A 288,358-nucleotide genomic window follows, 5' to 3' on the forward strand; every position below is an offset into this window, starting at 1 on the left:
CATAATTGTCCAAACCTGTCAACTTTCTGTGGTTCTCTGTCAGACATGATACAACTCATGATCCATGAGTTATCATGGCCCATAACTCCTGAAATTAAAAACAGCATCAAATTTGTATGGAAATTATCCCTTTAAAACAATCTCCAAAATCTTTTTTTTTATAACATTGAATCGCCATTTACTATATATTTATCATAGAAATCAAACTACATAATAATCTTGTTGTGTTTTAAGCATATTTTTTCTATGACAATGCAAGTTTTTCATTTGGAGAAGTTCCTTTCTGAACATTGAAAGGGAAGAAAAGGAAAGTAATATTTATATACATAAAGGTCAAAAATTGTTAGAAGAGTATTCAAAAATGAGTTCCTTCATTATATAATTTTCCTATGAAATCAGAACAGAAAACATTTAAGAGTCTATAAAACATTCATGGCATCATTAAATTGGCTTGTCTGTAAAGGTTTGCCTTCATTGCAGTGATATGTCGATGTGGGTCGATGTGGCATACAGCTGCAACAGCGACAGTACTCCATGGCATGCATTTTGTTGGAAAGCACAAAGATTCAAAATGACAAAACAATTCGAATATAAAATATGTACATATGGCAGTAAAATGAAGTGAATTAACCTTATATTCATTGTAAAGAACAATTCCTCAAAAAATATAAACCAAGCTTACAAATGCAATATTTAAATACTATCCTGAATTGTATGGACAAATCAGAGTACACCTCTCAATGACACCCCAAAACAATTTTCCCCAGTTCTGATTGCTACTAGGTTTTGTCTTTTTAAAGGGAAATCCAACTTTTACAAGAAAAAGAAATAACTCAAACCAACTTCAAAGATTAATTGAAAGTCCCAACTAGGAACAGACCCTTAATTAATTCTCTAAAAATAGTTAATGGGAGTGGAAATGAACTACAGTTTCCAATGTAAAAATACATAAAAATATTCCCATCAGAGGAAATAAAGTAGAACCAAAAATTGGCTCTGGTATAGGGAGTCTCAGAATGGCATATGGAACAGGAGATCAGATGCTTAAAATCTTAGGGGGAAATAAGTATTTATAAATGAAAAAAAAGTAAATGATATGTATGATTTTTAGATATTTGCAAGAATATTTTTTAAAAGTAACAAGAGAAGGAAAATAATCAAAGACTTGTCACTTTAGCATCGCAGACCATGGTTCAATCATAGCTCTCACTGTTGTCAAACTCAAAATTACAACATACAACGTGTAGGAAGACTTGGAGAGAATGTTAACCTTTTGGTAACACTGTCTGGAATTCTCCCATCCCTGCTTTGTCATATTTTAAGTCATTTTCCCTTTATTAGTGTTCTCTGAAAGTATTTGCATCTGCTCTCCTTCCAATTTATTTTCCCTCCTTGCATTCTGAAGTGTACCCTAAGCCAAAACCCCTGTTCATAAACCCCTCTGCCATCAGAATAGAGTAGATAGGTCCTGCTATGTCCACAGAAGTGCTTCCGGTCTGTCATCACACCCTTCAAGGACTGCAGATATATTTTCTATTAGTCACCAGTGTATTTTCTTAAAACACTTCTAGGTTAACCAATTCGTACCCATTTGATAAATTTGTTCATGTATATACAGAAAATAAACTGAATCACTATGTGCTGAATACACAGATGCTTCAGTGTCCTAATATTTAATATAAGTGTTTCTTTAACTATTTTAAAGTAATTTAAGGAGGATTTAAAACTTTTGGTAGCCAATCTGCAAACTGCATCTAACCAAAAAGGTGATAATTATAGACTTTGTTTAATGCTCCCCAAATAACAGCAATCTGGTCTTTCAACACTTCCAAAATCAGTTGAATGTATACAGAAGAGACTTCCTGGGTACCACATTCTGACTGTTAAATTAGAGGAGTCCTTCACTTAGCGTTTTTTGGTTTCAATTTTGGAATCAAGTAACTTTTAGAGAAGATGGTTTGAAACAGGAGAGTAATTAAAGACTCAAACCAGCTCAATGACCTTAAAACAGCTACTTCTCTGTGTCTCTGTTGACTCTTCATTCAAAAAATGATGTAACTGATAATATCAATTTCATAGGGTTAGAGAAAGAATTAAATGAATTAATATGTATAAAGTGTTTTGTATATTCAGGGTATGGCAGATAGTAAAGGCTATAAAAGCATTTAGTGTCATGAAGATGCTGGTAATGATGCTCCAATCCAGAAACAAATGATGCAATTTCAGAAACTATTCTAACATGACAAATACAATTATATATTTATATTTATATATCTAGTAAAGGCTTTTTAAAAGATTTCTTGTCAAGATTACATGACATGAGGCACATATGTGTACTTTTCCCCAATATAACAAATATCTACTATTATTTTCTTCTCTTGCTCTCTAGACTGTATAATCTGAAGACATATCTCTTCAGCTTTTCAAATAGGGATCATCATTGGGAAAGCCTTGATGGATTATATCTGTAAAGATGGTCCCATACAACTGAGGGCAGAATTCCAATGTCCAGAACTGATTTCCCCAGGGAGGTCTTACTGGATATGAAGTTTCACTGAAATTCACACCCAATAGCAAAGTGCAAGGAGGGTCACCATTAACCACAATGTGTTCAGTTCTTCAGGTGAGCTCTTTATAGAGACAGCTTTATTTAACCTGGATGCTCCTTCTGTAATCCACCAGGGATGTATATTAGTTGAAAATATAAACCAGAAAGCTCTTGGATATGACCTAATAACTAAAAGAATTTTGTAATTCTTTGTGTTATTTGCTTATATAAAAACAGCAACCTTTATTGCTCATGGGAGTGAAGACACAATTCCTGATCACCAAGATACATTTAAAGGTGTGCTTATTCCAGTGAAGAAAAGGAGAGAATAAATGCTATGTTGCTGCTCAAAAGTCCAATCTTGAACAGTTAGAAATGAATAAGAAAGACTGTTTTTCCTTATTTAGTTACTTGGTGGAGTTTTTAAAAGCTATCTCTCCAGAAATAACAATTTTATTTCTCTCAATAGAAAAAAATATTATATTTGGTAAAGATATTTTCTTTTAGTTTGTATATATACTTTTTTCATTTATTGGGGGGTGAGGACTACATTTATTGATCAAGTGCATTTGGTGCTGTGGTAAGTATACTATAGACCTTATTTAGGGCTTATTACAAAGAAGTATATTATATTTTCTAACTTTATAGTTGAGGAAATTGAAAGTCCTTAAGCAACATCCAACATAAGTAGAGCCAGCAGCAAAACAAAATTTAAACCTGATTATGTTCCACTCCAAATTTTATGTTCTTTATACTACACTGTGCAGTTGTTCTACCTTACATGCCTACTACTTTGGGTAAATTATGTGGTTTTTTTTCAACTGGTTGTTTAAAAAGTGTGGAAAATAAGGCTGGGTGTTTTTCTCAGCTTCCCTTTAAGTAGCTCAGCTATTATGTTTTTGATTTTTCTGCTTCTTCCATTTGGTTGAAGTATCCTTTCTGTTTCATCTTCTGGATTAGGGGATGCTATTGCTTAAGCAAAGATACTGATTGAATCATGAGTACAACAGATTTGTATGACCAGATCTGTGGCTACGAAGTGCCAATTACAACATCAAGGTAGCTTCCATGGTGCAGGAAATCTACTATGGAACATTTCTTTCCACATGAAAGCTAACTTATTATAACCTTTGGGAACTTTTAGCAAAATAACCAGCATGCTATTAAGAGCCACTTCAGGAATAATCAGTCCCTGTACCCGAACAGCTGCCTCTTGTCAAGGGAGGAGCACCTCCACAAAGCTGAGGCTGAATATGATACTTCAAAACCTGCCAACGCCGGCACCAAGACCTCATTCCCATGGGTAGATCCTGAGACACTTATTACCCAAATCAAAGAAAAACAAAGTGTTCTCATTACTAAATTGAGATTTTTACAAGATTTTTGAATGCTGCAAACTATATTATTGGTTTTCAAAAGCTATTGGATTTAAACCCTGTTAATGGAAAATGAGATGATATGAAACATTCTCCAAAAATCTAAGAATCTCTAACGACATTTGTGAAGTCTAGAGCTAAAGGCCAACACAGCATCTACAGAACCATGAGGCTCAATCATAAAGCAAGAGTCATTAGTTTTCACATTTCTGGATGAATAAAAAGTATAATTACTTTGGAAATAGGAGGGAGACTATCTCAGAGTATTAAAATTAATCTTGTCTTTAGTTAATTAATTAAAATTAATCCTATATCGGAGTCTATGAAGGCGGGGACCTCATCTCATTAATCATTCTACCCATCATACCTACTCTTATATATGAATGATGTGGTGCTTAATAAAATATATTGGAAAAAGGAATTAGTGAAACTATGAATGGATGACTTGATAGTGGCCACAGGCAGGAAAAAAAAAAGAAGAAAAAAAAAAAATGCTACATGACTCCAACATAGGATAAGAAGCTATGTTGGAAACTAAGAAGGAAGGTGAAGAGACTACACAATAAATACCTTTTTTTCACATTTGCCTACTACTGTCTCTGATGATATACAATCCTAAGTGAAGGTGTTAGTGAAAACTTTGTTAGTACTTATTTCCTATGTTCCAACCCCAGAAAAGTTGTATCTCAGCCAGATTGTGGTTTATGTCTTCTGTCTTCCCCCTGTTGGTCACTCTCCCAATTTTCCTAATGTCACCCTGACTGTAGAGCATACACTGCAATATTCCTAAGTTCCCCTGCCCTAACAATCTTGTATTACTTTAAAAAAAAAACAAAAAAACTTAATATTATAAAGGTTATACCAAGGCAAAGCACATCAGTCATCTTAGGATCTCCTCCTTAAATATACACTCAAATTCCTTAATCAATGAATCCAAGTCACCAGTTGTCATTAAGCATTCTTATTCTAGGGTCTGGGAGGGGGGGAGGGCTGTAAAACTGATGGGGTAAGTAACTCATCAACTCCTCCACATGAATGGCCCAGAACCCTACCTCAATAACTCACTGTGTCGATTTATTACACATTCTCAGATAAGTGATATTCACACACAATAGCATAGTAAAATCCCCAATAGTTTTTTTTTTTCCACATAAATTATGCAACTAAAGTAAAGGAAGTTGCAGGACATCCAACCTACACATTGCTAACACAACTTAGTAACCAATGATTATTTCAGGGTGTTCTTTTCCTCAGTTAAACCTATAGAGAAAAAGAAACCTGGAAACGAGAAAGACACACAGCTTCAACAGAACCTAGAAATGTGGCTAGTACTTTGTACAGTGCTAACAATTCTAATATTTTGTGAAATATATTTATAATTCAGTTCAAAGTAGTTTTACAATCCAGTCCTTGCCAATGAATAACCTTTTGTTTTGAGAATTCAAAAGTGGATAAGAAACAGTTTCTTGACCTTACTAATCAAATGAGGGATACTATTAGCATGCAAATAGTATTAATATAAAGCAGAAAATACATTTCAGAAAGGAAGTATTAAATCTTATGGGAGTAAAAGAAAAATCTTATATTTAGTTGGACAGATCGTTAGATGTTTTAGAATGAAGATTAGAGACAGGCATGGATACAGGGGACAGGGGTCTAATTCCATCCTGGTACAAATACTTAGTGTACTTATAAAACAGCAAATAAATGTGTTTGCTGAAATATAAACTATTTTCTACAGTGCTAACTCAATGCTATGCCCTATCCTAATAACTGTACATCTATTACAAAATTTATTATTTTTATTGAGATATAATTGATATATAAACTCATATTACTTTCATGTGTACAACACTGTGACTCAATATATGTATGTATTGTGAAATAATCATCATAATAAGTCTAGTTAACATCTGTCACCATACATACTTATGAACTTTTTCTTTTGATGAGAAATTTTGAGTTATTCTCTTAGCAATAGTTACTCTCTTTCAAATACACAATACAGTATTATTGAAAATTTAATAAAATATAATCCATACAACAACAAAGTGAGGGTAAGGTGTTAAGATGTTTTTATTATTCCAATGACAGAGCTGGGTTGGACCCGGGCAGCTTTACCCCACAAAGCTTGCTCTTTTTTTTTTTTTTTGACAACAAACATTTATTTCTCACAGTCTGGAGGCTGGGGAGTCCAAGATCAAGGGGGCAGCACTTGTCTGGTGAGAGTTGTTTCCTGGAGAGGTAATCTCTGGGTGAAGACAAAGCTTGCTCTTAAAGACTGAACCACACTTCTCTCACTTCTTCTAACTGTCTCACTGGGAGAATGGCATGAATGGTACAGTCATTAACAAAAGCATAGATGTCAGAAGGAGGAACTTCTCTGGGCAGAGGAGAAGATGAGTTTATATTTCTATATTTCAAACGATACTCATGGAATTGGTTTAGAGAGGTGGAAAAAATTCCAATTTTGATTTGGAAATTAACTTTATAGTGCTGAGATTGGAATAAATGAGATTACCATAGAAGGGGCAAAGTGTGAGAGAGAAGATGATAAAGAACAGAATCTTGAGGAAAGTCTTCATTTAGAACAGAAAGTAGCCTCAGAGAAGGAGTAGGCACGGTTGCTATTGTTTCCTAAGAGTTGGTTATGCCCTCTTAGGGCAGACTTCTGATTAGGCCAGCTGCTCTAAGTGGACTACATTCAACTTCTGACCCATCTAACACTCTCTGCAAGGCTTTGTATCTGGCACATAGGAGACTTTCAAAAATCTTTTCAAGTTAAATTGGAAAGAACTAACATTTTCTGTATGTATATAGTATGTGTCATAGGTTTTCATAACTCTACCTTATTGACTACGCACAATTTCTTTTTAGAAATGAAGAAACTCATACATTCAGTAAATGGGGAATCTAGGAGTAAACTACAGACTTGTCTAATTCCAAATTGATTTTCAGCTTCTAAACTGTATATCAGAGATGTCTGTCTTTTGTTCATTGAGTTGTTTTTAGTGCAGTTTAGTTTTTATTGTTGTGGTGATAATGATTGTTTGAAGAAATGAGAAGGCTTTATTTAACAGGAAATAGTGAGCTGTCATTTTACAGTCATACTCATACTCTCGTGAAACAAAGTTCATGTGGAAGAAGAAACAAACGTGGTGACTGGAATTTGTGTTTCCACTAATTATTACTCCATCTAAACAAAATGAACCAAGTAGTTAGCAATATATAAGATTTGTGAGGAGATAGTATTGTAATATCACTATAGTTAGCTATAGTAGGCAAATATCATCCATCAGTCAAGAGATAGGAAGGTATCAAGACTAACAAACACACACGCACACACACCCTTGATATTTGGACAAAAGTTCATTCTGTTTATAAGCTTTTGTACTTGGTGTTGTTTTTTGTTTGTAGATGAGAATTTTCTTTTTTGTCACTTAAGACTTTGGAATTTATTCTAGACAAAAATCAACTGATTTGAAACTTGAGGGAATGGATTTAAATCTTCCTTTAAGGGTTATCAATGAGAACAAGAAGCACGTTAATAAAACACCATGACCAGGTGGATGAGCTATCTGTTCTCTCCTCCATATTCTCTCCAAATCCCAGGAGGAAAGGAGCAGGTCATGCAATTTCAGAGGAAGGGGAGGGGAACTGGTATTTCCTCTTTTGTAAGAGGAGAAAGGAAACCCATCCATTTAGGGTGTTTGAGTTTGATCTTAATCCTTGTGATCTAGAGTTGTCATTTTTTTGTTAGATAGGAAAGAAAGTTGTGCACTGACCCAAAGAAAAACATAACATCTGAATTATGACCCCTCTCCCCCCACCAGTAGCCACATGAAAGAACCTTCTGCATTACTAACTGTTCAAGTTGACAGGGAAAGTTTGAAAGGGAATGTGACATAATGCCATAATGTAAAAGTTGGAAGGAAGAGACAAAAAGAAAAAAAAGATGGCACTTTATTCTCTATTTAGAGTTCTCATTCATAGGAGGAGAGGTTGAAGAAACAGTAACACTGTAAAAGGCAACATCAAAAGTATACTCAATTCTGACTATATTTTAGCCATTCACCTGTTTGCACTGTTCCTCATCCCTTAAAGTTTTTTTTGTGGTTTTCATAACAAATTTGATGTGTTTTAGAAAGCCAGTGTAAAAAGGGGAGAGAAACTAGAGTTGAAACTTACTCTTTCTTAACATCTATGTGGATGTTAATGCCTCATAAAGGAACTACTTGTATTTCCCCCTTAAGTTTGAGTTGATTTTGATAGTTAATCCTGATGGTCTTCAACATTATTGACCCATTATAATTTCCAGATAATGTTGATATTGTATGATTGGACAACACGAAGGACATTACATGATTTATTTCTTACATTAAAATGTCATTTTCCATAGCATGACCTCTGTCTCTCTGAACTAACCTATGGATTCATGCAACACAGTGAAAATCAGTGGAATATGAAGTACCAGTAATGATACATAATATGTTTCCAACAGATGTGATATTCAATGTGATTGAATGCACTGAGGTTTGCTGCTTCATTTAAGCTTGGTTGACATGGCAGATTCAATGTTACAGAAGAAGATATTTTTTCAAAAGCACCCAGTCCTCCAGCTTCATTATTTCAGTATTCATTGTATAATTTTACATTTCAATTTTAAAACACTCTACTGCGTCTGTTAGCATTTTAGGTCTTTAAAACAAAAATAGCACAACTATTGTTTTGAGAACAGAAGGAAAATTAATCTAATTAATAGAAAGTGCTAACTATTTAAATGAATTCAAATTTTGTCATTTGTTTGAACATACAATCTTTTTTATATATTACTATAACTTACATCAAACGTAATATGAAAATATTATCCTATCAGATTCTGTAAAAACCAGAGCTTAGTGATTAAGTCTAAAGCCCAAAGTAGGTGCTCAATAAACATGTGTTAGATTAACTAAAAGTTCTGATTATTATTTCTATTAACTAGCTATTTTAAGTTTGCAAGTTATAGAAATATAGTCACATAGATTCAAGCAGAAATAAGGGGGTGGAAATTATTGACTTAATAAAACTCCGAAGTCCCAAATTTTACCCTCAGGTATGGTTATATCCAGGGGCTCAAAAAGTCATCAGGACTCTGTTTTGTTTTGTTTTGTTCTTGTTTTGTTTGACCCGCAAGTCCCCCCAAACCCCCACCATCCACCATGACCCTGCTTTTCTCCATATTAGCCTGATTTTAAGGTAAGTCCTTTCTTTCTAATGGTCCTGGCAGCTCCCAAATTCCATCTTACTACGTAAGTAAACAAGGCAGTGGAAAAGCTCTCTTTTCCAATAATTCTCAAATAAAGTCACTGTTTATATTTCACTGGCCAGGCATGAATTCTGTAGCTTCTCCTAGATCTCAGAAGTGACATCATCTGACATTAAAGGTGTGGATTAAGAGTGAAGAAGAAGTGATTTCCCAAAGGAAAAAACAAGCATTATTTACACAACATGCATCTTCTACACAATCTCACCTGAGAATCCAACACTTTCTTTTTTTTTCTTTTTTTTTTGCCATGCCTCGTGGCTTGCAGGATTTCAGTTCCCCGACCAGGGGTTGAACCCGGGCCACGGCAGTGAAAGCGCTGAATCCTAACCACTAAACCACCAGGGAACTCCCAACCAACTTTTTAGAATATATTTCAGTCATGGAAGGTCACCAGCATTACAGTTCTGCAAGGAGTGTCTAATCTATTTCTAATGGTCACTTGTAGTTTTGAAGGTTATTATTTTAACCTTTTAGTACTTTAATTTTATCTAATTTAAAGGAGTAGTTTATGCGAAGAAAGTATTAGTTATTATCATAATTCTCCCTGAAATTAGGCTCCCAAGCCACTATTTTGAGAACAAGTTTAACAACATGATGTTTTTAAATATTTATTTTATTGAAAATAACAACTCCATCTGAAAAATGACTTTAATTCTCTAAAGAATCTGATCAGATCTACTAATAAATGAAATTGGTGCTAACAAAGTGACGATAATATGGTTGAGTTGTTCTTCTAGGACTGAGAGAAATTTATATATACATATAAATTTCTCTCTATATAAACTACATGTATATATATAGTAACTTGCCCATTCTCTGATGAGTGGTTCATATGTGCAAGACACCTGACTGGCCAGGATTAGCTATGCAGTCTGTGATCATGTGTAAAAAAAAAGCTAATTGGCCCACACAGGGATCAAACCCTGGACCTGTAGATCCGGTGTAGATGCGGATCAACTGTGCTTACCAGCCATAGACAAGCAGGAGTGTCATTAAGTGTCCCAGAGTTCCTGACACAGTCTCCTTCCAGACCACTCCACTACAGAATTTGGTGATGATTCACCCAAGAGGCAGCCATGCATATCTCAGCTTCCTGAGGAAGGAACCAGAAGAACAGGCCAAGCAATCTTTAGAAGCTGATAAGGTTTAAGTCAGCACCCTCTTCATCAACATCTCCCAGGCCCCTCCACTGACCCCTTTCCCTTGGCACGCTGACATGTAATAGTTACATCATTTCTCAGAAAATGAAGCCCAGAGCCCAATGCTCTCCATAGAACTTTTGTTATTTGAAATCTGAGTTATTCTTTTAAAAAATTTTTCTTTTAGAGGATAATAAATACAATTGGATGCATGTCTGGTTTCAAGTACATTAGCATTTAAATCTCAGTGACTAGATTCCAAGTTTACTTAAGGTAATTTGAACACATTCTTAATTGTTCTCTGTTTCGTATTCTACAAATTATTTTGCAAAAGTATGTCAAGTACTTTCTTTCAACATCTAGTGAACATATCCCATCCTCTCATCACCACAGCTTTTGGTTTCTCCCTACATGAGAGATGGTTTCTAGACCTTGACCTATGTGATTAAAAAGACATATTTATATTTTATACATTTGTTAAAATGTATTTTGTAGGATTTCATAATAGAGCAACTGACCAAATGCACTTAAAGTGCTTACTTATATGTAGTTAAAATACTTAAAAAGGTTGTTTTTTTTTTACCACAGCTTTTCCAATGCATGATGCCTATGATTATATCAACATCAGATCATCACTCATTAAATGTTTTTGATAATGAGCGCCATGATCAGAATTTATAGGCTAAGCTTATCTTTTTAAAAGGTATATGTTATTTTACAGGCCTTTGCTAAAACTATTCTTCTATCTATTACTTTATGGTGATAGTAGCGTTCAAATTTTCTGAAGATTGAATCAGAAAGTTTCTGATTTGATTTCCAGATACATGGATAAATAAACCTTAAGAATATAGGGTCAATTTTATTAACTGTTATTTCAAACCAAGAAGGAAGAAAGAAGGGAATGAAGGAACAAAGAAGAAAGAAGAAAATGAAGAAAGGAGGGAAGAGAGGATGGAAGGGAGGAAAGAAGAAAGGGAGGAAGGGAGAAACAAAGCAAAAATTGCTTAGAGATTTCCCATATATTTTTAGTAGTATGATTACATATGCTGCTTAAATCTACCTCTAAAAAACCAAAATTTAAAAACTGTATAGTACAGAAACTATCCCTAATCGAAAACAATTTCGTTAAAGTCAATCGGATATGAAAACATAGCTTTACATGCAATAGATAGGGAATGAATGTATTAAAAAACAGATTAAATGGCTGAGACATTTCTAAAATAGATTTCTTTTTTTTCTCTTTCAAGCCAAAATACATGAGATGGAAAGCATTAGTCCATAAAGGAAAGAGAAAGGAAGTGACCATTTTATTTTAAACAATTTGGCAAGTCACTTTGACCATAGTATTTGGAAGGACTCTTTATGTGCGTTCAGAAAACTGTGAAAATATTGTATGTTGTATCACTGAAAACATTACAGACAACCTGAAAAATAACAAAGTAAATACAATGTTATTTCAATCACAGAAAGTTAAATATAAGGATTTAAAATAATGTAACGTATATGGAGAGTTATAAACACATAATTCTAGGCACATATAGGAACAAGTATAAAATACTGTAATGAAAACATCCATTAAAATGCATATGGAGGCTTCCCTGGTGGCGCAGTGGTTGAGAGTCTGCCTGCCAATGCAGGGGACACGGGTTCGAGCCCTGGTCTGGGAAGATCCCACATGCCGCGGAGCAAATAGGCCCGTGAGCCACAATTACTGAGCCTGCGCGTCTGGAGCCTGTGCTCTGCAACAAGAGAGGCCGCGATAGTGAGAGGCCCGCGCACGCGATGAAGAGTGGCCCCCGCTCGCCGCAGCTAGGGAAAGCCCTCGCACAGAAACGAAGACCCAACACAGCCAAAAATTAATTAATTAATTAATTAATTAATTAATTAAAAAGAAAACCATATGGACTTAAGAGTCTCACTGAAATTCCACTATTAACTTGTAAAGGGTATTAAAGCTGCTAATTCAGCTGTTTAAATAATAGGAAGACTTGTAATAGGAACATAGGTCATTGTAATAGAAAAGCCTACATTTTATACCTCTTTAATGTTAGTTTTTCTGGGATATTCCTTATGTGTTTTATTAATAGCAGGACCCTTGTCTGGGTGTTATTTCAGGTACAGAAAGTCTATCTAGAACCCGTGTGAATGTATTTGGTTGGGTAAACAGCATAAATGAAAGTATTTTTAAATATCTTATGTCTGGTTAGCAGGAAGTGGGCTTAGGATGGCAATTTTACCTCTTAATAAGAATTCCGTAAGGGGTCAGCATCCCGCAGTGTCAGCGTTTAGAACTCCTCTTAGAAAGGAAAGTTTGGGTTGCAATGAGTTTAGAGAATAGCAGTCAAGTCCTCGTGACTGTTGAGAAGTGGAATCCTAGGAGATTTACTTACATGGTATTAAAATTGGTTTCTCTTGTGAGGTCACTTCTCAAAACTCTCTCAGAAAGTGTTGAAGTGTAGGTAATGAATTATCCATGATAAAGAAGGCACGTCATCTATGGAATCATAGGGGGAGAAATACAGTATATAACATAGCTTACAAGGTAAATATGGATCAAGAGTCTCTACAATGGCTGTACACTTCATTTTTTTCCTTACATTTACATTACACTTATTTCAGGCTGACTCCATTTGCCTCCTGAGTATCCATGTTAACTCCAGTATTCATACCTTCAGTCTTATTCCTCTCCTCTGCTGGAATGTCCATTGCCTACCCATGTCTGTCCATCATTCAAAGATTCAACTGAAAGATCACTCTCCCCCCATTACCCTGTTGAAAAGATCTTCCCAGTCCTTTGCTGTCTCTCTGCCTTCCTGTCTGCTTTCCCCTTTCTTTTTCTTCCCCCTTCCTTCTAGTATTGTGCTAGAAGCAGTGTCATAAATCTGTTTTGTTTTTAGGGGTTACACTCTCTTCCTTTATATACTGTGCTCTTGGTAATTGTCGAAAAATTTTAAAATGTTGATTCCAACTTTTGATCAATCAGTTAGCAGCCATTTTCTTATATTCATGTATACATTCAACACAACATTAAACTTACCCTTTAAATAAGCAGCCTCACAGAAATGAGATCAAAATGTCACATACAGATCTTCCTTGACTTGTGATGGGGTTACATCCCGATAAACTCATTGTAAATTGAAAATATCATTAAGTAGAAATACATTTAATACACCTTACCTACTGAACATCATAGCTAAGCCCAACCTACCTTAAATGTGCTCAGAACTTACATTAGCCTACATTTGGGCAAAATCATCTGACACAAAGCCAATTTTATAATAAAGTGCTGAATGTCTCATGTAATTTATTGAATACTGTACAGAAAGTGAAAAAACAGAATGATTGTATAGGTACAGAATGGTTGTCAGTGTGTCAGTTGTTTATCCTCGTGACTGCGGGGCTGACTGGGAGTCGGGGTTGCTGCCGGCCCAGCATCACCAGAGTATCTGCATGGCGTATTGCTAGCCCAGGAAAAGATCAAAATTCACAATTTGAAGTGTGGTTTCTACTGACTGCATATGGCTTTTGCATCATTGTAGAGTAGAAAAATCCTAAATTGAACCTTCTTAACTTGGAGACCATCTGTATTCAACTCTTCCTAATATAAAGACTGCTAGACACGTTTACACATTATCTCATTGAAACTTTCCAACAATCTATTCTCTCCAATTCCAACTGGGTCCACATTATGTAGGAGAGAGAACATCTAGCCAGACAGCAGAAAGCCTGTCTTCTGACTCTTCTCCGTTGCTTACCTGCTATTCAAAGATGGGCATCTCATTCTACTGATTTTAAACCTTGGTATTAAAATCAACTGGAGATAATAATGGCCAAAGTCCACACATGAAGATAGATGTGAAAATTGCCTCTGTGTTTCAAAGTGCTCTTCAAATATCAGGTACTAGAATCTCTTGCAAAGGTACACAAACACGACCTTCAATTTTTCACATAATTAACTTTTTAAAATGTAAATTAGAGCCACTTGAAATTTGTTCCTATAACAAAGTCACTATCACTTTCTAATGCATTCCTATATACAAGATCTCCTATAAGAAGGAGCTGAGGTAGGATGGAAGGATGGAATTATAGATTATTAGGATAGTCAGTATCCTTAAGCTTCTTCCCTGCAGTTTTTTTTTTCTTTTTTTAAGTTAATTTTTATTGGAGTATAGTGGATTTGCAATGTTGTGTTAGTTTCAGGTGAACAGCAAAGTGAATCAGTTATACATATACATATATCCTCTCCTTTTTAGATTCTATATCCATATAGGCCATTACAGAGTATTGAGTAGAGTTTCCTGGGCTATACAGTAGGTCCTTATTAGTTATCTATTTTATATACAGTAGTGTGTATATGTCAATCCCAATCTCCCAATTTATTCCTCTCCCCAATCTTTCCCCCTTGATAACCAAAAGTTTGTTTTCTACATCTGTGACTCTATTTCTGTTTTGTATATAGGTTCATTTGTACCATCCCTGCAGTTTTTAAAGCTATCGAGAATCAGGCTCTTACTCTGTGCCAAGGACTAATTTAAATGCTTTATATATGTTTCAAAAAGAAAAAAAGACAAATTCCTTCTGGGAATGAAATTTTTTAAAGCCCCATTGGACATGGCTTCAATATTCTGGAAAAAAAGAAAAAGAAAAATTAGGCTGAATTACCCTGTTGTTAAAGGTTGGGAACTGGGAACCAAGGGAGGTGCTGAAAGGTGAGACTGAAAAACAAGAGGCAGGATCCCAATTAGGTTTTGATTCAAGGCAAGTTAGTGACAAGTTTCTGGTTGGGGAAACGTCTGAGGAACTTTTGAAAATCGTATAATTCTAGCACACTTTATTGAAACACCTGCATATCTTTGAACTTTAGTAAAGCCTTCACCCCCTTCCACACCCCCAAATACATACACGCTCTTATGGTAGTGGTACTATGGGTAGGGATTAAGAATTGAGACAGCATCGGGTATATGATAACATGGAAAAGGAGACTAGACAGGTGGAGACAAGCAGAAATCAGAACTGAAAGGGCCTGGTACACGTGTGCATCACTACGAGGCCTTAGAAACGGATTCAAATCTAGGATCTTGCAGTTATAAGTGGTGTGATCTTGGGAAAGTTCTTCTTCCATTCTGAGACACTGATTCATCAGGAGTAGTTGAGGATGATGTTCACCTCCACCTTGCGAGATTGTTGTCTAGATTGAATACGAAAAAAATATATGTATGACCAATGATGGTTATACGGATATATTCAATGTACTGTAGCCTCCTTATGCCTTTCTGTCCTCTATGAGTTAAATGAATGTTAAAATGCCATCCCTCCCTCTTTGACTCTCTCCAGTATTAATGAGGATATTTCTTGGAATAAAAGTTAAGGACACTGCTATAGAGAACCAGGTGGTGACCTTGACTACCTGCTATATATACTCCTTCCGTGAGTAAACTCTCCATGCCCGAACTTTGGTGTGGATTTTACTGTAACAGTGAACTGGGTAAAACTACCCCTGCCAGTTCCTGTGACAATGCAGGAAGCAAATCCTGAATATCTCTTCATCTTCTTAGCAAATTTACCTAAGACTCTGCTTCCCATCTTGAAACTATCTTGAAAATGGGAAGTGATCTGATAAACTAGTTTCCTTTAAGGTGATATTAAATGATAGTCTAATGTGTAAACTTCTCTGAAGAATATGTATATGTTAAAAATAATAATAACAGAAGGCATATACTGAGCACTTCCTGTGTTAACAGGCACTTTTCTAAGCCATTTTTATGTACTGTGTATGGTATTTAACTTCACACTACCACATGACAAAGCTACTTTTAATATTCTTATTTTGAAAATAAAAATAACAGTCCATGACTTTAGACTGTTAATTAATACTTCTGAACGCTAGACCTCTATGTGATGTCACTCTCTTTTTATACTCCCCCAGACTTATCTCACAGCTCACAGAATTTAGTCCACGTTTCTATAAGGCTTCAGTGATCATCTTTTCCATCTTCATTTTGTAAACAGGTCAAAGTTTCTTCTGTCTCTGTTCCTCCTCTATTGCATGCAGAGCTATATCCCCACATCCTTCATAACCTTGCCAAACTCCATTCGTCTCCGGGACCAAATGAAACGTAACTGTCACTGTAAAGTGTTTGGAGATGCTGTGGTTAAATCCACCTGTTCAGAACCTCTTATTACATACTCCGCCACCCTGTAAAACATTAACATGGCACTAATTAATATTAATTGTTATAAGTGTTAGCTCTATTTTTTCCCATAGATAAAAACTCCATGAAGGCAAGAATATGCCATCTGTTTTGTTTTTCTTATTTTCACCATTTTATCCCATTTCCTATCATACAGTAAACTGGACCCAGTACCTACCAGATATTTTCTTATATTCACACAGGTACATCAAACTCAAAATGTCCAGATTCAGCTCCTTAATCTCTCCCCAAAACCTTCCTGAGAATCTGTCTCCATTTGAGCAATGAGCATCTATCTCTCTACTTACACTCAGTCACCCAGGGAATCATTCTCCACTTCCTACTCCCTTCCCTCTGCTCATCCACAGTCATTAAGTTGTGTGGATTCTGCTTCTGAAACTTCCTCTTCTCCATTTGCAAAACCCAACATTCAATCTGTCTTGAAATATCCTCAGAACTTGTCTGACCTCTTTGTCTATACTCAACCCCTCAAAAAGATACATTTTTTTCCCCAAAACACACAGCTGGTCAAGTTAATTTTTTGCTGAAAGTCTTTCAATGAACTGTTTAACTATCTTCAAAATATTGTCCCATATTTTTCTGTTGTCCTCCTCCATCCCCACATTCACCCTCCCCTCCAACCATATTGCACATCTCCTATTCTCCACAAATATCTGACCCTTTATGTACATTTTTCCCCTGCTTAGATTACTATTTTTCCTTCGGGAATGTAGCTAACCCTTATTTATTTTTAAGAATTGCCTGTCAATTCCTCTAGGAAGATTCTCCTCACTCATTCTTACCTCTTGCTCAGTTCTCCAGGGTTTGATACTTTCATAGCGCCCTATGATCAAATATAAATGTTTCATATTGTATGTTCATTGTCTTTACTGAAATAAGGAAAATCAGATTTGGTTAGAACAATTCCAAAATTCAAAATGGTTAGAAAGAATACAATTTTTCCATTATTTGTAGTTTTGTTTGCTATTCAATATTTCATTCCTGTTCCAGTTTCAGTGCGAAAGAAAATCCAGACACCACAAGAGCACACTGAGGGTTGTGGTTTTGTTTTAATTTAATAATGAAACGTTTGTAATAAAACCCTTCCAATGGTATCATGAAGCCTACAGGAACTATAAAAACATTCAGCTTCCAGGGCTATTTTTTTTTTTTTTTTTTGTAGCTCTAATTTATTGGTTTTTGAGATAAAAGCTTTAAAAGCTTCAAAAATGATGTGGGGTGCTTCCTGCTTTTTTAGAACTACAAAGACAATATTCCAACCAGAGTAGCATTTTCCTGCATTAAGGGAACCCAAAGGAATCTCTCCACGGAAGTGGCTGTGGTTTGCGAGAGACACGAGACCTGACCCCTCGTCTTTCACAGAAATCATGTGCTGATTTCAAGGAATTGGTTTCCTCTTCCTGTTTCACTGCCTTATGTTAGAGAGAGAGAGACAGACAGACAGACAGAGGGAGAGAGAGAAAGGGGTTGGGGGAAGGAGGGAGAGAAGGAGGAAGAGAGGGAGAGAGTTTGAAGTTCTTTCCATCTGCATGATTTTCTATTTATCCTTTACAGTTTTGTGATTTATAAAGTTAAATGTTTGAAATGTGAAAGGAAAATGTATGGATTCTTTTTTAGCTCAAGCTTTGTGTCTTTTCAATGTTTTCATGAGCATTACATTCAAAATGAGTACTAAACTTATTATTTTACTTTTTATATGAAAGTTGATTAAGTAAGGTTGAGTATATATTAAATGTAGTTAAATTAAGAAAATTCACAGACATTACAAAATAAGTAAATATTTAAATTGACTATGAAATATATATGTATGTATATATATGTATATGTATATATACAGTGAAATATCAATTTATATGCATAATTCACATAAAACTATTGACAAGGTAGCAATCTCTTGGCAGGATAAATTCTGAAAAACATTGCTTTAAAAATAAAAAAAAAATCTGTCTTTATTAACTTGGCTGCATTTCTTCATCTGTGTTGTTCTCAGCATTTTGTAGCAAATAATACCTACCTCAGGTTTCTCTGTAGGTCAAATAAAATAATATACATAAAATTTCTGGCACAAATCTAGCATGTGTAAAACCCTCAGTAAACGTAAGTATTCTCTCTTCAGACATTTGAAATTATAATAGTTCTAAACATTTACTACTTGTTTTATGTTTTTGGTCATGACCAGGTAATATTTTAAATTATCAGAAAAGAGAATGTACTCTTAAACTGAAGTCGTGTCCTTGTTTAGTTACAATGATTTAGATGACCTGAGCATATCTTTTAATCTACCCACTATTTAGCATGGTAACATAGTATAAAATTAATGTCTTTGTTTTTTAATATTATAGATATATGATCTCAGGCACAAGGAGTGAAACTTGTGGTGCACAAGAAGAGGAGGGGGAGTTCTGGTTTCCCATTGTGGGAATATTTCTTGTGCCTTTGACACCTTTACATGATTTTTTTCCCTGCAGAATTCAGTAATCCAATTTCCTAATCTGTACAACAAGGATAATAACATATAATCTTATAATCTGTTCAACTTTCTTTCTCTTTTCTCCTTCCTTCCCTGCCTCTCTCCCTCCCTGCCTCCTCTTTCTTTTTCTTTCTTTCTTTTTCTTTTTCTTTCTTTTCTTTCTTTCTCTTTCTTTTTCTCTTTCTTTCTTTCTTTCTTTCTTTCTCTTTCTTTCTTTCCTTCCTTCTTTCTTTCCTTCTTTCTTCTCATAACCCAAAGCAAGGAATTTGCAGGAATGTTTTTGCTTTAAACAGTTTCATTGAGGTAAATTTGAAATAATAAACTAGACATACTTAAAGTTACAATTTAACAAATGTACTTAAAGTTACAATTTAATAAGTTTTGACATATTTATACTCTTGAGAAAACATCACCATAATCAAGGTAGTGAACATATTCATCTATATCTTCACCACCAAGGTTTCTTCATGCTCTTTTGTAATCCCTCCCCTCCTATCCTGCCCCTCCCAGTGCCCATGCAACCACTAATCTGCTTTTTGTCTCAATAGATTACTTTGCATTTTCTAAAGGTTTATATAAATGCAATCATACAGCGTGTAGTCTTCTTTTTTATTCATTCAGTTAATCATCATTTTGATTCATCTATGTTATTGTGAACATCGATAGTTCCTTCTCTTTTACTGCAGAGCAGTATTCTAGTGTGTTATTATTTCCAAATCTGTTTGTCCTTTCACCTGTGGAAGGGCATCTGGGTTGTACTGCTATGAGCATTCTTGAACAAACCATCCTATGGATATACACTGGAATAAATATCTAGGTATGGAATGGCTAGGTCGTTTGGCAGATGTATGGTTAAACGTTTTCAGGAAATGAGCAAACACTCTTTCCCAAAGTGGCTGCATAATTTTACACTCTGACCAGCAGTATGAGAGTTACAACTACTTCAAATCATTGCCGACACTTGGTATGATCGGTCTTCTTAAAGTTTAGACATTCTAATAGGTATATAGTAGTATCTCACTGTGGTTGTGTACATTTTTAACTAAACTTTTTATTTTGAAATAACTACTAATTCACATGCAGTTGTAAGAAATAATACAAAGAAATGCCATATACCCATTGCCGAGGTTCCCCAATAATGACATCTTGAAAACTATAGGACAATCAAGATATTGACATTGATACAGTCAAGGTACAGAACTCTTCCATCATCACAAGGATCCCTCCTGTTGTCTTTTTACAGTCACATCTACCTCCATTTTATTGTTTTTTATTCGTTTTCTTTGCTTCTTGTTCCTCTGCTTCTCTTTCCTTAGCTTCCTGTGGGTAATGTGAACATTTTTTAAGATTATACCTGGATTTATTTATCGTGTATTGGAGTGTAATAGTGTGTATCACTTTATATGATAAAGTGGGTAGAGTGGTCATTCCAAGTATCACAACATACATACATACTTTATTACAGTAGATAGCAATCACTGTTTTACTGCTTTGAGTGAAGTGTAGAAATCTTACTTCAATTTAGGTCTTTTTACCCTTCCCACCTTTGAAAAATAATTATCTTAAGTATATATTGGGTACCACATGTAACGGTGTTATTTTTGCTTCAACCATAAATTATGATTTAAGAAACTCATAAAAAGCTGGATATTCTGTTACTTATCCTATTTTTATCCACTCTAATGTCTTTCCTTTTAGAAGTTCCAAGCTTTCTTCTGTTACCGTTTGCTTTCTGTTTAGAGAACTTCCTTTATCCATTCTTTAAGGATAGTTTTGCTAGCAACAAATTCTTTTAACTTTTCTTTGCTCAGAATATATTTATTTCCTCTTCATTCCTGAAGGATATTTTTGCAGGATTTAAAATTTGAGGTTAGCAGTTTGCTTCTTTCATTATTTGAAAAATACTGTGTCACTTTCTTCTGGCCTCAGTGATTTCACATGAGAAAACACGCTGATATACATTGATTTTCCTCTTTAAGTAATGTGTCATTTGTCTATGGTTGCTTTATATATATATTTGTTGTTGTTCTTGTTCTTAGTTTTCAGAAGTTTGATTATGTGTATTGGCATGGATCTATTTGAGTTTGTCCATTTGGGGTTTTGCTCAATTTTTTGAAACTGCAGGTTTATGTCTTTCCTCAAATTTGGGAAGATTTTAGTTATTATTCATTCAAATACTTTTTCAAATACTTCAAGTACTCTCTTCTTCTCTCAGACTACAATGATATGGATATTAGCTCTTTGTTATTGTCCTACATGTCATTTTTTTTTAAATATCTTTATTGGAGTATAATTGCTTTACAATGGTGTGTTAGTTTCTGCTTTATAACAAAGTGAATCAGTTATACATATGTTCCCATACCTCTTCCCTCTTGCGTCTCCCTCTCTCCCACCCTCCCTATCCCACCTCTCTAGGTGGTCACAAAGCACTGAGCTGATCTCCCTGTGCTATGCGGCTGCTTCCCACTAGCTATCTATTTTACGTTTGGTAGTGTATATATATATGTCTATGCCACTCTCTCACTTTGTCACAGCTTACCCTTCCCCCTCCCCATATCCTCAAGTCCATTCTCTAGTAAGTCTGTGTCTTTATTTCCGTCTTGCCTCTAGGTTCTTCATGACTTTTTTTTTTTTTTCTTAGATTCCATATATATGTGTTAGCATACGGTATTTGTTTTTCTCTTTCTGACTTACTTCACTCCGTATGACAGACTCTAGGTCCATCCACCTCACTACAAATAACTCAATTTCGTTTCTTTTTATGGCTGAGTAATATTCCATTGTATATATGTGCCACATCTTCTTTATCCATTCATCTGTCCACATGTCATTTTTTTTTAAGTCTATTTGCTTTTTTCTGTTGAGATTAGGTAAATTCCATTGATCTGTCTTTAAATTCACTGATTCTATCCCTGTCATCTTCATTCTAGTGTTGAAACTATTCAGTGACATTTTTCAGTTATTGGATTTTTCAGTTCTATAATTTCTATTTGGTCCTTTTTTACAACTTCTATTTCTTTGCTGATATTTTTCAATTTTTTCATTTGCTCAGAAGAATTTGTAATTGCTTGTTGAAGCATTTTTGGATGGCTGCTTTAAAAATCTTGTCAGATAAAATCATCATCTGATGCATCTTAATGCTGGCATCTGTTGATTATATTTTCTCATGTTGTGATTTTCCTGGTTCTACATAGAGTTGACATTATATTATGAGACTCTCAATGTTATTAAACTTTTTAAAGGAGGCAGTCCCCTGGGAAGGTGTAACACTAGGCTGTTGGGTGTGTCCACTCACCTTCCCACCGTGCCCCGCTGACACTGCTCCCACACTCATGGGCACTGACTCACACTGCTGAATTGCAGACAGCTGGGGTGGAAGATCAGCTTCTCCTTGACACTGATGACACTTCCCCATTAAAAATAGGGCACCTATTCACCCCACCTCATTACCTCTGAAGGGGTGATGGTGGGTAAGATCAGCTTTCCATTGATCTTGCTGCCCCCAAGAAGGTGGAAAGTGACGGACTGAAGCCCAAACTGCCTTATTGCTGGAGTCAGAAGCTTAACTCTCCACTGGGGTCCCCAGACACCAGGAGGAGGGAGGTGGGGCGAGCAACATGTCAACCAATCCCGTTCCCATCACCTCCTTGTGCCTCCTACGGTAGGTGCTCAGCAGCCCACTAAATCTGCAACCCATGCTGACAATGGAGGAGCTGTGTGCAGAAACAGGAGTGTGGTTGGCCTTGTTCCAAACAGCTTATTCAGTCTCATGGCTGCCGGGTGGATAGGAAGTTCAGCTCCCCACTGGGTTTCTGAGACACCAGGGGTGGGAAGGAAGTGAAATACTCACTAACATTTACTTGTACTACCTTGTTTTATTTTACTGATGTAAGGTGGGGTAGAAACTCATCTCCCCACCACCATGGAGGAAGGGGATGTGAATTCTAGGGATAATCAGCCATACCTGCACCGCCCCTTTACATCTCTTTGCTTCTGGGTGTGGCATGGAGGCTAGCTGGCCCCTAAACCACACTGATATTATCCTGGTGGAGGAACGGGCATGGCACGTGCATCTGCTAGACAGGTTGATCACCTCCCTGCTGTGCCTGCCAATACTGGAATTGGCTTCTGTGGGCAGGGATTTGGGGTGGAACAACACTTCTCCTGAAATATAGTATCTTGAAAACCAGTGTTTCGTATATTTTATCCAGTTTTGGGGCATTTCATGCAGAAAGGTAAACTTAGTCACTGTTACTCCATCCATTTATTTCAGGCTGGAAGCAGAAGCCTGAAATAAATCTTTTAAAATAATTATCAAACTTTTTGAAAAGATGGCTTTGAGTTGAGCAAAAGTGGTCACAGTATCCAACATTGCTGACGTGCAGTCAAATGTAATAAACTGGAGTACATCAAAGTACAAGATCAAAAAATGAGTCACACTGGTGTCCTCTCCATAATGACCGCTCCCATGAGTGTGGGAGCAGTGTCAGTGGGGCACAGTGGGAAGGTGAGCGGACACACCCAACAGCCTAGTGTTACACCTTGCCAGGAGATTGCCTCCTTTAAAAGGTTAAATAAGATTTCAAAAATGGAGTGTTCCCCCAAAAGATCCAATCATTAGTAAACTGATGGCTTATGTCTAGAGTCTGTTAAGCATTCCATAGTGTTTTATTGAAATGCAAACAAAAATAATGAAATGGGGATGGAGAGATACTTATTCAAATAAGTAAAACTGATGATCACTTATGTACATTTGTGAATAGCATTTATAGTTTAGCTAGTAGTTTTGGAACAATGTAAATTTCTTAATTTTGATAACTTCACTATGGTTAGGTAAGATGTTAACTAGGGGAAGTTAGGTGAAGGGAATACAGAAACTCTTTGTACTAAGTTTGCAACTCCTCTGTAAATTTAAATTCATCTCAAAGTAAAATAGTTCATTAAAAAAAAAATTGTTCCCTACATTGTTATTATCACAGCAAATGACTTGAAATGTCAAAGTCATTTTCATTCTACTCCCTGATCCAATCAGTCACCGAAGCTTGATTTTTATCTCTGCACTATCTTTTGTCTTCTGCAACACACTCTTTGCTCAAGTTCCCATTAGTTCTAGTTGGATCATTGCAATGACCTGCACATTAATCTCCCTATTTCTATGTCTGAGAAGGAAAAACTAACTTAATTGGGTCTCCCTCTGTGAATTGGCTAGAAGTGACTCATCTCATGATTTGGTAACCACTTAACTCTTCTGGACCACAATGTCTTCAACTGTAAAATGGGAATAATTACAAAGTAACAGTGAGACACAAATTATATACAATCTTGGAATCAGTGAAGTGTTTGCACTTTTAAATGCTAATGCATAATTACTTGCTAGACACAGCCAATAGCAAACAACTGCTTCCAGGAAAATCATTTTACCCATATGCTTTAGTTTCACAGGCTTCCTGTGATTTGCTTGCATAAAAATAGCCTCCAGTGGTGACACTAAAACCCAAAGCACACTGACATGCTTCAAGCCAAGTCCATCTTGGGGATTGCAATGGCCTCTTATTTCTACTTTGTTCAATTTCAGCCATGTAATATATAGTAATACAGGGCTAAAGCTGTTAACTTTCATTTTGTCACCTTCAGTAACTTCTTAAAGCTATATAGCTCCAGAGCTGCCTGCAAATTAACCTCAAGTAAAATAAGTCACCCTCAAATGATTGAATTGCCTTCCTGGATACATGTAATAACATTCATTGATGAATGCACCTGTGAGTACATGGGTAAAAACAAACAACAAATGTTTCAAAAAGAAATAATTCTTTTTGCAAGTTCAATTGCAGTAAACAATAAGATATGCTTTTAAGATTATTTATAACCTTTAAAAACCATCATCACCTTTATAGTTTTTATAAAATTTTAATATCCTTTATGAGAGGGAACACAAACTTTAGCATGCTTTACAGTCTTTTAAAATTAACAATATTTTGCAGAATTTTCCTTTACAAGTCACTGACTCAACTCAACCAGGACAGAGGTCCAACTCCTCCATTTTTTTCTTTTTTTTTTTTGCCTTCATTACAAAGAAATCATCAGAAATTTCTTAATGACAAATAGCAATAAGATACCTTATATTTTTGATTATGAACTGAGCATATTTTTAAAATTAACATAAATACTTGAAAAAGATGAAAAAGACCAAAGCAAGCCTTGTATTTTAGTAGAATTTTCCAGTTTTCAATAAAAGTAGCACCCAGACAGCACCATATGTTGGCTAGGTAGAGGGAGGAAGGGTGATGAATAATTCAGAATTGCCGCCAGAACCTTAACATCGTAATGGTTTTCATACTGCCTGGTTATTTCTTGCTGGACTCACTTAACTGGCAGAGTCCACGTTTCCTCACAGCTTTATTCAGTGAAGAAAATCTATAAGGAGACCTTAAGCCTTAACAAATTGCCAAGGGATGAGGCTAAAGATGACTGCAGATCTCTGCATATTTAAATATTCAGGAGCCTAACCTGATAAATATGGAGGGTAAAGCAGAAATTTAAGTGAAAAAAAGGTTCCTATTTGCTTCCCAGGTAGTTTGCCAGTTCACTGTGATGTTAAATAAGAACCTTGGCTTTCAATATTGACAGATGAATGATCTGACTCTTGAGGAAGAGTTATTATCCCGTAAGGGCTCTGTGTTATACAAGCAATTCTGTTTTAGTTCTGGGGGCATAAAGACCCTCCACTATTACCTGCAGCTTGAGAATGCACAGCTGGAATGGCAACAGATTTGTTATTTGTAAAACATCCATGAATTTCACCACAGGCCTTCTACCAACATGGAAGCATCTGTGAGTCAAACCGTTCCCCAGCTGTTCATCCACTACCTGCGGGTTCTTACAGCATAACGCCCCTATTAATACTGCCGGTTACCCTGCGCCCCTAATGAGTCCATACAAAATCATTCCTTTTATACTGCAGTTTAATGTATGAAATCCCTCCAGATAAATCCCTTAAGGTTCTTTATAAAAATGTCTTTTGGGTATTACTACCAGAGTTTCTGGGGCAACTCTCCACATTTTCATCTGAACCCCTGTTTGTTTCCTAAATTTTTTGCAAAGGGTCCTCCCTTCCAGGCAGATGCATTCTTGGTGCTTTCTTGCACAGATAGAGAAAATGTCCATGAAAGCAAGATTCAAAGGCTAAATAGAATAAAAACAAAATACCAGACTGGAGTTGTTTGAGGAGTTACCTTCAAAAGCACAATTGCTTCAGGACCCCTTAACAAATAGCTTTTCTTTTTAAGGCTCTTGAAATTGTAATTTCTTTAACAGTGACACACATATTTTAGGCTTTAATTAAAAGATTTAGTGATACTAATTTGTATCATTGCACTACTGTACTTTTATTTCAAGACAAATTGTATGTATAAATTATTTGGTAAAAGGTATTTAACAACTTTACTTCAGGAAATGGAAAAGGAGTAAACTTTCATATTAAAAGCAAAACAATAATATATAATGTTTAAATTTGCAAGGAACATTTATTTAACTTAAACACTGACTAATAATTATGGTAAATGAATGATTACAAGATTTGGTAATTCAACACACTTCTGCAAGTTTGTTGATTATTATATTTTGTTTTATAGCCCCCAAATTTCAGTAAGATCATGTTAACTGAGGTAATACACGAACCCTCTCAGCAGCAGCTTGCCATTTCTTCCACATCAGCAGTTCTCCATTTCTTGACATCAAATTGAGTATTCTTTCCAATACCTAACGTTTGTTTTTCTCTGGATGTATGTTTCTTTGGATCTAAAAAATATAGATTCAGTTTAATAAGAATATAGTGTCAAGTGAAATAGCTTTAATCTGATATATCACTCATTAACAAAGCAATATCAATAGAGTTTCACTTCTGTGTGCATGTCTAGATTCCATTTGGATCTTGGTGTGATTTTTAAATTTCAGATATTGACAATCATTTTTAGATTTTAGCTATTTACTAGATTTGTTTGTACTCATAAATGAACACAAATATGATGTACTTTTTAAAATAAAATTCCTGTTATAGAGGCCACTTTCAAATGGGAAATAATATATTTGGCTCTGTACTCCAAGAAAGGAAATAAGTCAAATACCTTCTGCCTGCTTACATTAAAAGTAACACATTACCAGTTCATAAGTAGAAGAGTGACTGACAGTATGTATTGTGTATGCCAGTGATAAAGGATAGTGGGCTAAGCTCATCAGCCTCTGATGTGTGGCCTGGTTACCCCCACTAAGCAATATTTCTCTAAAGATATAACCATTCTTTTTTCCATTTATTATTCCCATTCATATCATTGCTTTATACACCTCTTTCTCAAACCCAGTCTCCACTGAACGACTTACGGAGTCTTCAATCTCATAGTCATGGAGAATGTGTGTTATAAATATTTCCTCCTTGAAGGAATATCGGCTTAACTGAAGTTCAATTAAATAGCAACTTTGACTTACGTAGACCAAACTTATGAAACAAATACTTCTGTTTTAAATTCTCACAGAAAAAGTCTTTACTATTTTCAGTTAATTGTGTCAATGGTTATTTAAATTTTTGTTCTGAAGAATTACCATGTAGCATCAGAGGATTTTCTCAGTTATCACATTGTTTTGATTTGAAAGAATTCTAGTACTTGAAGTCTAACACTTCCTTTTCTGTAGAGGTAATAATTCCTATCACTTCACCATCCTCTTCCTTCCACGGCCAATCCCCACCAGTAACAGAAATGGGGAACGGCATGATTTTGATCAAGCACTACATGCTAAAACTCCACCAGCTATCACATATATAAATGTTTCAGAGACTAAGAAAGGTATTTTTAATTCAACTTCTGTAATACTATAGACGAATGAAAGATTATTATTACTATTGACTTTATAACGTCTCAATTTAATTTCTAAAATGCAGCATTTCATAAATGGCAATCTGTTATACGTAAATTAAGAAGACTAGCTACTTCCTTATTTAGCTTAAAATGAAATAGGCACGTAAATACCTGCTATATATAGTATGCATATAAATAGTTTAGTTGGAAGGTGTTCAAGTAGTACTTTTAAAAAGACTCTATGTTAAAGGAGTATAACTTGGTAATTTAGTAGCTCTTTCAGAATATAAATACGTATAGGCAGAATGGGAAAATTTCTGCCCATAGAGCACCAATCATAAGTTTCATAAGTAGGCATAAGTAGGCTGCCTGGGAAATGGTTAATTTTGTATTCCTTGGCCTTTGATATTGTTGGAAGCATGGGAAAAAATATTAATTGTTCAATTTTTTTTCAGTCCATTTGAGACTAGTATAAACAGTGAAAGCCATTTACCCAGTTTTCACCACTTGGAGCAGAAATTTCAAAATAGTAAAGACAGAGCAGTTTCCACTGGTCCACAGGGAATTCTCCAGTAGTGTCTTTAAAGAAAAATCATTAAAAAAAACTGGTGTAATCCTTTTTAGGTTCTCATTATTATTCAATAATTATTGAAGGATATTATTTTAAAATATCAAACAGTTGCTTTTCCAGTGAGGGGACTGAGGTACTGAGATACTCTCTCTTAACTGAATTACTCAGTATGATAGATTTGCCTTAGAAATGGTGTTAAAACTATAATCCAAATTTCCTGACTCCTGAGCCTGTGTTTGGACAATTCTTTTGCCAGGATTCCTAATGTTTCAGTAACTGGAAAGGATCAGTAATTCTTTCAGGGCACAAGGGCATCATTTAAATACTCAGGAAGAAACAATTTGTCAACTGTGACATCAACTCCCTGAAACAGTTAATAGAATGGAGAGTTTACACCCATCAAGTATTTTATAGACCTTGGCTCATTCTAGAATCAGAAGTTGTCTTTAAGTTTTTACCTTTTAAAATAAACTTAACTTTAATTGAATTTATGTATTTGTTTGTTGTTTGTTTGGAAGTCCAGGTAAATAATTGTAACCTTGTTTGTTCCATATACTCTCTTGCTTATCCGTATGAATTTTCAAAGAAGGAGTATCATGAAAGTGACAACGACAAACTTGCAATTTCAGAGTTTCAATCTTTTTACTTTAGAGTACATTATGTATCTATTAATAAAGACTAACTCTCAATATTCAAATCTTCTCTGTAAATAATAAAATTGGAATGCCTGGTAGTAGAGCTAATAAAAAGTTGGCAGGTAAATATATTCCTATATTGTTACTGTTTTTGAAATCAGAATGAACATCTGAACTCAACTTTAGTACCATTACTTAAATGACTCAGTTGCAACTGTTTAGACTCTTTTTTTTTTTTTTTATAAATTTATTTATTTTTATTTTTGGCTGTGTTGGGTCCTCGTTGCTGGGTTCGGGCTTTCTCTAGTTGCGGTGAGCGGGGGCTACTCTTCGCTGTGGTGCACGGGCTTCTCACTGCAGTAGCTTCTCTTGTTGCAGAGCACAGGCTCTAGGCGCATGGGCTCCAGTAGTTGTGGCATGTGGGCTCAGTAGTTGTGGCTCACAGGCCCTAGAGTGCAGGCTCCGTAGTTGTGGTTCACGGGCTTAGTTGCTCCACAGCATGTGGGATCTTCCCGGACCAGGGCTCAAACTCGTGTCCCCTGCATTGGCAGGCAGATTCTTAACCACTTCTCCACCAGGAAAGTCCCCTGTTTAGACTCTTGAAGCAAATTTTATCCATGTGTTGCTGATATTCTGATAAAGTCAAAAATTTGTTTTGCATATGACAAGATGAAAAATAAAGTAAAATGTCTTGGCTGTTTTTTTAAAGGTTTAGACAAAAACAATTCATAATGGTAATATTACTAAGACCACAGGACCTGTAATCATGGCCAGCTAGTTCCAAATATAACATTTTTTCTAGAGTTTTATTTATAAATTGTACATCTCTGAGTTTGCAGAATATCCCATAGGAAAGATAAGGAGAATGAGGGAATGAGGGAGGGAGGGTGAGGAACGGAATGAGAGAAAGAGAGAGAGAGAGAAGAAGAAGAAAAAGAAGAAGGAGGAGAAAGAGGAGGAGGCAGGGGAGGAGGAAGGGGAGGAGGGGTGGGGAGAGACGATCACTAGAGAGAGCCCAGTGTCTCCTCCTGATATATCCTGTTTTGGCTAAAGGAAGGAAGGCTAAGCAAAGTATGGTTATGTAGTTTTACGGAATGTATTTACAAGGAACTCTGCACATAACACATAAATACCTAACTACTGTTAGATGAAGGCCACAGACCCTTCCTCCTTCCCTCCCTGTCTCATATCACTGTCTTTGTTTCTCTTGGTTTTCTCTTTTCCTTCAACATTTCCCTTTCCTCGCTTTCTAACTAAGTGCAATCTATCCACCTGAAACACAATAGCATGCTGACTTAAGTCTTTCTGCTTCATTATCTTTCAAAAAAAACCACATTCTACAGTTGAAAACCCAAATTACAGTAAGAAATACACAAGGCATTAGTGATTCTGACTTTGATCACCAATACCAAGTAATGGACTTTTTTCTTCCTTAAAGTGAAAAGTTTATCTTGCACATAAGAGAACTGATAGTAACGAGGACACTTTATATCAGAACATTTACAGTTAAATTTGGTTCTAGAATTTGTAGGTGACATGGGAAACATTTCTTTCCTATTAAAAGGTTTGTAGTATCTTAAGAACATAAACTTTTTGTATTAATGCAATTCTGATTTGAGAGAACATTAAAGAATATTAATAAACCTAACTTTGGGAACCTGACTTTTTTTTTTCTTTTGAAATGCTTTCAAGACTATGACGCTCTTATATGTCTATTATTTCCCTATTAAATACTTCTGGTATATCTGCAGATTTTTAAGTATATTAAGAGATTTAATATTGCAAAATATTTATGACCTATCCTTGAGTAATTTTATAGTTGCTTCTTTTGACTAAATACTGAAATCTATTATCATTTGTAAGTGTCAGTTCATTTATTCTAAATGTTTTCTGTTCATATGAAACAAATTGGTACTTCCTATATATTTAAATGTTGTATTTCAAATTTTTCTTTATGTAATATATTTTTCCAAACATATTTCACCATTTATGTACAGATCACAACTGAAGTTATCAGTGCTGCTTCCACTGAGAGTAGATAAGTAAAGGGAATAATTGTCACTCAATCTGTCTGATTATTCCATTTTAATTTTGGGAAAAAATTGAAGTTGCTTAAAAACTTGGCTCTTGACATATTGCAGCTAAAGTTCTTTAACTTATGTCTTGAGTTTGCAAACACTGAAGGAAAGTGCCCATAAATATTCAGCTGCCTGAATAAATTAAGATCAAATATACTTGAAAAAGGATGATATGATAATATTCCTTTTGGAAAGAGGTTCTCACCAATTTACATGCGAGAATGAATCTATATCATTTAAACTAATTTTCAAAATGTTTGACAAAGAGCAGCATTATCTTCAGCTCAAAATTTTCTTCCCTAAAAGCATTTATATTGCTCGTGGAAATCAAGCTGCTGGGTTTTCTCTTGATCCTTCTAAGGGTTTTTGATCCTTCTATGGATCCAGACTCTGTTGTGCAGATATTGTTAGACAAAAACTATGAATATTAAGCCATTATTTTTACATTAGCAAGATTTCCCAAGGTGGGTTTTTATCATTTTAAGACATTTTTGTGTGTGTGTTACTCCCTTTTTGTCTAATCACCTCTAAAATTATGAACTCTACAAGAATAATACATGCTGAATAACAAAACAGCTTGAAATATTCATAACTAAGAAAGAAACTGTTAAATGTTCATAAACAAAGTTGTTTGGAGACTCCTTTATTAATTTTTAATTTATTTTCAGTCAATTCCTTATTTCTTCCAAATTCCTGTAGGGGATTTTGTTAATTAGTCATGTGTAAAATATTCATTAAAACCAGCTTCCTATTTTCTTCTTTTATTGCAAATTTACATTTCTAATCTTATAACCAAAATAAATGCCATTGGGTAGAAGAACCACATTAATTTTGATCAACAACTTAAAATAGAAGCTCATACAACAAAAGAGATGGTAATATAAACTAGACTAATATTGAGGTACTATGTTGGTAGATGCTGATATTGAAATAGCAGATGGCTATCAAGTTCATGTTTGAAAAAAAGTCACCACTACATAAAATAGAGTATTATGAAATGTACTCTAATCTAAAATATAATAACACAAATGAAATAATAGTCACTTTGTGCTTTTGTACCTTTGTATGTTAAGAGTGTTTCAGAAACAACATATACTTTAGTTAGGGATTCAAGGTTTATCAACAGTGGCAAAATTGATATTAAATTTAAATCATTGAGTTGCACAAGGTTTGCTAGAGCAGTAAACTTCACATTTTACTTTTCTAATTGGTTTTCTTAGTTGTTATTTATTGCAACTAAAATATTTTTTAAAATTTTGAATATTACAAAATATTTTACTTTTCAGTTACTGTTATTTGGATTCAATGTTACAAATAGCAAATAGCATAGGATATGGCACATTTATGTGAACTTAGCATTATTAATGTAGCTCCTGACTATTCCTGATAAGAATGTCAGTAAAACATTCATACAAATATCCTTAAAAGTAATATATGCTAGCTTTGTGAGAAATAAAGTTTCCAATGCCAGATATATAGTATTGCAAAAGGGAAATTCTTGGTCTGGTGGAAAACTTTTTTTGTAGTTGGGGGGGATACATCTTATAGTCTCACATTACTCTACTGAAACACTACAAGTTGTCTGTTCATACCACCTCTCTGTGGGAAGTCTATATCCCAATTTTAAGTCTTCAGACATGCAATTCAAATATGCAAAATACAACTCCATTTGGAAAAGTTGCTAAAATAAAGTAACATTATTATTTAGAAAAAATCAAAAACAGATATTTTGTGAGAAGGAAAAGGAAATTATCCTTAAATAAATGGAATATTTTATTTGTTTGTTTTGGGGAAGGGAGCAGTAATTTTACTACCAAATTAAAGTCATGGTTAGTGACAACATAGTTGTACCATGGAGACATTTAACAACGTTAACCAAAAGTCTCTCAGTTCCTGCTTCATCTTCTGACACTGAGCCGCATGGAGGCAAAGATGTAGGTAGCACAATTTACTGGTTCTTTTAAAGAAGATCTACTGATTTAATAGCAAAAACTACTGATCAGAACGTTAGGATATATAGACCAACATTTTAGGATTTTATTTCTTAAACAGAAAGTCTAACAGAAGTCTGAATTTTTGAAAGACATATGGCACTATTAAAGCAGATCTCTAAGTAATAGATAAAAATATATACAAAAAAAAAAAAAGGTTAATCATAGAAGCATATGGCCAATCCTTAGAGACCACTTGCCAGGCTAATTTGAACTATCAGTCAAACTCTTTCGGGTTGTTTATTCTCCTAAAAATCCATCCAACCTGATTTTGATCTAGTCTGCACTGACTTCTTTATCTTGACCACAAAAATATCAAGAACTCATTCTATGGTGATGTACACACATAAGTTTATACCAGTCTAGTATTGTAATAAAAAAGTTAACATGCCTTACTGGGAAAGGATCTATGCTTGCCCAGTCTTAGGCAATGTTATTCTTCAACACTATGTTCCCTAATTTACACAGAGCCCTTTAGGAGATCTTAAGAGTCTTCTCTCTGTCTTGTATGTATAATTCTCCTTGATTATACACGTTGCATACCTTTCAGTTTGAAAATCATTTTCACATTTTAGGATGTAGGGTGGGGAGTAGCTAAAGAAGAATGTGAAGTTCAGTCCTCTCTTTTATAGATGAGGGCCCTGAGGTCAAGCACAGGGTGTTCAGTGAACAGAGGGCTGGGACCTGGGGCCACTCCACTAGCTCATTCTTCCTGAAAAGGAACTGAATCATGTGTGTGAATGAGTATATTATGAGAAAAAAAATAAGTAAAAATACTCAGCTCTGATCTGGGTTTAAATTTCAGTTTAACCCATAGGCTAATTTTTGAACATAGTTTCCTCATCTGAAACAGGCAAAAAATGTCTTGTCTGTTTTACAACACTGGTGTGAGACCCCAAATTGGAAAACAAAGCAAGAAAACCGTAATTGAGTATATAAGCGTAAGTTATTATAATTATATAGTAAATTATACCATCTATCGCTTGTTTTGGCTATAAACTTCTAAAAAATTAATATAGTCAATCCTTGCTGTTTCTCAAAACTGTTTTAAAATCCTCAGAGTGTTCTTATCTTTCTAGTCTGTATTCCACAGAAAAGACCATGAGTTTTTGCATAACTCAACAAAGTCTTTTTCCTAACATACCTTTTGACGATAATCAGTGTTTAAAGTTTTTGAAATTGTGTGTATGTGTGTGTTTTCTACAAGAGTAATTTGACAAATTTAATTCCATGTGATGTTAGGATGGTAGCTCTCCCAAAGAACTAGTAACAACGCTTTCTCAGAACTGTAAGAATGAGATATTTCTGAGAATATTCTCAGCTGTGTCTGAAAACACTTTTAAATGTAAGCTGTGGCTCCTTTTTAGAAACATCTCCTGACAACGAGTTTTCCCCGTTTAAGACACTGCCATATGCAGCATCTTCTTGCTCAGAGACTCTGTTTCATCTCTGCAAAAATATATTGTGTTGTTTTCTTTTGAAACTATTGAAACTTTGAGTAAAATTAGTGTCTTTTTTAATAAAGAATACCTACATTGTACTTTATTCTAAAAATGTGTTCTCTCCTATCCTTCAATAGCTGCTAGTAAGTTGAGTTTTATAAAAACAAACAAAACAAAATTACAGTCTATAACCTAGGCAAATGATCAAAATATATTTTGTTTTTACTACAACACACTGTGAAACTTGACTAAAGAAAACTAATTAATTATTATTGTAAATGTATCTAGTTCCTTCATGGATATACATGAAATAATTTCTCATAAACACTTTATATCCAGTTTTAAAAGTGCCTACTATCTCAAATACATTTTATGAAATAATTAGTGACCAAACTCATGTAAAAAATCATAAAAGAGAAGTTTTTTAAAGAAGATAGTTGATTTTGGTTTTGGTTTTATTTTTTTGAAGAGTTAATTAAGCAATTATCCACAACCCCAAAACTTATTCACAGGAGAGCAAAACAATTAAATATAAAGTAATGTTATTGGTTATACTCCTGGGACTTTGTCATAACAAATATTTTTACTTCACTATGCAATAGAAAAGAGAAATTTATTTTCCACTATCATTTCAAATTCTAATAACAATTTATGCTCAGAAAGTCATGTGTGAAACGTAGTGCCCTGATAAGAAATTTGAACACTTTTTTATTCACATTCAAAAATCTCTTTAAGTTTAAATTCAGGTTGAAAAGGGAGGAATTTAAAAGAGAATCAAAGATTAAGAATTCATCATTGCAGAATGACATTTCTTTTGACAACGTAATTTGATTGCTACTCAAAAATAAATAATTTATGATTCAAATGCTGTGAATATTTATTTAGTGTCATAACTGTCATTTGTTTGGCTTTTTTCCCCATGGATAAAGAGGAACAATTGCATATCTCTTATTACAAAGCCAAAATGATTCCTGGTAGCAGAAAACCACAAATGGTGTGTACTTTAAAATGGGCAGCAGATTTTCAGTTGTCCTAGTAAATCACAAAAAGAACCAATAGAATTTTCCTAATACCACTCCACTTGCTCTAAAGCTAACCCTTTATAAAACATGATTCAAAAGCAACATTAGAGAACTCTATCCAGGCTATTTGGTAGATATTATTGATTTAATAAAAGAATAAAAAGATTCAAATTTCGAGGTTTTCCAAAAATTAAGTCTCCGTGGGTTCCAAATAGTATCTTTGTTTCTATATTGTCATTTTCTTTAGGAACTACCCATAATCCTGACTTAAGGGTCCAACATGGCATGCCAGAATGGATCACAGGTTAGGAATTAAGAACAACTTCTAGGAAATTAAGTTAGACAAGTCACTACTGGATTCTGGGCAGGAGTAAGTCATATTTTAATTAGAATACAGTGTTCCTGTTAAATAATGTTCTAACATTTTAAAACAACAATTTAAATTAATTTATGTGGAACCTACAAAGCTTCTAATTTATCATTTTTTTGTAGATCAGTAAATTCAACACCAGAAAACATTTTTCTGGATGAAGGATTTTGGACAAAACATTAACACTGTCTAAAATGCAATGAAATTTCTATCTTGTACTATTTTTGCTATGTACTATTTAGCAAAAATAGTACAAGATAAAAATTTGTACGCTATCAAATAAATGGATTACTATGCTGATGGTGATGGTTAATATTTTTGGCCAATTTAGCTAGACTCATTTTCATCCACACTTAACGTACTATTGGTAGTTAAACCAGCCTGCATAAACTAGATATATTTTATTAGAGAACTGAACCTTAATGGAAATCTGTTGACAATAATAAGATAATGAATTAATATACAAGTCAACTTGTTATAAAAAAATGATAGTACATTGAAGTAAGTCAGGAATTTTGAGATATAGTCACTCAACAAATCATGGACTGGGTTTCTCTTGGTCTGTAAAATATATGGATTGAATTATACGTTCCCAAATGTCTACCCAGGAATAAAGTTCTATGTTAATGGTCAGAATCAGAAATCAATATTGTTTTATAGATCACTAATAACATGTCAACACTGATACTAAATTGTACTTTTGTGAGTCAAACATTATTTCATATCCATTACTTCAAATGATTCTCACCCCACCTTCAAAAAAATGCTATGAGGGAGCCAGGATAGACATTGCTATTATTACTATCCCCTGACATTGCTATTATTACTATCCCCATTTTACAAACTAATACTAAATGAGATTGTGTAATGTGCCATGGATGGAAACATAAAATATTCAACTGGGGATAGAGTTCAGATTATTTTTCATCCCGGGAGAATGAAAGTATATTAGAATTCTTATGAAATATTGTCTCAAAAATCTTTTGAAAATCTCTGATCACAGAGCATTTTGATTTATATTAAAAATTAAATTTTTCATGGGCTAAGGGATAGATTAAAATATACAAAGATTGAAATGTTCTATTCCACATATGTAATAATATGTAAAAGTAAGAAAACTAACCCTATTTTTTTATTCTTCATTAAATATTTTTAGGAAATAGTGGGAAAATGATCATTTAAGTTTTTAGGTATTAGGTACTTCACCTTAGTAAGTTTTACTTGCATTTCAAACAGTATATCAGAACTGAAAAATACATACAATTATTATGATGTTTAAAAGTACTCATTTTTCTCTGGGTTTAAGTATGAGTAAATAAATTATATTTAAAACCTCTAGAGCTGATTAGAATCAAGTTTAATCACATTAATTTTAAAGCCAATTAATTCAGTAAATATAAATGTGCACAAACTATTAATACCAATTGCTTTTAGATACCTAATATTAAGATTCCTCTGATTCAAACATGATCATGTTTCTAAAATATTTACTTACATGGTATCTTAAAGCAACCTCAAGAAATGATATCCTTTAAATAATATGTCATCAGTTTTGTTGCAGTTCAAAAAATTTGAAATGCAGAGATAGAGATGTGTATCATTTATATGTCAAAGATATTTGAATATTAACTCTTGAAAATGTTCTTTCATTTCTAGTACTGATTTCCTGGTGAAGAATAATATATTTGAATGAATTGCAGGTAGATGAATGAATACGACAAATTAAGACACAGTGAAACCTATATACTTCCTTCAGTCAGTTCATTTTGGTAGAAAGTTCATGACAACTTGCAGTTTTTCTTTTTTTAGTTCAGTGACAGTAAGTAAAAGTATATAACTGTCAAAAGGTTATTAGCGTATAGACTAAGGAGAGACTATTTTTGATTTGCTAAAAAAAAAATACATTTTTGTAGTCCAACTTTAAATCTTATTTATGGGTGGATTCCATTCCATATTTCAGTAGACAGAAATTGTCTTTTAACTCAGAACAGAGTGACATATCTATTGAATTTTGATATCTACTTTTTTACAAAATTTATGAAAATAAAATATCATAATAATAGCTTTGGAGAGCATTGTAATTTTTTCGATCATGAAGTGAACTGAAAAATAAGGGAAGGAAGGAGGGAGTCCTGGTAGGAACAGGGAAGGGAAAGAAAATGGGAGTGGAGGGGAGGGGAAGGGAGAAGTGAGGAAAAAAATAATCCTGATTCCCTAATAAACACACTTGCCTTCCATTGCCTCGTATTCCATCACATTTAGCAGTTTGTCAGTGGCAGAATGGAGCAATTCACAGATTCTGCAGATTCCAGTTATACTTACAGGAATGGATTCTGGACTTCCTAAGAACTCACGGAGAAGATGAAATTTGGCAGGACCCAAGTGAAAATTCATTTCATCCGTTTTCATTTTATAGTGTCTAGCATGTATTTTTGATTACTAAATGGAAAAGAAAAAACGAAATTCTACCATATGAATTTCTATTAAATATCATTTTAGCTATCAGTTGTAACACACCTGTTATTTGATGCATTTCAGTCAAGTGACATAATTATATATTTTTGCAACCTATATCATTCTATGAAAGAGTATTTTTTGCAATAAACCCAATTTATTAAAAATGTATTCAAACATCTTAACACATACCAAATATTTGTTTCCAATATATTTAAATATTCTTCAGTCGGAATCCATAAGGGATTGATAACATGTGGTTGTTTTTAAGTTAAAATGAGTCTCCGTTTCCATGATAATGTCATGATAGCCCTGCAAGCTATCTTTAGAAACATACAAGTCAGCACATGGCACTTAGATTTGCATACAATTTCAGGAAGTTTTGAGGCTTCCTGATATCTCTTCACAAAACCCTCCCAGATTCTGCAGCTCCATCAGATCTCTATAGTTTACCAGTTGCCTCCAAAATTTTATCATTAAACTCACATATACATTACATTTTTAGTATTCCCCATATACGTACATATGTATTAACATATTCAAAAGTAGATTTTGAAAGGACGAAATAAAGATGCAATTAATAATATTTTACTGCATCCCTATTGATATGGCTTCAGAGTATCATTACCTATATTCTTGGTTATGATTCATAATTAATGATAATATATTACGTAAAACTTTGCTTCAAAAAATTCTTTAATTTTTTGGCTAAATTTTTGTCAGATTATATATGTCACTGTTTTTACTTCTTAAAATGACTCATAGTACAAGTATCAATATCTCACTTTCAAAACTGGCAGTCTATGTATTACAATATTTATTTATATACATACTGGTTTTATATATATGTGTATATATATATACGCACATATGTACATATATCATATTGGGTTATTATTTTGTATCTCATGAAGATGGTTCATCAACCAATCAAATTTTTAATGGGTAGAATCTTGCCTAAACAGGAATTTCTCAGAGAGATGCTGAAAACAAAAATATCCTTACATGTGTATTTCTATATACATATATTTAAATATCTTTAGTTGTGTCATGGTCAACTTTAAGTAAATGTTTAAATGCTTCCATCTTAACTTATTTAAATCTTCCCTAGCTTAAGTACTCTAAATATGCACTTCACTGAAAATATTTAAGGGGATTTTCTGACTCATATTTCTACACTCACACATCTTGTTTAGATCTCTTCTTTGGCTGTGTCATTTTATAGAAAGAATAAAAGAAAATGCGTTTTTCAACAAATATATTCTCTTTTGGATTTTCACTGCCAAATGTGTTTTTACTGTGATGAGAAATGTTATCTTCTGTGAAAAAACACTTTATGTCACCCATTTCTCAAATTCACTCATTAAAAATATATTTGAATATATATTATATTATTTATTCATACAGTATTCTGCAAGGTACTGCAGATTCCTTTTTCAACAGTTGATATGTGTTTCCTTCCTTTATATAATAACTCTCAGTTTTAAATTAATTGAATTAACAGGGTACCACCCAAATTTCCTCTGACAGTTTTTTTTTTTTCCTACTCAGATGCACACTTCCTAAACAGTAGAAAATAGGTAGTGCTTATCAACCACAAAGAATAACTTAACTCTGTATAAATGGTCACATAAGAATCAGTCCCCACCCTCGAAATCTGAGTTTAGAATAAATCCTGGAAATAGTTTTATCAGGGAATATGAAAGTTGACTTTTCTAAAGTTAGCATGCTTATTCTTTACTGGTAAAAAAAAAAGAAAAAAAAAAAGACTGATCTAATCATTTCAGAATTCCAAATTACATCAGAGATAGTGATTCTTAAAAGAAAACATATTTCATAGACCTACTCGGTAAGGTTTATATTCTGTACCATGACAAGGTATTTTGGGAGTGAAAATGACAGATGTGAGGTACATTAGCAAAATAAATAGTCACTTCTTCCCACCAGATGAAGAGCTTTTATCACAGCAATTTATCATAAACCAGATAGTGATTTAAGAGGAGATGTTTGAACTACAGTATATATTGCAAAGTAAGTTAGCAAATTTGAAATTATGACTATACAACTGGTAAGCACTTTCATTACCTATTTTAATATTTTGAAATTAAATGGCATCATTTCAAAGGTGAAGAAGAGGAAAAAATACACAGTTATCAGAATACTTCAGGTAAGAGTTAGAGAGGAAGGCAGTTTAATGATGATTTAGTCAGTAATTTCTTGCATTTTTCACTCTGCATTTGTCCACTTACGTTTTTGGGGATCACTTGACTGATTTTGTGGGAAGTACTGATTCTTCCCACTGCCTGAGTCACTGGTTAAAACTTCCATGATTTCTGCTCAAGTATCCTAGAAATAAATACAATATCTAAGTTCAAAATTCAAATGTTTAAACAGCAGAGAATTTTGTATTAGTTCTATTTGGTTTTATTTCATTATTCTTATTATATCTGTTGACATTCAGGAAGAATTGTTTGAAGGCCATGTGTATCCAAAAAGACCTCTGCAGATAATTATACATAGTAAATTTTTTTTTTTTAATTTTTATTTATTTATTTATTTATTTATTTATGGCTGTGTTGGGTCTTCGTTTCTGTGCGAGGGCTTTCTCTAATTGCGGCAAGTGGGGGCCACTCTTCATCGCGGTGCGCGGGCCTCTCACTGTCGCGGCCTCTCTTGTTGCGGAGCACAGGCTCCAGATGTGCAGGCTCAGCAATTGTGGCTCATGGGCCTTGTCGCTCCGCGGCATGTGGGATCTTCCCAGACCAGGGCTCGAACCCGTGTCCCCTGCATTGGCAGGCAGATTCTCAACCACTGCGCCACCAGGGAAGTCCCCCATAGTAAATTTTAATAAATGACAGAATTCCAGAATGGAAACATACTTTGGTCAGGGAGAAACATTCAATCCCTAAGTTTCTCACTCATTTCATTAGACATTATGAACGTATTCTGTCAGGCTCTGGGGGTGCAGAAATGTGAAAGACATAGCCCAAACCCTCAGGAACAACAGTTTATTAAGACAGTTAATATTAAATTCAAATACAGTGTAGGCATGATGTCATAAATTGTGTTTAATATATCATCAGAGAAACATGAACAGAATATTTCAATCTGTGAGAAATCCCCAGAAAATGCTTCCCAAAGCAGGTGATCTGGAGATGAGAGGGTGGCAGGACATAGAAGGTCTCCCATAGTGGAAGTCAGCTTTACCTCTGTCTATCTGGAAGGGTACATCCAGCCAGACAGGATACTTCTAGTCTTCTGAGCAGTCATGGCTTTAGGAACTGCTCTATGAAGTGATAGGAGGCAGCATTAGGGGGGAATCTGTAGGCAGTAGAGTTCTAGAGAAGTTTAGGAGAAACCTAAAAATGGGCACACAAAGACTGATATTTCCTCTTCCAGCCTTTGTGCATACTGTGAGAAGGGATGATGTTAAGAGCTGCCACAGTTTTGTTACCTCTCTAAGGAGAAATAAGAAAGGAAAATTGGGGGAGGTCAATTGAACTGAACACAGTCTGAAACTTATTCAGTTACATTTTGTATCTGAAAGAACAATGACTTAAACAGCTTTCCTAACCCATCAAGAAAATCCAAAAGAGTCAAATATAGGTATAGATATTATAGATATATATACTAGTTACCTCACCATCGGCATATAGGCAGCCAAAAGGGGAGACAGAACAGGCAGTTTGAAGAACGTATCCCGTGCTGATTGATCTATTTAGTCCTAAAATTCCATCTTAAGTGATTCACTCCCTTAGGTCTTGATATAAAAGCTTAAACATCCTTGCATAAGCTAAGTTATTATTAGCTAACACAGCAATGCACATTCTGTACATTATTACATGATGCTATAATTACATAATGTAATAATATAATGGGTCAGATTTGGAGAAGGTGGTCAATGTTTGGGAGAGGACTAGAACAGGGGACCTAGTCAAGGGTACAAACCAAAGGAATGGCAAAAGTGGAAGTGAAGTTAGAATAGAGTCCAAATTTGCCTGAGTCATAATTTTGTCTAGCTCTCCTCCTAAACACAGTCTTCGAGATAAATTCTATATATTTCATTCCAGAAGGATGTATTTTACATCTAAAATTGCTTTTCTATTTACTTATTAATCAAGTCTACTGCCAACAGGGGGACAGTTAGAAGAATTTCACAGTAGTATTTGCAGGTCTATTATGAAATAATGATCACAAATTGCTGCTGTTATTAAAAATTACTACATGCAGGAATTGTGCTTGATGTGTATTATCTCATTTAATGCTCATAGCAAAACCTCAAGGCTGCTGCAGTCTTTAAACTCCTAGATAAAAGCAAAACTCAGTTGACCAAAACCACAGAACTTGTCAGTAGCACAAGCAAGATTCAAACCCAGGCTTTCTGAACTCAAAGCCAGGGCTCTTAACCACCAGGTTTGATGTGCGGCTCCTAGGAAGAAACATGTCAGTAATTAGCCATGGGGTATGGCACCTCTTTGCTCTAGAGGTAATTATTCCAGTGTTTTATTTTTGAAGGCTGAAGGAATTTATGGCGGTGTTTCTAAAATCTTTATTATACAATCATATCAAATTTCCTTGCCAAAAAATGTTGACACTGCTTTCTAAACTGAATACAGACTAAGTATTTGCAAGGATTAATAATTCATTTTTAAAAACCTGAAAACACTCCTATAACACCTGATGACTAATTTTCTTCCAACTATACGCCATTTATAAAAATGAATATTTTAAAAGTTATGTTAGGATAGTGATAGATGCTCTTGAAATTTTATAGGAACCAAGAGTTAATATTCATAAAGTACATTGTAATTCCTAGCTTAAAGGTACTTAATTTAAGAAATATATGGACTCTAATAAAAAGGGCAGGTGTGAAATGTATTGAACTGAAAGCCAGTTGTTCTTTGTGTGTAATTAATCCTGGAACTTGTATTGATGTGGACTGAAAAAGTATGGTTCACTGTGAATCAACCTCCCTTGGACAGTTAAATGGAGAAAAAATTTAAAATTGTGTCCAAGTAACATCAGTCTGAAGGACAAAACAGAACTTAACATAAGCATAGATGTATGATTGCCATCATCTGATATTTGCTGGCTGCCTGCTGAGTGGATATAGCTAGGATAAATGCTTTAAGAGCTTTAAAGAGAGGGAGAACATCAAGGGTCAACAGCATAGGAAAAATAAGTTATATGATATGATCTAAATAGTTCTAGAATCTTCTTTAGATCTTCTTTCATTTACATCAAGCATTATTCACTCAGAAGTTTATTCTTTTGCTTATATGTTATTCATTATTTCATATGAACTATTCAATACAGATGAAAGACCACCTATAGGTATATACAAATTATAAAGCAAAATAACAAATCAGATACCACCGTATACATTGTCTACTCCTCCTGTATCTCTTATTTTTGTCTCTCATTGAGAAGTAAACACTACCCTGAATTTTTTTTTTTAGTATATTCCCTTGCTTTTAATTGTTTTAGCACAAAATAAAAAATAAATTAGTTTACTTCTGTTTGAGATTTATAAAAATGCCATCACACTTTACATCAGCTTCTGTGACTTGTTTTGTTTTGTTTTGTTTTCTCACCTCATTATGTTTCTAAGATATATCCATTTGTTTCATTTTTGGTTTTATTTATTTTCATTAATAAATAATATTCTATTACATGAATATACTTTAGTCATTTATCAGTTTTCTTCCCTATGTTCAGGTAGGTTTTTTCCAGATTTCTGGTTTCTGTTTGTTTGTTTTTGGTATTATAAGCAGAGCTGCTATGAACATTTTTGTGTATGTCTCCCAAGCCTCATGTGCAGCAGTTTCTCAGATTATATACCTAGGCATAGAATTGCTCAAGGGTAGATATTAGAATTTTTTCCTGAATAAATACACTAAAATATAAAACTTCACTTGATCTACATCCACACCAACACTTGATATTGTCAGGTAACTTACTTATTGCCAACCTACACTTATCCCAATAAAGTTGGGACAGCAATATTTTGTTTTTTTAAAACTCTATTAAGATTTTCTTCCAATTTAATTCAATCTATAGGTTAGTTTATGGAGAAATGACCGCTTACATCTCTCAATTCATTTAAATTTCTATAAAGACTTCCACTAAAATTTCATAATATTCTCCACACAGGTCCTCCAAATCAGATTATATATTCCCACATACTTTGTATTTTTTCTTTACAGTGTAAGTGGTATTTTTTAATTGTTTCAAAATGCAGTTAATTTTTATATATTGATCATCTATCTAACCACTTTGTTAATCTTCTTTATTTCTAATAATATATATATTATAAGACAATATGTTATAATAGCAGCTTTGTTTGTTCTTTTCAATCCTAATTCATTGTATTTCTCTTTCTTACTCTGTTCACCAGGCTTTCAGCACAATGTCTCAAAGAAGTGAAAAGTCATTTTGGCCTTTTTTTCCTAATTTTAAAGCAAATATTACTAATGCTTCCCATTAAGAGTGATATTTGCCATAATCTAAACATATTTTATTCCAATATGCATATTTTAAATCAGGAATGAGTATTAAATTGTATCTACTGATTCTTTTCTGTACATGTTGGTGCCATTGTATTACTTCTGTCTTCATTATCCAGTTAATGCGATAAATTCACTTAAAGGTTTTCTAAAGTTGCATTCTTGGGATAAACTTAAACTGGTATTTTCTTACACATCAGTGTATTCGACTGTTATTATTCTTTTTTTTTTAATATAAATTTATTTATTTATTTTTGGCTGTGTTGGGTCTTCGTTTCTGTGCGAGGGCTTTCTCTAGTTGCGGCAAGTGGGGGCCGCTCTTCATCGCGGTGCGCGGGCCTCTCACTATCGCGGCCTCTCTTGTTGCGGAGCACTGGCTCCAGACACGCAGGCTCAGTAGTTGTGGCTCATGGGCCTAGTTGCTCTGCGGCATGTGGGATCTTCCCAGACCAGGGCTCGAACCCGTGTCCCCTGAATTGGCAGGCAGATTCTCAACCACTGCGCCACCAGGGAAGCCCTATTCTTTTCTGTACTATCCTGGCTTACTTTTGGTTTCAATGTGATACAGGCCTTATAAACGTGTTTGCCTCTTTTTTCTCTATTCTCTAAATAGTTGCATAAGATTTATTAAAATTATATGTTCCTCGAAAATTTGAAAAAACTCATCTGTAAAATTATTTGGATTTGAAGTTTTTTCTATGAAAAGACTTCTAAATACTATGAAAATTGTTATAGGACTATTCCAATTTTATATTTCTTTAATCAGTCAAGAAAAATTATTTTTCTTATTAAATATGTCTTTTTGGGCAAATGTTACAAATCAATTGCAATAAAATTATTTATAATACTGCATTTATCTTTTTCTACTGAAAAATCACCTTTCTTGGCAAAAACAGCAAGAGTTAAACAAGGTGCTTACTATAAGTTCTAATTGCTCTGCATATAACTTGTATAATACTTGCAACAATCTTAGAGGCAATCTATTATCATTATCCCCATTTTAAAGATGAAGAAACAGAGGCACAGAAAAGATTGCTCAGCTCATAAATGGCAAAGTCTTAATCACATCTAGACATTTGCTCCAGGGCCTGTCTCCATGAAAACTGTCCACTGTAGTCCTTTATTTCATATCTTTTGCCTTTCATCACAAAGGTTATGGCTTTAGCTTTTTCCAATTTAAAAATTCTGAGAAAAGTATTCAATTGGATTATGTTACCCTCTACTCAGCAATGGTCAGGATGTCAGAGTCTGTAGAAACATGGCTGTTCCCATACTCACCATATGGTTGAAGTAGAATTAATTTTACTTCCTAAAATAAAGAGAGCTGTATTTATAAAAGATGGTCAAGATTCTGGGCAGACAGAGGAATTGGACTAGGAAAATTATCAGAATAACAGGAACCATGCTATACTCAGAAGGAAACTTTTCCTTTTACAAATGGAGTTTTGTGTGTAGTAAGGAATTTCACCTTGTCCAAAGAGAGGTCTGGTCTTTGCCTTTGGTTCCGGAGTGGTAATCCCTAAGCTCTTGGAATGTCTTGCTTGCTGAAAGTATTCTTGTACCTGGAGGCTTTGGTCCACATCGAATAGACCATACTAATAATATGATTTATTGTGTAGACTCTGGGTCATGCAGTATCAGCTTAACCATCAAAGGGACTGGAGAGTAAATTTAGCCACATAAGTGGCCAACCATCTCTATGTGACCAAAACCTCTCGACACTAAGGCTTGTGTAAACCTCCCTGGCTGGTTATGATCCATCCATATTTTCATACCATTGCTGGAAACAGTTAACACTCTCCATGACCCCACTGGAAGAAGACAACTAGAAGCCTTGTGTTTGGAACTCTCCTGAACTCAGCCTCAGGTCTCTTTTCCTTTGGATGATTTTAATCTGTATCCTTGCATTGTAATAAACTATAACCATGAGTTTAACAGTTTTCAGTGAGTTCTGTGAGTCCTTTTAATGAATTATCAAATTGAGGCTTATCTTGGCAAACCCTGAACTCTATAGGTGATTTCAGAAATAAGAGTGGTCTTGTGGGCTGTTTCATAAGTTTCGTAATGGCACAAATTTGTATGTCTCATGCCCTGTTCTCTTAGGATAGATCCTCTTTCAGAAAGTGCCTTGGTCCCTAATACAAAGATGTTTGTGGCAAGCAGCCTGAACAGGGAAACTAATATCCTCAATTTTTTATAGTGGATCTAATTCATTCTTCCTAATATGTCTATCTGTGTACATATTATGTATATAATATATAACATGAAAATAAAATTGCTTGTTTAATGATCTATCCTTCTAAACTGTGAATTCCAGAAGACAATAATCTTGTCTGCCTTATTCATTCACAGGGTTTTTATTCATTTACTATTCAAATTTGATGAATTTATTGTTTAATTGATTTAATCATTCAATGAATATTTATTGTTTGTTATATGTCAGGTACTGTCCTACATACTGTGGGCCCAACAGTAAAGAGTTCAAATTAGACCAAAGTCTCTACTCTCATGGATCTTACAATCTATCAGGAAAAAAAATATATAAACAGAATAAATAATTAAAATATATAGTTTCTCAGATGGTGGTAAATGCTGTGGAGAAAAATAAAGAAGAGAAAGTGGAAAAAGCCGCGATAAGTTTAGGGCTGTGGTTTTAGAGTTATTAGGAAGGGTCTCATTTATAAGGTAGCATTTCAGCCAATGCCTGAAGTGCAAAAGCAATGTGACAATGCTAAGCAGGACACTGAGATGGACAAAGCATGGAAAAACTAGGAGGCAAACTTTTCAGATGGGGAACCTGTAAGAATAAATTCCCCAATGAGGACAGTACTAATGGAGTTGAATGGGGGAGTGTGAGAGAGGAATTATAGGAGGTGAAGTTAGAGAAGTAAGAGTACAGATTATGTAAAGTCCTGTGGTCAGTGGAAGAACTTGGGCTTCAATTCTGAATGACCATAAGTTGTCATTAGATGGTTTTGACAGAGGAGTGTCATGGTACAACTTACATTTTAAAAAGATCACTCTGACTGCAGTATTGAGTGCAGATTGCTTTAGGGTCAAAAGTGAGAATATGAAGTCCAGTTAAGGTACTTATGAAGAAATCTAGGAGAGAGAGATAATGGTGGCTAGGACCAGGGTCAAGGTGGTGGTGGCAGTGAAAAGTGAAGTGATTCTAAATAGATTCTGAAGGTAGAGCTCACAGAATTTGATGATGGGTTAGATTTTAGGTGTGCAAGAGCAGAGTCAAGAGTGATTCCAAGGACTGTGTCTCAAGTAACAATTAGGATGGCATTGTCCTTAACTTAAATGTGGAAGTAAACACAGTTTCAGATATTTTGTTTGGGGAGACGAAGGAGAAGGGGAAAGTTTAATTTTTGAAAATGTTTTAGGCATTCAAGTAAGTAGTTCTAGGTGCTAGGGATATAGTTTAAATATGGCAAGTGTAAACAACAAAGACATTAGTCTCGTCAGGCTTCATTGTGTTCATTTTGTTACATCTTCACTACTATGCATAGTACATTGCTCTTAAGTGCAATATTAACAAATATTTAAGACATGAAGGAACAAATGTTTTATTAAAAACATCTAAAATCCTGCCATGAATTTGCCTTTATGGGAGCTGTGCAGTAAGAGTACTTGAGGATAGGGCCAGGAGTTTCCTCAGAAGGCAAAGCCAGATCTATTTGTTTCTGACCTCTATCCTTCAAGCAACTTGCTTCCTGTAACATGTTTGATTTTGAAGAGAGATATCCACGTGAGTCGACTAGGACGTTAGTCAGAAAATAGACCTCCAGATAAGTGAACGAGTTAATTTGAACACAGTTTAGTTTTATCTATTAGAACACCAGGTCATTTTGTGTAAAGCAATAACTGTGATTTTTCCATAATTGATATTCAGATGTTTTTCTGACAATAATTGGCCAAGGTATTTGGCTACCTCTTGTAGCCACTCCTGAAAAGAGGAAGTTTGTTTTCCTGTTGCTCTGACAGGAAGAGGTGGATCTACATCATCAAAATGCAGAACCAAATTGTTAGGACACAAGCAAAAAAGAATGACTAAGTTAGTATAAGGTACTCTTTAAAAAATTATGTATCTGTATATACAAAGTTATGTGTGTGTTTATGTGTGTTTGCTGAGTTTGCAATGCTATAAACAAATCTCTTATTATGGGTTGCAGGCAGACTGACTTTAAAATGTTTATGTGACAGGTGAAACCATGGGATATGAGATGGGATCCAAATACTGCTACTCACCAGTAGATAACATAGGACACATTTTATTCTTGCTAAGCCTGAGATCTTAACTTCTAAAATGGTAACACACCTTTAGCTCATGAAGTTATCTCGAATATACATGAACTTTTATCCACCAAATGCTTTAAAGTGGCTGGTGCATAACAAACATATACTATTCAGTAGTTATTAGTTATTACTGCTAATACTATTGTGTATGAAAATTTGTAGATTGCATAGAAAGTGTAGAAATTTTCTTTCTGTTCTCTACTTAGACTTATATTATACTAATCTTCCATATCATTGAATAGTCTTCATAAGTAACATTTAAAATAGCATTTGTCATGCTTATTGTGTTCAGTTTTTCCAGTATTCAAGGCTGTTTTTAAGAATCAATACACTAGTATCTTTTGTTACCATTATGTCATCATGTTGGTATTTTAAAAATCTGAAATCTGTATCATTATTTTATCCAAATGAAGATAACTACTATATAGTTAATGTGAAAAGACAAATCAATTGCTAATCTATAAGTCTAGCCAGTTCTGTGCCAGTGAGTCCAAATAAGCAAATGTATTGTGATATTGCAAATCTTCTTTTTCAATAACAATTCTTACTCTACTTCAAAGACATTCCAAATAAATGAAATATGAACATAACAGTATTGTAACTGTTATTTGGTAAGTCTGCATCAACACTTCCATTTACCAATGATAAAATGAAAGAAAAGGACAAACCAGGAAACTACTTTTTGTAACAAAACCAAAATATATACTTTGTCATCAATCTAAAAAGATGATATAAATGAATTTATTTACAAAACAGAAAGACTCACAGACTTAGAAAATAAACTTATGGTTGCCAAAGATGAAAGGTCGGGGGAGGGATAAATTAGGAGTTTGGGATTAACATATACACACTACTACTTATAAAATAGATAATCAACAGGGACCTACAGTATAGCACAGGGAACTCTACTCAATAGTCTGTATTAACCTATATGGGAAAAGAATCTGAAAAAGAATGGATATATGTATATGGATAACTGAATCACTTTGCTGTATACCTGAAACTAAAACGGCATTGTAAATCACCTATATCCCAATATAAAATAAAAATCAAACATAAAAAATTAAATAAATAAATAAATAACAAGTTTGCAAAGCCAGGAATAAAACACTAAAATCTTATTTTAAGTGATCTCCTCCAAGTTATCTAAAGGATGTATTATTTAAAGACGAAAGATAAAGAATGAAGTATCTGGAGTTATTTTATAGCCTATCTCTGCATCATTCTATTGAATAGTGTAGAGTCCGGAGGAGCTTCTGCAGCAGCAGGCAATAATCTACAAAAAAATATACTTGTGAGTTAACATTGACACTATCGACACTTTTTTAAAGATAGTGCTTTTTAAAAAGAGATCAAATATCATTTTGCTTTAAATATTTCATAATTAAAACTATTTTTTCACTTTATAGTATTTTGGTTCACCAAAAGTACTTTATTATATTAATTTATATTTGAGTGAAAAGTATATATTTACAATTCTACTCCATGACTTATTATATATTTATAGTTTATTGCATTTGAAGTATATCATATATTTACTCTCATTTCATTTTGTGAATTCAAAATTGTGTTGGTTTTAAATAAAAGAATAGCACTGATATCAGCACTTTGAAATTAGCCAAAAACCCCACAAAATATCCATTTTGCCCTATTATTACTATCACTAATTTTATATGACCATACAACATTGACTAGTTGTGGCACAGTTTCCTTAATTATTTTCTTTTGGTTGAGTTTTTAAATTGTTTCCAATATATGAATGCTATAATAAAGTGGCTGTACATATTTTGGTGCATAAAATTTGTCAAAATGGAGGAGTGTTTGTTTTTGTTTTTTTAGAATATATGTAAAGGACAGGAACAACGGAGTCAAAGGTGAGAATACTCTTAAGGCTGCTGATAAACACTGAGAAATTGCTCTCCAAATCAGTTTAGGTGTTTGTTTTTATTTTGTTTGTTTGTTTAACTAATTAATTAACTAACAATTGCAGAGAATTTGCAGTAAGAGGTCACTTGTGTAAAGACATTCTTAGGCATTGTTGCTGTAACAATAATCACAGGATTTTACAGGATAGATTTTCACAGTGGGCAGCAATGAGTAAGCATAGTATGTGATTCAAAATTCCATACTTATAGCTGAACAAGACAGGGTTTGTCCCTGAGGGAACTTATGGTCTGATGTGGGGCATTCTACTTATACGTAAGTAGCAGCATTGAAGCAGACCATGGTAAGAGTCAAAGTAAGGAAGTAAAGTCAAACTACATGGAGAATGAAGAAATCAAATTTCATAAACAATCACAAATCACAAAGCGAAGGGTGTCCCTCATCACTAATGTGTACTTATAATGTGAAAAAACTTTAAACTGTTCTTATTTTGTTCCTTAATGGACCATTATATTGAATCTCTATTTTATTTATAACTGAAAAATGTACTTCAAATTTTTCTTCATGTTTTCTCCCAAAACTTATTTTTGATTGAATCTCATCAGTATTAACACATTTCTCAGATAATAGGAATTGTAAAATAAAAAAGTTTATTTATGATCATGCAAAATAAATTTTGATATATAGCAAAAGATTTAGGATACTTGATTAAAACGACTTCTTATCAAGATCTTATTAAGATCAAAATGTTATCCTCTTGCATGAAAATCCACCAGTATCTGCAAGAGAATATTATCTAATAATTGCACTTGAGAGGCAAAGCAGAACTGACAATTTTACTAACAAAGCTATTAGTTCTAAATATGTCGCTTAAGATGTCAACCACTCAGAAACCACAGGACGTTATCAATAAGCCACATTTACTTCACTCTTAAAGCCCAGGATCGTGTTACAGAAACACGTGCTATAGTTATAAATTAATAAAATTTCCCATTATCACTTACAGCACACTGGGATGCTTTTTTCATGTTACTCTGATAAACACTGTCTTATTTTTTAATGACTGTCTTCATAATCTATTAAAGTCACCATGTCGACCCTCTAGAAATGTTTCAGTAACCCTTTGATTGAACAAAATCCTTATGGATTTCTTTGAAATCTTGAAGGTTTGCCATTATTTTTAATAGACTAAGCAAAATACTCAGGGGATGGAGACATGAGCAGTTAAATTACTTGGATTTGGGCTTGCCACACTGAGGTGCTTTTGTGTAGCATTCTTATTTTAATCAGGGACAATCTCTTTAATTTACAACTTAAGGATCAATTATCATAAGCGAATCATGCTCAAAGAATTGGGATAAAGAGAGATCTAACATTGAAAGATATTATCTCATAATAAATATTGAGAAAACATTTATTTTGCCCTAATTTTGTTTTAATCCCTGGACTCAATAAATAAGTGAAAAAATAATAATAATCTGAAAATAAAGATTTTAATTTCGGATATTTTTGTTGTATTGATGTATGAAAGGCAGTCATACTTTTAAAAAGTTACTATATTTGTGTCTATGTAGGAATATACACACATATATGCATAGATACATATATATTTATACACATGTATAAATATACACATACGTAGATATTAATATGGGTATGTGTATGTGTAATTCCCTCAACTGAAGTTCAGGGCCATGTGGTAGCCCTGACTTATCCTAATGTTCTTACTTCTTGCCTGAGTCTCAGTTTCCCTTTGCTGACAGTGTCTGATCAATACCCACTGGGAGTCAAGAACAAATTAGGTGGAGGCTTGGCATTATGTTGGTACAGAATCCACTTGCAGACTGCCATGGTATCCATGGCTTGGTCCTGGTGTATCAATCACAACTCTGTCCTCATCTCCACCTCTCCCAAATCTAAATCATTGCTAGTTCAGAAAAACATTGTCAGTCGAGATTAGGTTTATTTATGCTTAAGAGTAAATCCCCAAATAGCAGTGGCTCAAACAAGATAGCAGGTTATTTTCCTTACATTAAAGAAGACTAGGGCAGCCAAAACTGCCAGCTCCGGGATGCAGCCTGTATCCACGGTCCTCATGGACGATTCTACGTTATTACTCCACCAAAAGAGGCTGCAGCTCTTCCTCCTAGCCTAAGATAATGGCTAAGTTGTGATTTTTACCACTGTGTCAAAAGCAGCAGGATGGAAGAAGCAGTGAGAAAAATTAGTCTATTGAAAGGAGGTTTCTAGAAGTGAAATCCAAACTTGTGCTTATACCTCAATGGCCAGTACTTAGTCTCAGCACTCCCAGCTGTAAAGTAGACTAGAAAAAGAGTAGGCCAAGTTCACAGCCTCAAACACAAGGTACCATTATTAGGAAAGACAGAAAAAAATATTTGTTAAGAAGCCACCAACAATCCCTGCCACACCCCTCATGACAGGCTATGTTCTTTGTACCATTATTGACAATTATTTCTTAGTATAATGTTTTTTTAAATTTATCCTTGCTTAACTATACCATTACTGAAGTCAGGAATATGCCATATCAACTTGTGTGACATGAGGAGCAGGAACTGCCTGAAAGTAACCCTGAGGATTCATTCTAGGTTGCCCGTCAAGATATCTTAGATTAGGAATTCTCTTTTCTGCATTAAGAGGCAGTTTTCTCTCCTACCCCAGTCACTCACAGGAGGAGTTACAACCTCCCAACGGCCTTACAGTCCCCGATGTTAGGCAGCTGGTCCATGAAGCCAGATTTCTTGGTTCTCAGGAGTCTGTTACCCTCTGAAAAAGTCATTTTCTTAGGTTTGCCTTAGAATAACGGAGAACAGAGGGACAAGTCCCCTTCACTGGACTCCAAACATACAAGGTGTGTTCAGCAAAGCACCTATGCAGGGAAATTTGCAAGCCCAAGGTCAGAAATAGAAAAGCAAGTACAGGTCCTGTAGTCTTCCCATCATCCCCAGGGGAGGGCTGCTGGTCAAGGCTTTTCTGCTGTACATGAAGTACAGACATGCCTTTAGTGGAGAGAGCCCTGCCTTCCCTTTTGGTAGGGTCAATAGGAGACCAGACCAGTCTTGTCAGTTGTATAGGAAGGAATTATTGGTCAATTTGGGTGCCAAGAAGTCTGAACTTTGATATCAGCTGTTGATGAGAGCTGTCTGGGAAAGTACCTGGGCACCTTGGGTCCCCATGAGAAGTCAGGTTTGGCACAGCCTCTCCTGATAAAGAAAGCAGAGGGGCATCTCTAGTCCCCGCTCAGGAAACCCGGAATTAGCCCCTAGGACCAGCCTGGAATGTCTCTGATTGATACATTGTACTTTCGAATCTCCAGACTATCACACAGAATTTGCTATTCAGTAGATACTCAGTTATGCTGGCTGGAGAATGAATGAATGAATAGAAGATATCTGATGCTACACCTGAAAGCAACATTGAGAAATACACTAATACTTGAATTATTTGTTCCTTTATTTAAATGAAAAAAATAAATTAAGCCACCTTTGTATAGATTTGCTGACCCGTCAGTGTGTGTTTTCTCATGAAAGAGCGAAACTTTCTATGACCCTATCAAGGGAGATACAGAGTGAGCCTGATTGGATTAATGCTAAGAGACTTTATCTTGGGAATTGCTCATAAGAAAGTTCTTTTTAACTTATTATATTTCTTTCAGTCTGATTCCAATCATCTTATTGAATAGTTCCTTTAATCGTAAAAGAAAAAAATATTCATTATAAAACAATTTCTCACTGAGGACAAGAGGGATAAATAGGCCATTGCAACTGGTTTGAAGGCACATGGAAGAGCAGGAAGGCCAGGCATAGCCAGTGCTGAGTTTCCTTTTCTGATAGAGATATCAGGCCAGGTAGGTGAAACAATACCTTTGGCTTCAGATGATTAAAGAAATTTGACATCCCTTGGGTATATGATGTCACTGGAAGCCAATGAGAATGTGGTCTTAGCAGTGATAAATATGATCTGGAGCACAGTTCTCCAGATAAAGCAGAGCACTTCAGAAATGGTTTATATTCTATTGTTCCTAGTGCCTTAGTTAATTATCAGACACACTGTACAGACTACTGCTTTTATTGGGTAATAATATTTGGAGATGATTCAGTGTTAGAGTGATTTGATACTCTAAGTACAGATTATTAGATTGAGACACATAATACACATTAAAAGTTGCATCTGGGCAAGTTACTTTACCATATACATACTTCTTCAGTGCTCTGTAGCACTCCACATGAACAAGGAAATTTACTTTTAAAGAGTTGCTAAGACTAGAATAATTTGTTGGCACATTATCTCTCAGTAAATTTTTTACACAGTGAAAGTATGAGTTACAATTCAAGGATAATTCTGTTAGGACTGAACATTTTATGATGACAGAAGCACAAAATTAATCCATTTTTGTTGACAGCCTTATAAGTCCTTTAAAAGAAATAAAAACAAAAAGAGAAAGATGATATTTAGCCATTCTATTGACAAGGATAGTAGGGAAATGGAACGAAATTAGTATATTTATAGGACAACCTCTAAGACCATAATTATGTGGTTCCTCTCAAATGCTTTGGTAATGGACCACAGGACATTGTAAACAAGACACATCACTTAAAAATTTTACACCTCGACCTTAACAATCTTAGCACTGAAAGTATAAACAATACATAAAGTTAATTTCAGCTTTCAAAAACAAAAAGAAGACAGTCCTCAACAGAGGATTCATGATTTTAAAGTAATATGCATTGTTTAAAAGTTTTTAAAAGTACTTTCTTGCAAGTATAAATAAACTCTTTAATTCTCATAAATATAAGGGTAATGGGGGACATATAACAAAATTCATTGCTAATGAGAGAATACTGAAATTATTAAAAATAAATGAAGAATAATCATTAAAAAGAAATCTGGCCAATAGTATAAAGTAGTATCCTAGAAGTCAAATCAAAACTACTGAAGAGTGTTTAACATATAGCTCGTTTTTTTTTAAGGAGAAGAAGTGCCTAAGTTAACAAAAATGTCAACTGCTTACATAGAAATCTTATTTTTATTTTCTGATTTAAATAGGCAAAGTGAAAAAAACACCTTGAAATAGGATATCAACCTCAGGATTAAAGGGTCAATTATGTGATAATAATTTAACTGCAGCTTCTATCTTTCACAGCTAGACAATTTCACACCTAAACAATGTCATTACAATTATAGTTTAGAATTCTTTTAATTTTAAACCTATGTGTTTATATCAGGAAAGTTACTTATAAATATCTGAATACCCACTAATGAAAAGAAAGTTTTCAAAAAACAAAAACCTCTTGATCATTCAATGTTCTGGACTCAGCAATCATATTTGTCACAAAAATAAAATAATGTGAGAATTTTTTTTCATATCATTACCCTTTGCACCATAAATAATTTTGTTTACATTTCACAAACGAGATTCATTTCCAAAACACATCATTTTAAATACATTTTCCCTCTGTGGAACTCCATTCACAGAAAAAAATGTTCTTGGAATTATCACTAACTGATCATCATTTTAAGTTTCCATCACTTTCTTGTAAGTCATTGAATAAAACAAATGTGTTTATATAATTTCATATGGCAAAGAAACCTATTTTTATTCATACATTTTAAAAATGTCATTATACTATGTTACTAGAAAAGTAGTAGTATTAGGTATAACTAAAATTTGGAAAAATCAATAACTATTTCAGAATTTTGAAAGAGAAACTAGTGCAACTGGTTTGTGAATAATTTTTGACATATATGAGAACTAAACTCTGTTATCTTAGCCCTTGTTTCACAATGTTAATGTACAAGTTATATGTCAATGATGCCTTTATATTACCATGACTTTGAGAAGAGTAAATGTTACCTTTAAATTTTAAAAATTATTTCTGTATAGGCAAGATTATTTTAGCAATTGGTTGGCTAGAGACAGTACTTTTATATTTATTTATGGTTGTAGATGGAGATGAGGGGACAACTCATGGTCTGATGTCCACCTTTAATAAGATTTTTTAAAATGAGATCAATTACAAATGACTGTAAGCTAATGTATTTTATTTAGACCTCCAAATAGCTTTCTGTTTTTTAAGCCAATCCCTTCTTACAGAAGGCTATTAATAAAACAGATTACAATAGGAAAATTAAATCTTGTCTGAGATTAAAGGTTTGTGACAAAGTAGTAAGTAAAGAGTAAGAATAAAAAGATAATTCTCAAAGTGGTAGGAAGTTAATAATGATGACCCCTGGAGATTTGAACCAGAAGCTTGTGTCTTCAATATGCATGTTAATAATAATGGATGATAGTCAAGAACAAGCAGCTGAAATATGCTGACAGTTTGTAATTACAATATTTAATTTTGCTAAAAAAATTGAGCCATATGGAGAATTGTAAGAAGGTATAATAAACTAGTGATTGAAGAACACAAAGGTAGATGAAATGCAATATAAAGCACAAAGTATTACATACTTAAAGAAATAATTTAAATTACTTGTACATCCTGATGGATTCTGTAACCTCTCAGGATATTATTTTGGACAACTCAGTGGAGAAGAGCAATCAACTATAAATGAATCAATGCTACAACATGTTAAAAGCATAGCTAAAAAGTACAACAATATTAAATAGATGGTGATTTTAGCATGGTTTCTATTTTAGAAATATTGCCATTTTTAAAAAGTGAGGCCAGTTTCATATTTTTGTAACATGGAAAGGTTCAAACAAAGGAAAATACATTAATAAAATAGCATAGGGCTTCCCTGGTGGCGCAGTGGTTGAGAGTCTGCCTGCCGATGCAGGGCACACGGGTTCGGGCCCTGGTCTGGGAGGATCCCACATGCCGCGGAGCGGCTGGGCCCGTGGGCCACAATTACTGAGCCTGCGCGTCTGGAGCCTGTGCTCCGCAACGAGAGGGGCCGCGATGGTGAGAGGCCCGCGCACCGCGATGAAGAGTGGCCCCCGCTTGCCGCAGCTAGAGAAAGCCCTCGCACAGAGACGAAGACCCAACACAGCCAACAATAAATAAATAAATAAACAAAGTAAACAATGCGAAAAAAAAAAATAGCATAGAAGTCAGTTATAATGAAAACAATTAGCATAATACACATACTTCTCTTTTTTTGGCCAATGCCTGGCTTAAAAACATCATTTCCTAAGTGTGGGTGCTAATTTATAAATCTTTATGAACAGGAACCATAGAACAGAAAAAACATACAAAACAGAGAGATTTGCAGATGTTAAACAGAATAATGGAAATATTTAGTGGGTTTTATGAAGGCCACAAAACAATTGAACAAAGCAGGCTGGGAAGGAACTCGGATCTCCTCTCTGCCAGCCAAGGTTGAAAATTACCAGATGCTTTTTGCATCCCCTTTCACTAAAAACAATTAGTACCATAAAAGTTATTTAAGTGTTTCTGTTTGTAGCTTTGGAAACTCAATTTTTAAATTGTTCTTTTAAATACTAACTTGAGTTTTATAATTAGAAAATTAAGTTGTTAAAAGTGCCTCAATGGAAATGTGTATTAAAACATTAAAATTGTTTGATACAAGATGTCGACAGACATATAGACTCAATAAAGATTGAGAGTCACAACTTACCAGGTAACTTGGTTCAGGAATTGCAGCATCTCTACGCTGACTATTTAAGATCATTAGTTTAACAGTAGACAAAAAAATGGTTCCCTACTGTTTGGGAACTATAGATTACTCTACAGTTAACTAAGAGTTTTCCTGGCTTTTTCTTTAAATTGAAATGCAAAAGATTGAGATTGGCTATATCCCAATGACATGAAATGTGTCTAGAAACCTAAAAGACATTTGAGGCAAACAGTTAATCTCCAAAATGAAAGATTTTTCATTTCTGATAAACTTGACTGCATACTATTCTAGGTATTTATTAATTTATTTATTCCTTTAAAATTACATGCCTATTATCCTCGAGACACTGTGTGAGGTGTCATGAAGGAAAAAATAATTAGATTTCTTACCTTCAAGTTCTAAGAGACCAGGTTAAGAACCATTAATAGAGAAGTTCACCTTGTGGAACCTCAATTCTTATCCATTCGTGGAACTTCCCTTACAATGAGGAACTGATGTCCCATTTTGGTAAAACTCTTCTTGGTGTAAACACTGAGTGTGTTGCCATCCAATTACTCTTCCCAACCTTCCACATAACTCAGTTCTCGTTTTCTTTTTCTTTTTTTTTTTAACCTTTTTGCCATCCTTTTGCCAATTGTACATTGTTAATTCTAGGTTTGACTAAAATTGACTTGTGGGAAAACATGTTTGGTAAACTGTAATCCTTTTGAGGGTCTTATGGGAATAGAGACAATATGAAGAAATCAGGAGCTACCTAAATTAAGAAATTGGTGACAAAGTTTCCATAGTTGAGAAAATTCAAATGATGTGTGAGTAATGATGATATTTAGAGATATAGTCACAGAGCTGGCCAAACACTTAGAATTCAGTCACACTACCAACGCTCAGGTGAGGAATCAGACAGTCTCACAGAGGCCTCATGAAGGGGGTCCAGAAGCTGCATGTGTTTCTCGTGCCAGTCTCTGGGGCACCATAAATACATCCATGGATAAGGTCTTCATCTCAATTGTGTTCTAATTTCCTATATTTGATGCTTTAAATATTAAAGGTACTAAATGCCCAATAGTTCTGAAATGTATGTTAATGACCTTAACAACCCACAGTGATCTACTAAGGCAGGCATTGTTATTTCCATGTTACAGTGGGTAAACTGGTCCCCGAAGAGGCTAAAGAATCTATTCATAATAAAAGTTAGAGCTAAACCCAGGTCTTCACAGTAAATACTTTCCATAGCAAACTTCAACCTGACCAAGAACCTTTCAAGGAAACCTGTTTAAATCCTGGCACCTTACAGACAGACCCAACATAGAAATAATCATGGATTTGATAAGATCTCGCATTGCAGGATGAATGTTTATACTAGTGGATTAAGACTGCAATTAGGTAGGCAGCTTAAAAGGATTTTACTTCCATGTGTTATATTTAGGCCAAAATCAAGCTCTAAAGGATTGTTATATCTTCAAAAGACTAGAAATGTCTCAGTGGTACCCAAATGAAGATCGTTGATAACATTTTAAACTTAAAGTTCTATATTTCTTTGAGAATACTTCTTTAACATATACTTTTCTCTCACAAGTAAAATATTTGGAATGAAAATTCAATATATTTTTTTCATTAATGTAAAGACAACATATCCAAAATTATTCAGTTATTATATTTATTTCTCATGAAAATGAATTTGAGTAATAAATTAAGTAATTTTGATTTTTACAAAGAACAATCTTAAAACTATAAGCATTGGGCTTCCCTGGTGGCGCAGTGGTTGAGAATCTGCCTGCCAATGCAGGGGACACGGGTTCGTGCCCTGGTCTGGGAGGATCCCACATGCCGCGGAGCAACTAGGCCCGTGAGCCACAACTACTGAGCCTGCGCGTCTGGAGCCCGTGCTCCGCAACAAGAGAGGCCGCGATAGTGAGAGGCCCGCGCACCGCGATGAAGAGTGGCCCCCACTTGCCGCAGCTAGAGGAAGCCCTCGCACAGAAACGAAGACCCAACACAGCCATAAATAAATAAATAAATAAACCCAAAAGTTTAAAAAATAACAAAGCAAAACAAACAAAATAAAAACTGTAAGCATCATTAAACACTTCATGCTCACATTTTACTCTCCTGTATTTTCTTGATAAAAATATATGAATAAACATTTACTTTTTAATAAGAACACACATGCAAAAAGAAAGTCTGGAAAATATTTTAAAATTGCATTTTACCTCATTTTTGTTATTTTTAAGCAATGCATGGAGAAAAATAATATTTTTTTAAATTGGTTGTCTTCTATTATCTTTAGTATAAAAATCAAGACTGAGCGTGTGTGGCAGACCTATGGTGTAAACTATTTTATGACAGTGATTTTAAACATAGGTACAGTGTTTCAGTTTATCATGTGTCTTAGGAAATAATGTATTTCTATATTTATGTCTTTTGAATGATGAGTATACACAATGACTTCATATGATAAGTACAGTGCAATGACTTTGGAAAAACTAGCTTCCCATAAATGGAGCCAGGTCTTCAGAACACCTCGAATTTTATATCATAAAACTGGGCTTGTTACTTTTTCCCCTTCGAAGCCACTCTTCATCCTATCTTTCCTCTTTTAGTGAATGGTTCCAAACTTCTGCTCACACAGCGAGAAAATCTTCACACTCTGTTTTAAACCTATCCCTCAACCTTAGCAAGTCAACCTGATGTCAATTTTCTTTATCTAATCCTTTCTCCAATCTGTCCCTATCTCCCCCATGCCAATACTCCTATCCTGGTTCAGGCATTTGTAGTCTATTTCCTGGACTATTCTGGCTTCCCTGCCTTTGATGTCTCCATAACATCCCTCATTTAGACTGCTGCCAGAGAGTTTTATTCACTGAATCACTGTCTAGCTTATTAAAAAAAAAAAAAAAAAAGGAATTTAGGGCATTTAAATCACCTTTCCAGACTTCCTGGGTAGCAATAACTGATGACTACTCATTTTTGCAATACCCTTCTCAGAGTGGTACCACTATAGAAGGAATATAGCAGGGTGACTGAGAGCACCAACTCAGAAGCAAACTAGCCTGGGTTTGAATCAAACTGGTCAGCTAGACTAGCTGTGTGACTCTGGGCAAATCACACAACACCTCTGTTCCTCATTTCCCTCATTTATTGTGGGACCACACTCAGGAACTTTTTGTTTGAATTAAATTAAGCTAGAAAGGGTCCAGGAAAATGCAACAGAGAGCCAAGGAAATATGTCTATACATAAGTACTTGTATCATTGTGACTTGTGTCATTGTGACAAGTTTTAGCTGTTGCCCCACTATTTAAAATCTTTTTGGAGTCCAAGGGCCATGGCTTGATAATCTTTGTGAGGGTACTCTCTGTACAAAGTAGATTCTTAGCAGAAGTTTGTTCAATTAAACAGAATGTATATGAAATGTGACAAAGGTGTGCCCAACTGTTTTTAGGTGGAATGACTTGTGTCAGTGACACAAACATCTGTTATTTCTTTTCTTTAAATCAGCTTTATTGAGGTATAATTTCCATGTGATAAAAGGCACAATTTTAAGAGATGAGTTCTGCCAAATGCATGCATTTAGGTAACCAGCCTCCCAATCAAAATGAATAGTATTCCCATTACCCCACATTTCCCTCTGTGTCTCTCTGCAGTGAATCCTCACTCCCCACTCCAACCTCAAGTGACCACTGGTCTGCTTTCTGTCTTATAGATCAGCCTTGCCTGCCAGTCATTTTTAATTTTTACACTAAAAATCTTTCCGTGTTTCAACCTGAACGATCCGTATCTATGTAATCAACTCATATGTAGTAACATGAAAGGAAAGCTATACACGATGCACCAGGTGTTCTGGGGAGGGGGCTGGTGAGGAGAAGGGTAAATTTTAGTTGAAAGTGGAAAACAGCATCTTGTACTTCATAGCCATTTAATCCTCGACACTTGGCTTTTCTGTTTGCTTGTTTTTCACTCGGTCATTTTAGACACGATCCTAACCTGTAGGCTCTGTAGGCAAGACAGAGTATCTTTATTCTACACTCTGGAACCCGGAGGCCCCACAAGGTGTGGCCTCAGTGCTGGAAACCAAGGCCCTGTTGTTTGGATCCAAGTTTCCAGCCTACTTCTGGGCCCAGAGTTCCTTAGGGAAACGCGTTAGTGAAGAAAAAAAAAAAAAGAAAAGAAAAGCTGTGTCCCGGAATTGAGGTTGTAGGAAGGACCCCTGATAGGCAGTTCGGTAGGTTCTCTCGGGCCGGGGGACGCTCCACGGGACTGCGGAACGCATTGGCTTTGAGGGCGGCACCCTGAACGCTGCCCGCGGGAAGGGGACAACATCCCCCCGAGGGGTGCGCGGAGCGCAGCGGGCTGGCAGCCCCGAGGCCGGGGGTGAGGTCAGGGTGGCCTGGGGGCCGGGCCCGGACGTGGCCTGCAGACTCAGCGCTGGACGCGCGCACTCACACAAAAGAGGCCGGAAAGTGGCGGGAGGAAGCGGGCGCGTCACGGGGGCCGCAGCCGGGAGCCTGGCGCGCCCGCCCCGCCGCGTCCCAGGTACACGGCCCGCTCGCCCCGCCGCTCTGCCACCGACACCGCCACCGCCACGACCGCGGCGCCGCCAATGAGACTCCTCCCGCTCCTAGGTGAGTGCCTGCGCCCCGGTCGCCCGGGCTGCCCCGGGCCAGCACCTGTAGGGGACAGGCTATTTCCAAGGTGGAACTCACATGCCGAGTGCGTTTGGCCAAGACTCCATGGGGAATTGACACAGTCCTTCTCAGGATGTTTTTCTCCTTGGCCTTTCAACTCTGGAGTTCGATATTCAGTACCCAGGGGCCAAGTCATCTTTTTATTCCTGCTGACAAAGTCCTCAAAGTCCCAGACTTTGACCTTTCTTCTCATCTTCCACCAAGACATTTGGGAAATCCAAACCATTAACACTTGTGGGAGGTTTCCTGGCCTTTCAAGGGGACTGCTGGCCCAGACTTTGGGTTCCTTTAAAATACCATTTCGATGATACTGTGCAAAAAGATAACAAATCACATCTTTGAAGCCGAATTAATTCTGGTTTAGACGGTATATACAGCCCTATGTGAGGCTGGGATTTAGAAATGAATGTTTAAGAATCTCTTGTTACCAGATAAGGACAACTTATCTCGGATGACTGTTTTCAGAGTAATGACTTGCAGGATTCATAACTGTCCATCCCAAGCGGGTTTGTCTTGAGAAGGCCTAGGACAACAATAAAAAAGGAACGTCCTACCCTTTTCCTTATCTTTTCCTAACAGCTCACAAAATACCATTGCCAACTTTGTTTTCAAAAACTCTGAAATAAAGGCTTGTTCTCGCTTATGCTACATGTTATTGGTCATGTTTGTCTGGTGTTCCATTTCTGGAAGATCGATCTTTGACCAGTATGTTGAGTTGATTTTTTTCCCCTCTAATGGGAGAAAATGTAAAAGAAACTTTATTATGGAAAAGGCAGAATTTTAAAAGATAATTAGAACACAGAAAAAAAAAATTGCATTTGTCCTCCTGAATGGTATGATATGTTGCTCTTCATCTTAAAATAACACAGGTTTGACTTTGAAAAGACACAAATACTCAGTTCACCTTGATTTCTTTCTGCACAGAATCATTCCCAGGGGAGGGATATTACTTTACAATCATGCAGCTACCTTTAAAAGTATCTCACCTCAAGGTGAAGGGTCCAGTGATGTAAGAATGCTGTTTTCTTTATAAAGCCAGGTTGCTTACTACATTTTAGCTTGGTTGAGGTTTACTTGATAAACACTGAGACTGAAGAAAAGCGTTACATTTTTTACTCACTTGCTCATGTCCTGTTATTTACCTAAATTCTCCTTTGGGAAATTCTCATAATGCATTTATCTAAATGGAAAGAAAGAAGGATAGTAATGTATATATCGTCTAACTCAACAGTGGGAGAAGGTTTTTCTTTTTCTTTTTGAAAAGGTGTATTCTCTATTTTCTTTAGTGGGTTTTTCCACTTTGCTGAATTGTTGCTACACTCAGAATTGTACCAGGACACCTTGTCTCCCAAATGCAAAATGTGAAATACGGAATGGAGCTGAAGGCTGCTATTGCAACATTGGGTTTTCAGGAAATGGTGTCACAATTTGTGAAGGTAAACAATCTTTATTACCTCTTTTGGAGTATATTGTAAGATTAAATTCTGATATGATTGCTTTTTTCTTATCGAGAAGTTAAGTTGTCTTACTTTATACTGTTTGGTTTCATGCTATTGATTAAAAAGCTTAATTAATGAAACGATAAGTTTAAACTTCCCAGGTCAAAATTTATACTTGATTATGGACTTTTGATGACTCCATGCATACCTTATTTTGGGTAAAGACTGCCCTTGAACTTAAGCTGGAAAACTAGGTTCTGAGAGCAGAGTCAATACCTTCAGGAACAAAAGAACAGAGAATTCATGAAGTCCAGGCTATACCCGTATGTGTTGCCCTCAGATACCTTCCTTAGTACTTGCCTATCTAAATTTGAGAATACCATTAAGAGATTCGAGGTTTTCTCCTGCATACCCTGGATATATACCCCGGAGAAAGAGAGAGAGAGAGAAAGAAAATTTTGAAATATATTCTTTTCTGAAAAAGTAGATCCCATTTATGGAACTTTAGGCTAGAGCCCAGAGCAAGAATGCCAGGAAAGTTCCTTCTAGGCTACAATTTAGCCCATTGACTTGATGAACAGAACACTATCCCATAATCAAATTTAAGTGATTTCTTGTCTGTGGTCTCCATCACCACCATGCCTCTTCTTTCCTCAAGCTTCACCCAGTCTTTATTCTCTCTTTCATTTTTAGTAGAATCTAGTTTAACTAGGTCAATAGAACAACATTCTGTGTAGGAGAGAGCGAGAAAAAAAAAGTTCCAAGCTATGTAAATTAGTTTTAAAATATGATTAAATGGCAGTTTCAGACTGGAACTGGGTGGTATTACACTCCTAAATGTATTTAAGATAACATGGACTTTTTCTAATTAAGCCAGGATATTGTACATTGTTAATATTGCATGTGTTTGCTTATAGCATAAACAAGTTGCGTCTCGTGATTCAATTTGATAGGCTCTTAAAAAAGATTAAATACGCAGTATATAGTAAGACCAGACCTCATCATAATTAGTTTAATGCTTAAAAATGTGGAGCAAAGCTACAGTTGCTTAATGGTGCATTAGATCAGGCATTTCTGCTTGTACGTGCAGCCGGGATTTGTAATTTACTATTCTACAAGCACTACAAAATTCTTTCCATAAATAATCTTAGATTTTTATTGTGTATTTAATTGAATGGCATTATGGCAAGTTGATAGTTGAGTGACCTTCAAAATATGGCATCAAACATATTAGTGCGCTTTTCCACTAATCATTGCAAATTGTACCAGAGTACTTCATAAGCAGTGTTGCCTTTTTGTTATTTAGATACTTTTCAAGTGTCATGATTACCATCATTAACATCAATAATTTTTCACAATTTGGACCTTCAGCAGCCAAGCAGTTCATAATCATGTTTTTAATGATTTTTTTTTAAAAACACATCTTCCATTATCCAATGCAATTGTTTTTCCGCCTGCTGTTTAGTAAATAGTCAGCTGAAGGGCAGAAAATATTTTCTGTTGAAAATAAAAATATTTCAAGAGCTTTGGCCCTGCAATTTCTTTTCATACAGAACACAGTTTGTAATGGGAATTTCTTTTCTTTTCAAGTTCTTCTTAAATTCCCTTATTTAAAGAATGGTACATATACACTTGTGTTAATATTCACTATCTGAGGTTTACAATATCCTCTTAAAACTGTTCAAACAGTGGTTTTCATCTTTTTCACATTTTATTAATCCACTGACAAATTTGGGACACTTTTTTCAGTAAATATATTTAATATGATTATTGGAATCAAAACACTGTGTTTTCAACTGCTGACTCGTCTAGGTTATATTTTGGGTTTGAAGAATCTTGTTGGCTTTTTTCATCTCTAAAGAGATTCCCTATCTTTCCTTATCTTTCTCTAAGATTGTTAGTAGGTCTCTAAGAAATCATTGGACAGAATTTTTGTTACAGAAGATGCCTGCTTTTTGAGGAGTGAAAATTGTTGTTTTTTGGCATCATTAACATCATCTTCATCATCTTCATAAAATCTGGCTCCCTCCAAGGCATGCCAAATAAATGTCATGATAATAACCCAACCTTACTAAATGTATTCTGTTCCAAGAGCTAGTTCTGAACAAGTTATTTAGACTTTGGATTACGTGGTCCCACAGAAACAAGTTTTAATAGTAGTGAATTTATTTCACTTAATTATCTTTTTATTGAACAAGTATTTGTTGAGCACTTTCATCATCATCATTATCATTATCACGATCATCATCAGGATAGTTAAGATGTATTGTTCACTTAGTCCAAGATATTAATTAGCATAACATCTTCATCCGTTATTATTCCCATTTTATCTATGAGGAAACAGAGTGTTAAAAAGGTTAAGTGAAAATCTCAAGTGACACAAAAAATAAGTAGTGGAGCCAAGAATTGAGCCCAAGTCTGTCTAATTCCAGTGCCTGTATTATTACTCACTGTGTTTGACCATAAGGCCTCTGCTTAACAGATACTGCTATGCCCTTGGGTTAAAATAGTCAATAAGAAATTGACCTTGATTTCTAATATATCTGAGGACAGTTACAGAACTATGTTAATAATTTGATACAATGTTATAAAAGGTATTAAAAGAGGTAAGTTTGAGATGTGCAGTCAACAGCAAGGAAGCTTTCCAAGTGGAGGTGACATTTATGCTCAGAATTGAGAATAAATAGGTTTTATTAAGACCAACAAAGTGACAGAGAGAAGTCAGGCAATAGGAATCAGCAGTAACAAAAGCCTAGAAGTTGAACATGTGTGTTTTTTTTTTTAAGGAGCTCCAAGTATTTCACGCTGGATATATATTACAGGTATCTTAGTTGAGGGGCCAATGGCAATTAAGTCAAGATATCAAAGGTATGGACTTTATTCTGTTAACAAAAGAAAGCCTTTGGCAGGTATTAAGTAGCTAAGTTACATGATAGATTGTATGTATTAGAAAGATGACCCCATTAGGTAGAGTAAGAACGGATTAGCAAGGGTCAACTCACAAAGGCCATTTACCCAACCTGTAAAACCAATAGTACAGTTCATTATACTTTATGCTCCATCTACCCAGTGTACTTTAATCTTCATATCAAGCAGTTGAAATAAAAACTACAGATGCTGTATTTTACTTACAAACAGTATTATTGCTGGTTATAACTAGCTTCTGTTGAACTCCACACTACAGCCTTTTGCATATGAGAGAAACAGGACTCTGAAAGCTTAAGTGAGTTCCCCAGTGTCCCAGGCTAAAGTGATAAAGGTAGGACTCAAACCCTGGAATCTCAGCCTTCTCTAAATTACCAAAAATGTCAGCGTATTACCAGTCACCTGACATAATTAGTTTAGTACAGATTTTTAAACCAAAATTGGTATAACAGTATCATTTTAATAGGAATTTATTTATTACCACTTTATTGAGGTATTAATGGGAGTTTATTACACACTTATCTTTATGCTGACATGTAAGTGTATTTTAAGATAGGAGGTGAAAAAGTGTGGAGAAATTTGGGGGTACATTTAAAGGCTTTTGAAATTGTTGATGATGTTTAACTATAAAATGTAGGTTATTTTAGTTCTTTAAACGTATATTACTATTGCCATTCCTTATGGTTCTCAGTACATTTTTGGCTACCTTCTAGTGCACAGTAGTTACAAATATAGGAAGTTAAAGATCCCTCCTCCCCCAGGTAATTATGAAAGTGTTAAAAAAGGGAAGCAAGGTTAGAATGGCTGAAAGAATCTTTGGCTACACCTAAAACACTATATTGCTTGAGTTGGAATAAACTGAGCTGTGAGAAGCAAGAAGCAGGAACCAGGGGAAGGAGGCAGTGCAGTGCATGTTTGGGTGTAAGGACGGGGGGTGGTGAGAAAATAGTCTCCCTACTCTCATCTCAGCTCAGTAAGTGGGGCTGCTTTTTGGGAAGTTTCATGGAACAAGAATGGGTAGGAAGAAAACAACTGCCCCAGGTAAGGAGAGGAAGGGTCAGGAAGGATGTAATTGACTACCAGTACGCATGTATAAAAATCTTTTGAGAGGTCGAGACATGCCTATTACGAACAACATCACAAGCACTTTACAGAAAATAATGAAGTCTTGGTGCCTGACTCAGGGAGACACACTGTATGATTAAAAAGTAGTTTTTCATTATTATCTAATAACCATATGTATGCTTGTAAAATTCAACTGGAAGGATATCATAATAAACTAGAGAGCAGTATGAGGCTGGTAAAGGTAAAGAGAACAGTGTCACAATAGCTATCTAAAGAGCAGAATGTGGGAGAAGTATTAATTAAAATAGTCCACTAGCATGAATCAGCCCAGGATAAAATAAAAGTGCTGAGGACACGTGATTGCTTCCATAACAATTTTTTCTTTAGTAATAAAGAGGATGCTCATCAAAATGGGCAAACCAATAGTCATCAGAACAGATGCAAAGCATACAAAATGTATATGTCATGAATATACACATCAGTTAACACAATTAGATATACTATCTAAACTATGTCCTACAAATAATAACCGTAGCTGTAAATATTTAACGAAATGATAATATCCGTAATAGAAATGTGAACAGAAAAATAACTCTTACATACTCTTCTTTCCGTCACATCTCAATGATATTTCATATTTAATAATGACATATACATATAGTCAAAGCTATATAACATACATATACCTTTTCACTTTTATGAGGTATAGTCACATTCTGTATGTGAATGATTTTTCAGAACAAACATGCCAGAATAACAAACTAATTGGTGTCACCCATTTCTCACTCAATTAAATATCATTGTCTAAGATGGTTTAATTATGAAAATGATGCTATTAGTGCTTAAAGTTTTATTAGAACTCTTACTTTATAATTTATATGTGTAATATAATAAATTAAATTTAAATAAATTATTTAAGTATATATGTATATTTTTTCCTATCCTCAATGACAGTGAGATTTTGAGAGTGGATTTAATCTTCAGAAACAACTAAGAGAAACTTTTAACCAAATCTGATGGGTGAAGTGGAAGATTAATTGCCAAAATGGTTTTAAGAAAATGGTGTGTGGTTATAAAGTAATATGAGGTGAAATACTTTTCATGAATAGAATGGAACAGAGACAGTTTTTTAAGTTTTGAAATGTTTTGATATTGCATATAATAGCGAGATCACTAGAATAAATGTACTGACTTTCAAGTTGTTAATTCTCATTGGGATGCTTATGTTCTGTTATTTGTTTAAAGATAGTTGTATTATTTTCATGCATTCATTTCATAAGCATTATCTGTTCATCATGAATCCAATTCCAAAGGGCATTGTTAATATCTCTAGCTCTAAAAATAACAAAGATAAACCCAACACATTGTTGAACTAGATTCTAAGTGTATACCAGCTTACTTAGAAATATTTTTGTTAATACAAATATTTTATGAAATAAACCTTACAATGTAGGACAAAAATGTCATAAAATGTATCAGTGCATTTTGGGGAACAGGTCAAGCATTTTCTTATATGATAAACATCATCATTACCTTTTTAAAACATCATCATTACCTTTACTTATTTCAACAATTGGAATATTCATTTTGGCCCTGTCATTTTTGAAACCTATTCTAGCTTTGAAAATTTAAAATATGGTACCCTTAATAATTTAGCATACCAACATTTTATTTCTGTTACCAAAAAAGATGATCCATCAGTTTAGTTCTGTCATGAACATGGCAAATTAAATAGTCTGGTTACCAAAGTTAATCTATTTATTGAGTGAGACAGTTGGAACAAAAACAAGGAAAGTTAAAGTTTATAATTGTCTTTAAATTGTACTGATATTTAACTTCTGTGGAGTTACATACCCAGAAGATAGAGTGGATCAAAACTTCCTGCATCAGGTCCCTCTAGAAAAGAGATTTTTCACAGCAGCTTCTAAATCTTTTTTGTCTTAAGGCTGCAAATGGGTATCTTTTGAATATTTGTTTTCATTTCTCATCTGGCATCATCAGCTCTCCTAGTAGTTCATCTACAACTTTTCTTATCCTTTTACATTTATTACATTTTGTAGTATTGCAACTTAGGAGTACAGCATTGAGTAGCAGCCAGGGCTAGCATTTTCTTTAATTTTTCCCTTTCTCTCTCTCTTTTTCTCTCTGCCCCCCTCTCTATGTCTTTCTCTCTTTTCTTCTTATTCCAGTCCATAGAAGGAGGTGTCTTCTGGTTTTTAAGTTATATTTAAGGAATATTTGAAGATTTAGAAATCTATGTCTCAATAACATTACATCCACATCTTCCTTCATATGTAATATGTTACTAAAAACTCTTGAGGAAGCAAAATTTTTTTTGTAAAACAAGTGTATTTTTACATACTCCAGAGGAATTTCTTAGGAAAATGAATACTAACACAAACTTGAAAAAGTATGAACTCTAACGTGCTTCTAGATAGCTGTGTATCAACTTTTTTTAAAGTGAGGTGCATATTTCCATGGGCATTCTTGTACTGAATGGAAAATGTAACCTGTTTAAAAAATGATAGTCTAAATTAACCCAAGGCTTACATTCCAGGATGCATGATTTCTGTGAACTTCATCCAAATAAATAAAATACCTTTGCCAATTTCAGAAATTCTTTTCCTTGTAACTAGAAATATGACCTCTTTCGTCTGTTGACAAGAAGGGTTACACAATAGAGAGAACAAACTCAAGCACAATAATTAAGTAGAACCTCCTCAGAAAATCCACTCTATAAGATTACAAATTCTTTTACTAGATAAAAAGAGAAAAATAAAAGAATAAACCATTATAGAAACCATCTTTATGCTAGTATTTTATTTATTTATTTATTTTTGATTTCTCAACTTTTTTATTTATCAAAATTGTTATAAAAAAAGCTTCCATATTTTTTCCTAATAAATTGTTTCCAATCCAAGTTGTCACTATAATGGTTCTATGATATTAATAATTTGAGCCCTAATACCCTGCTTAAAATAATCATTTATTTGTCTTATGAATAAGTTCAGGGTTCAAATGCAAAAATTTTAAAAGGATATACTGTGTAAAACATCTATGTCATCCCTCTGAAGGAAAGAAGGAGGGAAGAAAGGAAGGAAGGAAGCAAGGAAGGAAAGAAGGAAAAAACATTGAATTTGCCCTCAGTTTAGCTGCCACTTCCTAAGGGAAGCCCTTCCCAACTCCAGAACCCCAGGCATCACAAATAACTGGCAGTTTGTACATACTGACCATCTTTACCCATTTCACCCACCCTCCACCCCCTGCCTCTGGTAACCACCAGTTTATGTATCTATGAGCTTTTTTAAAAATTCCATATAAAATAAGATCATACAGGATTTTTCTTTCTCTATCTGACATATTTTACCTAGCATAACTCCCTCACGGTCCATTCATGCTGTCACAAATGGCAGGATTTGCTTCTTTCTCATGGCTGAATTATATATATATATCTATATATATAGATATAGATATAGATATAGATATAGATATAGATATATATATAAAATTATATATATATATATAATTATATATATATATAAATAAATAATTTGGCATATTATGCCAAATGTCCTTTATCCATTTATCCATCGATGAACACAGGGGTTTCCAGGTCTTGGCTGTTGTAAATAATGCTGCAGTCAATACGGGGGTACAGATTTCATTTTGAATTAGAGTTTCTGTTTCCTTCATACAAATACCAAGTAGTGGAATTGCTGGATCATATGATAGTTCTATTTTTAATTTTTTGAGGACCTCCATACTGTTTTCCATAGTGGCTGCACCAATTTACATTCCTACCAACAGTGCACAAGGCTTCCCTTTTCTCCACACCCTTGCCAACACTTGTTAGTTCGTGTCTTTTTGATATTAGCCTTTCTAACCTGTATGAGGTGATATCTCTTTGTGGTTTGATTTGCATTTCTCTGCTGGTTAGTGATTTTAGGTGCCTTTTTAATTACATGCTGGCCATCTCTGTATCTTCTTTGTAAAAATGTCTATTCAGATCCTCTGCCCATTTTTTAGTTGGATTTTTTTTCTATTTTTTTGCTATGAGTTCTTCATATAATTTGAATACTAACCCCTTATAAGATATATGATTTGTAAAAATTTTCTCCCATTCGGTACGTTGCCTTTTCATTTTGTTGTTGTTTTCCTTTGTTGTGCTTTTTAGTTGGATGTAGCCCCACTTGTTTATTTTTGCTTTTGTTGCCTTTACTTGGATCAACGTCTTTGCATAAGTTCTGGAAACAACTCTTTCATAGTTTCCATGGATCGTTTTTAGGGGAGAGGGTGAGTGAGATGAACTACTAGTGAAAGGAGGGTCAGTGTGTCGAACTATAGCCTCTGTTACTGTAGGTGGCCTCAAGGCCACAACTGGTAGTCATTGTCTATCACCCCAAAAGGAAACACTGTACCCATTGAGAAGATACTACTTCTCTCTCTCTATCAGGCCCTGGAGACCACCAATCTGCTTTCTTTCTCTATGGATTTACTTATTCTGGATATTTCAGATAAATGGAATCATACAATGTGTGACCTTTGTGTCTGGCATCTTTCACTTAGCATGATGTTTGTGAGAGTCATCCACACTGTAATATGTATTAGTGTTTCATTCCTTAGAAAAATGTTTTTGGCCGTGTAATTGTTTGATATTTAATTGCTCCATTCCTTTTTATGACTGAATTACTATTCCACTGTAGGTATATACCACAATTTGTTTATTCATTCATCCATTGACGGACTTTTGGGTTATTTCCATGATTTTTCTATTGTGAATAGTGCTGCTATAAACATGTGTGTACGTAGGTTTGTTTGAGTGTTTGTTTTCAATGATTTAGGAATGGAATTGCTGAGTCATATGGTAATTCTATGTTTATCCCAAAAAACACACCCAAAGAAACTTCCTGAAAGTCTGTCCTTGTCTCAGAATCAGCTTTTCAGGGAACATGACCTGCAACAGTATGGACAGTGTCCCATGAGAGCTTATTAGTATTTTGTTTTTAAAAAGAAAAGGAAAAAAGAACTTGTGTCATTTGAGTTTTGCTGATCAGCTCCACAGTTTTAAAACTAAAAACTTCTCCATATCTCCTCCCTCTATTTGTATAGCTGATTCACTTTGTTATAAAGCAGAAACTAACACACCATTGTAAAGCAATTATAGTCCAATAACAATGTTAAAAAACTAAAAACTAAAAACTTCTCTTATCTAACTGGACAAGGTCATTTTTTGCAGACTAAGTTTCAGGAATCATTTTTCTAAGTCATCCTGTTTCATGTTTATCTCAGTGGACAGTTATGACAATGAATGAGATACAAACTAAGAAGTATCCTGAGATCTTAAAGAAAGGTGTAATATGAATCTATGATTTTGGATTTTCCCAACTAATCTATAATGAAACGTGAAAATGTTTCTTCATGTAGAAGTCTCATTTATTTTTGATTACTTTTTAATCAGTATTATCTACATGGATTCATTGCATATTTAGAATCAGAAAAGTAATATCAGATAACTAATGGCACAGAGCATTAAACAGAAATAGTAAATATCAACACAGAAATTCTGAGTTCTAATATCAATAATCAAAAACACTTACTCAAATTTCTGTGTTAAATCAATCCTAGATAAGACTTACTATCTGATTTGACATTATCAGAGTCCTGGGTTTTTTTTTCAAGTGAAGACTATCAATTTGTTTTTACTGCAGGCTAAAATGTTGATTCATCATATATATATATTTATATACGTACGTCATATAATATGTGTTGCTGATGATAAAGCATCAATAGCAATAAAATTGTATATCATTTTTCTAGCATTAGTTTTCATTTTTGGCATGCAAAGTGAACATGGCAGTTGTACCATCTTATATTTTATGTTCAGTCATATCTTTAGGAACTGCTAGGAAATTTAAATTAAGTGAAAATTGTGCTCTAAATGTGGAATTTTCATACATTTTAAACCTCTGTTGCTTTTCAAGAAAATATTGGCATATAGAAGAACAAAGGAATTTGGAGATAGCACCTTTAACACCATAAAGTGACTCACTGAGTCTCAATTTTTTCACTTTGCTTATTAAAATTCTATTATTTTGTCAATATTTTAAGATTGCTAACTTCATTTTGCAAAATTGATGATATTTCTTTTGTTGTTGGAATGTCAGTTTTCTACAGTCCCAGTTTTAATAGGGCATTAGCATACTTCATAGCCAACTCCCAGTTATTTTGGAAGCAAATTAACCAGTCTTCTGATTATCCATTTTCACATTATTTCTCTTCTTCCTTACTTAGTCTCTTTAATGCTTAAATAAGGAACTTCAGATTTACAGCTTATTCCCAAAAAAGAGTAATAATATTGGTATTAATTTGAGTGCTTTCTCTGAGCTACCGTCTATTCTAAGCACTTTACATGAATTTATAAATTTAATCCTCATAACAACTCTGAAGTAAAAGCTAGTATTATTCTCAATTTATAGGTTAAATAATTTTCCCAGAGAAAGTAACTTCAAACAATCTTTTCATATGATCCTCAAACTACTATGTGAATTGTCTGCAAATAATGAAATTGAATCTCATTAAGAAAAAAATGAATTATTTTGGTTCTACCCCTCCTACCTCGATTCTGCTTTTTTTGTGCTACATTATCAAAACAACTGATAAAAAGAAAAAAAAATGTGTGGTGTGTATATTTATGATACCTTAGGAATAAGTGCAGAGAAGTTAAAACTATTTACAAGTTTTAATAGCTTGATGAAAATCATAGGCCAGGAACAATTGTTTAACTCATGTTTATCTATCTCTTTCAAGCCCAGTGAATTGAAAATAAAATCAATGAAATCAAAGGAGGCTCATGAGAAGTCTCCAAATTAAGAGTGAACTTCTCAAAGCAGAATCCAGTGCTACAAATGGGGGTAGTTCAATGTACACAGAGAAGGCTTCAGTGAAGCTGGTGTCTTTTCCCTGTGGTGGTCATATTCTTTACCCTTCCCAGAAAGGGAGTGGAAATCTAGGTGATTGGTTGGGACATTATTTTCCTAAAACTGTACAGATTGATCTCCCTATTTCCCATTGGTGTTTTCTCCCAAATAAAGCCAAGAAAATACTCTCAAAGGAAACTTTGTCATCTGCCTGTCATCACCTAAGGTGCAAATTAATACTACCTTTCTGCCCACTCCCCACCTATGCTACCTGGAATAATGCCTGAAACTTGCCCCACCCACGTATGCAGCAAACCCAGAACTCTTGCGCTAAAGAGGTTGTAATTGTCAGGCAAAACCTGGGTCATGGTACCTGTGATAATCAACATTGTTCTTTAGTTATAAACATAAGGGTCTTTTAAGGATAACCAGTCATTGGAGAAAAGCCAAAAATACAAACACAAAGATGAATAAATAGAACTGGCCTGAAAAAGATACTTTCTAGGGAGAGAAAAGAGGTTGAAGGAAAAACTCCAGTTGATACCCTCAAAGAGATTCTCAAAACTTTTGCATCCTAACAAACAAAACAAATAGAATAGGCTTCTGTGTGTGAAAGAGCTATTATACCAGAAAAAATACTTTCTTCTTTGGTATATCCCATAACCTTTGTGCTACTCAATTCCTTGTACCTCCTTTATCCTTTTATTCATCTCCTTTCTTAGAAATCCATCAAGACAGTAAGCTGGTAAAATTGTCAGTAATGCAAGCAATTCTTAAAAATCACCAGAAGATTGAGACTAAAGTCTCTATTCCTGGGTTTTCTCTCCTATGAAAATGATCACACACCGAACAGGGAAACTACAAATTTCAAATTTTCTTACACATCAGTAGAAGATACCCTTGGACTGCATAAGTCAGGATATTCTTAAGTTCATCAGCTGAGTACAATCCCCCTTTTTATAATAACCCAATTTCACCCCCTTGTGATCTTTTCCATTATCTCTGCCTTCACCTCTCCCAAATTCCTCCACTAGTTTATCTCAAAGGTGAAACAGGATAGTCAATGTGTCTTTTGGCCCTAATTCCATGATTTGCTGGTAATTTTTCACATATAATGTCATTAATATGGGTATAGAGCCCATACTTGGTACCCAGGAATAGTGCATTGTTGTTGAAGAACTTCTGCTCCATTGATTGAACTCAAACTTTGTTTTTGACTTACTTACAAATTCTGTGGTTATAATATTGTAATTATCTGCAATTTCCAACCTATGTTGTTTGTTTTCCCTGAGTAATTTCCTGAATTCACTGGCTAATACTCTTGATAGTTCATACAAAAAGATCTATTTTTCTCCTCCAATAAAATATATTTATCTTCTGATCTATGTTATTCCCAAATTGAGGCAATAATGTGCAATAAAGCAGCAGAAAAATAATACCCAGAGACTGCAGAACTAAAAGGCAAAGATGGAAAAATACGAGAACAACATGGAGAACCTAATATTCATCTAATAGAAGTCTTATTAAAGTAGGATCAGACAAGATTTAGCAAAGGAAATAACAAAAGATATAAGACAATTTCCCAGAGCTTAAGAAAGACATGAATCTTCAGTTAAAAGAGTCCTCTAATATTCAACTGTCTTTTGCATAATATGTTTGTGCCTTGCTTCTCAGCTTATGTTTAAGGAATACCTATTGATATCTTGCAATAAAAGAAGAGTATAGTTTACTCCATAACCTGTCATTTTTATTTATACATTCAAGATGTTTATTACCTTTATGTACCTAAATAATAGAATATATAGGCTGCTTCATTCCTGTAGCATAGGTGAAAACCTACTCAAATCATGGGGACAGAGTGAGGAAAAAGTGCTTTTCAAAACAACAGTTGAGTGACTCTTACCATCAGGAGAGTGAATAGATGCCAAACAGCCAAAAATCAACAATGACCACTACAAGAAGAGTTTCTATCAATCCTTTGGGCCTCCATTTCTACATCCATCTACTTTCATTTAACCCTTCTCTGAGACTAATTCTAGTTTAAGAAAGGAGGGGTATATTTTAGAAATACTGTGATATTACCCCATCATCTAAAAAATAAAATAATTACTACACCAAAGTCTTATCTTCCAGGTTCCCATTATTGGATCCCTTTGTTATATCCTTGTATCTCAGTAACTGAGAGCCAGCCCTGTAATTTGAACCCTCCTAGTATGCCATGCCCGAGTAACTAAATTCTCTGATAATAAATTCTCATATGACTGTGATGAGGTCTCCAAGCTTGTTATATATATTCTAGTCCTGTTCAACTGGGACTGTTATGGTAATGGTTATTAATGTCTCTCTCAGCTTTAAAATTCTTTGATTCTGTTATTGTGAGACTTTTATTTGGACTGTAGTCAATATACAGTTCATCTACTTTTTGGGTAACTAATGGATTTTCGGCTCAATTTAAAACATGAAAGTGAAACAGATATGGATTTTGGTCTCTTGCCTCTAAACTCAGTGCACTTTCCACTCTACTACCCTGCTTTTTACTGCGATCTCTGGAGCTGGCATGACCGATGCAGGTGAGGCTTTCATCTACTGCTTGTTCTCCCTTCTCCCTATTCATGGCCGTAACACCATCATGATACTCTTTTCTGCTGAACCAGGATGTGACCTCAAAGTTCTTCTCCAGGCAGATGTTACAAATCAGTAGAGGCAGGCACATAAATAAAACTTATTTTCCATTATTTCCATGATTGTTTTCTCTGGTGATTTCCTCCTTTGAAAGGAACTTCTGGGCGAATCTTCAGTGAACCCCCCTGTATTACAGTGCTAAAAAGTAAGGTATTAAATAGGATATGATCAGCAAGAGGAGTTCTATATCAGAGTCACCTGAATCATAAAAAAAGAAACAAGAAGGCTATAAACCTTGATTTTTATATTTGCTCCCCTCTGGGAAAGGTTTAGTCACTGTTGTATGTGGTTGAGAGAACCCCTTTTGAATAAAATGATACACATATTCATTATGTGGGGAGGAGGGTTATGATTCATGTGATTTTATAAGTACCATTTCATGAACAATCTGGAACCAAGTGCTACAAAATAGAACTTGTCCTTGTGTTGCAATTTCAAAAGAACATTGATGATTGTTTATTTATAACTGTGATGGGCCAGGGATGTTGAGAGTGGACTTGATCAGAGGGGCAGTCTTCTCAGCTGGAAACCTGTAGCTAAATTTCTCCATCCTGAGGATTTCATATAGTTCCAGGCATCAAAATACTTTGTGTCAGACTCAATAAATGGGACAGGATAATCAGCTGTGTGTGTGCTCAGGAAAGAAATCAGGCACTTTCAATGTTGGAAAAATTATAAACTGAGATTCATTGTCTAAAACTCAATACACATGTCACTTTCTTTGCAAGACCTTATTTCTATATGTTAAGAAAAATTGTTTGCTTTTTCATCTTCTCATAATTCCTTTTTTATTTTTGCATCAGTTCATGATATTGGAATAAGTGTTGATGGAGTCTGCCTGCTTTTTTTTTTTTAACATCTTTATTGGAGTATAATTGCTTTACAATGTTGTGTTAGTTTCCTCTGTATAACAAAGTGAATCCGCTATATGCATACGTCTATCCCCATATCCCTTCCCTCTTGCGTCTCCCTCTCACCCTCCTTATCCCACCCCTCTAGGTGGTCGCAAAGAACTGAGCTAATCTCCCTGTGCTGTGCAGCTGCTTCCCACTAGCTATCGATTTTATATTTGGTAGTGTATATATGTCAATGTTACTCTGTCACTTCATCCCATCTTGCCCTTCCCCCTCCCATGTCCTCAAGGACAGGAATAAAGACGCAGACATAGAGAATGCCTGCTTTTTAATAGTGCCTGGGGAATCCCAACAGTGACTGCTGTTTGAGGAGAGTAACTAATTCTTATTCTTGAGTGGATCCTTGGAAACTACCAAAATTCCTTGGATCCAATCTGTAAAATACTATGGATTGTTTTTGAGTGGTTACTCTGATTGGTTGGTGCCCCATTCTTATTGTTCCTTGCCTATGCTGAATTTATTAAGACACTGTGGGTGGTATTCCTGCTTGCATGGACCAGCACCTAGATTTGCTTGAATTCTATACATTGTAAGAGACCCATATAGCAAGATTACATTAGGTATAATCCCATCACAAATATTTTGCTGTAAATAAAGACTATCCATTATAGCCAGATAGAAAGTGTGCATGAATGATCAGTTTGCTTAATAAACTTCACATTGGTTTTCTCCAAACTGTCTTTCCCTATTTCATTTTGAGTGATCAACTGTGCAAGACTGAATTTCCATTAACTTATCTATTGCTCTTTTGAACATTTTCATGAATTAGGAAGCAGTATGTCCTAAAGCAGGGCCATTTGCGATATTGGCACTAATACCTTGTGATGACCTCCTGTTTTTGAAGCACCCTGGCCCTAATCTTCAGAGTCCCAGGAGTCACATTGACTATGGTATTTTTTTTCTGCATCTGATGTGTCACATATGCTGCTTTCATAGAAATCCTAGTAATTGTGAAATTATTAGCACTTAGAAAAATGATATTTTCACTTCTAAGCATATTAGTACTTTGTTCTTTCTTTAATTTCAAAACAGAATTTTATTCTGTGTTGTTGAAAATATCTGTCTCACATTTATCACTCTTTCCCATGAACTAATCTTTTTAAATACAACATTACATGAAGCTGTATTTATACTTCAGTTACCTACTTAAGGTGAAGTTTTATCTTTTTTTGCATTAGTATGTACAAAGTGAAGGACAAATTTTATTTTGTTTTTTATCAAACTCTAAATTTGATTAAATAGAATAAATTATCACATGAATGAATTGGGAAGAAAAAAATATTCTTACTCTCTGTAACTTTAAATTACTTCATTAGAATTTTAATACTTCCAATATATAAAGATTAGGAAGAAAATAGTCTTCATCTATAAAAATGTTGTGTTTAATTTTTTAAAATGTGTTGTAACCCTTCCTAAGAGTTATTCACTTCCTTGCTTTAGGAAACATTCCTTTCATGCTATCTAGCAGTGCTGAAATCAACTAAAAGAGTATATGTTTAGGAGGATCTGGGAGAAATGCTTTGAAAAACTCTAATGTATTATTTCAGATAATTTCTTCTTCTTGTCTTCTTGAGATATGATTTTATATCCCATATTTTACCAACCATCAAACTGGTGCCAAGAATCTGAATTTATTTATTTATTTATTTATTTATTTATTTATTTTATTATTAACTATTTTAATAGCACTAATCTGTGTTTCAAAAGATAGTTTAAAAGTTAAACCTCCTTACATCTTCATCAGTAAAATCAAAATATATATTCCAATACAAACGGGCAAAGGACAATTTATAAATAAATAAATAAAATGGTCAAATTGAGTAAGTTTACAACATCATTAATAACAAAAACCATTGAAATTAAATGAAATCTGAATTTATAATAAATAGATTTTTTAATTTGTTGGTCAGCTGTATGAGATAATACCACTATGTAGTGTACATTATACAGCATCTGTATAAATGTATCAAGCATTTTGAATGTTAAAAAACAGAACAAATCATTTTTGTCTGCCATGAAAGTTGTGATTTTCTGGATATTAAAACATTAAGGCAGTATTATTGATACATTTCAGCTCCTTTAACTATTTTGGTCCATTGCCATTGAGGGAAAAGGTACCAGGACTTAAATTACTGTAGTCTCATGTGTAATTGTGGGTAGAGTGAGAATAAGGATTTTAGGAGAAAAAAACATTCTGTTTAAAGAAATTGGAATATAGAGAAAGAACTCCAGCACCTGAATGTAATAGACGATGGTATTTTATATTCAAGTCAAAGAGTTTTCATTAAGAATGTGATTATTTTGAGTGTCATTGGCCTGAAAAGCTCGATTCCTGCAAAGTCCCTTTAAATGGAATTTACTGCATGGTAATGGTATTTCCCATATTAACGTGATTTTTCCCACAATGTTATGTTCTGATAATTTATATTACCAAGAAATCTGGATTAGTATACAGTATCAGAGATTCTCTTAATAACTGTTTAAAAGTTCCCAAACAAATTGCTAGAAGATAGAATGCCAGACTGTTCAAAGCCTGTACTTATTTTAAGGAGGAAATTAACACTTTGGTCCTTCATTTGCCATGGAAAAAAATAAAGACATTCTCTAGGAAGATTAAAATCCAGCCAAACATTGTAGGCTATATATAGCATACAAAGCCTTGTGCCATTTATGAAAATGCTATCAGGGAGAAAACCCAATGACTGAGTTTCTGTACTGTATATTTTAGGGACACAGATTTAATTTAGAGATTATGGTTTGAAAATAAAATTTACTGTAAGAGTGTTTTTAGCTGATAAGAAATTGATTTTGTGACCTCGTTACACATTAATTGAAATATCTGGCAATATGTCTTGACAAGGTTTAAGGAACCATACACACTTGGAACCATATCATTCCTTCATGTTGAACTTGCTAGTTAATCACTTTGTTACCATTACAGGGAAGGAAACTACTTTTTGTGTGGGGTCTGAATAATCTCCTATGGCATAACAAGTGGTTTTTATGTAATTGACATTATATTTAGTTGTTTCACTATATTGAAGGTGGAGTCATTTAAGAGTGTTATCCTTATAGATTAACATGGTATTTTGTATTTTCTAATACTTTAAAGGTTATATTTATAAAATCAAAAATAAGAAAGTGTGTGCACATGAGCATAGACATAAAAATTATTTGTTATTTAAATTATTCAGTGAATTTTAGAATGTAGTTTTTAAGAACTTACAGTAGAATGAAGTTAGTCAGGTTATCAGTGTTCTACATGTCTTACATGCTAGCTTATTTAACAGGTGTTAACTCAGGACATATTTACAGAGGAAAAAATGAATTGCCGAGGAGAGTTCAAACAAATTGTGAAATTTGTAAAGTCTTACCAAAGAACACCAAAATATATATTTTTTCCTTGAGATTCTTTGGGTTGACTAACCAGGTCAGTTATATATGCAATAATTATGCAGGAAAGTGGGCATCTCCACTTTATTTCTCTTTTGTGGATATAACCTCAGAACTAAAATTTGGGTCATGTTTCTTTAGTGACATCATGCTGTTAGCCTTCTGCAGATCAAGAACACATACTGAGTCTTAAAGAATTTGTTATTAAAAATGTCATTGGAGTCATGTTTAACATTTAAGTGGGAAGGAATGTGCTGTTTTTTTTGTGCATTTTTGATAATTAAAGTTGACATGTGCAGACAACTAAATCAATTTTGACGAGATTGAACAGAAGTTGAGGTGGTTCTAACACTTGCTTGATAGTTTTGTATTTGTGGAAAAATTTTGATATTTTGAAATAAGAGAGTTCTATATCCTTGGTGTCAGAAAGGTTCTTATGCTAGCTAGGTTTCCTGGTGCCATATGGAGGATCTGTTCTGAAGATAATTTCTGAACCTTTATAAACACAGAAACCTATTGAGAATACTAAAAAAAGTACAACAAATCTCTGTTGTATATGCAATGCAGGAAAGCAAGCAGATGCTTGATTATAGTGTTGTGTTTGTTTAACGAATGTGATGTTCCCTGCAGCAGTTTCATAATGGAATACCATGTGGAGAAGAATTTTTTTTAAATATGTTTTGGACTTTGAATTTCAGTTTATTAGTAGACAAATATGTCAGAAAATTTTCAATAGAGGCATTAATTGTTGTTTTATAGTCAATAATCTCTTTATACTTATCCTTTTAAACAATCAGATGGTTGCTTTAAGAATAAAGAAGTATGAAGTTAATATGAATTTAAGCAAGGTTTTAGATTATAACCCATAATACACTTTCATTATTGTGTTTAGAAAAGAAAACTTAAGTCTTACTGATTACTGGAGATAAAGTTTTCAAAAAAAGATTCCAGCGATTCATAAATTATGATCCAAGGACTTACTACTACTAATGCCTTAATATTTGCAGATCAATTCCTTTATTAATTGAAAAGAAATTGTCCTTACAACAATATTAAAACCGAATGACACACTTACAAATATGACACACTTAGAGAATAGAATTTAAAATAAAATTTTGACATACGGTAAGTATTCAAATCTGGAATACCAAGTACAAATAATAAATATAGGAGGGAAAAAATGGCTATAGTTTATTTCAAAGTAGATTTCGGCAGATGAAGCATTGTAATGGAGACCCACTTTAAAAATCTGTACCTCAACTTTTTAGATTCAGACACTGTTGACACTTTGAACCAAGATCGATCAAAAGAAGCAGAGCTATAGAAGAAGCAGAGCTTCTGAGGAAGGCACCCCTGGGATCGAATCCTGGTTCCATCATTTGCTAGCTGTCATATTTGGACCAGTTTCTATGTCTTTGGTATATAAATAGTCTTATCAACTTCAAAATATTTGTTGAGGATAAAAGAAGATAATAAAAATATAGCACTTAGTTATGATACTGACCATATAGAAAGACCTCAGTAAGTGAACTGTTATTAATGTAAATCTGTCAGTCACTTTCTGCCGCATTGTTTTGGGTAGGTTCATTCTTTTTCTACTTTCCCAAACTATCCAGAAAATCAGATGAAGATCATCTAGACAGTTGTGTCATAACAACAAGGTGCTCTTCTGCTTTTCCCAGATTCCACAAACAGCAACACATATGAGCACTTAACCATATACCTAGAATAAGGGTATATTAGTCCCTACTTGCTAATAGTTTATTAATCCTCAACTTACATTTTAGGCTTCCTGTGTCTGAAGGAAAAAAAATTAATCATTTACTTATTAGTAAGCTTTCTTTTTTTTTATACATCTTTATTGGAGTATAATTGCTTCACAATGTGGTGTTAGTTTCTGCCGAGCAACAAAGTGAATCAGCTATATGTATACACATGTCCCCATATACCCACCCTTTTGAGCCTTCCTCCCACACTCCCTATCCCATGCCTCTAGGTGGTCACAAAGCACCGAGCTGATCTCCCTTTGCTATGCAGCAGCTTCCCACTAGCTATCTATTTTACATTTGGTAGTGTATGTATGTCAGTGCTACTCTCTCACTTACGTCCCAGCCTCCCCTTCCCCACTGTGCCCTCAAGTCCATTCTCAATGTCTGCATCTTTATTTCTGCCCTACCACTAGGTTCATCACTACCATTTTTCTAGATTCCATATATATGCATTAGCATACAGTATTTGTTTTTCTCTTTCTGACTTACTTTACTCTGTATGACAGACTCTAGGTCTATCCACCTCATTACAAATAACTCAATTTCGTTCCTTTTTATGGCTGAGTAACATTTCATTGTATGTATGTGCCACATCTTCTTTATCCATTCTGTCGATGGACATTTAGGTTATTTCCATGTCCTAGCTATTGTAAATAGTGCTGCAATGAACATTGCATTACATGTATCTTTTTGAATTATGGTTTTCTCAGGTATATGCCCAGTAGTGGGATTGCTGGGTCATAGGGTAATTCTATTTTTAGTTTTTTAAGTAATCTCCAAACAGTTCTCCATAGTGACTGTATCAATTTACATTCCCACCAACAGTGCATGAGGGTTCCCTTTTCTCCACACCTTCTCCAGCATTTATCCTTTCTAGGTTTTTTGATGATGGCCATTCTGACTGGTGGGAGGTGATACCTCATTGTGGTTTTGATTTGCATTTCTCTAATGATTAGAGATGTTGAACATCTTTTCATGTGTTTGTTGGCCATCTGTATGTCTTCTTTGGAGAAATGTCTATTTAGGTCTTCTGCCGATTTTTGGATTAGGTTGTTGTTTTTGTTTTTTTTTTTTGATATTGAGCTGCATGAGCTGCTTGTATATTTTGGAGATTAATCCTTTGTCAGTTGCTTCATTTGTAAATATTTTCTCCCATACTGAAGGTTGTCTTTTTGTCTTGTTTATGGTTTCCTTTGCTGTGCAAAAGCTTTGAAGTTTCACTGGGTCCCATTTGTTTAGTTTTGTTTTTATTTCCATTACTCTAGAAGGTGGGTCGAAAAGGATCTTGCTGTGATTTATGTCATAGAGTGTTCTGCCTATGTTTTCCTCTAAGAGTTTTATACTGTCTGGCCTTACATTTAGGTCTTTAATACAATTTGAGTTTATTTTTGTGCATGGTGTTAGGAAGTGTTCTAATTTCATTCTTTTAATGTAGCTGTCCAGTTTTCCCAGCACCACTTATTGAAGAGGCTGTCTTTTCTCCATTGTATTTTCTTGCCTCCTTTGTCAAAGATAAGGTGGCCATATGTGCGTGGGTTTATCTCTGGGCTTTCTATCCTGTTCCACTGATCCATATTTCTGTTTTTGTGCCAGTACCATACTCTCTTGATTACTGTAGCTTTGTAGTATAGTCTGAAGTCAGGGAGACTGATTCCTCCAGCTCCGGTTTACTTTCTCAAGCTTGCTTTGGCTATTCGGGGTCTTTTGTGTTCCCATACAAATTGTAAAATTTTTTGTTCTAGTTCTGTGAAAACTGCCATTGGTAATTTGATAGGGATTGCATTGAATCTGTAGATTGCTTTGGGGAGTATAGTCATTTTCACAGTGTTGATTCTTCCAATCCAAGAACATGGTATATCTCTCCATCTGTTTGTATGATATTTAATTTCTTTCACCAGTGTCTTATAGTTTTCTGCATATGGATCTTTTGCCTCCTTAGGTAGGTTTATTCCTAGGTATTTGATTCTTTTTGTTGCAATGGTAAATGGAGTGTTTCCTTAATTTCTCTTTCAGATTTTTCATTGTTAGTGTAAAGGAATGCAAGAGATTTCTGTGCATTAATTTTGTATCCTGCTACTTTACCAAATTCATTGATTAGCTCTAGTAGTTTTCTGGTGGCATCTTTAGGATTTTCTATGTATAGTATCATGTCATCTGCAAACAGTGACAGTTTTACTTCTTCTTTCCAATTTGGATTCCTTTTATTTCTTTTTCTTCTATGATTGCCATGGCTAAAACATCCAAAACTATGTTGAATAATAGTGGTGAGAGTGGGCAGTCTTGTCTTTTCCTGATCTTAGAGGAAATGCTTTCAGTTTTTCACCATTGAGAATGATGGCAGTGGGTTTGTCATATATGGCCTTTAGTATGTTGAGGTAGGTTCCCTCTATGCCCACTTTCTGGAGGGTTTTTATCATAAATGGGTGTTGAATTTTGTCAGAAGTTTTTCTGCATCTATTGAGATTATCATATGGTTTTTCTCCTTCAATTTATTAATATGGTGTATCACATTGATTGATTTGCGTATATTGAAGAAACCTTGCATTCCTGGGATAAACTCCACTTGATCATGGTGTATGATCCTTTTGATGTGCTGTTGGATTCTGTTTGCTAGTATTTTGCTGAGGATTTTTGCATCTATGTTCATCAGGGATATTGGTCTGTAATTTTCTTTTTTTGTAACATATTTTTCTAGTTTTGGTATCAGGGTAATGGTGGCCTCGTGGAATGAGTTTGGGAGTATTCCTCCCTCTGCTATGTTTTGGAAGAGTTTGAAAAGGATAGGTGTTAGCCCTTTTCTAAATGTTTGATAGAATTCCCCCGTGAAGACATCTGGCCATGGGCTTTTGTTTGTTGGAGGATTCTTAATCACCGTTTCAATTTCAGTGCTTGTGATCGGTCTGTTCATATTTTCTATTTCTTCCTGATTCAGTCTGGAAGGTGGTACTTTTCTAAGAATTTGTCCATTTCTTCCAGGTTGTCCATTTTACTGGCATATAGTTGCTTGTAGTAGTCTCTCAAGATCTTTTGTATTTCTGCATTGTCAGTTGTTACTTCTCCTTTTTCGTTTCTAATTCTGTTGATTTGAGTCTTCTCCCTTTTTTTCCTGATAAGTCTGGCTAATGGTTTACCAATTTTTCTTATCTTCTCAAGGAACCAGTTTATAGTTTTATTGATGTTTGCTATTGTTTCTTTCATTTCTTTTTCATTTATTTATGGTCTGATCTTTATGATTTCTTTCCTTCTGTTAACTTTGGGGGTTTTTGTTCTTTTTTCTCTAATTGCTTTAGGTGTAAGGTTAGGTTATTTGAGATTTTTTCTTGTTTCTTGAGGTAGGATTGTATTGCTATAAACTTCCCTCTTAGAGCTGTTTTTGCTGCATCCCATAGTTTTTGGGTCGTCATATTTCATTGTCATTTTTGATTTTTTGATTTTGATTTTTGATTTCCTCTTTGATTTCCTCTTTGATTTCTTCAGTGATCTCTTGGTTATTTAGTAGCATGTTGTTTAGCCTCCATGTGTTTGTATTTTTTACAGTTTTTTTTTTCCTGTAATTGATATCTAGTCTCATAGCGTTGTGGTTGGAAAAGATGCTTGATGCAATTTCAGTTTTCTTAAATTTACCTATGCTTAATTTGTGATCCAAGATGTGATCTATCCTGCATAATGTTCCACATGCACTTGAGAAGAAAGTGTATTCTGTTGTTTTTGGATGGAATGTCCTATAAATATCAATTAAGTCCATCTGGTCTAATGTGTCATTTAAACTTTGTGTTTCCTTATTTATTTTCTGTTTGGATAATCTGTCCATTGGTGTAAGTGGGGTGTTAAAGTCCCCTACTATTATTGTGTTACTGTTGATTATCCTTGTGGTAATTTTTCAGACACCTCCTGCTTAAAACCCCAAAGGTCAGAAGAATTTTGAGACCCCGCCTTCACACTATGTATTCGTACTGAAAATCAAGATCAAGTGAGCTTTTGCCCTTCTGCTCCACAAGAAGTTTCTGTCCTCCCTGAACTCCCCTTAGGACACCTACATTACCATTTGACAGGTGTACCACACCTGTCAAACTCCCCACCTGGCACTGTCCCTGGAGTGGGTCACCCCTGGCCAGAGTGTGACCGGGCACTTGGTTCCAGAAGCAAGAGGCCCTCGGGGCTAGCCACCCCGCCACCCACCTCACCAGGTCAGTGAAAAAACGATCAGAGTAGTGGTATTTCACTGGCAGCCCACAAGTCCGGTGGACCCCGCCCCACCCTCTCACAGGGAGCGGGGTGTGCCAGGGGCCTCCCACTTATTCTACATCTCTCATTCTCTTCACCATGCCAGACTAGAGTTAAGCTCAACAGGGTCTTCTTTCTCCTCTGATTCTGCCAAGCCTGTTCCCCTGGCTGTGTTTTCACTGGATAGTAGGTAGGGACAGTGGGAATCTCATTCATCCATTCATGTGTGCCACTAATTAGATGACGAGGTATTTGGCTACCTGAAGAGAGTCATAGTTACTCCCGCCATTTACCCAAGCTTCATTGAATTTCTTCACTTTGACATTCAGAGCACTGGGCAGAAATCACATCGCGTCAACACCCACCGCTGGCCTTTGTGAAGTAAGCTTTCTTTAAAGAGCGATTTTCATTAAATTACCTTTGTACCAGTCACCTGGTCAGCTTGGTGGAAGACTGAATTTAAAGTAGAAGCACGTTTAAAAAGAATATTTAGGAACTAATTTCTTTCAAATTTATATATATATATATACATATATATATATATATATGTATATATATGCCAATAAATTATTTTTAAAAATGTTTAGCATTGAAGACGTGGTACCTAGTGGAGGATGTAAAGTACAGTAGGAAACATTTAAAAAGTGTAAATTCTGAGAAAACAGTTTAGTCCACTTACTGTGAATATTTATCATAATTGAGTAATAAATATATTAATATTGCTTGAAAGCACAGGATTTACATGAAAACTTGAACAAATCTACATATTATGAAACTAAATATTTTTCTTTGGCTTAACAAATCTCCCATTGAAATTAGCTATTTAAAAGTATATGAAGATTGTATAAAAAGTAAAGGATGTTAAAAGACACCCCCCCCAAAAAGAAAGAGTAAAGAGAGAGCTTCTCAACCCTGCTTACATATTAGAATCCACTCTGGAGCTTCTAAATTGCCATTCCTGGGCCCCATCCATGGCCAATCAGAATCTCTGGTGACAGTGGCACACAAGCATTGGGAATTGTTTAAACTCCCCAGGTGATTCTAAAGTGCATGAAGAATTGAGAACCTTTGTGGTAGATGAAGCTTTAAACCCCTATGACCCTTAACCTTCTGGAAGTGAAGCTGCTGGTATGGGAAATGAATATAGGATTTTGCCTGATCCTAATGTTAAGCTTTTGCAACTTTCAATTAAAAAAGAAAAATAAAATGGAAACAAAAAAAACCCCCCACAAGCATATAAGAGAACCAGAGAAAATGCTCTGGGGACATTCTCATATCTTATGAAAGAGTGACCTTAAGAATGCTTATATTAAAAAAAAATGCTTATATTAAAAAAAAATGTATATGAGGATTGTAAATCAACTATATTTCAATAAAAATTTAAAAAACAAACCAAAAAAATGAAGATTGATAAACAGATACACAGAAAAATAGATATTTCTCTATATGAGGTTTCTTTTTTTATTTAAATATTTATTTATTTATTTTATTTATTTTGGCTGCACCAGGTCTTAGTTGTGGCACACACAGTCTTCATTGCGGCATGCAGACTTCTTAGTTGCAGCATGCGGAATCTTAGTTACGGCATGTGGACTCTTAGTTGAGACATGCATGTGGGACCTAATTCCCTGACCAGGGATTGAACCCGGGCCCCCTGCATTGGGAGCATGGAGTCTTATCCACTGTGCCACCAGGGAAGTCCCAATATGTGAGGTTTCTTTTAATTATTATTATGCAATTTTTAAAAAAGACTTGCAGGATACTTTAGTTTAAAACTTATCTGAATAGAGAAATATATATATGTGTGTATATAAAGAATAAGATCATTATATATAATAACAAGATCACATATATATGTTGCTTATATATAATAATAAGATTCATTTGCCATTGAATAAGATCATTCTGAGAAAAATATAAAGAAAATAATTTTGCAGAATGGAAGGATGAAATATTTGGCACAACTTTGTTTCAAGGATGGGAATTTCAATATAATCTCTAGGTAGAGTCTTAAACTCTGAGACAAATCAAGGATCCATAGAATAACCTCCTAGGACAGCACCTATCAGGATTTTCAGTGTCTTGGAGAAATGACATGTGTTCATTGACAAGAACTCGTTGAGAGGAATGATTGGAATTACTCTATTATGATTCTGCTCTTCCAAGGATGCTCAAGCTTTCATCAATGTAACATCTCATTCTGAATGAGGATAGATTTGAGTGAAAATGTGTCAAGACACCTTTATTCAGTTCAGCAACATTTCTGAGTTATGGTTTAACTTCTGTCACCCCAAGATGATCAAATATTTACTCACTGCATTTGAACCATCCGTATTTTCTTGGAAACCTTTCCAATAAATGAAAAGTAAGCTAAATACAAGTTCATTTGATTAAGAATGAAAAGTCATCTTTCTGAAGCTAAATCTCAACTTAATATTTTTTAAAAGTCAAAACAAACATCGTAACACTTGGCCAGTGGTGAAAATCCCTATCAGTCTCCCCTAAGTCTAAATTTACTCCTCTCTATTTTTTTTAAACTTGTCATTTCAAAATTATTGTCAAGGAGGGGCTTCCCTGGTGGTGCAGTGGTTGAGAATCTGCCTGCCGATGCAGGGGACACGGGTTCGAGCCCTGGTCTGGGAAGATCCCACATGCCAAGGAGCAACTAGGCCCGTGAGCCACAACTACTGAGCCTGTGCGTCTGGAGCCTGTGCTCCACAACAAGAGAGGCCGCGATAGTGAGAGGCCCGTGCACCGCGATGAAGAGTGGCCCCCGCTTGCCGCAACTAGAGAAAGCCCTCGCACAGAAATGAAGACCCAATGCAGCCACAAATAAATAAATAATATGGGAAGGATTCACTTTAAAAAAAAATTATTGTCAAGGAGCTGATGATGAATTTAACTTTTGAAAAATGTGATAAAGTGTTTATTTAAACCCTTAATATAATAACATTTATTTGCTTTTCATCACTTTTATTTTGTAACTTGGCAAGAAAGTATCAGGTTATGTCATAATTCTTCACTTTTAAATTTTTAAAAATTTTTAATTCTAATACATTTATAACTTTCATTCTAATTTTTCAATATTCCTAAATTACAGACACACAAAATTACAGACATGCTGCTATTAAAAATATTTTAAAGAATATGATAATACCTTATCATAAATTTAAAAATCCATACGGTAATTAGTGTAGATTACCTTTTTTAATGATAGAGCAATAAGGTTGAATCAAATCAGGTGCTCTTTTGTGTAGTTTGCCATTCATTAATTCATGCATTCATTCACTCAAAAAATACGTGTTGAGCACCTATGATGTGATAGGCACTTTGTAGGGTTAAATATAAAGCAGTGAATAAGTATATGTAGCTGTTATGGATTCTAGAAGGATAGAGAAACATTTAAACCACAATTACACAATGATTACTTAATCATTTGAGTGGTTCCAGTGATCATGGAAGCTTCATAAGGAGATAATGTTTAAACTGAGGGTTGAGCTGGGAATTAGTTTGATGAAGCATGTGCTTGAGGATAGAAATGGCAGGTAGGAATGAGCATTGTATGCACATATGAAAGCTCTAATGAATGATAAAGAAATACAAATTCTAAGAACAAATATAAGTTGCTGAAGTAGTTAGTGAAATGCTGTAGTTGTAGAACATGTATCTAAAATGTAGGTCAGTGGTCATATTATGTAGGGCCCTGATGTTATCCACAGAAAAAAATGGATTCTATTTTCAGACATTCACCTTTTCTTCTACAAAGTAAATGAATTGAAGGCCAGCAAAGTGTGGAAGCAGGCTCAGCAAGTGGAGGATGTCTCATGGGTCGGGGATAATGAATTTTGGCTTAGTCAAAATTAGTGACCAAAAAGACGGAAGAAAACAGATAGGAGTGATATTTAAAATGTAGAGATCTATAGGTCTTGATGATGAATTGGATGTTCCAGGTGAGAGACAGGGAGATGTGAAGGATATCGCTTAGGTTTGTAGTATGAACAGTTGGGTGGATATTGATGCATTTGATGAGAAAAGGAAATATACATGGAGAAAATTCATTAGTTTTGTTTTGTATGGTATCACTGTCATGCTATTCATACATCTAAGTAGAGACAACAGTACATGTTGGTCTGGAACTTAGAGAAGTCTTGAATAGACAGAAATTTTTTGGAATCATTAGCAGAATGTTGGTGTTAATGGAAGCCATGGAAGTAAATATGATTACCTATAGAGACGACATAAAAGAGATCATCGCATGAAAATAAAGAAGAACTAAGCTCAAATCTTTAATCAGCAGAGAAAGAAAAATTGACGTAAGGAATTTAGAAATGTGGCCTTAAAGGAAGGGAGAACTTGTGTGTTATCATTAAAGCTAAGGGAATGGGTATTGCAAGAAAGAAGAAGAGTTCACAGTTTCAAATGCTACCGAAGGCCCAATGAAAATTAAAAAACACTCAATAACTGTTTTAATATAGAGATCAATGGTGGCATTAGCAAGAACTACTTTGGTGAAATTTTGGTGACTGAATCCAATCGAGAATGGGTTGAGTAATGCCTGAGAAGTAAAGAAATTATTTTAAGTAGTATAGCTATGAAAGTAAACAAAAAAACCAGTGTGGAAATTGACCAAATATAAAGGCTGTTGGAAAGAATTGAGCAGAAAAAGAGTAGAAGATGAGAGAAAAGACTAGAAGAAAGAATAGGTTCAATGAAGACAAAAATGGATGGGATTTTGAGCAGAGAAAAAGTGAGGCTGAATGAGGGTTTAGAACAAAAGATTCTGGCTTACTTGTAGACACAGGCACAGGTTTGTCATCTAGAGCATCCTCATTTGCTATTTCAAATCCTTGAGTGGTGGGGGACGGAAGAGGGAATAAATGTGGCTTGTCTAGGAAAATGACAGGAGTCTTGGAATATTGAAAAGGAAATGATAGAAACAAATAAATTATCCACATAAATTAACCAAGCAGTATTATTTGCCAGTGCCTGGAGCAGGATGCCAGATTACATTCCAATGATGCCATGCTTCCTGTCTTCTCCCATAGATAACCATCATGATTTCTGTCTTAATCAATTCTGGCTGCCATAACAAATACCATATACTGAGTGGCTTAAATATCAAACATTTATGCCGGAGGCTGGAAAATTCAAGATCAGTGTGCCAGCAGAGTAGATGTCTGGAGAGAACACTCTTCCTGGTTTACAGATGGCCATTTTTTGTTGATACTCTCACTTGGTAGAGAAGGGACACTCTAGTCCCTTCATCCAATTAAAAGGGTGCTAATCCCATTCATGAGGGCTCCACCCTCATGACCTAATTACCTCCCCAAAGCCACACATTCACATACCATCACATTGGGATTGGGGCTTCAATATATGAATTTTGGGGAGATACAAACATTCAATCCATAGCAGTATCCCTTACCAACACTGACTGAACATTGCCTTGGAATTTTCTCAAAACAGTGTACTGATCAATAACTACCAGATAATTAGAATTGACATGGACATCAATCACATTCTAATTACTGATGGTGATTTTTTTGACTCTATGCTCATGCTATAAATTAGAATTTTTAGACTGCACATCCAATATATATACATTTACTTATAAATTATAGCCTTCTACGTTATGATCAATAACTACTGAACTGTAAGAAGGAAAAGGTATTTACAAGTGAAGAAATGTTAACAGTTTCCCTGTATATCAATGGATTGTTTTGCATGTGCTTTGTGGTGCATTTCCCCCACTGTAATTTGGAAACAACTGGTACTGATGAGGTCCTCTTTGACAAGTATACCATGATAGCCTGTCTTATATATGCCATGTAACTATCTGAAGTCATGCATGGAAATTGTAATTATTGTACTTTCTGTTAGATATTGATTTAGATATTGAGACTTGAAGCTACTTTTAACTCATGTCCTTGGTAGTAAAAAAATGCATCTGAGATTGGAAATTTACTATTAAAAATAGCAGTGACAGCTCCTTCCAAAATATCCCTTTTAAATTACACCATCATGCCACCGTGATTTATCTGTTTTTGTCCTGTGACACATATATTGAGATTAAAGTGCCTTCAAAGCATCTTATTGCTACAGAATACCTCCCTTACGGTAAAATACATTTTTAGATTTTCTATCCAATCTCTTTTGCAAAATACATTTTTTTCTGTTTTGATAACCTTTTGAGGTGTTAAATTGTTAATAGTCATTTTGAAAAGGACACCAGCTGCTTTTATAACTAGGAAAATATTTGAATTTGAGTAGAAACCTAGTTCACATTTGGATTTCAATTGTATTTTATTAGTTGCAAATATTATTTCATATCACATCTTTTGAAATTCTGAATAAGAGAAGAAAAAATGATGAATACTGCTTTTTTTAAAAAATTGATATCTTTGTTGCAGATTTCATTGCCCAAAAGACAGTCATATTTCTGTCATATAAAAACTTAAATATGAACCATATTTTTCACATATTGCTTAAGCTTTGCCACTCATGTCTTCTGCTGTCTGAGGATGTTATTATATGTAATTTTTGTTTTTCATCTTCATTTACATGGGCAATGAGAGATTATATATGATAGCTATTAACCATCTGAAATTACCATTGGAGGAAGCATATTATGTTAGTTGTGCAAAACAACTAAAAAATCAAAAACAAGATACTGCTGTTAAATTTATCAAATCAGGAACAAACTCTAATCTTTTGTTTATAAATATTATTTTTGTTTTATAAAAGTGATATGTATATATATATATATATATATATATATACTCATTATAAAAATTTCAAGCCATTTAAAAAGTACAAAGGAGAAAGCAAAACATCACTAAAATCCCCAGGCCCCCAAGTCAGCTTTTATGTATTTAATGAACACTATTCTGGAGATCTTTCTATAGGTACCTATAAAAGGACATGATAGATAAGGGAAGTGATTGATAAGTGATAGATCGATAGATAGATAGGTAGATAGATAGACGGACAATTATAACAGTTGGATTATTATTTTACTGCAAGGTGTCCACTCTCATTTTACTAGATTTAACAGAAGAAAAAGAATAGACTGTTATAACTGAAAGTATATAATATACTATATACTGAAAGATGCTGACTCATTTTACTAGAAGTTAACAGAAGAAAAAGAAATTGAAATGAAACTGAAGTATTTGCTGATTGCAGATTTCTTTTTTTAACCACAAGAGAAATAAATTTTAAAATAACTGTGTAAATATAAGAAAAAATATAAATAGAATCAGCGTGCTGAGATAATTTTTTAACTGCTTATTTTAATTTCAAACAGTACTGGTTTGCCTTTTGCTATAAAAGATTAATTGATTATCACAGTAACACTTCTCCCTTACTTTCCCTTTTTACCTGGTTTTTGTTGCTTATCCTATCAAGCCTTATACTATTGATATTCTGTTCTACTACGATTCCCATAGAAGTTTAGTCTTGCTTTTATGTTTAAAAGCTTTTAGTGCTTCCCTTGAGGAATTTTCACTATCGATGCTGCATTTCTGGGGATTAAAAAATATCTTCTCTAATTAGCTGAATTTCATCATTGAATATGTTTTTTCAAGAAGGTTTCTGACCGCTGTGTCCTTTATGCTCCTGTATATTTGAAAAGGTTTAATAGCTCCTTTCATACTTGAAAATCTTGTCTGGACATACTATCTTTAAACCAAACAGTCTTTTCTTTAGAACGTTGTACACCATTTTTTATATCTTCTGACACTGACTGCTCTCATGTCAAAGATTCAGGCTAGTGTGACTTTTAACTTCCCATAGATGACATGCCTTTTCTGTCCAGATGGATACATTCAAAATGTATCCAGACTATTTGCTAGAAGACATTTTCCTTTTCTATGTATTTTCCTTTAGTAGTATCCATAATCTTTAGCTTGCATAATTAACAAAACGAGACAAAGATAATCATTATCTCTACGGACATAGAGGACAGACATGTGGACACAGGTGGGAAGGGGAAGGTGGGACAAATTGGGAGATTAGGTTTGACATAAATACACTACCATGTGTAAAATAGATAGCTAGTGGGAACCTGCTGTATAGCACAGGGAGCGCAGTTCAGTGCTCTGTGATGACCTAGATGGGTGGGATGGGGCGGGTGGGAGAGAGGTCCAAGAGGGAGGGGATATAGGTTTACACACAGGTGATTCACTTCATTGTACAGCAGAAACTAACACAACATTGTAAAGCAATTTTACTCCAATAAAAAATTTTTTTTAAACAACTACATTTAAAAAATATATATATATGACTTAAATATTTCAACACCTGTCACTCACTCTTATCTGAATTATTACTATAGTCCTATGTTTTAGTTTGATATTTTTTGTCCCTTAAATTAAGCACTATTATTTTGAAATAATAGTGGTCATATTCATAGAAATATTAAGAGCTATAACTTGCTTACTTTGTGCCTGGAACTTTTCTAAGATCTTAGCTTATATTAACTCATATAATCCTCATGATACCTATCTTTCAGATGTGGAAACTAATATATTGCCAAGGATGACCTAGCTAACTAATGACTGAATGGAATTCAAAACACAGGCAGGCCAGCTTCTGAAATGTTCTGAACCACTGCTCTGCTGTCTCTTTGAGTGTACTATTGTATTTACATAATAATGTTGTTTTAAATTTACCTGGTTATTTATCCATTTCTTTCTCACCATTCTGTCATGTTTACCATTCCTTCTTTCTGGGTTCAATATTCTTTGCCCTGAGGTTCACCATTGGTGTCACATTTTACAGTGTTTATTTGAAAATCTGAATTTTTTCTTGTACTTTAACGTAACATTCTGAGTTAACATAATTTTCTTTAAGAACTTTGAAGGTATATGGTATAGTATTTGCTTGATGTCACTGTTTTACAAGTCTGTTGTCATTTATCTTTGTAGGTCATCTATCTTTTCTCTATAGTTGTATGTATGAGTCAACTCAGGCTGCCACAACAAAATATCAGATACCGGGTGGTTTAAACAACAGAAATTTATTTTCTCACAGCTCTGGAGGCTGAAAATCAGAGATCAGGGTGTCAGTATGGTCACGTTCTGGTGAAAGCTCTGTTGCCGGCTTGCCGATGGTCACCTTCTTGCTTTGTCCTCACATTCACCTGGTAGAAAGAGAGAGAGAGAGAGCTCTCTGATGTCCCTTCTTATAGGGGTCTAATTCCATTGGACCAGGGTCCCACTGTCATGACCTCATCCAACCCTAATTACCTCCCAAAACCCCATCTCCAAACATCATCACATTGGGGGTCAGGGCCTCAACATACGAATTTGGGGGGACACAAACATTCAACTTATAACACTGTTTATAAGAGCATCTGTTTATAAGATCACCTCTGGTGTTTCACAGTGATGTGTCCAGGCTTAGATTTCTTTCATTTATCTGCCTTGGAATTTTATTTCCTGAATTTAAACATTCTTATCTTCAATTCTGTAACATTTTATTTACTAACTCTTAAAATAATGACTCTTCCTCATTTAACCTCACTGGAATTCCAGTCGAATATTCTCTTTCTATCCTTCATGTCTCTTAAACTTTTTTTCATTACCCATCTCTTTGTCTATATACATCACCTGTTAGGTAACTTCATCAGATCTAGCTGTACATCAGTATTTTTAACAGCTAGAGCTAATCTGTTGTGTAACAGTCTGCTAAATTATTAACTCCAACTAGTACTTTTTATTCTAGAACTTCTACTTGATTCTTTTAAACTCTCTTGAGTCCTTAATAGAAATATTTTTATTGCTTTCAGATATTTTAAATTTCATCACTTATCACTTTAATGTTTTAAACATAGTTATTTTATATATGTATTCAATAATTCCATTTTGTAAAAGATTCTAAATTTCTTACTTGTTGGTGCTGATCCTCAGAAATGGCGTGTGTGTGTGTGTGGGCGGGGGGGTGTCGGTGTGTTTAGTTTTAGTTGTAGGACTTATTTTAGCCACAGTCATTATGTGTGGGGTCCTGTGATGCCTGTGTCAAGGATCTTTCTATGGAGGAAGAATATTCATTTTTGCTCCTTGCAGCTACCATGCCCCCATCACTGCCACCTCAGAGTCACTTTCTACTACTTTGTCAGCTTGGGGTTCCTGCAGACAAAGGCATGTAGCTACAGATTCTGAAATGTGTTTTTGCCCCCCACATATTGCCTAGGCCAAGACAGATAATTTTTTGTTCCCTCTTTTCCCTGGTGAAGACCTTGGTAAATCCATCCTATCACTGAGTGTGCAGTCCTTTGATGATCCTGACTTTATGCAATGGTCTTAGTCCTGGCTTCCCCTTGCGCAGGCTCAGTCCTTTCCTCCCAGAGAAATCATTGAAAATTATCACCCCTAAAAAGTCTTTTGAGGCTTAATTTTACATCCTAGTTTTTATCTTTCTCTTCATTTTTGTCTCTGAGGATTTCTTGTACTTTCTAGTATTCTCAGTTTTACCTTTAAGAGTACCTTTGTTTTATTTGTCATATTTTATCTAGTATTTCTATTGTTGGAGAAAGATGTTCAGATTATCTAGTCTTTATATAGTTACAATAAAAATTCAAAATTCTTTGTAAGTCATCTTATGACTATGAAGAAATCTAGCCTGAGGGAAAAAGCATCAATTCTGGGAATGACAGAGCAGAAAGAGGAAATAACCTTGATGACATGGTTGTGCTGGTAAATTAATCAACCTTGTAGTCACTCTACTGCTGCGCTTTTTCTTTTGTGAGATAATTAATTGCCTCATGGTTTAAGTCACTTCGAAATGGGTTTTCTGTTACTTATAGTCAGAAGCATCTTATACGATCTATAATCAGTTTGTTTGCTTTGATTTCTCAACCTTCCTGACCTTGATTGTAAAGCCGTATTGGTGTGAGCTGTTGCCTTACCTTTCATAGAAGAATGTTAAAGCAAGGTGTTGTCTGGCTCTAACAGAAATGCACACGTATTTTGAAATGTTGCTTGCAAATATGGGAAATATAAGTGAGATTTTCAGGGTAAACTGCTTAAGTTTAGAATTGCAAAATGAATCAGAAAAATATTCAAAAAATAATATTTAATTAAAATATATGAATGCAAAAATTATATAAAGCTTAAAGAAGAAAATTATGCCATCATTTTCTTAGAAGACCCTGAACTCAAGAGAAAGCAAAACAGACAGGTGAGGTAGATTGCAAAGAAGGCTGAAAATAGAGGTGAAAGTTGAAAGTCCAAAATGAATTATAAGATATGTACAACACGAAGTGAAAATAGTGAAATCTTCTGTAATTACATTAAGGACATTAAGGGACATAAAAGAATGTTTATGTAATGATTTAAATAATTGAATTTTATTAATTTTTGTTTTACATTAATTATTATATGAACATAATTCATAACACAAGAAAGAGACATTTTAATAATTTTTAACAGCCACTTTTATAAAACCAGGGAAAACTAGGATATCAAATAGACTTTTATTTGTTCTTCTAAGACAATATCCCTAGTCTTTCAGGGCTTTTATGAGAATTAAAATTATATTATATGGTTCATATGTTTAAATAGAGTAAAATATCATCAATAGTACTGTGAATATTACTAATAATAACCGCTAACAATTACTGAGCACCTACTCAATACAGTAAATTTCATTTCACTCATATCATCCTTATCAGTCATGTGAAGTAGGTGTTCTTATTGTAACCATTTTATAAGTGAAAAAATAGTTATAATTTAACTTTTATACCTGAAGCAGCAGTGGAGTAAGCAGACACAAAATAATTTGAAACATCTTGAAGGGAATGGGCATGATATAATCATGGCTTCCATGTAACCAGTCTTTGTCTGTATTAGTCACTTCATATTCACCTTTTTTACTTTCAATAGACATTTTTTATACTGCCTTCTTCGAAGTTTGCATGATAATGTGACTGCTTTTGGAGGAAGGGCTTGTTGAGGGGCAGGAGTGAAAATTAGAAGGCTGATGCCTTTGGCAAGAATTCTGAGAGGTGTCACAAGGATCAACACAATTTTGGAAAATGACTATTCAACCAGAGACAAAAGGAGTACTCAGGGCTCCAGTAGTAGGCTACAGTGTATAAGCTGCATACATGGAGGAGATTAACCTACTGTTCTCAGGCTTAAACAGTGATGGTGCAAGAGGAAAGGGGTTTAAACTCTAGCAATAGAAATTTAGGTTACATTAAGGGAGAGGTTGTCAGGGTAAGAGGTGTTATGTACTAGAATGAGTACAAAGAGAAGTTGTCATATCTACTTTTCTGGAGGTTTTTACAAATAGTATAACTCCTCATTTATCTGGGATGATTTAAACATGAGCGATGAAATAAGTGACCCTTCTAGTTCATTTCCAGCTTTGTAATTCTTTAAAGAAATAAAATATTTCTTCAGAACCTCTCATAAATTCCATTAGGCTGCAGTTAGTACTCTCAATGGTAAACTAGTTACTAAAGATTTCATCTAAATTTTCTGACTTTACTATATAAATAAAGCTTTAACTACTCAGTGGCTATAAAATTTTCTGTTTTAAGAATATTAAGTAAAACTTTTTTAATTGTAGAAGTTAGAACTCTTTTTCAGTGGAACACTCAAATGGACTTGATTTATAGGTCTCTATTGGAGACCGTTATATTGTAAAAAGCAGTGTTTTTTAAACTAAATATTTATTGTGTTCTTATCTGAAAAAGTTGGAAAGAAACAAAGATGTCCGTACTCTTCAGAAGAAAGGCCAAGTGAAAAAGTCTACAGTAAATAAAAAAAGGATTGAAACTCACTATGAATAAGTGTTGGGAGAAGATAGAGCACATGGGAGAAGGGAATGCCTTCCAACTGGGGAGTGTGTGCCCATGCATAGTTGAGAAATTAGAAAGGCTGGAAAAAGATTAAATCTGATTTATGTCCGAAAATATTAGTATTTTTTGTTAAAGTGAGGTTAAGAGAGAATAATATGTCAGAAGTTATATGTTAAATGGTTCTGAAAATGAGAGATATGAGTTTGAAAATCTTCAAGTATTTCGTAGATCTGAAATACTGGCTGCAAGGGTAGGGTGAGACGAGAGACATAGCCAAGGGCTGGATCATGAAGGAACATCAGTATCAAACGATGGGGAATGGACTTAAATATCAAGCTATAGGATTTGAAGTTAGTTTTGAAAACAAGGCTTTTTAAGCAGTGAAAGGCCATGATGACATTTATATTTTGGGTCTGTGGCTCTCACGACTGTGTGAACGATGTTTATTTTTGAGGGTTATGCAACCATTTAAATTATCATAAAATTTTGTTTCTACTTTCTTAGGAAGGCCAGCCACATTTGAGAGATAATTATGTGAGCTATAGATAAGACTATGGTGTTTTCTTGGTTTAAGTTTTAAGTGTATTTGGACCTGTGTTTTTGTTAAATTTTACCCATAACTGACTCTAAAAATTGCTGCTGCTGCTAGTGGTAAATGATAAGTATTGACAGTCCAAAATTTATATTAAAATACTTAAAATATTAAACATTGTAAAATAAATATTAATTTATTCATTTAAAAATATTAATGTTAAAACATTAAAATGTAGAACATCAACATTAGATTATCAATCTAATATATAGAATAGAATATGTTAAGATAGAGATGAAAAAAAGAATAAGATCTTTGGCATTCGATTAATTTAGTCCTAACTCCAAGCTTTCCAGGTTTGTAAACTTTGAAAAGTCAACCTCTTTGATTCTAATTTTCCAACAGGTAAAATAGAACTAATAAAATCTAACCCACAGGAATTTTTGTGAGGATCAATTGAAACAACACATGTAAAGCACTTACAGATTTCAGTACCTGGAAAGTACTTGATAAATGTTAGTCTGCTCTTGTGCATATTTGTAAAATACTCTAAGGTTTCTTAGGAAATCCTTCTAAAAGGGAAGAATATATCATATATGTTGAAGAGGAAGGTTATAAGAAAAAGATAATAATAAAAACAGAAATATCTGGCAACAATGGCCTGAAGAATTACACGGGAGAGGAATTGAGGCATTGATTATTGCAGGCAATTTTCTACTTGGAAATTGTAGCTTTTCATCTTCCATGTACTTGTGGGCAAAGATAGTGCCTTTCACTTTTACAGTGTCAGCTGTAGGGTAGGCAATACATTTTTAATACAAAAATAGTTGTGTAGGTAACAGAACCAGTGATGCCAATAGATGGTCTGCACTGATCCTTTGTAGAGGGCAAGAAAATTCCCCAAGAGTACCCCAAGCTCCAAAAATCTAGAACCTGATTAATAGCACAGAGATTAGAGTCAGGAATATAGATCACAATGGGTACTTTTAAACTTGAAGAGAACTGGAATGCTGATGATATGTGATTTAGGGTCCAAGAACCAAGTGGAAGTCTTACTATTTTGGATGGCAAAGAAGCTGATCCCAAACCTTTTTCACATGGCCATTGTAATAGAGGACGTAGAGCAGAGTGGGAATTGGTTATGGAAATTTATATGGTTGCAAAGTTTGGTGGGGGGAATGCTATTAATTTAGAAATGTTAGTTATTCGTTAATGTCTGATTTATTTAATGAGTTTATTTTCTGGTCTAGTGGCTTATACTTCTTAGGTAATATTTTCTACCACAAGTACAAGATAGGGGTGACTGTCTACTATTTTGATTATGTTAGTCTTTGCTAATTAATTCCAAGTAAAGGTTATACCTGTGTTGTAAAATGTAATCACTAGTATAAATAGTCTATAGCCAAATTCTAGTAGTGCCACAGGAAAAATAGTACTTAATCTCCAAACTACTCACCAATCCACACACATAGTATTACTACTATTACTATTACTGCTACTACCCACACATATATTTGTACATGGATCTGTTTCTGGGTTCTCTATTTCTTTGGTCTCTTTGTCTATTCTTGTATTAGCACCACATGGTCTTAATTACTGTAACTTAATTACTGTTAAGTCTCTACTGATAAAGTCATTTTCTTCTCTTCAAGAGTATCTTAGAAGCATTTAGCCTTTTGTATTTTTAAAAATCAACTTTACTGAGGTATAATTTGCATACAGTAGTAGTCACCCATTTTAAATTTATATTTGATAACTTTGATAAATTTATAAAGCCACATAACCAACACCACAATCAGTATATAAAATATTTTATCACCCCCAGAAGTTCCTATATAATCTATCATAGTCAATCTTGTCCCCACCCACAAACCAGACCTGAGGCAACCACTGATTGACTTTCTGTCACTTTAGATCTGATTTATCTCAAATACATACAGTCATAAATACATACTTTTTTGAATATTGACTGCTTTTCTTAGCATAATGATTGAGATTTATTCAAGTATCAGTAGTTTATTTCTTTTTCTTTCTGAGCAATATTTATAATTTATTAATCATTCACTTGATGGACATTTGGGTTGTTTATAGTTTGGGGTATGAATAAAACTGCTATGAAAATCCATATACTAGTCTTAGTATGGACATATGTTTACATTTCTCGTGAGTGCCTAGAAATTGAATTGCTGGTTCATTTGGTAAGTATATGTTTATAAGAAGTTGACAAGATGTTTTGCAAAATGATTGAACCATTTGACTTTCCCATAGATAATGAGAGATTCAGTTGTTCCACATCCTCATCAACATTTGCTGTGGTCCATCACTTTAATATTAGCTTTTCTATTAGGTATGTAATGGTAGCTCATTGTGGTTTTAATTTGCATTTCCCAAGATACTAGCAATGTTGCAGATGTTTTTACATGCTTCTCGGCAATCACTATCTTTGCTGAAGTGTCTGTTCAACTCTTTTACCCAATATTATTGGTTTTTCCTTATTATTGCATTTTGAGAGTTTTTAAAATATATTATGGATTGAAGTCTTTTCTGAGATATATTCTTTGCAAATATTTTCTCCCAATTTATGACTTTACATTATCTTAACAGTGTCTTTCAAAAATCAAACATTTAGCTTTTTGGTGAACTTTAGTTTATCAGTTTGATCATTTATTGATTTTGCTTTTTATGCTGTATCTAAAAAATATTCTTATAATTCAAGCCACAAGAATTCATCCTATGTTTTACATTGTGGTCTATTTTGAGTTTTTTTTTATATGGTGTGAAGTAGGGATTAAAGTTCTTTTTTTTTACATATCAGTATCCAACTATTTTGTCACCATTTTCTTAAAAAACTATCCTACAAATAAAAAGTGTAACTTCTTCCCCTTACTTTACTTCCTTTTACTTCTTTTTATTCCAACCTAAATGCCCTTTTTTCTTTTTCCTGCCTTGTTACACTGGCTAAAACCTCTAATTTAATGTTGAATAAAAGTAATGAGAGCAGATATCCTTATTTTGTTATTCACCTTAAAGAAGAAAATTCAGTCTTTCACCATTAAATATAATTTAAGATTTTTTTGTAAAGTCCTTTATGAGACTGAGGAAGTTTCCTTCAATTTCCAGTTTGCTGAAGGTTAGTTTAGTTAAGTTAGGAATAGATTTTGAATTTTGTCAAATGCTTTATCTGCATTAATAGAGATAATCAGATTATTTTTCTTTTTTAGTTGGTTAATATAGTGAATTATATTGATTGTTTTCAAAAGTTAAACCACACTTACATTGCTAGGATAAACCCAGCTGGTCATGATGTGTTACGCTTTTTATGCATTATTGGATTAAATTTGCTACAGTGGTGTTTAGAATTTTTACATCTGTGTTCATGAGGGATATTGACATGTAGTTTTCTTGTAATACCTTTATCTGATTTTGGTATCTGGGTAATGATGACCTCATAGAATTAATTGGAAAGTATTTTCTTTTCTTGGATTTTCTGAAAGAGCTTGTGTAGCATTGGTATTTATTTCTTAAGTTTTTGGAAGATTTTACCATTGAAGCCATTTAGGCCTGGAGTTGTCTTTCTGGGAAAGCTTTTAATTACAAATTCGCCTTTACCAATAGTTATAAGGCTACTCAGGTTATCTTCTTTAGTGAGTTTTGATAGTTTGTGTTTTTTAAGGAATTTTTCCATTTTATCTAGGTCAAGGATTGGCAAAGTTTTTCATAAAGACCAGAAAGTAAATATTTTAAACTACACAGGACAAAATCGAGACTTTTATGTATGAATAGTATTTATGTAATTATTTAACATGTACTCACTTTAGATTATAAAAACCATCCTTAGCTCATGGGCAATACAAACAAAACTAAACTAAATTAAAATGAGAACAGACATGAGTGTATTTTTCACCTCAGATACTGAAGGTTTTATTTTGAGAATTTTTAAAATATTCTATATCTGTGTGTAATTTTTGCACATATGAGAGAAACTGCTGAAGCCCAGCACTATTAAACATACTACCTAATGTCCTGTTTTCCATGTGGCTTGTGGGAACAGAACTGTTGCTATGTGAGCAAGGGGTACTGTTCTCTTGCTCTTTCAGATGGTTTGTTCTTCACATGAAGCACTATTCAGTATTTTGCTGAATCCTCAACATGAACTTTGCAGTTCTTTAGGATTCTCTCTCACTCTTTCTCTCTCTTTTTTTTTTTTTTTTCCTGTTCTGCAAACTCTAGCCACCTTGGTCTTCTGGCACTATTAGCTCCATCTGCTCAGTTCAGGGAATTCATGAGGCTGCCTCTGGGTCATGGCCAATAAATTTTCAAGGCAGTAAGCTTGCTTCACTTTTTTTACTCATCTCACAGGGATTACTGTCTTTTGATATCTGTTGTCCAGTGCCTTGAAAACCATTTATTCATATGTTTTTCCTGTTTTGTTGTTGTTGTTGTATTGTTATTAATGTTGGTTATTTCTAGCAGGAGAGTAATATGATCTCTGATATTCATTTTAGCTCTTTGTGTTTTTATGTAGATTGAAAGAACCAGCATAACTAGTTCCACAAAACCTAATTTTCTGTGGTTGGGATTTTGTTTCAAAATGCAGTGAATCTATACATTTTTTGAAATGAATATTTTGGTAATGTTGATGTAACCAATCCATGGACATGGTATATGCCTGCTTTACAATAATTTAACATTTCTCAGTAGTGATTAATGATATTTGTAGTGAGCTTGCAAATTTTTTTAGATTTATTTCTAGATATCTGTTACTTTTCTGTATTTTAAATTATATTTTGATTTTATTGCCTATTTCTGTAAAAAAGAAATGCAAATGATTTTTTACCTTGATGTTTTATCTGATGAGCTTGATACATTTATTTATATTTCTGATAATTTATCAAATCATCTACTATTTTATTTTTTTCTTTTAATACTTATACCTTTCATTTATTTTTATTGCCTCACTGTATCATCAGTACAATGATGAATAGATGTGGTAAAAACAGACATCTTTATCTCATTTCTCTTCTCAAAGGAAAACTTTCTTTTCACCATTAAATTTTGTGTTTACTGTATTATCCCTCTTATTACTTGCTTATAGAAATTTTCATCAGGAATAGATGTTGAATTCAATAAAGTCTTTATGCTTTATCTATTAAGATGACCATGTTATTTTTTCTTTACATTACTAGTGTGGTAAATTACATTGATTTTCAAATGTTAAACCATCTTTGTATTCTTGTAACAAGTCAGAGTTAGCCATCATGTGTTATCCATTTTTGTATTTTACTGGATTAGATTTGCTGCTTTTTTTTTTTTTTAGCATTTTGGCATTACTATTTATGAATGAAGTTGATCTGTAATTTTTCTTTCTCATAATGTCCTTATCAGTTTTTCAGATTTTTATATTTTTCTGGCTTCTTAGAATTAGTTGGATAGTATTCCATCTCTTCTGTTCTCTGAAAGAATTTTTGAAATGGCATTATTTCATTATATTATCCAGATGGTGCACCATACAGGCCTGGTGTTTTGTTTATTTTTAATTACAGATTCAATTTCTTTAATAGTTAATTTTATATTTTTTTACTTATTTTGGTTTACAATAACACAGGTATTACAGAAAATGGAGAAAGAATGGTCTTTTCAGTAAATGGTGATGAAACAATTAAAGATCCATATGGAAAAATGAAAAGCATACCCTCTATTTACATCATATATAATAGTTAGCTCTAGTTGAATTGTAAACCTTTATAAGAAATGAAAATCAGAACAGCTTGTAGAAGATTAAGAGGATGTTAAGAAATGATGTCTTCAACAGGACAAAGTAGTAGTAACCATAAAAGTAAATATAAATGGGATTAGATTAAAATTAAATATATTTTTTTCTTCAAATGACATCATTATGAAAAGGCAAACCATATAGTGGGAGAAAATACATGCAACACATATTATCTGTCAATGACTGTTACATAGGATATGTAAAGAACTTCTACAAAATAATAATAAGGCAAAGAACCCAATAGAAAATGAGCAACAGACTTGAGTAAGCAGTCCATGAAAGAAGATATTCAAATGCATTGTGAGCATAAGAAAATATGATCACACTTATTAATAATCACAGAGATTAAAAGTAAACAAGTCAATACTACACACCTACCAGGATGGGTAAAATGTTTAAAGATTGTCAATATCAAATGTTAGTGAAATTTTTGGACAATGGGAACTCTCATCAGTGCTAGTATGAAAATAAATTGATATAACTACCTTGGAAAACAGTTTGGCATTTTCTAGTACGCTTGAAGATAAGTATGCCCTGTAACTCAACAGTTCTACTACTTATGCACCAAAAGACATAAAAATATTCATAGAGCAATATTTCTAATAGTTAAAACTGCAAACAGTCCATTTGACCATTATCAGTAGAATATATAACTCAATTGAGGAATATTCATATAATGGAATAATTTTCACCATAGTTTCTATATTATAATTGTCATATCATTAATTTATCATGAGATATTTATTCTAAGCAATCATTAGTGTTTCCTTCATCATAGTTACAACTCAGAAACCATTTTGGTCCTATTGATGAGAGATATCCAGAAACATAGTAGTCAAGAGTTAAGATTACTTTATAATCATATAAAGAAACTCCCAATTTCAATTTGGTGCTAGAGAGAAAAGTTGATCTATTTATTCATTTTTTTTCTCTCTGTGATTGTATGATTGTAATAGGATCTGAAAAACAAATGTTTTCACATGCCCACTGCAGTCTATTTTCTAGTCTTGTTAGTGTTTCTTCAACATATTAAATAGGTGACTACTGGTAGGCAGAATAATGGCCTGCAAAGGTATCCATGCCCTAATCCTTGGAACCTGTAAGTATATTATATTACATGGCAAGAAGAAAGTAAGGTTGCAGGTGAAATTAAGGTTGCTGATCATGTGACCTTAAAGTAGGACAATTATCCTGTATTATCTAAGTGGGCCCAATGTAATCTCACAAGTGTCCCAAAATGTGGAAGAGGAAGGCAGAAAGGTCAGTGTCAGAGTAATGAGATGAGAAAGACTCAACTAGCCATTTCTGGCTTTGACAATGGATGGGGGGCATGAGCTAAGAAATGCTGGTAGCCTCCAGAAGTCAGAAAAGGCAAGAAAATAGATTCTCTGCTAAGGCTTCCTAAGGGGAACTCAGCCCTAGCAAATTATTTTAGCCCAGTGAGATCCATTGCCATTTGTGCCATTACCACCAAGTCTGTGGTAATTTGTTATAGCAGCAATAGGAAATTAATACAGTAGCTGAGTATGTTTCCTTGGGTATAATATTACATAAAAGTGAAAAACATAACTGAGTACATTTTTTCTTTTTTTTAACCTCACAGGATTTTGGAGTCATATTTTTAAAAGAGACACTATAAAATTTTTTTAAAAACCAAATGGCACAATTGGATTGCCAAAAAATACCTGGAAAAGTAGAAGAAAATAGATCATGGTACTAAAATTCACCTGTATCTACAGGGAGACATAACACAGGGTTGTGATTTTTAGCCCCAATTTTGTAGGTAATTATTAAATAATAATTTAAATCAGAGTACTTACCCCAAGAGTGCACGTGTGTGTGTGTGTGTGTGTGTGTGTGTGTGTGTGTGTGTTCAATATGCTGATTGAGCAAGAAACGAGAGTGTATTTTTCTCTAAAAATTATTGTCAATATACTTCAATAATTAAATAAAGAAATCAAAGTTAAAGCTCATGGATAACTACCTAAAGATTTTGTCCGTTGCCCTAAGCTTAATTTTTAATTAAATTAGTCAAAAGTCTTGGAGTTGTTGAAAAGGAGAATTATAGAATATGAACATATATGAGGAAAACAACATAAAACAAAAACCCTTTAGTAGTAATGGATATTTTAGCACATTTTACAAGTGGAGACGGATAACAAGCAGGTCAATTTATCATAAAGATTTTAGATGGCAAAATTTGTTGAAAAATGTGTTTTATGTGTTTAACATTATATAAATAGACTTCCTTCCTTACTTATTTCTTTTGACATTTAACTATTTTCATATATGATACATCTCACATCACTTAGGAGAAATTGATATATGTTACATTTTATTCAAATTATAGTTTCCATATGTTGTACTTGCTCATAAAATACCCCTTATTTGAAACTTTAAGTATAGTCATAAGAATACCTTTTAAAGCCATATACATTTACATGATAGGTTTTAAAATAATATTTTTAATTATAAGTAGAACAGTCACTCAGAATCTTTCATTTCTTTAGAAATGAAGGCCGTCTCTCTCTATATATAGCTGATATATAATACCTACACATATATGAAAGGAGTTACTAGATATTTGCTCTGTTACATGGAGCAAAAATAAACTCATTTCTTTTTAAAATGAGTTTATAAATTAGGGGATAAAAGGAGTTCTTGGTTTAACTCTAAGATCTGAAACAAAATTAAAGAACCTGTTTTTTAAAATGCTTTGAAACCAGCTCATAAAGAAAGAAAAGAAGACTAAATTTGGAAGTAAATCAAAGGAATGAAGTGGAGCAAACTGGATATATGAAAATGCAAATGCTAACAATCTAAGGATGCGACCTGTCTGGCTTCTTTTAAAACCACAGAAATATGTGCTTTGCAGATGAATTCAGTCTGACATTCAAAGCTGAGAGGCCCACACCTGGTGGCAACAGGGTCCAGGGGCAATCTTAGTCCTCAACCAGACTTCCCACACTTTTGGTGAACAAGTGAGGCGGCAACAACAGATGGAATGTCGTTGTGGAACAAAAAACATTTGGGGGGAAACATGTGCAGATGTATGCTGGCCATGAAACTATGCAAAAGGTCTTACAATTTGAGACATTAATCAGAAAACAGAACCCTTGCAGAGAATTTGAAAAAGATTTGGCACTAAGATTACATTCGTGAAACCAAATAGCTAATACCATCCTCCTCATCTTCAAATAATAAATTTTATTTCCCAGCATGTTCCCTTTCTAATTCAACAAACTCCTATCAGTGTGCTAGTTGTGAATATGTACAGTTCTTACATGATAAAAGGTTTGCTATAGGAACGAAACTATTTTTTATATAAGTTCCTTGTTCTGGATTTTATTCTTTTTAACATATTTATAATTTCCATTTGTTCTAAATATGCTACATTAGAAAACTTATGAGTCAGTAAGATTTACAATGAAATCTACTAATTCTGATCTTAGAATTACGCAGTAATGTGTTTCTGTTTACTGTCTTAATGAAGATTTGGCCATAAATATTAGACCTTAGCATTCATACTGATATAAAATCCAGTCAGACTTGTCATCCTATTGATACAGTATGGTGATAAATACATGCTTTACAGAAACAGAGGTAGGATTCCATAACCTAAGCAGTGGGCTAAAAATAATTATTTACTTTCCTACATATTTACTCAACAGTTAGTATGCTTTGTTATCCATAGTATTTGTACAGAACCTTCAATGTACCGGTTACTCCCTGAGGACATTTGCTGTTTTATTTTTAAAGTCTTTACTTTTAAAGTAGCTTTAGGTTCATAGTAGATTGAGAGAAAGATACAGAGATGTCCTGTCCACCCCCTAAGCCAACACTTGCACAGCCTCCTCCATTATCAACACCCCCCCACCAGAGCGGGATGTTTCTTACAATTGGTGAACCTGCACTGACACATCATTACCACCCAGAGTCCATAGCTTATATTAAGGTTCACTCTTGATGTTGTGCATTTTATGGGTTTGAAAAAATAAGTAATGAAATGTAGCCACCACTATATTATCATGTAGACCATTTTAACTGCCCTAAAAATCCTCTGTGCTCTGCCTATTCATCCCTCCCTCCCAACTTCAATGGATTTTTAATGCTTACAGTAACTCTTCAGTGGACATTATTAATTCTGTTTTGCTGATGGGGAATTTAAAATGTGGACAAGTCACATAAGATTCAAACTTTATTCTACATGACTCTTCAGTCTGTGTTTTCTCTCAATCTCTTATGGCTCTTTTCAACCAGGATTCCAAATAAGAGTTTCATGTTTTGTTTTTTTTTTTTGTCTTTTTTTGGTTCTGTGCTGTCATCACTGTTAAACTGAAATGAACTTTACTTTCTCATTGGAGAATAGTTTTTTTGGCACTGTGTTCATTGGAGATAATGTAACTCTTGCTTAATATTTTAGAGTGCCAGCTCAGCTGTCAGATTTATAACCCAGCTCTGACCCTCCAGTGCTGTGCCCTTCAGCCTGCTGCTTAACGTCTGTCTCTGTGCTTTCAGTATTTGCATCTGTAAAATGGGGGCAATAGTTTTCAAAGGTGTGTTTTAATATTTAAATGACACAGTTAATGTAACTGCCTAGCACATAGTAAGTGCTCAATCATTATTATAATATCATTATCATTATATATCATTATATATATCATTGTGTAATCATTATTATAAGAGATAGATGGCAATGGGTATAGTAGTTTTAATGCTTACAGTATCTTGTTCTTTCCAGCTATTGGTTTTCAGGGTAGGTTATTTAAAAGAGGATTCTGGTTTTACTTGTTATTGGGAAATCATTTTATTGTTTGCTACAGAAATGTTGGGTTGTGAGATAAGGAAGTGATCCATTTTTTTCCTTAAATGAACACTTTGTGGTTTAGGTATCTCCAAGAATACTATAAAAACTGAAATGTTAGCATGTTGTTCTATATTATTTATTTTTATGTTAGCCTACAAGTTTTGCCGGCTATGAACAAGAAAGTACAAGGAGTTCGTTTCAGTTTCCAAATATCTCCTTTTCTAGCACAGTTAAAATTGAATCATCAGTTAATATTTCACTTACATTTTATTCTTATAACAAAGTAGTCAATATTATTCAGATTATAGGGGTTTTTAGTCATATTTAAGTGTGATTATTTTTAAAAATTTAGAATTTTAGCCTTTACATTAAAAAAGGAACCTCCAAAAATATATATTTGCATTTTATCAGAACTGTGGACTATACTATTATAAGCATCAATTAGATTTCTATACTATGACTTAGGTGAATTTCTGTTTTTAAAGAGTAAAATACTAGGAATAAAATAGCTTCACAGTTTAACTTATTCAAATCCATTACAGTCACTACCTGATTTATTGCTGAAAGCAATTCTACAGAAATTGTAAAAGGAGCAATATTAATATCACCCCTTTGTAGGTGAGAATACAGAGACACAAAGTAGTACTAAGTGACTTGCCTGGAAAAACAGCCACTGGTGGTAAATAAATGTTTATCTTCCTGATTTAAAGTCTTCATACTTTTTAACACACCAACAAGCAGAACTGTATTCTGATTACACATCTTTTCTCTTCCAGAATATCTGGTACAAATCATTTAGCCAGAACCAAGGAGTTCCCATTTTCAATGTCTGTACAACAAAGGCATTAGGCATAACTAACTGCTATCATCACAGGCATCGTTAAATGGGCTTTGAAAGAGACAGTTTTGATACTGTAACAGAAAACATCACAGAAGCAGAAAACAGTATTTTATTTGATGAGCTTAACAATATCTGAACTAATAAATTAGCTGTCATCCTTGCCCTGTGTGGAGATAAGGGGGATGAGGACATATGCAGATGCTTTTTTTGACATGCCAATTTGCAATTATCCCATGACAAAGCACGGTTGTACTGATTGATGAAATATTTTAGAAAGAAAAAAAGGACTTAAATGGAAGAATTTTATTAGGTTTTTGAAATGACATTGCTAACAATAGTGCTAGGGGAAAAATAAACATGAAAACATTTTAAGTAGATAGTAGGGATGCAACCTAATACCAACAACCTAGAATGTCCTTGCTGTTTTCACTCACTTTTGCATCATATATGGGGATGTAAACAACTTAATTCTAAGGTTATTGTTGCAACCTTTTCTGCTTTGTACTTTGATCAGAAATAGTGTCTGAACTAAAAATGAGATACCTCTAAGACTTCAGTGGCTTGTCATAAAAAGATGTTATTAAACATAAAAAAATGCAGCAACTGCATAACTCTGAGCTAGAAAGGCACTAGAGTGATAAATGTACATTATACAGTAATATCAGGATCACTCTGATCTTGAACATTCATTTTCAAGTTGAACAAAGTTTTTGAATCAGTCTCCTTTGCTCTTAAGTATTCACATTTCAAGTTATATAATCAGTTTTACCATCCCATATTTATTTTCCAGACCAGTCAGATCACTGGTCCGGAAAATAAGGCATCATGTCTTTTCCCAGGGTCTGAACTATTAGCTAAATCATCCTCACACAGCTCAGTGTACCTAAACAGTGGTATAAGACTGCAAAACTGATGGTGGAAAGCAATTTCTAACTGACCCTTAAGGCAATTATGTTAGGGCTAGAAGCGTGATGTTTGGTTACACCTAGTATCATTTTCAATTTAAATAGCTATAAATTACTCATACCTTTTTTTGAATAGCAACGATTTTTTAAATCAGTGAACTCTTCTAAGAATTGAAGAAATGTCCATATGTTTATTATATGCCCCATAAAACAGTTTCTTTACATGCTTTAATTATTTCTTGGGGCCTTGATTTTATTATGTGTAAATTTATTTTTATCTTTTTTACTAAGAAATCCTATAAAACAGTCAAGTGACTATGATTTAAGACCAGCCAGACATAAATGATAAAATAATCGTTTTCTGGCATGCTTTAAGATAAAGGTAGAGTTGTCTTAAAATATGAACAAATGTCATATTTAATCCTGCTAATATGAAAACTAGGAGTACCAGGTTCATTTTACACAGTCCCAAAGGAGACCTCAAATATCCAAATCCAATTAGAGCTTTCCGTTTCGCTAGAGACTTCAGAAGGCAGAGAAAGATAATCTTGGCAGCACCCTGGGAGTCCGAATACTCCTAACTAGACAGGGTGTATTAACTTTTTTTCTGGGTGCAAAGGAGTTTGGGATCAGGTAGGAAAGGCAGACAGGTATACAAAGCAGCAGAGAAAGGTTGGAGCAAAGGAAATATGGAGCACGAGTTGCCTGACAAGCAGCATAGCCTCTGTGTTGCAGTGGGAACACTGGTACAATTTATACCTCTTACAAATCCCATACTAAGTTTTCAACAGTTTGTCAATAAAAAGTGCAGGACACACTCTGATCTGGGTGCAAGCAAGAAGATTCAATATCATGGTCTCCTCATTGAGCAAGCATTTGCTATGCATCTGCTATGTGCCAGATATGTACACTTGACTGAAAATACAAATATCAATAACTTGTGGTCTCTTTCCTTGAGAATCTCACAGTTTAAAGTAGGTGGCATATTTGTAGATAGTTCATCAACTTACAATGATAAAATACAGAAACCATATTTTAATAATAATAAAATGTGAAAACAAGCTTTTATGCATCCTATACTTTTGCATATCAAGTATTCCTAAGAAAAGGTAAGCTTCCATGGCCATTTTTCTCAAATAGATTGGCACCGTATCTTGTGTTACTTAAAATTTGTTATTTGATTAGTTCTATTAGCCATAGGTTTTATGTATGTCCTCACCATTATTGCACTTTATTTTGTACATAGTGAGATACCTGTCAGATATGAAAGGCTATGTTACCAGAAAGATGGAAATAGTATTGAAATTAAATTACTGTATTCCTTTCTTTTAAAAAATAAAAACTATGTATATTATATATTCACACATACGTATATACATATATATTAGTTATAAAACAAAATACATAAATGACATATTTTTGAAGAAAGATCAATATGATTTATGGGAAATATTTAAAGAAAAAGATGTCATCCTGACATTGTCAAGATAAAGTTTATTCTTGGTTGGAGAAGACAGGGAAGAGAAAGGAATCAAAGATGTCTTCAACATAGGACTGCAGGAGGACTCATGAAATGATGGTGTGGATGCAAAGAACTTGAGAGAGGCAGAATGGCTGTCATCTTTGAAGAAGGAGGTAACATATGAAAACTTCCCGTGTTTAGTATAGGGAAATGCTGAGAGAGATAAGTGGGAGTATCTAGTAGCTGTTGAATTAAAATGCAGAGAGAGATCAAGGATGTAAGGGAAAAAATGTAAATCCCCAGGGGTAATAGTTGAACACAGAGAGTGAATGATGTCTAAGGAGAAGCACAAAGGCTGCTTGCTGACTGAGGCACTTTAGGGATGCATTAAATGTTGATTACAGCATAGCCTGAAGTCTTGCCCATGCTCTGCTCTCCAGGCCCTGTTCCAAGATGCAGAGCTGCTTTCGCACGGAGGAGGGGATGCTTCTTACAAATTGGTGCAAAAGTTTCATATGCTCACTTACTCCCATGCCTACAAAGCTGTGTCCACTCAGAGAGGGCACATTTTTCTAATACGTACAATGGCGCCATATCAAGGACATATATACAGTGGTGCCATATAAAGGTTATACATGCAGCCCTGATGGCCTGGTTCCAGGGTTGTTGTGACTGCCAGTAAAAAAAACATTGCTTGGCCTTTGGCATACAGTAGGTCATCAACACATGGTGTCATAAAATATGGAACTGACACTAAACAGAATCAAGTGACTCTAGCCATCTGTGCTTGTTCAAAATGTAGTTTATGTAGTTAAAATGCCAAACAGTCGATGGAGTGGATCATGACCAGCTTTTTAAAACATACTGAAATAATATAGAATTGGAAATATCAAACGACAGTAAATGACAGAAGGGTAAATATTTTTTATGAAAAAGTTGTTTCACTGTATTTATAAATATATCCAGTCATGGGAATGTATGCATTTCCTACCATAGGCAACTGTAAAAAAAAAAAAGTTTGCAAACCTTAACCTAGGAAATACATAGTAAAGTAGAAGAGTTATGACAGTATCAAATTTTCTAACTCCACATCCAGATCACAGTTGGCTTTGCAATCTATATGGTCTGGGATAGAGGTAATTATGTTAGATCACTCAATATGGGTGTCAAGGTATAGTTAATGTTTCAAGAGCAAAGGGTCATTGTCAGATTTATGGTCTATTCCAAAGGCTTATGGTTGCCAGAAACCTGATTTAAATATTTACTATGGCTTTTGTGTGATAATTTTAAACTCTAGATATTATTTACAACATATATAAAATCATAAACTGCCCATGGGCACAGATATAGTTAAAAAAATCTGAATAACTGTTGTAAAATTTAATAGCTTTAGAAATATCATGGTGCAAGCAGATGCTTTAAAAAAAAGCCACATTTTTATTTCAGCGAAATAATTCATATGAGGATATGCCTCCAAGTAAGCATCTTTCTTAAAAGGTGTCAGGGATATTTCAAATAATTTGTAAGCAATAGGAGGTGGGATTCATCATTGTGTTTTTCAGGATGTCTCACTTATTAAACTATGGATGTTACCTAAAGTTAGCCAGTATTCTTCAAAATATGATTTTGAATGGCTGTAAATTATCACATAATTCAAAATATTTGTAATGGGTATTTAGGCACTTGCTTATTCTTACCATTTTATAACTTCAATGAAAAGTCTTGAACTAAATTTTGTTGTATCTTTGAACCTTAGAATTATTACCTAGAAAGGAAATTCCTGGGGAAAAAGATGTGGCCATTTTTTCAGGCTCTTGATTTAACAGTGAATATATTTCTGTTAGCAAGATATGTGAGTGCTCTTATAACACCAACTCTGGTTCAGTATTCTCTTGAGTTCCTCTATTTTCTTCTTTACAGTTACGGGAAATTAAAATGTTGAAGTGTTAAAGTAATACGAGTTCAGACCAATAAAATCAAAGGAAATACAAGTTGAACTCCATTACTTCTGTAAATTACTATTTTTTGGAAAAAAAAAAAAAAAAAAGGTCATGATACCAGGTTGCCCACCAGTCCATGCACTGTTCTAACACTTTCCCCAAGAGAAAAACAAATCCAAAAATCAGAGTGGAGGCAGAATCGGAGTAAGATGTTATGGAAGATGTTCATGTGTCTTTGCTTTTTCTGCCCTACGCCCCAGTCTGGTTTTAAAACTTTAGTAGTAGCAAATAAGGAATACAGTGTGGGATAGTGTCGTAACCAATGACCATGGACTATTTATTGATCACGAAATAACAGCAAATCTCTAGCTTTAATAAAAATGGTGGTAAGAATTTTTAAATGTATCATGCTAAATTTATAGATGATAATTGACCTTCATTTGCTCTTTAATTTGAGTTTCTTTATTAGTAAGGATAAATATTTATTTGCAATTTTATATCTTGAGTTTCTTTTGTGAATTATATACTCATTTCTAGTGTCAGAAAGCTACAAAATATCCATTATAATTTCTGATTTCTTCTGTCCTGTGCATTATTTAGACGTTTTTGGGTTTTTGTTGTTGTTGTTGTCTAAAACTTTGGATAATTTTAATTAAAAAATTTCATTAACTTTTAATGCTGTTGCTAACTAATTTAATTCACTGTTGTCAGCAATACTATTTTATATTATATATTTTGAAAAATAATAATGGGGAAACCTAATTTAGCATGTAAGAATTGAAAAATAAGGAAAAAGTAAATTAGATTGAGGAATTTGAAAAATGAGCGTTAAACTCTTGCCTTCCCCAAAATAAAAAGGTAACATAGAATTGAACATTAGACAAATACTGCTTTTCATTGTTAGTTTGATATCAAGATGAACTTGTTGGCTGATAGAGAAATAAGTTTCAAGTCTGTTGCCATTTCTTGCTCAGATATTAACACATTTAGGAATGGATAATAAAATGAGCAAACCTAGGAGAAGTTGGTATTACCAATGTGGGCATCAGGAACAAATATTACTCAGGCATGGGAAATCTGTCAGAGCCTAAAACTGAGTGCTGAGAAGTTATATAAATTTTCAGGGCTATACAATGCAACAAAAGCAAGCAAAATCCTAGTTTAGCTAAAAAGAAAATGCAAGCAAAACTCTGATAGCTTTTGCATTTCAGTAACATCTGCCACATCTAAATGTAGTGAACATAGAGGTGAAGGTTATGATCACAAGTTAGGGAAGTCATCATATTATCATAATATATGTACTGTTGGATACCAAAGGTAATTCCAAATTATATTAGAATATAATGTGAAAAAGGATTAGAGTCAATTTTATGATAAAGAGAGTACTATGTATTTGTAGGGTAAATGTTTAAACTTTTAATAAGTGTAGATTGGATATAGTTTTTTCCCAAAATATTTTATCACATTGATGAAGTGACAAAATTTATGACATCTTAAAATTAAGGAAACAAGGTTTCATTAATAATTAAATTAGGCTGGCAGTAATGTGGGTATTTTTGATAATAAATGTGCCATCCCTATTTTCGTTGTCCTCCGATTTCTTTTCAAGCTTGCTTTAATTTAAAGTTTAAGTGTTTTTATTATTAACAAAATAGTTGGATTGCATCTGTAAACTAATCTAACACGCTGTGTCTTATAATGGGGAAATATGAGTCTTTTCCACTTAGTTGATATATTTGAGTGATATTTTTATTCCATCAAAATTATTTCATGTTAGCTATTTTATTTTTACTTATAGTTTCATTTTTTTCTTTTATTTTTTCCTTAATCAGTTTACTTTTCATCCCCTTTCCTCTTGTTTTTTTAAAAATTAAATTGTAAATTCTGTCCATTTACTTTTTCTATTCATAATCAAACTCACATTTTTGTACTTTACCAAAATTAGGTACACATTTTGTACTTTCCTTTCTACAGTGTGCTTTACTTGCCACTGTACTCTATCCTCAGCCTGACCAAAGTAATATGAACCCACTATATCCAGACTATTAGGTTTTCCTTCCAGTAAATTTTTATAAGAATCCTAATTATCTTTTATATTGCACATTCATAATCATACAGTCATCATTCATTTGAATTTACATACTGCAGGATTTGCTGTCTACCATTGTTACACCTCCATCTCATTTTCCCTTGTTGAGCTCTGTCTCCTAAATTCATTATTATTTGATTCAAAGGTATCTCGAATGTTTTCTTCACAGAGTGCATGGGTGATCTACTCGTTGAATCCATGTATTTCTACAAATGTTTTTCATCCTGATGAGTAAAAGGTTTCTTTGGCTGGTTAGAGAACTAGAGAACTGGTCTCATAGTCATTTTATCTCAGTGACTTACACATGGTATCCTACTGTCTCTCAGTTATGTTAGCAAGAATCTGATACTATTCTGATTGTTTTTCCTTTGTAAACTGGCAAATTCTTTCACAACTGAGAGCTTGTTACTGAACCAAACTTGGGTCTGCTTGCCCGAAGTGCAGCAAATCCAATCTGCTGACACCAGGTCGTGGTGAAGGGAAGTACAGCGTTTATTGCAAGCAAGGAGAACAGGCAGCTCATGCTCAAAAGACCTGAACTCTCTGATGGCTTTTAGGCAAGGGTTTTTAAAGACAGTGTTAGAGGAGAGGGTTGTACGATGCATAATCAGGGCTTTTGTACCCAGAAAGGCCCCCCCACGCAGTCCTGCTTGGTTTATGTCCCCTCTTTTCTTTGATACTCATCAATCCTGAGGGGAACAGGGGTAGGACAAGAAGGGGATAGAGAAATTAATTGTAAACTCAGCAGGGGAACTCAGTTTTAGAGGGACTCGGTTTCAAGTTTGTAAGATTTTTCTATCATGGATTTGACTTGCCCCTGGAATATGTATTATTTAATGATTAGAAACAAAAATCAATAAAACTAGTTTCTCAAAAACTATTTCATAGCCATCACTCAAGCACCAGAAGGACTATATATAAGAGTATTATTCATTTTTACTGTTACAGTTGATAGATACAATGAAATGAAAAAACTTCAGAATAATTAATTTATAATGTGAAATAAATGTATGAGGATTTTTATCCTACCGTTTGTATCAAACGAACAAGAGAAGTGGTTTCCAGTGTCTAGTGATTTATTTTTCTCCTGTTCGCCTACCCTGCTTACACTTGGTTTTGCTTGTTTGCTCTAAAATGTGTGTGTTAATAATTCCTACCAAGAATGGACCAAAAAAGTGACAGTAGTATAAAATGAGAATATTTTCTTAAGTGCTACATTTCCCTTGGAAAATAAGTAAATGCAAAAGCAGCAACAGAGACCATCCTATACATTTTTTTTTTTCCTGGCTTATATAGCCTTTGCAAAATCTGATCCATAGTCAAAGGCACACTTCTTTCATAAAATTTTCAAGTGATACTTGTTGCTTCAATTAATAAAACACACATTTCCACTAAATAATTGTTTTTCAAATAATAAATACCCAGCATGAACAATTTATTCTTATGTAATTCTACTTTCTTTACCATGGTAAATTCTAACATTTTGCATTTGATGTGTCTGACTTTTCCTTTACTAAATTGGACTTATTTTATAGTTATGGGAAACATACATTTTATGCTATGTGTTTTATAATAAACAGTGGTAACATAGGAAGTATATCTTCAGCACTGGGTTTATTTTTTTCTCTGTCTTCTTAATAATTCTGCATATGTCAGTATGTTTATGTGGAGGGGTGGGTTATGTGTGTATCATACTCATATTCTGGGCTGCACTTGAAGAGTCAGGTGCAGAAGAAATTCCCAGAGGGGAAGAAAGATATAATTCCACGTGTCTCCTTTGATACCTTTCCTTGTCTTGTATAGCGGTTGGTAATGACAGTTCCAGCGTGGAAACAATAACTCCATTACTTTTCTTGACTGACTGAACCCATTCTGGTTTCACTGCAGCTCTCCTTATTTTCTTTCCCTTCTGCTGACCTTTTTCTCCCCCTTACCTCCATAACTATGTGTTTACCTTCATATTACCCAGAAAAATATAAACCATAGGAAGTCCATAATTGAGGGGGCTCATAAGGATGATTTTTCTAAGTTCATTAAAGAGTGCTGGATATGAGAAGAGAATTACCAATGTTACGGAAAACAAATGAGCCCAGGAGGCTGCCTTGCGGAGAAATAGGAAAAAAAGCTTGTGAGTTGCTCCACCTTTGACTTAGAGGGCCTGTTTCACAAGTAATCACACAATGGTTATAGTCATTTTAGTGTTCAAGTTTACGGAGCAATACTGGCAATCATGTCCAGAGGGAAAATATGTGTAAGAGTGACGCTGCTGTTAAAGTTCTCTGACTTTCAAGTTGTTATAATCAATTTGAGCCCAGCCAATAATATTTCAAGTGCTAGAAAAAGAAGGGAATATTTTCTCTTTTTTAATTATTTTTCCCCATCTGTGGTCAATAGATTGAAAAATGGAATAGAAACTAAAATCTTGTTCAGATTCTGGAATGCCAGTGACCTATAAAGCTAGTAAAATTCTACATTATTATACAAGAAGTAATATAATTATATGCTTTGTTGCCAAAAACATGTCATTACTAGGGTACTTAATATCACTCTTGAATTTGGAGAATTATATACCCACTACTTATGCCTTGTTTAGAAGCACACTTTACAAAATACACCTCACTCTACAATACAAAGATATAACTTGGTCTTTAGAGCCAGGCAGTCTTAAATATAAAAACCACATCCAACAGATTCTCTAAACTAGCATGATGTAATGCATCTGAGCTTTAATTTCCTAATAAATAGAATGGGGATAATATCAATTATTGTGTTATTGTAGTGATTAAATAAACTAAAATGAGCCATCTAGCAGAATGCCTGAAAAATATTTCCTCTCTTCTTCCAGATTATTCGGTATAAATCATGCTGATCTAATTTTTAATGTAAGCCAATAACTAAATATAAGCCAATAACTAAATCAGTAACTAACCATCAACCATAGGAACAAGCTTCCCAAAAACATATTGAGAGAAGATATTTCTGGTATATTCATTTGTGTATTATTTTAAAGCTTTGTGTAGTTTTCCAATAGGCTGGACTGAAGCATGTGGAACCCCAAGGAAGTTTCTGGTCAACACTGAGACCAAACAGGTTAAGGAGCTTCCTTGGTCCTTTTTCTCTACCCTCACATCCTAACCTCTGGACTTTATCACTCAGTTGTCAGGAAGAGGCAAACTCAAGTAAGTAGAAGCATACAAAGAACAACAGCAACAAAAAAAAAGGAAAAAAAGAAAAGAAAAAGGAAAAACAAGAGAGTGTGATAATGCCCAAGGCAAAGTTCATTTAAACTACTGAGATCAAAGCAGGAGGAGTCAGGAGAAAGGGTCCATCTAGAGATAAGGGCAAAGGAAGACAGCAGGCTTGTTCCCTGCACTGGAGCCTAGTAAATGCCAGGCTCTTGCTTCTGACTCAGCCTCTGGAAAAGAAGGGAGTCTTGAGCTCCACCTTGTGTTTAAACAAGTTATGGCTTCATGGTTGACTATCCAGCTGTGGATACTCGCATCTCAATGTCCTAAAGGCACCTCAGTCTCTCCATGCTCAAAAGTGAGCTCACTCTCTTAGCCCCAAAGTAAGCTCCTCCTCTGCTTCTCTCTGTCCTCATGAGTCAATGTACCCAACAAATCCCTCCAACTCAGAACCTGGGAGTCATCTTCACTTCCTCTCCAACTAACTCATATCCAGTTAGTCTCCAAGCCACACTAATATTTTAAAATCATTTTATTATGAAAAATTTCAAAGTCACAAAAATAAAAACAAGAATATAAAGACCCAGGGACTTCCCTGGTGGTCCAGTGGTTGAGACTTCGCCTTCCAGTGCAGTGGGTGTGGGTTCAATCCCTGGTCGGGGAACTAAGACCCCACGTGCCACGCAGCGTGGCCAAAATAAATAAATAAATGTAACTTTGTAAAGGAAAACTACAACCTTAAAAAATATATATAAAGATCCACATGTCAGTCATTACCCAGATGACACAGTTTTCAGTTCATGACTAATCTAATTGAATCCTACCCACTTTCCTTTCTCTCCCCAGATCACTGACTTCTAACATGAAAATATTTCTGATCTAGCCCACCTCCCCTCCTTTCTTGACTTCCTTGACTCTGTTTTGTTAGCTTTTCATGTCTTACACTGTTTTAGCAGGTCTACCTGGATCTTAGCTAATTTTCCTTATATTTCAAAAATTGTTTTGAAATTCAAGTCCAATCAGATTTCTTCACTACATAAAATCTGATGATGGCCATCCTTTACCCACTGAATTTAGTCTGAAATTCTTAGCAAGTGTTTTCCCGGTTTAGACCATATCTGTCTGCATAGATTCTGGCCCTACAACCTCTACCTTCATGCCCGGTGTTCCACAATATAGTTCTCCTCTAAAGTATGATGCTTCTGCAGGCTTCAGGCATTTGGGTGAGTTCTTTCCTTTGTCTGAATGGATCATTGGGGCCCCTTTTGTTCGTCTGAATTCTTCTTATACTTCAGTGCCTGGCTCAAGCATCTCTTCCTCTTCTAAACCTTCTGTGCGAATAAACTTCTCCCTTTTATCCTGAAAACTTGCTGAGGAAACCATCTCTTCTCTGAGTTACCAGTGTACCGCTAAACACCTCATTTATTTGTTATACACACCACATCCTAATAATTTGGGTTTTTGTCTATCTTCTTCAGCAGCCATGGATCCTGTTATGTTACAGGCTGTGTGTATGCCTTTGTTCCTGTAGTGCTCAACCTGGTGTGTTAGGCTTGAGCCAGTAAGAATTTTTGCTGAAAGAATGCTGAATATTTCTCCTTATTAACATTTTTTGATAATTTTTAAATAATTTACCTTCGCCTTAATGGTGTTATAATGAATTTTTCAAGTGACATCCTAATCTAAATATTTATTTTATAATCCCACAAGAAGTATTAAATATAGAGTCACAGAGAGTGGGTAACATAACTGATAAATTGATTTAAACAATGGAAGTAAGAACACAAAAGAAGCAGACATATATTTTCCTATATTGTACCCATTCCAAGAAACTTTCTCCTTGAAACTTAATTATTATGGAGTTAGACACTGGGAAGTTTAAAGCTATTTAAATAATTCAGATTTATATATTACTTCACAAAGATAATTTTTTTGCCTATCTCCACTATCTTGGGGGGAGAGAGGCAGTTACTTTCAGATAAGTGGTATTTCAAGGAACAAGATTGGAGTCAGACCATTTAGGGAATTCGCCTATATTGTATATCCAGTCCAGAAGATTGGGACATAGATAAGAAAATGTTTTTATTTCCAAATTCTTGATAAGGAAGCTAAGAGGTCAAGTGTTCAAAACTACATAGTAGGGAGAAACACAAAAATCAGTGTCAACCTTTGTTTTTTTCTTCCAGTTAATGTATTACCCAAGACTTAAAAATATGTTGGAGTCAAATACCATATTGATACATTAATTTGTTTTTAGAAACACAATCAGGTGATATAAAGTGGCTCATTTTCTTAGACTTGACCAATAGCTCAGACATAGTGAATTCTTTTCCTCAGTATTTTTGCATATCATTTTTGCAGCTATAGACCACAGGGATACAATCTTCATCATTCTCTGTATTACCAATAACTGATCTGAGAGCACAATTTCTTTTAAAATTAATATAAACTTCTCCCAGTATGCAGTGAAGGGAGTCAGATTTTGAAATAAAAATTGAAACTTTTATTTTAATAAGAACTCAATTACATGCTCCTATGTTAACTTGCTTTAGAATGTGAACTCGGACAGCAGGGCACAGATCCTGACTTTTTGATTAATTTTTACTTATTTCCCAGTGTAGACATACTCACATTTGGGAACTGGGAAACTCCATAAATATTTGAGTAACTGAATGATTGAATCAAACCCAAAGTGTGTGAAATATTTTTCTTTAACTTGATTTAGGTTCTTGTGTGTCAATTTGTGAGATACTCTCAGGTAATTATAATAAACTAGTCTAATTTATTTTGAATGCATACATAGACATATACGTTTGCTTTCTGAGTATATATGTGCATATAGTCATTTAGAGTTGCATAATATCTCTGTATACAGAATAGATCAATTAATAATACACACATGTTAATAAAGTATTAACTCTTCAACATTTTATATAATGGCCATTCATAATTTCTCTTACTTGATTATCATATTTTCAGCAATTTTCCTTAACTCCTCCAGCATTTATACACTTTAACTTAGGGGTGACAAATGCCTAACCAAATGCTAAATGTGAAAAACAGTTTTAAATATGCTTTTCAAATTTTAAAAATTTTAAATCCTCTAAGTGAGGTGTGTACTTCCTTATATCATAAGCCACACCACCTTCTATTGTCTGACACTTGGTGGAGTCAAACTTTACGTTACCCTCCTGCCTGGCCTAAACAAGTTTTTTGAGAGCTCAACTTTTGCACTTACATGTCTCCAAGTCGTTGGCCTCTAAGGGGAGCTCAAAACTCTTCTCTTGCTGCTCTACCTTTCTACTCACCCAAGAATAAATCAGGTCACATGCTGGGAATTAGAACTTTCAAAGGGACAAGGGATTGAACCCAAAAGAGGTGCCAGTGGGAGTGTGAAAAGAGACCTGATGCCATAACATGAAAAAATATTAGGTGAGAGGCCTGGCCTAGCTTTGCTCTAGACATTGGAGAAAATGATCTTGCTTCTTGTGGACTGACCAGTTTTCTCATGAACTGGTTTTTCCAAGCAATTGAAACGGTCTTGTGCCAAAAGTAGAGTCTGGGTCCCTGAACCATTGTGGGAGAAGCCACACCATCGACCTGAACACTAACCTTGGCCTCTGACTAGAGCAGCAAATAATCTTTTATTGTGCTGAATCATTACATATTGGGATATATTTGTAGCAGTTGGCCTATTATAATTAATGTAATAAGTGAAAGTGATAAAACATATAAATATTAAAATAAAATTATGGAATAGAGCTGTATAGGTTGAATATATTGAAAGGATAGGATTTGCAAATCTTACCTGACTGTCCATAGTAATCATTTAAAAAAAAAAGAGAGAGGAATTCACCTCTAGTTGTCTGTCATATATTAACTTCTATACTTATATCTATAATGTTTGAAAATGATTAAGTGGAAATAAATTTTACATTAGAGATAGAATACAAATAAATTTTCTATTTTCCTTCTGAAATCTCTACCTCAATATCTTTTCTTCTCTCAAAATAGACCCATAATCCATTAGATACATTCTTATCTTATATATTTGCTTAAAATGATTCTCACAGAGGCAGCAGGATGCAACAGTTAAGAGAACAGGCTTTGGACCAAACTATTTGGCTCTGTAACTAAATGGCTGTTTGACCTTGACAAGTTACATTTCCTCTCTATGGCTTCTTGTCCTCATCACTTAAGAGAATAATAATGGTACCTGCTTCCTAGAACTTATGTAAGGATTAAGTGAATTAGTATTTATATAACATTTAGGAAAATCTCCAACTCTTAGTTATCAATATACCTCTTCGGTAAGCTGTGTTTAAATTAAATGTTATACAAATCATCCTTTTAAAATAATTTTTTTTTTATTTTAAACCAAATCAAACCAAATTTTTTAAATTTTTAACCAACTCAAAGCTTAGTTTGATTAAAATGGAGAATAGAAATTCAAGACATTTTCCAAACTCAACTCGTAGCACTATCCCCCTATGATTTCTCCCTGTGTCCCTGATTAGGGTTCCCTCTGCCTCCAGAAACATCTCAATCACCCTTAGGCTTGCATGTTTGCCCAAAATTTTGCTTTCCTCTTAGTGATTTCCTTCTCTTTGTCTAACCAATACTTATCTACCTTAAATTAACCAGTTTGGGTCTGTTAGTTTCCTAGGGCTGCGCTAAGAAACTAGCACAAACTTGGTGGCTGGAAACAACACAGATTTGTTCTCTCACAGTTCTAGAGGCCAGAAGTCTGAAATCCAGGGGTTGGAAGGTCCATGCTCCCTTCGAAGGGTCTAGGAAAGAATCTTTGCTTATGCCTTTCTAGCTTCTAGTGGTTGTTAGCTGTCCTTGGCATTCCTTGGCTTGTAGCTGCATCACTTCAGTTTCTGGCTCTGTCTTCACATCGTCTTCTCCTCTGTGTCTCCATGTCTGAATTTCATACATAGTATAAGGACACCACTCTTGGGGCCCTGCTAATTTAGAATGACCTCATCTTAACTTGATTATATCTACAAAGGTCCTATTTCCCAATAAGCTCACACTCACAGACACTGGGGATTTGGACTTGAGTATATCTTTTTGGGAGACACAGTTCAGCCCACAGGAGGATCTAATGTCTCCTCCAGCCCCTCATAATCACTTCTGAGAAACACTTGTTTTCTATTTCATTTATTTGACAGATAATATAAATCTGCTTTCTGATTTTTAAAAAGGGTTTATGAACCTATATATATCTTTTCTGATAAATTACAGTATAAGAGTATAAGGGTAAGGACCATGGATCATCATGTAATTTTTTTTGTATTTGTGTACCCTTCCATATACAGTACAATACATATGATAATGAATAAATACATTAATGAATAAATGAAGGGATGCAAACCAGGTAACACAATATTCTTCTGGGGAGTAAGTGACAAAAATAAATGGCACATGATTAGAGTATATCAATGTGTAATCTCTGATTTTTCATTTTTAACTTATGGTATGCTTTTGACTGATTATAAAGAGTATTATAATTTCACAAATAAGATATTCATTGACATTATAATAATTAAAATATATGTAAAAATTTGAAAAATAATCCAGTATAGATTCAATAGCTATGTTTAGTGTTTTTGAAGTAAGAGATTCTATTTTGCTTTGCAACTGCAAAGGTTTCACATTTAAACAAGAATAACCAAGTATGGAATGTGGATTCTTTTTTTTTTTTAATTAATTAATTATTTATTTATTTGGCTGCGTCAGGTCTTAGTTGCAGCACACTGGCTCTTCGTTGCAGCATGCAGGCTTCTCTCTAGTTGTGGCACCCGGGCTCTAGAGCGTGTGGACTTATTTGCCCCGTGGCATGTGGGAGCTTAGTTCCCCAACCAGGGATCAAACCCACGTCCCCTGCATTGGAAGGCGGATTCTTAACCACTGGACCACCAAGGAAGTACCTGGAATGTGGATTCTTATTATTAACTTTTCTTAGAAATAAACATCACATACCTTAAACTATTTAACGGGCAAAATTCCCAAAAACTGATGGAAACTAGGACTTCATCTCAATTGTATAAAAATAATGTTTTAAATTGATATGTCCACAGATGATAATGAGTGTGGAAATTTAACGCAGTCCTGTGGTGAAAATGCTAACTGCACGAACACAGAAGGAAGTTACTACTGTATGTGTGCACCTGGTTTCAGATCCAGCAGTAACCAAGACAAGTTTATTACTAATGATGGAACCATCTGCATAGGTAAATTCAACTATCTAACTTAAAATTTGTACCTATCTCTTATTGCTTATACCTCCAGAGATTAAATAATATTCAAACGAAATTCTGTCAGTCCTTGATTGTACCCCGTTGTTAATACTATCAAAAACTTCATTAATTCCCTTAATTCTGCAGTATGGTGTCAGTTACTATGGTATATTTATCCAAGGGTATAAGAAAAAGAGATTTTTTTTTGAGAATATCAACCAGTTTCCAAAAAAAAAAAAAAATCGTGAAGTTATGAGATCTAGCATTTGTGGCAAACAACAGAATAAATGTGTACACTTTAAAGTAATATATTCACTGCAGAAAATTATCATTGGTATCACCAGATATTGATGCTTATATAAATATGAACTCTGAGATGGGCCCTACATTTTCCTAGAAAGTGTTCAAGAAAGCATTACTTGTGAAAAAATTGTCCTAGTGCTTTTACTGCTGCCTGCCGAAAGTTTGTCACACTTAAGATCTGCATTCTGTTTTTTCTAAACACTAGAGTCCTATTTAGAAAATCATCTCAGATTCACTAAAATGTCTTCTGGAGGGATATTAATTTCAATTCAATCCCTAAGTGAAATATTGTGAGTCTGAAGAGAGTATCTAGATTTGTTTTAATGTCCTTCTGTTGTATTTTGGTTACACACTTGATTTATCAGATCCTATAGTCTGAGAAAAATAATTGCATAGAAATTTCAAAAGATGAACAATTTTCAGAGACAAATTCTCTGGAGCCAAAGACTTTAACTTTGAAAATAAATTATGAATCATCTTAATCATGGCTTCTAAGAAATTGTCCAGTTTACCAACAGCTAGTATAATTATGATTGATAATAATCTACAGAATTAACAGATGAACCAAGGCCCTGAGAGTTAATTACATAACCAGGGGTAGATATGAGACTTGAACTCAGGACCATACATGCAACATGGGCAGGAGTAAGGTGCTGCTTCTACTTTCCGTAGTTAGATAAACGAGAGATGTCTAAATCAATACAGATCACACTAAAGCCTTTGATGAGCTTCTAGTGAGGTTCTCATCAGTGAGCTAAGGAGAAGTCTGGCAATGTTATTATTAACACACATGATAGTCAGGAGATAATGTTCGAAGAGAATTTATCATTGAAATGTTTGTATCAAAGAAATTATCCTGTCTTGTGTACTTATGGTTCACAGCATTTTCTCTGCTACACAAACCAGGTAGATTTTATTCTCATATTATAGCCAAGGGAAGTGAAGAGCTATTCCAGATTCACACACTTAGGATAAAGGGAAGATTAGAATCACAGTCTTGTATCTAGAAAGCCATTGGTATTTCCACAAGAGTCTTAAATGGGTGGCCATTTAAATCTTACATGAATCTGGATCATGCAAATGCAGTGGATCAACTTTGCAAGGGCATAAATGATTTAAAATATGAGAAAATAATGCTATTTCTGTTGAATTATAATTTTGTCTTTATTGTTTGCAGCAAAAATTTTTATTGGATTGTAACATTACAACATATGTGAGAAATTAGAATTTTCCCAGAAAACATAGTACCCCACTCCTTGTTCTTCTCAAACCTAAACTCTTGTCTCTAGTTTTAGAATGTTATATAATGTGTGCCTATTTTATCTTTAGTAGATAAGTTTGAACTATGTAGCTGTATAAGCTTTACTAGAAAAGTTCTAGTTAATGAAGAAATGCAACTTATAACATCTTAATCACTGGAATTTAATACAATTTTAACTGTGCTCTCCATTCCCTCTTGTCTCTAGAAGACATCTGTCTTTTCATCTGATCATGTTTACTTTTAATACGCCTCAGTTCACAGAGGGATATATATTTCTCTCTCTGTATTCCTTAAAAGTAAAGAATTCCTGTTTAGAAAAAAATTAATCACAGATACAGAGAAAACACACACACAAAGATAATTGAAAGCCAACATTTTACGGGGGTGTAATACATTTGTAATGTAAGACTCTTTCTCCCAGTACTCAATTATTATTGAGATACTGTGGAAGGGCCCTACATTTTTGCTAATTCCCCTTTTAGCTATTTTAAGTAATCAGTAAACAATAACTTAGATTAAAACCCAATACCCAATATTGAGTCCTTCAATTTCTACCTGTTTTGTTTGATGGATTATTCTGTGAAAAAAGTCATTCTCTGGAAAATTGTTATTTCTCACCAGTTTTGTTGATCTTAAAGATTAAGCTTTTTTCAGAAGCAGAACAGCTATTTCTTTTCCTTTTTTTTCCCCCGGTCCTATAGTAATTTTCCTTGTGCACTGTGATAATCCTCAGGGAATTTGAACAGAGAATCATAATTCTGTTTCCTTTTTACATTAGTGTATCACCTTGTAGTATATTGCTTCTGATTTGAAAGTTTAGCCGATCCTTAAATTCGACATGTCTGGTAATTATAGTCATTAAGAACCTCTATAAAAACATAATGAGGAGGAACCAAGATGGTGGAGTAGAAAGACGTGCTCTCACTCCCTCTTGCGAGAACACCAGAATCACAACTAGCTGCCGGACAATCATCTACAGGAAGACACTGGAACTCACCAAAAAAGATACCCCACATCCAAAGACAAAGGAGAAGCCACAATGAGACGGTAGGAGAGGTGCAATCACAGTAAAATTAAATCCCATAACTGCTGGGTGGGTGACTCACAGACTGGCAAACACTTATACCACAGAAGTCCACCCACTGGAGTGAAGGTTCTGAGCCCCACGTCAGACTTCCCAACCTGGGGGTCTGGCAACAGGAGGAGGAATTCGTAGAGAATCAGACTTTGAAGCCTAGTGAGAATTGATTGCAGGACTTCGACAGGACTGGGGGAAACAGAGACTCCACTCATGGAAGGAACACACAAAGTAGTGTGTGCATCGGGACCCAGGGCAAGGAGCGGTGAACCCCATAGGAGACTGAACCAGACCTACCTGCTAGTGTTGGAGGGTCTCCAGCAGAGGCGGGGGGTGGCTGTGGCTCACCATGAGGACAAGGACACTGGCAGCAGAAGTTCTGGGAAGTATTCCTTGGCGTGAGCCCTCCCAGAGTCTGTTATTAGCCCCACCAAAGAGCCCAGGTAGGCTCCAGTGTTGGGTTGCCTCAGGCCAAACAACCAACAGGGAGGGAACCCAGCCCCACCCATCAACAGTCAAGTGGATTAAAGTTTTACTGAGCTCTGCCCACCAGAGCAACAGTCAGCTCTACCCACCACCAGTCCCTCCCATCAGGCCTCTTAGATAGCCTCATCCAGCAGAGGGCAGACAGAAGAAGCAAGAAGAACTACAATCCTGCGGCCTGTGGAACAAAAACCACATTCACGGAAAGATAGACAAGATGAAAAGGCAGAGGGCTATATACCAGATAAAGGAACAAGATAAAACCCCAGCAAAACAACTAAATGAAGTGGAGATAGGCAACCTTCCAGAAAAAGAATTCAAAATAATGATAGTGAAGATGATCCAGAACCTCGGAAAAAGAATGGAGGCAAAGATCGAGAAGATGCAAGAAATGTTTAACAAAGACCTAGAAGAATTAAAGAACAAACAAACAGAGATAAACAATACAATAACTGAAATGAAAACTACACTAGAAGGAATCAATAGCAGAATAACTGAGGCAGAAGAACGGATAAGTGACTTGGAAGACAGAATGGTGGAATTCACTGCTGCAGAACAGAATAAAGAAAAAAGAATGAGAAAAAATGAAGACAGCCTAAGAGACCTCTGGGACAACATTTAACGCAACAACATTCACATTATAGGGGTCCCAGAAGGAGAAGAGAGAGAGAAAGGACCCGAGAAAATATTTGAAGAGATTATAGTCGAAAACTTTCCTAACATGGGAAAGGAAATAGCCACCCAAGTCCAGGCAGCGCAGCGAGTCCCATACAGGATAAACCCAAGGAGAAACATGCCAAGACACATAGTAATCAAATTGGCAAAAATTAAAGACAAAGAAAAATTATTGAAAGCAGCAAGGCAAAAACGACAAATAACATACAAGGGAACTCCCATAAGGTTAACAGCTGATTTCTCAGCAGACACTCTACAAGCCAGAAGGGAGTGGCATGATATACTTAAAGTGATGAAAGGGAAGAACCTACAACCAAGATTACTCTACCCGGCAAGGATCTCATTCAGATTCGATGGAGAAATCAAAAGCTTTACAGACAAGCAAAGGCTAAGAGAATTCAGCACCACCAAACCAGCTCTACAACAAATGCCAAAGGAACTTCTCTAGGCAAGAAACACAAGAGAAGGAAAACACCTACAATAACAAACCCAAAACAATTAAGAAAATGGTCATAGGAACATACGTATCGATAATTACCTTAAACGTGAATGGATTAAATGCTCCAACCAAAAGACACAGGCTTTCTGAATGGTTACAAAAACAAGACCCATATATATGCTGTCTACAAGAGACCCACTTCAGACCTAGGGACACATACAGATTGAAAGTGAGGGGATGGAAAAAGATATTCCATGCAAATGGAAATCAAAAGAAAGCTGGACTAGCTATACTCATATCAGGTAAAATAGACTTTAAAATAAAGAATGTTACAAGAGACAAGGAAGGACACTACATAATGATCAAGGGATCAATCCAAGAAGAAGATATAACAATTATAAATATATATGCACCCAACATAGGAGCACCTCAATACATAAGGCAACTGCTAACAGCTATAAAAGAGGAAATTGATAGTAACACAATAATAGTGAGGGACTTTAACACCTCACTTACACCAATGGACAGATCATCAAAAATGAAAATAAATAAGGAAACAGAAGCTTTAAATGACACAATAGACCAGATAGATTTAATTGATATTTATAGGACATTCCATCCAAAAACAGCAGATTACACTTTCTTCTCGAGTGCGCACAGAACATTCTCTAGGATAGATCACATCTTGGGTCACAAATCAAGCCTCAGTAAATTTAAGAAAATTGAAATCATATCAAGCATCTTTTCTGACCACAACGCTATGAGATTAGAAATGAATTACAGGGAAAAAAATGTAAAAAAACACAAACACATGGAGGCTAAACAATACGTTACTAAATAACCAAGAGATCACTGAAGAAATCAAAGAGGAAATCAAAAATTACCTTGAGACAAATGACAATGAAAACACGATGATCCAAAACCTATGGGATGCAGCAAAAGCAGTTAGTTCAAAGAGGGAAGTTTATAGCTATACAAGCCTACCTCAAGAAACAAGAAAAATCTCAAGTAAACAATCTAACCTTACACCTAAAGGAACTAGAGAAAGAAGAACAAAAAAAACCCAAAGTTAGCAGAAGGAAAGAAATCATAAAGATCAGAGCAGAAATAAATGAAATAGAAACAAAGAAAACAATAGCAAAGATCAATAAAACTAAAAGCTGGTTCTTTGAGAAGATAAACAAAATTGATAAGCCATTAGCCAGACTCATCAAGTAAAAGAAGGAGAGGACTCAAATCAATAAAATCAGAAATGAAAAAGGAGAAGTTACAACAGACACCGCAGAAATACAAAGCATCCTAAGAGACTACTACAAGCAACTCTATGCCAACAAAATGGACAACCTGGAAGAAATGGACAAATTCTTAGAAAGGTATAACCTTCCAAAACTGAACCAGGAAGAAACAGACAATATGAACAAAACATAATGAAAAACTCCGGTACAGGGCAAGAAATGACCCTAGCAAAATTCTATATCTTTAGTCTATATTCAAATACTATTTTCCATGGCTGAGGTAATTTCATTGCAGAAGGCTATGAGTGAGATTTAGTATCCTGCCTATTTTTCTTCTCCTTGCAATCAGAGTAAAACAGAACTTCTGGTGCCCAGCTCCCAAGAGCCGTTGTTCTAGACTCGCATTTCACAAGTGGAGAAACTGAGGCATCCAATGGTAAAGTGACTCTCCCAAAACCAAATGAGTAGAACCCAAGAACTTCTTCACGTTTTCTGTGTGCTTAAGAGCAGTGTTTACTACTTGTAATTTTTTATGTCCTATTGCCTTAGGTACCCTGATAAGTACAGATTTTTTTTCTGGCTTTGAATAATATTAACATTCAATTTTGTTTTTGCAAATTGCTTCCACTAATTGAGCATTGTATCTTTTCTTTGCAGTCTATGAGTTAAACAACATTAGAAAATTCAGTTATTGGTGAAAATTATAAGAATCAAAACAATCATATGATCATGTTTTGAAAGAAGATTATGATAAAATACTGCTGGGTTGGCTCATTGTAGACAGGAAAAACAAGCATAACCTTATTAATGAAAAAGTAGCAAATGAATGTTTTGACATGCAAAACAAGGAAATGTGTGTTATGATGTGCTTACATTTAGCAAAATCGAGTTATTAGTGTTGAGTGTTTGGTTGGTAGTGGAAAAAGTGGATCAGTTATTAAATATAGTTTGTCAATTCTAACCTGACTGAAATAATTATACAGCAGCAATTTAGCTTTCATGAAAATGGGGGAAGGTGTTCTTTTTCTCTTTTACAGCTCTAGGGAGTACCAAAACATGACAATTTAATGAGACACTCATTATCAATGTGTTTTCTCCAAACCTACATACTCACAGGGCTCCTGCTATTAAGAAAACACACAATATGAGTAGAATCACTGGACCTGATTCCCAATTACAATATCAGGTACCTACTATATCTTAGGCACCCCTCCAAACACCTTTACATACATTTCCTTGTTTGTTATGAAAAAGAACTCTTCTGAGTTAAGAGTATTTTTATAATACTACCCAAGGTCACAGAGCTAATGAGTATTAGAATCAAGATTTGAATTAAGGTCTTCTACAGGGCCTTTGCCTATAGGAAGGAGGATATATAGTGGTTTTATTAGATTCAATTTGGCCCTACAAGAAACTGCAAGAGATGTTAGTATGGATCTTGATGTAAAATGGCAGTCACATTCATTTTGGCTAAGCCAGTTTCATCCCTTTTGGGCATGGGATACTCTTTCAGTATTTTATGAATCTCTTTATATTACTAGGTAGCAAGGAGGAATAGAGTGATATGCTAAGGATAGTGGAAGCTCTTTGACTACCCTGACACACAGCCAGTTGTGGTGGTCACACACTCTGTACCTGTTACTAGGTTAAACTCGGTAAGTTCTACTGCTGAGGCCCAGAGTGAGAAGGATATCAAATTCAGCAAACCTCATATCTACATTTTAGTAAAAAGTTAGAGAAACAATAATGTAAACAAGGAAAGTACAAACAATTTAGAAAACATGTCTTTGACGGGATGATTAAGGTTTGAAAAACATTACTTTGGTAGGGTGATTAATATTGTTTTAGAATATTTGGAGTCAGCATATAAAAATTTGCATAGTCTTAATCTCAAATGTTTATCTCCCAGGGTATGACCTCATTATTTTTACAGATTAACGTTCTGTCACTTGGTGAATTCAGAAGCTGAAATACCCTAGTTGGTCCAAAGCTGACGTGCTGGGATAGCAGACAGCTGAGTGGGTGCTGGGAGGGCTGGAACCAGAGCAGAGACCCCAACATAAGGACCTCAGGGTATGGAAGATGCACAGGGGAAAACTGAAACCATCAAGAACACCAAGACTGTGTACACCTGTGTCCAAAGTGCATGAGGAAGAATGCAAATGGAGTTTGTAAAGCTAAGATCGGTATGCTGCTGAGAGATTGGGCTTAGGACAAAGTTCCCGAGAAAAGTTGCACTTTAGAATGATTTTGAAATTGGGAGAAATCAACACTTCATTTTCAGTTAGCCATAGAAGGTATCTGAAAATATGAAGTGGGGGTATTCAGAGAACATAGCTTTCTTTCCCATGAAATAAGTTGTTCTATTTATGATACTTCATGGATCTCTTCACACCTTCACTGGGGTATTATCCACATTTGGGTACTGCACAAATGACTTCGTCAGCACTGCTCCAAAAAAGACTAGTCTTTTGCTTTCTCATATTTTTTTCTCACTTCATTGATCTCATGAAAAATAATAATTCTAGTCTGCCCTCCCACCTGACTTCTTTACTTCAGCCCAACCTGGAATGTTTTTGCTCATGATTCTCCAGATCCCAAGAGCCAACCTGCTATCACCCCCTCCTTTATTTCTGTCCTTTTTTTGTGTGGAGTGGCAGTTTATGAACACATATATATAGAAATTCGAGGAAGAGGGTGAGGGTGCTAGGGCAGCATTTGTTTATTTAAAAGTAGAGAACTTGGACTTCTAGGTAGTACAGATCGTGACTATGAAGACTTGGCAGAAGAACAAGGGGTTTTCTACCTCTTTTTCAGGTAGTTAATAGTCTTCCTAAGTCCAGTACCCTCACCTTCTTAGCTAATGGAAATTTCTTCAAGAATTGGCAAGAGACTTACTGTCAGTTCCAGTTTCTGGTGGTGTGAGGTTTAATGGGTTTTTTTTTTTTTTTGTGCCATTATTGCATTTTTAAAATGAGAAATGAGGATCAGCTACATTTCAGATAACTCGCTAGATGACATCTTAATTGGACTTTGATTACTCCCCCTTATTATGGCAAACAGGATTGTGCCACTCTATGAGTCTTTAAAAAATCAAATTATATGTGCAAGATTACAGATTAATGCATTAATCTAACATAGAGAAGCTCTAAGATGTCAGGGCTAGGCTAGGAGCACAAAAATCTTTACATTAGTTTAAGTTAATGATCTGGACTCTTCAGTTCCTTGGAATCATTCCCTATTGGAACTCTGCCTACTGGCAGAGTATTTATTCTGTATTTATAACTTTCAGACATATTTCACTATTCATTATAGTACGTAAAATTTTAAATTAAGAATATAAATTATGTGAGTTTATAACTTACCATTTTTATTGTAGCTTTGATATATTGCTACTGAAAATCTAAGACTTAATTCTGTACAGTTTGTTACTTTACCTTTGATGGCCATGTATTAAGAATCATAGTAAAATATAACCTGAACAAAAGTATTAAATTCTGGTAAAAATTTAAGGGAGTGGAATCATACATTCTGCTACATCTTAATTTTTAGGTTTATTTATATGGAAAAATGAGGCTTTGGAAAGAAAATGGGCTACTCCTTTTTGCCCTACAGATTACTCTAAACTGAGTTGTTACAATCAATTTAATTTAATACTAGAAAACAAAGAATTCTAAATGTATTTTTTAAATTAGGTCTTTAATTAGGAATAAATATTACATCATCAATGATTGAAATTACTCTAATGACTTTGTTGATGAATCATGCTATTCAGAAAACAATTCAAGGGTTGGTCTATGAATAACATTTTCAATATATTGTCAAAATGGATTGACCAAATCAAAGTTAAAAATATATATGCAGCTAAGTTTGCTCTGTCATTTTCCAAGTGATGGAATTTTTCTTGCTTTCTTGTAAAATTTGATATGAAATCACTAACTGTATGTAATACTATTATCAACAAGTTAGCAACTATATGAGCACTAAATTAAAATTTTAATTTTTCAAATACCCCCAGATATAGATGAATGCAGTGAATCATTTGCCTGTGGTGATCATGCAATGTGTAAAAATGTGGATGGTGGATATAACTGCTCCTGCAAGGAAGGTTATCATACATCCACAGGAAACTCACAGTTCACGCCTAATGATGGCACTTATTGCCAAGGTAAATTATATTATTAAATTTTATGTATTATCAAAGTACTATGTAAAATATGTACTACACGGTTGTGAAGTATCAAAGAGCTACATCTTCCAAGAAATGTGCTGGTAGTCCTTTATCTATAAAATGGAATAAGAAAAGTTACAGTTTTATTTAATGAAAGATGTAGACCACATGTTTTATGTAATTACCATACCCTGTTTCCTAAAGGTAACTACAATTTTCTATTTTCCATAAAATATTGCATTTTAATGAATAAAAATAAATGAATTTTTATTATGAATAAAATTTTAAAATGAATAATGAAAAAATTTTTAAATGAATTTTCATGAATAAAATAAACGAAAATGAAACTCAAATGATAAGAATGTTTTTAATGTCTAAATAGGTGAGCGAAATCACTGGAATCAATATAATTATCTTAGGAAAAATATTTTTTAAGACTTAATATATAATCTGTTTTTTTCTACAGAAATTGTGAATCCAGACTGCCATTTAGATGATATCTGTATTGCGGCGAATATTAATAAAACTTTAACAAAAGTGAGTAAAGGTATTGAATTAAAAATACACTCTATTTTGACATTTTGGTTTCAGTTTAAATCTTTCCAAAGTCGCTTTTTTTAAAAGAGTAACAAGCAGTTGATCTTCATGTAGAGTTGAAACTGTTTACTTATAGAGATCTAAGTATTTGATAGGATTAATTTGAAATCCCCCAAGTACTGAAGAAGACTTACATATTTAATTTAAGTTACTTTTTCACTATTCGGTAGACTGGAAAGTTATTTTCAACATGTAAAGAAATTGGATGGATAAAATAGTAAAAACACACTTTGACCCCAGGCCATTTTCAAATTCTAAGGAGACATAACTGAATGCAACTAGATTTTGTACACCAAAGTAAATACTATTTCAAAGAGTAAACAAAGTAGGACATTCATAAAATTACTGTCCTGAGATTAGAAGTGTGAGTCTCACATGACTCATTAACAATGAGGTAAAAGCAAATTGCCATTTTATCATGTAAAAAAATGTCTCTGGTTAATTAAAATCTAATTCAAATTAAGTTATAATTTATTTTAATTAATTTTAAAATGATAAATTCAAACGTATTGCCTTTCTGAAGTAACTTCTGTGCTTTTTAAGCTATTTGCTAATCCTTTGTAAATAATTTCAGGTTTCATTGCTTTGTGTTATGGTTTAGGTGTAGTCTGATAACAATGTATAAGAGAAAAAACTCAGAACATATTTATCATGCAACATTTATTCTTGAAAAGATCTAGTAGTGCTTTAAACTGGTTTCCTTTCTCTGGACTCATTTTTGTTCAGATTAGGCACATAGAAGAACCTGTGGCTTTGCTACAAGAAGTCTATAGAAATTCTGTGAAAGATCTTTCACCGACGGATATAATTACATATATAGAAATATTAGCTGAATCATCCCCATTACTGGGTTATATGAATAGCACGAATTCAGCCAAGGACACCCTTTCTAATTCAACTCTTACTGTAAGTATGTTGAGCTTTAACTCAATATAATTTAGGCTTAAAATTTTCCTTACATTTGTGATTAATGTAAAAGTCCAACATTTTTAAAAGATATACTTTTTTTTTCAACAGGAATTTGTAAAAACTGTGAATAATTTTGTTCAAAAAGATACATTTATAGTTTGGGACAAGTTATCTACAAACCATAGAAGAACTCATCTTACAAAACTGTTACATGCTGCCGAGCAAGCTACCTTAAGGCTATCTCAGAACTTTCAAAAGACCACTCAGTTTGATACTAATTCAAGTGATATAGGTAAGAAGCCAAGGTCAATTTCAAAGCAATCGAGTTTTCCAAACAAGCCATTCTCAAAAGAGAAGAAAAGTCTTTAAAATATTGTTAATTAAACTGGCAGTTGTTTTATCAATGTAGACATGAATGGTGATGCATATCACAAGAGTAGTTATGAATGAAGTGTGAATAAAAAGGATGAGTGCCTAAGATTTGCCACCTACTTATAGCCTCCACCTTTTCCTATCTCTGAACTGTTTAGCATTTAAATGCTCAGAGACCATTACTCCCTTGTCATCTTATGACTTGGTAGGATCTGTCTTGACCCGATCATAGTACAGACAGATTTTCTGGGTGTAGTATATTTCATTTTTTTAAGTTTAATTTTTATTGAAGTATAACACACAGACAGAAAAGTGCACATATGAAATGAATATAACTTGACAGATTTTCACAAAGTGAACACGTCTGTATAAACAGCACCCCAGAAGACCCCTCATCCCCCCGGCAGCCACTCTCTGCCCCGTAAAGGTTATACCATCCTGACTTCTAAAACCACACCATGAGCATAATTTTTAGTGTCTCTGCAATAGTTATAGATAGATCATATTTTATGTAGCCATTCCCTATTTTTCTAATGTTGAACCTTGAAGATGTTTCTTTTTAACGTTGAAATCCTTTGGGCGTATATCTTTGTCCTGAATGTAGTATATTTAAATTTCTCATTAGGAATCCTTTGCCTTTCGATAATATAAAGCAATTAGCAAAGCAAATTGTAATGTTTCCTGCTTTATGAAATCTCATATTTAACACATTAAGAATCTGGATCAAATTGAGGCTGCCTGTAAAGTTGTTCTGAGGAAACAAAGTACACTTTCTGCAGTAATCATTGCATATACACCCCTATTATATTTTCTGGTTGTTATCCTGCTGTGCACCTATAGATATACAAAAATCATTATCTCATCGGGATTCACCAGTTACTCAAAATTAAGGTAGCAAGCATTGTGACCATATATAGGAGCCTAAATTTCTATGATGTTCCTGCATGAAAAAGGTGAAAGTGCACCAGGTAAGGAAATTATTACTCAAGAATTTAAGTCAATCACTCTGTATATAATATATTATATTGTAGATATCATCCTCTAATACATTGTAGTTGCTTGTCTGCTTTAGTAATTATGATTCATGGCTTCTTTGTGTACATACATATTTTCTTTTATTTTATTCAATAAAAATAGAATTAAACCATGAATGCTATAGTGAAATCAAACAAATAAACATGAATCAGATTTTTAAATACAAATTATAATGTCCAAACATCATGTTCAGAATATGTTCATTCTACCTGCCCTAATTAAGAAGTTGAAATATAATAATGATGGATGAAATTGTCTCTAACTAGATAAATATATTGATTAAACTAATTTCAGAGAATTTATTATTTTCATGATTTTGTTTCAGCTCTCAAAGCTTTCTTTTTTGATTCATATCACATGAAACATATTCATCCCCATATGAATATGGACGGAGATAATATAAAGATATTTCCAAATAGAAAAGCTGCATATGATTCAAATGGTAGGACTTTGACAATCTTATATACAGTATTTCAATGTTTTGCAATAAATACCATACATTTGATTGTATCATATGTGCATATAACTTGTGTGGTTTTCTATAGAAAAATATTTTATGTTTAAACACAGAATTTCCATATTTATATTTTAGATTTTCATTATGATAAAAATACCTGGGTAGAATTTTAGTGGATGATACCTAGATCCTTCTTGTCCTTGATCCTCCAACTCTGTAATTGTCTAATAATGTTAAGATCCCAGTGGAAATATACAAAGGAACTGTGATTTTATTCCTCATTTTGCAGCAGTCAGGTGCTATAATTTTCATAGAGTTCTTCTAATATATCTTCTTCAGTAATCCTTCATATTCCTCATTGTGAGACTGAATTTGGGATTGTATGAGGAAGACGAATAGAGGTAGTGTTCAAAAAGGTAGAAAGTTATTGTTTAAGCGTGAATTTCTCTTCCACTCATTTCTTAGTTTTTGTACACTAAACTCTTCAACTAAACTAAAGGCAGGATTTCTTAAGAAATGGGACCCGAGAATGCTAGTACTAGCAAGTGACTTTACGATTATCTAACCTAATGTCCTCATTTTATGGATAATGGAACTAAGGCACAAGAAGCTAACGGGTTTGTCTCTATGTACATCAACAGATAGTACAGAACTAAGACTTTTAGAGAAGGAGTTAACAAAGAAATCAGCCCTGACCAGCTTTCCCTTGTCACCTAACCACAGGCAAACTAGCAGCTGCTATTTTAATTTAACCATTTATCTGCTCTCGTAGTGCAATGCACTTAGAAAAAAAAAAATCTCTGCTGATAATAGAATTGTTGCTGTTCACATATAGGTCAGAATATATTACCTATAAAACATGAATTATAATATTTTCTCAAAGCATTGTGGGTGGTCATACGTACAAATGGAAAATATATACAATAACACACATATGTCACTTTTACAGACATCACTTTATTAAAAAATATGTTGTCTTTATTGTTAAAAAGCATGTTGCACATTCATTCTCAGAAGACCATCTTTTTAAAAAAATTTTTACAGCGCTAATGTGGGAATTTTTTTTCTAATCCATTGATATTACCCTTTCCATTTTTTCTTGTCATTTTTTATTCAAAAGTAAGAAACAGATGGCCATAAAAAGCAAAAATAACTAAGCCATACTGCCATTGAACCCATGGCTCTTACCCCATTACATCATATTCTAATTAACCAAGCACACGTAATATTTAGGAGCAGATCCAAAGAATGTGTTAAACTGTTGTATTTTCAAAGACAATTTGAGTAGTATTTGGAAGTTTAGAATAAAGACATTGAAAATACTTATCATAGTGACAGATGACGAAATTGTCATGGAATTAATATCTCGAAGAGATCCTGTCTTAGTGTAGGGTAGTTTTGTTACATTTCATAATCACGCATGCAAACGCTGATATTTGAAAGGGACAGTAATATCAGCTCTCAAGAGAGCAGAGGGAGAAAATTTATTTTCCTCATGGTTGAATCTTCAAAATAAGGACAAGTGTAAGAAACTGATCAAACCCACTCAATGATGTCTACATGTGATTATTCACTTATTGACAAAATTCCTTAATAAAAACATTCATTAGTTAAAAGCTGCATAGTGTCATTAGGAGGAAAATAAGGGTGGCACAGATGGATTTTTAATCTTTTTTATATACTGAATTTTAGTGCCTATCATCAGTGAATGAACCCCTAGTTTACTGAAAATAGGTACAGATCTGATATGAGAGTTAAAAGCTAGATCAGACCTAGAATTAGTGAGAAATCATGGGAATTAAAATAGGTTCCAAATGATTTATTAAAAAAAATGAACAAATACTGGATCAATATTCATAAAAAGGGATTTTGGACCATTCTACGTGGCATGAGTCTCCTTTTACCCAAAGTCAAAAATTGATGTTAAATAAATATTTTCCTTTAGAAAGTATCGGAGTGATTAATAGATTTTTAAATCCATGTTATCTCTTTGGTGCTTCATTTGATTTTGTACCGCCCACTACTACAACCTCTGAGAAGTTGCTGTTGCATGAACTTGTTCATCAGCTGGACTAGGTCAAGTTCCCCTAAGAGGTTTCCAGGTTCTGCTTCCATCCCTGGTCTGTCCATAGCAAATGCTGGGCTAGTCGTCATCTGGAGCCATCACAATTTCACTAGCCCAACCGTGTTATACTAACATTATTTTTTTGATGTAAGTTTTCTGGGCTGGCAGTTTAGGAAAATATGTAATGTATCTGAATTTTAGCAAGGCTCTTAGCAGTATCTTGGGGTGCCTTTTTATACTAAGATAGAAAACGTGAATAGTGACACATTTTTGCAACTTCTAGCCCACATAATCATATCCAAAGAATATTAGTTATTAGTGTGATATTGAGATGTGGAGGGTTCCAGCATTATATCACAGACCTTTGTTTTTGATGACATTATCAACATTTGTATTAATGATTTTGATTCATTTATGCTTTTCAAATTATTTGCTGGTGTCACAAATTTGAGGGAAAATGAATATAAGAGTTCTTCCTAATTTGTCCAAGTATCTAAAGCAAACATATAACATTTCTAGTTAATAAGTATAACAATAATTATATTAATATAGCATCTTAAATTTTACAGAAGACTCTCTCATATAATTTCATTTGGTCTCCACCTTATCCTAGTAAATAGCCAGAGGGAATATCACTACCATCATGTTATACATGAGAAAGCTCAAGTTTACCCAGGGACACACAAGTAGGAGAAATGACTGAAACCAGAACTTCTAATTCCAAGAGTAAATTCTGAATATAAATTCCTCAATTTACTGTCCATAATTCTGTACGACAGAGAAAGAATGTGACTTAAGTGACAACAGGAATTTTAAAAGATAATAGTTGTCGATGTTGAGTTGTTCACACACTTAATATCAGTGATAATGAGCTGCTGATAATGATCTCAAAAACCAAGGCAATTTGAGATCCGTTAAAATAGGTGTAGTGTCCAGGCTAAGGGAAAAATAGTCATGTGATAGTCTGTACTGATAAGGTAACATTTCTAGTATCTGGTTATGTGCTGATGCGCTGCATTTGGGGAGTGTCAGGGGTTCGGATAAATGGCTGCCTCGAAAGGCAATAAATTCCCTATGCTGCGTCGGCATAACTATATGTCATCAATTTTAAAAGGAAGCATTTCAGTGGGCATGAGGTTGAACTCAGTGGCATCTCACAACTCTTTCAATTCTGAACTTTCTTAATACTGTAAATCTGTGATAATTTTCTCCCAGTATCTTTCTAATTCATATATTTGCCCAGCAAAGTAGTAAGTCAAAATTTTATTTTTCAAGTGAATATACTTACTCCTTGGTTCTTAGTCAGCACTTGGATGTAAATTTATCTAGGACTATTTTTCTCCCAAATATAGTCTGTGCCAAGGGAATGCTACAGTCCACAATCAGTTTCAGAGTCACAGAGGTCAGAGAATATATCTTAATATGGTTCGATGATGTAAGCATAGATATATTAGGACCCACATTTCAGTATCTGGGAATTTGTATGACTCCCTTTGTCTGGTCAATTTTTATGTTTATTTTAAGAATTTCACTGAATACACTTATTTGATTGACAGGCAGTGTTGCAGTTGCATTTTTATATTATAAGAGTATTGGTCCTCTATTTTCATCGTCTGACAACATCTTATTGGAACCTCAAAGTTATGATAAAGCTGAAGAGGAGGGAAGAGTCATCTCTTCAGTAATTTCAGTCTCAATTAGCTCAAACCCACCCACATTGTATGAACTTGAAAAAATAACATTTACATTAAATCACATAAAGGTAAGTTGTGTTTCTGTTGACTATTGATTATAATTGTGAAGCATTCAGAGAAATGAGCATTTTTGTGTAGTGTCACTTTAATTGTATGTGAGTTCTTGAGTTTAAAAATTCAAAATTGAAATAAAAGAGTAAAGTGGTTTCAACTAATTTTTCTATAAAATATTTTTGTACTTTCAGTGCTCTTTAAATTTTATAATAAATACCAAAGAATTTTATGTATTTGATTCTCTGAAATTAAGCTACATTTTAGTTTTATTTTTAAGTACATTGTTCATTTTGGAAGTCTCCGGCCCTTCAAGGAAGAAGTTATAAAAAAAGTATTAAAGAGATAAATGTTACTTGTATAATGAGGGAGGTGTTTGGTTAATTGTAATATAAAATAATACTGATTTGGGTGCTGATTAAAATAAAATCATAGAGAAGTTCATAATATTTCATAAAGAAATCATCTGAGACCACTTTACTCTTTTATTGTTATTCTAAACCTTTTTTCAAACCCATGTATAATTAAAACTATACAATAAAAAAAATGATTAGAAATAACTAAGTATTTAGGGTTTTTATAGACCTAAAAGTGAACAGGGAAACTCAAAATCATATTGTTTGCTGCATTTTTACAGTTAATGGTTTCTTGGGCTTTCAATTGAATTTCAATCCTAATACATGATTAAATTGCCTCAGAAACTCTATTTAGAGAATCTTGAAGCTAGGCAATTGTATTTGCATGTTTATGGGAAACAGGGGATTAAAAGAACATATAGTCAGCCCTCCGTATCCACAGGTTCCACATCCATGAATTCAACCAAACACAAATGGAAAATATTCAAGGGAAAAATTCCAGAAAGTTCCAAAAAGCAAAACTTGAATTTACTGCAGCCCATCAACTATTTACATAGCATTTACATTGTATTGAGTTTTATAAGTAATCTAGAGATGATTTAAAGTATACAGGAGGATGTGCATAGGTTATATGCAAATACTACTCCATTTTACGAAAGTAACTTGAGTATCCGTGGATTTCGGAATGCGCAGGGGTCCTGGAATCAATCCCCTGTGAATATCAAGGGGCCACTCTATATGCTTCCATACAGTACAAATGTGTCACTGTAAAGACAGACATCTGATGTAGAGAGAAACTAAATGTATAGAAAATGCAAGTAAATGGTAGCTCAAACCTAAACAATGGTGGGCATTCTGTTGAGGGAAAAAGAAGGTGTGAAATGTTTTAAGAATGGAAACTAAATTTAGATATTTTCAAATGCTAAATGCAAATGACCTTTTGATACTAGAAAACAAACATTATTCTTTTGCATGGTCTCATGGTTTTTCTACAGTTTTTATCAGTGGAATGTTTTGGCAGCTGAAGAGTGGCAAGGGCAACCCACTTCGCCCATCTCTGTTTGACACAGCAACAGAACGAAACACACATTTACACAAGAGTTCTTCACCATAGTTAATGAGAAAACTTGATTGTCCTTAATCGTCTTCTCTGTTCAAATTATTTTCCCATTCAAAGTAATGACCACTCTGAAATTCCATCTCTTTCCTCTGAAAATACATTTACCCAATCCATTGCTTCCCTCTGAGAATAAAATTTGGATCCCATTTTATTCTCTAGGAAAATCAAAGTTATTTCATATATAACACCTTCCACTTCCTGATTCCCTGATAATTTACTTGCAACTTCACCAACTAGTATATACTTCATTACTTTAGAGGAATATTAATTATAGTTGTTACAATAATACAGATAATAATAATGATAATAGTTACAGCAACCAATACTTTAATAATGCTTATATGGAAACACGCTTTGTTCTAAATTATTTACTTTAATTCTCACAAGAACCCTATGAGGTGTGTACTGTTATCTCCATTTCACAGATGAGGAAACTGAGATTAAATGAAAGATTTAATGCCTTGCCCGTGGTCGCTCAGCAACAACTGGTAGAACAAAGTTTCATACCCACAGTCTTTCTCCAGAATCCATTCTTCCACAGCTAAGATACTCTCCTGCCCGATGCTATTCTCTGAATCCCTCCCCCAACTACCTCCCAAGAAATTAAGCTTTATCCATTACCTCAACTTTCCTGGATCTCTCCACATTGGTCCCAGTGTCTCAGCTAACAAATAGGCTGAAGTTTCTGGTTTCCTACAAAATGGGAAAGCATATTCCATTGATCCTCTATCTCCTTCACCCCAAACTTAATAACTCCTCTTATTTTTGTAAGCTTTTAAAAAATAGGTATGATCTATTGCCTTCATCTATAGAAAATGTGGATTTAATTTTCTTATACATATCTTCCCCTGTGATCCACACACTCCCCCAACTATTCATCCTCCCATGCTTCATCAAATTTTGGGTTAAATCAGCTTTCAATGTGTTATACACAGCTGAATCATGAGGCTGAACCATTTTCCAGGTGTTAGTAGATTCCTTTAATTTAGCTTGCTTAGATTTCTATTTATCCATTACTAATTAGTCCCCAAACTTTCTGACAGTACTGTAAATCTCCTTATAAAACATTCAAATACATAAGATTATCAGCTAAATTAATGTTCTGGAGACATCCTTTTTAGGCCTCTGTGAACTTGATCCTGTCTGGATGGTCTACCCTTGGCCTTCTCTATGGCTATCAGACTGGACATCTCTGTCACCGTCGTCCTGGGCATGCAACTCTCCTCTCTCCTGTGTCAGATTCAATGTTTCCTTGAACCAACGATTCCTCTTTCTTAGTTTATCTCTGTATTTTGGTGGCATATTCTCCAGTGACTCTTGAGAAAGGTGCCCAGAAAGTCAAGTTTTTGAGCTCTTGCATTACCTTTTTAGCTAAGTATATACTATGGTTCTATCTTACCCGTACACTTAGATAAATTCCATGGTATAGAGTTATAAATTGTGCATAAGTTTTTCTTCAGAATTTTCTAGACCTTGCTCATTGTTTTCTAGCTTTCCAGGTTAACCTGGGGAAGCTGCATGCAATTAATATTTTACTTAAAATTTGCATTCTTTTGCAAGTGATCTGTCTCTTTCTCTCTCTCAAACTTTTGAGATCTTATCTTTATTCTCAGGATTCAATCAAAGATGAACCTTGGTGTGGATCTTTCTTTATTAATTGTACTAGGCATTTATGTGGTCTTCAGTTTTAGCGAATTTTCTATTATTATTTGTTTGCTAATTTCTTCCTCTCCAGTATCTCTGGTCTCTTCTCTTGTTATTCTTATGTAAATATTGGACTCCCCAGCTGAGCCTCTAAGGTCTTTTTTTTTTTTTTCATTTTAAGTTTTCCTTTACATTTTTATTTTTTTTTCCTGCTAACATATTTTATTTCTACTTTATACTTAATTATAACTGAACACCCTTATTTTTTGAACTCTGCTTTTGTTTCATGGGTGCAGAATTTCTCTGTGGTAGTATTTATATTTTAAAAAAAATCTGTGTTCTACTCCTTACATTATGTTGCTCCGGATTTCCTCTGTTTGGCTTGTTGGCTTTTTGTTCTTTGTCTTTCATGGTAGAGTGTGTCCTCGGAGGTCTGGTGGTTCATGGCCATCCATCCATATCTAATAATGAGACATTTGAAAGGTGATTGTGTGTTCAGGTGGCTTGTGGCAGTGGTGTGCTTCCCTAGAGAGTTATCATCAGGCTAGTTTCTGGCCATTGCACTGGAAGATCCTGAAGATCACTACCTAAAAGTCATTTCTCTTCAGCCTTTAGTTTCTCAGAAACCTTTTAGTCTCATGCCTAAAGACAGAAGCTCACTGAAAGGATTAGGAGAATAAAAAGAAAGTGGTGGGCAATGGTGGGTACTCAGCATGTAGACAGACCCTCACTTAACCCCTGTTTTTTGAGTGATGCACTCTCAGCTGACTCTAGCTCCTCAATTCTAGAGTCCTTCTGGCTCCTCTAGCTTATCTGTTTCTTTGTTTTTTAACAAGAATGGGATTGGGTATTTTCCTGGCAGTTTTGGGGGAACTGGATGTGGAGTTTCAATTTTCTTCACATAGCTTGACCTCTTTGAAAAATTTCTTGTCATCTCTCCAATTTCAGTTCAATCACTGTCTTCCTAGACTTACTCCAGTCAAATTGACCAGTGCTCCAACCATTGATCTAAGTGTTGGATTTTGTATATAGGCCATTAAAGCAACTGTCTAATTGTATTCAAATCATCTGGGCTTCCGTCATCCTTGAGGGCAGATGCTTTATCTTTTCAACTAAGAATCCCTGGCTCCTAGCACAGTGCCTATATTTGATACTCAACTAATATTTTCTTTAATAAATAGTTGTCTGAAGATTTGCGTTTGGCTCTGTTTTACTCCACTTATCAATGATTAGTCTTGCATATATTTTTTGACATCTCTTGGTCTCTCAACACAATACCCACTCACAGGGCTCTTTTGAGGATCAAATTAAACAAAGTAGGTAAGAAAGCACCTAGTTAACTATAAACTGTTGTATAATTGTAAACAGTTTTTATTTCTACAAGACACAAGCATAGGTATACAGCATTCTATGAATAACTTATTAAAACTTACAGTGCATTAGGTATTGTGTTATGATTAGTTAATATTAATATATGATAAGGAGAACTCTGCTATTTATTGAACAACCTTCCTGTAGTCTATTTGATCAGCCCCTGTCTATCTCTGATCTACACTCACTACTCTTTACCTCATTCATTGCTTGAACTGCATTGGCTTCTAGATGTTTCTGGAAGACCTTCATTGAGTCTCACTTCAGAGCTTTTCCATTTTCCATTCAAACTGTCCGGAACCCTCTGTTCCCAAGTCTTTAGGGCTCACACTCTCACTTAATTGAAGTATTTGCTTAAATGTCATTTCCTAGCAAAAGCCTCCTCAGATTACTTCTGTTCTCCTTTCCCTGGCTTATTTATTTTGTTTAATAATTTCTTATCTAATCTCCTCATTAGAATGTAAGGTCAATAACACAAACACTTTTTCTGTTTTGTTCAGTGGTGTATTCTTAGCACCTGGATCAATGACTAATATCTAGTGCATACTCAATAAACATTTATCGAAGATAATGAGATATGTCATGCACCATTCTAAATGACATACATGATCTCAATTGACAATAATTCTCACAAATTCATGACACAGGATTGATAAAATATAGCATGGTTGCAGTATAAACTTCAATTTTTTCACACAACAATAGCATTCACTTATTAGCATTGATTTTATGCTTTACTTTTTAGGCATGGTTTTAAATATATTGCTATGCAAAATGGTGTTTTAAATATAACCAAAACGATGTCGTATGTGTAACTTTTTCTCTTTTTCCCATCAGTAAAATGTCTCTTTTTCAGACCACAGGTAAGTATAGGAGTCAATGTGCATTTTGGAACTACTTACCTGACACCATGAATGGCAGCTGGTCTTCGGAGGGCTGTGAACTGACATACTCGAATGAGACCCACACCTCATGCCGCTGTAACCACCTGACACATTTTGCAATTTTGATGTCTTCTGGTTCTTCTATTGTAAGCCAATTTTCCAATTCATATTTATAAATCTGTTTTTTTTCTTCTTCTTTATGTCATTCAAGAGAATATTTAATTTTTATATGTTTTCTTTGAGTGTAAATAGCATATTTAATTTACTGATACAATGTCAACATTACCTTTTTTTTAGTCTTTCTTTTCTTACCTGCCTTCTATGACATATCTAGTTTGGATCTTTGGTTATTTTTAGTGTAAGACTTACCTAATCTATAATATCTAGTAGATTGTGTATTAAATATCTATCCATTGACTCTTAGTTTTTAATGCTGCTTTTAAGGACCATTTATACATTTTAAAGTATCATGGACTTTAAGGGCTTTTGCCTTTGTATTGAAAGTTTATTTTTACTGATGACAAATTGATTAAAAATATTTGATACCTGGTCAATAAGTATTAGCACATTCATAACAAATACCATGTTTTAATAATGTAGAACCCTGCAAGATTTTTAAACATGAAAAATCTTTCTAAGGTGAATAGCTTCATAATATGTATTTTACATCAGTAATATCTTGCTTTTACATTATATAGGTTTTTGTTTTATATCCCTGTATTAGAATCTATAGATTACAGGCTCATTTCCCTACAATACTTAAAATCCATCAAATACATATCATGACTAAATAAATCTGCCTAACCCTAATGTCAGTGATAAAGATGATTTTTTTTTCTGAATGTTAAATAAACAAAGATGCCTCTTAAAACCATCTGGTTAGAGTGAAACCAACCTTTCCCATTTCAAAGTCTCGCAACTATACTGTTTTGTTATTCTATATATGCAGCATTTCTGATACCTTTGTTTAATGTGTTTAAATGAATTACTGCATTGAAATGACTTGTTCTTACCACTGATAAAGCTGCTTTAATTAACCATTTTCACATTACAATAATGAATTGCCTTTCTAATATCAAGAAACTAATGGTGATAACATTGTTAAACCATATACTAATATATACTGTGCTTAGGGAAAAAGATCACTAATTACAGAACTGTTAAAGTGCTATGTGATTTATATCAGATTTTCTGAATGTTGAACACTTTCAAAAGTACAAAATTTTCTCATCTAAATGCACATTTGTATTTTTACATTTTATGAACAGTTTAATGTTTCACCAAAAAGGGAAGTTCATTATATGCTGTAGTTCCTTTGACGAGCTACTGAGTTATTCTTTTAACAGTTGTATTATTATTTTCCCTTAGGGTATTAAAGATTATAATATTCTTACAAGGATCACTCAACTAGGAATAATTATTTCACTGATTTGCCTTGCCATATGCATTTTTACCTTCTGGTTCTTCAGTGAAATTCAGAGCACCAGGACAACAATTCACAAAAATCTCTGCTGTAGCCTATTCCTTGCTGAACTTGTTTTTCTTGTTGGGATCAATACAAATACTAATAAGGTATGTAGATCTCCCTTACTCTCTATTTTTATTTTCTAAATTTTTACTTTCCTAAATATATATGTCATAGAAACATATATGAATTGGAATTGAATTGGAATTAAGGGCTTAATGGGGCAAATACACGATATACTTTGTTCTTAAGGTGTTTCTAAGTTTGAGAATGCTTACATATGTGAGCAACTTGCTTAGTAATTCCATTAACCACAGTGGCCCTCATTATGATGAACTGCAAAAACTTGTCAGCAAACTGAAGAAATAACCTTGTTTTGTTTTTTGTTTTGTTGTGGTTTGTTTTTACATGGGCGTTAAACAAAAACAGAAGGGAGAGGGAGGGGAGAGAGGAGTTGGAAAAAATGTTTATCTCAAGACAGGGATGGAACACAAAAGTGGCTAAGGTTCATAGGTTGAAATATGATGAATTAGCTCAACCTAGTAAATGCACTTTTCTAACCATTTTCCACCATTATTGATCTAGAGCCTTATCAAATAGCTCCCATCTTGAGCTAGTCTGGGTCATCCTAGAAGCAGACACTAAAGTGGGATAAAACAAGCAATAAATTTATTAAGCGAAATGGCTGTGAGAGAAAACAGGAAGAGAGAGACTTGGAGAGCCATCAGACCAAGATGCAGGCCTGAGCCTGAGTGAAGGAAAGAAAGGTGAAAGGATGAGTTAGTAGAAGCACTTTACACAGCAGTGCAGTTCTAAGGAAAGCCCAGTTTGCCTGTCAAGGAGTCCTTTGAGAAGACCCTCAGCCAAAGTCACATGGCAGGTCTCTCAAGAACAGGAATGTCTTGCTGTGCTCAGTCAGTGGCTGTCAGCAGCCATCAGGAAACGTGAGCACATCAGTGGCTTTCCTGTATAGCAGCTGCAGCCCGCCCTGCAGCTGGAGACCAGAGAAGTGCATCAACATGGCCACAAAACATTAAATTGCCTCCATATTTCCATTCTTATTAGTCATCTTTCAAGTACTGAGAGTAACCATCAGTTATCAAGGTTTTCTTCTGAAGTAGATGCCACAAAGCACCTATTTTAAATAACCTACACGAGACTGTAAACTCCGTATGTTTTTGTTTGTTTGTTTTGCAGTGGTATTTATAACACCTGTCAATTCTGTGCACCTCCCACTATCCTCCAATGCCCAATTCCTCCTTCAGCTTCACCCCACCGTCATCCTCACCACAAAACTATTCCTTATAGTGTTTATTTTCAATTCTATTTCACCTATCAAATTCTTCCCACTTTAAAGCCGTATTTCAAATCTCACTTCCTCACTGAAGTGGTTCCCAAATTTTAATCACCATCCCCAACCTTATATAGTACTCTCGAATCTATTTTAGTAGGTAATCTCATTATGTTTGAATTATACTCTATTTTATTAAGTGCAATAAGTATGTAAATGTTATTATGTTATCTCACCAGTAATAGATTGTGTTAGTTCTGTTACTACAGAAGTGTATAACTATTTCATTTTCTGTTATTTCTTATAAGCCTAACTCTAGTTCTAAGTGTGAAGTCAATACTAATAAATAATATTGAACTGAAATCCATTTCAAATTTACCTGATAACCTTGTAACTTCAAGTGATCATATAACGGATATTTTTGTAAAATATATCATCATTTGTCTGTTTTGTAAATTCAGTGCCTTCTCTTAATTATTTATGATGTTTTGTTTAACATAGTATTAGCAGTAAGTTTCATTCTTTGAGCATGATTAAAATAAAGGAAAGTAAAGGCAGCTCCAAAACAGAAATCAACTCAAATCATAACAGTCACTGTGAGATAATCAGGTGACTAATCCACAATTTATCACATAATATAAGTGTATAAAAAGTATAAATCTCTGGACAAGAATAGCAACTTAGTTCTATTACAGGACAGGTGAATGTTTCACATTGATGAAGCACAGTTCTTTTAAATCAGTTGGGAATGGTACAATTTAAAAAACTGACACTTGACAGGGATATTTTAATGTGACCAAGCATTATATAAAATGGCATAATTTATGGAGAAAGTCAAGATTTTATGTTACAATAATGTTAAAGTAAACACTGCTTATGGTTTCTTTCTTTGCTTTCTAGCTCTTCTGTTCCATCATTGCCGGGCTGCTGCATTACTTCTTTTTAGCTGCCTTTGCATGGATGTGCATTGAAGGCATTCACCTCTATCTCATTGTTGTAGGAGTCATCTACAACAAGGGATTTTTGCACAAGAATTTTTATATCTTTGGCTATCTCAGCCCAGCTGTGGTAGTTGGATTTTCAGCATCATTAGGATATAGGTATTATGGCACCACCAAAGTGTAAGTTAAGATGATCTCATAAATATTTGGAATGCAATTCTGAATAAGCTTTGTATATCATTGAAAATTTTGCTTTGTTGAAGTACATACAAGCATATGTATAGATTTTTATCTCTTATTTACTTTTCAGATGTTGGCTTAGCACAGAAAACAACTTCATTTGGAGTTTTATAGGACCAGCATGTCTAATCATTCTTGTAAGTATATATAAAATTGCGGCTAGAATTCAAAAAAAGTTACAATTTAAGGGTGCTTAAAATTCTCAATAATCAGGCATTACTTTGAGGGGAAAAATAATTTTGAGCACTTTACAACAAAGCATTTATTAATACTAGACATATATTGCATCACTATTGAGAAAAAATATACATTTTAAACTCAAAGCTATTATAATTCATTTGCCTCTCTTGGGAGGATGTATTTTTGCACTACATATAGGAAAAGCATTTTTCGCTTATCAGTAGTATCTCAGCATACTTCAATACTGAGAGTGTGCGAACCAGCTGATAATCTGGCATTTCAGATGTTTACGTTATTTAATCTTTTATCAATGATCAGTGATCTTTGAAGATTAGACTGTCATCTTTATAGTTTTATCATCCTTATGTACCCTGTCATCACAAAAGTGATTTTAAACTAAATTGCAACATCAGAGACAAGAACCCACTATTTCCCATGAGCAGGCAAGTCATATATTGATAGCCCTATTTCAGCTGGGAAGAGGGCCTTTTAATTCTTATTGGAAGTGGTTTCAAACCTACAAATTTGGCAGGTGTTATATGTTCCATTCTAAATAAAGACATTTTTATATGTCTCCAGAGCATTTCTAAGTGCCGTAAGTTTTCAAAGCCTCTCTGAATATAATAGTCTGTCAATGAATCTGGGAGGTCTGACAAGGCTGTACAATAGAATGAATTGTCAATGGAGGAGTTGTGACAATATTTTGGACAACTTTGTCCCATATGTTTTGGCCATAGCTAGCTATCTTTTTCGAATTCTTTTCCTCTCATTCTCTCCCCATGTGTTTTTATGGGTGTGAGGAAGCTGCTAAATGGAGAAAGACTTGAAATGCAAAGCAGAGAATTTTCTTCAAGGTTTACTTTTTAATGGTGTGGGTGAAATAAAGTGCATTCAGGAACTATATTTCCTAATCATGACAGAAAATTGTTTATAATTCTCACAGTGAATCTAGTAATATAAAAAGAAAACATTGGCAAGATTTCAGCTAAAACAGTTTCAGAGTTAGTTAATTTAGAATTCCAAAATTTTCAACCCACATGAGAATAGAGGCTGAATGTGTCCCATCCGTATATTTTCATGCGCTGCCCTGATATGAGTATTTTGCGTGAAAGCACTGTCTAAATTTTCTAATTTTACTGATTCCCTCTCTACGGAGTGGGCCATCTCTCATATTGTTTTGTATAAGTGAAAGTTCTTTGGATCAGTGATTCTTAGAGTTTAGAGGAAAGTAGTGGCCTAGAAAGTTCCTGAAAACAGGAAAAATAGGAGCATATTTCTCTAAAGTAAGAAATAGAAAGTGTTCCCTGAAATTATTTTTTTTTACTTTTGCTTCTATAAGGGAAAAGATAACTTTGGATTATCTTATAGTAAGATGGACAGATTTTAGATGGGTTTATCTAAAAATGAGTCCTATAAACTTTCCCAGAAGCCTAAATGAACAATGTCACACTGTCCTAGTCTGAAATTAATGAACCAATATATCTTCCTTACGGTTTCTGTATGATAATCATTCCATTTAACTAGAGGGTCAGGCTATTTAAGAAATGGATAAGGCCTTTCGGTTTAGTCTAAAACTGAATACTGTTTATCTTTTTTATATCTTTGAAAACAGCAGAAATTCTTTAAATAATTATTGAATGGAAGTGAATTCCTTTACTCTAGTGATCTCTGGCTTTCTGTGCTAATGCTGGCATATTATTATTATTACTATTATTATTATTCAGCTGTATGATACAACATTAAGTAAAAGTTCTCCTGTTGTCCCAGAATAGTATTGCATTCAAAGATAAAGTATAAGAAATATTGAGCACCCAGACATTTGAAAAAGAGCCACCAATAATTTGGACCTGACACTTCCCATGGATCTTTCAAAGAGACATTAGGACCAGGTGTAGCCCAGTAAGGGGACTAAAGAGTGGGGCTGAGAGGGTCGTGTCTCGGAGTTAGGAGTCCTTGGTCTTTGAGGGAGTGCATTGTTCTCTATGAAAAGCTTTTCCTTACCCTGACAGTGAAAAAAAAAAAAGTACTCCCCCATCTCCATGAAGACAAGTTGTGGAGGAGTACTCCAAAAGGTCTGTAGGGAATGGAATCGGAAAGAGTAAGAGTAAAGCTCTCATCTTGATCCCGGATTGATGTGACTGTGGAATTTTCATGTCTCCTTGATATTCAAGAGCAATATATGAACAATTTTTATGACAGCTTGACATATGTCCCCTGACTTTTGTCAAGTGTGAACATAGAGCCTAGACTTGCTTTTAGTTTCCTGCAGGCTGCATGCTTATTGGACTATCCCCTTGACAGCAGGGAGGAAAAGGATTATTATAGAGTGTGCCTGGGAATAAAATGACGGGGTGAACACACAAAGGCTTCAGCTATCCTATAAGCACAGAAAAGTTAGAGAGGGGAAGAAAAGTTGTCGTGCTGCCCAGAAGGTTGTCAGGTCAAGTGAAGTTATACACAGCAAGAAAACAGGCTGAGTACAGGTGATGTTGAATGGTGGCGTGGCTGGCCCTCTCTGAAAAATGGAAGGGGCCAAGATGGAAATGAAATACTATAAACACTAAAAAAAAATCACATATACCATCTAAGTGTAAGCCATCACATAAGCCAAGATTACCGGCAGTAATAAGAACCAACCTAAACCAAAGTGATGTCGTGAAGCTCTCTCCATCCGCAAGAGCTGATCAGACCCTTCCAGCCCCCAGCAGCAGAGGAGCTGAGCTTTATCAATGAAGGAACATATCCTAGAATCAACCGTGCCACCCCAACAGTCATCTATACAGATTTACTGAATTGAAAATTGTCATCCTATGTTTGGGGATATTCTGGTAGGACAAGATGCCAATCCATATCATTAAGGTCACGGTGTTAATTGGGTGGTCTGGGCATGATGGGAGGACAGAGGAAATATAAGAATTATCCCCTGCCCACTATAGTGTTAATGAGGAGAAAGCAAGATGAAACAAATGACAAAGAATATCATATAATAAAATATAAGTGATACCGGTGAGATGTGGAAGAGGAAGTCATCATGGAGATGAGGAACTCGTTTGCGGATGGGGAGAGAAGCAGAGTATACTTTCCATACAATGGATTCTTATTGTGAACTTAAGTGTCTCCTAAGCAGCCGTATAAGCGTGCCAGATTCCTTTTGAAGGAAAACAAAGGGCACAGACAAAATAGTTGCTATTGTAAATAAGGCAGTACCAGAAATCACAAAATTATCATCATCTGTCTTTTATTAAGAAGATTCAAGAATCATCTTTTCATAGACTCATCACTCCCTAGTCTACATGTCATTAACTATTTACCAAATTTTTACCTCCATAAAACTTATCCGTTTCTTCTCTATTTTCACAGTCAGACCTTTGTTATCCCTTTGAGTCATTGTTATTCCTTACTAAGATTATAGTATTAATAACAATAATAGGAATTTTTTTTAATTTACAGTTTGTTGAGCAGCTACTAATTTTAAAAACAGACAGCTAATACTTCAATACTCAATCTCCTTAAATAATCTACATTGTCATCATCCCATTTTATAGTTAATGAAAAATAGAATTTGATTCAAAATATTAAGTGATTTGCCCAAGGCACTGAAATCTACAAATAATGAGGCTAGAACTTTAAACTAGTTCTGTCTTAATCTAAAGCTCACCTTTTCATTTTAACTTGCTACATTTTCAGTTGCCTTCTAATCTGTCTTTTTGCTGCCATTCTGTACCATTTCATTTTAATCTATCCGGAATAAACTGCCCCAAACTCAGCTCACATAATGGGAACAATTAATAAGAAAAATAAGAACATTAATATTAAGCTCTTGTATATTCCTGGTGCTAAGCTAAACATTCTCCATATGTTAGCACATTTAGTTTAATCCTTCAACAACTCAAAAATGTGTGTGTGTGTGTGTGTGTGTGTGTGTGTGTGTGTGGTTTATTTTATTTTGAAGTTGGAGAAATTGGGGCATAGGGTGGTTACACAGTTTGCCGAACAATTACTAAGTACCTGAGCTGGAACTCACATTCGTGAAGTTGAGTCTATGACCTACCTTCTTCATCCCATTGCCGATAAGTTCCCCATTGCCTATAGTCTAAATACCATAGGCTGGTGTATAAGGTTCTCAGTAATTTAGCTGAACCCTGCCTATTTTCAGCCTTTTCTCGCACTGCATATCTCCACAAAACAACTCACCAAAGAACTTTATCCTTTTTAGAATATTTGCCGCGCTTTGGATATTTTCTTGGTTCTTTGCACTCAATAATCCTACAACCTTGTGCAAAACTCTGCTGCCTGAAATCTTATCATTAATTACTGCACAACTTCATGAAAACCTTTCCAGATTTGTAACTAATCTCTTTCTTCAACATGCTCCCATAGAATTTTGAGTCAAACCCGAAATAGTACTTTTAATGCTTTGTTTTGTTTCACATGATAATTTTCTGTCTGCATTACACTACTCATCTCCCACATCCAAATACCCAACATAGAGCTGTGAGTCTCTTGATTCACTGACCATAACTTGTTCAATAATCAGTGCCACTTGTTGCATGACCTTAGGGGCCACAGCCCAATGAGTCCCAAACGAGTTTTCTACACAGCCACATTCACAATGCATTCTCTATGCGTGAGTGGACTCTACACTGTAAAACTACCAGCCTTCTTACTGATCACCCCAGAACACAGAAGGTAGCAAATCCTTAATAATTATCTGTGTATTTTAATTGATCCATTAATAAAGACCATGGTAATAAATAAGGCAAGAAGAAACACCCTGTGATCTTTCTTAAGCTATATGACTTCTGTGTTCTGGATTCCTAACATGTAAGATGAAGATAATGATGCCAGTCCAACGCAACAAAGATATAGTAAATACAAAACAATTTTTTTAGAAAAAGCATCTATTCTTTAAAAATTAAAAAAGGAAAATACACAATAATTTGGAGGACAATCTTTGGCTTTCTTAGCTTTACCTTTTGTATTAAAAATTAAGGGGCTTCCCTGGTGGCGCAGTGGTTGAGAATCTGCCTGCCAATGCGGAGGATACGGGTTCGAGCCCTGGTCTGGGAGGATCCCACATGCCGCGGAGCAACTGGGCCCATGAGCCACAATTGCTGAGCCTGCGCGTCTGGAGCCTGTGCTCCGCAACAAGAGAGGCCACGATAATGAGAGGCCCGCGCACTGCGATGAAGAATGGCCCCCACTTGCCGCAACTAGAGAAAGCCCTCACACAGAAACGAAGACCCAACACAGCCATAAAAATAAATAAATAAATAAACCCAAAGTTTAAAAAAAAAAATTAAGTTAAAACACTAATTTTAAAACCATAATTTGCACAACAAAATTTTGTATGCAAGGTTCTGTATGTTTGGCCAATATAGTGTGTGTGTGTGTGTGTGTGTGTATGTATATATACATATATATAAGCATAGGTCCTAATTTTTTTAAATATTGGTGAAGATATGACAGCATTTGTTTAATTATAGCAAGATATTATTATGATAACCGTGCTTGTACATGGAATTTGTTAAAAGTCTCTAGTACGCTCTGCTGGAAAACGTTAACTGAAATGAAACAGTGTGAAATGTCTTAAAGAAAAGCAATAGAAATTTAATAGAATAAATAGTATTTATTTTCCAGAATAAAGATAAAAAGTAAGTGAGCCTTCAAGTTTAAATAGATAATTAGTGGTGACTTTGTTATGCCTGGCTTTAAATGAGAGATAAAATTGCTCTCTCAGCTTTCTCTGAATAAATCTGGGAAGACTTGTACTTGGAAAAGAAATTTTTATAGAACAACTGGCAATGGGTTTAATTCTTACATGGAATCCTTGCATTTCTTCTATAGAGTAAGAACCAGTTCCCAGTAAATGATATTTGCTTGTTTTTATGAATGGAGCCCTGGGGCATGTCTGGTTTGGAGTTATAATGGTGATGCCTTTAAGATAATATGTAAATGAATAAGCACAGAATTAGTTCGCACTGGTGGCTTTTTCTACCCCTAGGTATGTTGTTTCAAAGGAAGATTCAAGCTTTCAATTTACTCTGATAAGTGTTAACTACTTAGGTATTTGAGCAGCAACATTTTCAGCATTGATCAAATAAAAGTACTTCCTCAGGTGTTTACCCATTAATATTAAGGATCTCTTAGAATTCTGAAGTGTGAACCACTGACCCCACTGATTCTATCTACGAATCACTACATTTAGAATGTTAAGATTATAACTATACATGAAAAGACCTAGCCATGCTTTTGAAAGATTGAGCTGTACAAGAAAGAGATTTCTAAATCTTTGTAAAGCAAGCTGCAAACTGAAGATAATTTACATAATTTATTTCTTTCTTCAGTATTTTTAATCTTTCATGCTGAATTCTTTCAACTAAAACTGTGCAAATGATTAGATTCAAGTACACAAATATAAAGAAGAGTTTGTGAAAATAATTTAACTTTTAAGTAGAAATTGAAGTTTCTCATAGATATGTTCAGTATTGAAGAATTTAATTTGCTTGATTGAGGCAAATACTAATTAAGCTGTGTCCAAATAAGGCATTTTCTTTAAAAAATGAGAACTTTCATTTCAATTTAAATCACAACTCTTATAATTCAGTGTTTCTATATTGCTCCTTTACCCACGTCTTTTTAGGTTGCCCAGAATTCCACTCAGTTTTTTGTGATGGTCTCCTCTAATTGTTCTAAATTATGTCTACAATCTCTTATTTCCCTTTCACTAGGAAATAACTATTAAAACCTACTCAAAACTGAATTCCTCACATAAGCCTTACAAGACAGACCATGTCTATGTATATTTATTATTATGTGATGTATTCTTATTACATTTTTTTAAATTTCACACATTGCCCAAGCTTGAAAGAAATGCAAATATTACAAGACTATGTAAAGTAAAAAGTGAACATTTCAAAACATACTCATATTCTCCATGACTGACTACTCTTTTGCTCAATACTTACTTTGTATCTTTCCAGACCTTTGCTATGCATACACACACACACACAAATACATATATACCACACATAAATATGCATATACATATGTATAAATGTAAGCAATGTAATTTGATTATAAATTCAAATAACCCAAATTATTTATAACCTGCAATGTATCATATTCATCCTTCCTTGTTAGAACATACAATCCTACCATTTTTTATCATTTCATATTATGAGTATGATCTAATTTATTTAACCACTTCCTTATTGATTTTCTTCTTACAAATAATACTGCAAGAGAATCGTTTCAATACAGTTACATATATCCATTATATAAATTTGTTATGAAGTGCTTTTGAGAAGTATAATGTACAGCACAGGGAATATAGTCAATAATATTGTAATAACTTTGTATGGTACATAATGTATAAAAATATCAAATCACTCTGTTGTACACCTGAAACTAATGTAATATTGTAAGTCAACTAAACTTCAATTTTTAAAAAAGCTACAAATGCAAGTTGAGGCAGATTTTTAAATTTCCAAATTGCCTCCAAAACATTTACTTCAATCGATACTTCCATTGACAATATATAAGAATGTCCGTTTTCTGACATTTTTGCCAACACTAGATAATTTTATCTACTGTGGTTTCTAATGGCTAAATTGGAATATATAAACTGAAAGGAAGAATTATGATAGACCAAGATTCTGCAACAGTGCCATCATTAACACGTAGGACCAAATCTTTGTTGCGGGGCCTATGCTGTATGGAAGTTTAGCCGCATCTCTGGCTTCTACCATCACCACCAGCTCCACCATCACCACCTAGGTATGACAACCAAAACTGTCTCCAGATACAACCAAATGTCCCATGGGGGGCAATACCCCCAAATCTCTTGACTGGTAGCTACTAGTGTAGACTTGGTTTTTAAGTATCTTTTATAGGAGTGCATTTGCAGCTTTCTTTAAATGGCATAAATATAAGGAAGAGAATTAAAATCATAGTTCAGGCAATGTCCTTTAGATGACCCCATTAAAGCTATATTAGAAACACTATTCACTGTAAATTTTAAACTGTGGGTAACAATTTTAATTACATGGATAACATTTTAATTACATCTGTTAATTTAATGGCATCATATTTGTTAGATGCATCTTTAGTGACCTCTGTGGTTCAAGGCACTTCAGTATTCTACCCTTTTCTCCGTATTATGTATTAATAAGAACTTCAGAGCCTATAACATTTAACTACTTTTTCATATGATTCTGACCTTCTTGAAACAGGTAGCTGGAATTTAAAAAAAGGAAAAGTGGTGCTAAAAAAGAACTTAACATAAATAATACATTTGTAGTTTTCAATGTATTCCCATTCATGGGAGTTATATTCTTACCGGAAATACCTTCACAGATAATCTTCTTGGGACTTGTTCTAAAAAATTTCATAAAATTTGAATAACTTCATAAAAATTATCGATCCAAAAAAATATTGAAAAAGAAACCCCTTGGGTCTCTCAAGCCCAATAAGAAATAACCAGCTCAATTAGAATTTCACCAGCCAAGGTGAAATTCATCCCTGGTATTTTTGTATAAATGCAGCTTTACATTGAGGGATGTTACATAATGCAATGGTGAGAGGGAAACACTAGGGATGTTGGAAGAGCAAGACAGTCAATTAGAATTATTATTCACTTTACGTTTGTGTAGTCTTTTAATCTTTACAAAACCCTTTTAGCATCTCAGTTAATCTTCCCAAAAGCTTCGGTAATACATCGAAATTAAGGTAGTAATAGCATGTAATAAGAGATAATATTTTACTAGATTTTCACTAGATCTAGTAACTATAATCTTGACTTATCTATTTATAAATACCTATGGGGGTTCTACTATTCATAGCTTTTTAAAGTGTACCAATTCCTTGAGAACTGGTTAAACTAAAGCAAATTATGTACATTCTTATGTAGCTAACATACGAAATCTTCAAGCTACTACTCAGTAAGAATACATAAAAATCCTTAACCTTAGCCAAGAGCACACTACATATTCTGATCGTTCTTTTACTTCTGCTCATCCTCTTAGTGTAACACAGAGTCCTTACCCAAGCTGGTCTGCAAAAAGAGTGAGCCCTTATTTGAATCAGTCTTTGTTAGCATTTGCTGAGCTCTTGTTCTACACGTCTGAAAATATTTAATCTTCCCTGTAAGTATTTATCATGTCCCTCTGTCCCCTTCAGTACTCTCTGCAAAATATAAAATACTCATTCTGAGAGAATGGACTATCTGCGTGGCTCTGTCTTGATTTCTATTTCTCATATAAAAATGTTGTGTCTAGTTTCAGGGCTTCCCAAGAAAGGAACATTTACAATTCCTTCTGATGAAAAAAACATGCCTCCTGGTGGTTTCTGTTCAAAAAGAGAGCCCAAGTTGTTCAGTGTTAGTGCACAGCCTTTATTCATTAGAGATTCATTCACACTCATTTGGGTAAGAGCCACCATTCTGACTGTATTTTAAATAAGTGGAAACTTATTTTAAGGCTTATAGAGATTAAGCAATTTACTCAGGATCACCCAGCTACTGAGTGGTAGAGGCAAGCTCATGCTTTCCAAGTTTACATTCTGTGCTGTTTCCCTGTCATATATTCTTTCATCTTTCCTTGCCCAGGAGACTGAAGGGAGTAGATCTTTGTTAGATCCACGAAAAACTTGTTCCTATCTCCCAGATTCTACAAATGGTTTCAAGATGAGTTGTCAGAGAACAGCAACTGCATTCCTTCTAAAAATTATTCATGAACTTTCAATTCTTTGTTTTACTTAGTGAAGATGTCAAAATAAATTATTTTTCACTGAAAGTGATGGAGATCTTGTCTACTATAGATGTCTCTTTCCCCATTTTGTATTGCTTTATCTAAATACTTGCCAAGCATATCTAACAACTAATCAAAAAATCCTACCTGAAATCCTGACTATATCAGACTATAGATCAGTATATGGAATACAGATAGTCTGGATGTTTACTGTTCTTTTAATTGATATTCATCAGTAAGCAATTTTCAATGTCCTGTATGACATCTAATTGCTCAAATTCCTTTTTCAGTTTTTCTCCCATCAAGAAAAAGCTGAAAGGTAAATTTGGTGTTTCAGCCATTTTTAATTGTCCTTAATTCCATACTTCTAATTAGCAGATTTATTTTCTTTAGAAAAAATAATTTGTTCTTTTGAATTCTTTGGAAAGTCCATATGATTTTTTTAACTAACACTATCAGTATAGGTAGTATTAAATCAAAATAAAAGTACAGGGAGTATGAAAAGAAAAAATAACCTGGGAAAAAATGAGTACAATACTTTGAATGTTTCAGAATAGGTCAAAATTTTATCAAATATTAAAGCCCCAGTTAAGGCTGTGCTAGAAACTGAGGAGATGTAAGTGGAGAGACCTTGCTCCCAAACAGTGTATCAGGTGGACATGTATACACAGACAACTCTAAGACAACACTTCGGTAAGCTTGAGGTAACATCTTGGAAAAGCAAAGCTGAACATTTCTTCACCCCCTGTTTACATCTTTCATGGCTTTACATTGCTCCTGGGGTCAAGTCTAAAACTTTTAACAAAGCCGAGGATAAGAGTGACCTATTAGGTTATTTATCGTCAAAATCAGGACCTTTCTGAAAGTGAAATGTAGGTAATAAAAAAATACTTGAAATTGGTTTCACTGTATTGGTGGACCTATAAAACAGCTCTATTCAAAAAGCTATTTTCAAAAGTAATTTTTTTCCTACAGAGTAACACTTATTTGGAACAGAGCACCACGTGCCTGATAGACATTCTGAATGATAATAATAGATTCACAATGATAGACGTTTTGAATCCTTCTTCCACTACCCCGATACACGAAGGAGGTGGCTGTCCCTAGCCACTTGTGCCTGAGCGTATTTGGGTGAAAGGTGATGCTTACATCATATCTGGATAAGGTCCAGAAAGAGGTGACATATTGCTGGTTATCTTCCATATTTAGGCACATTTGGAAGTTAGAATGGTCACTACACACGTGATTCTCACACGGTACCCCAGGAGCCATGGCAGAAGCTGGAGGTGGAGCTTGCCCAACATATCCGAGCTTATCTTTTTTTTTTTTTTTTCTACAGTTTTGTCTTTTATTTTGTTTTATTTATTTATTTATTATTTATGGCTGTGTTGGGTCCCCGTTTCTGTGCGAGGGCTTTCTCTAGTTGGGGCAAGCGGGGGCCACTCTTCATTGCGATGCGCGGGCCTCTCGCTATCGCGGCCTCTCTTGCTGCAGAGCACAGGCTCCAGACGCGCAGGCTCAGTAATTGTGGCTCACGGGCCCAGCTGCTCCGCGGCATGTGGGATCTTCCCAGAGCAGGGCTCGAACCCGTGTCCCCTGCATTGGCAGGCAGATTCTCAACCACTGCGCCACCAGGGAAGCCCCCGAGCTTATCTTAATAAGATGAAAGCAAAGAAAAAACTCAAGTAAATTCTAAACTGAGCAGAACACTGGGCAACAGAAGTGACAAATACTGGGCCTCAGCAAACAGGGATAAAGTGGACGCTGCCCCTTGCAGGCACTGCATGCTCTGGCCCCTGTCTGCCGATCAGCCGCATCTCTCATGACCCTCCCACGGGCTTTTGTGTTTCAGTAACATTGGCTGCTTTATAGCTTCTCAGAAGTTCTATGTAGCTGCCCATCTCAGCACCTCCACACTGAAACACTCCTCGTAGCTTTCCTCTGTCTGTCCTTCATCCAGTTAACTCCTTTCAGATATCAATTCAAACAGCGCTTTCTGAGGAAAGTCATCCCTGACTCACTGGTCTCTAATGAATCTTTTTGTTATATGCCTACAAAGAAGCCCTTTTTTTTTTTTTTTCTTTTTGAAGACTTTCCTCCATTTATAATTACACGGGTGTTAGTTTGAATGACTGATCAATAACTGATTCGTATCTGTCTCCCCCAGGAGACTGTAAGCTCTATAAGAGTAAAACCTTATGGATTTTCCTCTCACTATATTATCCTTGAGGTTTGCCGAGTAGTAATCACTCAAGTAATATTGTTGGATGAATAAATAAATGACGCACCAAGTACAGTAGTTAGTCAAAAATGTTAATTCTTTTCCCCAAAGGAAATTTAAAGAAAGAAATCATCATCGTGGAAATGGGGTTATTTTGGGAAGACGTCTCAGAAGAGATAACATGTGAAGAAGTCATTATAGCATATCACTTTTTTAATTGAAATATAGTTGATTTTCAATGTCGTGTTTCAGGTGTACAGCACAGTGATTCAGTTATACATATATTATATATATGTATATTTGTATATACTCAGATTATTTTCCTTTATAGGTTGTTACAAAACATTGAGTATAGTTCCCTGTTCTATATAGTAGGTCCTTGTTGATTATCTATTTTATATATAGTAGTGTGTATATGTTAATCCCAACCTCCTAATTTATCCGCCCCCCCATAAATTTGTTTTCTGTGTGTGTGTCTCTTTCTGTTTTGTAAATAAGTTCATGTGTATCTTTTATTTTTTTTAGATTCCACATATAATCGATATCGTATATTTGTCTTTCTCTGTCTGGCTTACTTCGCTTAGTATGACAATCTCTAGGTCCATCCATGTTGCTGCAAATGGCATTATTTCATTCTCTTTTTTACTTTATTTCTTTTCACCTTAGGAATAATGGCTATATCTATCTATCTACCTAGATCTATCTTCATTGGCATTTTAGGTTTAACTGAATAAAATGAGGTCCTAGCCAAATAATGTCAGAGTTTTTAAAAAGTAGTATGATTAGTAAAAAGCACATATTATGGAGTCCTTTCTATGCCCTGGATTTCTAATGTACATGAGGATAGCAATGCCAACTCTATATACAGAGTTACTGTTTAAAAAAAAAGAAACAAAATTAAAAAGATAAAAACATCCTTTAAAAGTTAAAAAAGGAAAACTTTTAATAATTTGGGGGACAGTCTTATGTCCTTCTTCTATTTTTATCTTTTATAGTGATAACTAGATACATCTTTGAATTTAATTGTTAAAGTTCTATCAGATGCTAAGTAACAGCTTAATGATTTATATGTTTGTATAAACTTTTTAACTGTTACTAACCTCTATCCTCATTTTATACAGCAAGCATATATGAGGAACATTTTTCCTTGCATTATTCAGTTTTCATTGTCATGTTAAATCGAACAATTGTTGTAAATACTCTTCACATATAGTTTTTCTCCTTCACCTTTGTTTTCTAGTATCTTTCTATGGCTTGTAACCATCTGCAGTTGAAACCAGCCATAAAAACAAGCTCATGAAATTCACTTACACCCATGGAGGCCGCTTTACCCTTCGTGTTTATAAATTTCTAGTTCTCTCCACCTTTTAATTCTGTTTGGAGACTAGTAAATTATTCTTTCAAACATTGAAAATATCCAGCTATTAAAATATTCCTAATGGAAACATGTTAAAAATATGAAGTGTGAATATTTTTTTTAATTCATAAGATGATTATATATTGCTATGGAATTTTAACCATAATAAAATAGATCAATTATTTAACTATTACCTCAGGGGGGATGTGGGAAGATATTTTCCTAATGAGGCAGTTTTCTGCCCACTTGTTGATTAAGACTTTTGTGTGCCCAAGTCTGATTAACGAATATACCTCATAAAGTCCATAGGTCTGTGGTTTCTGTTAGATGCAAAATGTTGCATATATCCCAAGGTATCCATTCATAAAATAAAGGAGATGTAACTTAATTCTTTCCCTTTTCTCAAAATTATTCCTAGAAGGTCATTATACTTTGATAACTATTTCTCTCATTTTCCATTGGTATATCTATCTACAGATTATAGATTTCTAGTGAGATATTGTTTTGTCAAAATCTGCAAGATGCAAGATGTAACAAAATATAATTTTTTAAATGTTTAGTCAGATTAATGGTTGAATGTTCCTTTACATAAGCGATTAAGGATATCTGGATTGGGGTATACCACCCTTCATCCTCTTATTCATTCAACAAATGTTTATTGAGCATCTTTTATATGTCAGACTTTGTGCTATACCTTGGGAATACATCAGTGAATAAAATATTAAAAAGTCCTTACCCTTATGGATCTTGGAATCTAGACCAGGAGTCTACAATAGCCATAGCCTGTTTTAATAAATAAAGTTTCTGGGGGACACAGTCACATTCATTTGTTTCAGTATTGTCTAAGGCTGGTGTGTTTTTTTTTTAACATCTTTATTGGAGTATAATTGCTTTACAATGGTGTGTTAGTTTCTGCTTTATAACAAAGTGAATCAGTTATACATATACATATATCCCCATATCTCTTCCCTCTTGCATCTTCCTCCCTCCCACCCTCCCTATCCCACCCCTCTAGGTGGTCACAAAGCACCGAGCTGATCTCCCTGTGCTATGCGGCTGCTTCCCACTAGCTATCTATTTTACATTTGGTAGTGTATATATGTCCCTGACACTCTCTCACTTTGTCCCAGCTTACCCTTCCCCCTCCCCATATCCTCAAGTCCGTTCTCTAGTAGGTCTGTGTCTTTATTGTCATCTTGCCCCTACGTTCTTCATGGCCATTTTTTTGTTTGTTTTTTAGATTCCATATATATGTATTATGGTATTTGGTATTTGTATATGGTACAAATATGGTATTTGTTTTTCTCTTTCTGACTTACTTCACTCTGTATGACAGACTCTAGGTCCATCCACCTCACTACAATTAACTCAGTTTCGTTTCTTTTTATGGCCGAGTAATATTCCATTGTATATATGTGCCACATCTTCTTTATCCATTCATCTGTCAATGGACACTTAGGTTGCTTCCATGTCCTGGCTATTGTAAATAGAGCTTCAATGAACACTGTGATACATGACTCTTTTTGAATTATGGTTTCCTCAGGGTATATGCCCAGTAGTGGGATTGCTGGGTCATATGGTAGTTCTATTTTTAATTTTTGAAGGACCCTCCATACTGTTCTCCGTAGTGTCTGTATCAATTTACATTCCCATCAACAGTGAAAGAGGGTTCCCTTTTCTCCACACCCTCTACAGCATTTATTGTTTGTAGATTTTTTGATGATGGTCATTCTGACCGGTGTGAGGTGATATCTCACTGTAGTTTTGATTTGCATTTCTCTAATGATTAATGATGTTGAGCATTCTTTCATGTGTTTGTTGGCAATCTGTATATCTTCTTTGGGGAAATGTCTATTTAGGTCTTCTGCCCATTTTTGGATTGGGTTGTTTGTTTTTTTGATATTGAACTGCATGAGCTGCTTGTAAATTTTGGAGGTTAATCCTTTGTCAGTTGCTTCATTTGCAAATATTTTCTCCCATTCTGAGGGTTGTCTTTTTGTCTTGTTTATGGTTTTCTTTGCTGTGCAAAAGCTTTTAAGTTTTATTAGGTCCCATTTGTTTATTTTTGTTTTTATTTTCATTTCTCTAGCAGGTGGGTCAAAAAGGATCTTGCTGTGATTTATGTCATAGAGTGTTCCGCCTATGTTTTCCTCTAAGAGTTTGATAGTGTCTGGCCTTACATTTAGGTCTTTAATCCATTTTGAGTTTATTTTTGTGTATGGTGTTAGGAAGTGTTCTAATTTCATTCTTTTACATGTAGCTCTCCAGTTTTCCCAGCACCATTTATTGAAGAGGCTGTCTTTTCTTCACTGTATATTCTTGTAAGGCTGTTTTAATGGTCGGAAGAATTGAGTAGTTATGATAGAGACCATATGGCCCTCAAAATCTAAACTATTTACTATCTGGCCCTTTACAGAAAAAGTATGCTAATCCCTGTTCTACACTAGAGTAATGTAAGAAGAGATAACTGTCCTCTCCCATAAAATATCCTAGAATATCATATTGATTTATTAAGAATATATTTCTTATATTAAGGTATCTGATAATTTTATATATTGATTGCCCTTTGAAATACAGTTACTCCTTCCTTTTCTATAAAATTCTTAAAGATAGCTAGATTTTGACCCTGAAATTTCAATTCTACCCTAGAGGAGTTTTAACAAAAATGAGAAATTGTTTACATGAACAATAAAGAATTGACTTATTGTTGAATTATATCTAAGTATTTATTTTCCTGACATTATTTTAGAGGAAAATCCTGAAAGTGGAAAAAAAGATCTTAAACTTTCTGTTGAAGACATATTGCCTAAAATAAAGACTGACAGATAAAAGTTCTGTTTTTTTAAGGTGCTATTTATAGGTCCAGTGAGACTATGACACAAAATAATGCTTATCCAATTGTTAATAAATATTCACTGTATTTATTGTTAGACACTTCAAATATTTGAGACAATTTGGAATAACATCTTTCCATATGAATTAATAACTATTAGTGATAATAATTGATGTTTGTTGGGAATGTATATATTGAACACTATTCTAAGTACTTTACATTAATTATGTAATTTAATACATGCAAAAACCCAGTGAAATAAGTATTAATATTATCCATATTTTACAGACAAGGAACGTGCAATACAAGGAATTAAGTAAATAAATGTCAGAGTTGGAATTTGAATCCATTTGTGGATTTTAACTTGACTGACTTACAGGGACTTGCAACTTGTCTGGCAAATAACTCACTCTAGGAGTAGGAAAAAAGTCAGTTGTGTCATTTTCTCCTTCGTGTATACTTTAGCAGTATTCATTTTAATCCAAAGTGCACTTGGAGACATTAGATCTTACTTTTTTCATTTTATTAGGGTTACTTTATTAAACTACATAATGCGATCTGGAAATCCACCTAGCAGGTACACATACCATACACTGCAGGAGGCTGAACGATAACAAAGGGTGGGGCGGGGGAAGGGGGGACTCCGCTACCTTTGGTAACAAGCACTTATCCCTCCCAATGGCTTATATCTGACGTGTGACATGTGATGTAGAAAAAGTGAGGGCACCAGTGTCCACTGTATTTTAAGTAGTAAACCTTAATTTTTCCTTGGAAAAATATCAATAGGAATTCGAATGTGTTTTTCCTGTGCAACAATAGATTATTTTGCATTCCACTTAGACCACTGACATGAACCCAATAACCATATTTGAACTCTAAAGGATATAAAGCTTTGTTATTGACCAGCACAGGAAAAACTGTCACTTTCTTAGATCCTTGACCACAGAGAACAGAAGGCAGGTGTCTCCATTAGGGGATCATTGGCATAAAACACTACATCCTGTTCAGTGTTACTGGTTTCTTGACTAAGTTCAATGAACACTAACGCCTAATAGCTAACCAAGTCACTACTCATTAATGGTTTCCTCTTCTACTTTTAACCGTTTCTAAAATAAAGTTACTATTAGTAGTCAAAATAAATAAATGTCTAAACAAATTCTTAAACTTTTAGATGTCAATTTAACTTCTCTTTACCTATCCTTCATCTGTAGTTTGGTAGTTTTGCAGAGTTCTTAGGAGCATAAACTGTAGAATTTATCTACTAGGTATGAATCTTGGCTCTGCTGCATCCTAACTGTTTCACTTTGGGCCAATTATTTAACTTCTCTATGCCTCTGTTGCCATAAGTGTGAAATAAATGTAATGATGCAGATCTTACTCGACTTACAGTGGGGTTATGGCTCAGTAAACCCATCCTAAGTCAAAATGCATCTAATACAGCCAACCCTTTGAACATCATAGCTTAGCCTAGCCTACCTTAAACATGCTCAGAACAATTACATTAGCCTACAATTGGGCAAATATTTTAACACAAAGTCTATTTTATAATAAAGTGTTGAATATCTCATGTAATTTATTGCATACTGTACTGAAAGTGAAAAACAGAGTGGTTGTATGGGTACAGATATTTGTCAGTGTACTGGTTGTTTACCCTGGTGACAGCAGTGCTGACTGGGAGCTGAGGCTCGCTGCTGCTGCCCAACATCAAGAGAATATCATACCATATATCACAAGACCAGGAAAAACCAAAATTCAAAATTTGAAGTACGGTTTCTACTGAATGCATATCACTTTCACACCACCATAAAGTCGAAAAATCCTAAATCAAACCATGGTAAATCAGGGACCATCTGTAACAATAATATTAAGAAGACTAAGAAAACTTACCCCGTAAAGTTCATGTGAGGGTTAAATAAACGAATAAATAAGGAAAACTTGGAATAGTGTCTGGCACATAGAAAACACTCAATAAATATTAGTTATTATTATTTTTGTTATTGATTTGAGCCTCAATTTTATAGTAGTTATTGAGTACATGAAAAATGCTATTTTATACCAGAACAACTATTCATCCAATTGTATATCCGAGCAGTCAAGGCCTGGTAGGAGAGTATTGCTGTGTTTTAAAGTGTAAACCTCAAGAGATTGATTAGTCAAGTATCAGGAATACTGTTAATACCCCAGAGTAATCTATGAGGTATACTCTCCTCTCATGATATTTAGAACCTACTTAAATATGTTGTTTTCAGATTGTTTCAGATGTTTCAAGATGTTTCAGATTACTTTTTTTTCATATAATTTGTAGACTACATTCCCATTTCTCTGTAGTCTACACCCTCCTGAGCCAGGTGCTAATAATTTCAGGAGAGGAGCATCTCTTAGCTCTGTAGATATTCCCAAGCTGCTCAGTTCTGAGCCTCGGGAATGTTAAACACGATGAGGCTTGTGATGTTAGGAGAGAAATGCTTCCTAGCAGTGTCATGGAGGTATATGTAAGGGAAAAGTTATTCCACTCCACAATTCTGACAAAAGGTCAACAAACACGGTGGCATCATAATTTCTGTGGGTTTTCCCTAAATTTATATTAAGGCAATTTCGCATCTAAACTTTGGAAATTTAGTTTCTACATATTAATTTATTAGCAAAAGGTTTTTAACAGGTGCCAACCCAATCCCTTGCTTCCTGGCACAGCCTCACCATGCAGATCTTGGGCTTTCCAGGGGGAGTTCTGCCGAGCCTGGGTGTATTCTTTACTGGGCTCAAACCTTTTATATGTGCTTTCAGCCACTATATACCTTAAGGGTATTTTATCAGTCTTAGCACATACACATATGTTCAGGCTCCACAATGTTTGCAACTTCTGAAAATTTACCCCCTCTTCTTTTGAGATCTCTTTTCAAACAGTTATAGATCAGCCTTCATCGAGAGGATAATGTCCTTGGGGTTTTCTACTAAGAAGTCAGTGTCCTCAGAGTATTAAAAAGATCAGATGTGAAAATAACTTGAAAGCTAAGAAGTCAGAGTTGTCAAACAAACCTCCGAATGCCCACATACTTTGACTTTCAGATAAACAACAAATTATTTTTTAAGCATAAGCATGTCCCCAATATTGTATGGAACATACTTATACTAAAAAATTAATTTGTTGTTTATCTGAAATTCAACTTTAACTGGCATCCTATATTTTTATTTACTAATCTGGCAGCACTATGAGAAAGGCCTATAAAGGCAGGTATTATAATGAAGAAAATGTGACAGGTACCTGAAAGTACAAACTGCATTTATGACTTGCTGGAAAGGAAGTCTTTTACAAGTTATAACTTGTCTTGATCTTTTTATTTTAGGAAACACAGAAGCAGAATTCACAAATAATAAGTGCTTTCATATAATTGACTACCCATCAAATATCTGGAACATCCATAATATTTGAGTTATTGATAAATTAATATTTATTTTAAGCTGGATTTAAATTTTTTATTTTAAAAATAAGAAACACTGTAATTATAGGGTGTTTCATATCTATACCTATATAATTAGCAATAGAAACACCCTGTATTAGTGTTCTAATGCTGTCATAACAAATTATTGCAAACTTAGTGGCTTAAAACACCACAACTCTGTGAGTTCACAGTGCGGTAGGTCAGAGGTCTGGGTACAGTGCAGCTCAGCTGATTCCTCCGCTCAGAGTCTCACTGGGCTAAAATCAAGGCATCAGCTCTTCTGGAGGCTTTGGGAGAGAATTTGTGTCTGTGTTTATTCAGATTGTTGGCCAAATTCAGTTTCATGGGATTGATTTCTTTGCTGACTGTTAGACAGAGGTCAGTCTCAATCGGTAAAGCCTCCCACATCTCCTGACACATGGTCCGCTTGGTCTTCTGTCTCTCAGACCTTCACTTATGCCTCATCTCTCCTGCCTTCTGTGGCATCTCTGCTGAATCTTTTCTGCCTTCCTCTTTCGTTTTTAAGGGCTCACATATTTACATTGAGCCCTTATTTTATCCAGGATAACTTTCTTATCCTAAAGTCTTTCTAGCCTAAGGATAGAATTATAACTTTAATTCTATCTGTAAAATCCCTTTTGCTATATTCACAGGGTCCCAGATGTTAGGGTGTAGACATTTTTTTTTGGAAGGGGCATATTATTCCACTTACCATGTACCCCAATACTATATGAATATACTGTAACTAAGGCATGTAAAGAAGTGATTCCAACTGGGAAATAATTTTTAAAAAATCAGACAGAAGACAAAACTCTAAGTACTTAATTCCAATCTAGCTAGTAGATAATTTTTTTTATTTAATAGATTATATCTTTTCACTTTAAAGCTTAAATTAAAAGCTACTCAGCCATCTCTGCAGTGGCCTAGGGATTGAGAATGGGTCTTTTTTTATGGCCTCTTGGTAAGCCAGTAGAAACCCACCTTTTGTCCATGGCAGAATCAGTTTTGTTCTAGGCCAGTTAATTTAAAGGTAATAAAACTATTTGAAAGGATATAGCAGTTGTGATCATGACACATTCTTAAATGAACCAGATCCTGTTTGACATATATGAAAAATTAAAGCATGAGACTAAAAGTGCTGTAAGAGAAATTTTCTCATTCTTTCTGGTGAGATCTGACATCAGCATATAGATGGCTTCATCAATTATTGAGAAAAAGACTAAGAAAAAAAATGACTGATTGGGATGCTTTATTCTGAAGTCTGAATTTGAAGCCCTTGGGTTGAATGTACCTGTAGGTCTACATCTTTCAGAATTAGCTCTCGCTCTCTCACCAGCCCATCTATTTAAATTTCTAGTTTAAAAAACTAAGGCACTTAAAAATTTTTAATGCACTCTGTCAAGCATGTGGGCCAAACTTTGAAGTAACTGCATGTATCAATGAAGTGAAGAAACAAATCTCTGTGTAGATAAACATCCCTTAAGATGAAGCAAGGGAACTGATTTTAAGCTTCCAGGGCTTTGAACGATTTTTTTTCCACAGCTATTTTCATTCTCTTCTGTAATCTAAAGTACAGCAATGAATTTCAGAGTTCTTATGTTTGCCATGTAATGTCCTTGTCCTGTTTATTCCTAGAAAAGTATTATGGACTCCTGGTTGACAAACTACAACTGTATTTTAAAAATTGAGACAAAAATGATAATGAATGACTTTGTTGATTCACAAGTCATTAATTAGCCCCTGTGCTTTTTTGTGACACTAACGTTAGAGATAAGTAATAAGGGAACCACAGCTTATAAAATCAGCACACATAGGTAAGCACTAATGAGCAAAAGTGTGAATCATTTCAAAGGCAACATTTTCCTAATTAAGATTAATATTAATGATTTATATTACATTTTAAAGACTTACTGAAGTATTCAAGTTTTTTATTGTTGCTGTAGCCATTGCTTGTAAACACAGTGTTAATAGTATCTTCCCCGCTATTTAACCTAAAATACAGATATTTCTCTATCAGTTCTCAAAGTCATTACTTCTGGAATAATTGCAAACTATTTCTTATTATTAGAAATACTTTTTAATTCTACATAATCTTGTTCTGAGCTTTTGTTTTTATCCCATCTCAGACTGTTCATGATTACTTCATAAAACATTTCCTCCCAAAAGATACTTTTCTGTACCATGTAAAATGCATAGTTTCAATTTAATCTCCACCTCTAAGCCAAGTCATGTGCCTTTAGGTGATACTGATTCTTTGTTTAAGTTGTTTTTTTTTTTTTTTTTTACTCTATTAGAAAAAGAATTTAAAGTAACTTATATATTTATGGATAAAGAGAGAATGCAGGCAGTGTAAAAAGAGTAAATTTAGGTTTTTCCAGTTATCCCAAATTTGCTGAATATTATAATATGACCTTGGATTTGACTCTGAGTTTGGTTAAGGAAAAAATTATTCTGACACTTGTTAAAATGGTAAGGAAGACTTTATTCCAGACTATTGTGAGAGGTGTCAAAACTATCAAAATAGGGGAGATTGAGCTCAACTCTGAATACAATAAGGGCAACTGGGGATTTACAGCCAAGGAACAGGTTATGTGTGAGGGAGTGGGTGGGGATGGCAGATGAAAAACTACTAAGAGGAGATATCAAGTGTAGGGAGAATTCTTGCTAAACTTATTTTAAGAGCTTTGTTACTGAATGGCAGGCCAGGGTGATCAGATATCAAGGATGGGAGATGAGGAATTTGAAAGTGATCACATATCAAGAGTGGGAAAAATCCTCTCTAAGCTGATTCAGCAGGATTCTTGCTAAAACTGGGCACTGCAAGGATGTCACTGAAGCTCAGGGTCGAAGCCTAGATGAGAAGAGGGCTCAGAGGAACTTGACTGCAGTTTAATTAAGGAAAGTCTTTGTCAGTTTCCTACTGACTAAAGCAAGGGAAGAACATGTTGACATACAGAATTTGCATTGTCCAAAACAGTAAAGAGTACGATCATGCTCTGCATTTCCATGGAATTGAATTCGGGTCTGATTTTATCATCTGGGTTTCAGTTTTTCACAAAGGTACACCGGGAGGCAGTAGGTAGGTAAAGAGCATTTAAACAGAGGTGGTGAGGGAATGAGCTAAGGGGATATCTAAAGGTCCAGCAAGGGCAATGGCCTGAAGTCATGCTTTGTGTGCTGGAGGAAGAACAGAGAATCCAATGTGAGTGGAGTGAAGTGATCAAAGCACAGAGAAGTAGGACTTGAGGGAAGAAGTATATCATTTCAGACCTTAGAATCTATTGTGAGATCCTCAGGTTTAACTCTGAGATGGGAAGCCATTGGAGGCTTCCGACTAGAGAAGTGGTCTGACTTACATTGTAAAAGGCTCAATCTTTCTGCTGTAATGAGAAAAGATTGTAGGAAGGCAAGGATGCAAGCAGAGAGACCAATTAGGAGGCTTTTGCAATAACCCAGGAGAGGCATGATGGTGGCCTCTTCCAGGATAAGAGCTGTGAAGACAGTAAGTGGTGGTCATATTCTGAATATGTTTTGAAGGTAGAGATGAAAGGTTTGCTGATGAATAAACTTGATCTGCTAGAAAATGAGATAACTTTTTTTTCGTGAGGTGGGATATGTTACAACAAAAATAGGTTCTTTAAGAGAAGAATAGCAGTTTAATTTTTGACATTTTAACTCATGATGCCCATTAGATTTCCAAGCAGAAAAGTTAGATGGAGCCTAAGGATATTATTTGGAGCCACTGAGCCTGAGTCAGTGAGTATATATAGACAGGTCCAGCGACTGAGATCCAGACAAATCACTTATTTTCTTTGTGTTTCACTCCTTTGGCTCTACTGGTCACTCAAGACTGGCTTAGAAATCATACATTAGGGTATCATCACCTGTGTCCTTCTACTCTACTCTGCAAGCAACTGCATGGCACTTCCTAAATAATGTTGTACTTGCCTGTTGACTGGCCATCTCCTCCACTGTACTGTAAGTTCCTTGAGGAAAAGGACTATAGTGCATAAGTGATTCTTGAGTGAAAGAATAAATTTAAAAACCTTTGCATTTAAGATAAAATCTAAGTACTCTTCATCTTTTGTCTACCTTGTCTCCCGCTACCCTTCCCTATGTTTACTACACTTCAGCCACCACTGCTGGTAATTCCTTAAAGGCATACCATATTCTTAAGCCTCATGGCTTTTTTCTATGCCATTTGCTTCACAGAATGCTTTTCTCCCTCATTTTTGATCTGCTAATGCATTATCAGTCGTCACGTCTGGTTTAAAATGCTAAATCTTAAGAGACATACTTCCCAAACCTTCATTCTAGCCCACCTTCATTTTGCATCTCCTAACAGTCTAAATTTGTGACTTAATAGCATTTTTCACAGTTTGTAGAATTGTAAGTATTTGTATGATTTTTTTTTTACTATCTATTTTCTCAATAAGTTTATGAGAACAAAGGGCAGCATCTGTTTTGTTCATTAATACCCAGACCTCACCAATATGCCAGACACTTAGTTGACCCTTTATAAAATGTTTTGAATACATGCAAATAAAAAGCTCCATATATTTGTATTATTGTCATTGATAATACAATCAATGTATTTGTGATTGTTTTCATTGCATAAAACCATAATACCTTTTGATAAAAATGCTTTAATCTGTTTTATCTAACAATTGCGAAAATATAAGTTTATGGACTAAGAATTGTCTCCTGTTTGTCTAGCAGCACCTGGTTTTTATAAGTATGTAAACATTTTCCCTTTTATGTAGAAAACATGTACTTTCCACAGCTAGATCACCCATAAAGCATGTTCCATTTTTACTCTTCACTATTTTAGCATATGATGTAAAAGCATATCCAAAATGTATATGCATTTCTGAGAAACCATAACAATATAAGCAACTATTTTTCAAATTTGTTTTATCAATAACAGAAGTTTAAGAAACTTTATTTAATAAATATTATAAATTTAAATCACTAACTTAGAGAATTTATGCATTAGTGAACAATTATTTTAACATTTAAAGTTATTTTATCTAATAACTCTTCTTCTGTTGAGTTAACAAGTTCAATATAAACACCTCATAAAAATTCTTTGAAGATTTTCAAACCAATAATGTTTTGACTATATTATTTATGCTAACCAAATTTTAATGCTTTTTATTATTTTAAAAAACATATATATGTTTATAAAATTAAATACAAGTGTTGTTACCAAATTTATTTAAAGAAGTTATAGCTATAGAAGCCGAGAAAATGCTATGTATCTCTCTTTCATAAGTAGCAGAGACTATTTATAAAATTAAATATTATTAAATTGTCATTTCAGTTAGTTATTTGAGCATACAATAGGGCGAAACTTGTCAACTGAATCAATTTAAATATATTTTATCTCCCCTCTGCAATTGCTGAAGTCTTTCTTTGTATAGAAACCTTACTGTAATTAGAATTAATTAATCGTATAATTGAAGTAATAACCATTTGGAAGCAGGAAGAAGGGACTAGATCCATATTTCTCTAAGAGTTTCTCTCAAGGACCTCTCCATGGAGATATGACAACATGAAATTATCTGATCCATTATTTTATACTGCTTTTTATAATAGTAACTAGTAAATTTCATTTTTAGAAGCTATATAAAATCCTTAGAATATGGAAGAAAAAACAGAATTTTTCTGTAAATTTCTGAAATCCTAGTATAAGAATTAGCTGAAAATTAAAATATTGCACTTTGCTACTGTTGTTACAAAATGGCTTTTGAAAAATTTGTTTGGATTAATAAAATATATTCAATAAAGGATTAACCTACAAATTATTTCTATAATTTTAATATTTTTAATTATTAGTATGCTTATGTTAAAATAGATATACATTTAAAATATACCGCTCAATTAATCCTCTGACACTGCACATATGACTTACAAGTCTCCAAAAGTATAAGAAAAGGAAAGAAAATAAGAGGAAGTTTTTCATAATGCAGTCATTTTAGAAGGGGTAAAAATTCTGTGCATTCTATATAACCGATATTGTGGAATATATATAATAGAATATAAATGTTTATCAAAATGCATATGCCTTTAAACATATATTTCACTGATTAATATTTTGAAAGTTTATGAGATTAAATTTAGGGAAAGGAAATCTCAACATAATATTAGGAGAGATAGCTAGATGAACCATACAAAAGAAAGTACATTCAAACATTTTCTAACAATAGAAATTATGGGTGTTTTGTTGCTTTCAAATTTCCTTTCAATTTCTCTTTTCCAGTTTAAATTTTCAAAGGATTGACAGAAGTATCACTAAAACTTCTTTTCAAAGAAACAGCACACAATTTCATGAACAAAAATTTGATTTCTCAAGTGTTCATAAAGTTTTTCAACCAAAATTTATCTTAATATGTATATTAACCATATTGTTGGCAGAAGATGATAATTCATCAATCTGTAGACATGATTATAACATCTGAAGAAGTTCTTGAACAAGTGCTTAATACAGTCTGGCAAATTGTACTAACTGTGATTTGTACTGACAATTTTCAGTGATATTGTAAAGATCAACCACATATTTGGTTGCTAACATCTACCGGAGGGTTTGTACTTCTTAATATACATAAAAATGCCATGATTTACTGGTTTCTATTTATTTGATATCTTTGCTATTTGTTTATTTCCTTTATATGTATCTAGTTTACTATGAAAATTATCTCTGTTGAAATTAATTTATGTTCTCAGGTTAATCTCTTGGCATTTGGAGTTATCATATACAAAGTTTTTCGTCACACTGCGGGGTTGAAACCAGAAGTTAGTTGCTATGAGAACATAAGGTAAGTATTTCTTCAACTGTATTTTCTTTAGTGATTAAATGCTTTAGTAACTTAAAGTAGAAATAATTTTTGGAAGGACAATTTTTAAATGATTTTTTCACACTTTCCCCCATCATATTTAAAATACTAAATAGTATTGCTAAATAGTATTTAATATGTTTAATAAGCCTATAATCACCACAGATTAAATGGTAAGTAAAGCAATCTTTTTGAACATATTCCCCTTTGAAAGAAAAGATGATGACTGCATTTTAAGACAAAAGTTGGCCTTAGTGATCTTCTTTTGCAAAGCATTTCTCAACGCTTAGCAACTGTGTTTCTGCCTTGTGATTTCTAGTTTGCATTCTGCCATGGTTTTTCCTCAGCTCCCTCCCTTTAAAACTGATTTATTGAGACCTTGAAAATGGTTTGTTCAGGAAAAACTGAAGTGTACTGTAGGGAACATTAGAAACAACTGACGTTTGGATCTCTTGGGAACACTCCTGTAGTTTCAATATCTTGCACAAGATTTATAGTTAGGATTTAGCAAATGTTTGATTGATTACTTTCTTTTACTCCTCACCATTCATAGTTACATGTAGTTTGCTGGCTTTAATAAAGTTGAGAATGACTGATTTTCTGTGGTACACTGCAGAAACATCTTCTACAGTAAAGAATGATTGTACTAAGAATGAATGAGGATAGCTAGTGGGAAGCAGCCGCATAGCACAGGGAGATCAGCTGGTGCTCTGTGACCACCTAGAGGGGTGGGATAGGGAGGGTGGGAGGGAGGGAGACGCAAGAGGGAAGAGATATGGGAACATATGTATATGTATAACTGACTCGCTTTGTTATAAAGCAGAAACTAACACACCATTGTAAAGCAATTATACTCCAATAAAGATGTTTAAAAAAAAAGAATGAATGAGAAAATAAGTATTAGTTGCCTCATTTTCAAGGCAGTGTCCTCAGTGAGCAGGATTGAATATTGTTTTACCCATAGTCACAGGCAATAAGTTGAAAATGTGTAAAAGTGAGTATGTGCCTGTATTTGTTAAGAAATCAGCATTCTAACATGAATTTACTTTGAGGTAACTGTATTGCAAAAGCAAAAAAAAAAAAAAAATCTTGTTTTATATTTTACATGTTCTCTACTAAGCCTGAAAGGAAAGCAGAAGTATCCTTTGATGTCCTGCCCATGTGCTGACCTAAATCCACATGGTATACTCTTCAAGGTTTCTCAGGGAGAATACTTCCTAACAGCTATCTGTCTTACCTTTGGGAGTTCCTGCAACATTAGATTTGAGATCAAAGCCTACACACAGATGAAAATATTTTAAGATTAAGGAAATTCCTTGAAAAATACCAGATTTTAAAAATGCTGCCTTGAATTTGGAAGCACATCCCAGCCACGGTGCACTAGTATACCCTAGCCCGTCCCATGCAACTGTAGCATAATTTGTCAGTTTCAAAATTGTTGGTGGTCTTTACCGAAGATTTCTTGGTTATTCAAAATCTGACTTCCCACCTAATTTGAGGAATTTGAGGATATGTTAAGTATGCATAGCTTTCTTAGCTGGAACGTTGCAAATTTGTTCTAGGTCTTGTGCAAGAGGAGCCCTTGCTCTCCTGTTCCTCCTTGGCACCACCTGGATCTTTGGGGTGCTCCACGTTGTACATGCATCGGTGGTGACAGCTTACCTCTTCACCATCAGCAACGCCTTCCAGGGGATGTTCATCTTCTTATTCCTGTGTGTTTTATCTAGAAAGGTAAGCAATTTGTTACTTTTGTCAACCTTATAGCATATTTATGTAGCATCAGTTACCAAATTGATAAAAATTCTCATTCTCGTAGATTTATGACTTGTGCCTTTATTGCCTAAGTGCAGTACATTTTAGTGTCAAAATAATCAGAAGGCTTAGCTGTTCATAGGGAAATGTGCGTTTAAAAAACTTGCTAGTAGGAGTATAAATACAGCTTATATTCACTTGAGCGTATTCTGACAGATCATCAGAAAGCAACAATAATTTAGAAAACCAAATATAACAGTTTATTGTGATTTGAAAATAATTTGATGTGATTGTTACAATTATGTTTCACATTTCTTACTTTCTTCTTTTTCTTTTTTTTTAGATCCAAGAAGAATATTATAGATTGTTCAAAAATGTCCCTTGTTGCTTCGGATGTTTGAGGTAAACAGAGAGAACTATGGGTCATTATTGCTACACAGAAATAAAAAAGCCAAGCTGTGGATGGCCAGTGTGTAAAAAGGACTCAAACAAATTGTCCAATTATTAATACTAATCAAATATCTTAAGTCCATTTTTCTGTTTACTGTGTAAGAACTGTAGATAATATGAGATAAAATTATGTACCATATAGCTATAGTAAGCTTTCCTACATGACTTAGTTAGCTATGTCAAAAATAGTATTGCAGATATTTGGAAAGTAATTGGTTTCTCAGAGTGATATCACTGCACCCAAGGAAAGATTTTCTTTCTAACACAAAAAATATATGAATGTCCTGAAGGAAACCACTGGCTTGATATTTTCTTGATTCATGTTGCCTTTGAAACTAGTACCCTATCACCTTGGTAATGAGCTCCGTTACAGAAAGTGGAACATAAGAGAATGAAGAGGTAGAATATGAAACAGTAAAAAGGGAATGACGGTTGTAACAATGAGACATATTTTGAGCAAGTTCGTTGTTTTGTAAACTAGATGGGAAATTAGAGATAAAACAAAGAATTGAATAAACACATCTTACCATTCCGTGAATTGTTCTGGACTTTTAAATTTCTACCGAAACAACTTAGACCTGTATTTGTTGTATCCATTTTCTATTCTAATATTCTATAAAAACACAAAACTTCACAAAAAAAAAAAACTAAACATTTCTGTTCTGTTTTTAGGTTAACATCAGAATGAGGTATATGCTCTTTCTATACTTATTTCACAGATTGTGACTTCAAATGCTTATTCAGTAGTACATAAATGTGTCAAAATATAATATTGTTCATGCCTGTAAATGTAAAAATTGTGTATATAAACCTGAAGTACTCTGTTCCATAACCTTTCAGTGTAGTGAAAAATATTGTATCTCATTAGACTAGCATATTTGAGTTCTTTATTTTTTTTTAATTTTAGAAATATTGTAGTTCACATCACAATATTCTCTTTTAACTTACTATTTTTAAAAGGGCATTGTAAATATGAAAGTATTCATAAAGTGAATTGCTATTTTTCTCTGTTCAGAAAAGTACACATTTAAAAATGTTATTTATAACAAAGAAATCACTGAGAACTGTATAAACTTTCACACTGGATCTATTTTCTGACAGTTTTCCTCTATTATGGCATATCTGCTAAAATGTAAGGCTTCTATCTATCTTCAAGTTTTCTCATTAAAAAGTAGAAGCAGTGATTTTACTTCAAAAAATATGTAATTGTTCTACACATACCTGTAAAAGTGTGCCAATACACTAAATGTTGTGATTTTAACTTAATTTCTCCAGCTCTTCAAGTGAAGTCTGTCAAATCTTACTCTAACAAATAAAATGATATCTGAATGAATCTTTCTACTGCTTGGCTGAGGCATTTCTCAAGAAAGATGAGTTGCCTGCCAATGTCTTAAACATTTTTAGAGTATTTGTGATAACTTTTTATTTGATCTTTTGATCTCTTATATGACCTATTATTATCATTATCATTATAGGACAGTGCTATTGGAATAAGATACTAAAAAAGTAATCTGTTCAATCAATGTATACAAATTATGTGTGGTGGGCAGAATAATGGTCTTCCCAAAATGCCCACACCCTAATCCTCAGAACACATGAATATGTTAGGTTACGTGGAGAGGAGAATTAACCAGCTAACAGCTAGTCCGCTAACTTTGATGTGAGGAAATTATCCTGGATTTTTCAGGTTGGTCCCATGTAATCACAAGTTTCCTTATAAACAAAAGATGGAGGCAGAAGAGGGAGCCTGTTAAAGCAGTGCCATACGAGGCATACTCAACCATACATTGCTGGCTTTGAAGATGGAAACAATCCACAAGCCAAGGAACGTGGGCAGCTCCTGTAAGCTGAGAAAGGCAAGGAAATGGATTCTCCCGCAGAGCTCCTAGAAGGAAGTCAGCCCTGCTGTACTTTTGTTTTAGCCCAGGGAGACCCAGTTTGGACTTCTAACCTCTAAAACTGTAGAACAATAAATGTATATTGTTTTAAGCCACCAAGTTTGTTGTTAATTTGTCACAAGATTATTGATATTTTTTGATAATTTGTTACAGCAACTATAGGAACTAATACTATGGAAATATGTACATAATAACATCTTTAGATATAAGCACGTATTCATATCAGTAGGGAAAACCTTAAATCCTGAATCTTGTTTTCACGAACCCTCCCATAGACATCATTGGGTGAAACCTGTATTCTTTAGTATGAGATTTCAGACCTTCTCATAACTGCTCACTTACCTTTTTACTAGGTAAGGATCTCTCTTTTTTTAAAAAAAGAAAAAAACAGGTGTGTGCACACGTATAAATATATATTTATTGCATAAATGCCTCATAGCACTTGCCCCCTGTTTTTATAATCAACAAGAAAAAGAGCTCAAAAAAGGTTTTCACTGGGCTCAGTTTAAAAAATACAAAAATGAACATTACGATGACAGGAATGTGTTAAGATGCTGAACTGAAAAGTACATACAAAAGTACATACAGCTGCTGGAAACACACTTTCAATGTGCGGGTCCCGAGCCCTCAGGTGGAGGAGTGCAATGAAGCCGTGTCCCCAGAGGCCCTGCAGCTCTGCCTCAGCAGGACCCAGGGTGACCCGCTGTCTGGGGGCTCACCCCATCCCCAAGTGACACTGCCCCACGGTGTGGACATCACCCACACCTTCAAACACCCACACACCACACACTTAATTAACATTAAAAAAATTTAAAACCACTCAAAGTCTGTGAGATAAAGAGAACCTACCCCCCTGGTTCTCACGTTTGCCCTATGAGTTTCTTCAGTTCTGCTAAACTGTTTATCTTTCCCAAGACTTTCTATGGTTTACCAAATCCCCTATTTCTGAAGCTTCCTCCTTGTTATCACCATTACTATGACAAACATCTGCTTATACCTAATGTATCTTTCTCTATGAAGCCTTTCTGGTTTCACACAAGGAATTAATCACCTCTACTTTTGTGTCATCATTCCATCCAGTACTTACCTATTTTAACATTTATCACATTGTATTGCAATTATTTATCCCGAGCTCAAAATATATAAACAGCTCATTCAGCTCAATATTAAAGAAACAAACACCCCAATCCAAAAATGGGCAGAAGACCTAAATAGACATTTCTCCAAAGGAGACATACAGACGGCCACGAAGCACATGAAAAGATGCTCAACATCACTAATTATTAGAGAAATGCAAATCAAAACTACAATGAGGTATCACCTCACTCCTGTTAGAATGGGCATCATCAGAAAATCTACAAACAAATGCTGGAGAGGGTGTGGAGAAAAGGGAACCCTCTTGCACTGTTGGTGGGAATGTAAATTGATACAGCCACTATGGAGAACAATATGGAGGTTCCTTAAAAAACTGAAAATAGAATTACCATATGACCCAGCAATCCCACTACTGGGCATATACCCAGAGAAAGCCGTAATTCAAAAAGACACATGCACCCGAATGTTCATTGCAGCACAATTTACAATAGCCAGGTCATGGAAGCAACCTAAATGCCCATCAACAGACGAATGGATAAAGAAGTTGTGGTACATATATACAATGGAATATTACTCAGCCATAAAAAGGAACGAAATTGAGTCATTTGTTGAGAAGTGTATGGATCTAGAGACTGTCATACAGAGTGAAGTAAGTCAGAAAGAGAAAAACAAATATCGTATATTAACGCATGTATGTGGAACCTAGAAAAATGGTACAGATGAGCCAGTTTGCAGGGCAGAGGTTGAGACACAGATGTAGAGAACGGACATATGGACACCAAGGGGGGAAAACTGCGGTGGGGTGGGGATGGTGTTGTGCTGAATTGGGCTATTGGGATTGACATGTATACACTGATGTGTATAAAATTGATGCCTAATAAGAACCTGCAGTATAAAAAAACAAACAAACAAAACAACTAATACTAAACTTTCATTGGGTTATTTGTATGGAAATATGTTAATATAAATGTTTCAGACATTACATGAAATTTCTAAAAATCTTATATGTTCTGGTATAATGTTATAAGTCATAATCCTAGTTATTACCTTAAAATGTATATCTCAGAAATAACTAATTTTCTTGTCAACTGCATTATTATGAACTTTCATCAAATTTTTAACTGTGGTCATTTTTAAGTCTTTTGTCATTTACAGACAGTTCTGTGTGTACTCTGATGCTATTGCAAATATGTTCCTATAAAAGGGTTTCATCTTTAAGAAATTCATGGAAAAGACTCTGACAAGTACAGGTTTCTGGTAACTGACTGTACTGCTGAACTGAATGAATAAGCAGAACTGAATTTTCAGAACTCTAATGAAAAACTGATGAACTCATAAAAGTGCTAACAAAAGATCAAGATGAAAAAAAAAAATTAATTACATGGGACTGAGTGAACTGATGAGGATGAGTATAATTTTTGTGACTTTCTGTCTGAATTAAAAAAAAAAAAAATCCAACAAGGACTCAGAGGCAAAGAATATACAAATCAATTTTCACTGCAAAGTAAAGGAGCTGTTACAGTGGAGGATTACTGAACTGAATGTCAATATTATGACATAGTAGGAGTGTGTTTCATGTTTGGTAATTGCAATCATTGTTGCTTTTGTTGTGGTCATCCATGTACAATGCTTGGTGTCAGTCTATTTATCTCTTGTAAAAATAAAATATAGTGTGTGTGTGTGAAAAAAAAAAAAAGATATTCATGGTACCAAGTTACATTCTTCCTTTAAGGCAGATACCTTTTCTTTTTTGCTTCGTGAATCAATGTCACTGCCTTCTTCTGTTTTGTGACCATGTGGTTGATGTGATAAGAGAGTCTGGACTCCCTGAACAGCCTGGCTTTTGTTCTTTTGCTTTAGATACTCCATACTGGAAGCATATTGGGTGAGCCAGTTTTCTCAGGTAAAGCCCTCCATGCTTATCTCTAACGTCATGCAGTTTAGGTAGAAGAGATGGCCCAGCAATCTCAAATTGATGAAGTGGAGCAGGGAGAGGAATTAGGCTACCAATGTAGCCTTGAGCTCGTAACATGGCTTCAACTCAGTTTTTCCAGGGAAGATCTTTGGGGATTTGTAAGGAAGTTGCCAAAGAAGTAATAAAGTAGTGCTTTATTTTCCATTTGGCTGTTATTCCTCACGTACCACTTCTTCATTTGATAGTGAGAGGAATAAATATTAGGATTTGAGATTCAGTCTCCTCAACCTCTAAAATGTATCACAAATTCATTAATAAATATTAATTTGCAAACTCTTCTTCATGAGCAGCTGGGGTTGGGAGAAGGGTTATAGTATTTCAAGGGATTTAATCAAAGAACTTAATACTTTAAGGTGGGTCTCAAACAATGAGATGAATGGACCCGAAAGAAGTGTAAGATAAATTCCCTTACTGTGTAAAAACTTGTTATTAACTGGAGACACTATAATCCCCTAATTAAAAACTCTGTTAGTTGATTGATTACACTGTGGTTAGGAAAAATATATTTACACACAATATAGCAATTAAAAAACGTACGAGAAAGTCTCTAAGCAAATACTCCACAATCTTCATGCTAGGCATAACCAACAGTCTATATATACTCATTTGATGATGGCATCATTTCTTCAGTCCTTTTTAATTCAATGCCCCCCCCAATTAAATGATAACCCTGCATTTCTTAATTTTCCATATATTTAAAGTTATTGCACCCATCTTCAATGACTTACAAGATATGAGCCTTTTCTATGTACCAAGATTATCCTCTAATTTTTCCAACATGAAATCTTTGAGGAGAACGTGAATTATTGATTCAGTATGGATCAGAAAGAGTACCTATTGTTCAGATTTTTCTGCTACCTAGAATGTCTTCTCCCGTGCAAATTCTGCCCATGATTCAAGACCCCTAGTATGAAGCCTCTCAGATCAATTTGGTGCATATTAATTTCCCCAGTCACTACAACTATAGCACTTACAAAGTGTACGAAATAACATAGCATTTAATAGGGGTTGTTAAGTCATCGTGCAGTGTTCAAACTTAAAACTTTTAGGTTTTAGACTACAGATATGAGAGAAATAACTGGAAGATGGCATTTAAAGGGAAAAAAAGACTTCTTCCTGAAATTTGATACAGATTTCAATTGTGTGATCTCATTTAATTCTTACAATAATATATGAAATTTTATCCTCATTTTTTAATGTGAAAAGTGCTCAGTGTCACACAGCTAGGAAATTGAAAAATCAGTGTTTAAACTGAAAGTCATAGCCCCTTCTGCTCCCCCATGGAAACTCTGAGGAACTTGCTCAGACTCTCTCAGATAGGAAGTTAAAGCGACTGGATTCATACCCAAAATTTCTGCCTCTCAGTCTAGAGCATACTCCACTGTTCCTTAGCTATAAACTCATATCATATAAGGATAATATTCCTGTTTACAATTATGTTCTTCTGGGTATAGAGGAAGTATGACATTCTTTTTTAACATGTCTCTTCTACACGCATATGCAATTTGAAATGTGTATTTCATATGTTTTAATGTGAAGTATTTTTCTTCTTTCCTCTTTGCTTTGCTGCCCTTTCTCTGCACATTTATTCCTAACCCCTATGCCCACTTACACCCCCAACCAGGCAATTTATTTTAACTAGTTGGTATATATTCTTCCATTTTTTTCTACCTGTTCATATCATCATATTCAAATCATTCATATTAGATCACATTTTAAAAGCATCTCTATTATCACGTGGAAAGCTAATGGTTATAGTTCATTCATTCCTTTTAAGTGACTGAATAATATTCCATACTAAGGATGGACCATAAATTGCACAGCTGGTATGCAATCTGGATTAATGCAATAATACATTGGAAGACTTCAGTATCTTTCAGGAGTAATGTTCTCCATGCTATGTGGCTTGGTTTTGTTGTTAAAAATACCCAATGCCAACGGTTATTTTTTTTCTTATGATGGATGTGGACCCATGTTGATAAGCTAAAGCACTGTAAACCTTTCACTGATATAGAAGTTGCTTGTTATTTCTTGTAACTGTTCAGTGAAAATCATGTCATGGATTTGAGATCCACAAAGCTCCTTGAACATTTTCATTTAAGTGAAAAGGATTTGAATTACTTACACTAGATAGAAGGCTTGAGCAAGCATTAAGATCAGTAGGCAATCTGAAAGTACAGAACAGTTTACTTAGTATTTCATTCAGACATTATACGTCATAGGTTTGTATGGTAGTTATGATTAGTATAAAATGAGAGGGTTAGTTTAGCTGCAATGGATCTCTTCTGGTGCCAATGTACCACGATTCTAATTTCAACCCGCCACTTTGAGGCATTGTAAATAATAAAATCTATAAAGTATATTACAATTTTATACACTCAAAAATAAGGGGAAAAATAATAGGCTTCTTGCAAAATTGTTCTTAAGAAATGTGGTTTCATTTCCTATTGGGTTGCAATTTGCCATATATCAGCATCCAAGGGCCAGGCTGCTCAACCTGAAAATGATTATTTTCTTTCTTTTCCTTAATGTATCGGAAGTGGATCTAAAAGAACCTCCAGTATGCAGGGGGGTTAATTATCCTGGCAGTCAGTTAAGCTTTGTAAGTTTTAGGTGATATGAGCAGAGCCCTAAAAAAGACCCCACGCTACTGCTGCCTGCTGTGAAGAAAGAGCCTTGCGCTGCCACCACTGCAAATATTGTTCAAATTACCCTAAAATTCCCCTGGTTTTCTGTGCATCTGGCTCCTGGAGAGTGGCACAGCTCCAGTGAGGTCATTTATTCTGTCACTTCAGCCCACTCGGCAATCATGACAACTATATATTCCACTCAATCTAATGCAGGAGGCTTTTGTGAGAGACCTTCTATGACCCGAGTAAGGAAAGTAATTATTCAAAACAACATCACTTCTTGTTTCTCAAGTGCCCCCCACTCCTCTGCAGAACTACCTAAATGCTCCCCAATTTGATCTTCCCACTCAGATCAATCTCTCCAATTCTCCTAAAGGAATGTGTAAATAAACAGCCACCTCTCACATCTTAGAACTTTACTTTCCGAAAGGCAACGCGGTGTGGCGGGTCTCTCTGCAGTCAGAGTGCCTGGGCTAGAATTCATTTTCTACGTCTAGTGAGATATGGGATCTCAGGTTAGTTATGTCCTGTGACTCAGTTTCTCAGCTAGGAAATGGGGATAACAACAGGACCTACTTCATCACGTTGTTGTGACAATTAAATCAACTAATATATGGAAGATAATTACTACAGTGCTTAGCACACAGCAACTGACATTAAAGGATTAGCTATGATTATTATAACCTGGGTGAACAGATATTGGCTGTGCACCTACTAAGTGCCAGGGACTGTTATAGATATGTGGTGGAATTCACTAGTAAAAAGCAAATTAATAAAAAATAGACATACATTTCTTGTATAAAGTGAGGATTTCCACATTGTCGATTTATCAGCAAGTTATTTCTGAAAGAGGTGAGGAAACAGTAAAAACAAAAATCAGTCACGATGAAGTCAAATTGTAGTTTCACTTTATTGTCTACCACCTCCCAACTTACCTTTCTATCTCCACCCTGCCCCATTCAAAACCTGAAACCATGCTCCTTTAAAACATAATCTTGATTTCTTTAAAGACAAAAGCAAATGAGCTATTTTAATACTTGAGAAAAAAATAAAAAGGAATCTTCAGTAGAAAGGAAGAAATATTCTTTAATAAATGCCTCATAGTCATACGTAAAATGCATTTGTTTTTACCTATTTTTATGCTATTTAAATTTTCTGCATCTGTTACCTGAACAATAAGATGTCTTTGTTATTATATAAAGGCAATTTCTAGTTTCCATATTTAGTAAACTAGATATTGCAAATTTTTGAGATAAATGAACCAGGAATTCTATTAGTTACTAATTTAAGAATTCAGACATTTTACTTTATCTGTCACCGTCACCCGATACCTCATCATTCTGACAAAGAATGCCTCAGAGGTCAGAAACATAGTTCTTTATTCTTTTATGTGCTAAAGTATAAGACCTGTTTAGAATTGTGTGATTTTTTTTTTTCTCAAGTAGATTTGCTTGCATAGCTTGGATAAGCTGAATAACTCTATACAACCAAATTTTTTTTTTTTCTACTAGTTGGGACAAATAGAATAGGAAGCTCACTCTTGCTCACCAAATCTCTATTTCCTTGAGACCAAGAGTATAATGCTGTTTCTTAGTATCCTTCTGTTTTCTTTTTAAATCTCAGAAAAGGTAAGTGGATTAATATATATTTTTGGACTTGGACATGATGTGATTTTATACATGGAACATTACGTACATTCAACCTTTTTACAAAATAACTTTAAGGCAGTTTGCAAACATGGATAAAATACAAACTAGATATTTTAATGCAAAATACATACAAGAATTGAGTCAAAGGGGAAATAAGGGTACAGCCATAAAATGGAGTTAAAACATGAGTGCTTTATACATTCAGGTTCTGTCCTGTTACCTGCTGCAGTGTAACCACACCACTCCAAAACCTAGTGCCTTAGAAAAATAATTTATTATTGTTTCTCACATTGTTGTTGGTTGATTGAACGCAGTAGGGTAGCTTTCACGCAGGGTTTCTCGTGAAACTGCACTCAGGTGTTCACTGGGGCTACAGCCATTTGAGATGACCATCCACTACCATTTTCACAGGGGCTGCCAGCCAAACACCATTCATGGTCTCTTCATGTCATTTGGGTTTCACACAGCATGGATTCTGGGGTCTTTGTGAGAGCATGTCCAAAGCAAACATTCCAAAAGACCCTGGTAGAGGCTGAAAGGCTTCTTACCACCCGGCCCCTGAAGGCATAATGTTTACTTCTACCAAAGTAGTCACAAATCCCACCCAGATTTATAGTGTTGGAGAAATAGATCCACCTTTTAATGGAGTGACAAAGTCACATGCATAAAAGCATATGGAACTGGGAAATATTATTGAGGTAATTTTAGGAAAATATAATCTGCCATAAGTTTTATGCTTTTGCTAATGTCTATGTATCCTTTCATTAGACAAATAGGACAGTCAATAGGACTGTTTCCTGAAGTGTCCTTGAATATAGTCCAACGAAGTCACACCAAAGAACAATTCAGTGAAAATCATAAAAACCATAAAAGTCGCAAATTATATGATCCAGGTAACTATGTTTTGCTATTATATCTGAATCCAGAGGTAGCTTTAAAAATCCATGTCTATATCAGTATTTCCCATACTGTATCCTAGTATTCCAAACACCAGTATTCTGATTAAAGTTAATAGGGCCTATTTGAAAAAATAAAATAACATAGGTATTCAATAAGTAAAAATTTTTGAGAAATCCTGCATAGTTTACCCATAACCACTGCCCAACTCTGCCACTGACTGAGTCAGCCTGTCAATTCTTTTAGTATATAAAATATTTTAAGAATTACTGCTGTTTTGATCAGCTCTGTGCTTTGTGACCACCTAGAGGGGTGGGATAGGGAGGGTGGGAGAGAGATGCAACAGGGAGGAGATTTGGGGATATATGTATATGTATAGCTGATTCACTTTGTTATAAAGCAGAAACTAACACACCATTGTAAAGCAATTATACGCCAATAAAGATGTTAAAAAAAAAAAAAAGAATTACTGCTGTTTTAAAAAACACACAAACAAAAATGTTGATGCTAGCTTAACGTAGTTTTGCCATACCTTTTAAAACTCAGAACCCTTCTTTCTTCCCCTTGAGTACACTAACCAAGATCTGAGAGACCACACAGCACATAGATTGGGAAGTACTGATCTGATACAGTACAGAGTTTCCACATCCTTCCACTGTCACTCATCCATAATTATTGACTCCATCAGTAGAGTTGGTCAGAAATATTGAGTAGCACTCTGTTTGACCATAAACTCTAAGTCAAGTACCTGTCAGTTGTGAAATGAAACTCCTTTGCATTCAATTAATTCAGGAATGTAGTTAATAATTTTTCTGTGAAAACAACAACAAAAGAGGACACAGTAGCTTTATTAAGTAGCAAACCAAGGGCACACCTCCCTCATATAACATAACAAATGATTGGGTGATGGAGAGCCCAGACAATTCCCAATCTGTGGCATAATGAGAGTAATTTAGTTGAAGTTCTCCCTGGCCAATATACAGGCAAATATCAAGCTAAATGAACTTTACAAATACATTGATCTTAATATTAAATTTCAAGGTTATTAGTGTAAAATCCAAAGTCAGTGTGAAAATCTACTGTTTTTCTTTCATTCACTTGATAACTTTCAAAGCAGCTTCAAGTTTAGAACCTACTTGCAAATATTTAGCTCTCAAAAAAAACTATTATCCTAAAATTTAGATGAACATATTTTCGTTTTGTAAAATGGCACATAAATTATTTTGTATTACAATTATTATTCTATATTTAATCATTGTGTAACTAGTAAGAATGTAGCATTTTCTAAACAAATGTGAATTCACTAATATTTAGTAAGTGAATGCATAATCAAGTAATTTTTTATTGAAGTATAGTTGATTTACAATGGTGTGTTAATTTCTGCTGTACAGTAAAATGATTCGGCTACACATATATATGCATTCTTTTCTTATATTCTTTTCCATTATGGTTTATCATAGGATAATGAATATAGTTCCCTGTGCTATACAGTAGGAGCTTGTTGTTTATCCATATCCAAGTATTTTTAAGGTTATATAATGGTATCCAGTTCTGGCTCTGCTCTAGGAAGTTGATACTATTTACAGAATAATATTTCTACATAGTGCTCTGACTAGAAATAAGAGAAGACAAATATTTAATATCAGAAAAATTAGGAAGCAAGTTTACATATACAAGGAATCTATTTCAAAAGTTTGGTATATTTAGTGAGACCAAACTTAAACTATGTCCTATTTTCTCTTTCTGTGACAACCTGAGTCAAAAAGCTATGACCTAAAACATATTGTACACTAAGACTGTATTTCATCTCACCCAGATCTAGTTGTGGAACTTTTGCACAACAAAATGACAGATTCAAAAATAAAATGGTGCTACCCATAGCATTAAAGAAATTTTGAGTCTCTGATTTACTATGACAGTGTACAAAAGGGAAAGGGAAGTAATGACGTTGTGTTTAAGGAAAAATGAATTTATGAATTAGTGAGGAAGTTAAAGACATTTTTAAAAGAAAGTAGTTTTCAGGGATACCTCCCCTGAAGCTACACAAAATTAAAAATGCATCTACCGAAGCTGAAAACAGCATTCAATGATACCTTCTTGTCTACCCTTTTAATGGATGATTTGTATGCAACACTTCCAAGTGCAATGAGAGTATTACAGACTACTGAATCAGACATAATCACCCGATAGACCCAGCAGGGGAAGCTTGAGATAATAGGGAAAGGGTGAAAAATCCCATGTTCAAAAAGCGTTTTTCTCTGAAACCACGCAAGCAACACAGCCTGTGAACACTGAACACATCATTACGAAGCCTTAGCCGCAGGCTACACCTCTCATTTTTAAAGGGAAAATAACCACGACCAAAAATTAACCTGCTTCCTTTAGCACTCTGTCTCTAATAAGCTAAATCTCAAAGTGGGTGATAATTGCCTTTTGGTGGCACTACAGGCACTAATATCCTTGAAATGAAGACAGATATCTTGGTTTTAGTTAAATTTGTTTTCAAGAGGTGACACTACAAAAATATTGTATGCTAATGGAAACCAATAAGAGGACCTGTATACAGTAACCTGATCACTGAAAAACAAAGACACCAAGAAATAATACCAGTTTATAAGCGAGAAATGATAACTAAATTTAAAGAATCTCCTCCCTTATTGAAAGAACACATCCATGGGGACTCCCAAAGCCATAATCCCAGTCTAATAATGAGAAAAATATAGTCACATCCCAAGTGAAAGACATTCTACAAAAATTCCTCAAAACTAAGTCATCAAAAACATGGAAAATCTGAGAAATTATCGTAGTCACTGGAGCCAAGGAGACCATAACTAAATATAGTGTGGGGCCCTCAATGGAATTCTAGAACAGAAAAAGGATATTAGATAAAAACTAAGGAAATCTGAATAAATTAAAAACTTTACTTAATAATAATGCACCAGTGTTTGTTCATTGATTGTGACAAATGTACTAGGCTTGGGTATACAGGAACTCTGTACTAGCTTCACAATTTTTCTGTAAATCTAAAATTTTTCTTCTAAAATAGAAAATATTATTTTAAACATTTAATATTTTTTTTAAATTCACCTTGAAATATAATTCAATTCTCATGTCAGAAAGTGAAATTATATTTGCAAGTGAAAAAGATTTGTTTTGCATTCTTTATTTATAAGCTGTACCCACCATGCAATCTCTGTTTACTTTCAAATACAGTGTTACTTGGTACTGATAAAGTTCTGCACCATCACTCAAATAACATATGAAAACAGGAAATAACCTCAATGTTTGACCTGAAATAAAAGTGACCACATTAACACCTACCTAACAGCATATGTAATTGCCCTGGGTGACTAATCTCTTTAAGGTTTTGACCCTGACAACAAACACTAAATTAAAATGCTTGAGTATAGCAAAGGTGGCCTCTGGCTCTGGAGCATGGAATCAAAAAATGCTGGACATTTTCTAAGGTCAGAAAAAGGGTGAAGACCCAAGCTGATAGAATGAACAATCCAAAGAAGAAGGGCAAGGTGGTAGAACAACTTCTGAGGCAATAGGATTTCAAAAGGGAAAAAAGGAAATTATAGTAGCTGCATTTGGGAGTCATGATACAAAATAGAGGCTTTATACAGGGTGCTTTAGTGTCACCTGCCCTCGTATTTGGAGGGCACCATCAATGATGAGGAGTCTGAGCCAACTAGGACAACAGCTTTTATATTCCTTAGCTTTCAGAGTCTAAGCTTGAGACATGAATAAGAATTGTCTAAGTTAAAGTATCAGGTATAGCAATTTTGAGAAATGGAAGAATGAAGCCCTTAATAATTAAGTAATCCTATGTGAGAATGCCCCCATTAAACCCTTGGAAAAGAAGCCCCACACCAAGAGGACCATCAATAAAGGAAACTGTCAATAGAGGAAACTGACATACCAGTGTCTCTGCCCCTCCTACGGATACCCACTGAAATCTTTCTAACTTCCTTCCTTCAGTCTATTCAAATCTGTTTCTCTGATTCACCTCATTGACTTCTCATTTCTCACCTTTGGACTTATCATGGTCTTACCTCCACACCCATTTCTGGCTCCTTGCCCTATAGTATGAGTCTATTCTGATCCAACATCCAGTTGTGTTCCCCAGTCTTCAGTCTGGGCTGAACCATTCCTCTTTGTAGCCCCACATAGAATCCAAGACACCAGCCCAGTATACATACCTCTCGGGGACTTTACCCTATAACATACTCCTTTGATACAGCTGAAACATTTTAATCTACTCTAGTTTCATCTCAAGAATTTTTATGTGTATATGATTTGATAGTGTACAAAAACACTTCCACATATATTTATTCATCTGATTCTTCCACAAACTCAATGAAATAGTCAAATAACAGTTTCCCAATGTTAAAAGTAAATTCTAGGAATGTTACTTGCTCTAAATTCCATAGCTAGTGACTGGGATTTTGAGTACTAAACCAAAAGTACACACATCAGGTACAACACATTCTGTTAGTGTGGTTTACGACCTATGATTGACAAGACTAGTGTGAAAAATCTAAGATCACAAATATGCCAAATGAAAACAAATTTTTTCCAATGCTATTTTTGAAAACTACATCTCTATACTAACCACGAACTCTTGAATAATCCCTCAAAATAAGCCTCTTTTCTCAGCTCTCCCTCACTACAAACTATAGTCATGTTCTGGAATTATTTGGGGGATTAATCATTTATAGGAAGCAAGAATTTATAATTAACCCCTAACTATAATTGGTCACACAATTATCCTATTTATCTTCCACCATTTCTACATGTTCTTCATGTTTTCTACCAGACCCTCTCGTTACTACATCATGGGATTGTTACTCACTCTAAGTCATCTGAAACACGGTTATGATAACAAGTTTACCATTTTGGGTATGTAATTTTCAAACAGAATATATTTTAACACTCTCCTATTAGTCCTTATCTAAAGCTAAACTTAGCAGAACATTCAAGACCCCAATAAATTACCCAGCTTTGAAATTCATCTGTATTGCCTTCCATACATTTCAGTCATCAGTTTCTTATTATCCCAAGTAGGTGCTGATCACTAAACTCTCTATCCCTGGATTTTATTTTACATTTCTCTCCCTTAATTAATATCTTTAAGTGACTTTAAGATCTCAGAATCCACCTCTTTTAAAGAATGTACCTGATCGTCATTATACTATCAGTTAAATCCCTCTCTGATAGTATTATTTTCAGACTATGTTTTTCATCTGGAGTAATGGTGTTTCAGATGTCAGGGGGAAAATATGTTCTCCATCCTCTGCCAAAACCCAGGCTGGGCACTGAAAGCATGGATTATGCTCTAGTTATTTATTACTTCATAACAAACCAACCAAACTTAGTAGTATAAAACAACTGAGGTGTGTTTGTTTGTTTGTTTGTTTGTTTTGTGCCACCTAATTTAGGGTCAGAAATTCTACCAGGACACAGTGGTGTGGCTTATCTTTTCCCCTTTATGTCTAGAGTCTCCTCTGTGAGTGACACAAATGGCTGGGAGCTGAAACCGCTGGGGCTATAGGATACACTTCCAAGACAGTTAATTTGCTTGCATGGCTGGTGCCTGGGCTGGGATGACTCAAAGGCCAAGCTTAGCTAGGACTGCCGATCAGAACATCTACATGCAGCCAAGCCAGTGGGGCTTCTGGGCTCTAAGACAGACCATCCCAAGCAGAAGCATTCCAAGAGACCATAGCAGAAACTGTAATACTGCTTTTAACCTGGCTTCAGAAGCCCTGCAGCATCACTTCTGCCATCTTCTGTTAGCTACAGTCCAGATTTGGGGGCAGAGGGAAGGAGTTAGACTTCACCTCTTGACCAGAAAGTGGTAAGATCATATTGAAGAAAACACATGGGATAGAAGATTTGTTGCAGTCATCTTTGTAGGATACAGTCTTAAAAATGATCATAAGGCAAAAATAAATTTTGTTAGGATGGTGTTTTATGTCAAGATATGTGCTGCTTACCTCATTGTTTCCAATCTAGAAAACATTATCTCCACTATTAGGTCATAATTGTAGTCATATGTTGAATGGCCAACATCACTTTCTTTCTGAGAATTCTCTCTTCAATACCTGTAATCTTGCAGTGCTATTACATGGGGTGCCCAGCACACCCTGGTCACTGAAGGTGAGGGAGTCAGGGAGGGAAGGGATACGACCAAAATCAAACTAATCATAAAACTCAACTTTGCAAATCATTCACGGGAACTACATGCCTTGTTGGACCAATCAGTCTTTTCTGAAGACAAACATTAGAGAGAGAATATCTATGTCCTCTAGTTCTATTAAGCTGGAAACATGGAGAATTGGACCCACTAGAAGCCTCCTTACAACGACATGTGAAAAGCTCATCTGGAGTAGAAAAAATACAAACTGAAACACAGCAAGAAGCAGAGTCACGGGGTGAAGATAAAGGCCTGATAATGTCATTAGAGCCCTAGATTTTAATGTGCATGAATCTAGATCCACCCTTGACTTCCAGGTTACCCAAGTTTTTTACTCATGGTATTTAAATTGAGTTTCCAGTACCTGTGCTGAAAAAGCCCTGCTGATTTGAGTAAAGTCCACCTACTCTGTCACCTATGTATAAGAATACTTGAAAGAAAATCTTTAACAAGGGATAAAATTCAATCGAAAAAGTTAATGTGAAAAGAAACATATAGAACAAAAGAAATTCTTATATAGATGACCAAGGCACAAATTAACAAAGCAACTTTGAGTACAACAACATGAATTACAATGTCAATTTGCTCACTTAGAAACTGGTAAGAAAAAAAAAAATTTTTTTCAAGAGGAAAGCCAAAATAAAATTTTTGAATTTTTTGAATCAATTAAACCTGGGTTACTTTTTACTTATGCATGTCACAGATCCACTGTTCATTTTCTGTATACCTGGTAGAAATCTCACTCCATAGCATTTGGTGCTAGAAGAACCAATATTTGCTTTAGTGCCTTCATTACTAAGTCTTTTTAATTGCTTGCTCTCAAATGATCAGTTGACTTTCATTACGAGTCAATGGTGGTTATAATATTGAACAATATGTACACATTCCTTTATACTTCTATGTATGGTTTGCATTCACTCAGGATGCTCTGTAGAATACTTTCTCTTCATTTTTTTAATCCTTCTTCATTCTAACCTGAGTCATCTTTCAACAAATGTTTAGTGAGGACATACCATATGCCAGCTACTGTGTTAAACACTGAAGATGCAAAGTTGTGAAGGATAAATTCCTTACCATCCAGTCTAGAGGTGGGAATTATGCTGAATTTACTGCTTCAGTAAAACTGAACTCCAGATCACATCATGAATGTCCTTGTTTCCATGCTTCTATTTAAGCCATTTTCTCTGCCTTAAATGCCTTTTTCTCCCTATTTCTTTTCCATGAGCTAAGTCCTCCACTTCATTCAAAGAACTCTCTAGTTTCTGGACTTGAATCAGATCGAGATTTTGTTTGTTTGTTTTTGAGGTTATGAAGAAAGATTTTTAAAATCCCCTTTCTTTAGTTAAAAAGAATCACTCAATGATTAATTCATACAGAAAAGAAGTTTCCCGTTTACCAAATACGTGCTATTTTCTGGGTAATATTGCTAATCATCACCCTTGTAGCAATCATTTAGGGAATTTCCTGTTTAACGATTGCTTATTCTGTTTCACATTGTCTTTACAACAATGAGCACTGATTATGTGTCTGGAACTGGGCTGGGCACTATGTCACACAAGCACAGTGGTATATGGTCCTACCACACAGAGGACAGCGCTAGCCAATATGACACAAAGAAGCCAATTAGAGAACAAAGTATTGTGTAAAAAACACATGACATAAACAACCTGAATAATAAGTCATAGATAATAGGACAGTACTTATAATGTTCAAAAAGATGACAAAAAGGGAGGATCAACATAGGACAAAAATCCTTGAAGAGGCTGGATAAAGGTGATAGAACATGATTCTTATAGAATGAGTGAGCTGTAGCTAAATGAGTAAGGTGTCAATAGAGGGAAGGTGCATGGCTTTTGCAGAATAAGCGTTACGGACTAGGGTGTAGAGGTGGGGACATGCACAGTATGTGGAAACACTTGAAGGAAACTGGTCTCACTATGTCAGTGAGCACACATTAGAGGAGTCAGCAATACAATTGAAAAGTGAGGGAAGCATCCTGTTATCAGGGAAACTGAAATCCAGAGAGAGAAAGTTTAAACATTTTTATGGTCATAACAGAGAGTCACTTTAGGTTCTTAAGCTGGAAAGTTACAGGTGCCCTCAACCAGAGGCTCTGGCTCAGGAAGCAAAGATGGACAATTCTTGGCACTGAGCTGATAACTAACTGGGTCAGAGTGGGTACGCAGCCCAGGGATAGAGAATCTGCCCACTGTGAATGATGAAAATTATTATTAGTTAAGGCAATCAGACTGACTGCATAAAGGACTGTTCAGGGGAGAGAAAGAGTTAGAAAGACGAAACTTGTAGTCAGAAGCATATCATGAAACCATATAATCCATATGGGAGACCAAGAGAGAAGACAATTGCCTCCAATAACCTCCTTGTATGTAAGGTGAACAGAGCAAAACTCCATTCTTTGGTTCTAGAAGCCTAACTAACACATTGGCAACATGAAAGTGATACTTTAGGAATATTTATCAAGCAGCACTGCTGAATCTTGAAGCTAGGTAACAGAAAAGCAAAGGGAACCACTAGGAATATATTGCAACATGTAAGCAAGCTGGACTCGGGGACACGAGGGCTAGAGACTGAAGCCATGGAGATGAGCATGGGAATGAAGAAACGCAAATGTGTGATGATCTGACCATCATCAGAGCCAATTCTCTAATTGAGTTCCATAGATAAATAATTTGTAGGGGGAATAATAAGTAAGGCTTATGTTCAAAATTTTAACAAGAGAGAGAGTTTTCTTTGGTTTCCTCCTTTGATTTCCTTTCTCCCTCCCTCCCTCCCTCCCTTCCTTCTTTTTTCCCTTTCCTTTCTTTCTGTAATGTAAAGAATGTATCGGTTGAACCACCAGCCCTCAATCAGGCAATCAGATTAACTTGGATAACTGTGTCTATTTGTCCTGAGGAAAACAACAGTCGCTTATCAGCAAAGAATGGCTTTCTCAAAAGCCTAGTGTTTTTTAAAATAAGTAACTCACAATGGACAATAAAAAAAAATAATAATGAAGTGTATCACCCACGGTAATACGTGGGTTCTAAACACAGGCAACCACAGCAATGGCTTAAAATCTGAAGAGTATTTTGGGGGCCTGTGCTTTTCTATTTTCAGTGCTGAATTTTCAGATCTGTGTACCTTGTGGCAGAGTGACTACCATGCAAATTCCCCTGTGACTCAGCTGAGCTGTAAACCAGCTCATTGCAGCTGGGTTTGTGCTTAGCACTGTTACCAGGGAGCATTGGAGGAAAGGAAAAATATATGGCAGTCGCTCTCAAATTTTAGTGTGGGTAAGAATTGTTAGGAGGCTTGTTATAATATAAAAGCAGATTCGTAAACCCTATCCCTAGAGATTCTGATTCAGTAGGTCTGGGGTGGGGCCCAGATACCTGCATTTTAATGAATACTCCCCAGGTGGTTCTGATACAGGCAGTCCTTGGACAATGCTTTGTGAAACTCTGAATTGTGAAAATAATGTGCTAAGCGATCCATCCAGCACGACCCCATAGTAGGCAGTGCATCCTCCGTTATGTCAAGGAACACGTCGTATTATTGTGATTTGTTTATATTTTGTCTCACTAGAGTGTGAGCTTCTTGAGGGCATGTCTTGGTCAATTAATTTTACGTCCCCAGTGCCTGGAACAGCAAGTTTAATGAAAGATAATCTAAAGTTGATGCCACAGGTGCATACAGAATGTTTCCCAATGACTGAAAGAGATAAAAGAACATTACAAATTAGAATCTACTGTTTGCCAGGTTATTCCCCTACTAAAATTTACTGTCCCAAGCCATATCTGGGATCCCACTCTGACTTTGGGGGGAACTGTTCCCTCTCTTCCAACCAAACTAAATGTTACAAAACTAAATTACCACCTTCTCATATAAACTTACCTTTCTATCCACAGTGATTTTTTTTAAGTGGGCAACTGAATTTGAGCTAACCTTGTGACTGAGGTTCATGGTCAATGTCGTGGGATTTGTTCAGAAATAGACACAAGCCCAAAGCAGAACTGTTCAGTAATGTCAAGGACTTTTTTTTTTTTTTAAGTGGAGCTAGTGTAATACATTTTTCCCTTTTTTATAATCACTCATTTATTTATTCATCCAGTAAACTCATGTCACTTCTCTGTTCAAATACCAAATACTGACAGTGAACCTCAAGTCTCTTGGTGACCTGGCCCATTTCCTTCTCTCCTGCCTCTGAGTCCCTTCACCTCAACTGCTCTGACTTCCACCTCACACCACTCAGCCACAGCAGAGACAACTCTCCAGTCCAACTCCAGCCTCAGGGCCTTTGCACTGACTGTATTCTCTGCCCCAAATACTCTTTCTACCTCCCATATTAACATGGTTCACCCCATCACCTTCAAGTCTTCATTTGGAACTTGCAACTGCCTATCTTGAGAGCATTCATCTCCTTTTTCCCTGCTCTACTTCCCTCTCATTTCATAGAATTTCTCACCGTCAAACATAGTAAAAAATTTTGCTTTTACAATTTACTTTTATATTATAAAATTTACTTTTATATTATAATTTGCTTTCATACTTTATAGCTTCCTTTTACATTATAATTATTATTTGTTTTCTTCCTCTAAATCCTCATCTAACGTGAATTCCACAAAATCAAGGATCTTTGATGCATTTTAAGTATCTAGAATAACGCTTGGCACACACTAAGCACATAATAATTCAATAATTTAATCTGTCCAACCAATATTGGAATGTTTCTATGTGCCAGGTAGTTAAGCAAACAGATCAAGCCGCTGTTCTCATGGAACACATATGATAGTGATGAATACAGGTAACAACCAATAAATACATAATATAATGTCAAGTGCTGATAAAATGCTTAGAAGAAAATAGAACATAAAAGAGAGAGAATACCAGGGGTACTATATTAGAGAGGGTGGTCAGGTCTTTGAGATGGGCTTTGAGCAGAATCCTGAAGGAAGTGAGAGAATGAAAATGTAAAGACTCTGAAGTCGGGCTTCCCTGGTGGCGCAGTGGTTAAGAATTTGCCTGCCAATGCCAGGGACACGGGTTCAAGCCCTGGCCCGGGAAGATCCCACATGCGTGGAGCAACTAAGCCCGTGCACCACAACTACTGAGCCTGCGCTCTAGAGCCCACAAGCCACAACTGCTGAAACTATGTGCCACAACTACTGAAGCCTGCACGCCTAGAGCCCGTGCTCCACAACAAGAGAAGCCACGACAATGAGAAGCCCGCGCACCGCAACAAAGACTAGCCCCCGCTCACCGCAACTACAGAAAGCCCACGCACAGCAACAAAGACCCAACACAGCCAAAAATAAATAAATAAATAAATAAATTTTTTTAAAAAAGAAAAAAGACTCTGAAGCCAAGTTTCTAGGGCTTGAATTTGGCTGTGCTATTGATTCACTGTGTGACATTGAGTAAGAAACCTTTCCATGAATTAGTTTCCTTCATCTGTATAATGGGGATAAAAATAGTATCTTTCTCAGAGGTTTGACACTGAGTATTAATTTATAGGTAAAGTCCACGGAACCGTACCCTAACACAATAATTACTCTATAATTGGCTATTACTATTGCTATCTTGGGGTGGAGAATTCCAGAAGAGGATTTGCAATGGTAGCATGCTTGGTAGGTCCAAGGAACAGCAAGGAGACTTAGTATGGCTGGTTGGAGGAGCCAGCGGTATACTGGAAGGAAATAAGATTTGAGAAATATCTATGGGCCAAATCATGGGTTTGTACTCATGAAGGTGACAGAGAAGAGCACAAGAAGTCCAAAATACTGTGTTCCCCCACTGAATGGATGGAGGGAGACATTCTTCTGCAGGAGAGGACAAATTTTATATGCTGTTGAATGTAGGGATGAGAGATGAGCAGAAAAAGAATTTGATGACACTCGAATTGCTGGGATCCCCAGAGATAGTTGGGTTTCTCTCCTTATCAAGAGGGATGCTCTTTCCATCTGAGAACCACCTCATAACCCTTCCAATAAGTCCACCTTTCTTATTTTAGTGGAATGAGAGAGCAGTTTCCGTTTGTCTGAGTTGGGTTTCTATCATTTGCAACCAATAGTGTCCAGAATAGTACACCTCCTAGTGACCATACAAAATAGGTACAGCTATTATTATGTTTACTTTAAAAACAAGAAAAAGGGCCTTTGATTCAATTCATCACATATGGACCGAGGTGCTACTATGTACCCAGAACTGGGCAAAGAACTGTGGACATATTAATTAATACAACAGATGTGGATCCAGCCCTCTTGGGCTATGCTTTTCCTCTGGGGTCCCTTGCCCATGAGTGTTTGTTGAATTGAATTATTTTCTTACACGAGGCAGACTGGAGAATCTTTACATTATTCCAGTCTCCCTCCTCTGGATTCTCTCCAGGTTCGACGTATCTGCTTAAATTGCTTTGGTCAACTCTAAACAGGAGGCTCTTTAAAAAGATTTACAAATGCTGAAAACTGTGAGAGGCTTAACTCATGTTTCCTACAGTTACACTCCTGTTTATATCCCAGAATCAAACTTTGCTTCATGAACAGCAGGACTATAAGGTGGCTGTTTTGCTATACATTAAAATATGTGTTGGGGAAGGGCCAGATTCTCAGCCTGTATAGCTATAAACATTTTCTCCAAATTGCCTACAATGTGATCCACCCCACAAAGAATATATACAAAAACAAAGCCTCGAAACAAGGCATTTTCCCAACTTGGAATAAAATATAAACTACCTAGCAACTCTCCAACACTTCTTTTTTTTAATTAGCTAATTCAGTGTGCCAAGAAAATATATCCCCCAGTCCCAGGAGATGCCTTCTCTGTGAAGTCTTGCCTGCTCACCTGTGTTCCTGGCAGAAAATTTGACTTGATCGTTTGTATTCCCAAGAGATGAAAATAGCAAGGTGGGGAGAAAGGCCTCAGTTTCAGGAGCCTGACGATCCTGGGTTCAAATGATGTCACTTAATATAAGTATACACATTAGCCAGCTAACGTAATCTCCCTGAGCCTTAATTGTCTCCTTGGTAAAATTCAGATAATATATATTTCATAAGGTGGTTGTGAAGATTAGCAAGACGGTGTATATTAGGTGTTTAGCAGGTATGGGATGTTTAGAATCACCTGGTTTATGGCAGTTATTAGCTCCTGTACTTTCCTCTCTATCAGCCTATGTTGCCAGACCCTGAGTGTCTTGAAAACAGTGACAATTTTTGAGAATGGTGATTATTTCAGCCACTGCACCCATTGCCTTGCACAGTGCTCAGAAAATAATTGTTTAATAGATAATTTATAAACTCTGGCTATTTACAAGTCATGCAGGCTTTCTTTGACATTCATTAGCTACCTGCCATTAAGCCCTCTGATTCACTGCCTTTCACTTCTCACTGAATAGTGACCCAAAGCTTAAAGCTAGTAAGTGGACAGTTATTTGAATTGGTGTTAGAGGATTAGGGATTTAACTACTGTAAATGAGATGTGGACGGAGGATCCTGTGCTAAAGAAATATTGTTATAGTCAACTTGGAAGAACTGACTTCAAATCTAATATTTTTAGCAATGACCTCGGAATGCGCTTTAAAATTAGAGTGCATTTATCTCTTGCTTTGAATTTTTCTTTGCATGTGGGTGTGTGTAAGTATTCCTCAACAGTGAATCTGCTAAGGGGTAGCATTTTTTTCTTGTGAGTAAATGTGTATGCCCTTTCAGAAAACATGAATAGAGTGATAGTAAAAGTAATTGTAATATCAGACTAAATTCAAATTTAAAAAGTGCAAGGTCTTCATTTTACAGTCAATACATTTAAAGGGACAAAACCCAGTTTGGGTACTTCTGTCTTTTAATCAATAAAATGCCTCTTTCCCTTATTAGGCAGTAACAGTCAACTATTGTCAGCAACCAATTTGCTCTATCAGTGAAGTAAATCATTACTAAACACCCGGTACCCGTGTTACAGTTCTCCATCGTGCCCTGAGCAAGAAAATGGAAACGAAAAAAACGTATTTTCTTTTACATTAGGAATTAAAAACCAACAAGATATAAAGGAGAGTGAGTTTTCAGGCTAACATAAAAGACTCATTTTCATCTTTTCCTAAAACCAGAGGGAATTATCTATCTATAGTATACACTGTCTCTAATGATGCCTTTTAAAACCCACTCATTAAATACAAAAGGCCAGTAGATTTGTGACAGCTATCACCTTGGCAAATACAGCAAGCAGAGCTAGGAATGGTAGACACAGCCAACCTAGAAGAAGGAAAGAAAAGAAAAGGCTATTTTACTTCAAAAACAGGTAGTCAGAAGCAAGAGGGTTGAAAAAATGGAAAAAGGATCTTTTCCCCTGTCCCTCACATAATCAGCATAAAACAGTGCTGGCCACTTCGTCAGTACTCACTAAATATTGGCTAATCAACTCATCCAGTGAGGGAAAACTGAAGTCTTCCGCTACTGGAAGTATATTCTCAAGAACAGAAGGGCTTTTTACTAAGACCAGAAAGTCTCTGGGACCACGGGAGGTAGAGAATGCAGCTGCGTGCAGACCACACAGATTCTTCAAGCGATTGGACTTATTATTAGTCATCTAGGCGGGGCAAAGCTCAGAAAAGAAGAGCCGGGAAAGACAGTCAGTTGAGAAAAAGACTGGCTGGCTCTTTGCATTCCTGCATGGAAGGGCTTCTTTCCTGGCACAAGAATCTTCTAGATCTGTAGGGCTGGAGATCTCCCAGCTGTCAAAACCCTCTCCTCAATTTCCTGGTTCAGTGCCAAACCAGAAGTGTCGGTCAGGCAGAGCTTGGTTGCAGCAGTGCAGCTGACATTCCTCCTCGGCTGCCCGGACCTGGAACGTTCTGGAGAGAACCTACTTCTACAAGGTCACTGGGGACCAGCGCAAATCCAGGTGGTGTTCTGAAGATCCTGGGAGACACAGGTGCCAGAGAGACTGAGCAGCCCCCCTGGGTGAGGCAGAAGGGACTGCAGAGATAGGCTTTGGGCGGGACAGGAAAGCGATGCTATTTCTCATGCTCGCGCTGGCATGGAAAGGAAGATATTTCTTCTTGGAAGCCAGACCCAGGAGCAACCTCTGCTACTATTGGAACAGCTGTGGTAGCTCTTTGGGGATGGCTGAGTTCCAGAATTCCGGGTTGGCAATCCGAAAAACCTCTCTAGTTTCTGGCTCTGAATTGAGCATCCCACTAAAACTGAATGTTTAACTGGAATAAACAACATTTCAGTCTGTTGTTTCAGGTGCAACTTATCCCTACTAAGTTTAAAGATATAAGACCAACTTCCACACTTTGAGTTTCTTCACAACCAAAAACAATACAAATACAGATTTTAAAATCCTTCTGAAGATTTTCATCTCAATGCACTGGGACTTGGGGATTTACACATATAATTCGCATTAATACTAATAGGCATTAGAGTATGCGCACGGATTCCCTTGTGTCGAAATGCAAACATAATCATATGGATACTAATAAATACATTTTTAATCCTGATTTTATGCAGATTTAACATAGTATTTTATACAACACTTAGCAGACTCTTTGGAAACAAAGATTGTCTCAATTAATTCTCCCCAAAATAGACAAACACATTCATACAAACTCCTATTATTTCTTTATGAATATTGATTTCTTTCGTACAGATGAGGAGGCTTGGCTAAATTGTTGGTAGTAGTTTAAATCTATGCAGTGTTAAGATTTTTCAAGTGTAAAATGTTCTTTGTTTGCAACCATACCCTCTTTACATGTACCAACCTCACGACCCATCAGAGATTTTTTTACAGGTGATATTTTAAAACTGAGAGTTGTGACAATCTTTTTACAGTGTTTTAGTGCCACCTCCTGGGAAAATCTTTAAAAGCAAGAGATTCCGAAATCAAACGAACCTATGTTTTCCAAGCCAAGAAACAAGTAGCTGAGGGAGTCTACTAATTGTCACAAAGGAAAATAAAACAATTTCTTTTTTTAATGAAGAAGAAGAAGAAGAAAAGAGAGCCGGTCAAAGAAAAAAAGGTTTTTGTTTGTTGTTTGTTTGTAAGGATAAAGGGAGAACAAAATCGGAAGGAACCAACCATAGGAAGAATGAATAGATGTGAGACTGATGCAAATGTGGTTTTGTTGCTGTTGTTGTTGTTACACTTAAAATTTAGCATATTTTTGATGGACACATTTTCACCTCACACCGATCAGAATGGCCATCATCAAAAAATCTACAAACAATAAATGCTGGGGAGGGTGTGGAGGAAAGGGAACCCTCTTGCACTGTTGGTGGGAATGTAAATTGATACAGCCACTATGGAGAACAGGATGGAGGGTCCTTCAAAAACTAAAAATAGAACTACCATACGACCCAGCAATCCCACTACTGGGCATATACCCTGAGAAAACCATAATTCAAAAAGAGTCATGTACCAAAATGTTCATTGCAGCTCTATTTACAATAGCCAGGACATGGAAGCAACCTAAGTGTCCATCGACAGATGAATGGATAAAGCAGATGCGGCACATATCTACAATGGAATATTGCTCAGCCATAAAAAGGAACAAAACTGAGTTAATTGTAGTGAGGTGGATGGACCTAGAGTCTGTCATACAGAGTGAAGTAAGTCAGAAAGACAAAAACAAATACCGTATGCTAACACACATATATGGAATCTAAAAAACAAACCAAAAAAATGGTCATGAAGAACCTAGGGGCAAGACGGAAATAAAGACGCAGACCTACTAGAGAATGGACTTGAGGACATGGGGAGGGGGAAGGGTAAGCTGGGACAAAGTGAGAGAGTGGCATGGACATATATACACTACCAAATGTAAAATAGATAGCTAGTGGGAAGCAGCCACATAGCACAGGGAGCTCAGCTCGGTGCTTTGTGTCCACCTAGAGGGGTGGGATAGGGAGGGTGGGTGGGAGATGCAAGAGGGAATAGATATGGGGACATATGTATATGTATAACTGATCCACTTTGTTATAAAGCAGAAACTAACACACCATTGTAAAGCAATTATACTCCAATAAAGATGTTAAAAAAAATTTTTTTAATAAAAATAAAAATAAATTTTTTAAAAAAAGAACCCATATGGTATTTAAGAAAGAAAATTAAATTTTAAAAATTTAATTACCTTGAACTTGATATAGAGTAAACTGCAAAGACACAATGCTCAGTACAAGCAAGGGATGATTTATCTAAATTTAACAATACAGCTGCTAACAAAGCATGTGGAGTATCTAAAGACACGATTGCTGAAAGGTCGTGGCCTCTCAGTTGAGTATAATGAATTCTCCAATAAGCAGTTCAGCGTCAGGACATTACGGCTTATAAGGCCTTCCAGCCCGGACTCCCCACCCACTACTTCCTAAGAGAAAAAACAAGGGAAAACACTCTTTTTTATTTAAAGATCTCATTTAAAGAAACAGTCCATGGGAAATACAGCTCTACTTCAAACAAGAAGTGCTTATTGAATTTGAATGTTAGGATCTGGGAAAGTTGACTTAAAAAATTTATTGGAGGCCACTAAGCCTCATCACACAAAGCTTAACGATAATTGTGGAAAGATAATTCAAATTTTAAAAAATCTCCACATTTTAAGCAATCACAGGTTTATTAGGATTTTTTTTAAATAAAGTATTTTTATCTCCCTAGGACCGGAAAGAGGAAATTTAAGAGAGGCTTGAAGCAATGTTTTAATTTTTTTAAGCCAACAACCTGGAAAAGGCAGTCTCTTTGAGCCAATCAGCACTTAGAAAATGAAACATTTCTTATTTGAATTAGATCATTGATTGTTTTACTTCCATATTGTAATGTGCCATAGAATCATTCCACACATATATGCACAAACATATGCACAAAGACACATGAAAGAATCTTTTAATTGTGTCCTCAATTTAAAGCAAATTTTAGGTAGGTCCCCTTGACTGCTCTTCCAAATTCCAGCCAGATGATTATTTGTATTTCAATGGTACATGGAAGAGTTACAGGCTAAGGGTTTATAGATTAGGCTGCATCATACTGAAATGACTTATTTTTTCCACAGTTAGGAAAGCTGTTGGAGAAGAATAAAAGCTATTTCTATAAATACCACCAAAGAAGACAGTTAAAGTGAATACATTCTTTTCCTTAAACCAGGATTTCAATCATTTTTATGTCTATTGTCCAAAAAAAGCCCTAATATTATATAGCTCTTACCACATTCTCAGATACTATAATATTATCTTCTTGATGCACATGCCCAGCTTCTATTAAATACTAATGGTGGTTCCACACACACATCCTGAGGACACGGTAGCCCTGAGCAGGTTTTACATCACACATAGGAATGTGGGGATATGGTTTTCTTGATGTGCTTTAGCCATGCCTTAAAATGGATTATATTTCCACTAATGCACCTCATGAAAACAGATTGTCCTGTCTTCAACTTTTATGAATGAAGAACAAGGAGACGGACTTCAAGCCATTACCAATTCAAACCGGTTTAAGAGAAAGTAAGAACAGTGGTTTAACGCCCAGTGGATGTGTCTACATTATACATCTCTATCATTATACAACACTCGTCTTTATTGTGTGTGTGAGAGTGTGATTATATATGTTTGCCTAGCCTTATGATCCATTGAGTACAAACAAAGCCACCTTAATAGATAAAGCCTACTTTTCTTCCATGTCATCTAGCTGTAGCATGTCTCTCCAGTTCTCCCATAGTCATTTCTAAAACTGACTGGAAAAGTGAGGATCCTAGGTGGATATCACTAAGTCTCCATATTAACTTGTAAGCAAAATCACAAGAGGATATTATTATATTGAGTTGAATGAATGATTGATTTCCACTCTGCTGTATCCCAAGAGCTTTCAACCTCCAGTGTTATCTTGAAATTGAAAAAATTCTTCCAAAATAGGTTGGGTTTTATTTGTATTTAAATAAGTTATATTTTACACCTTTTCTAAGGTGTATGAAATACAATTAAATAAAAAGCTATCGCAACTACAAAAAAAATGTAAGATTCATGAAGAAACAACCCGCTGTTTTTAGGACTCTGAATATGAGCTGATTCTTGAAGCAATTTTTTTATGTGAAAAGAATTACATATGTACTCATACAAAAAGTCTTAAAGGCTTTGAAGGGAGGTAAAGAAATAATATTTTAGGTATCATCTGTAATGCAGAATATTTATTGTTTTCTCTCTATTGGTCTTAAAACACTATCTTAACCTCAAGATCATTTTGTGCCTGCAGAGCTGCAAATCGTGAATTATGATCATGGTGCAAACTGACAGAATTTAAAATAGCTTTTCTTTTAGGAGAAAAACAGTGCCATTTTTATATAGCTTTATAAAATATTTATTAAAGTATAAAAAACCTTCCTTTAATTATTCTTTCCTATAATAATATTTCTTAGTGATACTATATGGAACTTAATGCTATGGAAGTTATACAAAAGAGACTCTGTACTAACTAACAAGCCAAAATCTGTAAATAACCCAAACGTCCTCAACTGGTGAATGGGTAAACAAACCATGGTACAGAGGTTATACAACGGAGTACTACTCAGCCACAAATACGAGCAAACTATTGTTACACACAATAATTCAGGTGACTCTCAATAACTGAAGAGAGAAGCCGGTCTTAAATGGTTGCATACTGAATGATTCCTTATACAATAGCATTGTTAAAGAGACAAAATGATAGTGATAGAGAACAGATCAGTAGTTGCCAACGGAAATGGATGAAGGGAAGGTGTGACTACAATGTGATAACACAATGGAGTTGTTTGGGATGAAGTACCTGTTTTGTATCCTGGTATGGGTGGAAACCATACCTGTCTTAAAAATTCATATAACTGTAAGCCAAAGTAAAAAGTCAATTTTCCTTTATAATAATTTAAAAAAGGATCCTATCTACCTATGTACTAGACATAAAGAAAACTGGAATTTAAAATTTATGACTTAAGTCATTGATAAGAAACAACCATGAATTTACATAATTTTGTTTATAATAACATTTTCTTCATTTATTTTATCCACTTAATTCATTTTTTCAACAAATAATTATTGAGAGTCTTTTGTATCTTATTATTATGAACATAGGTGGTCGAGAAAAGTCAATCATAGCTCTTCTTTAGTAGAAATTCACTATTTGTTTATTCTACTTCCTCACGTCTCACTTCTCTTGAACCCATCTAACCGAGGTATTACCGCTACCATTCCCTTGAAACTGCAATTATAGAGGTCATCAGTGACCCTTATATTGGGAAACCCAGTCCTCAACTTACTTGAATCAGCATCTTTTGGCACAGTTACTCACTCTTTCTTCACTTAGCTTCTGGGACTCCACCACTCTTTTTTTTCTCCTATCACACTGACCACTCTTTATTTATGATTCTTTGCTGGATCCTTCCTTTCATCCATATTCCAAATTGTTTCCCTGTTTGAGAGCTCAGTCTTTGAGCCTATTCTCTATTAATATTCACTTCATAGGTAATTTCATGAAATGACTCCCAAATTAATATATCCACTGTCACCTTCTTCCTTAATTGCCCAAATCCTCTATCAAATTGCCTAACAACTCCATTTTGATGTTTAATAGGTATTTCCCAAAAAATTTCCACCACTACAAACAATAACAACAACCAAAAAATAATAATGATAACCCCTGCCCTTTGTACCCTCTTCTCTGTCTCAGGAAATGTCAATGCCATCCTAGAATTTTCTCAGGCCAAATCTTTCAGTCAACCTTGACTCATTCTTTTTGGAAGACAGGTGTACAATGAAGCTGAAAAGGAGATATTGGATAGACACACAATATAATTGTAGATCACTTAAATTTTTTTTAATTAGAGTAAGAGAAAGCCATTGCTTTAAAGAGTGAGTTTACATAATTGGGTTTGTGTGGAAACTATGTTGGGTGGGATGGTTGCAAAATAGAAGGAGGGAGGGAGGGAGGGATTTATGACACCAGAATAACATTCCTGGAGAGAAATGCTGGTATCCTAGATTTGTGGAAATTGAAACTGATAGGATTTGATTATGTATGGGACTTGGAGAGTTTCTAATGCATACAACTAAATAGATGGTTGTGTCACTAGAAGAGGACCTGTGTTGTATGCATTTTTGTTTGTTTTCTTGGAGAGATGGGTAGAAATCATTTGTTTAGTTTTAACATGTTTCATTTAAGGTGCTTTTACCACAACCAAAAGAAATATCAACTAGCAGTTGCATATACTTGCAAGCAACTATGGGGGGTAAGTAAATCTTAAATATATGTAAGAGACATATTCCTGAGTCATTTGCATATTGAGAAAAATTTAATCCATAGGTTTTAGTGATATAGGTTATGGTGTAGAGTGTAAAATTAGAAGAGAAGATTACTTAATACTGACCCTGGCAAGGTCAGTGTGCATTGGGTAAGTAGAGAAGAATGAACCCCCAAAAAGAAACAGGATAAGTGACCTGAGAAGAATGAAGTGAAAACATTGTGACATGGAAACCAAAAAAGAGAGTTATTTCAGGAAGGGTGAGTCTAAAGCACAGGATCCTGATGGAAGTTCAAGTAAATTACTGATAATTGTCTGAAAAATTTAGGAAGATGGGTATCATTTGTGGTCTTAACGTGTTGTTTTGGTGGAAGGATGAGGTCAGAATACTGACATAACTAAATAAAAAAGTAATTGGAGGGAAGTAAATGGGAAATTTTAGGTGATTGTGTTGAGAAATTTGGATAAAAAACTTTTAAGATGGGAAGTAAGAGAAGGCATGAAACTAGGAGCAGCTAATGACTAATACAGTGAAAGCAGGAAAAGATAAACAGTCAAGCTGATTGGAATTGAGGGCTTTTCCAGGTGAATATGATGAGGGGGGAAAAAAACAGAGAAAAAAGAAGTTTAAGACTCTGGCAAGAGTGTTGTTGAAATGATGAATCATAAAATTTAAGCCGGATGACAAGGCATGAAATGTAGCTGTTGACAAATGAAGGAATGAATGGGTAAGAATGGATAAGTGATATGGACGGTATTGAATAGTTGAAAAAAAGGAATGTTGAATTAATAAGCTGAACATATAAGAGGACATGGTAAAGAATGTAAGGCTTGAATTATTTATTTTAGAGAAAAAGAAATCGGAGGTGATGGCGTGATGTTAGGGACAACCCCTGGAGTGGATTGTTAAAGTGAAGTAAAAGAGAAAGTCATTGGAACTGAAGAGGTCAGAACACTGAGAAGCCAGAACACTGAAGGTTCATCCTGTGAGCAGTGAAGATACATAAAATGATGACAGTAAACCAGGCAACACAGTCTTCAATACATTGACTTGAGGAAAAAGAATTTCATTACAAGAGAGTAGAAGAACAATGGACTGGAAGTAATAATGGAGATAAATGGGGCCATCAAAGCCTAATTCCTGGTCATGAGTTATATTGGGTGAGGGAGAGTAAACAGAAAAGAACAGAAGTAATGTCCGCAGGAAGGAGGCCATTCTCTGTTAAGACAAGACGATGGAGGGAACACTGAGATATCCACTGAGGATACGGTAGGGGTTGCCGATTACGGAGGAGCAACTCCAGAGGATATGGATGGTTTAGAAGGTGCAGAACTGCAGTCCAAGGACAAAGTAGTACAGAGTATTATAGAAAATATGGACCATCAGAGCACAGATGGGCCACAGAAGCAGACAACTGGGATCTCTAACTGGTTAAAACAGAGACCAGAAGTGTGCAGAGTTAGATACAACAACAATCTTGCTGAAGACAATGGGTCTTATTTTATCATTTACCCTCGTTAGTAGGGATCCCAGATGCCTGGAACACTGCATATTATGTGACTTGGCTGTTAGAAAAGACTGTCAACTATACACACCATACGGATCCACAGACAGCTGACTCAGTTGCTAAGCCTTCAGAATGAGAGTTAATTCAAATATTTGGCAGATTCATGATTTAAAAATAAAAAAACTTCAAAGGCTATTGATAGATGTAACCTGCCTAGGCTTTTAGATTAGAAAAGAAAGATGATATGGACATTTAAAAAAATGATAAATTATAAAATCATGTTCAACTTTTGGCATGATTAATTACTTTTCAAATTAAATATGAAGCTAAATTTCTTAGCATATGAGGTTGGTCTTCAGACTTGAAGCTTTTGGCTTATCCCTCAAATGTAGTAAAATCCTGCTCCCAGGTAGACATAACAATATCTAGTTAAAAAGAAAAGTTTCTTATCCTGAGCCTCTTTCACAGAGAAAAGTACATCTTAGGAGGCCAGCAGACGTCAAATCCCACTAACCATAACTGAGTCACATGCTCACATGATCCTGGCCTAGCTGCAGGGATGCTTCAAAGCATGGTTTGGGGGACAGTTCAGCCTCTATGGTGAGAACTTGACTACACTGGCAAAGAAGAAATGAGAGGGAAGAAAGATGACTAATGGATGGGGCCACCAATGCCATCTGCCTTAGGAAGATTAGGTGTCCTTGTAAGTGATGTGTGTGTGTGTGTGTGTGTGTGTGTGTGTGTGTGTGTAAATACATCTCTAAATACATTAAGGAAATATAGTAAATCTTTCCAGTTTGTCAAATGTCTCTTAATTTTGTTTATAGGACTTATTGTTCCTTATAGAAACTTTTAATGTTTTGTAGGTCAACCGTTTCCTTTATAGTTTCTGGCTTTACGGCATGCATAGAAAAGTTGTCCTCTATCAGAAACTCTGAAATAGTCACTTCTATTTTCTTCAACTGTTGTCAAAATCTTACTTTTTAATATTACATGCATTGCTCTATCTGAAATTGATTTCAGTGAGGTATGGATTTTCATTACATTTTACCCCCAAAGGCTAACTAGTTTTCTCAGCATCATTTGTTGAATAGGCCAATCTGCTTTCCATGAATTTGAAATACTGCATTAAAAAAATGCTAAAAATCCATAAAACTCAGACAGTTTCCAAATTCTTACTTTTTTTATTCACCTACTTAATGCTGCTTTAGTCTTGAATTTTAAAATATGAATGGAAAGCAGAGAAAGAATGGAGATAAACCTGCCACGTTCAGTCCAAAGTATACCTGGAAGATTACAGGTTTGCACCCACATTTTAAGGTGAACCAAAACAACCTCATGAATAGACTTCTTTGGAAGTGAGAAGACCTGAAAATGCCTCTCCCTGACTTTGTCAGCCCCATTCAGCCACAGGCTCTAAAGATATTCTGTCTTTAAATTCTAACCCCTTTCTGCTGAGCAGCCAGAATATTTTTCATACAGAACAAATAGTTATTGATCTCCTACTGTATGACATGCACTGTTCCAGGAACAGAAAAAAAAAATAGTGGTTGAGACCAAGTCCATGCTTTTACTACACAAAGAAGCAAGTACACAGCATAATTTTATACAGTGCTAAGTACAAAGAAGAAAACAAGTGGGGAGATGAAAACTGACTAGAGTCTGCTGGGTACCTTCAAGTCGGTGACCAGGGAATGCTGACCTGAGTGGTGATCTGAAGACAGTCAGGAGAGCCTAGAGCATTTTAGGCAGAGGCAATTTCAAATGCAAAAGTCGGGGACTGGAATGAGTTGAGAACTTGGGATATTTGAGGAAAAGAAAAGGCAGGAGTGCAATGAGGAATGGGGGTGGGGAGAGTGGGAAATGAGGTTGGAGGACTGGGCAGGCCAGCAGATCAAATAAGACATCATGGGCCTTGGTAAGGAGGCTGGATTTTAGACCCACCAGCTAGGAGGGCTTTAAATAGGCTCACTGCCCTTAACACAGAATCTCATATATTTAGGAGATCCTTCACGAGCCTCCTGCTTTAACTTTGCTGTTGCCATCAGAATCCTTACTCTAGCCTTTTCCTGCATCTCGTCGCACTAGAGCCATTGGTAGCGATGATCAGTGGAGAAAAGCCTCTTCTAACCATGCTTTTACAGAAAAGGCAAATCTGACTTCATCACTTTCTTATTCCTTCTGTGGAATTTTTCCTGATACTATTTCTTTTTCTGGTGTTTTGTTGCAGTCTTATATTAATGACAGTGCTTAATATCTACTAAGGTCACTTACTGTGTACCAGGTAATGTTCTGGGGATTTCCCATGTCTTAATACATTGAATCTTTGCAATGATGCGGTGGAGTAAGAACTGTCATTGTTCCCACTTACAGATGATGAACCTGGAGCATAGACTCTGCCCTCAGTCACACAGCTAGTAAGTAAAGGAGCTGGGATTTGAATACAGGAATATGTCCAGAGCCTTAATATCAAGTCATTATGCTTTGCTGCATCCCAAAAGCCTTTGTCAATCATGCTGTGTATTGGATTGATGCTGAGGTTTTTGGGGAAACAGCAGAGAATTATTTGAGAAACGCAACTTCCGAATAACAGGAGCCCACAATGTGCCTATTTATTAGGCTTTGTACATGTGTCTCTTTACTTAATACTCACAATGACCCTATAACACAGGCATTTCTTTTGTCTGGCACTATGTCCGATTTCTAATATCACTACACTACTGCTTCTCAGTATCTAGCAATGCCCTAAGCATCCTCAGAGGAGGGTCTGGGACAGCCGTTAGAGTCATCCTTAGGCCAGAAGACTGCATGTTTTTACCTTCGTGGATAAATATTCAGGCTTGCCTGAGGTCCAGTGACAATCCTTCTGATTAATGGAAGACAATAGATATCCAGTGCCCCTCTTTGATTGGCTCACCCATTGCTGGAGCTTATTGCTTGAGGGCCACAATTAAGCAATTGTCTGACCCACGAGAAGTGTTCAATCATGTTCACTGAGGAGATGAACAGTGCCCCTGAAATGCTAACAAATTCAGCCTCTCACCCTGTTATTTTTAGAAACACAAATATAACTCTCCTTGTTCACTTCCATTTCCTCGATTGACTCTTATCTAACTACACATATAGCATGTGGGCCAGGCACTGTGTTAATTACTTAAGAAACAATTTGGGACCCTGAAACTTACAATCTAATGAGTGAGGCACTACTTTTTGCAGATAAGGAAAATGAGGCATAGAGAGATTAATTTACCTTTCTAAAGTAACAAAGACAAAGCTAGTATACAGTACAGACAAGCTCAAAACACAAGAAGCCTGTTTCCAACTTCTGAGCTCTTAACCACCTTGGCACTGCCTTAATATGGGCAGTTTTGTCACTGAGAACCTCCCCATGTCTCACTAGCCCAATGGCAAAAGTGAGAGGCCATTTATAGTTATATTTAGATTATAGTATCTTGAAGCCACTATCCCTTTACTTGTAATAATTTCCATTTTTTCCAGAATTCACTCTCCATATAAATATTTACACAAATCCTCAGAGCTGCTTACATTCTGTCCATAAATAAGTCCCTTTCAGAGCTCCCCTGTTGCCAATGGCATCACTCAAGGCTGAACTCCACAATGTACTTATAATTGATGGCGTCCCACCCTCCCCCAGGTGGTTCGATTGCCTGCAGCCTCATAGCCTGCCACCATTACCCGCAGTGGACTGTCATTGCTAACAGTGGAGCCAGATATTTAGAGTCTTTGAGAGCCCATCTAAAAGGGCCAGCAGTCCTCCCAGATGCAAAACATTCTGTCTCCAAGGATTCATAGGTCAAAGAGAAGGATGTGCTCTCCTCACTTACATCCAATCAGAGACTAACCACAACAAAGCTACCTGGACCTGAAATTATACTCTTCAGCGGCACAGCACTTTCAGTTCACACACCTGTCCATTTCCCCGGAGAAAAACCTGGATCTGAAGAGGCTCCCACATCAGCTACTCCCTGTGCCCCACCCTGGCACTCCCCTCTGATGGGCCAGCACTGCTGCTGTCCTGCCACCCGTCTACACTCTTCCTCTCTTCAGACTGGGCTCCTCTTAGAGCCTTCTCTCTTGCTTTCCAATATTCTGTCATTGTCTGGATTCACTGTAGAAAATCAGGCTTTTTTCTTTTTATACTAAACTTCAGTGGAGCAAAAGGGGTCAAGGTTCTAATAATTCTCCATGCTCCACTTCCAGAAGTCTTCTTTGAACTTTCATGTAAACCACAGCCCCATACAGTGGAAAGTGCTTCCCAGTTTTACCAAGCAAGCTGTTCAAAGAAGGCTATTACCTAACATCATCTACTAATGGACCTATGCCTTGGCCTTGCCCATCCGGAACAATTTACTATTACATTTTGCTTTGAGATTTTTTTGGTCTGCCATTGTGACTTTTATCCATCCTCACCACATTCCAAAATTCAGAATATTAACCAACACAGATATTTTGAAGTATTATGTTCAAACTTATAATTCAATGTCCATAAATTACAGAAGATCTTTTCCCTCAGTCCCTAAGCATCCTTTATTTTTTCAAAATCTTTTAAAATTCTTAATTGTTCTAAAGTTAGTTTCTTGTACTTTGCTCTTCTTATATCTAGGAACTAACAAAATAAATAAAAGACGTGCAAACTATCCTTCATAGCAATGTATATGTGTTTATTCCACTCCAATTATGAAAAGTATAGATGACAACTCTTTCAGAATGATTTCCCATAAATAACAGTTACAGTTTTACTTATTCATCAGGAAGAGAAAAACTCAGTAACAAGCTTAAATACTACAGTTTTCTAAAGCTCAGTCAGCTTTTCCAACACTAATTGCTTAAGAGTTAGAATAGTCTGAGGTTCACATGTACTAGATTCTAAATTAAGTCTGGAATTTGAATTCTAAATTAACTCTGAAATGAGCTCTCTTCAGACCACATACATAGCTCTAAATCCTACAACCCCTTCTTCAAAAGACAGGAAATTTGAAAGAAGTTAATTTCTTGTTTGCGGTGGGGGGAGGGACGGCGGGGAGCCTACAATTCAGCTTAATCCTTCAAAATGGCTAATCCAGAGGGAGGAAGAAAGAGAGGGAAATGGCTCGTTTACAGCTGTCCCTTTCCTGGTTTCCCAGAGAGAAGATTTCAACTGATTTTTTAACCTAAATCTAGGCTTCCCAGAAATCTGGTGATGGGTCGACTAGAGTCCCCACAAATTCATGTCCAACCAGAACCTCATAACGTGAACTTTGTTGGAAATACTGTCTTTGCAGATGCAACTAAATTCAGATAAGGTCATACTGGATTAGGGTGGGCCTTAACCTCAGTGACTGGTGTCTTTGTAAGATGAGGAGAGGGCACACAGAAAAGCATATAAGAAGATCATGTGAAGACAGAGGCAGAAATTAGAGTTACACTGCCACAAGTCAAGGTAAACAGAAACTGGAAAAGACAAGGAAGAATTCTTTCCTAGAGCTTTCAGAGGAATCATGGCCCTGGTGACAACGTGATTTCAGACTTCTAGCCCCACCAAAATGTGAGAGAATACACTTCTTTTATTTTAAGCCACCCAGTCTGTGATACTTTGTTATGGCAGCCCTAGGAAACAAATACGTATGGGAATATTCATTTAATGCTGCTGCTCTGGGCACACCAGAACACAAGTTTGAGAAGCCTTGGATAAGTCATTTTTTCACCTGGAGTTTTAATCATTAAGAGGTACAGACTCTGGTGCCAAGTTGTCTGGTGGAATAGTCAGCTCAGGCTGCCCTAGCAAAATAATATCGACTGAGTGGCTTAAACAACAGAAATGTATTTCTCATAGTCTGGAGGCTCAGAAATCTAAGATCAAGGTGCTGGCCAATTCAGTTCCTGGTGAGAGCTCTCCTCCTATCTTGCAGAAGACCACCTTCTTGCTATGTCCTCACATGGCAGAGAAAGAGAGAGAGAATGCTCTCTGGTATCTCCTCCTCTTATAAGGATACCAATCCCATTAGATTAGAGCCCTATTCTTATGACCTCCTTTAATCTTAATTACCTCCTAAAGGCCCTACATCCAAATATGGTCGCATTGGTGGTTAGGGCTACAACATATGAATTTGGGGAAAACACAGTTCAATCCATAGCACCAAGGTTTAATGCAAGTCTTCCACCTTTTAGCCATGTAATCTTAGACATGTTATTTAACTTCTCTGCTGTCAGTTTTCTTCTTTGTAAATGGTAATAATAAAAACTCCCCCTTCACAGGGTTGTTGTAAAAATTACATATATTAATATATCTAAATTATTTTGAACAGTGTCTTACACACAGCATATGCCGCATAAGAATGAGCTATAATTATAATTATCAGGACATACATAAACCTTGATTTGACCCTGGTTTCTTTTTTCTTTTTCTTTTCTTTTTTTAATGTTCAGTCCAGTAGAATAAAATGGTTCTTCTTATAATGATGGCCTTATAGAAGAACATGGTATTCAATGACAGCCACATTTTTAGATCCTAAATACAAAGTTTCATTTGGGCATTCATTCATAGACTGACTTACGCTATCTCTAAAGCTACCACATTTATAAACATTTGTAATATTTGTACAGCAACTCTGCTGTTATTAATCTTTGTCAATATTTTCCATCTTCCATGGGGCCATAATATCACTGACCACATGAAAATCAGAAGAAAAATCTGCTGGAGATCCTTTACTTTAAACATAAGTGTTTTTCTTTTTTTAAAAAAACTTCACACAAGATGATGACTTAGAGCTTGTAACTGTAGAAGATACATTTACATGTCACTCTAAGTGTGGCTTTTCTTTTAGATCCAAGTTTTTTTTTAATTATTTACTTCTCTTGTGCACATATGAAGAGTGAAGTGATATATTGCCTCCTTTAGTAGAAGAATTTCAGAAATAGTTAAAAGATCCCAGTTTCATATTAGTGTCATCTGACGTTTCAAAAAATTTTAATTTATCTCCAATAATGATTTGAAATTTTTGTACAATTCGTGGGGTAAAAATAAAATTATTGAAAGTTGATTCTGTCGAAAGTTAGATATCTGACATTCTTATGAACACTTTTCTTAATTAAGTTAGAAAGTTTAGCACTACAGTGATAGAACAAATACAAATATTGAAGAATAACAACATAATTCTACCAGTGTTCCTATAAGTTAAAAATATATAAAGATATTCTTAAATTGGTTATCATGCATGTATAATTTTCATTTGCATCTGAACAAACAGCAGTGTCCTATAAATAAAAACAATAGCTATAGTTGTCAAAATTTACATATACATGTATATAGATTAACTATAAAACCTTTTCTGATTAAGTTAATGTTAAATTAAAAAAAATACATTCTCTCTGAGACTAACTTATTCTTTTGCTGCCCACGTCAATAATATTTTGAAAATGTTGGCTCTTTGAACAACTGCTTTGTCAATCTAGCTAAATGTGCTACAGTGGTATTGAACATTTTTTTAAAGAATCCTCTAAATGTTGATGTATTTTTTCAAAACAAGAAAATAGAAATAGTTAAATTATTCAACAAATGGAGTCCCTTCCAAATTTCATATCTGAAGATTTTAGCAAATTGAAATTATTGACAACTTGCAAACTAGAACACATTGAAAGATTAATTACTTTTAAATTAGCCATATAATGCAAATTAGAAGAACATTTGAAAAAAAGTTTTTAAATAAAGTTAACAAACCCATGGTAAAATGTATACTTAAAAAAGTACCAGTGACATAATATTAGAGATAATTATGACTAAACCATGACTAAAGTATGTGAAAATGTACCAAGAATGATTATTCACATTATGTTCATTTTTAAGCGAGATATTTAGTTTTTAAATATTGCTTTAACAAACACTGTTTGGGGAGAACATTTTTGTTTTGAAATAATTCTTGAATATGATCATTTTATGTCTACAAATGAAATTAATTTAATTTGTCTACTCATAAGTGAGTATTTTAAAATCATATTACCTTAATTAGTTTTAATCCTCTTTCACTCCTTAAAGTGTTCTGGTTTGGAAGATAAACATATGCTCACCTTACTTATAAACCTTGTAAGACTTTGCCTTTTACTCTGATGGGAATAAAAAAAAAACATGTAGAGCTAAAGGGTGATGTGATACAGCTTATAGATTATATAGAGAGAATATACATATTCTTTTATATTCTAGGATCACTTTATCTGCTATAGTGATCCAGTTTAGAGGATGAGGTTTGCTAAGAGGAGGTGAAAAGATTCTAGGTCCAGTTCGGGACATTAAAGTCAACATGCCTGTTAGACACCTTAGTGATACAGGCAAGAAAGTAGTTGGACATATATGAGTCAGGCTTAGAAGAGGACTCATCTGGGGACATAACTATGAAAATCATTACATATTTAGACAGCACTTAAACCCAGAATATTGGATTAGATTACCCAGGAATGAATCTATGCAAAGAACAAAAGAAGCCAAGAAAGTAAATCTCAAGGCCTCTACCATTTATAGATAGAGAGGCCACCAAATGAAACTGAAGAGAAGTGTTCAGTGTAATAGGAGAAAAACCAAAGCAGTAGGGTACACTGCAGGGCAAGTGAGGGAAATGTTTCAATGAGGCAGGTGATCAAGTTTACGAAATGGTGCTGATGAGCCAAGTATGAGAGGAAGTGAGAACGGACCATTGGACTTAGCCAAGTAGAGGTCATAGTTGACCTTGACAATAGCTGATATGGTGAAGTGTTGAACTCCAAAGACTGACTAGAGAAGAAAAATAACATGGTGTCTGAAATTTGCTTTTATGTACTTCAGTGAAAGAAGGAAGGAAGGAAGCGAGGAAGGAAGGAATGAAAGAAGGAAGGATGGAAGGAAGGAAGAAATGAAGGAAAGAAGAAAGAAAGAAAAAGAAAGAAAGAAAGAAAGAAAGAAAGAAAGAAAGAAAGAAAGAAAGAAAGAAAGAAAGAAAGAAAGGGAAAGAAAGAAAGAAGGGAAGAAAGAAGGAGAAAAGTGTAGATGTAGATAGTAAGGCAAATAATTGTTAAATCTGGGTGATAAGAATATAGGATTTCATTATCCTATTCTCTCTATATTTGTGTATGTTTGAATTTTTCAAAATAAAAACCTTAAAAGAGGAGAATAAAAGCAGAGAATCGGAGAAGCAATTGTACACAGCTTTTCTGAGTGTTTAGTTAGAAGAGGGAGATAAGAAATGGAGGGCTACAGGGGTGTGAGCTGGAAAGGAAGTGGAGGCCAGAGAGGTTTCTTTCTAAAACTTATTACTTATTTGTATGATGATAGTAATTATCCAATAGAGAGAGGAGACTTGTGCACAGAAGGAAAATGGGACGAATCCTGGGAAGAAAACTGAGCAGATGAGCTGGGAGGGAACCCAGTGGAGGGTTTAGCTTTAGATAGGGGAGTGGCATAGTTATAGGAGTGATGTAGGCTCTATGGACATAGTTTATGTTAACTGGGTACTGGGCTGGAGGAAGTATGTGGCATCTTTATTCCAATTTTTTCTATTTTCTTGGTGAAATAAGCAAGGCCATAGGCTGAGAGTGAAGATGGATAAGAGAGTGCTTTGAATTTAAGAAGCAGCAGGAGGGCTTCCCTGGTGGCGCAGTGGTTGAGAATCTGCCTGCCAATGCAGGAGACACGGGTTCGAGCCCTGGTCTGGGAAGATCCCACATGCCGCGGAGCAACTGAGCCCGTGAGCCACAACTACTGAGCCTGCGCATCTGGAGCCTGTGCTCAGCAACAGGAGAGGCCGCGACAGTGAGAGGCCCGCGCACCGCGATGAAGAGTGGCCCCCGCTCGTCGCAACTAGAGAAAGCCCTTGCACAGAAACGAAGACCCGACACAGCCAAAAATAAACATAAATAAATAAATAAATTTATAAAAAAAAAAAAAAAAAAAAGAAGCAGCAGGAAATAGCTACGTAGGAGAGCAGAAGAGGCAAAGGATTATGAGTTCTAGTGGGTTAGGCATCATGGCTGTGTGCTTTTTTTCTCCACTGTGTTACGAGTCCCAGTGTAAATGCTGAGTACAAAGAAAATTGAATTCATTTAGAGTTCAGATTTTTCAGACTTGTACTCTAAAGGGCAAGACAATGAAGGCTGTAAGCAAGGCATAAGAAGGAGAGACAGTAAAAATGTTATAGATTGAACAGACTGTAGGTCTCAGTAGGATGTACAGAGCATAACAGGGATGAGAATCTGGGTGATGAGTTTATCTGTATGTTGATTGCATTAAAATGTAAAATTATTTTCATTAAAGCACATCACAAAAGTGGAAAAAGAACCTGAAAATTGGGGGGGAAATTATTTTTTATATTCACACATATGTATGTATAATACACTGTACATATATCTAAAATATATTTTTAAACTTCCTAAAACAGTAAAAAGTAAAAACAATGCATTAACGATTCACAAAAAGAAGCCAATAAACACATGAAAAGATACTCCACTTTACTAATAATTAAGAAAAAATAGATTAGGGTCACAATGAAATACCATTTCATAATAATCAAGTTGGCCAAAATTTTTAAAGCTGCTATATTAAGCTGCCATATTTCAAATATTGGAAAAGTAGGGAAGCATCAGGAATGTCTATACATTACAGTGGAATTGGGAATTGGTGCCATCACTTGGGATAATGCGTAAAATAGCATTCTGAAGGAAGGAAGGAAGGAAGGAAGGAAAGGAGGGAAGGAAGGAAGGAACAAAGGAACGAAGGAAGGAAGGAAGGAAAGAAGAAAGGAAGGGCGGAAGGAAGGGAGAGAAAAACCATTTAAATGTCTATAGCAGGAGAATGGAGAAATAGATGGTATATTCATACCATGCAGGAAGGAATGAATATAGATAAATCTCACAAACTATGTTGAAAGGAAAGAAAAATGAAGTTGCACATTGAAACCAATTATATATAAAGATTTAAGTATTCAAAACAACACTATGTATTACTTAGGGATACATATATATTTAGAAAACTATAAAGAAATTCATTATAATGCTAAATAACAATGTTAGGATAACGGTTACTTCTAGAGCATAGCTGGGTTGTGTACAGGAAAGGTTTGTGAAGGAGATTTACCAGTATTGTCAAGTATTTTCTTGAGCTAGTTGGTAACTACATGGGTATTTGATATAATATTCTTTATATCCCTTTGGATGTATTAAATGCTAAAATTTAAACCTAAAATTCAGTAATATATTATCTAGCAACTTCAGAACTGGTACCGTAAGAGAGTCTTCTATTTTCTTTCTCTCCTCATTTTCTCTTATCCTCATACCCCTTCATCTTTTCCTTCTTGTTCCCTCATTCCAGCATATATTGACTCACTCCTTACTGGGTTCCAAGTACTGTGCTTCAGAAATGTATACATTTCTTTGAAGGTGCAGTCTTTTACTATCATTCTAAATTTTTAAAAGGACCACACTGAGGAACATGTATATATGGATAGGTAATTTCCTTAATCTTAAGCATTGAAAAGGGTAAAAATATTAGAGCAATTATTCTCCTTTGAATTCATCTATTTCCATGAAATCTCATTAGGTAAACCCAATAGCACTTTTACTCCCTGAGGCAAGCAAAAAACTCCTACCTTAAATCATATATGAAGTGTGACAGACAGACCAATTTTCCAAAAGTTCAAGGTTTTCTATTAAAATTTCTATTCAGGTGTTTTTTATTTATTTGTTTGTTTCTAGATGAGAAAATGTGCCACTCTAGCTCACACATATTTGTCATATGGACCTCAAACTCTCTTTCTAATCTCAACTTACATCCTTCCAAATTATTAGCCAGTGCTTGGGAAACATTTCACTCACTTCTCTGAGAACCTGCTAGTAATTTTAGCAACCATAATGGGCAATAACACCTAGTTTCTACAAATTTTATTTTCGTCTCTACTCTCCCTTTACTTAAATCATCTGTAGGGATTTCTCTTCTCAGATCAAGTTCATGAATGAATTCGCAGTTGTCATTTTGATTGGCAGTAAAGCCAGTGTTAGGTTATACATGACTCAGAATAACATGCATGTGAAATTGTTTAAATTGTCTGCTTAAACTGTTAACCGCAGATAGAAATTTCCTAGAAAGGAGACTCTGATTTTTTGGATGCCTCCCATCTGGAAGATGGCTTCTAAGCAAAGCAGCTTTGCCCAGGTTAAGGAACAAAAGTAATTTAACTCCATGAGAAGGGTTACATGCTTACATAATACATTGTTGCTATTATTACTTTGAATAAACCGTTACCTTTTAGATCGATTAAGGATAAGAAAAATAAAAGATTTTATTTTACGTTATTTATTCGTTCCCCTATGCCTTTCCTTTCTTTATGTAGTTATAAATTTCTAACCTGTATCATTTTCCTTCTACTCCTGCTGGTTGGCATAGTGATGATCTTTGCTATTCTCCAGGTAGTTGGAGTCTTTCCCGCGGATTAGTAATTGGTGCATGGTGTTCTGCTCAACACTTTCTTTCTCTCTGTCTTCTTTCTGGTACCACCATTATGCATAAGTTATACCTTTTGTAGTTGTGCCATAGACCTTGGGTATTCTGTCATTTTTTCCAGTCTTTTTTCTCATTGCTTTTTAGTGTTAGAAGTTTTGATTAAGATACCCTCAAGCTCAGAGATTCTTTCCTCAGCTGTGTCCAGTCTAAATAAGCCCATCAAATGCATTCTTAATTCCTGTTAGTTTTTGTTTGTTTGGTTGGTTGGTTGGTTGGTTGGTTTTTTTGGATGTCTAGCATTTCTTTTTAATTCTCAGGAAGATGAATTCTTTTATTTGGTTGCACCTTGCTTTCTCTCTTTTTGGCCCTGTTTACCTGATGATTGAGTCCATTTTCTTTTTTTTTTTAAAATATTAATTAATTAATTTATTTATTTTGGCTGTGTTAGGTCTTCGTTTCTGTGTGAGGGCTTTCTCTAGTTGCGGCAAGTGGGGGCCACTCTTCATCGCGGTGCGCGGGCCTCTCACTATCGCGGCCTCTCTTGTTGCGGAGCACAGGCTCCAGACGCGCAAGCTCAGTAATTGTGGCTCACGGGCCGAGCCGCTCCGCGGCATGTGGGATCTTCCCAGACCAGGGCTCGAACCCGTGTCCCCTGCATTAGCAGGCAGATTCTCAACCACTGCGCCACCAGGGAAGCCCCATTTTCTTTTATATTTATTTTTCCATATTGAAAGTTCATTGCGGTATGGTTTTCTCCATTTGGATATAAAAGAATATGTCAATATAGATGTGATTTGCATTTTTTATTACAGGTAATCCTGAGTGTCTTTTACTATGTTTATTAAAAATTTTTGCTTTCTCTTCTCTGAAATCTCTGTGTATATATTTTGTTTCTTTTCTGTTGAGTAATTTTAGATTTGTAGTTTTATATACAAAAAATATCCTCCTTTTGTAGTTTTCAGTTTCTGCTGATTTATGACTTACCTTTTCACTTTATTTTTATGTGTCTTTGGAAGAGCAGAATTTTTAAATTTTAATGTAGTAAAATATATTAATTCTTTTTATTTTGGTTTTGCTTTGTTTATCTTGTTTAAGAAATACTTTGAGGCTGTAAACATAGTCTCAAATTTTCTTGTAAATCTACTACATTTTGTCATTTACACTTAAACTTTCAATCCACCTGAACTTTTCTTTTGTCGATGGTATGAGGTACAGCCCCAACTTTATTATTTTTTCTACAAGAATTACAACTTTTTCTCTACCAGTTGTTAAATAGTCCATCCTAACATATTTCCTTGCAATGCCACTTCTGTCACATAGTAAGATTCAGTATATACTTGGGTTTGGTTCTATATTTTATATTCTATTCCACTGATCTATTTGTTAATTCCACACTATCTCAATTATCATAACTTTATAATTAGTCTTGATAACTGCAAGAACAAATTTTTCCACCTTGTTTTCTTCCTCAGGAGTGTTATGGCTATTCTCGTCTTCTTGCTTGTCTATATAAAATTTTAAATCAGCTTGACAAATTTCATGAAAAACTCTGTTTGAATTTTGAGTGGAACTGCATTGATTCTTTCAATTAATTTAGAGAAAACTAATTTTTTTTTAATAAATTTATTTATTTATTTATTTATTTTTGCCTGCTTTGGGTCTTCGTTGATGCGCGCGGGCATTCTCTAGTTGTGGCAAACAGGGGCTACTCTTCATTGTGGTGTGCAGGCTTCTCACTGTGGTGGCTTCTCTTGTTGCAGAGCATGGGCTCTAGGCTCACGGGCTTCAGTACTTGCAGCATGCAGGCTCAATAGTTGAGGCTCGTGGGCTCTAGAGCACAGGCTCAGTAGTTGTGGCACATGGGCTTAGTTGCTCCGCGGCATGTGGGACCTTCCCGGATCAGGGCTTGAACCCGTGTCCCCTGCATTGGCAGGCAGATTCTTAACCACTGCACCACCAGGGAAGTCCGAAAACTAATATTTTAATATGGAGTATATCCTTAATTGTTTTCAATAACTTCATAAATACTTTGCACATCTTTTGTTGTATTTTTACTAAGCATGCTAGTGACTGATGTATTGTTCTTTCTTTCCAATCCTTCTGCCTTTTATTATCTTTCTACACTTTGGAGGATCTTCACTATGATTTACCAAAAGTGACGTTGGGCATCTTTGTCCTTTTCTTAGGTTTAAAGGAATGTTTCGGACAATTAACAACGATGTTTACTTTTGACAATGAGATGGAAGTTCTACCCTGGTCCTGATTTGTTAAAAATTTTTATCATAAATGGTTGTTGAATTTTCTTTTAAACTCTAGAAAAGATCAAAGCATTTTTATTTTTTAGTCTTTTAATAAGAAAATTACATAGAATATGTAACATTAAATGAGACATGCTTTTTAGGTCAGGATGTAATATATGTTTTATATACTGTTGCATTCTATTTGACTAATTTTTTAATGATTTCACCTACCTTGCAGGTACAATTTTCCTATTTCTTTACTTGGCTTTCAATCAAGATTATTAGTAGCCTCATAAGCTGGGGCGCAGTCCCACTATTTCCATTCTGTAAATAATTTGTTCACGATGAGATGGGTTTCTTCCATATAAATAATAGAATTTGCTTGTAAGACCATCTGTGAGGAATATTTAGTGGTATTATTTTTATGGAGAGATTGTTAATTGATTCAATGTACTTAAGGCCTATAGGATTATTTAATGTTTCCATTCCTTCCTGAGTTGGTTTGGTAAGTCAATTTCCTGGGAAGTTTTTCCACTCCACGTGTTTTCAGATATATTGGCATACATTTGTTTATAATATTCGATTGCTATCTTTAAATCTCTGCTATATCTGTAGCTATGTTACCGTTTTAATTCTTGACAGGATTTGTATTTTCATTCTCTTTTTTTTTATTGTTGTTTCGCAATCCTGTAAAATGTATTATTGTTTTATAGGCACTTCAGTAATCATTGTTTTAGCTTAGTGCTCTTTTCCTTTGTATATTTGTTTTATATTGTATTAATTTCTCTTCATATCTTTATTAGATTTATCTTTCCAATTTATTTAGGTCTATTCTCTTTGTTGTTTTTTTAACTACTTAAGTGGGAGGCTGAGCTCATTAATTTTCAGTCTTCTTTATTTTCTAATCTAAGCATTAAAGGCTATCCATTTTTATCTAACCAACTTAGTTGTACCAATCTAATGTTAATATGCAGTGTTTTACTGTCATGCAGGAAAAATTTTTAAATTTAATTTCTATTTTGATTTTTTCATCTAGTCATTATTTAATTATTCAATTACTTATGTATTTTTTAATTTCCTAATATAGAAAGAGGCTTTATTAAATATCATTTTACCACTTATGTCTAATTTATTTTTGGAGTATTTTTGTATTTTATTTTTCTTCAGCTTTTTTTGAGGTATAATTGACAAATAAAAATTATACATATTTAAGGTGTACAATGTGAGTGCTATGTGTATACACTGTGAAATGATCACCACAATAAAGTTAGTTTTCACTTATTACTAATGTTAAGTAATTGTAGTCAGTAAATATTGGTCTGTATGATATCAATTTATTAAAAATTGTTGAGATTTCTCAATAACATAACATTCATTAAGACAAATTGTATAACTACTTCACGAGCATTTGAGAAGAGTTTGTTTTCTCTGATTGTTGGCTTCAACATTAGATATACAGATCTACGATTAAATAAAGTTTGGTAAGCATATTGTTCAAATTCCACTTGGTTTGATCCATTTTTGCTTTATCTATTAGTTAAGTACAAGTACAAGTTTAGAATTATTACATCTTCCTGGTGAATTAAACCTGTTATCATTATGTACTAATCCCTTTTGTCTCAAATAACATTTTTATCATAAAGTCCATTTTTTTCTTCTCATAATAGCATCTATACTATTTCTAGTATAGTTTCTTTTGCCTTGTATTCACCTTATATGACTTCTTCCATCCTTTTTTATTCAACATTTTGGTGCCTTCATATTTTTGGTTTGTTGCTTGTAAAGAATCTGTACCTACAACTAGACTTTTAAATTCCACTTGACAATTTCTGTCTTATAAAAGAAACATTCAGTCTACTTGCATTTGATTAATGATATATTAGGCCTTGTTTATGCCTTTTTTTATGCTTTCTATTATTCCTGCTTTTATATGTCTTATTTTTCTTTGCTGTCTTTTTGGGGAGGAGTTTTTTAGGAATTTTCACTTGTTAATTGTTACTATATTTTAAATCTACACATTTGGGTGCTATCATAATATTTTTATTCTTTTATGAGTTACACTTACACAATTTTCTCAGGAGTACCTAATGTAAAGAAAATTTAAATATAATCAGTAGATTAATTCTCCTTTCAAATACCAAAATCTTTGAATGTTTTATATACCCCAGCTTATGTGGTATTATAATCCTCTTTTGTCATTTTTACTTCCTCCAAATTGTACATGAATATTATTATTTTTTATAATTGGCATGTGTGTGTATTTATACACATATTTACCAATTTATTTCCTCACCATTTTTTCTTATATTTCAGACTTTCTTCTAGGATCATCTTCCTTCTTCTTGAGATATATGCATTACTTGCAAGTTCTTTAAATAAAGATCTGTTGATAGTAAACTCTATTTTGTTTACTTGCAAATTACTTTTCTATTCCCTCACTCATAAAAAATAGTTTTGCTGGGTGCATAAATTCTCTTCACACTTAAAAGATATTTTCCATTATTGTCAGGATTACAGTGTTACTCTTGAAATATCAGCAGTCAGTATAATTACTGTTCATGAGAAGATAATTTGTGGCTTTTTAAAATATTTGCTGTAGTTTTTTGCTTGTTTTTGTTTGAGTATGTCACAGTTATTTCACTACAAAATATTGAGTTGTGAACTTTTTATTTATTCTATTAGTATTCATATAGATTTTCATACCATATAAAGTTCTTGAAAATTATTAATTATTATCTCTTCTAGCATTAATTCTTAGTCATTATTTTTCTTCTTTATTTCTGAAACTTTAATTATATTAATGGACCATGTTTATCTATCCTACATATCTTTTACCTCTCATTCATTCTGTACATCTTCTTTTCTCTCTGCTACAGACTAAATAATTTCTTAATGTCTCCTTTAGTTCATTAATAATCTCTACAGATTTATTTAATCTGCTGTTTAATCTTCACTTTAAATTTAATTTATTATATTTTTTTGCTCTTAATTCTCTTTTTTAATTGAATATCAGATATTTCTGGTGTTTTTGATAACTTCTTGCACATTGCTATTTTTTTACCCCATTTTTTAAACAATTAGAATATAATTATTTTATATTCTAAATCTTATAATTCCAGTATCTGAAGTCCTTGTATGTCTTTATTGTGTTGTTTGTGCTGGACCTCAGACATAATGGCTTCTTTCTTGAAATATCCAGTATTTTTTAATCTGAGTTAATATTTGACAGGATTTAGTCTGTTGAAATCCTGAGGACATTTTCTTGGGTCTTTTTTCCTCCTGAGAGTACTTATATGTCATCAGGAAAACTACTAACTTGGGACTAATTTAAGTTAATTTCTTGGCTTGATACTCTCCATTGACATGGGTTGTAAAAATTTGAAATCGAGAGTCACCTGAGAGAGCTTTATGTTTGTATGTTATCAGATAAGCCTATCATTTTGATGATGACCATTATTTTTATCATATTTTCCTCTTTTTTGAGATGGAGACAGACAGGTATCCTTGTATGTTCCTTTTGTTGTTCATAAAATTTTTGGTACAATATTGTAAATCAACTATACTTCAATTAAAAAAAAAGAAAAATGTTGGTAACCTACCATTTCACTAATACATAGCATTACTGCAGTTGTGTCCCTTTATCTCTCTAACTCAGTGGGCCTAAGGATAATGTCTAATTTCCTACATGCTATATCATTTATTTTTTAAATTTTTATTGAAATATAGTTGATTTACAATATTGTATACTATGTCATTTATTTTTAAGATCTACGTACCTGATATATGCATTGCTTTTTAGGAATATCCCCTAGCTTTTGATTACTTAATACTCACTGCTTTGGTTTTAGCAAGCTATTCTTATTTTGGTATCCCTGTTAATTTTTCTTACTTCATCACAAGCTCAGTCACTCATTTAAATATAAGCTTGTTAAAATTTACCCAGGATCAAGTTATATCAAAGAAAGAAGCGTTTTGTTTGTTTGTTTGTTTGTAGAATATCCAGTCAATCAGAAAACTGGAAGCAGAGGTCTCTAATATAAATGTGGCTGTTTCTCAGATTCTTTGATCTTAAATGATTTAGGAGAATACAGTCAGAGACCTGAAACCAAAATTAGGGATGATCAGGATATAAAACAGAATATTTTCCAAAGTTGGCACTCTCCGCAACTTCAACATGTTTTATTCTACTTTTTGATTTCATATCTTCAGTCAGAATTAAGAGGCATGTGATTTGCTAAATTGTTATTCTAATATGATTTCAAAGGTCACTAGAATAAGTTAATTTTGGCTTTTTAAGTGTTATGTCTTCTGAGACTTAGTAATTAGAAATTGCTTCCAATCTCTATTTATTTATTTATTTGCACTCTCCCATTGCATTTATAAAATTACATAGAGAAACTGAAATTACATGATAAACACATACATACTATCAAACACTGTTTTTGATTAACAGTATAGATACTTTATAAAATAGTCTGCAAATCTATAATAAGAAAGGACAATAATTCTGCAACGATTTTAAATCTTAAAGAAAAGTATTAAATGAATCTAAATATAAGAATTAAACCTAAGAAGGAACTATATTCATAAATCTATAAAATCAATTTTTCTGCTTCCAATCTTTAAATGATTAATAGTAATCAAAATATTGTTTAATAATGTTACCAAAAGCTTGGCCTCTCTGTACACTGGTACCAAATCAAATCTCGGAAACAGAGTTTTGGGTGAAGTAGAAAAGGATAGCTTTATTACTTTGCCAGGCAAAGGGGAACACATAGGGCTCCTGCCTTGAGAAACTATGTGTCCCAACCGGGGAGGATTTGATGAGGGTTTTATAACAGTGGTTCAAAGGTGGAGTCTCTGACAAGATTAGGGTTGAGCAGGGCCTGCACTGCCTTAATCTCATCTCAGGTGGTCTCTTAATCTTGATGATCTTCTCTGGTCCCTCTAATCTTGCCTCAGGTGGTTTCATGGCTGCTCCTCCCTTGATTAGCAACTGTTGGAATCTGCCCTTTGGAACTCAGGGAAGGTCATGGAGGCTGGAGCCTTGCTTACAAGAAACGGGAAAAAAGAGCCTCACTCGGTTTCAATAGTTATTATATGTATATATATGCACACACATGCCCATGTATATGATTTCAACATGATTTGAAACAATAGAAAATTAACCACTTGTCTTGCTTCAAATGATGCTAAATAAGACTGTCTACAAAATCACCAAAGATAATGGAAAACAGGTTAATAGTCTCTGTGTAATCACTTTCATTTTCTGAAAAATATTTAGACTTACTCTTGAAATAAGCTCATTAAACTTAAAAACCCTGAGTGTGTAGTAAATCTGACAATGACTGGAATGCCATGTTAGGGGCTTTCATGGATTTCTTTTGCAGTTAATAATGCCCCTCTTCTAGGATTGTACATAAATAATCTCTCATAGATCCAAAGAGAAACTCTGTCCTCACTCTAACTCAACATGGATAAAAGCAGAAGCAAATTGCTCTGCCACGTAGACAGCTGAGGTCATTGAAATCATTCCTCCATTGAATGATGTTTGAAATAAAAATGTGAACAAAATGGAACAAAAATAGCAAAATAAACAAACTTCACGTTACATGAGCCAAAGAATACTTCAAAGTATATGGAGTAATCAGTGACTGGCATTTTTATAATTATCAGATTAAAGAATGTTTTCATTTCTAAAGACATTTTACTTTTAGATGATTAGGTGGTTTTGCATTTTCTAGAGTAAAATCAAGCTCTATATTTGAGTTAGCACAAAGAGGTTTGATTGAGCACAAAGAACCCTTTGGGCATTAAATTGCTTATCTTATCTCTCTTCTGACCTAGTGTCATCCTGACCCTGTGTCACCACTGTGACCTGAAGTTGACAAAAATGAGCGTCACATTCCACACATGTCAAATCTAATGACATATTCAATTGTTGACATTATTGTCCTTATTCCAAGATGTTATTATGTTTTACAAAATAACAGTTCTAGATAGATACCATTCAAAAAGGTAAATCTTTGTGACATATCAAGTCTTTCAGAAAAAAAGAAAAATTATATATTTCTCTTTAAAATGTACTTCCACAGAAAAAGTAATGTACTTCCACAGAAAAAGTAATGTTTTATTATTATTTAATGAAAATATAGCATATGGGATAATTGTAATTAAATTTTAAGAAAGTAGCATTGATTTCATTACATCAACAAAATTTTTATGAAATCTCACTTTAAAATCACATGGTAAGTAATACCGAATTTTATGGTACAACTTTAAAAAATTTGCTACCTTAGCAAGTTCCTTGTTATAATATTACAACTTTTGAGAACTAAATAAATCTTATTGATGATCTTATCCAACTCCTTCCTATTATAAATGGGAAAACAATTGTCTGGAAGCATTAATATGATTTGACCAAGGTAACGAATTTACAAAGTGACAAAGTCAAAACTGACATACCAATCTCTTGCTTCCCTATGTCAAAATTTTAATGCAAAATTACTGGAAGAGAAATAAAGTCTCACACATTTCTAATTTCCATAATAGAAAAGGAATTGCACAATATTATAATATTGCAAGAGAAAATTCTATAGAATATGAGTATGGTTTTTCTAAGCTATATTTTGGCCTTTGACATTAAAACCTGGCCACAAGACAAAATTATTTTTACCATAAAATTTGAAGTGCAATTATTCAGCCAGGTCCTCTAAGAGAAGCAACCCAGACAACAGCCTGAGTTGATGAACCTCATGGCAGATTGCAATCAGGAACATTCACTGTAGACGAGGCATGTATTATAAAATACAAACTCCAAGCCAGTTGATTACTGTTACAGTTTGGGTTCTGACATGATGATCAGCAATGTACTTTTCCTACAAATATTTTCTCTAAAGTTAAATGGATAAAATATATGCGTGGAATTAGTGCCATATTTTATACAGAGTTGAACTGGACTTACTTGTGGTCATGTAATTCTTTCTTTACAGTGTTAGCTGTCACTTTTAACTACAATTTCTGTTGATGAGTGGTTTGGGGGATTTGAAAAAAAAATATGGAATCTGCAGAGAACGTGCAAAATTAAGTATAGAGATTAAAAATTATATGTCACCTTTATTCCCACACAATGACAATTTAAATACGTCATTTCATGAATAAGCATTTGCCTGTGTACCAATGTCACTAAATACCAAAATTTAAAAATAGAGAATGTTAAAAGTTTTGACTTTTTAAAACTGTAATATACTGGCACAGGATATACTAATCTTAGGTAACATACCTCAGCAGCAGAACATATATTTGGGGATATGACATTAAGTCATTTCCATTCTAATGATGTATTCAGAAGTCAAAGTAAATATCATCTACCATAGCTGCCTACTTGATTGTTCTGGTGAAAATTTACTAGGGTGGCTGAGAGCAATTTTCCTAATCCCATTTTTTGTCCCTAAACATATGATATCACTAAACCATAACTCAGCATCATGAATACAGTGAGAGGAGTACCCAGAAATATCTGCTGAATTTTAATAGTCATTAACATAACTCTGTTACCTGAAGGGAATCTGTTTGCAACAAATAACACCAGCATGAAAGCAGTATTTCTAAAGTGATAATTCAAATGCATTTCCATTTCATATCAAGGGGTTTTTGCAATTCAAAGCATACTGCATTCATTCTTACACATTTATGCTCTGTGCACTCTTATTTTTACTGCTACCAACGCTGCCAAGTACCAGATGCACATTAAAGGTATTAAAGTGGGTGATTCACAAATGTCTTCCTTATCACTAAGGAGAAGGATCATATTTTCCCTCATACGTGTTAAAATAACATCTTAACCTCTAAACATCTCTCCTCAAGATCTTTTGTACTTTTATGGAACATTATTCTTCCTTTCCTTGTGAGTTTCCTACTGAGGGATAGTCTATCGGGGGGGGGGGGGGAATTCGTTGGTAAACCCAATTTTGTTTTTGTTTTTGGATATCATGAATTGAGAAAAATTAGAAAATATTTACAAAGGCCTACTTAGTTTCTTAGAGTTTGAGGAAGGTGGAGGAGGCAAAGAATATAGTGTCAAAGACAAAAAAGACACTTTTTTGCAGTCTAAAATTTTGTGCTGACACATAACATGAGCCATTTGCTAGCTTTTCAAATACTGCAGCAAAATGCTGGATCAAATAAGTCCTAATTAATCCTACAGCCATTTACATAATGTTGCACATACTACTCAATCAAAAATGTTTCTAAATCAGCTCCCTGTAATCACCCCTGAGGTTTTATAAAATTGAAGAAATTAACATCATTGCTTTCCTGGAAATATAGGAATACAGGGAATAAGATGGGACTCTGGACTTGCAGTCTCCTGTAGCCCATTAATACATGATAAGTGTGGTATTTGTTGCATGAAAATCATAGGTTGTTGGATATATTTTATAAATATACAATCACCTCATTTAGTCAGATAAATAAGGCAAGACTGCAGTGTTCCACACAAATCCAATAGTGCTGTGCCTTTCTACTCAGCTTCATGTCTTGCTGCCATATTTTGTGCTCAGGATTGGTCAGGACTAAACATGTTCAAAGCCTAAAATTTGACATGGGTATCTTGCCTCCAAAACTGAGAATATATTCAATCCCACTAGAACTTACACTGTTAAAGGAAGATATGAGGTGGCAGAGGTAGTCAAAAGGCAAATCCTGGAAGCCACTGTAAACCACAGTATTATGGACTGAAAGTGTCCCCCCCACAAATTCATATGTTGCAATCCTAATGCCCAATATGATGGTATTTGGAGATGTGGCCTTTGAGAGATGATTAAGTCACGAGGTTGGAGCCCTCATGAATGAGATTAGTGTCCTCATCAAAGACCCCATTGAACTCTCTCATTCCTTTTGCCAACTGGGGACCAAGCAAGAAGACTGAACCAGGAAATGGGCCCTCAACAGACACTGTTGATCTGCCAGCATCTTAATCTTGGACTTCCCAGCCTCCAAAACCTAAGACATAAATTTCTGTTGTTTTTATAAGCCACCCAGTCTATGATATTCTGTTATAGCAGCCTGAATTGGCTAAGACATGGTAAAATGTTTCACTTTACCTATCAGTCGAAAGATTTTAAGTGAGGAAACAATATTAGATTTGCATTTAGAAAAGCTACTCTAGTTTCATGTAAGATAGAGATTTGCAGGAGGCCAGAACACTGGCAGGGAGATAAGTTAAGCAAATGCAGTTATAGGTCAAAGAAATGGTGTTTGAGTAAAAGGTTAATGAATATTGTCAAGTGGTCAAGCAGTTCCTGACTAGCAGCATGGTGGCAGCTGCTAGGTTGGCTTGCTACGTTTCCATAAGTTCAGTCAGCAAAAGACAATGAACCTGAATGGATTTTGACAGTTTATTACTTACACAAAGTAAAGCAGAAGCAAGATCAGCATGGTTTCAGCTACCTATGACCCCAATTCTGCAGAATGACACAGGACTTAAGGTGCCAGATGACAGCACAATTAGTACATTACTCTGCTGTGGAGAAGCCATCTCTAGACTGCAGTTAAGTGGTGGTTTTATAGCCTATGTTGGGGAGCCAGTGGTGAGGTGGGAGGTCCCATGTCTCACCATAAGCAAGGAGATGAATGAGAAACTGCCTTGTGGTAGCCCCTCCTGCTAGACAGGGAGCCCCCTGCAAGGTAGAGAGGTGGATGAGAAACAGTCTTGTGACAGTTCCTCACAGGACTACCTGCCTTGTTATATTACAGACAGGATCACAAGGCATTCACTAAGACCTGGGTCAGACTAAAAATGAAAAAAAAATCCAATTAGAAATGTGCAAAAGGCATGACAGATATTTCATTGAAGAGGACATACAGATGGCAAATAAACACATGAGAAGATGGTCAACATCATTAGTCATTAGGAAAATACAAATTAAAGGCACAATGTGATATGACTACATACCTATCAGAACTGCTAAAATGTTTTAAAAAGCAGTTTATTAGAAATGCATAACAATTATAAATGTGTATGTACCAAGTAATGATTTTAAAATAGATAAAGCAGAATCTTACAGAATTAAAGTGAAATAAAGTCATAATTATAGTTGAGGATTTTAATACCCCTGCCTCCTCAGTAATGGATAGAATACATAAAGGTACATATATATAAGTATATAAATTATAAGCATATAGAACATCTGGACAATTCTTGCCCAAATTTCTCTTTTGGCTAGCTCGAACCAGAAACAGAAAGGGAAGGGAATTTTGGAAAATATTGTTGAGCTGCGCCAAGATGACACGTTACAAAATCCTGTAATTATTGAGATGGCTGCTAAGAGCAGCAATCAATCAGTTTTTGGGAGCATTCACCTGGAAGCTATATAAAGTTCATCTCAGGTAAGAATATCTTTGAGAAGAAAAGAAGAATTAATTCGCTGGCTCTTACCAAGTATTGATTGAATATTTGCCCCTCAGGTAAACTTGTCGCCTCCATTTTAACTGGCTCCAAAAAACACGATGGGGCCTCCAATTCTGTGAGAATATGGTGATCTTAATTTTTCCCAAAGAGAGGTGATACAAGTTTAATAAGTCAGAGTTTCCTTCCAAGTAGAAGCCAGCCACAGTCTTTGAAAAATCTTAATTTCCAGAGGGTTAGTGAAACATGCTGCAAGACTCACTGTAACCATTGACCTTGAGATCTTAACTGCATCACCATCTCCCTCCTCCACTTCCCACTCTTTCAGCCAAGCTGGTCTTGGATACCTGCCTAGTAGGATGACGCAGACCTTTAGCCCAGAGGGATAACTAAAATGCCCTTAGTTATATTGTCTTTGCTATGTTATCATTGCTATAAGTGCCCATTTGCCACTATCATTGGGAATGAAAGCACCAGAATCTTGTGGGACCCATACACACTCACCCTACCCCGTACTGTGTAACAGCATCCCAACATTTTCATGGTGATCAGAGTTGATTACTTTCACAAGTATTTATTTTCTGCCCTTTGGACTGTTGACATGAAGAACTCAAAGTAGTAAAGTGGTAGGCTTCTGCTTCCTGTTCTATGGACACAGTGGCCTTTTTTGTGTCTCTGGAAGAAATATTTCCTCCTTGGAAACCAGGATCTCTAATGTGACAGACGAGTAAACACAAATTCTGTAAGTGGAACACTTGAAGTGATGGTGAGGGGGGCCAATCATACTTCTAGTTCTTGATTTCCAGACCTGTGCATTTTAACTATTGAAACACTGTACCATATCGAGGCCATTGTTACATATTTGTACCACATCTTAAAGGACAGCACCCTATCCTAACATGATGTTGACCCTAAGTTGGAACATTAGCTAGAGTCCCAATAGGTTATTCACCTGTTCTAGTAGGACAACTGCTCCTGGGTGTTTTGTTGTATAGTAGGACTTTTGAGATACTCTCACTTCTTGCTTATCAGTTGCATACAACATTATGTCATTAATAGAGAATATTCAGAGAACTTTTCCAGAAGAATGAAGGCAATTGAAGTCTCTGAAGCCTATACTGTGTTAGAGAGTAAGATTTTTCACATGATCCCAGAGGCAAGACAGCAAGTGTATATAGTTGTCTCTGCCATATAAAAGTGAATTGCTTAGTAATTAGGAAGAACATATGTTAGTATAAATCAGATAAATAATTATATTCTAAGTGTGTAAATATATTTCAGTTAAGGTGTAGGATAGACCTTCAAATAGCAGCTACAACTGAGGTTATTGCATGGCCAATTTTACAGTAATCCACTATCATTACCATAATCAATTTCATTTTATGGTGACCACACAGGTGGAATGAATAGGAAGGGGACCTATACACCTGCATCATTTTAGTGTTTGAGGACAGCAGTAATCTCTGAAATTCCTCCCAGTATATGGTATTTCTTCTTATTTACCATTGTGGTTGGGCAAGGGAGGAAGGGAAATGGCTAAATTTTTTTTCCATAATAGTTTCTTACTCCACAGATCAGGAACTAATATGAGGGTCTGCCAGTTCCTAAGTATACCCTAATTAGTGGTATTCTATCTTACTTCTAGAAACACTGAAACAATAGTCACTGCCACAGTGGTCAAGGGACCCAGATTCACATTATAGACTTACTGCCCATTTTGGTGATTATAAAGACCTTAATTTTGATGATTAAGTGCCACCATCTGCCCTTTACCATTCCAGAATCATCATCCCCATTGACACTAGGAAGTTCTGTTCCGTGGCAGCAGTTCCAACAAACTATTATCAGGCTTTCTATGGATGTTGCATACCCTTATCACCCGTGCATTCCTTATTGCCTTTATGAACAGTCAGATGGTGGTTTTTGGGTATTTTTAGGTAAATCTATTCATCAGGAAATCCTGATGTCTTCTCCCAATTTACTGTAGGCTGTCATCATGCTTCAAGAAGCCATACTAACTGTTAGGACTATTAGGACCATCTCCAGGTGTCCTTACTAAATATTAAAACCTGATTCATGAGTGAGGACTCTCGTGAAAATAAATCTTCCCCTGTCCAGCTTTATAGTCTTTCCCACCTGATCTAACATCCTTAAGATCCACCTCAACACACCGTCCTGTTTCCTGCTGGTACATATTAGTGAAGTTCAACAGTTCTTTCCTATAAACCATTCTCTCCTGGGGCAGGCACTATAGTTCCCCACTCAGGTTCTGCAGAGACCTGATCGTGATCATCAACTAGGTGGAAATGAGAAGTGATAGGGGCAGATGTTTAGGAGGATAGATGTCACCTTGCAAGTCATTTGCTTCAGATTAGATCTGAGGCATGGTCTCCAAGCTTCTCGTCTCTGGAAAGGGGAGAGGGCTGCTTTTACTAGCTTAGAGTCATTAGGGAAATTTGAGTCTTCAAGATTTTCAGGTTCACCTACGGAAATGTCACCATCCTGGTCTTAGGGTCTCATTCTATTCTATCAGTTCCCTGATTTTGACATACAAATTCCTTTGAAGCTGTGCATTCAGTGTTCTGCCGCCCTTACAATTAGGTTCTGGGCCTGATAATTAGAACAATTTGCCCTGCAGTTACAGGAGACAGCATACCTTTCATTGGCAGTTGGCTGGCCTGAGCCTATCACTTGTTTCCCAGGTCTTCTGATGAAGTTAACAGAAGCCAATCCCCTCCACGTTACAATTCATAAAAGTATCATAGCCCTACATGAGCCCTAAATAGAACCACGGCCAACATATATTCTACCATTTCACCTTCTTTCCATATCTCATTCTCATCAGTCAGTAGGTAAAAGCCTCAGTAATGATAATGCCACTACATGCTAGATGTTAACACTGCAATCCTGTTACCAACTGTTTTATCCCAGGTCATCAGAAAACAAAATTTGAGGCAAAGAGCTTGGTGCTACTGTTTGATTAGGTAACACAAGCTGAGGGAGAAGGAATGAGAGATGAGGGAAACACAGCACAGAAAGCTGTGTTATCAAGATAGATAGATAGACAGATAGATAGATAGATAGATAGATAGATAGATAGATAGATAGATCCATCGATCTTAGGAAGCCTTTTGGGGGTAGAGTGTGAATGGAGGAAGGGAAAAAAGATTTATATACCAGCTCCCATCTCTCATTTGTCAAAGGATTGTCCCATGGGACATTAAGTTTCCCATACATCTGGGTTGCTCATATGTGAGAACCCACTGAGGACGTGTGACAGCCCACACCTCAGTGTCAACAGGAAAGCCATAGACCAGGAGGTGAGAGGCATGCAGCAGGGGCTGAGGTGAGACATTGTCAAGTTGCAGCTGCTGTTGTAGCTGGAAGAACAATTTACAGATGAGTATAATAAGAGTCGAAGTAGCGCATAAAAATGTGCCATGGAATCACCACTTTATTATGAGGTTTCATCTCTTTGGTCACAAAATGATCTTCTGAAGTACTAATCTGGCTGATATGTGACTATATCATGAGTTTGAATATAGGTGCAAATGCTATGTTTAAAATAAAAAAGCAATTGTCCATTAGGTGAGACATTTTAAAATAATTGGTGGCTTACTTTTTGCTTGGTCACTGTTGAAGAATTAGGCCACACAACTGCTGTTACCTGCCCACCTGCCTTAAGAGTCAGAGTATCCCTAGCTGGCCTATAAAATGAAAGAACCAATGACCATCTCCAGAGCTGCAGAAGACAAAAAGGCAAGCACAGGTCATGTGTCCATCATGTGCGCATACTATGGCAGTTGTGTCTGATGAGATCCTCTGATGAAGGGTATGATCCTCCTCTGACTAGAAAATGTTGCATCCAGTTTTCTTGAGGACATTAGTCACCAGAATGATCTTGCCCACCCTTCTCCTGCGTCAGCTCATTCCAAACCCAGCCTGGAGTGATGAGAAATGGACACTTTTAACCCTCCTCTTTAGCTGAAGCTCCTCTACTTTCTTTCTCACCAGGTCTCAAGAAGACATGAGGCAAAAACAAGGTTTACTTGGCTTAATCCAACTCTGTATCTCCGTATGATACATCAAATATTTTTAGTGAAAAAAGGAGTTTCAAGCTTACAGAAATAGAAAATAAGTGTTGAAATATTTTTAGTAGAAAAAAGGACTTTCAAGCTTACAGAAATAGAAAATAAGGGTTTAATCAGAACATCATCAGTAGACAACACTCATGATCTGTCAAATGCAATTACATTTATTTTTTTCATTTCTTCAACACAAATCATAGGGAATTTACCATGTACTGGCCTGGACCAGGTGCTGAAGCTCAGAGAGTATCAGTCAGCCTTCACTTATACGGTTACCTGTGGACATCTACACTCAAGTTGTTTTGAGAATTGAGTCTTGTAGATAAGGTGTTGCTTATAAGTTTTTTCTATTATTTCCCATTCTTGGCTCCAAACCAGCTGTATGACTTTGAGCAAGTTAATGAACTTCCCTGGACTCATTATCTTCTGTAAAAGAAGCTTAAAATAGTATCAATACTTCTAACATAGGCTTCTGATAAAGTTTAATGTTCAGCAGCATGACTGACACCTAATGTTAGTATTTTCACTCCATCAGGAAGGTGATGGATGCTGCCGTCACCCTGGCAAACAACACATTGTCTCGTTTATAGTCACATGTTTGTGTGGAAAGATCATCTGGGTCCATTGATATCACTGGTTGGAGAAACAGACATTTCTCTTCTTTTGATTTTCTCTGCAACATGTTATTTTTATTAAAAACTTTGCCTCATTTATTTTAAATGTAGTTTATGAAATACAAACTGAAAAGGATAAAGACATGGGAATCTAAACTAAAAACGCATTTCTCATTTCTTTCTATCCAGGGTTCCCACATACATGCAACACACAACTGTGGGAAACTTAGTGCCCCATGAGACAATCCTTTGACAGATAGAATATGGGCGCTTGAGTTGAGTGACAAAAACAAATAGAGCATAAAAGGTATAAGAATTCTTAGGGTGAATTTGTGTTTAGAAGTTCACTTGCCTTTCATTAAAGTGGAACAAAAGAGCAGAATGTGTATTGGTGTCAGAACCGAAATAACAGATTTCTTAGGCTATTGGCAATATTATATATTTTAAAAGCATGTAATTTTTAAAAGTAAGACACTTTTTAATCTAACTTAATTGCAATATTTTCTACTTTTTGGGGTGTTCACAGAACCAAAAATTGTATTAGGGTAAGTACTATTTTATCTCAATTAATTATTGTATCTCATTATATTAGTATATATGATAGTTTTTCATAATTCAATATAAAGTATAAAGTAAGTAGGCATTTTAATATAAGTATGGCTTTCACCTTTGCATGTGTTCTTCAGGGAAACAAAAGCACATCCATTATTTAAATCTATTCCTTATATTTCATTAAATAGCATTGAACATGCTTGTAATTCTAGAGCTGTATTTTATTTTTCAGAACTTAACTTCCAGAAAGGGAGGGTTTCTAGTTCTCAATATGAAAAGATATTTCTAGTGGACTGCCACAACAGTACTTGGAAAAGATGGGTTGTAAACAAAGAGTAAAATAGAAATCACTGGCACAGAACTAAAATCCAGTCTTATTAGGGTAAGAAAATATATTCAATTTGAAAACTGAAATTACCTTCCTGTACAAATTTTTTGAGCTTTGGAGAAATAATTAAGTTTCATCATATGTTTTGCTTACTCACACAGAATGTAACTAAGACTGTTATTTTTATTTTTTACTTATTTTTTATGCAGTAGCCTAAATTCCATTTCACACTTTTGCCAGGTAATTCTCAGCTCAAGCCAACCTTGGGCTTGAGGGATTTCTTCTGCTTTGTGCTCAGGGAAACAATAGAGCATAATTTTGAATGCACAGCAGTTCATTACAAGATCAATTTGATTATACCAAAACCATATAACCTCAGATTATTTAATCAACTCCTTTCATAAGCAGAAAACAAATGAATATAAAAGCAAATAGTTTACTGCTACTTGATATTTAACATAATTAATATAGTTTTCTGGTTTAGCATTTCAAGGATTCATACTACATACATATTCAACAAAGAAAAATATCCTATTGCATGCTGATGTTGATGTTTCCCATCTTGCTTTAAAATATGTCTTCACACAAAATTCTGCACTGCAGAGAAATATATGAAAATAGCCCCCTCAGTTTTTTCATCATAAAAGCATTATTTGACTTGGGGTAATTTGGAGGATCACAGAGTAATAGTGCTTTATGAAAAGGATGTTTCATATCTCTATCTGCACCTATATCTATATAGATATATATATCTACAAGAATAGATCCTTCAATAAACCTTTAAAGGAAAGTGTCCAGAGTTTAAGGGTTCAGTATTTCTCTATCACCCGTAAGTCTTCCACATGAAATAGGTTGGAGCTCCAACCAAGACTGGGTCTTTAGAGATTACCTCTGGAGTTAATATTCTTCTTCATTTGAATTGCTTTTTCTCCTTCTTCTCTTACATCATCACTCTAAAATGAACTGAAATTGTTCAATAAGCTCATAAACAAACTACTCAGTTTGAACCTAAAGACCACTTCAAATTCCCTTCCCATTTATCAGGGCCAAAATGGTCTAGATTTGCAGCAGTTTGGTGCATACTTACTTAGGGTTCTCAAGAAAAATTGTGTCAATTTTTCTGCACCACTATGCAACATCCAATTATTTTTTTTATCATTTTCCAAGAGTATTGTCTTTTTCATGACAGTATTCCACTTATAAATATTAACTAATTACTAAATCTTCTATTGCCTGGTAGCACATGAGGTCTTGTTGATTTCAGTGATAGGCTGAGGTGAAATCTGCTGATAATGGAACTTTGCAGTATTCCAAATGTGAATGCCAGTTGTAGCCACAAGTGTTGCATATATTTCTTAAGTTTTTCTTCAAAAATTAAATATAAATTAGATATTTTCCCACCAATCTCTCTGCTGAAGTGCCACAATCAGCAGTTTAGAATTTCCATTGGTTTTCTCAAAAGAGCATATTAATAATGATTTCCTCACCTGCTTATAATTCTCTAAATTATTCTAGAAAGTTCTGTCACTGTAAGCTTGTTTTTTAAAAATATATTTTAAAGTATTTATATGTGTCATTCCGCAACTCTCTCTAGAACTATATAAATTCATACATTGTCATTCACATAACTAGAGTCTTAAAAAATTAAGTTAATATAGAATCCATTTCTCATTTATAATATTTGAGGACATCATTAAAGTTTATGGCTTTTAGAAAGAAAAATATGCATGTGGTTAGTAAATTAAAAATCCTAGAGATGTCAAATTAAAAATAAAACACTTTTTACCTCGTATACTAATTCCAAACATTTTTTTTCTATTTACCACTGTTAAATAGTTACTATAGGCCTCTCCAGAAAAAAATAAAATGTAAATCCTAAATATTGATACTTGCATACATACACACATACACCTCTCTGAATATCCATGTATATCCACGTAATTATCTTCTTTAGCAAATTTTATGAAATAGCTCACTCATGTACATTGTTCTATTCCTTACTTTTTTCGTATACTAACATTTTTTAGAGAGATTTCATCTCAGCATATATACCACTTCTGTTCCATTATCTATGCCCTTTTATGAATCATGTCAGTGGGCTGCCTTACCCTTTGGCTTTAGGTTGGATTTGGCCAGTAAGAGGCATGAGAGGAAATCAAAGGGAAGGAGAAGAGTGAAGGTGAGGTACTTAATCTCCCAGACCTCTCTGTGCTTGGTTACCTCAGGCTCGCTCTGCCTCTACACTGCAGGTCACGGCTCCTGACAGGTAATCCTTTGCCTCCAGCTGCCAATAATAATTTCCTTCCCTCATTCCTTCAGGTTTAAGGATGGTAATGACCTCTGCTGTCACTAATCCCATGATCCTGCACTATTTCCACTATCTCCTGAAGTTCCCTTTTTATCTTGCTTATATCTTTGTAAAAGACCCTTGATTATTTCCAATAATTGTTAATTTGAATAAGCTATTTGTTTTCTGTTGTAGTTGTATTTTACAAGGTAAGGATTTGGTTCTTATATGGATGCCCGTGGAGCCTCTAAGAGAGGTTCGAGTATTTAAATAGTATCATTTTGGCAGCTGAATGGAGAACAGATGACAGAGAGAAAGAGTTGGTAGCAGAGAGACCATCGAAGTGGATATTATAAGAATCCGGATACGAGATGATGGCGGCTCGCATGAAGTGGTCAAAGTAGATGTAGGGAAGTGGTTGAATACTAGATACATTTTTTAACAAATCTGATAGGATTTTCTGATGGATTGATTTTAGGATATGAGAGAAAGAGAGAGCCCCCCCCAAAACTTCAGAGCTTTTGGTCTGAGCAACTTGAAGAATGGAAGTGTCTTCACCAAAATAAAGACGAGTAGATTTTAGGAAAAAAATCAAGAATTTGCATTTGGAAAAATTTTAATTTTTCAATATCAACTAGACAGCCCTATAGAAAATATAAATCTGGGCTTTCAAGAGGTAAACATGGGAAAAATCAATACAGAGACGGCATTTACTGTAAGAGACTGGATAAAACTGATAACATTGTGTGTAAAAAGGGAAGGTGAGAGAACTAAGTCTTGGGACAATGATGTTTTGGGGCAAAGGTTGAAAGAAAAATAAACCCTGGAAAAGTACAAAAGCCAGAAGACAGTGGAGTAAGAGAATAATCGACAGATTTTGAGAGGTACATTAAAAAATTGCTTCGAGAGAGAGAATGACGAATTTTGTCAAATGCTGCTTAGAAGGCAAGTTACAATTGACCAATGAATCGGGTTGCAAGGAAGTCATTATGGGGCTTGACAAAAATATTGTGATGGCAAGACTTCATTATGAAATGGAAGAAGGAGAAATATAGACAGTAAATGTAGATTACTCTTTCAAGGGATTCTCATCAAGGTCAAAAGGGAACAGAAAAAGGGGAAATTGGATAGTGTCCAAAGGAAGATATATACTTGGTGTTAGAAGAATGTGAAATTTTTCCTATGCATTTTTCTACTCTCTTTTTTAAATAAAAAGCAAGGTTTTCAGCTGATCGTAAAGAGGGGAAGGAGGGTTGAAGTTTTGCAGACACAGAAATATATGTAATAGTCATCTCACACAGAGGTCAGCAAACATTTGTCCCAAAGAGCCAGATATCAAATATGTTAGGCTTTGTGAAAGAAAAAAATCTCTGTCACAGCTACAGCTTCTGTGTTACATTGTAAAAGCAGCTACAGACAATACATAAACAAATAAGCATGACTGTGTCAATAAAATTTTATTTATAAAAGCAAGCAGAGATGTATTTGGCTCACAGAAGGTAGCTTGCTGACCCCTGATCTAGAAGAGTGAAAAAAAAAAATGAATGGACAAGAGAAATGCAATAGAGTTTCCAGAAAGCTCTCAAGGCTGCTTTGAGGGTATAATCATAAATATAAAGTGGGACTAGCCAGGATGGAGTGGTTTTTCTTTAATCACGTTCTAGGTGCTTGTGGGCAGAGGTACCTGTGCTAAAGAAAATGTTGAAAAAGACATGCCTCTTTTATCCTTAGTTTCTGCCAAGATGTGAGCTGCTCTAGTCACTTAACCTCCCCTCTTTTCATTCCTTTCATCTTGTGCTTTCTTTTGTATGGTTGGACATCCTTCTCCGTTCAGCAGCCTGAGTGATTTTCTTAATCCCTCTCTCGGACCAGTAGTTGCCTGCGTTCTCCCCTTCAGGGTCTCCGCTGCATCATGTGCCATATTCCAAACATGCCTCCCTAGGCCTTGCAGGAGCCGGATCCTCCCTCCGTTGCCTCATCTCGCAGCTCTTTATTCTCTTGTTATTACCCTCCATGCATTCTGATCCTGTTTCTGTTTCTCAAATGTATCAAAGCTTATTCTGTCCTCTGCTTGGAATGCTCTTCTTCTGAACCTTACCTAAATTCCTGCTCATTTCTCAAGCTCTGTTTAAAATGCCCCTTCCTCTTGGAGGCTTTCCCCAGCCTTATGAATATTCCCCTCCTCCCCCTCCATACCTCCTCCTACCCACACAGCAACCCATTAATTTTCCTCTAGGACTCTGCCCTTCCCCTTCCCCGGGTTCAACATAATGATGCATTTATACCTGACGTCATTTGTTTAATGTCTAGATGGCTACTGAAGGATGCACCTCATGAGGGCAGAGTCCACGTACAGTTTGTTCCACCAACACACATCCCGGCATAGCCCTTGATATAGTAGATTTGTAATCAGGATTTACTGGTGAATGAATTAAGGAATTCTCTCAGATCTCATGCATTTTATGGTTGAGAGGTAAGCTAGGAGCCCCACTGCTGCTTTCTGTTACTCCTTGCATTGTTCTGCTCAGGCTGCCATGAAAGAATGCCACACCCTGGGTGACTTAAACAACGAGAATTCGTTTTCTCACAGTTCTGGAGGGTGGAAGTCCAAGATCAAGGTGCCAGCCGAGTTGGCTTCTGGTGAGGAATCTCCCCTCAGTATGCAGACAGTATCTTCTTGCTGTGTCCTCACGTGACCTTTTCTCTGCACAGGCTCACACAGAAGGAGGGCTCTGTGTCTCTTCCTCTTATTGTAAGGACACCAGTCTTATCAATAAGGCCTCCAACCACATGACCACATTTTATCTTTCCTTAAAGGCTCTATATCCAAATATTGTCACATGGGGGGTTAGAGCTTCAACATATCAAGTTAGTGGGACACAATTCTGTCCTAATACTCCTCCGCTCTAGACTGGGTCAGGTTCTCTCTTATATGCTCCCATAGTGCCCTGCTACACACCATTACACACTAGTCTATTACACTCCACATCTTACATGTCTGATTCCATGTCTCTCTGCTTGATACTTAAGTTCAGAAGAGCACAAGCTGTATCAGTTTTGCTCAACATTCTATCCCAGTTATGCATACTACCTGGCACATAGTAAACACCCAAAACTACTTTTTGAATAAATGAGTGTTTTCTGTATTCAGAGCTTTATCTTACAGAGAAATTCTAATATTTGTGTGCTCCAACTAATTACACTGTCTTATGGGAAGTATAATCCTTTGAAGATTTTTCACTTGCTTTCTACAGAATCAATTTGAAGATAGAAAAACAAATTAAAAATTAAAATACAAAAGAGGGGGCTATAGTTTATGAGTCTTAACACATAGATACAAATGTGATGTGTGAAACTTGTTTGATGTTGATTTGGACAAAACCATAAAACAGACAATCTGGGGACAATAGAAAAAATGTAAACACAGACTGGATACTAGATGATATAAATGATTTTAATTTTGCTAGGTTCATGATAATGGCATCATGATTTTTTTAAGTCCTTACTTATTAGAGATAATGTATTTACTGGAAAATGACATGAGATATAATATCTTGGATTTCAAAAAATATTCCAGGAGAAAAAAGTAGAGAAGAGAGATAAAATGAGATTAGTAAAGTGTCAATATTTGTTGAAGGTGGGTGATGGAACATAAGGATTCATTTATACTATTCCCTCCCATTTTTATGCTTAAAATTTCTATAATAAAAATTTAAAAAACAGATGAAATGGAAAGAAGTGCTATGCACAAAGTTATTGACTTTTTAAAATTTTTCCATGCAAAAACAAACCTATAATCCTTTAGGGGGATTAATTCAGTTATAGTGATGGTGCAGTATAATGGCAACTGGCCAAAAAAAACTTTGTTATTTTATTTGAACTCACCAAGTCACTGGCAAAACAACTTGTCATCCCTGTCAATATTCAGTATCCTGGGGGACAAAATGGAAGAATTTATGTCCCATATTAAAAATCACATCGTGAACTGAATACATAGAAATGCAACTTGGAAATTTTTGAAAGTATCATCAAGAGTAAATATATAAAGTTTGAAAAATTATGGTGCTTCATATCGATGGTTGAAATAGCATGAAAGGTAGTAAAATCACCCCATTCACTCCTAAAGAGCAATCTGTCTTGAAATCTGTCATGAAGTAGGGGCCTTGTTGAATTTAGGAATTAATTTTTCAAATGACTGAGGTAATTGCAGTAGTAATATTGAGATAAAAAGACTCCTCCTCATGATGTCATATTGGGTCACTTTATATTATTATTTATATTTTGTAGATATGATGTAGAAATGTTCAGAAATGCACTGCCCACAGGGATCTCTTTCATTGTGCCATAAAGATAACTCTTCAAAAATAAACTAGTAACCTGAAAGATGGGTTAAAGGGAAAATAACTCTTACAAAGTGCCCACTTTTTGATATTAACTAATCAAGGGCAATATTCATTCTTTCATTTAACATACAAATAATTTATTTGCATTATAATCTATCAAGTAGAAATTATCCTATAGATAAGTTGAGAACCAGAGTATTTTAGGCAATTTTCCCCAGGTTGTGCAGTTAATAAAAGAAGGGCTCTGATTAAAGCCCAGATGTATATGACTCCAAACCTGTTTGCTTAACCACTTGTGTACATTATGTTACTACATTTATGAAACATCCATTGAGCATTGGAGGAGTTATATATGCCCTGGTTTAAGGTTGCATTTTGAGATTTTAAAAACAGAAAGTTGATCTAGGATTACTGGTTGTTTGTGTAGGTGAAATGTCTCAGTCCTTTGGGGTACTATAACAAAAATACCATAGACTGACAACTTAAACAATAAACATTTATTTCTCACAGTTCTGGAGGCTGAGAAGTCCAGGATCAATGTGCCAGCAGATTCAGTGTCTGGTGAGGACCTGTTTTCTGATTTGCAGATGGCTACCTTCTCACTGTGTCCTCACATGGCAGAAGGTGCTAGAGAGTCCTCTGGGGTTTCTTGTATAAGGGCACTCATCCCATTCATGAGGGCTCCACCCTCATGACCTAATCATCTCCGAAATGCCAGTCTCCTAACACTGTCACACTGGGCATTAGGATTTCATCATGAATTTAGGAAAAACACAAACATTCAGTTCATAACAGAGTCAGACATCATAATGATCCACGGTCTGGCTCTTCATTGGAAGGTTCATGGAACTATTTTGTCAGGTCCACCAGAGTTAATTAGACTCAGGGATCTGACTGACTGCTTCACAACCGCAGACTCAGTATCAACTGGTCCTAAGTTAGGAATTAACTAAAAGATTTCTGCCACACAATATTCCCCAATACCAGTTTACATAACTTTAAATAATGTGAGCAGGGACTCAAGACACAGCCAAATAGCAGTTGCTTCAGGCTGTCTCACCACATGTACAGCACAGTTTCCAGACCCTCCCCCACACTACCACCACATAGGCTATGCTTCCTGCAAGAGATAAGGTCAAAGTGGGTGAGGACCACTTCAATATGGAAAAACATACCCCCTCTGATCCCTGTCTACCATTTGTACTATACTTGTCACAAGATCCCTTTAAGAGTACTTGGGATCTTTAATGAAAGGATATCTAACTATTTAGAAGAAAGATATTGCCACAATCTCTGGACGATTTCCAAGGTTGTATTTATACTGAGCTTCATCTTTCCAGAATGATCAAAACACTCTCCAGTCTTTGTTACAATTTTATAATAAATTGTGCACAGTCTTCTAAAATTTTGGATATCACATGAATAAAGAAATGCATGTATGAAGGTGTACATGTTATATATATATATTTATATATGTTGGAAAATGTTTGTCTTGCTGTAACGTAAACTATGAACCTTGGTTGATAATCATGTGTCAATATAGGTTCATTGATTGTAACAAATGTACCACTATGGTGTGGGATGTCCATAGCAGGGAAGGTTGTGGGTGTGTGGAAATAGGAAATACATGGAATTCTCTGTACTTTCCACACAATTTTGCTGTGAACTTAAAACTACTCTAAAAAAATTAAGCTTATTAATTTAAAAAAATCTGTCAATGGATTTTATCCTTAAAACACAAATAATTAATTGTTAACATCATTAATTTTTTTTCTTTTTTCCCTGTATTTAATGAACTATTTATGTATATATCTGGTCATAACAGTAAATTAAAATGGAGTTTAAGGCATTTCACCAAATATTTCTCATCTTTTAAAAAGTGAAAGTTAAAATTCATTTTTGTTAAGGTAAACTAACCTATATGTAAATTATACATCTTTCTCATAAGAAAATATTAATTCCTAATCTTGTGTTGGTGACTTTTTGTTTCGGAGATAAATATAAATGCATCGTTCTTTCCAGCATAAACAAACCACTAAAGGAAATGTTTTCACACTCTTTTCAGCTTTCCTATTGTCTCCATAGATTCTATCCAGATGAACTTGTGTAATTCAGAGCAAACCAATTATTTCAGTCTTTTCATATGCTTATATTTTAGAATCAGATCAGTGAACTGAACTGATTAATGGGGAGGTTCAAAAAGAGATCAAAGTTTTTAACAGATTTTTCAATGAAGAAAATTACCAGTAGGCTAGACAAAAAGGCTAGATTGAATCTAATTATATGAAAAAAATCAAATACAACTGCAGTCAGTTTAAATAATAACACATCTATTAAACTGTAATGCACAGAATACCGTTCTATTTTAGGCTCCTTGAGGATTATTTAGAGAAATTAAAATCTTATTTAAACCATTTTGCGCTCAAAAGTACAATGCTTAGGGCTTCCCTGGTGGCGCAGTGGTTGAGAATCTGCCTGCTAATGCAGGGGACACGGGTTCGAGCCCTGGTCTGGGAAGATTCCACATGCCACGGAGCAACTAGGCCCGTGAGCCACAATTACTGAGCCTGCGCGTCTGGAGCCTGTGCTCCGCAACAAGAGGGGCCGCGATAGTGAGAGGCCCGCGCACCGCGATGAAGAGTGACCCTCACTTGCCGCAACTAGAGAAAGGCCTCGCACAGAAACGAAGACCCAACAAAGCCATAAATAAATAAATAAATAAATAAATAAATAAATAAATAAATAAATAAATAAATAAATAAATAAATAAAAATTTTTAAAAAAAGTACAATGCTTAAAAGAAATATGAACATTATTGAAACTTAAAACATAGAAATTTGAAATGGGTACACCTAAGAGTTGCCCCTCCCCAATTCCAAAATTGACTATTTTCATAAACATTGGTTCATTTATTTTTCTGTATTAATGAACTGAATGTCTCTTTGCCATAACCCCTTACCCCCAATGAGAATTATTAACCTGGGTAAAGGGAGCGGGGGGGGGGGGGGGGGGGGTGCGGGGTTGGGGGGGGGGAGTTGGTGGCCAGGAAGGGAATAGAAGTAAAGTACTTGATTAATTTCTTCTCCGGCCCTTCTTCCCATTTCCACAGGAGAAGAAGGCAAGAATTGTGACTTTGTGTCTAAGCATAACTAAATTTCAAATAAGTTACATCTCTTGTGATTCTCAGAGCAATATTGGAGACTACAAAGGATGTGAGTCAGTGTGGAGATTCCTGGTGCTGTGTTCAAGTTCTAAAATCTCTGAATATTAGTGAACCCCACAAAAAGAATCCCAGAAGATCTGATGTATAGATTTTTGAGTGATCTCTTAGATTGAAAAGAATATATGTTGTGTATTCATATCTCTTCTGGGTCAAATAACAACTTGATTCCTATTATCCCTGTCCCCACAGAAAACCAGCATCAGAACCAGTGTTGTCTATGAAATGAACAATTTTATAAATTTTCAGTAAATATTTAATATCACAGGTAAGATACTTTATTTTTCATACATCTTTTAAGATATTGATTATGCACCTCATATACTTGAATATTATGATTATTATTCTTTATCCATTTAAGGCGCCATTCTTAGGAGTGAACACAGGGACTTCCTAAATATTTTCCTTATCAACACAGCCAGCTCCAACCTGTTTTCCAATATCGCAGTAATTTAACAGCTGAGCTGGCAGCAAGACATGGGCCAGAGCTGCAAGGAAAGTGAGAGCCACAGTCTTTTTAGCGAAAGCTAAAATGTGCTTTTGCATCTCACAATGGTTTTGCAGCTGCCATTCATCTAATCCCAGCAGAATGCCTGTGCCCAATTCAGCTATTTTCTATTTTTATACATAATCTGGTACCTTTTAACAAAATAAACGGGACTTTCTAATAAGGAGCCAACAATTTAATCTTTCTCTAGTGGCTCACCCTACACCTGTGTGTGTTCATCAGAGCTAGGCAAAGTTCTTCTGTAGCTTAAGTAATAATCATTGTCTTAACAAGTATGAAACAAGTATAATCATGGAGAATGCAAACCAAGCAGGGATCTTAGGTTGTCAAGACATTCCTTTTCACACATAGCCAGTGTAACCGTGTTTGGTTGATTTTTAAAATTGATTTATACAATGGAAAAGCCACAAAACTGGTATTTTCTAATATTGGTATGTTGTTCACAATACATTGCTAAAAGAGATCCTGAAAACAAAGTTAAGTGGGAAGGCACTGGATGTGGCCAACTCTTGATACATTACTTCCAAATAGAAAACAATTCAGAATATCTCAAAACACAGTAGCTCCAAATAGTCTACAGAGCTATGCCAATTCCAACAAAAAAGAATGAATATTCACCTGCAAATGTACACATTCATTCTGTACTAAAATATTTTTGGCTAGACATTAGACACACTCCTGAAGGGTGTATTAGTTGTCAGATCATGTTGGCCTTATAAAAACGCTACATCATTGGACTTTATATATTCTTTTAGTTATCTATTGCTGCACAGCCAATTATCTCAAAACTTAGTGCTTAAAACAGAAAACATTTAGAGTTGATTCTCACTATTTACAGTAGTTATATTTTATAAAGTCACTGCAAACACAGAAGTAGTGAATACTGAACCATTGCTCCTGGGGAAACACAGGCTTAGGCTCCTGCAAGCCTCTAGCCACAAACTTTTTATCAACCGATCAATACATAAATTTGTTTTATGTGTATTACTCGTTAAAAACACCTTGTTTAATGTATATTGTTGATTCATTAATATTGAACTCGTGGCCAACAGCTCTATAATTCATGCCTGAAAGAAGTTTGTCTAAAACATATATTTTCTCCAAAAGGCACATCACAGCCTTCTTGTACTTAGGAACACTAGAGGCACTTCAGCACTTTGCTTGGGGCCATTGTAAACAATGAAATCACCATCAAAAAACACCAAAATGTGAAAAATGCAGCACCAAATTGACAATGAAAAGGACACTTGTTTACAGTATGAGACCTTGTAGAAGATGGCAGAGATCACCTTGTTTGATCTTAACTGGGAAGAGGCACAATCATTGGGCCACTCAGATTTTTCACTGCTCTGCACATGGCGGTGAATGACTGTAAAAATGCCATGATGTTGATTTTGTGGTTATGAACATATTTTAGCAAGTAGGCAAATTTGCAAATAGAGAACTGTGAATAATGAAGACAGATTGTAGTTTTGCAGTCTCTGAGGGACAGGAATCTGAGAATGGCTTAGCTAGCTCTTACTCATTCCTCAGAATTGAATTTATATGACACTTCCTCCTAGAAGCCTGTCCTAGATAAGACTGAGTTAAGTCCTCTCTTTCTGTCTCTTGTGCCCACTTTTATCATATCACTTGTTAGACTAAGCCATCATGTCATGGTAACACGTCTTTCTCAATACTCAATTGTAAGCTCCTTCAGGGCAAGAACTGTGTCTTTCTCCTCATTATATTTACAGCACCTTCCACAAGAGTTGGCTTAATAGGGCTCTCAATAATTCTTGAATAGCTCAATAAATTAAAATCTACTGTTAAGTAATGGGGTAGGTAATGTCAACGTGGAAATACTGAAGTACCTCCCAGTGTATTGTGTATTTAATTTTTAGTTATCAATGAAATGAACACATTTGCTTCTTTAAATACTAGCTGGGAGGACTACTTTGCACCAAGGAATTTACAAATATTGTACAAGTATTAATGGATTGAGATAGCTGGGAAAAAAAAGCTGGTAAAATAACAAATGAATCATTATTAATTTTAAATCAGTCAAATCTTGGACTGCTGAAACATTTGTCCAGGTTACTATCAAGGACTGTGAGAGCTTTCCCTCCTTGCAAGCTAAAATGTTGGCCTGCCATAGTTTCATGAAAGGAGAACACAACAACAGCTGGAATAAAAAGGAAGAAATCATTAGAGACATTGTAACCATTAAAATGACTATAAGTGAATATTTTGAACAACTTTATGCCAATAAATTTGACAACTTAGGTAAACGGACAATTTCATCAGACACATACACACAAAAAATAGACAGTACAAAATACCGATAACTGTAAAGGAAATTAATATCATTTTTTTCCCCACAAAGAACTGTGGACTCAGATAGCTTCACTGTTGAATTCTACCAAGTATTTAAGGAAGAAATAATACCTATTATACACAAACTTTCAGAAATTAGTGGAACAGAGAACACTTCCCAATACATTTTATAAAACCAGAAAAACTTTGTGGTGAAATATTACAAGAAAAAAATCAGACCAATATCTCTCACAAACAAAGATGCAAAAATTCATAACAAAATATTAATGAATTCAATCAATCCATGTATAAAAAGGATAATATGTTATGGCAAATGTAATTTAGCCCAGAAATTTAGTCTAGTGTTTCATTCAAAAATCAATGTAACTCAATACATTAACAGAATAAAAGAGAAAGCCATATGACTTTCTTAAGAGGACAAAAAAAACCCAAAAACCAAAAAAGGCAAAATTCAACACCCATTCATGATTTTAAAAAAACAACACATCAAACTAAGAATAGAAAGAAACTTCCCCTTAATCCAAGAAGGGGAATTTAAGAAAAGTCTAATGCTGACATGGCACTTAATAAAATATTGAGCCCTTTTCTCCTGAGATAGTAAAAAGGTCAAGATATTCACTTTTACCACTTCTATTTAGCACTGTATTGAATGTCCAAGCCAGTGCAATAAAGTAAAAATATTTTAAAATAAATTAAAAACCTAAAATCTAAAAATAAGTAAAACTGTCCTTATGTGAAAATGCCATGATTATGTATAAAACTCTATGTAGTCTACAAAAAAAATGGCTAAAATTAATAAGTGAATTGATCAGGATCACAGGATTCAAAATAAATATATAAAAATGATTTGTATTTTTATCTACTAGCAATAAACAATACCATTAAAAGTAACATTTCAATGTACTTTATTAAATCCAATGAAATATATGCACAACCTGTATATTGAAAAATAGAATACATTGCCCAAAGGAATTAATGAAGACCCAAAGGGATAGATTTACCATTTTATGTATTGGAAGGTTCAATATTTTTAAGATGTTCCTTCTCTAATTTGCCCCATGGATTCAACACAATCCCTAACAAAATCCTAAAAGGATTTCTAGTAGAAATTGGTGAGAAAATTCTAAAATTCTTATGGAAATGTAAAGAACGTAGAAAATATCTTGAAAAAAAATAGAGTTGAAGAAATTACACGAGCTGATTTCAAAATTTACATAACTGTGATTTTGGTGTAAGATAGAGAGATTCATGAACAGAATAGAGTCCAGAAACAGACTCACATATCTAGCCATTTGATAAATAAATTGGGAAAGAAGAGGTTTTTTTGACAAAAGTTGATTAAACAACTAAATATCTATATGAAATATGAAAGTAGACCCCAATTTCAAACCATACACAAAGATTAATTTGAGATAAGTCATAGGCCTAAATTGAAAATTCAGAACCGTAAAACTTCTAAAAGGATCCATACTGTAATATCCTAATAACCTTAGAGTAAGCAAAGATTTCTTGGTAAGGACAAAAACAGAAAAACAAAACCACACAACTTTTAGCAGAAGTGAAATGGATTAATTGGAAATTTTCTGCTCATGAAAAGATTTCCCTTAAAAATGAAGAGATAAACCAAATGCAAGGAAAAATATTCATGACATTTATATGACAAAAACACATATTCAGATTATATAAAAACTCTTACAATAAACAATAAAATTATGAATAGTCTAATTTTTTTTTAATGGATAAATTATTACAACAGGCAATTTCCAAAAAAAGATATTCAAGTGAACAATAAGCACATGAAAAGGCACTCGAAATCATTTGCGATCAGGGACACACAAATTAAAATGAAAACCACAGGGGTGGGAGGCTCCGGTGGCGGGCGACACGTTCCGGGCGCCGGAGGGCGAGGGAGGCCGGGCCGGCTCCAGGGCTATGAGGCCCCCGGGAGGAGAGCCGAGCGATCGTCCAGAAGCAGCCGCACCTCCACGCAGACCTAACAGGATGGCATCTAATATTTTCGGACCCACCGAAGAACCTCAGAACATACCCAAAGGGACCAAGCCCCGTGAGGGGAAAGGAAGTGGTATATTTGACGAATCCACGCCTGTGCAGACTCGACAGCGTCTGAACCCCGCTGGTGGGAAGACCAGTGACATTTTTGGCTCCCCAGTCGCTGCTGCTTCACCCATGGCACACCCAACGAACCCAAGGACCACGTGTTCCTGTGTGAGGGAGAGGACACACCGGACCTCAGAGCCGCGGCCAGCGCCTCCCCCAGACAAGAGCCGGGCGCGCCAGGTGGCCCGGGAGGAGCAGCCCGCGCCCAGCAGCCGGCGCCCGCCATCGGCAGCCGGGAGCCCAGGCTGCGCCCGAGGCCTCGCTCCCACAACAAAGTCCTGAACCCGCCTGGAGGCAAGTCCAGCGTCTCCTTCTACTGAGACGCTGCTGCGTCCCCCAGAGCTAGACAGGAAACTCGAGAGATAGGATTTCAAAATTGTAGTTTCTTTAGCCCGAAGGAGCGGGGTGGGGAGAGGGTCTGCTGGGGGAACACCTGAAGCCGCTGCTCCGGCTCCACAGCCATCACGAGAAGCCCGAGACCTCGCCTCCCGGAAACCAGGGGAGGAAACGTGATGCCTGGTGTGGGAGGAGCTCTCGGGTGGGTGGGAGGAGCTCTCGGGTGGGTGGGCGGGGAGGCGGTGCCAGGCCAGGTGCGCCTGAGGCGTGGGCTCTTCGCGTCCTTGGTGTGCTGGCTAGTTGGGTATCTAGGAATCACTAATACAGTAGCAGAGTTTAAAGCCTTTGAGAGAAAACCAAAAACCACGCGTCCGTTGCTATGGGATAGAAGAGCAAGACACACTGAAACCCTAGCAGGGTGGGGAGGCGGGTATCTGGGTAGATCCCTGAGGTGCTGACGCCGTTTACCCTTCATGGACACGGTCTCCGTTCCTGCGACTTCGGCCTCAGTGTTTTTCGCTTCAGTTCCACAGATTTTCTTGAAACATCTTCATTGCTTTTCCTCAGCAGCTGTCAACAAAAAACCAAAATGTTGTTCTCAGTCTTACGCTTTATGGAAAGATTTTGCACCCTGATCTCCCGAGGTGCCCCCCTTCTGCCCTCTCAATCCTTGGCCAGATCTTATGTAGAAATCTCTCCCTTTCATCCAGGAGAGACTGGTTTGGGGCTTTTTACAGGCAGTTTTGCTTGTGAATTGTTCCTTTTTTCCTCATCAGCCTTAAGTCTAGGCCTTCGCTCCTCACCAGTGATGTGGACAGTTTCCTTCACCAGCGATACTTCCTTTCTGCAAGGCCACTAACTTCTACAGGACTTTAAAACTACCCAGATATATCCAGGTAATGGGATTGTTTAACTCCTTCATGTGTTCCTTTATATTCCTGCTGACAGTGGGAAGAAGAGAGGCTTGAGAATCTTGGGTTCTTAGGTTTGGATTCTGTCATAATAGCTCAAGAGCTGTTCTCAAGTACCAGCTTTACATCAGTAACTGTTGACTCTGGTCTGTTTCTGACATCTTTCTAGAAAAAAGTCTGTTGCTCAGGTACACCAAAGAGGAAGGAAAGTTTTCTTAGACCACCCTTTATAAAGCTTTGCAGAACCTCTGGACCATATTCACAGTTTCCAGACGAGCCTTAGAGACCTTAGGCTCAGAGATTAAATAGTTTGGCAGTAAAATCTCAACCGGCCCATTCCATGGTATTTGCCAGCAAAGATAATGGGCTGGCAAGAATTGTGCTGCTGTAATCTGTCAGGCGAAAGTTTCTCCCATTGAGCCTCTAAAGGGCTATGGTCTCGGTTCCTGTACTGCAGTCACGTGGGACCAACAGTTTGGGTTGGAGCTACTGGTACGAGTGCCTACAAAGCTAATGCAGGTGCTAAAAATGTCTTCATCATTGTTAAAGTGCAGTCGCACTCCTAGTGGCCTGGACGCTCAAGTGCCTGCAGGAGCTCCTTGCCAAGCTCCACATCCTCCACCGGCGCTGGGGGTTTCGCACGGTGCTTTGCCAAGCAAAGACACTCTGCCTTTCTGTCCCCCTGCTGACTTTGGAGCCAAGAGACACTGATTCCATGTGACTCTGTCAAGTGCTTCCTATCTCCTCCTTCCTTCAAATAGTCATTTATAGGAAAGTTGTCTGGAATTCAGAGCATTTTTTTCCACATTAAAAAATGTCATAAATGGTGGTTAGCTTTTAAGCTCAAACACACTTAGTTAAACAAACTAACTTGTTTAACTTACAGTAAGATGTTCCAAAGGTAGAAATGAACTATTTCTAACTTTTTTTTTTTTTTAATATACAAGAAAATGATTTGTGAATTCCAAATTGGATCGCCAAGAAGACCCTGACGTGCTGCTGGCCCTCAGGGCTTCAGTCTCACTGTCAGTTACGTGAGGGGAAGAGCTTTCTAGATCTGTCCCCTGGCAGGGACTTCTGGGGCAGAGCTGGGGATAGAGGCCTGGGGGAAGGAGGAAAACAACCAGAGCAGAGCCTCTGGGCAGCAGTGACCACGTCGCCTTACTTTTGTCCCCATCTTCCCTCTTCCTTTCCCTCCTCGGGGCCGTGGGCATAGGTTTAGAGAGCCCTGGGCAGTTTGGTTACTGGCAGGAGCAGCAGAAAAGCTTTTGCTCCTTTGAACCTGATGGGGGAGGCCATCTGTATTTGGAAAATGCTCTGTACGTTGGGGACTGCCTGTATTTGGAAGCTTCATTAACTCTTGGCATCCTTTTCTCTACCTCCAAGCTGCATTAAGAAATTACTCATCTGTATTTTTATTAAGCCTTAAAACTTTTTTTATGTGCATTTGGTGCCAACTTTTTGTAAGGCTGTATCAAAAACAACAAACCAGTGCTCACATGGCGATGTAACTTTGAGAGGAGCATTCTGTTATTTTTACAAGGCAGGAGTGGGTGTAGCCGTTGAATTAAACTTAGCAGTCACATACTGAGTCTTTGCGGGTTGGTCGTGTGCAGTGTGTGTGCGTGCGGGCAAGCGGGCGGACATGTTCACGTGTTTCCGCCACATCCATCCTCCAGAGTGCCTGAGCTCTACTCCTTCCCTTACAGATATTCATCGGTTGAAGGGGTTTGCCTTTTTGGTTTTTTTTTCTTTTTTAAAACCAGAAAATGCCCGAATTAATCTTCTCAAAGTTTATGGGTTTAAGGTTTTTTTCATTTGAAAACCAAAGACTTAGCTTCAAACAGAATGGACAGGAATGTGGCAGGGTTCTTTTTAGTTTCCATAAATTGAAGGTAATGCTTCTTTTTTCTCTTAACGCCACTTGTTTTCCTGAAGAACTTGCCTCTGAGTTGACTTTGAAACTGCCATTGAAAGCCTGGCAGTGAGTAGATGACGTGCTGAGCTATTAGAATCTGCCTGTAGATTCAGGTCTTATAGAGAAAGCATAGATTGTTCTTCCTTCTTATATATTAGCTATTTTCATATGTCCTACAAGCAAACTTAATATCCTTATGTGTATTAAGTGGACTCAGGGTGATGGAGCTTCTCAGACTGCCTGTCCAGAGAGCTCCACTAGAGGAGGCTGCCTTCTAGAAGCCTGCTGCATCAGGGCCAACTAACTGGACAGCACTTCAGAAAGAAACCCAACACGGGGGACCTGACACTGTCTTCACTTGTTCGTCTGAGAGCATGTTCCCAGAACAGGGCTAGCCACTGGCACCAGTACATCACCTATTTGTAGCAGCTGCTCCAGCCACAGGCAAGCACTGAGGTTTTGGAGTGTCACAGCCTGTTTGTCTCCAGAGGCCAGGCAGTGGCTGAGTCAGAGGAGCAAGGTGGGCTCCCGTGCGTTCTGGTGAAGAAGGGAAAGACATCTAAGGGTTCCCTCTTCAGGTCCTGTGCCTTGTCCAGAAGTACACTGGCTCTTTGGATGGAGCATAACTTGTTCTAACATCTTTGTGAGTTGAACCCTGCAAGGATGTCTACACCTCCTCCTATGTTGTCCCGTTCATTTCTTCTGAACTCGTCATATTCTTAATCCTTAGCATTCTTGGAGCTCATGCATGAAATATTCCTGTTCTGTGTGTGACTACAAAGTGTATCTGAACTTCAACTTAGGAAGAAATGAGAGGGACATTACAGGGACCCAGGTGACGTTTTAGCAGGCATTCGGGGTGGATACTTTGAAATTAAAGTATTGACAGAACTTTTGAAACCTGTGTGCCCATCTTACATTTTAGGGTCTTGTAATGAGAAAAAGAAAAAGTTGAATAGCAAATTATCTTTACAAATCGGAAAGGAAGCAAGTTCTAATTCAGTTAGCTTGAGCTCTCAATAGTGTACTAGTATTCTTCAGTAAGCATCAAGAATTATCCAGCATATCATTTTGTTAAAACTCCTTTTTCTTTAACCAGCTTCAAGTAACAAATCTGCCCAAGCATGTTAGTGATAAAAACTAATAAAGTTGATGCCAAGTCAAAAAAAAAAAAAAAAAAAGAAAAAACCACAAAGAGATATCTTTTCACATCTACTAGAGTGACAAATAAACAAACAAACTAAATATAGGATGGAATGTGGAACAATTGAAACTCTCATATACTGTTGCTGAGAGTATAAAATGAAAACCACTTTGGAGAATCGTTTGCCAGTTTCTTATTAAAATTAAACATACATCTACTCTACAACCCATCAATTCCATTGTTTGGTATTTACACAAATGAAATGAAAATATATATCTGCAATAAAGATTTATATGTATATTCATAGCAGTTTTATTCATAACTGCCAAAACCAGGAAACAACCCAAAAGTCTATCTACAGGAGAATGGACAGATTGGGATAGTTTCATACAATGGAATACTAGTCAGCAATGTAAAAGAATAAACTATCAATACACATGACATTCTCAAAATTATTTGGCTAAAATGAAAAACCCAGACAAAGAAGAATACATTCTGTATGAGTCCATCAGTATGCAACCTGAGGATTCACAAAACTATTCTACAATTACAGAAGCCAGAAAATCATTGCATAGGGAAAGGGATTTGAATCAACTGGAAAAGGACATGAGGGAACTTTCTGAGGTGAAGAAAACGTCCCAGGTATTATTTTGTGTTGTGAATGCACCAGTGAATAAAATAATCAAAACATATCAAATTGAATACTTAAGATTTGTGCATGTTATTGTATGCCAATTATGCATCAATTTAAAAAGCACTGAATTTACTTTACTCTTGAACCTGATTTTACTCCATTTATAGCTTTCTTTCTTAGTAAATGACAGCACAAACAGTTGTTTCAGACAAAAACCTAGGAATTCTCTTTGAATCTGCCCTTTATAACCCTATTTCCTATCATAGAATTTTCCTGAATCTGTCTTATAAATTATCATCACGGTGCATTTGGACTAGTAGCCTCCTAACTGGTCCCTCTGCCCCACTTTGCCTTGCAATCTATTCATCACAGTTTATGTAGTATGATATTTTTATAAAAACAAATGTATGGAAGCTTTTAAGGTTTTCATATTGATCTTATGGAAAGTAACAAAATATTTAATATTACTAATATTTTCTACAAAGTCATACATAACTAAAGACTAAATTTGGTCATAACATTTCTTTGAAGACCAAGTAATAGCCTGGCCTCACAGATATATAACAAAAACTCAATAATAATGACAATTTATTGACTCTCAAAGATTTGCCAGGGACTGTACTAGGTGGTATATACATAATCTCTAATTTCATCAGCCTCCAATGAAGAAACAGAAGTTTACGCCGGTTAGTAACTTCCAGAAGGTTAAGTTCGTGTGTGGTGAAGCTGGAATTTAAATTCAGGTCTGTCTGTCTGCTGAATTTCAACGATGTTACTGCTAATTATGTTCATGGATCTTTGGCTGCATATAGCTGTGTTTTATATGGCTGAGTATGATAATTACACGAGCCACACTAGCTAGCTGGGTCAATACCAACTATTTTTCTTAGGATTCTTGGTGATCAGCTCCCAATAAATAACATTTGAATGGGAACTCCCAAATAACAGGGTCTCCAAGTGTGTCAATTTATGTATTCTCTTTAGTAAATCATCATCATAATAGGGGAAGTAATGTCAGGAGTTTGCTGGAAGGCAACAGTGTCCACATAATTTATTAGAAGACCATAAAGGATTTTCTGAAGTCAAGAAAGTAACTGTTAAAACAGTACTAATGGTCAATATCTGAGAAAACAATGGGAGGGGAAGCCCCTAAAATATTTTTGAAACCCCAAATGAAAACGTAGCAATTTGAGATCATTGGCAGATATGTTTACATGAGGCTTCTCTTTAATTCCACAAACTCTCCAACAGTGTTTAATCCCCATTTCAAGAAAATGAAATAGAAAACAGACCACAAAAACAACAGTATCAGTAATAGCTGATACACCTACTAGAAACTTGAGGACATTTGGCAAGACGTGCTTAAAGAAACACAATCAGCACTGTGTACTAAAGGCATAAAGAATATGTCTATTTTTCAGAATGTACTGAAGGTAAGAAGCAATTTTCTAGTAATAGCCAAATACATCTCAGTCGTTCAGGGTTTGGAAGGAGGCTTACTTCTTTTTCTCACTTATGCTTTAATGTAAATCTTTGTGAAAAGTGAAGTGTAGGAAGGAAGAAGGTTGGCTTGAGATGAGTTGTTGTATTTCATGTTGTGGCCAGAAGAAAGTAGTAAATCAGGAGACACTGGGGTGCAGAGGATACTACTAGCAACGTGGTGATTCAGTGGATTCATGTGCAAGCCTTGGAGAGAAGTTTAACATGTAACGTGTACAAAAGTATATCAGTTGACACAATCTCACTTTGGCAGGCATATAGCCTATAATATAACCTATAATAACCATGCATCTCTACTGGTCCAGAATAATAAATATTTTGAAGGGTAGGTCACAATAAATCAAGAGATGTCTCTTGGCACTAAGTTCCTGACTAACTTCTTTCTTCTTATAATATATTCAACTGTGCTATTAGAGACTTATTATGATTATCACTAAAAGTATTCTTCAAAGGGTTTTGTGACAAAAAGTGAGGAAATGTGAACATACATATTTTTTCAGAAAAGCTGTAATGTAAATGAATATTATATTTTTGCTCAAATGTGAGGTTCTATTTCAAACTGAAGAAACAGTTGGTCAGAATTCACCAATTGCACTGCACTGTGGAAGCATATTTCAGTAATAGAATGTAAATATGTCTTATATTTGCACTAAAGATGGTTTCATGAAGCTAGGGACAATTCCTATATAAGGTACAAGTGTATAAGTATAAGCAAATATCATTCAAATTCAATAAATCATTCTTGAATTTGTAATAAAATGTGTATACAAACTGTCAGATTTTTTCAACAGAGTTGAACTACATGGTCTGTTATGGACTGAATGTTTGTACCCTCTAAAATACATGTGTTGAAACACTAACTCCCAATTTGACTGTATTTGGAGACGGGGCCTCTAAGAACATAATTAAGGTTAAATGAAGACATAAGGGTGAGGTCTTGATCCCATAGGATTGGTGTCCTTATAAGAAGAGACATCAGAGCTCTCTCTATCTCTCTTCCCACTCTCCTCTCACACCAGTGAAAGGCCTTTGGAGGAAATAACGAGAAGAGAGCTGTCTATAAGCCAGGAGGAGAGCCCTCACCAGAAACTGAATTTTCTGGCACCTTGATCTTGGACTTCCCAGCCTCCAGATGGTGAGAAAATAAATGTCTCTTGTTTAAACCAACCAGTCTGTGGTATTTTGTTATAGCAGCCCTAACTGACTAATACATGGACCTCAATTTCAAGCTGCCACAGCATTAGCTATGCAAAAGAGGAGGCTTCCCTAAGAAAATCATAAGAAATTGTTTAGCGATGTAGGTCTTTTAAAAGTATTTATTTATTGTTTATATTTAGTCAAGGTAATTTTGAATATAAGTACTTCCTTAAAATATTTTCAAACTATTGCAATTGATCATGAAAAATATCACTTCAAGTAGATGCCTGCATATGTAGTCTTATCTTCCTAAATGTAATAGCTGGAATGCATCATTTCATTATGTCAACATGTTTTCCATTGGTAAATATTTTCTCTTCATCATGAATAACTCCTTGGTGCTAATGAAAGCTAAGGGACTGGCATGAACAGCTGAAAAAATAGCTATAGGTAAAGACCAATTTATTTTTTATAAGAAAGCACTGCTTTCTGGAAATACCCAGGAGAAATATTGATAATTGATCATTGCTTATATACAAATCTGAAAATACCTTGCAATTATGAAATAGTTTTCCACAAGAATCTCAGAGAACTACCCAAAATATATCTAACTTGGATAGCAAGAAACTTTTTTAATTTAAAGCACCTCTTGGACACTTACAGTAGAGGTATTTTGATTTGAATTGAACTGAGTTGATTTGAATTAAGTTGAATATCTTATTTCTTCCTATAAAAATATAAGGTACAGTGAGAAGCTACTTACCAATATGGTAATTATGTATTTTTTTATTTCATGAAATTTATTTCATACAATAAATACCCCCTATAAACCAAATATTTAGTTTTTATCCTGAAAACTAAGGCATATTCACCTTAAGAAGTACACGAGAGAAGATTATAAGGACAGAGATCTATTGCAAGTAATGGAATTTGCCATCATTTCCTTCCATTTCTGCCTGCTTTCGTAATGTAACCCAGCCAGTGTGAGACTGCAACTATTTCTTACACAAGAGGAGTCTTTAGATGCTTTTGTGATAGTAAATGATAAATCGTAAAAGACCTGCTTGTGTATCATACAAATATCAAATGAACGCATGTCAAAGAATTTATTTAATTGAGGTAACTGGTATGATATTACAACCAGTCCAAAGGAGAAGCCAAAGAACTTCAAATTTATATGGAATAAATAAGTGTTGAAGTAAATGTGCAAATGACTCAAAACTGGCTTTTTCCAGGGGAGGTACTTGAGGAGTAGGGAGTGAGGGAAATCAATTAAATTGCCACTTGACACAATTTATTAACTTATTTGCATGTTTATTGACAAGATTTCTTTCTCATTGCTAACAGTTATCTACAACTTGCAGAGTTCTAAATTAGCTCAAAGGCAAAAAAAAAAAAAAAAAAAAAAAAAAAGCTAGAATTAGTAACCCAGAAAGTATGATAGTCTAAACAATGCAAAGTTTTCCGTTGTAGACACCTAGTTACTTTTTGTTGTTATTGTTTATTTCAAATTTCCTAATATGGGTCTTCCCTTGCTATTTAGCTAAGGTTATTCTGGAGATATCAAGTCTACGTGCCAGGAATTACAGGAGTAAACAAAGCAGCCTTGCAGACTAATCCATGTTTGACCTGTCAGGATGATAAATTCAACCTTAGAATTTTCCTTTCCTTAGAGTTTCAGCTACGGTCCATTGTCCTCATATTACTAAGTCATCAGAGACATGACTACCGTCCAGGAGGACAGATTAATCGAACTCATAATGTCTAGACAGTGTAGGAAAAACTTTGTGCTTCAAAGGAAAACTGTACATTTTCTATAAGACATCCTTCTGGGTTGTCTGATTCTGACTCTGTGGAAGCTATTGTACAAAAATAATTCTTTTCTATCAACATACAAATAAATTCTGTGAAGAGACAAACTTCTCCTGTTGTGGAAAAGCCAGTTTTGCTTCCACTTGTCTATTCGTTTCAACATTCCATAATTCTATATATATTTGTATTTCTTTAACTTCTTTGAGCAGGTTGTAACATCTTAGCTTCCTCATTAATGAGTTAACTAAATTCTTTAATATGTACTCGTTCTTACATCTGTATAAGAATCAAGATTTTCCTTTCCTTTGAAAATTATTCTTTAACAACAACAGTGGCAAAAATGTGTAGCATGACAGCCAACTGAAAACTATGCCTTAATTATAGCCAAATAGATCATATTGTATCCATTTCTATTAAGTCTAATAAATCAGCACTCTCTTTAAAGACAGGAGAGTTGACTTGGATACTGTCCACGGAGGTTGACATAAGCCTCTTCTTTGAAATCACACAAATATCATAAGACAAATATATTTCTCAATAACTTTTTGAGACTTATAAATTATGTACTTCACCCAGTGTAGTGAGGAAACGAACTCTACTCAAATTAACTCTATAGATTGGGAGAAATAAGTTTGCATTCGGACTATAGGGAAAGAAGAACAAGAACATATACCAAAAGAAAAAGTTCACTATCTTTAGAAACTGTGGTTTGTAAAGTAAAAACTCAGAAGAAGAAATAATGATGCAATAATAAATTAGTTACCTATTATTAAAAATACTAATGATTATATATAAAAATAAAGATTTTTTAAATAGGGCATCTGTATCAGTGCAGGTTTTATGCACAGGCAGTGGAATGCTGACTGCTTGATGGAATTAAATTAAATTTGGTTCCCCAAATCCAGAGAATTCCCCCACTATTGCCTAAAATACTATCATTATTTAATTTTTTCTTCTTTTAGTTAGCCTTCTCCTTAGGACTTTAAAAAAAATCTGTAATTCTGAAAAGAATGGCACAACAAGTCCTGTACACATCACTATGAATGTATTTATCAGATCTTTTTCCTCCACTACCTACAGATACTGGAATAATGTTGATAACATTAGACCCCAGTGGTGAAGGTGAGAGAGGAGAGAATGTTTGTAGGGGGCTTTAAGAGAGATTAAGGTGTCTGAGTCAGAAACAAATGTAAATTTAAAAGCTCAACACATCAATACCAGCCAAATTTGATCAATTTGTAAGTCTGTATTTATTTTTTACTTGTTCTGTCAAATGAAAGCTCTTTTCTTGATATCATGCATATTCACAATGTTAAAGAAAATTAGAACTGGATAATAATTAAGAAGCAAAACCAGATTTCATTTAAGAACTGTTGCAATAGGGGAAAAGAGACCTCAGTATAGAACTGGGCTCAATTCCAAATACAGCATGGAAAAAAATGGGAATTTTTAGCCCAGGAGTAGATTGGAGGTCAGTGGATGGAAAATTACTAGGAGAGAAACTCAAGGATAAGGGGGGATTCTGGCTAGATCTACTTGATAGGATTCTTGTCGAGGTCAGACAAGGGTGATCAGATACTAAGGAAGAGGAATAAGGAATTTGACCAGATATGGAGAGTCACCTGACACACCTGATCACATGGAGAGTGATCAGATATCAAGGACAGACATTGAAGGTGGAGGCCTAGAGAGGGATTAGAGGAGCATGACTACAGTTGTGTCAAGAAGAGAGTCCATGTCAACAATGATGCATCCAATACTCCTCTTTAAATGCAACCCAGTGAATTATAATTGGGTGAAGAGAAAGGGGTTTGGATGGGTGGGATTTTCTCCAAATGGAACTTCTACATGCTTATAAATGAATAAATTTAAATAAATAATTCATATAGTTGACAAATGGAGAGAAGAGTCTAAAAGCATATGAGACAACAAAGGTCTTTCCATAAAACTTCAACAGGAGAGCCACCCACTCTAAGATGTATAAGTCTGTATCTGTCACATAATCTCTCTAGAGAATAGTTATTAAAATTTTGGAATATGATACTGGCAAATTCTACTTCTACTGCCAATCCTGATGGAACTAGCTGCTAATCTAATTCAAAGTACAATGAGTGCATATAAAGCCATATCTTATTCTCCAATTCTACCAGAGCAGAAAGAAATAAGTTCAAAGAAGACTATCCAAACCTAGGACAGACAAATGTTTCTGAGATTAGATGTGATTTTTTTGCATTTCATTTTTAATATTTTAGCAGGTATCACTGGATATATCAAACTACCTCATTGTAATTTAGTCTCTGATAAAACACTTCACCACCTGGCCTAGTTCTTCCCAACACCTTCACCAGTTTTCCCAAACTGATAGCAAAAGAGAGTCATTTGTTTTATTTCTTGATCTCCTTTTTTACATCACGTTGAGTGATTCCCATTTAATACATCTCATGAGCTGTTACTACAGAATGTGAAGGAATGCAAATGATCTGGCTGGTACAATTGGAAAAAACATTATAATTGCCTTGAAGTTAACAAGGGGCCTCTAATTAGACATGTTAATAGGACAAAGATGCACAGTGTTCTGTTTAATGATATCAGTTTTATGGTTGGGATTTCCAGCATTTCTCATATTATGTTGTATGTCATATTAGGTAATTAGTAAATTAATCCATACTTCACAGTGTGGTTTTAAAATCTAACTATACTTGTACTGATATGTGTTTCCTTTCTTTTTACATTTTCTTATGACAGGAAATGTCTTTCAATACTTAGTAAGTTAGTAAGACAGACAGGTATCACTTTCCCATCAGAACTCTACTAATAACTTGGTATTGATGTATTTCTCCTCAGATGTCCCTGGATTTAAAATGTGGGTTAAAATATTTTTGCTATAATCTAGCCTCTAAAATAGAGATGCACACTTAACAAAGGCTAGGCATGCTTATGAAAATGCACCCAATAAGATATGACACTTACAGGGCACATAAAAGCAGTAAATCCAAAAAGTGGTAGAAAAAAAAGTAAAGCAGGAAAATTACTTTTGAGCTATTCATATACTTCAAGTGCGAACAATGTTATTCCATTGTTATAACTGAAAAGCAATGTCCAAAATGTGTCTAAAAAGCAATACCTACAAATAAGTTAAAAACTGTATATGCAAAGTTATTTGAACAAAAACAATTTTCTTTATTGTACTTGATAAATAGTTATTCCAAATGGAATAGAGAGTTTTGAAAAATGTGCAGTATTTTTTTCTATCTCTTAGGTACTTTGATTTGTGGCATAATTTCCCTTTATAATTTTTTCAAATAAAGTTGTTTCATCTGCAAAACCTAGTGATTTTATGACCCCTGGAAGCATTTTCTCCAGGTGTAGTTTATAATATGATCTTAGTATTTCAGATTTTTTTATTATTATTATTTCAAGCATTTGGAGAACCTGAGGGGAATCTCTTAACAGTCAAGAAGGTCATTAGGAGTTGGCTGTACAGTTTCATAGTTCAGTGATATAAACTATTATTCTTTTCAAATGTTCAAGAGATCATGCCAACCTCCATTTTGGACTGCCATTAGAAAGGAGCGCCTGTGACACTTCCGTAAATTGGACACTGTGAGCGTAGTTTACATGATTATATCTTGTAAGTGTAGCATTTAAAGCACTGAATTGTGATGACTTTATCATAACTGAAGCCCATATTTCACCAATATTTTGTGAGGTACTGGGCTAAGTGCTGTGATGGATACAATGAGTAAAGAGAATACCTTTAATTTAGAAGACTGCATATGAAAAGATAATTAACAATGCGTGGTGGAAGGGAGAAGAAGATTTGAAATGGATCGGTGCTCTACCATTAGCGGTGTGACATTGGCCAAATCCTCAACACTGCTAAATTTGAATTTCCCAGGTTAACTGACCACTAGGACACACACAGGGCTGTTGTAAAGATAAACTGATGCCATATAAGGTAGTGTGTAATCTGGAAATAAATTTTTAGATTTTGTTTGTTTTTAATACTGATAGAAAAGGGCAAATATAAAGAAGTTGAAGAAACAAGAAAGAAAAGAGGATGGATGAATCAATATTATGAAAAATCTCAGAAATGACTGGCTTTAAGAACAAACTGGGGGTTAGTCTCGGTCTAAGAGACTGAGGAAAAGAAGATGACTCTAGAAGCAGACATAGACATGTTTATAGGAGGATGGGGAGTTAGTAAAGAAAGTTCATGCTTGGTGGTTTATGCTCTTCTCTCTTTATAATAGAAGTCAAGGTTGTCTCTCAAGTTGCCAGAAAACAAAGTAAGCTGCATGACATACAAATGGAAGAATCAGGATAGTTGTTGAAATAAATCAGAGAACAGCTGTTGAATTGTGTGATTGCCTCTGGTCATACACACGTGTAGAGAAGTGAAAGGCAATTTTTAACGTTTTTCGTTTGCAAGAGGATTAGAGGGGATGACAGAGGTCAGGGAGGCAAAGGAATTGAGGCTGTTAGCCAAGGGACCCTTAAAGTGAAGAACCGAGTGTTTAGAAAAGGAAGGAATGCCTCAAGTAAGCCCAGAGACTAGAACAAAGAGTTGGATGTCAAGAGACTGAAAGTCTCAACAAGATTCAAAAAAAAAAGAGTGTAAGGAATACTGGCATGATGTCTGAAAAGAAATGATGCTGTAATCAGAAAGAAAGACAATGCAGCTTAAGCTTTTGAAAGGGTTCAGAATAAGCCTCCCCAAGATGTGCCACTTTGGCATGTGGATTATTTTGAACTAAAGGCAATTAAGACCCTGTGGGCTCAAGAGAAACTTCTGCCCTGCCCTTAACTACCTAGAAGAATTTAAATTTGGGGCTTTTTCAGAATGAGAATTATTATTAGAGATAAATTTTATATGAGTGACCCATCTGCATGGCAGAACAAACATCTAATTACCAAACATCTGCTCCTCTTATTGTCCTGTGAACTGCTCTCCTCTCCTCTGAAGCCTCTGGTTCCTTTCCCATTCCTTAGCTCTGGATTGCATATATACCTCATTTTACCCTTCTGTCTTTGAACCTCTCATGTATGTGGGAGTTCCTGTGCATACGAAATTAAATTTGATTTTCTCCTGTTAATCTGTCTCATGTCTACCAGTCAAATGAACCTCTGAAGGGTAAAGGAAAATACTTTCTTCCCAACACTCTCTAATCCTACTTTGTGGAGGCTCCATTTCAGGTGAAGGCAAACTTCAGGATATGGCAATGAAGATAAGTTACTGAAGAGAAATAGAAGGGGAAGACACTAACATAGAGGAAATAAGGAGTCATGAGATTTGGGATATTTTGGGGTGATGTATATGGTGAAATCATATAGGATGATAGAAGGTGGAAGGGTGGGGATGACTGTGAGAAAGGAGTCGTTGTCCTCAATAAATGCCTGAAATGTGAATGAAAATGTATATTTTTTATTTCGATACATTTATGTAACTTTATATATATGGAAATGAAAAGTAAATGAGGGAAATAAGATACAGGCAGGATAGCAAATGGTCCCACTTTCATGTTGAAAGGTCTTTGTATGAGTTTTAAAATTTTAGGAAAATGACAGTACTCATAATCTCAAAAAAAGTGAGAAGCCCCAGGGAATGAAGAGATCTACAGAAGAAATGATGTTTTCTGGGGATAACCAGTTTTCTGATTATTCCAAGAAATGATAGTCCTTTTAAAATAAAATATAGATTATATAGATACCTTCTATAATATAATGTACTATCGATATTTGTAATTCTCAAAATGTGGTTTCTAGTTGTAGATGATAAACATTATAGACCCTGATATAATATTACTTGTTGACTTAGGAGTTCAGATAAGTATTGAATCACGCTGAATTAAAGAAACTAAACATTAATTGCATTAATTTAATAACATTAACATTTGCCTTTTTTTATTCCCCCCTTTGTCTGAGACATGTGCTACATGAACTAAATTAATTCTTGACGTAATATGTTTCTTGGTTCCAGTTTTGCCTCTATCATCCATCATGTTTTTACATTTGGATTTGAAATGTACATTAGTATGATAAAATGTTTTCCCCATCATTTTCCCATGAGCTGCTTCTCATTTAGTTAAATACCTCTTCAGGGGGCTGAGACTCCATTGATTTCAAAGCGAGATCAGCATGCAGATGAGATTTTTAGACCATAATGAATAATGAAAAATTGGACTCCTCGTCACACTTCCCCAAGAGGGAAAGGCTGCATTCAGCAGAGCCAAGGAAAGAAAACAAGAATGAAAAAAATATAGAAACCAAGGGAACAGCAGGTAGAAGAATTAGTCATGGTTGCTCTGGAGTATAAAATTTTACCTCCAATATACTGCCAAAAATACTGAATGATTTCATGCAACATGTTATTCTAGCTTTTACAAAAAATGGGTTTCTAAGATTTTCTTTCTTTTAATGTCCTTGTGTTTTCTTGACTTTTTTACCTGGTTCCAGTTTCCTTCGATATTTTCAGAGGATAGCATTTTTAGAGCACGTTGCCAAAACTTACCCACACGAGTCCTATTGACCTTGATCAAGGCCACAAGGCAAAATCCGCAGTCCTTAGCTTTGAAAATTAACTTGATATTTCCAGTCATATTTTCATCTGATTTTGCTATTCCACCTATGAGAATTATTTCTCTGAGAGTTTTGATTTACTTCTATTAATTATTATTCAAAAATATATGCTGTAAAACAATTGCAACCAAATACCAAAAGAATGAAAACAGATGGCAGTGTAATCTAGAGAAAGAATTTTGCCTGGAGATGTGGTGGAGGAGTGAGGAGAAAGATACAATATAGGCAAAATTTCCTAAATTGTCCTCAGAAAGTTAACATTAAAAGTGACTAAAATAAGTTTTGCTGGTATCTCTTTCAGTTTAAACATGTTTATATTTCTAAGGTAAAGATCTATAAAAAATAATCCAGAATTTAAAGAACTAAAATAAATCACTTTGTTTCATGGTCCCTCAATTACAACATTAGAGCCCATGTTAGACCGAAGAAAAGATTTACCAAATGAATTTAGAAAATATGCCATCTGAATGATAAAAGTGAGCTTGAGAATTATGTAGTAATTTGAATAACTCATTAAAAATCTTCCTCAGTCTTTAGGAAGTTTATGTCCCTTGTTGTTCTAGCATTACCTTTGTAGACTTTACCCACCCAGCATCCAAACAGTTGGTCAATTTCATCAGCTCCTTTAAATAACGCATCTAGAAAGTGAAAAGGAGTCTGAACATCTGAGGACAATACGTTTCGCCAGGTTAGGAGGGGATCCTTTGATCTCATTAATATCCACAAAAAGGTGCTGAAGTGAGGGACTACTCTGGGAAAGCAGGCCTCCAGGGCACAAGATGAAGATGTAAGGTCAAGTTCACCAGATATTAATCAGTTAAAAATACCTCTGCCTGAAAAGCCTAGTCCAAGATCCGCATGAGGCAATGTACTTAACACCTCCCAAACTCCCTTTTCAGCACAGATTACCCACTACACTTACAGCGCCAGATGGAATCTTGAAAAAGCTGTTGCAATGTAATCAGGCATCAAAGTTAAAATGAATTTTACAAACAGTACTAAGGCTAACTACATTTCCAAACCACTTTTGGCATATTTCTTTGGTCTCCTCCATTCATTTTGCCAGCAGTCGTTGATTTAAAAGGTTATATGAATGTGTGTATTTTTTTTCAAATGTAACATTTACAGAGAAAGCACTTATGTAAATAAACCTTTGGAAAATGAGGCTGTTATGATTAAAGCACTAATGTGGGCATATGCCGTGGAGAATACTGTTCTTTTTCTTTAATACTATGTTAAGGAAAAGTTATTTAAATAAATTCCAAGTAAACATTTTACACATACATTCACTATTCTAGACACTCAATTTTCCACAATATTATACAAATGTGTGTGAGTGCTTTTTAATTGGAAAATATCTTTCATGCTTTTCCTAGTACAGAGATCATAGGGAGCACACACTCTCTTATCTCATATATATGCCATATATACATATGTGTGCTAAAACACCAGAGCCAACTCTGGCTTTTATTTTACTATTCTGTATAATTCCACAGGTATTGACATATGATACCTCTGATGCAGCTACATTTGGCCAACTCTGCACTCACCAGGGAAGAATCGATCTTCAGCTTTCATTAGGTGATAGAAATAGACGAGTGGCATAAAAAATTGTTCTTAAAAATAAATAAGAGAATTTTCTGCCTGGTGACTACCCCACCACTGTTCTCCAGGAATTTGAATTATTGAATGGGCTAAATAAAAGCCGTTTCTATTCTCTTTTTGCCCAGATGAACAACCTGAAATGCAAGTTGATTTTTTTTTTAATTCTTTTATCCCCTCAGCTTGGTAGGACTTATCTTTGAACGTTCTGTTCTGTGCACTCTGCATGGAGTGCTGCCACGTATTTATCTAGCAACCTCTAAAAAATAGAGAGCTTTAAAGAAAATAAAGACCATAAAGCCCATAATATTTGCCAAACTATTAACAACGATGTGCAATTGTGAGATTGCTTGACAGGGAACTTCACAGAAAGCTGAAACTTTTCATTTCTGTAAAGTCTTTTTTAATCAATGGCTTCAAAGTTGTTCTCGCTGTGTCTGCATGAACACAGGAAACCACACATAGCGATTTTAATCTAATTAAATTCCACCAATGTTTGTTAAGCATCTACTATGTGCAAGCACATGGTTTGGTGGGACTGTGGACTATAATATCCATTTCCTCACTAGTCAATGAGGTTTAATTTCAACACTAAAACCTCAGCTCAGCATCAACAATTCCTAAAACTTTTTCTTGTCTTCCACCTCCCCAGTGACCAACTTAGATACAGTTCACTTTTTTCATTTTGCAATGTTTGCTTCTATGTCATTGCACTGACCCTCCTGGATTGTAATTGTTTGTTGTAATTATCTCCCACTCTAGAAGGTTTTTCTTGAGGTCAAGAACTCTGTCTTATTCCATGTTGGGCAGAGATTAGCACAATGACAGAGAGTTGAGTGAATAAATGAGTGAATTAGGATACAGTCAAGAAGTTTATAATCTCATAATGCAGATAAGTACAAAGTATCCATGATACTTACAAACCTTTTCTTAGCAGGTAATTTGCCCTAAGGTATTTTAGTATATTCACACATTAAACCATTGAAGGCAGAGAAGAATCATTACAAAACATAAAAAAATTCAAAAAAGTAATTAAATAAATATATATTTGAGATAAGAAATAACAGATTCAATTTAAATTAATTTCCAAAATACAGTAATGAGTTTGGATGGTAACACATTTGCTGTTCATTGGAAAGAGTGCTCTACTGTTAGTATTAACATTAATACTGTAGGGCTTAAGAATATTCTGCTACTCAAAATACTGAAACTTCATCATCTACCAACATGACTAATTATTAAAAAGTGACCGGAATTCAACTTCCTAAAAACAGTCTTCTACTTCTAATTAAAGACACATTATTAAGAGAAAATATTTTATCTTAAATATTCTTTTGAAAATTAACATAAGTATACATTCAAATGGGAAATTTAATATTGATAATTTTTGCATATTGCTTTTATTTTTCATTTTGCTTTGATTTTCGGAAATGAGAGTTAAACTCAAAGTGGGGGAGTCATATTGGGAGGCAGCTGGCTTTTAGTAATCATAATGAAAAATCTACTTAATCAAGGAAATTTAGTAAAAGCTTCCATCTTCTCTGCTTGAATTATAATATTACCTGAAATAATTAACTATCCAAGATTATTTACATATTCGGCCCACAAAGCCACTTCAGTCATTATGTGACTTTTCTATTTGGTTTAACACAAATTCCCAAGACAGCTTTAAAGTTATTTGGATTGTTCTTTTCAATATAATTGCAGATTTGTTCATGGAAATGGAAATTATTTTTTTATTCTGCTTGGAAAATGAACTTCTCAGAAATTGAGGATTTATCAGCAGAAAGAGCATTTATTGTACTTCCTCTTTGAAAGATTCCAGGAATTCTTATCAGATCATAGAATGGGCGATTCAGGACATTGAGTCTTGTTGGGTACCTATGGGGATTAGTTGAAAATATCAGTTATTTCATCTGCTTTTAACCAAACTATTCTCTGGTTTCTGCACCCGAGTCTATTTTCCAAAGAATAGCTGTATTGTGGAGTTCTGTCCTCTTCCTTCGCATATATTCATCTCTAATACATCTATTAATGTCACAACCTTCTTGAGCTAGTTGCTCAAAGTGAATTTGGACCCAGACTATTGAAAGCAGTCTTCACTTTCTAGTCATTGTCAGGAGAGGATCCAGCACCTCCTTTTCCCCTTACTTTTTTTTATGGTCTCACATATTCCCACTTCAAATACAGCAGATATGCCATGTACCAAAAACTGTCTAGAATTCTATTTAAATATAAAAGAATGCACACAAACAGACTCCAAGTTGACTTGTGTTGCTTTCTTATTTATGACTAACTAGCAGAGATGTTAACCACCTGAAGAGATTACATAATAGACTTAGACAGATGAGCTAGGTGCTCCTTTAGAATTATACACGACATTTATAAAAACTTGTTTTTGTTTTTAATCCCCCTAGGGACAGGGTTACTGGATTTAGCAAACACAGTACAAAACACCCAGGTAAATTCAGATAAATCGAAAACTTGGAAAAATAACATGAGTAAACAACAAATTTTTTGGTATACGTCCCAAATATTATGTCTTATATTTTTATATGACAGTTCTACACAGGGAAGTCTTCAATTTGTCGAAGAAACACAATGTCTTTGGAGTTTTCAAGCCCAGTGCCATTGTATAAAGCAAATGTTTAACTCCATAATACCGTGAAGAAAAAAATTAATTCATTTAAACAACGTCTTAATGTTATGAAGTTGGTAGTTTAAATTTTCTTCTAAGTTGTTATTTTAAAGTTTTCAGGCCTAATCATTCATATTTATTTGACAACTCTTGTGGTCTGGTAAAAGCTAGAAATGATAATAATTTAAAGAACCTTACAGCTTAAAAAGATCTCTGAGCTTAGGGTGAATTAGTCAAGTCACTATTTATAAGAAAGACTCTGTTAACTTGAAATTGCTAATTAGATACAGTGGGCACACAAGACAAGCGCTCAGACGGCTAGGGTGGAGATCTGGGAACTGATAAACATACACAAAACTTTTGCAAAAAAAGAAAAAAAATCAAACAAACAAACCAAATTATCAGATGAAATAGTAGACACTTCACATAATGGTCATGACTTATTCATATGTTCAAAATACTACATTCCTATAGCACTCAGTTTGCAACACCTCTGCCCTATAGAATAATCATTTTTGTGCTAGTTATCTATAAACATAAGTTAATAGTCCTTTGTGAATTACAAAAGCACAATGGGTATAATATATGTTGACCGAGTCTTGATTTCATTAGCTTAATCAAGTATTTGTTACCTTAAAATAACCAATGGTCCAAACACAAAATTTTTAAATTGTGTCAATATGTACAAAATCCACTGGAGTAAGGTCTTAAAATATTGTTCACTAGTTTAGTGTGGACAAATGCTGTAGTGGATTTGACAGCCAAAAACTAGAAATACTGGCATCGTTTTTAACTAGAGAGGATAGTTTAAGCAAGGAAAAATATAGCTTTATCTCATTTATGAATATAGATGCAAAAATTCAAACGATAGATATACAAACTGAATCCAAAATAACATAAAAATATACACCATGACCAAGTTGGACTTATCTTAGGAATACAAATAAGCTTTAACATTGAAAATCTATTAAACCCTTTAATAATAAACCTACTATATTAAAGGGAAAAAGCACAAGAGCATCTAAGAGATGTAGAAATCTTACAAAATTCCCACCTGTCTTCATGTAAAGAACCAATAGAAAACTAAGAATAGAAGGGAGCTTCTTTTTTTTTTTTTGACATCTTTATTGGAGTGTAATTGCTTTATAATGGTGTGTTAGTTTCTGCTGTATAACAAAGTGAATCAGCTATACATATACATACATCCCCATATCTCCTCCCTCTTGCATCTCCCTCCCACCTTCCCTATCTCATCCCTCTAGGTGGTCACAAAGCACCGAGCTGGTCTCCCTGTGCTATGTGGCTGCTTCCCACTAGCTATCTATTTTACATTTGGTAGTATATGTAAGTCCATGCCACTCTATCACTTCATCCCAGCTTAACCTTCCCCCTCCCCGTGTCCTCAAGTCCATTCTCTACGTCTGCGTCTTTCTTAACCTGATAAAAGATATGTACCAAAAGTCTACCACAAAAATCCTGTAGTGTTAAAGCATTAAACGTATTCCCTTCAAAATCAGGAATAAACCAAGGATGCCCATATCACTACTTTTATTCCAATTTTATCAGGGATCTTTCCTAGTACAGTAAGAAAGGTGAAAATAAATCAAAGGCCTAAGTATTTGAAGAATACTTAAAGAAAATATTATTCATAAATGATATAATTGACCACATAAAATACCCAAAATTATTTATAGACAAATTGCTAGAATTAATAAGAATTTAACAGGGTGGCTTGTTATAAATTCACTATACAAAAATAAATGGTATCTCAGTACAAAAATAAATGGTATCTCAGTATACAGTAAACACTGAAATAATATTTAAAGCAGAGAGAGTCAGTGCTAGAGAGAGACAGAGAGAGAGAGAGAGAGTGAGACTATTGCAATAACAATAGAAATGAAAGATGTAGAGATATGTGTGGAGAAAATTTTTAACATTATTGAGAGACACTAAAGAAGATCTACGTCGAGAGATATCCCACGTTCAAGAATAGAATGAGCCACTATTCTAAAAGCGTATATTCTCCTCAGTTTCTACCACCTCCACTTGTATCATCCTAGTCCAGTCCCCCAACATCTTTTCCATTTTCCTAATCCTCTCCTAACTGGTCTCCATACTTCTACCCATGGCCTCAGAACGTGTAAATCCTGTGCTCAAAATCTTCAGTAGATTCACATTTCACCGTATTAATGCTAAAATCTCTAAAACCACCTATACGATGCATGGTGATCTGGGTCCACAATTACCTTTCAATCTCATCTATCACTCTCCCTTCACTCAACTTGCTCCTGATGTAATGGCCTCCTGGCTATGCTTCAAACATCCCAGGATCCTTCCTGCCCCGGCTGTTCCTTCTGCATCATTAAAGGCCTTACATATGTCAAGTCCTTGCTGAAATTCTCTCTCAGAGACATCAACCCTGGTTACCTTATTTAAAATAGCAACTGGCCCTCTACCCGCAGATTCCCCATCTCACTTTATTTTTCTCAATGGCAATTGTTACCTCCTTATGTGCTACATAGTTCACTTATTTATTATGTTCATTTTCAGTCTGCCCAGTTAAAACTTAACCTTCATGAGGGCAGGGATTTTTTTTTTTTTTCTGTTTTGTTTATTGCCATATCCACAGCACAGTCAACAGATACCTAGCACATAGGCACTCAAATATTTCTCAAATACTGCAATGAATGAAATGTAATTTTGACTACAATGACATAGGGATTGTTAATTAATTAATTTAATTATTTGTAATTATTACACGTAGCCACTAGAGTGCCAAAAAGTTAAGAAATATGACAATCTGGGAGGATGTAGATCAGCAGGAACTCAGACAATCTGGTGGATTGCGATTTTGGACTTATTTCAGAAAACCTGTTGACATTAAGTTAAACATCCACACACCCTGCAAACCAATAATTCTACCCTTATGTACAAATTTTAGAAAAACCATTACATAAGTGTACAAGAAGACATGCAAAAGTATTCATAATAGCAACACTAATAATAATAAAATGCTGGAAGCCACACAAATGTCCTGTGACAAAGGAATAGATAAATAAATGATGTTATATTTACTGAATCAAATATTACAAAGCAGTGAAGATGTATGAAACACAGTTATTTACAAAAATATGGATGCAACTTAAAATATAATGTTGAATAGAAATGTCCTACAAGACTATATAAAACATAGAACTATCTTTATAAATCTCAACACAAGTACAGTTGGATCATATATGCCTTTGCCTTACATATGTGTGTCAGAATAATGACATATATAGTTAGTTTTCTATATTAGTGTAGAAACTACTAGTATAGAGCTACTAACATACTCCACAGTAGTTTTCTTCAGTGGAAAGCATGGGATAGTCAATGGTACACAGGTAGATGCAATTCACATTAACATTTAAGTTCTTAGGTTGCATAATGGCTTCACCAATGTTTATTATATTGTTTTGCTAGCATATGTGTTACATATATTTTAAATATATACATATACTTTGAATACATCAAAAATAATTGGTGTATATTTTAAAATACTTAAATATTTAATATAAAAGATTAACAGAAAAGGAACTATAAAATGCCCATAGTACTGTTTGGCTTGCTTTGAAAATGAATTTGGTTGTTAATGGTGTTAAATGATTGTATATTCAGCTTATGTTTCAAAATTCTGAGAGGTACTTTGGCACCCAGCTTTATGGTCATTGATTAATCTCAAAATCTGCGGTTTGGAAGATAGTCCACTCAAAGTTTTGATCTTTCAAACCTCTGAAAAAAGTCCCTCAGTTCATCTTTAAGATCTAAATTTTCTTCTTTGGTGTTTCATGTTGCTATTTGTACCAGCTGAAATAGTCTTTCTCAATTATCGTGACATAGACAAAAGAGGAAAAAGGGAAAAGTACTCTAAAAAGGTGTTTTTCCTAACCAGCTCAGCCATACCACATTCTTACAAATAATTCAACTGTGCTTGTTTTCAAACAAAACCCTTGTGTTATTCCAATAAGGGATAACCTGTTTTTAAATTTATGCTATATTTTCTGATCCATGCCAATTGCTTAGATGGAGCTAAGAATGTGGCCACAGTGATAGATGGCCATGAAGGTTTTGTGAGGGACATTCTCTTCTGCTAGGCAGACGAAATGCTTGGAATGAAGGTTTAAAAAAAAAAAAGGAAAACTTGTTTCCATTGCATTACGTATTTTTATGTATTCTTAATGTATTCCTTTTTAAAATATCCCTTTGCTGAAGTAGAGGCAAAGACAGAATGAGCAACAGTTGCTGTTCTATGCACACCAAGTACCCATTTTTAAAACTCTTAAAAATGCAGCAGAGCAATTTAAAAGAGCAAGTGGCGTGGTTACTTTTTTAAAAATATGGATTCTCTGTAGCTACATTTACCAGACTCAAAACATGCAAATTACACAAAACATGAATTTATATATGACTAGTCTCTCTCAAGACTGGCTAATGCAAAGATATTAAACCCATCTATTTATGTATTAAATGCAGATTTCTTATTACAGAGCCAACATTTCCTTTGAAGCCATTCAACAGCTTTGCATTTGACATCAAGACATATTTAAGATGTTGAAAATATTCCACTCTACAATATTCCTTGAGTCAACAATAGTTTTATTAATTATTAATCAGATACATTTTTTTTCTTCACTTTAGGTCCTCTCCTTGACTTTCTGTAAGTACCTTAGAAATTTCCAAGTAAAGTGAATTTACCTTGCCTGTTGAAGTCAAGTTATTTTTGTGTGTTTGAATTACAAGTTGAAGGAGGCTGTAGTTTTGTTAACTCAATTGTTATACTCAGATGCAAAAGTTATCAAAATCATTCTATGCCTGTGGTCTGTGATTGCTCCTTTTGTGTCCCATTCACCTCTCCTTTTGAAGTCATTGTTATCTTGAGATGAAAAAGTATATGTGTACTATTAGCCAAATCAATATTTCTATTTAAGAAAAAGGTCTAAAATTAAAAATTAAAAACTCTTCTCACATCAAAATGAATCATCTCCAGCAATGTAGTTTCTAAAAGAGTTTGTGTTTTATGCTTATGCAAGACTGACTTTTTGCTAAGCCTTCACTCCAAGGCATTTCATAATGGAGATCCCTGGTGTTTGCCCTTGTCATTTTGTAGGATTAATTTGATCCACTGTCATCCAACTAAACTGCCTCGTGTCTCTTGTTAGTGTGCAGTCCATAACTAAGCCCTAGTAAATTTGTTCTTTACACTTTATAAAATGGCTCTTCTT

The 288,358-nt window shown here is 35.1% G+C and overlaps 1 protein-coding gene and 1 pseudogene across 9 annotated transcripts; both read left to right on the forward strand.

Moving 5' to 3' along the window:
- Window positions 1-60,913: 60,913 nt before the first annotated feature.
- On the forward strand, window positions 60,914-189,006 carry ADGRL4 (adhesion G protein-coupled receptor L4). 8 transcript variants are annotated; one of them, XM_082355079.1, is made up of 18 exons: window positions 60,919-63,379; window positions 64,729-64,878; window positions 129,199-129,351; window positions 138,850-138,999; window positions 139,469-139,539; window positions 140,326-140,505; window positions 140,617-140,800; window positions 142,241-142,357; window positions 145,994-146,199; window positions 151,530-151,703; window positions 152,926-153,129; window positions 155,214-155,434; window positions 155,565-155,631; window positions 182,001-182,092; window positions 183,673-183,841; window positions 184,206-184,264; window positions 184,985-185,001; window positions 186,040-189,006. In XM_082355079.1, the coding sequence occupies exons 1-17, from the start codon at window positions 63,358-63,360 to the stop codon at window positions 184,998-185,000; spliced, it is 2,235 nt and encodes a 744-aa protein (XP_082211205.1). In that variant the 5' UTR covers window positions 60,919-63,357; the 3' UTR covers window position 185,001; window positions 186,040-189,006. The 8 variants fall into 8 exon arrangements, with proteins under 8 accessions (XP_082211208.1, XP_082211207.1, XP_082211209.1 ...); XM_082355078.1 differs by having other exon boundaries at window positions 186,000-186,113; XM_082355077.1 differs by lacking the exon at window positions 184,985-185,001 and having other exon boundaries at window positions 186,000-189,006.
- Window positions 189,007-262,653: 73,647 nt separating this feature from the next.
- Window positions 262,654-263,337, forward strand: LOC309605811 (jupiter microtubule associated homolog 2 pseudogene; annotated as a pseudogene). The gene has a single exon. The product of its transcript is annotated as a jupiter microtubule associated homolog 2 pseudogene (transcript).
- Window positions 263,338-288,358: the final 25,021 nt, after the last annotated feature.

This window comes from Balaenoptera borealis (assembly GCF_965194805.1).
Source record: "Balaenoptera borealis genome assembly, chromosome: 1".
Lineage (NCBI taxonomy): Eukaryota > Metazoa > Chordata > Mammalia > Artiodactyla > Balaenopteridae > Balaenoptera > Balaenoptera borealis.

Coding starts and splice junctions, on each gene's coding strand:
- ADGRL4 (XM_082355076.1), top strand. CDS start 63,358: ATGAGACTCCTCCCGCTCCTAG. Junction 139,000..139,468: donor TGATGGCACTTATTGCCAAG/GTAAATTATATT, acceptor TTTTTTCTACAG/AAATTGTGAATCCAGACTGC. Junction 146,200..151,529: donor TTACATTAAATCACATAAAG/GTAAGTTGTGTT, acceptor TCTCTTTTTCAG/ACCACAGGTAAGTATAGGAG.